General features: G+C 45.3%; 3 protein-coding genes and 1 non-coding gene across 5 annotated transcripts; 2 read left to right on the top strand and 2 right to left on the bottom strand.

Annotated features, from left to right (window-relative positions):
- The first annotated feature begins 14970 nt into the window (after nt 1–14970).
- LOC132836781 (neuroblast differentiation-associated protein AHNAK-like) lies at nt 14971–153927 on the top strand. 2 transcript variants are annotated; one of them, XM_060856243.1, is made up of 7 exons: nt 14971–15099; nt 105903–106034; nt 130140–130195; nt 132341–132463; nt 137733–137889; nt 141702–141895; nt 142884–153927. In XM_060856243.1, exons 4-7 carry the CDS (start codon nt 132431–132433, stop codon nt 149982–149984), a joined length of 7485 nt encoding a protein of 2494 aa, XP_060712226.1. In that variant the 5' UTR covers nt 14971–15099; nt 105903–106034; nt 130140–130195; nt 132341–132430; the 3' UTR covers nt 149985–153927. The 2 variants fall into 2 exon arrangements, with proteins under 2 accessions (XP_060712226.1, XP_060712227.1); XM_060856244.1 differs by lacking the exon at nt 105903–106034.
- A 12009-nt stretch (nt 153928–165936) lies between these two features.
- Nucleotides 165937–166008, bottom strand: trnaw-cca (transfer RNA tryptophan (anticodon CCA)). Its single transcript has one exon. It is a non-coding gene; the product is annotated as a tRNA-Trp (tRNA).
- Nucleotides 166009–168569: 2561 nt separating this feature from the next.
- On the top strand, nt 168570–201758 carry LOC132836642 (homeodomain-interacting protein kinase 4-like). The gene is made up of 2 exons (XM_060856033.1): nt 168570–169086; nt 200494–201758. Exons 1-2 carry the CDS (start codon nt 168570–168572, stop codon nt 201756–201758), a joined length of 1782 nt encoding a protein of 593 aa, XP_060712016.1.
- A 14611-nt stretch (nt 201759–216369) lies between these two features.
- pld3 (phospholipase D family member 3) lies at nt 216370–251670 on the bottom strand. The gene is made up of 12 exons (XM_060855926.1): nt 251564–251670; nt 239510–239577; nt 237034–237102; nt 235861–236033; nt 235363–235546; nt 233195–233312; nt 231663–231790; nt 229654–229854; nt 228184–228323; nt 223576–223741; nt 221339–221438; nt 216370–217623 (listed from the first exon to the last, which is right to left on the bottom strand). The coding sequence occupies exons 2-12, from the start codon at nt 239534–239536 to the stop codon at nt 217421–217423; spliced, it is 1509 nt and encodes a 502-aa protein (XP_060711909.1). The 5' UTR covers nt 239537–239577; nt 251564–251670; the 3' UTR covers nt 216370–217420.
- Between the last annotated feature and the right edge of the window lie 36688 nt (nt 251671–288358).

The following is a 288358-nucleotide window of genomic DNA, read 5'->3' on the forward strand; positions in this document are numbered from 1 at the left end:
AAGTCATGGTCCATCTCTGTAATAATGGGATAGTTAGAAAGAGAGACAAGGATTTTGGTAAGTAAGCAGGAATTAAAAAAAACCAGAGCTGCCAGAAAGTCACCTCTGATGTATTTCAGTGCCATGTATGGTGAATGAAGAAAGTAGAATACCAGCGAGTGCATAAAAGGTGAGATGATGCAGGAGGGAAGGGTTTAAATTGAGCATTATAGTGGCTCAGTGATCAGCATTGCTGTCTCAGTGTCAGGGACCTGGGTTTGATTCCAGTATTGGGTAATCTGTGTGACGTTTGCTTGTTCTCCTTCTGTGTGTTTCCACCAGGTGCTTCTGTTTCTGATGTCAGTTCAAAGATGTGAAGTTTATTTGGATTGGTCATGCTAAATTGTCTGTAGTGTCCAGGGACATACAGTCGAGGTGGATTAGCCATGGTAAATTAGGGTTATGGGAACAGAGTAGGGAGTTGGGTCTGGGTGGGATGCTTTTGGGAGGATTGATGCAGACCAGGTGGGCCAAATGGTGTCTTTCTGCACTAGGAGGGTTCTGTGTTCTACTCAGGTATTGGAACCAGCTTGGGGAGGTGGACCTGTGAGAGCTAGGTAGGCTGCATCCAACAAAATCAGACTGAAAAATGATCAGGAGATGCATATGGGGAAAACTAAAGACCAGGGATACACATTGGTCTGATTTTGGAAAGTACAGAGGATCAGAAGGACCTTTTGGTGTATGTCTATATCTGTCCTGCTGCCTTTAAGGGTCTAGATAAGGTGGTTAAGGCAATTTGGGCTGCTTGACTTCACCAGTTTTTTGTGTTCGATGCCTTGACAAGACATTTATGGTAGCGCTGTACGTGAAGTTAGACTACTTGTGGAGTACTCTGCAATTCTGGTCATCAGATATTAGGATGAATGTAATTTACTAGGGAGCGGATTCACTGGGGCATTGTCTCGGCTGGAGTGTTTCAGCTTTGAAGAGAAACTAGTTAGGTTCTGGTTGTTTTCTTTGGAACAGAAAAGGCCATGTGAGTGATCACATTGAGGTGCACAAATTTCTGAGGGGCATCGATAGGTTAAGAGATGGAAAAACTTGCCCCCATTATCAGGGTCAACAAACAGAGGACAGAGTTTTAATATAAGGAATAGGAGGTATGGAGGGATTTGAAGGAAAGATTTTTCAGCCAGAGGCTGGTGGATAGCTGGCACTCATTGCCTAAGGTAATGGTAGATATGGGAACTCTTGATGTTTTAAGACCAAATAAATGAAAACTTGATAAAACCATAGCATACAAAACTACAGGCCAAGTGCTGGAAAATAAGGCTATGTAGTAGGATATTTGATTGGCATGGACATGATTGGACAAAGGACCTCTTGTGCTGTAGAAACTCTTGACTCTGTGCCTGACTGATTTGATTGAACTGTTCAGGGCAGCAGAGCAGAAAGGCCATTCAGCCCGTTGAGTCTGCTCCACTAGGAGAAAGTGAGGACTGCAGATACTGGAGATCAGAGCCTGAAGAAGGGCTTATGCCCCTAACGACGATTCTCCTGCTTCTTGAATGCTGCCTGACCTGCTGCGCTTTTTCCAGCAACACATTTTTCAGCGCTAATCTGATAATCCTCCACTCCACTTCCCTGCCTTCTATTATTGATTTTAAAATCTGACTCTTTCATCTTGAAGTACACTTAATAATCCAGCCTTAAGAGAATCCTCTGTAGTAAAGAATCACACAGATTCACTACCCTCCAAGAAGAAATTCCCTCCTTATCTGCATCTTAACTGGGTGACCCTTACTCTGCAATTATGCCCACTGATCATAGAGTCTCTCTCAAAAAGAAGCTTTCCACACCCAAAACATTGACTTCACCACCACCTGACGCTGCCTGGCCTGCTGTGTTATTTCAGCCTCTTGCTAGTCTACCTTTCCACATCTTCCCTGCCAAGTCCCAGAGACTTTGTGTTTCAAAAATAATGTTCCATGAGGATCAGTAAGGATTGTTTTTGATGTAGTCTGTGGACTTTAGCAAGGCTTTTAAGAGGGTCCCAAATGATCGATTTCAGCAGCCTTGTTGGATCTAAAATTAACTTTGTGAAAGGAATTGAAGGATATTGATCACTTTAAAATATTTGACAGGATATCTGTTTCTGGTGAGGCTCCTTTAGGGTTGAATAAGGGGGTCCCTCGTGACAAAGGAGGATGGTTGAGGGTGCAGAGTTTGAGGGAGAAGCTTGGCAGAATGCTGGAAAAGCACAATGCCCTGAGACCTGGGACTGTCAGCATAGGCACCCTCCTTTTATAATAATTACTCCCATGTGCATATGCATGTATTTAAGTTGATTTGTTGCTTTCTCCAGGACATTCAGCCCAAGAGGAAACCAAGGGAGGCAGTGATTTGTTGCTGTTTTAAGAAATTCTTTGAGCTCCCAAGGAAAAGTTTGGACTTTGTTCCTTCACCTTCTTTGTTCCATTATCCCTGCCCTGCCCCTATTCCTGGAGATTCACCACACCCTTCGGCCCTTCATCATACTCCCTCCAATCCCATTCTCACCACCTAGTGACTTCTGTTTAAACTATACCTCTTCATTTTTCTCAAAACTATTAAAAGACGCAGTATTGTGATGATGTTTGAAAGCTTTTCACAATATTTTATCACTATTCTCATTAAAATATACATGGTAATAAAATCACTCATTAAAAAATTCAAACTTTTCATATGTAATGAGCCCTGTCGTGCTGATTTCCTGCCAGCCACAAAGGAGAAAGGACAGACCAAATGAGTCCATGCTCTAGTGCAACGATTGAGTCTGTTATTAAATCGTTGAAGAATAAGATGGTAATGGCTGTGCGCCATTAACAAGAAGGACTGCGATGGAATGAGCTTTAACATTTTTCCCAATCCAGCAGTCTATCCTATTTACTTTCAGTAAATGAAGAGATGGAGGAGATGAAGAGAAAAAATGGATTAATTCCCATCTATGTATCCATGACCACTAGCCTGAGATAATGTTCACAGAATTGGTGCATCACTGCTGTGAAAATTGGGCCATTTGAACAGTGAGAGCAGTACCTTAATCAGTATCCAAACCTGTTCTATGCTGGGAGTATTTCTGAGAACAGTGCAGGGGGAAGTTTTACTCTGTATCTAATTCAGTGCACTGTGCACTGTACCTGCCCTGGGAGTATTTGGGGATGGTGTAGAGGGAGCATTAATTTTGTATCTGACCCCATTCTCTCCCTCTCCTGGAAGTATTTGGGATAGAGTGGAGAGAGCTTTTACATTCAGGTTAAGAGTGGAGTTGCCTTTATGTTCGGGTAGATGTACTCTGCATCTAAATTTTAAGCTATACATGTTCCTGAGATGGGGCCAGGGTCAAGACGTCAGCTCAACACCACATTATCTAGGACAAGTGGAGATGTACAATAAATGCTGACCTAACCAATGTGGCCGACATCCCATGGACAAACTAAGATAAGAAGCTGTGTTTAGTGAGTAGCACTCACACCCCTGATTTGGACTGTCATATGTTGAAACCCCACTCGAGAACCTTGAGTGCATCACATTGGCTGACACTGCAGTGTTGGAGCTGCTACATTTTGAATGAGGTACAGACCCTTGTGTGAATGCAGAAGATCCGATAGCACTATTTCTAGTCATTCTACTCAATGTCCTGGACAATATTTATGATTTATTTTTTAATCCTTCTGTTCAGACCTTCTGTGATAGACCTCTGAGACAAGTAGAACTTGAACCCAGGCTTTCTGGCCTAGATGTAGAGCACCAACACAGTGTCACAACAGTCCCCAATATTTATCTGTGAAATGTGTGTCATTAAACCAGATCAGCTGGTCACTATCTTTATTGCTTTGGGATCTTGCTAAACATTCCTACACCATAACAGCAGCCATTCTTCCAGAGTAATTACTTGGCTGTAAAGCGCTTTGGGATAACCTAAGATGGTGAAAGGTGTGAGAGAAATGCAAGTCTTTTTCCTTTACACAGAGTTGCCCCTGCGCCCCCCCCCCCCCCCCCCCCCACCTTGGGGAATGTTTGTGGTAGTTGGTAGATCTGAAGTTTGAATGCTGTCCCATCAACTTTGACTGTAGCTTGTAAGTTGTGGTGTTCCCGTGTACCTTTTGCCCTTAACCTTCTGGATGGTAATGTCTGAAGATTTGCATCATGCTATCATTTGGAGGAGCCTCAATGAGTTACCATCTTAAGGCACTTGTTCCCCTGATGTTCTGCACTGTTATTCCTTGCGCTCAGGGTCTCTCTGTGATTCAGTTCAGTGAAACGGAGCATTTCTAGTATTTTAGGGATATACAGAAGCAAATCGATTGACTCTTGTCCAAACCCATTCCCATGAGGAGTGACGGCAGGTCCATGCAAAATGCAGACCTTCATCAAGCTCCATCTGCAAATATTGGAATCAATGGTAGTGCTGTGTCAGCTAGTTTTAAAGCCAATAAGCATTACACTGAGCACAAATTGAAGAAAGATTATGATTGATCAGCTTAGAGCAAGTTCAGATGAGGGGGCTGTGCTTGGAGCCCATGTGAGTCAATATTCCAGTATAGTTTTTTGACCTTTAATAAGTACTTTAGAAACAATCCAGATCTACATCGTGACTGAGACGCATCCTGGTTTAGAGGAGTTTCAGTTATCAGTTTGTGACTTAACATCCACCAAATATTCTTCTGACCAGAAAAGCCCAAAATAGAGAAAGTTGTAAACTCTTCTATGTCAGAAATTTTCTGGTTGTGAAATTCATCTAAATATTTATGGCACGCAGCTAGCAATTCTTCAACGATGACCAGGCCGAATGAAACAAAACCCGCTTTTGGCTGGCACTGTGGGCTTGTAACATCAGCGGGGCCTTCAGTCAGAAACACTGCTCTCAGTCTCTGTCCGAGAATGCTGAATATTCACACTCGACACATTTTCATTCAAAGGTCAATCCCTGTCTTACTGTAGAATGTAGCAAACCTCAGCACCCCTCTCAGTTAATTACACCACTATTTCACAAACGTAGGACCATTGTAAATAGGAATTAATCCAGGCACATTATAGCTAGGAATGGAAGGACGTAAGAAAATTATATAAGTTATTTACAATTGCTAACTTTCTATGTAAGGGCATACAAGTATTATACTGAGGAAAGTAAGAAACATTGTAAACAGGAACATTGATCCATATGTTAGAATATCCTAATTACTAACAATATTCCTATGTTCCTATGTACAGCATCATAAGCTCATACATGGGCATTATAATTTACAACAGAGGGACATTGCAACTTCAATGGTAGGACTATAGTAACATAGAATGTAAGGACAGAGAAAAAAAATCTGTATAGAAAGATAGTAACTAAATAACTAAGCATATAAATATTGTATTGAGGATTGTAGATAACATTATAAGTGAATCTTAAAGCAGGAATGTATGGCTGTTGTAAATTAGAATGTAGAAAGTGTAATTTGGAATGCTGGTATATTGTAAATTGAAATGAGGGATGTTGTAAATTGAAATCTGAGAATATTGTAAATTGGAACATAGGAACATTGTAAATAGAAGTATAGATTATTGTAAATTTTGAATATAGTTATCTTACATTTTAAAATGTAGGAATATAGTAGGCAGGAACATCATTAGAATCATACAGTACAGAAGAGGCCCTTTGCTCATCTAGTTTGTACCACCAAATAATACACCACAATACACATTAGTCCCATTTTCCTGCACTAGGCCCATAGCTTTTAATGTTATAACAACCCGATGGTTGTCCAAGTACTTTTTAAAGATTGAGATTACTTACCTCAACTGTCTCCCATGTACCACCGTCTGGATGAAACAATATTTCCTCAATCCAACCACCTCCCCCACCGCTCCCCACCCCCAAAAACCTATTTCCCCTTCATCGTCCTATACACTGCAATAAGCCCCTTAACCTTCTCTGCTCCAAAGAAACAACCTTAGCTTATCCAGCCTTTCTTCATAGCTGAAATGTTCCATTGAATATTAGACTGTATGACTGATAACTTAAAATGTGGGGATGTTGTAAAAATGTAGGAACACTACAAAAGTATATATAGAAAAATTGTAATTGTAAATAACTAAAATTATAAATATTGTGTTGAGGAATGTGAAAAACATGGTGAATTGAAACGCTAACAAACGTATTGCAACTAAGAACACAGCAGTATTGAAAATTGGGATGCAGGAATATCTTAATTTGAAATATATGAATATTGGAACTTGGCAATATCATAAATTTGATCATTGGAATCTTTTAAATAGTAGTGTAAAAGTATCAGTAAATTTAGAATGTAGGAACATAGTACATAGGCACATAAATCAGAATGTAGGACCGTTATAAATAGAAATATAGGAACATTGTAATAGGAATGCAAGAATATTGTAAATTTAGAATAAGAGAATGTTTGTTTGTTTGTTTGTTTGTTTGTTTGTAAATAGAAATGTAAGAATATTGTAAATTAAAATGTGGGAACTTGGTGGGGGGGTGGGCGTTGAATCCAAGATGGCAGCGATCTAACAGGTCGGCTTTGCTGAGCTCTGCACCATAACCCAGGCACAGTGATGCTTTTACCCTCCCCATCTAAGCTATTTTGGAGAAAATCAATAGTTTAATATTAGTAGAATTGCTGCATACCTTCTCTAGTGAGGGAAGATGACCAGAGGCAAAGGATCGAATACATCGCAACAGGCAGGACATTCCCCTGCAGCATCAGACATGCCAGCGGCCACAACTTTGGCCTCCACTGAAATCCCAATGGACTCCCCTACCAACAAGGCCTGGCTGCAGAGTTTGTGAAGCTCCGGGAGAAGGTTGAAGCATCGATTGAAGAAAATTGCAGCAGTCTGGAACCAATCTCACTCATGCTACAGAAGCATGAGCAGGAACTGCAGAGTCTCAGGAGGAGAGTGGAGGAGGTCAAGCAATGGACCGCGATGTCAGAGATCATGAGCAGGAACTGCAGAGTCTCAGGAGGAGAGTGGAGGAGGTCAAGCAATGGACCGCGATGTCAGAGATCATGAGCAGGAACTGCAGAGTCCTCAGCGGAATGTACCCAGGCCCGAGAGAAGCAGGTACAGGCCTTAGTTGAGCAGGTCGAGAACCTCAAAACAAAGTCGAAGAAAGAACATCGGTGGTCGGGCTGCCGGAGTGAGAGGAAGGAAGGCAGCCAGCCTTTTATATATTTATTTATTTTTGAAGAATGGCTGCCGTGAGCTGGGAGGCTGAAGCAGGCTGAGTATGGATCGATAGAGTTCACCAGGTGGTGGTGCGCAGACCTGGTTCAGACCAGCACCCCCACCCAGTCCTAGTACGATTCCAGTCCTATAGGGACAAACAAAAGGTAATGGAAGCCTTCAGATCACTGGGGAAGGGTCCACAGGCCCTGATTTACAAAGGATCCAAGGTTATGTTTTTTAAGGACTTTTCTGCGGCTGTGATCCACAAGAGGAGGTCCTTTTGAGGTGAAGATGAGACTGAGGCATTTAGATATTCCAATATTCCATAAGGTACCCGACGGTGCTCCATTTTAATCATGAAGGGTCTGTGTATGTCTTTGACTCATCAGAAAAGACACAGAACTTTCTGGACTCTTTGAAGTAGACCGGATGGTCCAAAGAACGTGGACAGTAATCGGTCACTTCTCTTTTCCCTTTTTACCTCTACCTGGTGTACTTCTCCTTTATCTTTATTTATTACAGAAAGTGTTATTGGATTGTTTCAGTGATAATTGAGGTCAATGTATGGGTAGGGATGGGTGAAATGACCACTTTCAATTTCTTTGTAATACCTAGTTTTTCTTTTATCCTTCACCTGAGTTTGGGGGGTGGCTCAAGCTAGAAGGAGTTATGGAGTTATGTACGGGTAGTGTAAGCGGCCCCTGTGGGCAGGGGTGAGAGGCTCTCATCAACTGTTTTTTGTATGTTGTAATTGGCTAAGTTTGTTGGTTTTTAGTCAATGTAGTTTTTGAAAGGTTTTTTTGTTAGTGTGTGTATTTCCTAGGCTCCATGAGTTCCCATTTATTTACACTCGGCATGTCCTGAGTAGGGTTCTTCCTCTTGGGGGGAGCTGTAGGGTTGTTATAGAGAAATTATGGCTAAGTATCTCCTTAAATGGTGCATCTGAAATATTAACAGGGGTCACTTTCTGGTCAAGAGAGAAAAAAAACTTTGGAGTCTCAAGAATGAGAGGGTTGATATTACCCTGTTGCAAGAAACTCACTTTGATGATAAGGAGCATCTAAAGTTACAACAGGGTGGGTTTGATCAGGGGTTCTTTTCGTCCTTTAACACTAAGAGCAGTGGAGTGGCCATACTTGTCCAGAAGATTCTCCCATTTAAGTTATTAGATCAAGATAAAGATGAATCTGTGTGGTTTGTAATCATTAAAGCTTTAATACATGGTGAAGGGTATGGTATTCTCCATGTTTACTGTCCCCTGATCCACCCCCTCAAATTTGTGACTGATGAACTTTCTAAATTGATTGCCCTTGGAACGTGACATACTCTCATAGTAGGAGATTTTAATCACCTCATGGATAGAATGCCCAAAGGTTCCCTCAAACACCCCTCTGCCATCTAAGCAACAGGTTAACTTATGCATGGAATTAGGGCTGGTGGACATTTGGAGATGTCTCCACCCTACAGGTAGGGACTTCACCTTTTTCTCATTTGCACAGGTGTCACACCAGGATTGATCTTTATTAGCTCTTCGGTTTTTCTGGAATTCTTACCTGTGACTCTTTTTTTTAAAAAAAAAATCACTGCAGCGCTTCGGAGACTTTACTCCGAACTATATATGTTGGAATACTGTGAGGATCGGTTGGCACCCCCTTGACAGTGCAAGAGATACAGGAGGCAGTTAAACAGCTCCAAAGAGGGAAGGGAAGGCACCCAGCCCTGATAGTCTCCCAAGTGAATTCTTCAAAGAACTTATAAACATCCTGTCCGGGTCAATGCTGGATATGTACAACTATTTGGGCAGTCGTGACTATCTCCCACCATCCCCCAGAGAGGCTAACATCTCTCCCATCCTTAAGAAAGGGAAGACCCTGGAGGACTGTGTTTCGTCTCGGCCCATTTCGCTGTTAAATGCGGACTTCAAAATCCTATTCAAGATACTTGTGTTGAGATTAACGAGGCTGTTGCCCTCTGTTGTTAAGGAGGACCAGACAGGTTTTCTAAAGGGCTGCAGATCCTCCAGTACATTAATAGAAGATTACTGAATATGGTCCAAGTGTGTTTGCAACGATCGGCTCAGGGTTTGGTGATGTCTTTAGATGCAGAGAAGGCATTTGACCAAGTGGAGTGGCCATTTTTTTTATACTCCTGGAACGGTTTGGTCTTGGTGAGGTCTTTGTTAGATGGGTGGAGGTCCTGTATAGTGACCCTCTGGCTGCGGTTCTCACCACTGGTGAAAGATCCAGTAATTTCAATATCGCAGGCGTAATCAGCAAGAGTCTCTCAAATAAAAAGATAGTGGTTCAGTGGGAAAATGCTGCTTAAGAGTCACATGTTGCACAAAGGAAGATAGTTGTGGTTGTTGGAGGTCAGTCATTTCAGTTCCAGGATATTTATGCAGGAGTTCCTTGTGCAATTGTAAAATTGATGATTTTAGTTAATAAGCACTTCCCAGCAGAGGTAGTGCAACAGCAACAACAACAAATAGAGGGGAGGGAAAGAGTGCTGTATTAAAACAGAGGATTTGGAGGTGGTAATAATGCACTCTTAGTTCTTCAGGCTAGTGTCCTTTGCCAAACCATCTTGAGCTGCTTCATCAATGAATTTCCCTCTAGCATAAGGTAAAAGGCGGGATGTTCATTCAGGACTGCACAATGTTCAGCACTATTTGCGACTTCTAATACCAAAGCACTCCATGTCCAAATGCAGCAAGACCTAGACAATCTCCAGTTGTGGGTTGACAAGTAGCAAGTAATAGTCACAAGGTAATGAACATTTCCAACAAAGAATTTAACCAATACTTCTTGACATTCAATGACTTTAGCATCACTGAATCCTCCACAATCAGTATTCTTTGACCATAAACTGAACTGGACTAGACAAGGGTAGGCCAGAGCCTGTCTACCATCTAGAGGCACAAGTGACGAAATACTCATGGCTTGTCTGAATGGGTGCAGCTTCTGTAGCACTCAAAACGTTTGACACCATCCAGGTCAAAGCAGCCACTTGTTTGGCATCACAAACATTCACGCCCTCTCCCATGGATGCTCACTAGCAGCAATATGTATTATCTTCAAGATGCACTTCAGAAATTCACCAATGCTCCAAAGATAGTATCTTTCAAACCAGTGACCACTTCCAACTAGAAAGTCCAGGGCAGCAAATACATAGGACCATCGCCACCTACAAGTTCCCTCCGAGTCACTGACCATTCTGACTTTGGAAATATATCACCATTCCTTCACTAGGTCAAAATCCTGGAATTTACTCCATAACAGCATTGTGGGTCTAACTACAAGCAACAGACTGCAGCTGTTTAAGAAGGCAGCTCACTACCACATTCTCAACAGCAACTATGAATGCAATAAATGCTGCCCTAGCCAGTGACACCCATATCCTGTGAAACTAAATTTTCTGTTCTGTTATGACTGACTTAATATGCTGGGCTGTTGCGGAGTTTTTAGGAATTTGTTTAGAAATGTCAATGCTGAGCAATCCCAATAGCTAGATGCCAGTGAGACTGATTTCACAGTGAGAGGGTAGGACTGGTTCAGAATAGATCTCTGTAGGTTTCAGAATAACAGGGTGTGATGGATTCGACATGGGTCACTGTTGATTCCAGATGAGAGGTTGGAAGGGGTTCAGCATAGATCCTTGGAGGTTCCAGGTGGTTGTAAGGGGCACACATGGGAATTGTGGGGTACTTGGCAATTGTACCCTTGCCCAAGTTAGATATTGACACCAGCATGTCCAGTATCTGTGCATGGACCGCACCATCCCAGAACACTGGTGACTTATTTATTCAATGCTGAACTCCAAAATGGACAGCCTATAATTTCAGTATAGCACTTGCTTTGCCTGCTGCTTTTATATCAACCCTAAACTGCTGACACTCCATACACGTCTCACTGTCAGAATTGATTTCATTGAGGGTTTTTTTTTACATTCCAACATCTACTGTGTAAAGTACTGATGCTTAACTGTTTGTATGCTATCCCAGGGTACGTTCACTTACATCTGCATTAGATTAGATTACTTAATGTGGAAACAGGCCCTTCGGCCCAACAAGTCCACACCGACCCGCCGAAATGCAACCCACCCATACCCCTACATTTACCCCTTACCTAACAGTACGGGCAATTTAGCATGGCCAATTCACCTGACCTGCACATCTTTGGACTGTGGGAGGAAACCGGAGCACCTGGAGGAAACCCACGCAGACACGGGGAGAATGTGCAAACTCCACACAGTCAGTCGCCTGAGTCGGGAATTGAACCCGGGTCTCTGGCGCTGTGAGGCAGCAGTGCTAACCACTGTGCCACCGTGCCACCCAATTAATTCTCCATGCAACCTTATGCACTAAGTTTAAAGAATGAAAGACTTGCGTTTTTATAAAGCTTTAAAGCATTACAGCCAATGAAGTGGAGTCACTGCAATGATGGAGGAACCATGGAGTCCGTATAGATATGGGAAAAAAAGAGAAACTGCTGGAGAAACTCAGGTCTGGCAGCATCAGTGGAGAGAAAGCAAAGTAAATGTTTCAAGTCTAGTGAACCTGCTTCAGAATTGATAGTCCCTAGGAAAGCATGGTATATATTGCTGAAGACTGAGGATGGGGAGGTCCCATCCTCAGGGAGCAAACAGATAAGCAGAGATGGAGCCCGGAGAACAACAGTGAAAGATACAAAGGGATGGATGATAGTATGCTAAGGAGAGAAAAAAACATTGAAAATGGAGACCATAAATAGGTGAAAGACCTGGGGTGTGAGGGTGGTAAAGGACATAGGAGAAGGTGCTTTGGCTCTCAAATGATAAAACTCGATATCAAGTCTTGAAGGCCGCAGGATCCCAAGTTGCTAATGTTTCTGCTTGAGCTGAACCCTGCTGGAGCACTGCAGAAGGTAGAAATGGTGGCCAGCGAATACAATTAGACTAAACTGAGTGAAGTGCAGGTAAATCGCTGCTTCATCTGGAAGGTGTGTTTTGGACCCTTGGATAGTTAGGACGGAGGAAGTAAATGGGCAGTTACGTACCTTCTGTGATTGCACGGGAAGGGGCCATTGCTGTGGCAGATGTTGGGAGCAGGAGTGCACTAGGGTATTCCAGAGGGAATGGTGCATGAGAAATACTGACAAGGAAGGCTGTCTAGTGGCAACATCTGGCTGGAAATGGTGCATTATGACGTCTTAGATGTAGATGCTGTTGGGGTGAAAACTGAGGACTAGGGTTGAGAGGAGTGAGAAAGAGTGAGGGCAGAACTGTGAGAAATCGGTGGGACACAGCTCAGGACTGTGTCAGCCACTGTGGCGGGGAATCTTCAGTTGAGGAAGAAAGTGCAAATTTTTGAGGCCCCTGCGGAAGGTGGTATTATTAGAACAGACCGAGATGGAGAATTCGGGGAATGGGATGGAGTCTTTTCATGAAGCAGGGTGTGAGGATGTATAGGCCAGATAACTGTGGGTGACATTGGCCATTGATTAACATCATAAATCCAGCCAATCCCCAGAAATGGAAACAGCAATGTCAAGAAAGGGAAGGGGACGAGCGGAGATGGACCAGATTAAGGTAAAAACAAGGTGGAAATTGGAAGCCGAATTGATACATTTTTCCAGTTCTGAATGAGAGAAGGAAGGGACGTCAATGATGGATCAACATACTGGAAAAAAGGTTGTGGGGAGAAACCAGGATTGTTCCACCTGCTTCCCCACAACCCACACCCCCTTGCCACGCATTTGCAGAAGGTGTAACATTTGCCCCTTTGCTTCTTCCATCCTCACAATCCAAGACTTCAGAGACAGCTTGAAGCAGCGATTTGCCTGCATTACACTCAATCTGGTCTGCTGTATGCGTTGCCCATAATGTTAACTCCTTTACATTGGGTAGATGAAAGGCAGACTGGGCAATCACTTTGCAGAACACCTATATTCTGCAAGGTGACCCTGAGTTACCCCTGTGTTCTCCAGCCAACAATTTTGTGTCAGGCTGCTGTATTGCTCTAGTGAAGTTCAGCGCAAACCAGAAGAACAGGATCTCATTTTCTGCTAGGAGACCCTTCAGGACTTAATGTTGAGTTCAATAATTTTGGAACCTGCACACCTTCATATCCTTTCCCCACCCCCACACACCAGTGCTTTCCCCATGGCCAACCCATTTTCACTTTCTTATGATCCCCATTATCAGCTTTTCTTTCTCCTGAGCATGTTTTCACCATCCCTTTGTATTCCTAACTGTCATTCTTTTTCTGAGCTCCATCTCTATCTATCCACTCACTCCCTTTACCCCCCCCCCACCTAGCCCCCTGTCCTCAGCATAAATGCCATCTTTTCCTAGATACTATCAGCTCTGAGGAAGGTTTAAAATTTTAACTCTGCTTTCTTTCCACAGGTGCTGCCAGACCTGCTGAATTTCTCCAGCAATTTCTGTGTTAGCTTCAGATTTCCAGCATCTTCATTCTTTTGCTTTATTTTAGTGTAATGAGAGTGTTTTAATGCAGACTACATCAGGAGTACGGTGCAGCTTTGGCCTCCTTACCTCAGGAGAAATATACTTGCGTCAGCAACTGTGCAGCGAAGATTCATGAGACTAAGTAAATTGGGCCTTTATGCTTTAGGACTTTAGAAGATGAGAGGTGATTACTTTGAAACATACAACTTTCCAGATGGAGTCGACTCCCCTACCCCCCCTCCCTCACCCTAGATTAAGCTGAAGAATCTAGAACATGGTACAGTCTCAGGAAAAGGAAATGTTGTTTAGGACTGAGATGAGAAATAACCTATTCATTCGATGGTTTGTAAATCCTTGCAACTCTTAACCCCTAGGTGGTTGTAGAATTGAGGGAGGCAGATGGGAAAGTGTACTTGAAGCTGAAGATCACTGTATTGAATGGTTGAGCAGGCATGATGAGCCAAATGGTCTTCTCCTGCTCGTATTCTGCTCCGAAATTGCCATATGACAATATGAGAATAATTAGTTTTAACAATGTTGGCTGTGGACAAACATTAGCTAGTAAGAAAAAAATGGAATGACTCCAGTATTCTTCACAAAAGGGGCATGGGATTTGAATGCAGTGCCTCGGTTTAACACATCACCGTCAATACTGTGTAGGAGTGCCAGCTGTGATCAGATCCTGTAGATTTGAGGGGTTGAGTGTGAATCCATACCTTCCCATGACTCAACCCGCTTAGTTTGGGCTTCTTAACTTCAATCCTGACAATTGCCCATGTAATTCACAGTCCTGCAATCCTCACACATTCACCCTCCCCACTACAGGTCACCAACCAGCTCTCCCTATGCTGTGCTGTTCTTTGCTGAATGCTCTCTGCATTTCCATTTCCCTCTCCGCCTTAACCAAAGCATTTTCAGGCCTTGTGGGCTAAATGTTGTCACTCTGCCTGATCTGTGGCCCATTGCCAGTTCTGTGCGGCATCTCAGGATGTCCTCTCCGTTAAAAAGGTTAGTGCAAAGTTATTGCAGGTTTGGTGTCAAAAGGGTTAGCTATCTATCTATCTTTAATAAAATTGACCCACAAAGGTGTGAGGTTTTAAATGAGTTAAGATTATTGCAGCGGGGTGAATTCTGTCTCTTTGAGTGAGAAGCTGGAACAGCCCAGGCAGTCTAACACTCCCTGCAACTGACTGAGCTCCCAGCAAAGATTGACATCCCGGACAGCCCCATCAGCTTGATGTCAGAATGGCCTGAACCAATCGTCCGAAGGGGCCCACCTCCTAGGACGATGCCAGCCTTGCCTCCCTTACTCTCACAGGGGCTTGTGCTGCCTGTCAGGCTCTCTCTGTTCATCAGAGTGCAGGGTGTTACAGAGGGCTTAAGCTTCATCGGGTTCCCCTGGCTAGTTCCATGTTGAGCCAGGGCTCCACAGGAAAGGATAAAGCACTGAAGGTAAATGCGATTCTTTCAGTTTTCCATGATGTAACTTTTTTTTTCTAATTGCAGTCCTTTGTGTCTCAAAAAAAAGATTAACCCTGAAAAAGTTCATATTTCCTGACGAGCTGAGGCTGCACTGTAGAGCCAGTTTGAAGTTTCTAAACATACGGAACCTCAGTTCTTTTGGCAGCTTTTATTTTATTTACAAAGGAGAAGGATTAAATTAAATTGTCTTATTTTGACTACCTGTTTAAACATTTTAAAATTGTGCCTCAAGTTCGCTATTCCTGCTAATGCCATTCTTTCTAATTGACACTTGTGTCAAATGAAATATCAAATTGAATCCATACCCCAATGAGATTTTGTGTGTGTGTGTGTGTGTGTCCCGAACCCCAGTGAGAGTCAGTGCATGTTGGGGACCTGTATCCCAGTGAGAGTCAGTGCATGTGAGATACTTACCTAAGTGAGCGTGGGTGTACATGGGACCCGTAAGCCAGTTAGAGCCTGTGAGTGTGGGAGTCATACCCAGTGAGTGTTGGTGTGTGTGGGACACTTATCCTAGTGAGAGTCAATACGAGTGGGGAAGTTATATCCCAGTGAGAGTCTGAGAGTGTGGGACATTTACTCCAGTAAGAGTCATTGTATTTGAGACCCATACCCGAGTGAGATTGAAAGGTCGTAGGAAAGGGGGTTCATCGTTGACCTCCATTGTTGAATTCACTGATGCAGCATTCACTGTGCTCCTGGGAGAGGCAGTCATTGGAAATGTGTGAGTGACTGGTCTCCTACTGTGCAGGTTGGATGGGGAGTGTAGACCAATTAATGATCACCTACTGTGTACTTTGTAATTGTATGGCGGAAATGTTTTTAAATGTGGAAAATGTAGATGGTGTGAATTATGAAATTGTGACACTGAATAGATTTCATCTCGCCCTCCCTTTATAAATGCAAAATAAAAGCAGGAAATACCGAAAATTCAGCAGATTAGTTCGCATCGTTGAGAGAGAAATAGCATGAATGTTTTCCATTGATTTTTTTAAAATTGGTACTGAAAACGTTTTGAGATTGAGGTTTTCAGTAGTACCTGGATGGGAGCAGGGGAAAAGTAGAACAAATGGTGTCTGTGAAACAGGAAGAGTTGAAATGACAGACAGAATGATGGTGGAAAGTGACAATGGGAAAAAATGAAGAAAAGGGTGTTTCCAGAAGAGATGTAAGTTGTAACTGGGAAATTGTTAACACTTTTCATGAAATGTCAGTGGTCTGAACCATGAACTCTGCTTCTCTGCACTGACTCCCTGCTCTGCTGAATACATGCAGCATTTTCAGTTCCTGTCATCAGTGTCTATTTCAAACAAATATGGGGCAATGTTTATGGTTTGAAATTGTTAAAACGAAGTGTGACTATACATTGCCAAATCGAGTTGAACTGTTCCTTGAGTGAATGCTCTTCATCTAAAGAGTAAGTGATGCAGAAGTCTGAGTTAGACAGAGTTTTCCTCATTGTGTCAGAGTCAGATTCTTTTGGGTAGGGACACTCAGTCCTGTTAGGCGCACGCATGCACACACACACAAACATAGTCAGTGCTGGGGCATTCAGTCCCATTACGCACGCACAGTCAGTGCTGGGCACTTAGTCCCATTACACAGACATAATCAGTGCTGGGGCAATGATTACACACACACACACACACACACACACACACACACAGTCAGTGCTCTGGGACACTCGGTCCTGTTTTATACACACGCACAGACCGACAGTGCTCTGGACACTCGGTCCTGTTTTACACACACACAGACCGACAGTGCTCTGGGACACTCGGTCCTGTTTTATACACATGCGCACACACACACACACACACACACACACACACACACACACACACACACACACACAGTCAGTGCTCTGGGACACTCGGTCCTGTTTCTCACACACAGACACACACACACACACACACACACACACACACACACACAGTCAGTGCTGGGACACTCAGACCCATTACACACACACAGTACTGGGACACTCAGTCCTGTTTTACACATACACGCACAGTCAGTGCTGGAACACTCAGTCCCATACACACGCACACTGTCCCGGGACACTCAGTCCTGTTTTACACAGACAATCGGTCAGTGCTGGGACACTCCGGTCCTGCTTTACACACACACACACACACACACACACACACACACACACACACAGAGTCAGTGCTGGGTCACTCATTCCCATTACACACACACAGTACTGGGACACTCAGTCCTGTTTTACACACACGCTCACACACAGTCCTGTTTTACACACACGCTCAGTCCTGTTTCTCTCTCACACACACACACACACATATACACACTCAGTCCTGTTTCTCTCTCTCTCTCACACGCGCGCACACACTCACTCACTCACTCAGTCCTGTTTCACACACACAAGACCAGTCAGTGCTGGGACACTCAGTCCTGCTTTACACACACACACACACACACACACACACACTCCCAGTCAGTGCTGGAACACTCAGTCCTGCTTCACACACATACCTACAGTCAGTGCTGGGGCACTCGGTCCCATACACACACATAGTGCTGGGACACTCAGTCCTGTTTTACACAGACACTCGGTCAGTGCTGGATCACTCAGTCCTGTTTTACTTACACACAGACACACAGAGTCAGTGCTGGGACACTCAGTCCTCTTTTACACACACACACAGTCTATGTTGGGACACTCAATCCTGTTTTTACACACACACAGTCCTGTTTTACACACACACACACACACACACACACCCACACTCAGTCCTGTTTCTCTCTCTCTCACACACACAGACACTCACTCAGTCCTGTTTCACACACACAAGACCAGTCAGTGCTGGGACACTCAGTCCTGCTTTACACACACACACACACACTCAGTCACTGCTGGAACACTCAGTCCTGTTAAACACACATACGCACAGTCAGTGCTAGGGCACTCAGTCCCATACACACACACAGTGCTGGGACACTCAGTCCTGTTTTACACAGATACTCAGTCAGTGCTGGATCACTCAGTCCTGTATTACTTACACACACACACACACACACACACACACACCCAGTTGGTGCTGTGACACTCAGTCCTGTTTTACACACACAATCGGTGCTGCAACACTCAGTCCTGCTTTACACACACACACATACAGTCAGTGCTGGGGCACTCACTCCCATTACACACGCACACAGTTCAGGGACGCTCAGTCCTGTTTTACACAGACACTCGGTCAGTGCTGGAACACTCAGTCCTGTTTTATACACACACATCTCACACACACACACACACACAGTTGGTGCTGGGACACTCAGTCCTGTTTTATACACACACACACACGCACACACACACACTCAGTCCTGTTTTACACATACACACATATACGCACACAATCGGTGCTGGGACACTCAGTCCTGCTTTACACACACACGCACAGTCAGTGCTGGGGCACTCAGTCCCATTACACACGCACACAGTGCCGGGACACTCAGTCCTGTTTTACCCACACTCGGTCAGTGCTGGGGCACTCAAACCCATTACACACACACAGTGCTGGGACACTCAGTCCTGCTTTACAGACACACACAGTCGTTGCTGGGACACACAGTCCTGTTTTACACACACACACACACACACTCAATCACTCCTGTTTTTCACACACACACTCAGTCCTCTTTTACACACTAAGTCGCTGCTGCGACACTCAGTCCTGCTTTACACACACGCACAGTCACTGCTGGGGCACTCAGTCCCATTACACACGCACACAGTGCTAGGACACTCAGTCCTGTTTTACACAGACACTCGGTCAGTGCTGGAACACTCAGTCCTGTTTTACTTACACACACACAGAGTCAGTGCTGGGACACTCAGTCCTGCTTTACACACACACACACATACACACACACACACACAGTCAGTGCTGGGACACCCAGTCCTGTTTTACACACACACCCAGTCAGCGCTGGGACACTCAGTCCTGGTTTACCTACACAAGCTCAATCAGTGCTGGGACACTCAGCCCTGTTTTACACACACACGCATAGTCAGTGTTGGGGCACTCAGTCCCATTACACAAACACAGTGCTGGGACACTCAGTCCTGTTTTACACACACGCACGCACACACTCAGCCCTGTTTTACACACACGCATGCACACACTCAGCCCTGTTTTATACACACACACACACACACACACACAGTCCTGTTTTACACACTCAGCCCTGTTTTTTCTCTCTCTCTCACACACACACATACACACAGTCGGGGCTGGGACACTCAGTCCTGCTTTACACACACACTCAGTATTGTGTTTTACACACACTAACAGAGTCAGTGCTGTACACACACACGCACAGTCAGTTCTGGGGCACTCAGTCCCATTATACACACACAGTACTGGGACACTCAGTCCTGTTTTACACAGACACACACATTCGGTGCTGGGACAATCAGTCCAGCATTACAGACACACGCACAGTTAGTGCCGGGACACTCAGTCCTGCTTTACACACACACAGTCAGTGCTGGGACACTCAGTCCTCTTTTACACACACACACACAGTCTATGCTGGGACACTCAATCCTGTTTTCACACACACACACACACACTCAGTCCTGTTTCTCTCTCTCTCTCTCTCTCTCTCTCACACACAGACACTCACTCAGTCCTGCTTTACACACACATGCACGAACACACACACGCACGCACCATTGTTGCTGTGACGCCCAGTCCCTTTACACACACACAGTGCTGGGACACTCAGTCCTGTTTTACACAGACACTCGGTCAGTGCTGGAACACTCAGTCCTGTTTCACTTACACACACACACACACACACACTCAGTCACTGCTGGAACACTCAGTCCTGTTAAACACACATACGCACAGTCAGTGCTGGGGCACTCAGTCACATACACACACACAGTGCTGGATCACTCAGTCCTGTTTTACATACACACACAGAAACGCACACACACCGAGTCGGTGCTGGGACACTCAGTCCTGGTTTAGACACACACACACAAAACTCAGTCCTGTTATTTACACACACACACACACACACACACACCCAGTCGGTGCTGTGACACTCAATCCTGTTTTACACACACAATCGGTGCTGCGACACTCAGTCCTGCTCTACACACACACACATACAGTCAGTGCTGGGGCACTCAGTCCCATTACACACGCACACAGTTCAGGGACGCTCAGTCCTGTTTTACACTCACTCGGTCAGTGCTGGAACACTCAGTCCTGTTTTATACCACACACACACGCACACACACACACACGCGCGCACACACACACACACACACACACACACACACACAGTCGGTGCTGGGACACTCAGTCCTGCTTTACACACACACTCAGTCAGTGCTGGGGCACTCAGTCCCATTACCCATATTCAGTCCAGTTTTACACACACACACACACACACACACACAGAGTCAGTGCTGGAACACTCCGTCCTCTCTCTCACACACACACGCACCATTGTTGCTGTGACGCCCAGTCCCTTTACACACACACAATGCTGGAACACTCAGTCCTGTTTCACTACACACACACACACACCCCCAGTCGGTGCTGTGACAGTCAATCCTGTTTTACACACACACTCGGTGCTGCGACACTCAGTCCTGCTCTACACACACACACATACAGTCAGTGGTGGGGCACTCAGTCCCATTACACACGCACACAGTTCAGGGACGCTCAGTCCTGTTTTACACTCACTCGGTCAGTTCTGGGATACTCAGTCCTGTTTTATACCACACACACACACGCACACGCACACACACACACACACACAGTCGGTGCTGGGACACTCAGTCCTGCTTTACACACACACTCAGTCAGTGCTGGGGCACTCAGTCCCATTACCCATATTCAGTCCAGTTTTACACACATAAACACACACACAGAGTCAGTGCTGGAACACTCCATCCTCTCTCACACACACACGCACCATTGTTGCTGTGACGCCCAGTCCCTTTACACACACACAGTGCTGGGACACTCAGTCCTGCTTTACACAGACGCTCGGTCAGTGCTGGAACACTCAGTCCTGTTTCACTACACACACACACACACACACACACACACACACCCAGTCGGTGCTGTGACACTCAATCCTGTTTTACACACACAATCGGTGCTGCGACACTCAGTCCTGCTCTACACACACACACATACAGTCAGTGGTGGGGCACTCAGTCCCATTACACACGCACACAGTTCAGGGACGCTCAGTCCTGTTTTACACAGACACTCGGTCAGTGCTGGAACACTCAGTCCTGTTTTATACACACACACCTCACACACACACACACACAGTCGGTGCTGGGACACTCAGTCCTGCTTAACACACACACACACACATACACATACCGAGTCGGTACTGGGACACTCAGTCCTGCTTTACACACACACAGTCGGTGCTGGGACACTCAGTCCTGTTTTACACATACACACACACACTCAGTCCTGTTTTACACAGACACTCAGTCCTGTTTTACACACACACACACACACACACTCAGTCCTGTTTTACACATACACACATATACGCACACAGTCGGTGCAGGGACCCTCAGTCCTGTTTTACACACAGATGCATAGTCAGTGTTGGGGCACTCAGTCCCATTACACAAACACAGTGCTGGGACCCTCAGTCCTGTTTTACTTACACACACACACACACACAGTCCTGTTTTACACACACACTCAGTTCTGTTTCTTTCTCACACACACACACACACACGCACACACTCAGCACTGTTTTACACACACACAGTCGGGGCTGGGACACTCAGTCCTGCTTTACACACACACACTCAGTATTGTGTTATACACACACACACACACACACACACACACACACAGTCAGTGCTGAGACACTCAGTGCTGTACACACACGCACAGTCAGTTCCGGGGCACTCAGTCCCATTATACACACACAGTACTGGGACACTCAGTCCTGTTTTACACAGACACACACATTCGGTGCTGGGACAATCAGTCCAGCATTACAGACACACGCACAGGTAGTGCCGGGGCAGTCAGTCCTGATTTACGCGCACACAGTCGGTGATGGGACACTCAGTCCTGTTTTACACACGCACGCACAGTCAGTGCTGGGTCACTCAGTCCCATTACACACGCACACAGTGCCGGGACACTCAGTCCTGTTTTACACAGACACTCGGTCAGTGCTGGAACACTCAGTCCTGTTTTACTTACACACACACACATAAACAAACACACACACACCCAGTCGGTGCTGGGACACTCAGTCCTGCTTTACACACACATTCGGTGCTGGGACACTCAGTCCAGCTTTACAGACACACACACACAGTCGGTGCTGGGACACTCAGTCCTGCTTTACACACACACAGTCGGTGATAGGACACTCAGTCCTGTTTGACACATGCACGCACAGTCAGTGCTGGGTCACTCAGTCCCATTACACACGCACACAGTGCCGGGACACTCAGTCCTGTTTTACACATGCTCCGTCAGTGCTGGGATACTCAGTGCTGTTTTACACAGACACTCGGTCAGTGCTGGAACACTCAGTCTGTTTTATACACACACACACCCACACACACAGTCGGTGCTAGGACACTCAGTCCTGCTTTACACACACACTCAGTCAGTGCTGGGACACTCAGTCCTGTTTTACTTACACACACACAAATACACACACACACCCAGTCGGTGCTGGCACACTCAGTCCTGCTTTACACACACACACACACACTCAGTCTTGTTTTACACACACACAGAGTCAGTGCTGGGACACTCAGTCCTGTTTTACTTACACACACACAAATACACACACACACCCAGTCGGTGCTGGCACACTCAGTCCTGCTTTACACACACACACACACAGTCTTGTTTTACACACACACACACACACACACACACACACACAGTCGGTGCAGGAACACTCAGTCCTGTTTTACACACACATGCACAGTCAGTGCTGGGGCACTCAGTCCCATTTCACACACACTGTGCTGGGACACTCAGTCCTGTTTTACACAGACACTCGGTCAGTGCTGGAACACAGAGTCCTGTTTTACTTACACACACACAAACACATACACACACCCAGTCGGTGCTGGGACACTCAGTCCTACTTTACACCCACACGCACACTCAGTGCCGGCGCAGTCAGTCCTGATTTACGCACACACACACACAAACAGTCAGCGCTGGTACACTCAGTCCTGCTTTACACACAAGCGCGCGCGCACAGACACACACACACACCATTGTTGCTGGGACGCTCAGTCCCTTTACACACACACTCGGTCAGTGCTGGAACACTCAGTCCTGTTTTACACAGGAACTCGGTCAGTGCTGGATCACACAGTCCTGTTTTACTTACATACACACAAATACACACACACCCAGTCGGTGCTGGGACACTCAGTCCTGCTTTACAAACACACACTCAGTCTTGTTTTACACAAAGACCTAGTCAGTGCTGGGACACTTAGTCCTGTTTTACACACACATGCACAGTCAGGGCTGGGGCACCAGTCCCATTACACACGCACACAGTGCCGGGACACTCAGTTCTGATTTACGCACACTTGGTCAGTGCTGGGACACAGTCCTGTTTTACAGAGACACTCGGTCAGTGCTGGAACACTCAGTCCTGTTTTGTACACACACACACAGTCGGTGCTGAGACACTCAGTCCTGCTTTACACACACGCGCACACACACGCTCAGTCCTGTTTTACACACACCACACACTCAGTCCTGTTTTACACACACACACACACTCAGTCCTGTTTTACTTGCTCACACACACACACAATCGGTGCTGGGACACTCAGTGCAGCTTTACAGACAGACAGACAGACACACACACACTCAGTCCTATTTCACACACACGCACACTCAGTACTGTTTTACACACACACACACTCAGTCCTGTTTTACACAGAAACTCGGTCAGGGCTGGAACACTCAGTCCTGTTTTACGCACACACTCGGTCAGTGCTGGAACACTCAGTCCTGTTTCACTTACACACACATAGTTGGTGCTGGGACACTCAGTCCTGCTTTACACACACACACACACACATACTCAGTCCTGTTTCTCACACACACACACACACACACTCAGTCCGGTTTAACTTGCGCACACACACACAATCGGTGCTGGGATACTCAGTCCAGCTTTACAGACAGACAGACACATACACACGCACAGTCAGTGTGGGGGCACTCAGTCCCATTACACACACACAGTGCTGGGACACTCAGTCCTGTTTTACACAGACACTCGGTCAGTGCTGGAACACAGAGTCCTGTTTTACTTATACACACACAAACACACACACACCCAGTCGGTGCTGGGACACTCCGTTCTGCTTAGCACGCACACGCACAGTCAGTGCTGGGGCACTCAGTCCCATTACACACACACAGTGCTGGGACACTCAGTCCTGTTTTACACAGACACTCGGTCAGTGCTGGAACACTCAGTCCTGTTTTACTTACACACACACATACACAAACACACGCACACCCAGTCGGTGCTGGGACACTCAGTCCTGCTTTACAGACACATTCGGTGCTGGGAAACTCAGTCCCGCTTTACAGACACACACACAGTCAGTGCTGGGACACTCTGTCCTGCTTTACAGACACTCACAGTGGGTGCTGGGACACTCAGTCCAACTTTACACACACACAGACACACACTCAGTCCTGTTTTACACTCATAATCGGTGCTGGGACACACAGTCCTGCTTTACACACACACTCAGTCAGTGCTGGGACACTCAGTCCTGTTTTACACACACACGCACAGTCAGTGCTGGGGCACTCAGTCCCACTACCCATATTCAGTCCAGTTTTACACACACAAACACACACACACACACACACACACACACAGAGTCAGTGCTGGAACACTCCGTCCTCTCTCACACACACACACACCATTGTTGCTGGGACGCTCAGTCCCTTTACACACACACAGTGCTGGGACACTCAGTCCTACTTTACACAGACGCTCGGTCAGTGCTGGAACACTCAGTCCTGTTTCACTACACACACACACAGTCGGTGCTGGGACACTCAGTCCTGTTTTACGCGCGCACACACACACACACAATCGGTTCTGGGACACTCAGTCCAGCTTTACAGACACACACACAGTAGGTGCTGGGACATTCAGTCCTGCTGTACACGCACACAAACACACACAGTCAGTGCTGGGACACTCAGTCCTGCTTTACACACACACAAACACACACACACAAACACACACACGCACTGAGTCCTGTTTTACGCGCACACACACGATCGGTGCTGGGACTTCAGTCCAACTTTACAGACACACACACACAGTCGGTGCTGGAACACTCAGTCCTGTTTTACACACACAGTCAGTGCTGGGACACTCAGTACTGTTTTACACACACTCGGTCAGTACTGGGACACTCAGCCCTTGTTTACTTACACACACACACACACACACACACACACAGTGCTGGAACACTCAGTCCTGTTTTACACACACACGCACACACATCACACACACTTAGTCGGTGCTGGGACACTCATGTCCTGTTTTACACACACACAAACACACGCACACACACACACACACTCAGTCCTGCTTGACACACACACACACAGTCAGTGCTGGGGCACTCAGTCCCATTACACACGCACAGTGCTGAGACACTCAGACCTGTTTTACACAGGGACTCGGTCAGTGCTGGATCACTCAGTCCAGTTTTACACACACACGCACCGTCAGTGCTGGGGCACTCAGTCCTGTTTTACACACACAAACACACACACACCTAGTCGGTGCTGGGACACTCATGTCCTGTTGTACACACAGACACACACACACACACACACTCACACTCAGTCCTGCTTGACACACACACACAGTCAGTGCTGGGGCACTCAGTCCCATTACACACACACAGTGCTGAGACACTCAGACCTGTTTTACACAGGGACTCGGTCAGTGCTGGATCACTCAGTCCAGTTTTACTTACACACACACACACACACACACACACACACACTCGTCGTTGGTGCTGGGACACTCGTCCTGTTTTACACACACACAGACACTCAGTCCTGTTTTACACACACACACACACACTCAGTCCTGCTTTACACACACTCACACAGTCAGTGCTGGGGCACTCAGTCCTGCTTTACACACACACAAACACACACACACAGAGTCCTGTTTTACGCACACACGCACACAATCGGTGCTGGGACACTCAGTCCAGCTTTACAGACACACACACAGTCGGTGCTGGGACATTCAGACCTGCTTTGCACACACACAGTCAGTGCTGGGACACTCAGTCCAGCTTTACAGACACACGCACAGTCGGTGCTGGGACATTCAGACCTGCTTTGCACACACACAGTCAGTGCTGGGACACTCAGTCCAGCTTTACAGACACACGCACAGTCGGTGCTGGGACACTCAGTCCTGCTTTACACACACACAGTCGGTGCTGGGACACTCAGTGCTGTTTTACACACACACACACACACACACACACACACACACACACACACACTCAGTCCTGCTTTACACACACACTCAGTCAGTGCTGGGACACTCAGTCCTGTGTTACACACACATGCACAGTCAGTGCTGGGGCACTCAGTCCCATTACACACGCACACAGTGCCGGGACACTCAGTCCTGATTTACACTCACTCGGTCAGTTCTGGGACACTCAGTCCTGTTTTTCTCAGACACTCGGTGTGTGCTGGAACACTCAGCCCTGTTTTATACCACACACACGCGCGCACGCACGCACACACACACACACAGTCGGTGCTGGGACACTCAGTCCTGTTTTACACACACACACACACAGTCAGTGCTGGGACACTCAGTCCTGTTTTACACACAATCGGTGCTGGGGCACTCAGACCTGCTTTACACACAGTCACACAGTCAGTGCAGGGACACTCAGTCCTGCTTTACACACATGCAAACACACACACACACGCGCGCACGCACACACACACACACACACACACACACAATCGGTGCTGGGACACTCAGTCCTGTTTTACACACACACACACACACACACACACAGAGTCAGTGCTGGGACACTCAGTCCTGTTTTACACACATTCGGTGCTGGGGCACTCAGACCTGCTTTACACACAGTCACACAGTCAGTGCAGGGACACTCAGTCCTGCTTTACACACACGCAAACACACACACGCACTGAGTCCTGTTTTACGCGCGCACACACACACACACAATCAGTTCTGGGACACTCAGTCCAGCTTTACAGACACACACACAGTAGGTGCTGGGACATTCAGTCCTGCTGTACACACACACAAACACACACAGTCAGTGCTGGGACACTCAGTCCTGCTTTACACACACACAAACACACACACGCACTGAGTCCTGTTTTACGCGCACACACAATTGGTGCTGGGACTTCAGTCCAACTTTACAGACACACACACACACAGTCGGTGCTGGAACACTCAGTCCTGTTTTACACACACGCACAGTCAGTGCTGGGGCACTCAGTCCAATTACACACACACAGTACTGGGACACTCAGTCCTGTTTTACACAGACACTGGGTCAGTGCTGGAACACTCAGTCCTGTATTACTTACAAACACACACACACCCTGTCGGTGCTGGGACACTCAGTCCTGCTTTACACGCACCCTGTCGGTATTGGGACACTCAGTGCTGTTTTAAGCGCACACACACAACCACACACACAGTCAGTTCTGGAACACTCAGTCCTGCTTTACACACGTACTCAGTCAGTGCTGGGGCACTCAGTCCTGTTTTACACACACTCACACAGTCAGTGCTGGGACACTCAGTCCTGCTTTACACACACACTCACACAGTCAGTGCTGGGACACTCAGTCCTGCTTTACACACACACAAACACACACATGCACTGAGTCCTGTTTTGCGCGCACACACACAATCGGTGCTGGGACACTCAGTCCAACTTTACAGACACACACACAGTCGGTGCTGGGACATTCTGTCCTGCTTTACACACACACAAACACACACACACACACACACACACACACACTCAGTGCTGGAACACTCAGTCCTGTTTTACACAGACACTGGGTCAGTGGTGGGACACTCAGTCCTGTATTAGTCACACACACACTCACACTCAGTCCTGTTTTACACACACACAGTCGGTGCTGGGACACTCGGTCCTGTTTTACACACACACACACACACTCTCTCAATTCTGTTTTACACACACACACACACACACACACTCAGTCCTGTTTTACACACACACACACACACATCACACACACACATAGTCGGTGCTGGGACACTCAGTCCTGCTTTACACACACACAAACACACACACACACACACACCATACACCCAGTCCTGTTTTACACACACAGTCAGTGCTGCGACACTCAATACTGTTTTACACACACTCGGTCAGTATTGGGACACTCAGCCCTGGTTTATACACACACACACACACACACACACACACACACAGTGCTGGAACACTCAGTCCTGTTTTACACACACACGCACCGTCGGTGCTGTGACACTCATGTCCTGTTTTACACACAGACACACACACACACACACACCCACACATACACACACACACACAGTCAGTGCTGGGGCAATCAGTCCCATTGCACACACACAGTGCTGGGACACTCAGACCTGTTTTACACAGGCACTCGGTCAGTGCTGGATCACTCAGTCCTGTTTTACTTACACACACACACAGACACAACCTGTGCTGGGACACTCAGTCCTGTTTTACACACACACTCAGTCCTGTTTCACTTACTCACACACACACTGAATTCTGTTTTACACATACACACACACAAACACACACACTCAGTCCTGTTTTATACACACATTTACACACACACACACAATCTGTGCTGGGACACTCAGTCCTGTTTTACACACACACACACACACTCAGTCCTGTTTCACTCACACACACACACACACACACTCAATTCTGTTTTACGCACACACACACCCACACACTCCCACACACACACCCACACACACACACACCCACACATACACAGTCAGTGCTGGGGCAATCAGTCCCATTGCGCACACACAGTGCTGGGACAGTCAGACCTGTTTTACACACACACACACACACACACACACACACACTCAGTCCTGGCTTACACACACACACATATACACATAACCTGTGCTGGGACACTCAGTCCTGTTTTACACACACACACACACACACTCAGTCCTGTTTCACTCACTCACCCACACACACTGAATTCTGTTTTACACATACACACACACACACATTCAGTCCTGTTTTACACACACATTTACACACACACACACTCACTCAGTCCTGTCTTACACACACACACACACAGTCAGCGCTGGAACACTCAGTCCTGTTTTACACACACGCACAGTCAGTGCTGGGGCACTCAGTCCCATTACACACACACAGCACTGGGACACTCAGTCCTGTTTTACACAGACACTGGGTCAGTGCTGGAACACTCAGTCCTGTATTACTTACACACACACACACACACACACACACACACAAACACATACACACCCAGTCGGTGCTGGGACACTCGGTCCTGCTTTACACATACCCAGTCGGTATTGGGACACTCAGTGCTGTTTTAAGCACACACACACACACACACACAGAGTCAGTTCTGGAACACTCAGTCCTGCTTTACACACACGCAAACACACACACACAAAAACACACACGCACTGAGTCCTGTTTTACGCGCGCACACACACACAATTGGTGCTGGGACACTCAGTCCAACTTTACAGACACACACACAGTCGGTGCTGGGACATTCAGTCCTGCTTTACACACACACAAACACACACACACACGCACTCAGCGCTGGAACACTCAGTCCTGTTTTACACACACGCACAGTCAGTGCTGGGGCACTCAGTCCCATTACACACACACAGTACTGGGACACTCAGTCCTGTTTTACACAGACACTGGGTCAGTGCTGGGACACTCAGTCCTGTATTACTCACACACACACACACTCAGTCCTGTTTCACTCACACACACACTCAATTCTGTTTTACACACACACACACACACAGTCCTGTTTTACACACACACACACTCACACACAGTCAGTGCTAGGACACTCAGTCCTGCTTTACGTACACTCACACAGTCGGTGCTGGGACACTCAGTCCTGTTTTACACAGACACTCGGTCAGGGCTGGAACACAGAGTCCTGTTTTACTTACTCACACACACATGCACACATACACACACCCAGTCGGTGCTGGGACACTCAGTCCTGCTTTACACACACCCAGTCGGTATTGGGACACTCAGTGCTGTTTTACACACACACACACCCCGAGTCGGTGCTGGGACACTCAGTCCTGCTTCACACACACACACACACACACACACACACACACACACACACACACACACACACACACACACAGAGTCAGCGCTGGAACACTCAGTCCTGTTTTACACACACGCACAGTCAGTGCTGGGGCACTCAGTCCCATTACACACACACAGTACTGGGACACTCAGTCCTGTTTTACACAGACACTGGGTCAGTGCTGGGACACTCAGTCCTGTATTACTTACACACACACAGACAAACACACACACACCCAGTCGGTGCTGGGACACTCAGTCCTGCTTTACACACACACAGTCGGTGCTGGGACACTCAGTGCTGTTTTACACACACAGACACACACTCAGTCCTGCTTTACACACACACTCAGTCAGGGCTGGGACACTCCGTCCTGTGTTACACACGCATGCACAGTCAGTGCTGGGGAACTCAGTACCATTACACACGCACACAGTGCCGGGACACTCAGTCCTGATTTACACTCACTCGGTCAGTTCTGGGACACTCAGTACTGTTTTACACAGACACTCGGTCAGTGCTGGAACACTCAGTCCTGTTTTATACCACACACACACACACACACACAGAAACACACACACAGAGTCTGTGCTGGGACACTCAGTCCTGTTTTACACACAATCGGTGCTGGGGCACTCAGACCTGCTTTACACACAGTCACACAGTCAGTGCAGGGACACTCAGTCCTGCTTTACACACACGCAAACACACAAACACACACACGCACTGAGTCCTGTTTTACACGCGCACACACACACACACACAGAATCGGTGCTGGGACACTCAGTCCAGCTTTACAGACACACACACACAGTAGGTGCTGGGACATTCAGTCCTGCTGTACACACACGCAAACACACACAGTCAGTGCTGGGACACTCAGTCCTGCTTTACACACACGCACAGTCAGTGCTGGGGCACTCAGTCCCATTACACACACAGTACTGGGACACTCAGTCCTGTTTTACACAGACACTGGGTCAGTGCTGGAACACTCAGTCCTGTATTACTTACACACACACATACAAACACACACACACCCAGTCGGTGCTGGGACACTCCGTCCTGCTTTACACACACACAGTCAGTGCTGGGACACTCAGTCCAGCTTTACAGACACACACACAGTTGGTGCTGGGACACTCAGTCCTGCTTTACACACACACAGTCGGTGCTGGGACACTCAGTGCTGTTTTACACACACAGACACACACACAGACACACACTCAGTCCTGCTTTACACACACACTCAGTCAGTGCTGGGACACTCCGTCCTGTGTTACACACACATGCACAGTCAGTGCAGGGGCACTCAGTCCCATTACTCACGCACACAGTGCCGGGACACTCAGTCCTGATTTACACTCACTCGGTCAGTTCTGGGATACTCAGTCCTGTTTTACTCAGACACTCGGTCAGTGCTGGAACACTCAGCCCTGGATTACACACACACACACACACACACTCAGTCCTGGTTGACACACACACACAGTCAGTGCTGGGGCACTCATGCCATTACACACACACAGTGCTGAGACACTCAGACCTGTTTTACACAGGGACTCGGACAGTGCTGGATCACTCAGTCCAGTTTTACTTATACACACACAAACACACACACACCTCGTTGGTGCTGGGACACTCATGTCCTGTTTCACACACACACAGACTCTCAGTCCTGTTTTACACACACACACACACACACACACATACACACACACACAGAGTCAGCGCTGGAACACTCAGTCCTGTTTTACACACACGCACAGTCAGTGCTGGGGCACTCAGTCCCATTACACACACAGTACTGGGACACTCAGTCCTGTTTTACACAGACACTGGGTCAGTGCTGGGACACTCAGTCCTGTTTTACACACACACACACACACACTCAGTCCTGTTTCACTCACTCACCCACACACACTGAATTCTGTTTTACACATACACACACACACACATTCAGTCCTGTTTTACACACACATTTACACACACACACACTCACTCAGTCCTGTCTTACACACACACACACACAGTCAGCGCTGGAACACTCAGTCCTGTTTTACACACACGCACAGTCAGTGCTGGGGCACTCAGTCCCATTACACACACACAGCACTGGGACACTCAGTCCTGTTTTACACAGACACTGGGTCAGTGCTGGAACACTCAGTCCTGTATTACTTACACACACACACACACACACACACACACACAAACACATACACACCCAGTCGGTGCTGGGACACTCGGTCCTGCTTTACACATACCCAGTCGGTATTGGGACACTCAGTGCTGTTTTAAGCACACACACACACACACACACAGAGTCAGTTCTGGAACACTCAGTCCTGCTTTACACACACGCAAACACACACACACAAAAACACACACGCACTGAGTCCTGTTTTACGCGCGCACACACACACAATTGGTGCTGGGACACTCAGTCCAACTTTACAGACACACACACAGTCGGTGCTGGGACATTCAGTCCTGCTTTACACACACACAAACACACACACACACGCACTCAGCGCTGGAACACTCAGTCCTGTTTTACACACACGCACAGTCAGTGCTGGGGCACTCAGTCCCATTACACACACACAGTACTGGGACACTCAGTCCTGTTTTACACAGACACTGGGTCAGTGCTGGGACACTCAGTCCTGTATTACTCACACACACACACACTCAGTCCTGTTTCACTCACACACACACTCAATTCTGTTTTACACACACACACACACACAGTCCTGTTTTACACACACACACACTCACACACAGTCAGTGCTAGGACACTCAGTCCTGCTTTACGTACACTCACACAGTCGGTGCTGGGACACTCAGTCCTGTTTTACACAGACACTCGGTCAGGGCTGGAACACAGAGTCCTGTTTTACTTACTCACACACACATGCACACATACACACACCCAGTCGGTGCTGGGACACTCAGTCCTGCTTTACACACACCCAGTCGGTATTGGGACACTCAGTGCTGTTTTACACACACACACACCCCGAGTCGGTGCTGGGACACTCAGTCCTGCTTCACACACACACACACACACACACACACACACACACACACACACACACACACACACAGAGTCAGCGCTGGAACACTCAGTCCTGTTTTACACACACGCACAGTCAGTGCTGGGGCACTCAGTCCCATTACACACACACAGTACTGGGACACTCAGTCCTGTTTTACACAGACACTGGGTCAGTGCTGGGACACTCAGTCCTGTATTACTTACACACACACAGACAAACACACACACACCCAGTCGGTGCTGGGACACTCAGTCCTGCTTTACACACACACAGTCGGTGCTGGGACACTCAGTGCTGTTTTACACACACAGACACACACTCAGTCCTGCTTTACACACACACTCAGTCAGGGCTGGGACACTCCGTCCTGTGTTACACACGCATGCACAGTCAGTGCTGGGGAACTCAGTACCATTACACACGCACACAGTGCCGGGACACTCAGTCCTGATTTACACTCACTCGGTCAGTTCTGGGACACTCAGTACTGTTTTACACAGACACTCGGTCAGTGCTGGAACACTCAGTCCTGTTTTATACCACACACACACACACACACACAGAAACACACACACAGAGTCTGTGCTGGGACACTCAGTCCTGTTTTACACACAATCGGTGCTGGGGCACTCAGACCTGCTTTACACACAGTCACACAGTCAGTGCAGGGACACTCAGTCCTGCTTTACACACACGCAAACACACAAACACACACACGCACTGAGTCCTGTTTTACACGCGCACACACACACACACACAGAATCGGTGCTGGGACACTCAGTCCAGCTTTACAGACACACACACACAGTAGGTGCTGGGACATTCAGTCCTGCTGTACACACACGCAAACACACACAGTCAGTGCTGGGACACTCAGTCCTGCTTTACACACACGCACAGTCAGTGCTGGGGCACTCAGTCCCATTACACACACAGTACTGGGACACTCAGTCCTGTTTTACACAGACACTGGGTCAGTGCTGGAACACTCAGTCCTGTATTACTTACACACACACATACAAACACACACACACCCAGTCGGTGCTGGGACACTCCGTCCTGCTTTACACACACACAGTCAGTGCTGGGACACTCAGTCCAGCTTTACAGACACACACACAGTTGGTGCTGGGACACTCAGTCCTGCTTTACACACACACAGTCGGTGCTGGGACACTCAGTGCTGTTTTACACACACAGACACACACACAGACACACACTCAGTCCTGCTTTACACACACACTCAGTCAGTGCTGGGACACTCCGTCCTGTGTTACACACACATGCACAGTCAGTGCAGGGGCACTCAGTCCCATTACTCACGCACACAGTGCCGGGACACTCAGTCCTGATTTACACTCACTCGGTCAGTTCTGGGATACTCAGTCCTGTTTTACTCAGACACTCGGTCAGTGCTGGAACACTCAGCCCTGGATTACACACACACACACACACACACTCAGTCCTGGTTGACACACACACACAGTCAGTGCTGGGGCACTCATGCCATTACACACACACAGTGCTGAGACACTCAGACCTGTTTTACACAGGGACTCGGACAGTGCTGGATCACTCAGTCCAGTTTTACTTATACACACACAAACACACACACACCTCGTTGGTGCTGGGACACTCATGTCCTGTTTCACACACACACAGACTCTCAGTCCTGTTTTACACACACACACACACACACACACATACACACACACACAGAGTCAGCGCTGGAACACTCAGTCCTGTTTTACACACACGCACAGTCAGTGTTGGGGCACTCAGTCCCATTACACACACAGAGTACTGGGACACTCAGTCCTGTTTTACACAGACACTGGGTCAGTGCTGGAACACTCAGTCCTGTATTACTTACACACACACATACAAACACACACACACCCAGTCGGTGCTGGGACACTCAGTCCTGCATGACACACACATTTGGTGCTGGGACTTCAGTCCAACTTTACAGACACACACACAGTCGGTGCTGGGACACTCAGTCCTGCTTTACACACACACACACACACACACACAGTCAGCGCTGCCACAATCAGTCCTGTTTTACACACACGCACAGTCAGTGCTGGGGCACTCAGTCCCATTACACACACACAGTACTGGGACACTCAGTCCTGTTTTACACAGACACTAGGTCAGTGCTGGGACACTCAGTCCTGTATTACTCACACACACACACACACTCAGTCCTGTTTTACACTCACACCCACACACACACAGTCGGTGCTAGGACACTCAGTCTGCTTTACATACACACAAACACACACACACACTCAGTCCTGTTTTACGCACACACACACCATACACTCAGTCCTGTTTTACACACACAGTCAGTGCTGGGACACTCAGTCCTGTTTTACACACATACACACACACACACACAGTCAGTGCTGGGGAACTCAGTCCCATTACACACACACAGTGCTGAGACACTCAGACCTGTTTTACACAGGCACTCGGTCAGTGCTGGATCACTCAGTCCAGCTTTACAGACACACACACAGTCGGTGCTGGGACACTCAGTGCTGTTTTACACACACACACACAGACACACACTCAGTCCTGCTTTACACACACACTCCGTCAGTGCTGGGACACTCAGTGCTGTGTTACACACACATGCACAGTCAGTGCTGGGGCACTCAGTCCCATTACACACGCACACAGTGCCGGGACACTCAGTCCTGATTTACACTCACTCGGTCAGTTCTGGGACACTCAGTCCTGTTTTACACACACACACTCAGTCCTGTTTCACTCACACACACACACTGAATTCTGTTTTACACACACACACTCAGTCCTGTTTTACACACACACACACACACACACACACACTCTCAGTCCTGTCTTACACACACACAATCTGTGCTGGGACACATAGTCCTCTTTTACACACACACACACACACACACCCAGTCCTGTTTCACTCACACACACACACACACACACTCAATTCTGTTTTACGCGCACACACACTCAGTCCTGTTTTACACACACAGTCGGTGCTGGGACACTCAGTCCTGCTTGACACACACTCACACAGTCAGTGCTGGGTCACTCAGTCCTGCTTTACACACACACAAACACACACACACACAGAGTCCTGTTTTACGCGCACACAATCGGTGCTGGGACACTCAGTCCAGCTTTACAGACACACACACAGTCGGTGCTGGGACATTCAGTCTTGCTTTACACACACACAGTCAGTGCTGGGACACTCAGTCCAGCTTTACAGACACACACACAGTCGGTGCTGGGACACTCAGTCCTGCTTTACACACCCACAGTCGGTGCTGGGACACTCAGTCCTGTTTTACACACACACACACACACACACACTCAATTCTGTTTTACACACACACACACACTCAGTCCGGTTTTACACACACACACTCAGTCCTGTTGCACTCACACACACTCAATTCTGTTTTACACACACACACACAGTCCTGTTTTACACACACACACACACACACACACTCAGTCCTGCTTTACACACATTCACACAGTCAGTGCTGGGGCACTCAGTCCTGCTTTACACACACACTGAGTCCTGTTTTACGCGCACACACACACACACACACAATCGGTGCTGGGACACTCAGTCCAGCTTTACAGACACACACACAGTCGGTGCTGAGACATTCAGTCCTGCTTTGCACACACACAGTCAATGCTGGGACACTCAGTCCAGCTTTACAGACACACACAGTCGGTGCTGGGACACTCAGTGCTGTTTTACACACACACACACATATACACACACAGACACACACTCAGTCATGCTTTAGACACACACTCAGTCAGTGCTGGGACACTCAGTGCTGTGTTACACACACATGCACAGTCAGTGCTGGGGCACTCAGTCCCATTACACACGCACACAGTGCCGGGACACACAGTCCTGATTTACACTCACTCGGTCAGTTCTGGGTCACTCAGTCCTGTTTTACACAGACACTCGGTCAGTGCTGGAACACTCAGCCCTGGATTACACACACACACACACACACACACAGTCAGTGCTAGGACACTCAGTCCTGCTTTACATACACTCACACAGTCGGTGCTGGGACACTGAGTCCTGCTTTACACTCACACAAACACACACACACACACACACACATAACCTGTGCTGGGACACTCAGTCCTGTTTTACACACACACTCAGTCCTGTTTCACTCACTCACCCACACACACTGAATTCTGTTTTACACATACACACACACACACACAAACACATACACACCCAGTCGGTATTGGGACACTCAGTGCTGTTTTAAGCACACACACACACACACACAGAGTCAGTTCTGGAACACTCAGTCCTGCTTTACACACACGCAAACACACACACACAAAAACACACACGCACTGAGTCCTGTTTTACGCGCACACACACACACACACACAATCGGTGCTGGGACACTCAGTCCAACTTTACAGACACACACACAGTCGGTGCTGGGACATTCAGTCCTGCTTTACACACACACAAACACACACACACACTCAGCGCTGGAACACTCAGTCCTGTTTTACACACACGCACAGTCAGTGCTGGGGCACTCAGTCCCATTACACACACACAGTACTGGGACACTCAGTCCTGTTTTACACAGACACTGGGTCAGTGCTGGGACACTCAGTCCTGTATTACTTACACACACACACACACACACACACACACACACACACTCAGTCCTGTTTTACACACACACAGTCAGTGCTAGGACACTCAGTCCTGCTTTACGTACACTCACACAGTCGGTGCTGGGACACTCAGTCCTGCTTTACACACACACAAACACACACACACACACACACACACTCAGTCCTGTTTTACGCACACACACACCATACGCTCAGTCCTGTTTTACACACACCGTCAGTGCTGGGACACTCAGTACTGTTTTACACACGCTCGGTCAGTACTGGGACTCTCAGTCCTGGTTTACACACACACACACACACACACACAGTGCTGGAACACTCAGTCCTGTTTTACACACACACACACACCTAGTCGGTGCTGGGACACTCATGTCCTGTTTTACACACACACACACACACACACATACACACACACACACACACATCACACACACACCTAGTTGGTGCTGGGACACTCATGTCCTGTTTTACACACACGCAAACACACACACACAAAAACACACACGCACTGAGTCCTGTTTTACGCGCGCACACACACACACACACACACAATCGGTGCTGGGACACTCAGTCCAACTTTACAGACACACACACAGTCGGTGCTGGGACATTCAGTCCTGCTTTACACACACACAAACACACACACACACTCAGCGCTGGAACACTCAGTCCTGTTTTACACACACGCACAGTCAGTGCTGGGGCACTCAGTCCCATTACACACGCACACAGTGCCGGGACACTCAGTCCTGATTTACACTCACTCGGTCAGTTCTGGGTCACTCAGTCCTGTTTTACACAGACACTCGGTCAGTGCTGGAACACTCAGCCCTGGATCACACACACACACACACACACACACACACACACACACAGTCAGTGCTAGGACACTCAGTCCTGCTTTACATACACTCACACAGTCGGTGCTGGGACACTGAGTCCTGCTTTACACTCACACAAACACACACACACACACTCAGTCCTGTCTTACACACACACACACACACATAACCTGTGCTGGGACACTCAGTCCTGTTTTACACACACACTCAGTCCTGTTTCACTCACTCACCCACACACACTGAATTCTGTTTTACACATACACACACACACACATTCAGTCCTGTTTTACACACACATTTACACACACACACACACTCAGTCCTGTCTTACACACACACACAGTCAGCGCTGGAACACTCAGTCCTGTTTTACACACACACTCAGTCCTGTTTCACTCACTCACCCACACACACTGAATTCTGTTTTACACATACACACACACACACACATTCAGTCCTGTTTTACGCACACACACACCATACGCTCAGTCCTGTTTTACACACACCGTCAGTGCTGGGACACTCAGTCCTGTATTACTTACACACACACACACACACACACACACTCAGTCCTGTTTTACACACACACAGTCAGTGCTAGGACACTCAGTCCTGCTTTACGTACACTCACACAGTCGGTGCTGGGACACTCAGTCCTGCTTTACACACACACAAACACACACACACACACACACACTCAGTCCTGTTTTACGCACACACACACCATACGCTCAGTCCTGTTTTACACACACCGTCAGTGCTGGGACACTCAGTACTGTTTTACACACGCTCGGTCAGTACTGGGACTCTCAGTCCTGGTTTACACACACACACACACACACACACACAGTGCTGGAACACTCAGTCCTGTTTTACACACACACACACACACACACACACCTAGTCGGTGCTGGGACACTCATGTCCTGTTTTACACACACACACACACACACATACACACACACACACACACATCACACACACACCTAGTTGGTGCTGGGACACTCATGTCCTGTTTTACACACACGCAAACACACACACACAAAAACACACACGCACTGAGTCCTGTTTTACGCGCGCACACACACACACACACACAATCGGTGCTGGGACACTCAGTCCAACTTTACAGACACACACACAGTCGGTGCTGGGACATTCAGTCCTGCTTTACACACACACAAACACACACACACACTCAGCGCTGGAACACTCAGTCCTGTTTTACACACACGCACAGTCAGTGCTGGGGCACTCAGTCCCATTACACACGCACACAGTGCCGGGACACTCAGTCCTGATTTACACTCACTCGGTCAGTTCTGGGTCACTCAGTCCTGTTTTACACAGACACTCGGTCAGTGCTGGAACACTCAGCCCTGGATTACACACACACACACACACACACACAGTCAGTGCTAGGACACTCAGTCCTGCTTTACATACACTCACACAGTCGGTGCTGGGACACTGAGTCCTGCTTTACACTCACACAAACACACACACACACACTCAGTCCTGTCTTACACACACACACACACACACATAACCTGTGCTGGGACACTCAGTCCTGTTTTACACACACACTCAGTCCTGTTTCACTCACTCACCCACACACACTGAATTCTGTTTTACACATACACACACACACACATTCAGTCCTGTTTTACACACACATTTACACACACACACACACTCAGTCCTGTCTTACACACACACACACAGTCAGCGCTGGAACACTCAGTCCTGTTTTACACACACACTCAGTCCTGTTTCACTCACTCACCCACACACACTGAATTCTGTTTTACACATACACACACACACACACATTCAGTCCTGTTTTACACACACATTTACACACATACACACACACACTCAGTCCTGTCTTACACACACACACACACACACACACACACACACACAGTCAGCGCTGGAACACTCAGTCCTGTTTTACACACACGCACAGTCAGTGCTGGGGCACTCAGTCCCATTACACACACACAGTTCTGGGACACTCAGTCCTGTTTTACACAGACACTGGGTCAGTGCTGGAACACTCAGTCCTGTATTACTTACACACACACACACACAAACACATACACACCCAGTCGGTATTGGGACACTCAGTGCTGTTTTAAGCACACACACACACACACACACAGAGTCAGTTCTGGAACACTCAGTCCTGCTTTACACACACGCAAACACACACACACAAAAACACACACGCACTGAGTCCTGTTTTACGCGCACACACACACACACACACACACAATCGGTGCTGGGACACTCAGTCCAACTTTACAGACACACACACAGTCGGTGCTGGGACATTCAGTCCTGCTTTACACACACACACACACACATACACACACACACAGAGTCAGCGCTGGAACACTCAGTCCTGTTTTACACACACGCACAGTCAGTGCTGGGGCACTCAGTCCCATTACACACACACAGTACTGGGACACTCAGTCCTGTTTTACACAGACACTGGGTCAGTGCTGGGACACTCAGTCCTGTATTACTTACACACACACACACACACACACACACACACTCAGTCCTGTTTTACACACACACAGTCAGTGCTAGGACACTCAGTCCTGCTTTACGTACACTCACACAGTCGGTGCTGGGACACTCAGTCCTGCTTTACACACACACAAACACACACACACACACACACTCAGTCCTGTTTTACGCACACACACACCATACGCTCAGTCCTGTTTTACACACACCGTCAGTGCTGGGACACTCAGTACTGTTTTACACACGCTCGGTCAGTACTGGGACTCTCAGTCCTGGTTTACACACACACACACACACACACACACACAGTGCTGGAACACTCAGTCCTGTTTTACACACACACACACACACACACACACCTAGTCGGTGCTGGGACACTCATGTCCTGTTTTACACACACACACGTACACACACATCACACACACACCTAGTCGGTGCTGGGACACTCATGTCCTGTTTTACACACACGCAAACACACACACACAAAAACACACACGCACTGAGTCCTGTTTTACGCGCACACACACACACACACACAATCGGTGCTGGGACACTCAGTCCAACTTTACAGACACACACACAGTCGGTGCTGGGACATTCAGTCCTGCTTTACACACACACAAACACACACACACACTCAGCGCTGGAACACTCAGTCCTGTTTTACACACACGCACAGTCAGTGCTGGGGCACTCAGTCCCATTACACACACACAGTACTGGGACACTCAGTCCTGTTTTACACAGACACTGGGTCAGTGCTGGGACACTCAGTCCTGTATTACTTACACACACACACACACACACTCAGTCCTGTTTTACACACACCGTCAGTGCTGGGACACTCAGTACTGCTTTACACACGCTCGGTCAGTACTGGGACTCTCAGCCCTGGTTTACACACACACACACACACACACACACACACACACACACAATCAGTGCTGGGACACTCAGTCCTGCTTTACGCACACACACAGTCAGTGCTGGGACACTCAGTCCAGCTTTACAGACACACACACAGTCGGTGCTGGGGCACTCAGTCCTGCTTTACACACACACAGTCGGTGCTGGGACACTCAGTGCTGTTTTACACACACACACACACACACAGACACACACTCAGTCCTGCTTTACGCACACACTCAGTCAGTGCCTGGACACTCAGTCCTGTGTTACACACACATGCACAGTCAGTGCTGGGGCACTCGGTCCCATTACACACGCACAGAGTGCCGGGACACTCAGTCCTGATTTACACTCACTCGGTCAGTTCTGGGACACTCAGTCCTGTTTTACACTCACTCGGTCAGTTCTGGGATACTCAGTCCTGTTTTATTCAGACACTCGGTCAGTGCTGGAACACTCAGCCCTGGATTATACACACACACACACACGCGCGCACACACACACACACACACACATAGTCGGTGCTAGGACACTCAGTCCTGCTTTACATACACTCACACAGTCGGTGCTGGGACACTCAGTCCTGCTTTACACACACACACACACACACACTCAGTCCTGCTTGACACACACACAAACACACACACACACTGAGTCCTGTTTTACGCGCGCACACACACACACACAATCGGTGCTGGGACACTCAGTCCAGCTTTACAGACACACACACAGTCGGTGCTGAGACATTCAGTCCTGCTTTACACACACACAGTCAATGCTGGGACACTCAGTCCAGCTTTACAGACACACACAGTCGGTGCTGGGACACTCAGTCCTGCTTTACACACACACAGTCGATGCTGGGACACTCAGTGCTGTTTTACACACACACACACAGACACACACTCAGTCAGTGCTGGGACACTCAGTGCTGTGTTACACACACATGCACAGTCAGCGCTGGGGCACTCAGTCCCATTACACACGCACACAGTGCCGGGACACTCAGTCCTGATTTACACTCACTCGGTCAGTGCTGGGACACTCAGTCCTGGTTTATATATACACACACACACACACACACACACACACACACACACACACACACACACACACACACACAGTGCTGGAACACTCAGTCCTGTTTTACACACACACACACACACACACACACATCACGCACACACCTAGTCGGTGCTGGGACACTCATGTCCTGCTTTACACACACACACACACGCACACACACACACACACTCAGTCCTGCTTAACACACACACACACACAGAGTCAGTGCTGGGGCACTGAGTCCCATTACACACACACAGTGCTGAGACACTCAGACCTGTTTTACACAGGGACTCGGTCAGTGCTGGATCACTCAGTCCAGTTTTACTTACACACACACAAACATACACACACCTCGTCGGTGCTGGGACACTCGTCCTGTTTTACACACACACACACACTCAGTCCTATTTTACACACACACACACACACACACACACACACACACAGTCAGTGCTGGGGTAATCAGTCCCATTGCACACACACAGTGCTGGGACACTCAGACCTGTTTTACACAGGCACTCGGTCAGTGCTGGATCATTCAGTCCTGTTTTACTTACACACACACAAACACACACTCACCTAGTCAGTGCTGGGACACTCAGTCCTGTCTTACACACACACTCAGTCCTGTTTCACTCACTCACTCACACACACACTGAATTCTGTTTTACACATACACACACACACTCAGTCTGTTTTACACACACATTTACACACACACACACGCACACACACACTCAGTCCTGTCTTACACACACACACACACACAATCTGTGCTGGGACACTCAGTCCTGCTTTACACACACACACACACACACTCAGTCCTATTTCACTCACACACACACTCAAATCTGTTTTACACACACACACACTCAGTCCTGCTTTACGCACACACACACTCAGTCTTGCTTTACACACACTCACACAGTCAGTGCTGGGGCACTCAGTCCTGCTTTACACACACACAAACAGAGTCCTGTTTTACGCGCGCGCACACACACACACACACACACAATCGGTGCTGGGACACTCAGTCCAGCTTTACAGACACACACACACACAATCGGTGCTGGGACACTCAGTCCAGCTTTACAGACACACACACAGTCGGTGCTGGGGCACTCAGTCCTGCTTTACACACACACAGTCGGTGCTGGGACACTCAGTCCAGCTTTACAGACACACACACAGTCGGTGCTGGGGCACTCAGTCCTGCTTTACACACACACAGTCGGTGCTGGGACACTCAGTGCTGTTTTACACACACACACTCAGTCCTGCTTTACGCACACACTCAGTCAGTGCCTGGACACTCAGTCCTGTGTTACACACACATGCACAGTCAGTGCTGGGGCACTCGGTCCCATTACACACGCACAGAGTGCCGGGACACTCAGTCCTGATTTACACTCACTCGGTCAGTTCTGGGACACTCAGTCCTGTTTTACACAGACACTCGGTCAGTGCTGGAACACTCAGTCCTGTTTTATACCACACACACACACGCACACACACACACACAGAAACTCACAGTCGGTGCTGGGACACTCAGTCCTGTTTTACACACACACACTCAGTCCTGTCTTACACACACACACACAGTCAGCGCTGGAACACTCAGTCCTGTTTTACACACACGCACAGTCAGTGCTGGGGCACTCAGTCCAGCTTTACAGACACACACACAGTCGGTGCTGGGGCACTCAGTCCTGCTTTACACACACACAGTCGGTGCTGGGACACTCAGTGCTGTTTTACACACACACACACACACACACACAGACACACACTCAGTCCTGCTTTACGCACACACACAGTCAGTGCTGGGACACTCAGTCCAGCTTTACAGACACACACACAGTCGGTGCTGGGGCACTCAGTCCTGCTTTACACACACACAGTCGGTGCTGGGACACTCAGTGCTGTTTTACACACACACAGTCGGTGCTGGGACACTCAGTGCTGTTTTACACACACACACACAGTCCTGCTTTACGCACACACTCAGTCAGTGCCTGGACACTCAGCCCTGTGTTACACACACATGCACAGTCAGTGCTGGGGCACTCGGTCCCATTACACACGCACAGAGTGCCGGGACACTCAGTCCTGATTTACACTCACTCGGTCAGTTCTGGGACACTCAGTCCTGTTTTACACAGACACTCGGTCAGTGCTGGAACACTCAGTCCTGTTTTATACCACACACACACACGCACACACACACACACACACAGAAACACACAGTCGGTGCTGGGACACTCAGTCCTGTTTTACACACACACACTCAGTCCTGTCTTACACACACACACACAGTCAGCGCTGGAACACTCAGTCCTGTTTTACACACACACTCAGTCCTGTTTCACTCACTCACCCACACACACTGAATTCTGTTTTACACATACACACACACACACACACACACACACACATTCAGTCCTGTTTTACACACACATTTACACACATACACACACACACTCAGTCCTGTCTTACACACACACACACAGTCAGCGCTGGAACACTCAGTCCTGTTTTACACACACGCACAGTCAGTGCTGGGGCACTCAGTCCCATTACACACACACAGTTCTGGGACACTCAGTCCTGTTTTACACAGACACTGGGTCAGTGCTGGAACACTCAGTCCTGTATTACTTACACACACACACACACACAAACACATACACACCCAGTCGGTGCTGGGACACTCAGTCCTGCTTTACACACACCCAGTCGGTATTGGGACACTCAGTGCTGTTTTAAGCACACACACACACACACACACACACACAGAGTCAGTTCTGGAACACTCAGTCCTGCTTTACACACACGCAACACACACACACAAAAACACACACGCACTGAGTCCTGTTTTACGTGCACACACACAAACACAATCGGTGCTGGGACACTCAGTCCAACTTTACAGACATACACACAGTCGGTGCTGGGACATTCAGTCCTGCTTTACACACACACAAACACACACACACACTCAGCGCTGGAACACTCAGTCCTGTTTTACACACACGCACAGTCAGTGCTGGGGCACTCAGTCCCATTACACACACACAGTACTGGGACACTCAGTCCTGTTTTACACAGACACTGGGTCAGTGCTGGGACACTCAGTCCTGTATTACTTACACACACACACACACACGCGCACACACACACACACACACTCAGTCCTGTTTTACACACACACAGTCAGTGCTAGGGCACTCAGTCCTGCTTTACGTACACTCACACAGTCGGTGCTGGGACACTCAGTCCTGCTTTACACACACACAAACACACACACACACACTCAGTCCTGTTTTACGCACACACACACCATACGCTCAGTCCTGTTTTACACACACCGTCAGTGCTGGGACACTCAGTACTGTTTTACACACGCTCGGTCAGTACTGGGACTCTCAGCCCTGGTTTACACACACACACACACACACACACAGTGCTGGAACACTCAGTCCTGTTTTACACACACACACACACACACACACACACACACACACACACACACACACACACACACCCAGTCGGTGCTGGGACACTCAGTCCTGCTTTACACACACCCAGTCAGTATTGGGACACTCAGTGCTGCTTTAAGCACACACACACACACACACACAGAGTCAGTTCTGGAACACTCAGTCCTGCTTTACACACACGCAAACACACACACACAAAAACACACACGCACTGAGTCCTGTTTTACGCGCACACACACACACACACACAATCGGTGCTGGGACACTCAGTCCAACTTTACAGACACACACACAGTCGGTGCTGGGACATTCAGTCCTGCTTTACACACACACAAACACACACACACACTCAGCGCTGGAACACTCAGTCCTGTTTTACACACACGCACAGTCAGTGCTGGGGCACTCAGTCCCATTACACACACACAGTACTGGGACACTCAGTCCTGTTTTACACAGACACTGGGTCAGTGCTGGGACACTCAGTCCTGTATTACTTACACACACACACACACACACACACACACACACCCCTAGTCGGTGCTGGGACACTCATGTCCTGTTTTACACACACACACACATACACACACACACCTAGTCGGTGCTGGGACACTCATGTCCTGTTTTACACACAGACACACACAGACACACACTCACTCAGTCCTGCTTGACACACACACACAGTCAGTGCTGGGGCACTCAGTCCCATTACACACACACAGTGCTGAGACACTCAGACCTGTTTTACACAGGGACTCGGTCAGTGCTGCATCACTCAGTCCAGTTTTACTTACACACACACAAAAACACACACACCTAGTCGGTGCTGGGACACCCATGTCCTGTTTTACACACACACAGACACACTCAGTCCTGTTTTACACACACACCACACACACACACACTCACACACATCACACACACACCTAGTCGGTGCTGGGACACTCATGTCCTGCTTTATACACACACACACACACACACACACACACACACTCAGTCCTGCTTGACACACACACATACAGAGTCAGTGCTGGGGCACTGAGTCCCATTACACACACAGTGCTGAGACACTCAGACCTGTTTTACACAGGGACTCGGTCAGTGCTGGATCACTCAGTCCAGTTTTACTTACACACACACAAACATATACACACATCGTCGGTGCTGGGACACTCGTCCTGTTTTACACACACACACACACACACACACACACACACACACAGTCCTATTTTACACACACACTCACACACACACCCCCACACATACACACACACACACACACACACACACACACACACACACACAGTCAGTGCTGGGGCAATCAGTCCCATTGCACACACACAGTGCTGGGACACTCAGACCTGTTTTACACAGGCACTCAGTCAGTGCTGGATCATTCAGTCCTGTTTTACTTACACACACACAAACACACACTCACCTAGTCAGTGCTGGGACACTCAGTCCTGTTTTACACACACACACACTCAGTCCTGTCTTACACACACACTCAGTCCTGTTTCACTCACTCACTCACACACACACTGAATTCTGTTTTACACATACACACACACACTCAGTCCTGTTTTACACACACATTTACACACACACACACTCAGTCCTGTCTTACACACACACACACACACACAATCTGTGCTGGGACACTCAGTCCTGCTTTACATACACCCACACACACACACACACTCAGTCCTGTTTCACTCACACACACACTCAAATCTGTTTTACACACACACACACTCAGTCCTGCTTTACGCACACACACACTCAGTCCTGCTTTACACACACTCACACAGTCAGTGCTGGGGCACTCAGTCCTGCTTTACACACACACAAACAGAGTCCTGTTTTACGCGCGCGCACACACACACACACACACACACACACAATCGGTGCTGGGACACTCAGTCCAGCTTTACAGACACACACACAGTCGGTGCTAGGGCACTCAGTCCTGCTTTACACACACACAGTCGGTGCTGGGACACTCAGTGCTGTTTTACACACACACACACACACACACAGACACACACTCAGTCCTGCTTTACACACACACACAGTCAGTGCTGGGACACTCAGTCCAGCTTTACAGACACACACACAGTCGGTGCTGGGGCACTCAGTCCTGCTTTACACACACACAGTCGGTGCTGGGGCACTCAGTGCTGTTTTACACACACACACACAGTCCTGCTTTACGCACACACTCAGTCAGTGCCTGGACACTCAGTCCTGTGTTACACACACATGCACAGTCAGTGCTGGGGCACTCGGTCCCATTACACACGCACAGAGTGCCGGGACACTCAGTCCTGATTTACACTCACTCGGTCAGTTCTGGGACACTCAGTCCTGTTTTACACAGACACTCGGTCAGTGCTGGAACACTCAGTCCTGTTTTATACCACACACACACACGCACACACACACACACAGAAACACACAGTCGGTGCTGGGACACTCAGTCCTGTTTTACACACACACACACAGTCAGCGCTGGAACACTCAGTCCTGTTTTACACACACACTCAGTCCTGTTTCTCTCACTCACCCACACTCACTGAATTCTGTTTTACACATACACACACACACACACACACACATTCAGTCCTGTTTTACACACACATTTACACACATACACACACACACTCAGTCCTGTCTTACACACACACACACAGTCAGCGCTGGAACACTCAGTCCTGTTTTACACACACGCACAGTCAGTGCTGGGGCACTCAGTCCCATTACACACACACAGTTCTGGGACACTCAGTCCTGTTTTACACAGACACTGGGTCAGTGCTGGAACACTCAGTCCTGTATTACTTACACACACACACACACACACACACAAACACATACACACCCAGTCGGTGCTGGGACACTCAGTCCTGCTTTACACACACCCAGTCGGTATTGGGACACTCAGTGCTGTTTTAAGCACACACACACACACACACACACAGTCAGTTCTGGAACACTCAGTCCTGCTTTACACACACGCAAACACACACACACAAAAACACACACGCACTGAGTCCTGTTTTACGCGCACACACACACACACACAATCGGTGCTGGGACACTCAGTCCAACTTTACAGACACACACACAGTCGGTGCTGGGACATTCAGTCCTGCTTTACACACACACAAACACACACACACAGTCAGCGCTGGAACACTCAGTCCTGTTTTACACACACGCACAGTCAGTGCTGGGGCACTCAGTCCCATTACACACACACAGTACTGGGACACTCAGTCCTGTTTTACACAGACACTGGGTCAGTGCTGGGACACTCAGTCCTGTATTACTTACACACACACACACACACACAGACACACACCCCTAGTCGGTGCTGGGACACTCATGTCCTGTTTTACACACAGACACACAGACACACACAGACACACACTCACTCAGTCCTGCTTGACACACACACACAGTCAGTGCTGGGGCACTCAGTCCCATTACACACACACAGTGCTGAGACACTCAGACCTGTTTTACACAGGGACTCGGTCAGTGCTGCATCACTCAGTCCAGTTTTACTTACACACACACAAAAACACACACACCTAGTCGGTGCTGGGACACCCATGTCCTGTTTTACACACACACAGACACACTCAGTCCTGTTTTACACACACCCCCCACACACACACACACACACACACACACACACACACACACACAGTCAGTGCTGGGGCAATCAGTCCCATTGCACACACAGTGCTGGGACACTCAGACCTGTTTTACACAGACACTCGGTCAGTGCTGGATCACTCAGTCCTGTTTTACTTACACACACACACACACACACACACTCTATTCTGTTTTACACACACACACTCAGTCCTGTTTTACACACACACACACACTCAGTCCTGTTTCACTCACACACACACACACTCAGTCCTGTTTTACGCACTCACACACCATACACTCAATCCTATTTTACACACACTCAGTCAGTGCTGGGACACTCAGTACTGTTTTACACACACACACACACACACACACTCTCAGTCCTGTTACACTCACACACACACACACTCAATTCTGTTTTACACACACACACTCAGTCCTGTTTTACACACACAGTCGGCGCTGGGACACTCAGTCCTGCTTTACACACACCCACACAGTCAGTGCTGGGGCACATAGTCCTGCTTTACACACACACAAACACACACACACAGAGTCCTGTTTTACGCGCGCACACACACACACACACTCACAGAAACATACAGTCGGTGCTGGGACACACAGTCCTGTTTTACACACACACACACACACACACACACAGAGTCAGTGCTGGGGCACTCAGACCTGCTTTACACACACGCAAACACACACACGCACTGACTCCTGTTTTACGCGCGCACACACAGACACACACAATCGGTGCTGGGACACTCAGTCCAGCTTTACAGACACACACACAGTAGGTGCTGGGACATTCAGTCCTGCTGTACACACGCGCAAACACACACACACAAACACACACAGTCAGTGCTGGGACACTCAGTCCTGCTTTACACACACACACACACACACACACACACACACAGAGTCAGCGCTGGAACACTCAGTCCTGTTTTACACACACGCACAGTCAGTGCTGGGGCACTCAGTCCCATTACACACACACAGTACTGGGACACTCAGTCCTGTTTTACACAGACACTGGGTCAGTGCTGGGACACTCAGTCCTGTATTACTTACACACACACACACACACACACACACACACACACACTCAGTCCTGTTTTACACACACACAGTCAGTGCTAGGGCACTCAGTCCTGCTTTACGTACACTCACACAGTCTCAGTCCTGCTTTACACACACACAGTCTGTGCTGGGACACTCAGTGCTGTTTTACACACACACACACACACACACACACAGACACACACTCAGTCCTGCTTTACGCACACACTCAGTCAGTGCTGGGACACTCAGTCCTGTGTTACACACACATGCACAGTCAGTGCTGGGGCATTCGGTCCCATTACACACGCACACAGTGCCGGGACACTCAGTCCCGATTTACACTCACTCGGTCAGTTCTGGGACACTCAGTCCTGTTTTACACAGACACTCGGTCAGTGCTGGAACACTCAGTCCTGTTTTATACCACACACACACACACACACACACACACACACACACACAGTCAGTGCTGGGACACTCAGTCCTGTTTTACACACAATCGGTGCTGGGGCGCTCAGACCTGCTTTACACACAGTCACACAGTCAGTGCAGGGACACTCAGTCCTGCTTTACACACACGCAAACACACACACACACAAACACACACACGCACTGATTCCTGTTTTACGCGCGCACACACACACACACACACAATCGGTGCTGGGACACTCAGTCCAGCTTTACAGACACACACACAGTAGGTGCTGGGACATTCAGTCCTGCTGTACACACGCGCAAACACACACACACAAACACACACAGTCAGTGCTGGGACACTCAGTCCTGTTTTACACACAATCGGTGCTGGGGCGCTCAGACCTGCTTTACACACAGTCACACAGTCAGTGCAGGGACACTCAGTCCTGCTTTACACACACGCAAACACACACACACACAAACACACACACGCACTGATTCCTGTTTTACGCGCGCACACACACACACACACAATCGGTGCTGGGACACTCAGTCCAGCTTTACAGACACACACACAGTCGGTGCTGGGGCACTCAGTCCTGCTTTACACACACACAGTCGGTGCTGGGACACTCAGTGCTGTTTTACACACACACAGTCGGTGCTGGGACACTCAGTGCTGTTTTACACACACACACACAGTCCTGCTTTACGCACACACTCAGTCAGTGCCTGGACACTCAGCCCTGTGTTACACACACATGCACAGTCAGTGCTGGGGCACTCGGTCCCATTACACACGCACAGAGTGCCGGGACACTCAGTCCTGATTTACACTCACTCGGTCAGTTCTGGGACACTCAGTCCTGTTTTACACAGACACTCGGTCAGTGCTGGAACACTCAGTCCTGTTTTATACCACACACACACACGCACACACACACACACACACAGAAACACACAGTCGGTGCTGGGACACTCAGTCCTGTTTTACACACACACACTCAGTCCTGTCTTACACACACACACACAGTCAGCGCTGGAACACTCAGTCCTGTTTTACACACACACTCAGTCCTGTTTCACTCACTCACCCACACACACTGAATTCTGTTTTACACATACACACACACACACACACACACACACACATTCAGTCCTGTTTTACACACACATTTACACACATACACACACACACTCAGTCCTGTCTTACACACACACACACAGTCAGCGCTGGAACACTCAGTCCTGTTTTACACACACGCACAGTCAGTGCTGGGGCACTCAGTCCCATTACACACACACAGTTCTGGGACACTCAGTCCTGTTTTACACAGACACTGGGTCAGTGCTGGAACACTCAGTCCTGTATTACTTACACACACACACACACACAAACACATACACACCCAGTCGGTGCTGGGACACTCAGTCCTGCTTTACACACACCCAGTCGGTATTGGGACACTCAGTGCTGTTTTAAGCACACACACACACACACACACACACACAGAGTCAGTTCTGGAACACTCAGTCCTGCTTTACACACACGCAACACACACACACAAAAACACACACGCACTGAGTCCTGTTTTACGTGCACACACACAAACACAATCGGTGCTGGGACACTCAGTCCAACTTTACAGACATACACACAGTCGGTGCTGGGACATTCAGTCCTGCTTTACACACACACAAACACACACACACACTCAGCGCTGGAACACTCAGTCCTGTTTTACACACACGCACAGTCAGTGCTGGGGCACTCAGTCCCATTACACACACACAGTACTGGGACACTCAGTCCTGTTTTACACAGACACTGGGTCAGTGCTGGGACACTCAGTCCTGTATTACTTACACACACACACACACACGCGCACACACACACACACACACTCAGTCCTGTTTTACACACACACAGTCAGTGCTAGGGCACTCAGTCCTGCTTTACGTACACTCACACAGTCGGTGCTGGGACACTCAGTCCTGCTTTACACACACACAAACACACACACACACACTCAGTCCTGTTTTACGCACACACACACCATACGCTCAGTCCTGTTTTACACACACCGTCAGTGCTGGGACACTCAGTACTGTTTTACACACGCTCGGTCAGTACTGGGACTCTCAGCCCTGGTTTACACACACACACACACACACACACAGTGCTGGAACACTCAGTCCTATTTTACACACAATCGGTGCTGGGGCACTCAGACCTGCTTTACACACAGTCACACAGTCAGTGCAGGGACACTCAGTCCTGCTTTACACACACGCAAACACACAAACACACACACGCACTGATTCCTGTTTTACGCGCGCACACACACACACACAATCGGTGCTGGGACACTCAGTCCAGCTTTACAGACACACACACAGTAGGTGCTGGGACATTCAGTCCTGCTGTACACACGCGCAAACACACACACACAAACACACAGTCAGTGCTGGGACACTCAGTCCTGCTTTACACACACGCAAACACACACACACAAACACACACACAGTCGGTGCTGGGACACTCAGTCCTGCTTTACACACACACACACACACAGTCAGCGCTGGAACACTCAGTCCTGTTTTACACACACGCACAGTCAGTGCTGGGGCACTCAGTCCCATTACACACACAGTAGTGGGACACTCAGTCCAGTTTTACACAGACACTGGGTCAGTGCTGGAACACTCAGTCCTGTATTACTTACACACACACACACACACCCAGTCGGTGCTGGGACACTCAGTCCTGCTTTACACACACCCAGTCGGTATTGGGACACTCAGTCCTGTTTTACACACACACACACACACACACACACACACACACACACTCAGTCCTGTTTCACTCACACACACACTCAATTCTGATTTACACACACACACACTCAGTCCTGTTTTACACTCACACACACACACACACATTCAATTCTGTTTTACACACACACACACACTCAGTCCTGCTTTACACACATTCACAGTCAGTGCTGGGGCACTCAGTCCTGCTTTACACACGCAGAAACACACACACACACTGAGTACTGTTTTACGCGCGCACACACACACACACACACACACACACACACACACACACACACACAATCGGTGCTGGGACACTCAGTCCAGCTTTACAGACACACACAGTTGGTGCTGAGACATTCAGTCCTGCATTGCACACACACAGTCAATGCTGGGACACTCAGTCCAGCTTTACAGACACACACAGTCGGTGCTGGGACACTCAGTCCTGCTTTACACGCACACAGTCGGTGCTGGGACACTCAGTGCTGTTTTACACACACACACATGCTCAGTCCTGCTTTACACACACACTCAGTCAGTGCTGGGACACTCAGTGCTGTGTTACACACACATGCACAGTCAGTGCTGGGGCACTCAGTCCCATTACCCACGCACACAGTGCCGGGACACTCAGTCCTGATTTACACTCACTCGGTCAGTTCTGGGACACTCAGTCCTGTTTTACACAGACACTCGGTCAGTGCTGGAACACTCAACCCTGGATTATACACACACACACACACTCAGTCGGTGCTGGGACACTCGGTCCTGTTTTACACACACACACACACACACACTCAGTCCTGTTTCACTCACACACACGCTCAATTCTGTTTTACACACACACACACACTCAGTCGGTGCTGGGACACTCAGTCCTGCTTTACACACACACACACACACACACTCAGTCCTGTTTTACGCGCACACACACCATACGCTCAGTCCTGTTTTACACACACAGTCAGTGCTGGGACACTCAGTACTGTTTTATACACGCTCGGTCAGTACTGGGACTCTCAGCCCTGGTTTACACACACACACACACACACAGTGCTGGAACACTCAGTCCTATTTTACACAGACACGCACCGTCAGTGCTGGGGCACTCAGTCCTGTTTTACACACACACACACACATCACACACACACCTAGTCGGTGCTGGGACACTCATGTCCTGTTTTACACACAGACACACACACACACAGACACACACTCACTCAGTCCTGCTTGACACACACACACAGTCAGTGCTGGGGCACTCAGTCCCATTACACACACACAGTGCTGAGACACTCAGACCTGTTTTACACAGGGACTCGGTCAGTGCTGGATCACTCAGTCCAGTTTTACTTACACACACACACACACACACACACACCTCGTCGTTGGTGCTGGGACACTCGTCCTGTTTTACACACACACAGACACTCAGTCCTGTTTTACACACACACACTCAGTCCTGCTTTACACACACTCACACAGTCAGTGCTGGGGCACTCAGTCCTGCTTTACACACACACAAACAGAGTCCTGTTTTACGCGCGCGCACACACACACACACACACACACTCAGTCCTGTTTCACTCACACACACGCTCAATTCTGTTTTACACACACACACACACTCAGTCGGTGCTGGGACACTCAGTCCTGCTTTACACACACACACACACACACACTCAGTCCTGTTTTACGCGCACACACACCATACGCTCAGTCCTGTTTTACACACACAGTCAGTGCTGGGACACTCAGTACTGTTTTATACACGCTCGGTCAGTACTGGGACTCTCAGCCCTGGTTTACACACACACACACACACACAGTGCTGGAACACTCAGTCCTATTTTACACAGACACGCACCGTCAGTGCTGGGGCACTCAGTCCTGTTTTACACACACACACACACACACACATCACACACACACCTAGTCGGTGCTGGGACACTCATGTCCTGTTTTACACACAGACACACACACACACAGACACACACTCACTCAGTCCTGCTCGACACACACACACAGTCAGTGCTGGGGCACTCAGTCCCATTACACACACACAGTGCTGAGACACTCAGACCTGTTTTACACAGGGACTCGGTCAGTGCTGGATCACTCAGTCCAGTTTTACTTACAGACACACAAAAACACACACACCTAGTCGGTGCTGGGACACCCATGTCCTGTTTTACACACACACAGACACACTCAGTCCTGTTTTACACACACTCCCCACACACACACACACACAGAGTCAGTGCTGGGGCAATCCGTCCCATTGCACACACACAGTGCTGGGACACTCAGACCTGTTTTACACAGACATTCGGTCAGTGCTGGATCACTCAGTCCTGTTTTACTTACACACACACACACTCTATTCTGTTTTATACACACACACTCAGTCCTGTTTTACACACACACACACACTCAGTCCTGTTTCACTCACACACACACACTCAGTCCTGTTTTACGCACTCACACACCATACACTCAATCCTATTTTACACACACACTCAGTCAGTGCTGGGACACTCAGTACTGTTTTACACACACATACACACACACACACACACACACACTCAGTCCTGTTACACTCACACACACACACACTCAATTCTGTTTTACACACACACACACACACTCAGTCCTGTTTTACACACACTCACACAGTCAGTGCTGGGGCACACAGTCCTGCTTTACACACATACAAACACACACAGAGTCCTGTTTTACGCGCGCACACACACAAACACACACACACAATCGGTGCTGAGACACTCAGTCCAGCTTTACACACACACAGTCAGTGCTGGGACACTCAGTCCTGCTTTACACACACACAGTCGGTGCTGGGACACTCAGTCATGTTTCACTCACAAACACTCAGTTTTGTTTTACACACACACTCAATCCTGTTTTACACACACATACACTGTCCTGTTTTACACACACGCACATATAGGCACACAGTCAGTGCTGGGACACTCAGTCCTGTTTTACACACACACACACACACACACACTCAGTCCTGCTTGACACACACACACAGTCAGTGCTGGGGCACTCAGTCCCATTACACACACAGTGCTGAGACACTCAGACCTGTTTTACACAGGCACTCGGACAGTGCTGGATCACTCAGTCCAGTTTTACTTCCATACACACAAACACACACACTCCTAGTCGGTGCTGGGACACTCATGTCCTGTTTTACATACACACTCACAGCCACACTCAGTCCTGCTTTACACACACACTCAGTCAGTGCTGGGGCACTCAGTGCTGTGTTACACACACATGCACAGTCAGTGCTGGGGCACTCAGTCCCATTACACACGCACACAGTGCCGGGACACTCAGTCCTGATTTACACTCACTCGGTCAGTTCTGGGATACTCAGTCCTGTTTTGCACAGACACTCGGTCAGTGCTGGAACACTCAGCCCTGGATTATACACACACACACACACACACACACATGGTCGGTGCTAGGACACTCAGTCCTGCTTTACATACACTCACACAGTCGGTGCTGGGACACTCAGTCCTGCTTTACACACACACAAACACACACACACACACTCAGTCCTGCTTGACACACATTCACACAGTCAGTGCTGGGGCACTCAGTCCTGCATTACACACACACACACTGAGTCCTGTTTTACGCGCGCACACACACACACACACACACAATCGGTGCTGGGACACTCAGTCCAGCTTTACAGACACACACACAGTCGGTGCTGAGACATTCAGTCCTGCTTTGCGCACACACAGTCAATGCTGGGACACTCAGTCCAGCTTTACAGACACACACACAGTCGGTGCTGGGACACTCAGTCCTGCTTTACACACACACAGTCGATGCTGGGACACTCAGTGCTGTTTTACACACACACACATACACACACACAGACACACACTCAGTCATGCTTTACACACACACTCAGTCAGTGCTGGGACACTCAGTGTTGTGTTACACACACATGCACAGTCAGTGCTGGGGCACTCAGTCCCATTACACACGCACACAGTGCCGGGACACACAGTCCTGATTTACACTCACTCGGTCAGTTCTGGGACACTCAGTCCTGTTTTACACAGACACTCGGTCAGTGCTGGAACACTCAGCCCTGGATTATACACACACACACGCTCAGTCCTGTTTTACGCGCACACACACCATACACTCAGTCCTGTTTTACACACACAGTCACTGCTGGGACACTCAGTACTGTTTTACACACACTCGGTCAGTACTGGGACACTCAGCCCTGGTTTATATATACACACACACACACACACACACGCACACACACACACACGCACACACACACAGAGTGCTGGAACACTCAGTCCTGTTTTACACACACACGCACCGTCAGTGCTGGGGCACTCAGCTCTGTTTTACACACACACACACACACACATCACACACACACCTAGTCGGTGCTGGGACACTCATGTCCTGCTTTACACACAGACACACACACACTCACACTCAGTCCTACTTGACACTCACACACAGTCAGTGCTGGGGCACTCAGTCCCATTACACACACACAGTGCTGAGACACTCAGACCTGTTTTAGACAGGGACTCGGTCAGTGCTGGATCACTCAGTCCAGTTTTACTTACACACACACACCTCGTCGGTGCTGGGACACTCGTCCTGTTTTACACACACACACACACACACAGTCCTATTTTACACACACACTCACACACACACACACCCCCACACATACACACACACACACACACAGTCAGTGCTGGGGAAATCTGTCCCATTGCACACACACACAGTGCTGGGACACTCAGACCTGTTTTACACAGGCACTCGGTCAGTGCTGGATCATTCAGTCCTGTTTTACTTACACACACACAAACACACACTCACCTAGTCAGTGCTGGGACGCTCAGTCCTGTTTTACACACACACACACTCAGTCCTGTCTTACACACACACTCAGTCCTGTTTCACTCACTCACTCACACACACACTGAATTCTGTTTTACACATACACACACACACTCAGTCCTGTTTTACACACACATTTACACACACACACACACTCAGTCCTGTCTTACACACACACACACACACACACACACACACACACACACACAATCTGTGCTGGGACACTCAGTCCTGCTTTACACACACCCACACACACACACACACACACACACTCAGTCCTGTTTCACTCACACACACACTCAAATCTGTTTTACACACACACACACACTCAGTCCTGCTTTACGCACACACACACTCAGTCCTGCTTTACACACACTCACACAGTCAGTGCTGGGGCACTCAGTCCTGCTTTACACACACACAAACACACACAAACAGAGTCCTGTTTTACGCGCGCGCGCACACACACACACACACACACAATCGGTGCTGGGACACTCAGTCCAGCTTTACAGACACACACACAGTCGGTGCTGGGACATTCAGTCCAGCTTTACAGACACACACACAGTCGGTGCTGGGGCACTCAGTCCTGCTTTACACACACACAGTCGGTGCTGGGACACTCAGTGCTGTTTTACACACACAGACACACACACAGACACACACTCAGTCCTGCTTTACGCACACACAGTCAGTGCTGGGACACTGAGTCCAGCTTTACAGACACACACAGTCGGTGCTGGGGCACTCAGTCCTGCTTTACACACACACAGTCGGTGCTGGGACACTCAGTGCTGTTTTACACACACACACACAGACACACACACAGACACACACTCAGTCCTGCTTTACGCACACAATCAGTCAGTGCCTGGACACTCAGTCCTGTGTTACACACACATGCACAGTCAGTGCTGGGGCACTCGGTCCCATTACACACGCACACAGTGCCGGGACACTCAGTCCTGATTTACACTCACTCCGTCAGTTCTGGGACACTCAGTCCTGTTTTATACCACACACACACACACGCACACACACGCACACACACACACAGAAACACACAGTCGGTGCTGGGACACTCAGTCCTGTTTTACACACAATCGGTGCTGGGGCATTCAGACCTGCTTTACACACAGTCACACAGTCAGTGCAGGGACACTCAGTCCTGCTTTACACACACGCAAACACACACACACACAAACACACACACGCACTGATTCCTGTTTTACGCGCGCACACACACACACAATCGGTGCTGGGACACTCAGTCCAGCTTTACAGACACACACACAGTAGGTGCTGGGACATTCAGTCCTGCTGTACACCCGCGCAAACAAACACACACAGTCAGTGCTGGGACACTCAGTCCTGCTTTACACACACGCAAACACACACACACAAACACACACACACAAACACACACACAGTCGGTGCTGGGACACTCAGTCCTGCTTTACACACACACACACACACACAGTCAGCGCTGGAACACTCAGTCCTGTTTTACACACACGCACAGTCAGTGCTGGGGCACTCAGTCCCATTACACACACAGTACTGGGACACTCAGTCCTGTTTTACACAGACACTGGGTCAGTGCTGGAACACTCAGTCCTGTATTACTTACACACACACACACACAAACACACACACACACACACACCCAGTCGGTGCTGGGACACTCAGTCCTGCTTTACACACACCCAGTCGGTATTGGGACACTCAGTCCTGTTTTACACACACACACACTCAGTCCTGTTTCACTCACACACACACTCAATTCTGTTTTACACACACACACACTCAGTCCTGTTTTACACTCACACACACACACATTCACTTCTGTTTTACACACACACACATACACACTCAGTCCTGCTTTACACACATGCACACAGTCAGTGCTGGGGCACTCAGTCCTGCTTTACACACACACAAACACACACACACACTCAGTCCTGTTTTACGCACTCACACACCATACACTCAATCCTATTTTACACACACACTCAGTCAGTGCTGGGACACTCAGTACTGTTTTACACACACATACACACACACACACACTCAGTCCTGTTACACACACACACACACACTCAGTCCTGTTTTACACACACTCACACAGTCAGTGCTGGGGCACACAGTCCTGCTTTACACACACACAAACACACACACACACAGAGTCCTGTTTTACGCACGCGCACACACACACACACACACACACAATCGGTGCTGAGACACTCAGTCCAGCTTTACACACACACAGTCGGTGCTGGGACACTCAGTCCTGCTTTACACACACACAGTCGGTGCTGGGACACTCAGTTATGTTTCACTCACAAACACTCAGTTTTGTTTTACACACATACTCAATCCTGTTTTACACACACATACACTGTCCTGTTTTACACACACTCACATATAGGCACACAGTCAGTGCTGGGACACTCAGTCCTGTTTTACACACACACACACACACACACACTCAGTCCTGCTTTACACACACACTCAGTCAGTGCTGGGGCACTCAGTGCTGTGTTACACACACATGCACAGTCAGTGCTGGGGCACTCAGTCCCATTACACACGCACACAGTGCCGGGACACTCAGTCCTGATTTACACTCACTCGGTCAGTTCTGGGATACTCAGTCCTGTTTTGCACAGACACTCGGTCAGTGCTGGAACACTCAGCCCTGGATTATACACACACACACACACACACACACACATGGTCGGTGCTAGGACACTCAGTCCTGATTTACATACACTCACACAGTCGGTGCTGGGACAGTCAGTCCTGCTTTACACACACACAAACACACACACACACACTCAGTCCTGCTTGACACACATTCACACAGTCAGTGCTGGGGCACTCAGTCCTGCATTACACACACACACACAGAGTCCTGTTTTACGCGCGCACACACACACACACACAATCGGTGCTGGGACACTCAGTCCAGCTTTACAGACACACACACAGTCGGTGCTGAGACATTCAGTCCTGCTTTGCACACACACAGTCAATGCTGGGACACTCAGTCCAGCTTTACAGACACACACACAGTCGGTGCTGGGACACTCAGTCCTGCTTTACACACACACAGTCGATGCTGGGACACTCAGTGCTGTTTTACACACACACACATACACACACACAGACACACACTCAGTCATGCTTTACACACACACTCAGTCAGTGCTGGGACACTCAGTGTTGTGTTACACACACATGCACAGTCAGTGCTGGGGCACTCAGTCCCATTACACACGCACACAGTGCCGGGACACACAGTCCTGATTTACACTCACTCGGTCAGTTCTGGGACACTCAGTCCTGTTTTACACAGACACTCGGTCAGTGCTGGAACACTCAGCCCTGGATTATACACACACACACGCTCAGTCCTGTTTTACGCGCACACACACCATACACTCAGTCCTGTTTTACACACACAGTCACTGCTGGGACACTCAGTACTGTTTTACACACACTCGGTCAGTACTGGGACACTCAGCCCTGGTTTATATATACACACACACACACACACACACACACACGCACACACACACACAGTGCTGGAACACTCAGTCCTGTTTTACACACACACGCACCGTCAGTGCTGGGGCACTCAGCTCTGTTTTACACACACACACACACACACACATCACACACACACCTAGTCGGTGCTGGGACACTCATGTCCTGCTTTACACACAGACACACACACACTCACACTCAGTCCTACTTGACACTCACACACAGTCAGTGCTGGGGCACTCAGTCCCATTACACACACACAGTGCTGAGACACTCAGACCTGTTTTAGACAGGGACTCGGTCAGTGCTGGATCACTCAGTCCAGTTTTACTTACACACACACAAACACACACACACCTCGTCGGTGCTGGGACACTCGTCCTGTTTTACACACACACACACACACAGTCCTATTTTACACACACACTCACACACACACACACCCCCACACATACACACACACACACACAGTCAGTGCTGGGGAAATCTGTCCCATTGCACACACACACAGTGCTGGGACACTCAGACCTGTTTTACACAGGCACTCGGTCAGTGCTGGATCATTCAGTCCTGTTTTACTTACACACACACAAACACACACTCACCTAGTCAGTGCTGGGACGCTCAGTCCTGTTTTACACACACACACACTCAGTCCTGTCTTACACACACACTCAGTCCTGTTTCACTCACTCACTCACACACACACTGAATTCTGTTTTACACATACACACACACACTCAGTCCTGTTTTACACACACATTTACACACACACACACACTCAGTCCTGTCTTACACACACACACACACAATCTGTGCTGGGACACTCAGTCCTGCTTTACACACACCCACACACACACACACTCAGTCCTGTTTCACTCACACACACACTCAAATCTGTTTTACACACACACACACACTCAGTCCTGCTTTACGCACACACACACTCAGTCCTGCTTTACACACACTCACACAGTCAGTGCTGGGGCACTCAGTCCTGCTTTACACACACACAAACACACACAAACAGAGTCCTGTTTTACGCGCGCGCGCACACACACACACACACACAATCGGTGCTGGGACACTCAGTCCAGCTTTACAGACACACACACAGTCGGTGCTGGGACATTCAGTCCAGCTTTACAGACACACACACAGTCGGTGCTGGGGCACTCAGTCCTGCTTTACACACACACAGTCGGTGCTGGGACACTCAGTGCTGTTTTACACACACAGACACACACACAGACACACACTCAGTCCTGCTTTACGCACACACAGTCAGTGCTGGGACACTGAGTCCAGCTTTACAGACACACACAGTCGGTGCTGGGGCACTCAGTCCTGCTTTACACACACACAGTCGGTGCTGGGACACTCAGTGCTGTTTTACACACACACACACAGACACACACACAGACACACACTCAGTCCTGCTTTACGCACACAATCAGTCAGTGCCTGGACACTCAGTCCTGTGTTACACACACATGCACAGTCAGTGCTGGGGCACTCGGTCCCATTACACACGCACACAGTGCCGGGACACTCAGTCCTGATTTACACTCACTCCGTCAGTTCTGGGACACTCAGTCCTGTTTTATACCACACACACACACGCACACACACGCACACACACACACAGAAACACACAGTCGGTGCTGGGACACTCAGTCCTGTTTTACACACAATCGGTGCTGGGGCATTCAGACCTGCTTTACACACAGTCACACAGTCAGTGCAGGGACACTCAGTCCTGCTTTACACACACGCAAACACACACACACACAAACACACACACGCACTGATTCCTGTTTTACGCGCGCACACACACACACAATCGGTGCTGGGACACTCAGTCCAGCTTTACAGACACACACACAGTAGGTGCTGGGACATTCAGTCCTGCTGTACACCCGCGCAAACACACACACACAAACACACACAGTCAGTGCTGGGACACTCAGTCCTGCTTTACACACACGCAAACACACACACAAACACACACACACAAACACACACACAGTCGGTGCTGGGACACTCAGTCCTGCTTTACACACACACACACACAGAGTCAGCGCTGGAACACTCAGTCCTGTTTTACACACACGCACAGTCAGTGCTGGGGCACTCAGTCCCATTACACACACAGTACTGGGACACTCAGTCCTGTTTTACACAGACACTGGGTCAGTGCTGGAACACTCAGTCCTGTATTACTTACACACACACACACACAAACACACACACACACACACACCCAGTCGGTGCTGGGACACTCAGTCCTGCTTTACACACACCCAGTCGGTATTGGGACACTCAGTCCTGTTTTACACACACACACACTCAGTCCTGTTTCACTCACACACACACTCAATTCTGTTTTACACACACACACACTCAGTCCTGTTTTACACTCACACACACACACATTCACTTCTGTTTTACACACACACACATACACACTCAGTCCTGCTTTACACACATGCACACAGTCAGTGCTGGGGCACTCAGTCCTGCTTTACACACACACAAACACACACACACACTCAGTCCTGTTTTACGCACTCACACACCATACACTCAATCCTATTTTACACACACACTCAGTCAGTGCTGGGACACTCAGTACTGTTTTACACACACATACACACACACACACACTCAGTCCTGTTACACACACACACACACACTCAGTCCTGTTTTACACACACTCACACAGTCAGTGCTGGGGCACACAGTCCTGCTTTACACACACACAAACACACACACACACAGAGTCCTGTTTTACGCACGCGCACACACACACACACACACACACACACAATCGGTGCTGAGACACTCAGTCCAGCTTTACACACACACAGTCGGTGCTGGGACACTCAGTCCTGCTTTACACACACACAGTCGGTGCTGGGACACTCAGTCATGTTTCACTCACAAACACTCAGTTTTGTTTTACACACATACTCAATCCTGTTTTACACACACATACACTGTCCTGTTTTACACACACTCACATATAGGCACACAGTCAGTGCTGGGACACTCAGTCCTGTTTTACACACACACACACACACACACACACTCAGTCCTGCTTTACACACACACTCAGTCAGTGCTGGGGCACTCAGTGCTGTGTTACACACACATGCACAGTCAGTGCTGGGGCACTCAGTCCCATTACACACGCACACAGTGCCGGGACACTCAGTCCTGATTTACACTCACTCGGTCAGTTCTGGGATACTCAGTCCTGTTTTGCACAGACACTCGGTCAGTGCTGGAACACTCAGCCCTGGATTATACACACACACACACACACACACACATGGTCGGTGCTAGGACACTCAGTCCTGATTTACATACACTCACACAGTCGGTGCTGGGACACTCAGTCCTGCTTTACACACACACAAACACACACACACACACTCAGTCCTGCTTGACACACATTCACACAGTCAGTGCTGGGGCACTCAGTCCTGCATTACACACACACACACAGAGTCCTGTTTTACGCGCGCACACACACACACACACAATCGGTGCTGGGACACTCAGTCCAGCTTTACAGACACACACACAGTCGGTGCTGAGACATTCAGTCCTGCTTTGCACACACACAGTCAATGCTGGGACACTCAGTCCAGCTTTACAGACACACACACAGTCGGTGCTGGGACACTCAGTCCTGCTTTACACACACACAGTCGATGCTGGGACACTCAGTGCTGTTTTACACACACACACATACACACACACAGACACACACTCAGTCATGCTTTACACACACACTCAGTCAGTGCTGGGACACTCAGTGTTGTGTTACACACACATGCACAGTCAGTGCTGGGGCACTCAGTCCCATTACACACGCACACAGTGCCGGGACACACAGTCCTGATTTACACTCACTCGGTCAGTTCTGGGACACTCAGTCCTGTTTTACACAGACACTCGGTCAGTGCTGGAACACTCAGCCCTGGATTATACACACACACACGCTCAGTCCTGTTTTACGCGCACACACACCATACACTCAGTCCTGTTTTACACACACAGTCACTGCTGGGACACTCAGTACTGTTTTACACACACTCGGTCAGTACTGGGACACTCAGCCCTGGTTTATATACACACACACACACACACACGCACACACACACACGCACACACACACACAGTGCTGGAACACTCAGTCCTGTTTTACACACACACGCACCGTCAGTGCTGGGGCACTCAGCTCTGTTTTACACACACACACACACACACACACACACATCACACACACACCTAGTCGGTGCTGGGACACTCATGTCCTGCTTTACACACAGACACACACACACTCACACTCAGTCCTACTTGACACTCACACACAGTCAGTGCTGGGGCACTCAGTCCCATTACACACACACAGTGCTGAGACACTCAGACCTGTTTTAGACAGGGACTCGGTCAGTGCTGGATCACTCAGTCCAGTTTTACTTACACACACACAAACACACACACACCTCGTCGGTGCTGGGACACTCGTCCTGTTTTACACACACACACACACACACAGTCCTATTTTACACACACACTCACACACACACACACCCCCACACATACACACACACACACACAGTCAGTGCTGGGGAAATCTGTCCCATTGCACACACACACAGTGCTGGGACACTCAGACCTGTTTTACACAGGCACTCGGTCAGTGCTGGATCATTCAGTCCTGTTTTACTTACACACACACAAACACACACTCACCTAGTCAGTGCTGGGACGCTCAGTCCTGTTTTACACACACACACACTCAGTCCTGTCTTACACACACACTCAGTCCTGTTTCACTCACTCACTCACACACACACTGAATTCTGTTTTACACATACACACACACACTCAGTCCTGTTTTACACACACATTTACACACACACACACACTCAGTCCTGTCTTACACACACACACACACAATCTGTGCTGGGACACTCAGTCCTGCTTTACACACACCCACACACACACACACTCAGTCCTGTTTCACTCACACACACACTCAAATCTGTTTTACACACACACACACACTCAGTCCTGCTTTACGCACACACACACTCAGTCCTGCTTTACACACACTCACACAGTCAGTGCTGGGGCACTCAGTCCTGCTTTACACACACACAAACACACACAAACAGAGTCCTGTTTTACGCGCGCGCGCACACACACACACACACACAATCGGTGCTGGGACACTCAGTCCAGCTTTACAGACACACACACAGTCGGTGCTGGGACATTCAGTCCAGCTTTACAGACACACACACAGTCGGTGCTGGGGCACTCAGTCCTGCTTTACACACACACAGTCGGTGCTGGGACACTCAGTGCTGTTTTACACACACAGACACACACACAGACACACACTCAGTCCTGCTTTACGCACACACAGTCAGTGCTGGGACACTGAGTCCAGCTTTACAGACACACACAGTCGGTGCTGGGGCACTCAGTCCTGCTTTACACACACACAGTCGGTGCTGGGACACTCAGTGCTGTTTTACACACACACACACAGACACACACACAGACACACACTCAGTCCTGCTTTACGCACACAATCAGTCAGTGCCTGGACACTCAGTCCTGTGTTACACACACATGCACAGTCAGTGCTGGGGCACTCGGTCCCATTACACACGCACACAGTGCCGGGACACTCAGTCCTGATTTACACTCACTCCGTCAGTTCTGGGACACTCAGTCCTGTTTTATACCACACACACACACGCACACACACGCACACACACACACAGAAACACACAGTCGGTGCTGGGACACTCAGTCCTGTTTTACACACAATCGGTGCTGGGGCATTCAGACCTGCTTTACACACAGTCACACAGTCAGTGCAGGGACACTCAGTCCTGCTTTACACACACGCAAACACACACACACACAAACACACACACGCACTGATTCCTGTTTTACGCGCGCACACACACACACAATCGGTGCTGGGACACTCAGTCCAGCTTTACAGACACACACACAGTAGGTGCTGGGACATTCAGTCCTGCTGTACACCCGCGCAAACACACACACACAAACACACACAGTCAGTGCTGGGACACTCAGTCCTGCTTTACACACACGCAAACACACACACAAACACACACACACAAACACACACACAGTCGGTGCTGGGACACTCAGTCCTGCTTTACACACACACACACACAGAGTCAGCGCTGGAACACTCAGTCCTGTTTTACACACACGCACAGTCAGTGCTGGGGCACTCAGTCCCATTACACACACAGTACTGGGACACTCAGTCCTGTTTTACACAGACACTGGGTCAGTGCTGGAACACTCAGTCCTGTATTACTTACACACACACACACACAAACACACACACACACACACACCCAGTCGGTGCTGGGACACTCAGTCCTGCTTTACACACACCCAGTCGGTATTGGGACACTCAGTCCTGTTTTACACACACACACACTCAGTCCTGTTTCACTCACACACACACTCAATTCTGTTTTACACACACACACACTCAGTCCTGTTTTACACTCACACACACACACATTCACTTCTGTTTTACACACACACACATACACACTCAGTCCTGCTTTACACACATGCACACAGTCAGTGCTGGGGCACTCAGTCCTGCTTTACACACACACAAACACACACACACACTCAGTCCTGTTTTACGCACTCACACACCATACACTCAATCCTATTTTACACACACACTCAGTCAGTGCTGGGACACTCAGTACTGTTTTACACACACATACACACACACACACACTCAGTCCTGTTACACACACACACACACACTCAGTCCTGTTTTACACACACTCACACAGTCAGTGCTGGGGCACACAGTCCTGCTTTACACACACACAAACACACACACACACAGAGTCCTGTTTTACGCGCGCGCACACACACACACACACACACACAATCGGTGCTGAGACACTCAGTCCAGCTTTACACACACACAGTCGGTGCTGGGACACTCAGTCCTGCTTTACACACACACAGTCGGTGCTGGGACACTCACTCATGTTTCACTCACAAACACTCAGTTTTGTTTTACACACACACTCAATCCTGTTTTACACACACATACACTGTCCTGTTTTACACACACGCACATATAGGCACACAGTCAGTGCTGGGACACTCAGTCCTGTTTTACACACACACACACACACACTCAGTCCTGCTTGACACACACACACAGTCAGTGCTGGGGCACTCAGTCCCATTACACACACAGTGCTGAGACACTCAGACCTGTTTTACACAGGCACTCGGACAGTGCTGGATCACTCAGTCCAGTTTTACTTCCATACACACAAACACACACACTCCTAGTCGGTGCTGGGACACTCATGTCCTGTTTTACATACACACTCACAGCCACACTCAGTCCTGCTTTACACACACACTCAGTCAGTGCTGGGGCACTCAGTGCTGTGTTACACACACATGCACAGTCAGTGCTGGGGCACTCAGTCCCATTACACACGCACACAGTGCCGGGACACTCAGTCCTGATTTACACTCACTCGGTCAGTTCTGGGATACTCAGTCCTGTTTTGCACAGACACTCGGTCAGTGCTGGAACACTCAGCCCTGGATTATACACACACACACACACACACACACACACACACACACACACACATGGTCGGTGCTAGGACACTCAGTCCTGATTTACATACACTCACACAGTCGGTGCTGGGACACTCAGTCCTGCTTTACACACACACAAACACACACACACACACTCAGTCCTGCTTGACACACATTCACACAGTCAGTGCTGGGGCACTCAGTCCTGCATTACACACACACACACTGAGTCCTGTTTTACGCGCGCACACACACACAATCGGTGCTGGGACACTCAGTCCAGCTTTACAGACACACACACAGTCGGTGCTTTACAGACACACACACTGAATTCTGTTTTACACATACACACACACACTCAGTCCTGTTTTACACACACATTTACACACACACACACGCACACACACACTCAGTCCTGTCTTACACACACACACACACACACAATCTATGCTGGGACACTCAGTCCTGCTTTACACACACACACACACACACACACACTCAGTCCTGTTTCACTCACACACACACTCAAATCTGTTTTACACACACACACACACTCAGTCCTGCTTTACGCACACACACACTCAGTCCTGCTTTACACACACTCACACAGTCAGTGCTGGGGCACTCAGTCCTGCTTTACACACACACAAACACACACAAACAGAGTCCTGTTTTACGCGCGCGCGCACACACACACACACACACACACACACACAATCGGTGCTGGGACATTCAGTCCAGCTTTACAGACACACACACAGTCGGTGCTGGGGCACTCAGTCCTGCTTTACACACACACAGTCGGTGCTGGGACACTCAGTGCTGTTTTACACACACACACACAGACACACACACAGACACACACTCAGTCCTGCTATACGCACACACAGTCAGTGCTGGGACACTCAGTCCAGCTTTACAGACACACACACAGTCGGTGCTGGGGCACTCAGTCCTGCTTTACACACACACAGTCGGTGCTGGGACACTCAGTGCTGTTTTACACACACACACACAGACACACACACAGACACACACTCAGTCCTGCTTTACGCACACACTCAGTCAGTGCCTGGACACTCAGTCCTGTGTTACACACACATGCACAGTCAGTGCTGGGGCACTCGGTCCCATTACACACGCACACAGTGCCGGGACACTCAGTCCTGATTTACACTCACTCCGTCAGTTCTGGGACACTCAGTCCTGTTTTATATCACACACACACACGCACACACACACACAGAAACACACAGTCGGTGCTGGGACACTCAGTCCTGTTTTACACACAATCGGTGCTGGGGCACTCAGACCTGCTTTACACACAGTCACACAGTCAGTGCAGGGACACTCAGTCCTGCTTTACACACACGCAAACACACACACACACAAACACACACACGCACTGACTCCTGTTTTACGCGCGCGCACACACACACACAATCGGTGCTGGGACACTCAGTCCAGCTTTACAGACACACACACAGTAGGTGCTGGGACATTCAGTCCTGCTGTACACACGCACAAACACACACGCAAACACAAACACACAAACACACACAGTCAGTGCTGGGACACTCAGTCCTGCTTTACACACACGCAAACACACACACACAAACACACACACAGTCGGTGCTGGGACACTCAGTCCTGCTTTACACACACACACACACACTCAGTCCTGTTTTACACACACATTTACACACACACACTCAGTCCTGTCTTACACACACACACACACAATCTGTGCTGGGACACTCAGTCCTGCTTTACACACGCCCACACACACACTCAGTCCTGTTTCACTCACACACACACTCAAATCTGTTTTACACACACACACACACACTCAGTCCTGCTATACGCACACACACACTCAGTCCTGCTTTACACACACTCACACAGTCAGTGCTGGGGCACTCAGTCCTGCTTTACACACACACAAACACACACAAACACACACACACACACAGAGTCCTGTTTTACGCGCGCACACACACACACACACAATCGGTACTGGGACACTCAGTCCTGCTTTACAGACACACACACAGTCGGTGCTGAGACATTCAGTCCTGCTTTGCACACACACAGTCAATGCTGGGACACTCAGTCCAGCTTTACAGACACACACAGTCGGTGCTGGGACACTCAGTCCTGCTTTACACACACACAGTCAGTGCTGGGACACTCAGTGCTGTTTTACACACACACAGACACATACACACACACAGACACATACTCAGTCCTGCTTTACACACACACCCACACACACACAGAGTCAGTGCTGGGACACTCAGTCCTGTTTTACACACACACACACTCAGTCCTGTTTCACTCACACACACACACACTCAATTCTGTTTTACACACACACACACACACACACACACACTCAGTCCTGTCTTACACACACACACACACACAATCTGTGCTGAGACACTCAGTCCTGTTTTATACACACACACACACACACACACACTCAGTCCTGTTTCACTCACACACACACACACACACTCAATTCTGTTTTACACACACACACACAAACACACACACACACACAGAGTCCTGTTTTACGCGCACGCACACACACAATCGGTGCTGGGACACTCAGTCCAGCTTTACACACACACAGTCGCTGCTGGGACACTCAGTCCTGTTTTACACACGCACACACACACACACTCAGTCCTGTTTCACTGACACACACTCAGTTCTGTTTTACGCACACACACACACACACACACACACACACACACACTCAGTCCTGTCTTACACACACACACAATCTGTGCTGGGACACTCAGTCCTGTTTTACACACACACACTCAGTCCTGTTTCACTCACACAAACACACACACTCAATTCTGTTTTACACACACACACAAACACACACACACACAGTCCTGTTTTACACGCACACACACACACACAATCGGTGCTGGGACACTCAGTCCAGCTTTACAGACACACACACAGTCGGTGCTTGGACATTCAGTCCTGCTTTACACACACACAGTCAGTGCTGGGACACTCAGTCCAGCTTTACAGACACACACACAGTCGCTGCTGGGACACTCAGTCCTGTTTTACACACGCACGCACCGTCAGTGCTAGGGCACTCAGTCCTGTTTTACACACACGCACACACACACACATCACACACACACCTAGTCGGTGCTGGGACACTCATGTCCTGTTTTACACACAGACACACACACACACACACACTCTCAGTCCTGCTTGACACACACACAGTCAGTGCTGGGACACTCAGTCCAGTTTTACACACGCACACACACACACACACACACACACACACTCAGTCCTGTTTCACTGACACACACTCAGTTCTGTTTTACGCACACACACACACACTCAGTCCTGTCTTACACACACACACAATCTGTGCTGGGACACTCAGTCCTGTTTTACACACACACACTCAGTCCTGTTTCACTCACACAAACACACACACTCAATTCTGTTTTACACACACACACAAACACACACACACACAGAGTCCTGTTTTACGCGCACACACACACACACAATCGGTGCTGGGACACTCAGTCCAGCTTTACAGACACACACACAGTCGGTGCTTGGACATTCAGTCCTGCTTTACACACACACAGTCAGTGCTGGGACACTCAGTCCAGCTTTACAGACACACACACAGTCGGTGCTTGGACATTCAGTCCTGCTTTACACACACACAGTCGCTGCTGGGACACTCAGTCCTGTTTTACACACGCACGCACCGTCAGTGCTGGGGCACTCAGTCCTGTTTTACACACACGCACACACACACACACCTAGTCGGTGCTGGGACACTCATGTCCTGTTTTACACACACACACACACACACTCTCAGTCCTGCTTGACACACACACACAGTCAGTGCTGGGGCACTCAGTCCCATTACACACACACAGTGCTGAGACACTCAGACCTGTTTTACACAGGGACTCGGTCAGTGCTGGATCACTCAGTCCAGTTTTACTTACACACACACAAACACACACACACACCTAGTCGGTGCTGGGACACTCATGTCCTGTTTTACACACACACTCTCAGTCCTGTTTTACACACACACCCACACACACACACACACACACAGAGTCAGTGCTGGGACACTCAGTCCTGTTTTACACACACACACACACTCAGTCCTGTTTCACTCACACACACACACACTCAATTCTGTTTTACACACACACACACACACACGCTCAGTCCTGTTTTACACACACACACACACTCAGTCCTGTTTCACTCACACATACACACACTCAGTCCTGTCTTACACACACACACACACACAATCTGTGCTGGGACACTCAGTCCTGTTTTACACACACACACTCAGTCCTGTTTCACTCACACAAACACACACACTCAATTCTGTTTTACACACACACACAAACACACACACACACAGAGTCCTGTTTTACGCGCGCACACACACACACAATCGGTGCTGGGACACTCAGTCCAGCTTTACAGACACACACACAGTCGGTGCTTGGACATTCAGTCCTGCTTTACACACACACAGTCAGTGCTGGGACACTCAGTCCAGCTTTACAGACACACACACAGTCGCTGCTGGGACACTCAGTCCTGTTTTACACACGCACGCACCGTCAGTGCTAGGGCACTCAGTCCTGTTTTACACACACGCGCACACACACACATCACACACACACCTAGTCGGTGCTGGGACACTCATGTCCTGTTTTACACACAGACACACACACACACACACACTCTCAGTCCTGCTTGACACACACACACAGTCAGTGCTGGGGCACTCAGTCCCATTACACACACACAGTGCTGAGACACTCAGACCTGTTTTAGACAGGGACTCGGTCAGTGCTGGATCACTCAGTCCAGTTTTACTTACACACACACAAACACACACACACACCTAGTCGGTGCTGGGACACTCATGTCCTGTTTTACACACACACACACACACACACACACACTCAGTCCTGTTTTACACACACACCCACACACACAGAGTCAGTGCTGGGACACTCAGTTCTGTTTTACACACACACACAGTCCTGTTTAACACACACACAGTCAGTCCTGTTTTACACACACACACTCACATACACACACACACAGTCGGTGCTGGGACACTCAGTCCTGCTTTACACACACTCACACAGTCACTGCTGGGGCATTCAGTCCTGCTTTACACACACACACACACTGAGTCCTGTTTTACACACACACATACACAGTCGGTGCTGGGACACTCAGTCCAGCTTTACAGACACACACACAGTCGGTGCTTGGACATTCAGTCCTGCTTTACACACACAGAGTCAGTGCTGGGACACTCAGTCCTGTTTTACACACGCACGCACCGTCAGTGCTGGGGCACTCAGTCCTGTTTTACACACACGCACACACACACACACCTAGTCGGTGCTGGGACACTCATGTCCTGTTTTACACACACACACACACTCTCAGTCCTGCTTGACACACACACACAGTCAGTGCTGGGGCACTCAGTCCCATTACACACACACAGTGCTGAGACACTCAGACCTGTTTTACACAGGGACTCGGTCAGTGCTGGATCACTCAGTCCAGTTTTACTTACACACACACAAACACACACACACACCTAGTCGGTGCTGGGACACTCATGTCCTGTTTTACACACACACACTCAGTCCTGTTTTACACACACACCCACACACACACACACACACAGAGTCAGTGCTGGGACACTCAGTCCTGTTTTACACACACACACACTCAGTCCTGTTTCACTCACACACACACACACTCAAATCTGTTTTACACACACACACACACACACACACACACACTCAGTCCTGTTTCACTCACACACACACACACTCAATTCTGTTTTACACACACACACACACACACACACACACACACTCAGTCCTGTCTTACACACACACACACACACAATCTGTGCTGAGACACTCAGTCCTGTTTTACACACACACACACTCAGTCCTGTTTCACTCACACACACACACACACACTCAATTCTGTTTTACACACACACACACAAACACACACACACACACACAGTCCTGTTTTACGCGCACGCACACACACAATCGGTGCTGGGACACTCAGTCCAGCTTTACACACACACAGTCGCTGCTGGGACACTCAGTCCTGTTTTACACACGCACACACACACACACTCAGTCCTGTTTCACTGACACACACTCAGTTCTGTTTTACGCACACACACACACACACACACACACACACACTCAGTCCTGTCTTACACACACACACAATCTGTGCTGGGACACTCAGTCCTGTTTTACACACACACACTCAGTCCTGTTTCACTCACACAAACACACACACTCAATTCTGTTTTACACACACACACAAACACACACACACACAGAGACACACAGTCAATGCTGGGGCAATCAGTCCCATTACACACACGCAGTACTGGGATACTCAGTTCTCTTTTACACAGACACTCGGTCAGTGCTGGAACACTCAGCCCTGGATTATACACACACACACACACACACACAGTCGGTGCTGGGACACTCAGTCCTGCTTTACACACACACACACACTCTCAGTTCTGTTTCACTCACACACACACTCAATTCTGTTTTACACACACACACACTCAGTCCTGTTTTACACACACACACACACACACAATCTGTGCTGGGACACTCAGTCCTGTTTTTACACACACATACACACACACACTCAGTCCTGTTTCACTCACACGCACACACACATTCAATTCTGTTTTACACACACACACACAGACTCAGTCCTGTTTTACACACACACACACTCAGTCCTGCTTTACACACATTCACACAGTCAGTGCTTGGGCACTCAGTTCTGCTTTACACACACACACACACACACACACACACACACTGAGTCCTGTTTTACGCGCGCACACACACACACACACACACAATCGGTGCTGGGACACTCAGTCCAGCTTTACAGACACACACAGTTGGTGCTGGGACACTCAGTCCTGCTTTACACACACACACAGTCAGTGCTGGGACACTCAGTCCTGTGTTACACACACATGCACAGTCAGTGCTGGGACACTCAGTCCTGTTTTACACACACACACAATCTGTGCTGGGACACTCAGTCCTGTTTTACACACACACACACACACACACACACACACACACTCAATTCTGTTTTACACACACACACACACACACACACTCAGTCCTGTTTTACACACACACACACGCACACTCAGTCCTGTCTTACACACACACACACACACACACACACACAATCTGTGCTGGGACACTCAGTCCTGTTTTACACACACACACACTCAGTCCTGTTTCACTCACACAAACACACACACTCAATTCTGTTTTACACACACACACAAACACACACACACACAAAGTCCTGTTTTACGTGCACGCACACACACACACACACAATCGGTGCTGGGACACTCAGTCCAGCTTTACAGACACACACACAGTCGGTGCTTGGACATTCAGTCCTGCTTTTCACACACACAGTCAATGCTGGGACACTCAGTCCTGTTTTACACACGCACGCACCGTCAGTGCTGGGGCACTCAGTCCTGTTTTACACACACGCACACACACACACACCTAGTCGGTGCTGGGACACTCATGTCCTGTTTTACACACAGACACACACACACACACACACACTCAGTCCTGCTTGACACACACACAGTCAGTGCTGGGGCACTCAGTCCCATTACACACACACAGTGCTGAGACACTCAGACCTGTTTTAGACAGGGACTCGGTCAGTGCTGGATCACTCAGTCCAGTTTTACTGACACACACACAAACACACACACACACCTAGTCGGTGCTGGGACACTCATGTCCTGTTTTACACACACACACACACACACACACACACAGCGTCAGTGCTGGGACACTCAGTCCTGTTTTACACACACACACACACTCAGTCCTGTTTCACTCACACACACACACACTCAATTCTGTTTTACACACACACACACACACACACACACACACACACACTCAGTCCTGTTTTACACACACACACACACACACTCAGTCCTGTTTCACTCACACACACACACACTCAATTCTGTTTTACACACACACACACACACACACACACACTCAGTCCTGTCTCACACACACACACACACACACACACACACACACACACACACACAATCTGTGCTGGGACACTCAGTCCTGTTTTATACACACACACACACACACTCAGTCCTGTTTCACTCACACACACACACACACACTCAATTCTGTTTTACACACACACACACAAACACACACACACACAGAGTCCTGTTTTACGCGCACACACACACACAATCGGTGCTGGGACACTCAGTCCTGTTTTACACACGCACACACACACACACACACTCAGTCCTGTTTCACTGACACACACTCAGTTCTGTTTTACGCACACACACACACACACACTCAGTCCTGTCTTACACACACACACACACAATCTGTGCTGGGACACTCAGTCCTGTTTTACACACACACACTCAGTCCTGTTTCACTCACACAAACACACACACTCAATTCTGTTTTACACACACACACAAACACACACACACACAGAGTCCTGTTTTACGCGCACACACACACACAATCGGTGCTGGGACACTCAGTCCAGCTTTACAGACACACACACAATCGGTGCTGGGACACTCAGTCCAGCTTTACAGACACACACACAGTCGGTGCTTGGACATTCAGTCCTGCTTTACACACACACAGTCAGTGCTGGGACACTCAGTCCAGCTTTACAGACACACACACAGTCACTGCTGGGACACTCAGTCCTGTTTTACACACGCACGCACCGTCAGTGCTGGGGCACTCAGTCCTGTTTTACACACACGCACACATCACACACACACCTAGTCGGTGCTGGGACACTCATGTCCTGTTTTACACACACACACACACACACACTCAGTCCTGCTTGACACACACACACAGTCAGTGCTGGGGCACTCAGTCCCATTACACACACACAGTGCTGAGACACTCAGACCTGTTTTAGACAGGGACTCGGTCAGTGCTGGATCACTCAGTCCAGTTTTACTTACACACACACACCTAGTCGGTGCTGGGACACTCATGTCCTGTTTTACACACACACACACACACACACACACACACACTCAGTCCTGTTTTACACACACACCCACACACACACACACACACACACACACACACACACACAGAGTCAGTGCTGGGACACTCAGTCCAGCTTTACAGACACACACACAGTCGGTGCTTGGACATTCAGTCCTGCTTTACACACACACAGTCGCTGCTGGGACACTCAGTCCTGTTTTACACACGCACGCACCGTCAGTGCTGGGGCACTCAGTCCTGTTTTACACACACGCACACACACACACACCTAGTCGGTGCTGGGACACTCATGTCCTGTTTTACACACAGACACACACACACACACACACACTCTCAGTCCTGCTTGACACACACACACAGTCAGTGCTGGGGCACTCAGTCCCATTACACACACACAGTGCTGAGACACTCAGATCTGTTTTACACAGGGACTCGGTCAGTGCTGGATCACTCAGTCCAGTTTTACTTACACACACACAAACACACACACACACCTAGTCGGTGCTGGGACACTCATGTCCTGTTTTACACACACACACACACACACACACACACACACTCAGTCCTGTTTTACACACACACCCACACACACCCACACACACACACACACACACAGAGTCAGTGCTGGGACACTCAGTTCTGTTTTACACACACACACAGTCCTGTTTTACACACACACACTCAGTCCTGTTTTACACACACACACTCACATACACACACACACAGTCGGTGCTGGGACACTCAGTCCTGCTTTACACACACTCACACAGTCACTGCTGGGGCATTCAGTCCTGCTTTACACACACACACACAGAGTCCTGTTTTACACACACACATACACAGTCGGTGCTGGGACACTCGGTCCTGTTTTACGCACACATACACACACACACACACTCAGTCCTGTTTCACTCACACACACACACATTCAATTCTGTTTTACACACACACACACACACACACACAGTCCTGCTTTATACACACTCACACAGTCAGTGCTGGGGCACTCAGTCCTGCTTTACATACACACAAACACACACACACACTGAGTCCTGTTTTACGCGCGCACACACACACACACACACAATCGGTGCTGGGACACTCAGTCCAGCTTTACAGACACACACACAGTAGGTGCTGGGACATTCAGTCCTGCTTTGCACACACACAGTCAGTGCTGGGACACTCAGTCCAGCTTTACAGACACACACACAGTCGGTGCTGGGACACTCAGTCCAGTTTTACTTACAAACACACAAACACACACACACACCTAGTCGGTGCTGGGACACTCATGTCCTGTTTTACACACACACACACACACACACACACATTCAGTCCTGTTTTACACACACACACACACACACACACACACACAGAGTCAGTGCTGGGACACTCAGTCCTGTTTTACACACACACACACACACACTCAGTCCTGTTTCACTCACACACACACACACACAATTCTGTTTTACACACACACACACACTCAGTCCTGTTTTATACACACACACACACACTCAGTCCTGTTTCACTCTCTCACACACACACACACTCAATTCTGTTTTACACACACACAGAGTCCTGTTTTACGCGCACACACACACACAATCGGTGCTGGGACACTCAGTCCAGCTTTACACACACACAGTCACTGCTGGGACACTCAGTCCTGTTTTACACACGCACACACGCACACACACACACACACTCAGTCCTGTTTCACTGACACATACTCAGTTCTGTTTAACGCACACACACACACACACACACACACTCAGTCCTGTCTTACACACACACACACACACTCAGTCCTGTTTCACTCACACACACACACACACTCAATTCTGTTTTACACACACACACAAACACACACACACACAGAGTCCTGTTTTACGCGCACACACAATCGGTGCTGGGACACTCAGTCCAGCTTTACAGACACACACACACAGTCGGTGCTTGACATTCAGTCCTGCTTTACACACACACAGTCAGTGCTGGGACACTCAGTCCAGCTTTACAGACACACACACAGTCGCTGCTGGGACACTCAGTCCTGCTTTACACACACACACACACTCTCAGTTCTGTTTCACTCACACACACACTCAATTCTGTTTTACACACACACACACTCAGTCCTGTTTTACACACACACACACACACACACACACAATCTGTGCTGGGACACTCAGTCCTGTTTTTACACACACATACACACACACACTCAGTCCTGTTTCACTCACACGCACACACACATTCAATTCTGTTTTACACACACACACACAGACTCAGTCCTGTTTTACACACACACACACTCAGTCCTGCTTTACACACATTCACACAGTCAGTGCTTGGGCACTCAGTTCTGCTTTACACACACACACACACACACTGAGTCCTGTTTTACGTGCGCACACACACACACACACACACACACACAATCGGTGCTGGGACACTCAGTCCAGCTTTACAGACACACACAGTTGGTGCTGGGACACTCAGTCCTGTGTTACACACACATGCACAGTCAGTGCTGGGACACTCAGTCCTGTTTTACACACACACACAATCTGTGCTGGGACACTCAGTCCTGTTTTACACACACACACACACACACACTCAATTCTGTTTTACACACACACACACACACACACACTCAGTCCTGTTTTACACACACACACACGCACACTCAGTCCTGTCTTACACACACACACACACAATCTGTGCTGGGACACTCAGTCCTGTTTTACACACACACACACTCAGTCCTGTTTCACTCACACAAACACACACACTCAATTCTGTTTTACACACACACACAAACACACACACACATAAAGTCCTGTTTTACGTGCACACACACACACACAATCGGTGCTGGGACACTCAGTCCAGCTTTACAGACACACACACAGTCGGTGCTTGGACATTCAGTCCTGCTTTTCACACACACAGTCGCTGCTGGGACACTCAGTCCTGTTTTACACACACACACACACACACACACCTAGTCGGTGCTGGGACACTCATGTCCTGTTTTACACACAGACACACACACACTCTCAGTCCTGCTTGACACACACACACAGTCAGTGCTGGGGCACTCAGTCCCATCACACACACACAGTGCTGAGACACTCAGACCTGTTTTAGACAGGGACTCGGTCAGTGCTGGATCACTCAGTCCAGTTTTACTTACACACACACAAACACACACACACACCTAGTCGGTGCTGGGACACTCATGTCCTGTTTTACACACACACACACACACACACACACACACACTCAGTCCTGTTTTACACACACACACACACACACACACACACACACAGAGTCAGTGCTGGGACACTCAGTCCTGTTTTACACACACACACACACACAATTCTGTTTTACACACACACACACACACACTCAGTCCTGTTTTACACACACACACACACGCACACCCAGTCCTGTCTTACACACACACACACAATCTGTGCTGGGACACTCAGTCCTGTTTTATACACACACACACACACACTCAGTCCTGGTTCACTCACACACACACACACACACACTCAATTCTGTTTTACACACACACAGAGTCCTGTTTTACGCGCGCACACACACACAATCGGTGCTGGGACACTCAGTCCAGCTTTACACACACACAGTCGCTGCTGGGACACTCAGTCCTGTTTTACACACGCACACACACACACACACTCAGTCCTGTTTCACTGACACATACTCAGTTCTGTTTTACGCACACACACACACACTCAGTCCTGTCTTACACACACACACACACACACTCAGTCCTGTTTCACTCACACACACACACTCAATTCTGTTTTACACACACACACAAACACACACACACACAGAGTCCTGTTTTACGCGCACACACAATCGGTGCTGGGACACTCAGTCCAGCTTTACAGACACACACACAGTCGGTGCTTGACATTCAGTCCTGCTTTACACACACACAGTCAGTGCTGGGACACTCAGTCCAGCTTTACAGACACACACACAGTCGCTGCTGGGACACTCAGTCCTGTTTTACACACGCACGCACCGACAGTGCTGGGGCACTCAGTCCTGTTTTACACACACGCACACACACACACATCACACACACACCTAGTCGGTGCTGGGACACTCAGTCCTGTGTTACACACACATGCACAGTCAGTGCTGGGACACTCAGTCCTGTTTTACACACACACACACACACACTCAATTCTGTTTTACACACACACACACACACACACTCAGTCCTGTTTTACACACACACACACGCACACTCAGTCCTGTCTTACACACACACACACACACACACACACACAATCTGTGCTGGGACACTCAGTCCTGTTTTACACACACACACACTCAGTCCTGTTTCACTCACACAAACACACACACTCAATTCTGTTTTACACACACACACAAACACACAAACACACACACACACAAAGTCCTGTTTTACGTGCACACACACACAATCGGTGCTGGGACACTCAGTCCAGCTTCACAGACACACACACAGTCGGTGCTTGGACATTCAGTCCTGCTTTTCACACACACAGTCGCTGCTGGGACACTCAGTCCTGTTTTACACACACACACACACACACACACCTAGTCGGTGCTGGGACACTCATGTCCTGTTTTACACACAGACACACAGACACACACACACTCTCAGTCCTGCTTGACACACACACACAGTCAGTGCTGGGGCACTCTGTCCCATCACACACACACAGTGCTGAGACACTCAGACCTGTTTTAGACAGGGACTCGGTCAGTGCTGGATCACTCAGTCCAGTTTTACTTACACACACACACACACACACACACACCTAGTCGGTGCTGGGACACTCATGTCCTGTTTTACACACACACACACACAGTCCTGTTTTACACACACACCCACACACACACACACAGAGTCAGTGCTGGGACACTCAGTCCTGTTTTACACACACACACACACTCAGTCCTGTTTCACTCACACACACACACACACAATTCTGTTTTACACACACACACACACTCAGTCCTGTTTTACACACACACACACACACACACACACACTCAGTCCTGTCTTACACACACACACACAATCTGTGCTGGGACACTCAGTCCTGTTTTATACACACACACACACACACTCAGTCCTGTTTCACTCACACACACTCAATTCTGTTTTACACACACACAGAGTCCTGTTTTACGCGCGCACACACACACAATCGGTGCTGGGACACTCAGTCCAGCTTTACACACACACAGTCGCTGCTGGGACACTCAGTCCTGTTTTACACACGCGCACACACACACACACTCAGTCCTGTTTCACTGACACACACTCAGTTCTGTTTTACGCACACACACACACACACACTCAGTCCTGTCTTACACACACACACACACAATCTGTGCTGGGACACTCAGTCCTGTTTTACACACACACACACACTCAGTCCTGTTTCACTCACACAAACACACACACTCAATTCTGTTTTACACACACACACAAACACACACACACACAGAGTCCTGTTTTACGCGCACACACACACACACAATCGGTGCTGGGACACTCAGTCCAGCTTTACAGACACACACACAGTCGGTGCTTGGACATTCAGTCCTGCTTTACACACACACAGTCGCTGCTGGGACACTCAGTCCTGTTTTACACACGCACGCACCGTCAGTGCTGGGGCACTCAGTCCTGTTTTACACACACGCACACACACACACACCTAGTCGGTGCTGGGACACTCATGTCCTGTTTTACACACAGACACACACACACTCAATTCTGTTTTACACACACACACACTCAGTCCTGTTTTACACACACACACAATCTGTGCTGGGACACTCAGTCCTGTTTTACACACACACACACACACTCAATTCTGTTTTACACACACACACACTCAGTCCTGTTTTACACACACACACACGCATACTCAGTCCTGTCTTACACACACACACAATCTGTGCTGGGACACTCAGTCCTGTTTTACACACACACACACTCAGTCCTGTTTCACTCACCAAACACACACACTCAATTCTGTTTTACACACACACACAAACACACACACACACAAAGTCCTGTTTTACGTGCACACACACACACACACACAATCGGTGCTGGGACACTCAGTCCAGCTTTACAGACACACACACAGTCGGTGCTTGGACATTCAGTCCTGCTTTTCACACACACAGTCGCTGCTGGGACACTCAGTCCTGTTTTACACACACACACACACACACACACACACACACACACCTAGTCGGTGCTGGGACACTCATGTCCTGTTTTACACACACACACACAGACACACACACACTCTCAGTCCTGCTTGACACACACACACAGTCAGTGCTGGGGCACTCAGTCCCATCACACACACACAGTGCTGAGACACTCAGACCTGTTTTACACAGGGACTCGGTCAGTGCTGGATCACTCAGTCCAGTTTTACTTACACACACACAAACACACACACACACCTAGTCGGTGCTGGGACACTCATGTCCTGTTTTACACACACACACACACACACACTCAGTCCTGTTTTACACACACACCCACACACACACACCCACACACACACACAGAGTCAGTGCTGGGACACTCAGTCCTGTTTTACACACACACACACACACTCAGTCCTGTTTTACACACACACACACACGCACACTCAGTCCTGTCTTACACACACACACACAATCTGTGCTGGGACACTCTGTCCTGTTTTATACACACACACACACACACACACACACACTCAGTCCTGTTTCACTCACACACACACACTCAATTCTGTTTTACACACACACAGAGTCCTGTTTTACGCGCACACACACACACAATCGGTGCTGGGACACTCAGTCCAGCTTTACACACACACAGTCGCTGCTGGGACACTCAGTCCTGTTTTACACACGCGCACACACACACACACTCAGTCCTGTTTCACTGACACATACTCAGTTCTGTTTTACGCACACACACACACACACTCAGTCCTGTCTTACACACACACACACACACTCAGTCCTGTTTCACTCACACACACACACACACTCAATTCTGTTTTACACACACACACAAACACACACACACACACACAGAGTCCTGTTTTACGCGCACACACAATCGGTGCTGGGACACTCAGTCCAGCTTTACAGACACACACACAGTCGGTGCTTGGACATTCAGTCCTGCTTTACACACACACAGTCAGTGCTGGGACACTCAGTCCAGCTTTACAGACACACACACAGTCGCTGCTGGGACACTCAGTCCTGTTTTACACACGCATGCACCGTCAGTGCTGGGGCACTCAGTCCTGTTTTACACACACGCACACTCACACACACACCTAGTCGGTGCTGGGACACTCAGTCCTGTGTTTTACACACACACACACACACACACACACTCTCAGTCCTGCTTGACACACACACACAGTCAGTGCTGGGGCACTCAGTCCCATTACACACATACAGTGCTGAGACACTCAGACCTGTTTCACACAGGGACTCGGTCAGTGCTGGATCACTCAGTCCAGTTTTACTTACACACACACAAACACACACACACACCTAGTCGGTGCTGGGACACTCATGTCCTGTTTTACACACACACACACACACACTCAGTCCTGTTTTACACACACACCCACACACACACACCCACACACACACACAGAGTCAGTGCTGGGACACTCAGTCCTGTTTTACACACACACACACACACACTCAGTCCTGTTTTACACACACACACACACGCACACTCAGTCCTGTCTTACACACACACACACAATCTGTGCTGGGACACTCTGTCCTGTTTTATACACACACACACACACACACACACACACTCAGTCCTGTTTCACTCACACACACACACACACACTCAATTCTGTTTTACACACACACAGAGTTCTGTTTTACGCGCACACACACACACAATCGGTGCTGGGACACTCAGTCCAGCTTTACACACACACAGTCGCTGCTGGGACACTCAGTCCTGTTTTACACACGCGCACACACACACACACTCAGTCCTGTTTCACTGACACATACTCAGTTCTGTTTTACGCACACACACACACACACACTCAGTCCTGTCTTACACACACACACACACACTCAGTCCTGTTTCACTCACACACACACACACACTCAATTCTGTTTTACACACACACACAAACACACACACACACACAGAGTCCTGTTTTACGCGCACACACAATCGGTGCTGGGACACTCAGTCCAGCTTTACAGACACACACACAGTCGGTGCTTGGACATTCAGTCCTGCTTTACACACACACAGTCAGTGCTGGGACACTCAGTCCAGCTTTACAGACACACACACAGTCGCTGCTGGGACACTCAGTCCTGTTTTACACACGCATGCACCGTCAGTGCTGGGGCACTCAGTCCTGTTTTACACACACGCACACACACACACATCACACACACACCTAGTCGGTGCTGGGACACTCAGTCCTGTGTTTTACACACACACACACACACACACACTCTCAGTCCTGCTTGACACACACACACAGTCAGTGCTGGGGCACTCAGTCCCATTACACACATACAGTGCTGAGACACTCAGACCTGTTTCACACAGGGACTCGGTCAGTGCTGGATCACTCAGTCCAGTTTTACTTACACACACACAAACACACACACACCTAGTCGGTGCTGGGACACTCATGTCCTGTTTTACACACACACACACTCAGTCCTGCTTTACACACACACACACACACACACACAGAGTCAGTGCTGGGGCAATCCGTCCCATTGCACACACACAGTGCTGGGACACTCAGACCTGTTTTACACAGGCACTCGGTCAGTGCTGGATCACTCAGTCCTGTTTTACTTACACACACACACACACACACACACACTCAGTCCTGTTTCACTGACACACACTCAGTTCTATTTTACACACACACACACACACACTCAGTCCTGTTTCACTCACACACACACACACACACACTCTCTATTCTGTTTTACACACACACACTCAGTCCTGTTTTACACACGCACACACACACACACAAACACACACACACACAGAGTCCTGTTTTACGCGCGCACACACACAATCGGTGCTGGGACACTCATGTCCTGTTTTACACACACACACACACAGTCCTGTTTTACACACACACCCACACACACACACACAGAGTCAGTGCTGGGACACTCAGTCCTGTTTTACACACACACACACACTCAGTCCTGTTTCACTCACACACACACACACACAATTCTGTTTTACACACACACACACACTCAGTCCTGTTTTACACACACACACACACACACGCACACTCAGTCCTGTCTTACACACACACACACAATCTGTGCTGGGACACTCTGTCCTGTTTTATACACACACACACACACACACACACACACTCAGTCCTGTTTCACTCACACACACACACACACACACTCAATTCTGTTTTACACACACACAGAGTTCTGTTTTACGCGCACACACACACACAATCGGTGCTGGGACACTCAGTCCAGCTTTACACACACACAGTCGCTGCTGGGACACTCAGTCCTGTTTTACACACGCGCACACACACACACACTCAGTCCTGTTTCACTGACACATACTCAGTTCTGTTTTACGCACACACACACACACACACTCAGTCCTGTCTTACACACACACACACACACTCAGTCCTGTTTCACTCACACACACACACACACTCAATTCTGTTTTACACACACACACAAACACACACACACACACAGAGTCCTGTTTTACGCGCACACACAATCGGTGCTGGGACACTCAGTCCAGCTTTACAGACACACACACAGTCGGTGCTTGGACATTCAGTCCTGCTTTACACACACACAGTCAGTGCTGGGACACTCAGTCCAGCTTTACAGACACACACACAGTCGCTGCTGGGACACTCAGTCCTGTTTTACACACGCATGCACCGTCAGTGCTGGGGCACTCAGTCCTGTTTTACACACACGCACACACACACACATCACACACACACCTAGTCGGTGCTGGGACACTCAGTCCTGTGTTTTACACACACACACACACACACACACACACAGTCAGTGCTGGGGCACTCAGTCCCATTACACACATACAGTGCTGAGACACTCAGACCTGTTTCACACAGGGACTCGGTCAGTGCTGGATCACTCAGTCCAGTTTTACTTACACACACACAAACACACACACACCTAGTCGGTGCTGGGACACTCATGTCCTGTTTTACACACACACACACTCAGTCCTGCTTTACACACACACACACACACACACACAGAGTCAGTGCTGGGGCAATCCGTCCCATTGCACACACACAGTGCTGGGACACTCAGACCTGTTTTACACAGGCACTCGGTCAGTGCTGGATCACTCAGTCCTGTTTTACTTACACACACACACACACACACACACACTCAGTCCTGTTTCACTGACACACACTCAGTTCTATTTTACACACACACACACACACACTCAGTCCTGTTTCACTCACACACACACACACACACACTCTCTATTCTGTTTTACACACACACACTCAGTCCTGTTTTACACACGCACACACACACACACAAACACACACACACACAGAGTCCTGTTTTACGCGCGCACACACACAATCGGTGCTGGGACACTCAGTCCTGCTTTACACACACACACACACACACAGTCCTGTTTTACACGCACACACACACACAATCCGTGCTGGGACACTCAGTCCATCTTTACAGACACACTCACAGTTGGTGCTGGGACACTCAGTCCTGTTTTACACACGCACACACACACACACACACTCAGTCCTGTTTTACACACACGCACACAGTCGGTGCTGGGACACTCAGTCCTGCTTTACACACACACTCAGTCAGTGCTGGTACACTCAGTCCTGTTTTACACACACACACACAGTCAGTGCTGGGGCACTCAGTCCCATTACACACACACACAATCTGTGCTGGGACACTCAGTCCTGTTTTACACACGCACACACACACACACACTCAGTCCTGTTTTACACACACGCACACAGTCGGTGCTGGGACACTCAGTCCTGCTTTACACACACACTCAGTCAGTGCTGGTACACTCAGTCCTGTTTTACACACACACACACAGTCAGTGCTGGGGCACTCAGTCCCATTACACACACAGTGCTGAGACACTCAGACCTGTTTTACACAGGCACTCGGACAGTGCTGGATCACTCAGTCCAGTTTTACACACACACAAACACACACACTCAGTCCTGTTTTACACACACACATATACGCACACAGTCGGTGCTGGGACACTCATGTCCTGTTTTACACACACACACACACTCAGTCCTGTTTTACACACACACACACACACACACACAGTCCCTGCTGGGGCAATCAGTCCCATTGCACACACACAGTGCTGGGACACTCAGACCTGTTTTACACAGACACTCAGTCCTGTTTTACTTACATACACACGCACACTCAATTCTGCTTTACACACACATGCACACACACACACACTCAGTCCTGTTTTACTTACACACACACACACACACTCTATTCTGTTTTACACACACACACTCAGTCCTGTTTTACACACACACACACTCAGTCCTGTTTCACTCACACACACACACTCTCAGTCCTGTTTTACGCACTCACACACCATACACTCAATCCTATTTTACACACACACACACACACACACTCAATTCTGTTTTACACACACACACTCAGTCCTGTTTTACACACAGTCGGTGCTGGGACACTCAGTCCTGCTTTACACACACTCACACAGTCAGTGCTGGGGCACACAGTCCTGCTTTACACACACACAAACACACACACACACAGAGTCCTGTTTTACGCGCACACACACACACACACACCTAGTCGGTGCTGGGACACTCAGTCCTGCTTTACACACAGACAAACACACACACACACAGAGTCCTGTTTTACACGCACACACACACACAATCCGTGCTGGGACACTCAGTCCATCTTTACAGACACACTCACAGTTGGTGCTGGGACACTCAGTCCTGTTTTACACACGCACACACACACACACACTCAGTCCTGTTTTACACACACGCACACAGTCGGTGCTGGGACACTCAGTCCTGCTTTACACACACACTCAGTCAGTGCTGGTACACTCAGTCCTGTTTTACACACACACACACAGTCAGTGCTGGGGCACTCAGTCCCATTACACACACACACAATCTGTGCTGGGACACTCAGTCCTGTTTTACACACGCACACACACACACACTCAGTCCTGTTTTACACACACGCACACAGTCGGTGCTGGGACACTCAGTCCTGCTTTACACACACACTCAGTCAGTGCTGGTACACTCAGTCCTGTTTTACACACACACACACAGTCAGTGCTGGGGCACTCAGTCCCATTACACACACAGTGCTGAGACACTCAGACCTGTTTTACACAGGCACTCGGACAGTGCTGGATCACTCAGTCCAGTTTTACACACACACAAACACACACACTCAGTCCTGTTTTACACACACACATATACGCACACAGTCGGTGCTGGGACACTCATGTCCTGTTTTACACACACACACACACTCAGTCCTGTTTTACACACACACACACACACACACACACACACACACACACAGTCCCTGCTGGGGCAATCAGTCCCATTGCACACACACAGTGCTGGGACACTCAGACCTGTTTTACACAGACACTCAGTCCTGTTTTACTTACATACACACGCACACTCAATTCTGCTTTACACACACACGCACACACACACACACTCAGTCCTGTTTTACTTACACACACACACACACACTCTATTCTGTTTTACACACACACACTCAGTCCTGTTTTACACACACACACACTCAGTCCTGTTTCACTCACACACACACACTCTCAGTCCTGTTTTACGCACTCACACACCATACACTCAATCCTATTTTACACACACACACACACTCAATTCTGTTTTACACACACACACTCAGTCCTGTTTTACACACAGTCGGTGCTGGGACACTCAGTCCTGCTTTACACACACTCACACAGTCAGTGCTGGGGCACACAGTCCTGCTTTACACACACACAAACACACACACACACAGAGTCCTGTTTTACGCGCACACACACACACACACCTAGTCGGTGCTGGGACACTCAGTCCTGCTTTACACACAGACAAACACACACACACACAGAGTCCTGTTTTACGCGCGCACACACACACACACACACACACACACAATCAGTGCTGGGACACTCAGTCCAGCTTTACAGACACACAGACAGTCGGTGCTGGGACACCTAGTCCTGCTTTACACACACACACAGTCAGTGTTGGGACACTCAGTCCAGCTTTAAGACACACACACAGTCGGTGCTGGGACACCTAGTCCTGCTTTACACACACACAGTCGGTGCTGGGACACTCAGTCCTGTTTTATACACACACACACACACACTCAGTCCTGTTTTACGCACACACACACCATACACTCAATCCTGTTTTACACACACACTCAGTCAGTGCTGGGACACTCAGTACTGTTTTACACACACACACACACACTCAGTCCTGTTTCACTCACACACACACACACTCAATTCTGCTTTACACACACACACACTCAGTCCTGTTTTACGGACACACAGTCGGTGCTGGTACACTCAGTCCTCTTTTACACACACACGCACTCAGTCCTGTTTCACTCACACACACTCAATTCTGTTTTACACACACACACACACACACTCAGTCCTGTTTCACTCACACACACACTCAATTCTGTTTTACACACACACACACACTCAGTCCTGTTTTACACACACACACACATACACACACACAGTCAGTGCTGGGGCACTCAGTCCTGCTTTACACACACACTGAGTCCTGTTTTACACACACATACACACACACTCAGTCCTGTTTCACTCACACACACACACACACTCAGTCCTGTTTCACTCACACACGGTCAGTTCTGTTTTATACCACACACACACACGCACTCACTCCTGTTGCAGTCACACACACACTCAATTCTGTTTTACACACACACACACACACACACACACTCAGTCCTGTTTTACAAACACACACACAAACACACAGTCAGTCCTGTTTAACACACCCACACACAATCCTGTTTTACACACACACTTAGTCAGTGCTGGGACACTCAGTACTGTTTTACACACACATACACACACAAACACACTCAGTCCTGTTTCACTCACACACACTCAATTCTGTTTTACACACACACTCAGTCCTGTTTTACACACACACAGACACTCAGTCCTGCTTTACACACACTCACACAGTCAGTGCTGAGGCACTCAGTCCTGCTTTACACACAGACACACACACACACAAACACACACACAGAATCCTGTTTTACGCACGCACACACACACAATCGGTGCTGGGACACTCAGTCCCATTGCACACACACAGTGCTGGGACACTCAGACTGTTTTACACAGGCACTCGGTCAGTGCTGGATCACTCAGTCCTGCTTTATACACACACACACACACACACACACAAACATACACTGAGTCCTGTTTTAAACGCTCACGCACATACACACACACACACACACACAATCGGTGCTGGGACATTCAGTCCTGCTTTACACACACACACAGTCAGTGCTGGGGCACTCAGTCCCATTAGACACCCACAGTACTGAGACACTCAGTCCTGTTTTACACAGACACTGGGTCAGTGCTGGGACACTCAGTCCTGTATTACTTACACACACACACACACTCAGTCCTGTTTTAGACACACACAGTCGGTGCTGGGACACTCAGTCCTGTTTTACACACACACACACAGTCCTGTTTTACACACACACAGTCAGTCCTGTTTTACACACACACACTCACATACACACACAGTCGGTGCTGGGACACTCAGTCCTGCTTTACACACACTCACACAGTCACTGCTGGGGCATTCAGTCCTGCTTTACACACACACACACACACTGAGTCCTGTTTTACACACACACATACACAGTCGGTGCTGGGACACTCAGTCTTGTTTTACGCACACATACACACATACACACTCAGTCCTGTTTCACTCACACACACACACATTCAATTCTGTTTTACACACACACACACACACACACACACACAGTCCTGCTTTATACACACTCACACAGTCAGTGCTGGGGCACTCAGTCCTGCTTTACACACACACAAACACACACACACACTGAGTCCTGTTTTACGCGCGCACGCACACACACACACAATCGGTGCTGGGACACTCAGTCCAGCTTTACAGACACACACACAGTCGGTGCTGGGACATTCAGACCTGCTTTACACACACACAGTCGGTGCTGGGACACTCAGTCCTGTTTTACACACACACACACACACACACATACACTCAGTCCTTTTTCACTCACACACACTCAGTTCTGTTTTACACACACACAGTCCTGTTTTGCACACACACACACACTCAGTCCTGTTTTACACACACACACACACATATACGCATACAGTCGGTGCTGTACACTCAGTACTGCTTTACACACACACTCAGTCAGTGCTGGTACACTCAGTCCTGTTTTACACAGACACACAGTCAATGCTGGGGCAATCAGTCCCATTACACACACGCAGTACTGGGACACTCAGTCCTGTTTTACACAGACACTCGGTCAGTGCTGGAACACTCAGCCCTGGATTATACACACACACACACACACACACACACACACACAGTCGGTGCTGGGACACTCAGTTTAATTTTGATAAATGTGAGGTGTTATAATTTGGTAAAACAACAAAGGGTAGGTCTTCTACAGTTAAAAGTAGGGCCTAGTGTTGTAGACCAGAGAGAGCTAGGGGTTCAGGTACATAAGTCTTTGAAATTCACATCACAGATAGACAGGGTGATAAAGAAAGCATTTATCATGCTTGCTTCATTGTTCAGATCTTTGAGTATTGGAGTTGGGATGTCATATTGAGATTGCACAGGATGTTGACGAGGCTCCTTTTGGAGAACTGTGTTCAGTTCTGGTTGCCCTGCTATAGAAAGTATATTATTAAATTGGTGAGGGTTCAGAAAAGATTTACCAGGATTTTGCTGGAAATGGTGGTATTGTTTTGTAAAAAATAGATTGGATTGGCTGGGTTTTTTTTCACTGGAGTGTAGAAGATTGAGGGTGACTGTCTCGAGGTTTATAAAATCATAAAGGGCATAGATAAGGTGAATGGCAAGGATTTTTTTCCCTATGGTGGTGGAGTTCAAAACTAGGGGTCATATTTTTAAAGTGAAAGGAGGAGGTTTTTAAAAAGATATGAGGGGCAACTTATTTTACATAGAGAATGGATCATGTGTGAAATGAACTGGCAGAGGAAATGGATGCAAGTACAATTGCAACATTTTAAAAAATTTGGATAAGTATGTGAATAGGAAAGGTTTAGAGGGATATGGACAAAATACAGGCACATGAGGCTAGTTTAGTTTGGGAACATGGTTGGTAAGGACTAGTTGGACTGAAGGATCTGTTTCCACATGGTATGACTCTATGGCTTCTGATAAAACATGGATAAGGAAACCACCTGCTTGTTACCACATATTGGTAAGAGTAGTCACCACCTAGTCATTGTGGATTCCAAGTTCCACAAGAAATCCCTTACATTTTGTTGTGTGGCACTATCACCGTGCTAAATGGGATAGACTTTGAACACAGCTTAAAAATGTGTTGCTGGAAAAGCGCAGCAGGTCAGGCAGCATCAAAGGAGAAGGAGAATCAATGTTTTGAGCATAAGCCCAAAATGTTGATTCTCCTTCTCCTTTGATGCTGCCTGACCTGCTGTGCTTTTCCAGCAACACATTTTTAAGCTCTGATCCCCAGCGTCTGCATTCCTCACTTTCTCCTAGTGGACTTTGAACACATCTAATAACTTAAGATTGAGCATCCATGTGGCACTGTGAGCCATCAACAGCAGTCGCAGCAGATTCGTTCCCCAACACAAACTGCCACTTTACCATTATAATCAAGCTGAGGATCAATTTCAGTTCAATGAAGCATGCAGGAGCAGATGCCAGGAGCAGCAGCAGACATCCCGAAAAGAATGTCAACCTGGTGAAGCCAGAAAACAGAATTACTTGTCTGCCAAACACATTAATAGGACATGATAGAGCTTAGCACTTCCACAACCAATGGATCAGGTCTGAGCACTGCAATCCTCTCAAGTTCAGTCATTAATGGTGATGGACAGTGAATCAACAAATTGGAGGAGGAGGCTCCACAAATATCCCATCCTCAATGATGCAAGAGCCCAACATCAGTGTAAAAGATAAGGCTGAAGCATTCGCAGCAATTTTCAGCCAGAAATGCTGAGTGGATGAACCATCTCCACCTTCGCCAAAGGTTCCCAGCATAATAGGTGCCAGTTTTCAGCCAATTCAATTCATTACAATGATGTCAAGAAATGGCTGGAGGCCCTGGTTACTGCAAGGGCTATAAACCCTGACAAAATTCCAACAATAGTTTAAAAGACATGCGCTGCAGAGCGGTCTGCACCCTAGCCAAGTTGTTTTAGTAAATCTACAATGCTGACATCTACATAATAATAGTCATAGAGATCTGCAGGCTTGACCAATTATGCATCATCACTCAGAGCTATCGACAATGTGTATTTACAAGATGCATTGCTAAAGTTCACTAATGTTCCTTCAATATTACCTTCCAGACCCAAACCACCACCATCTAGAAGGACAAAGGCAGCAGATATATGGGAATATCACTACCTGCATGTTCCCTCCAAGCCACACGCCACCTTCAAAATAAATTGACATTTATTTTGACCCAGTGACCCCCTGCCACAGGGTCAAAATCCTGCAACTCCCTCCCTAACGGCATTGTGGGTCTACCTATACCCTGAGGACTACAGTGATTCAAGAAGAGAGCTCACCATCACCTTCTCAAGGGCCACTAGGTGTAGGCATAATGACTGACCTAGACAACAATGCTCTCTTTTTATGAATGGAACTTTGAATCTGAAAATGAAATTTAGAAGGACAAGGCCATGGATCAGATTACAATTTTAACTGCAACTAAAAGACAGAAGGTAAATCCTGCTGTGAGTGCAGAGTAAGTTCCTGAGTCGGGTGAGACATATGATAGTTTTTTTGTAAAAGAGAAGATAACCCCTTTTTCTTCAAAGGAGGCATCTAAGCCCATAACTATTCTATGGGATACAGATGTGACTAAAACTCTACTGGCTGAGGATGGATTTAGTTTTCCCTCCACAGAGTTCAATGAAAATCAAAATGTTAGTAAATAGAACAGGTAGGGAGTATATCCTGGTTCCATTGATCCAAGACCAAGTGGAGCGTGCCATGTTTTCTGGACCAGTGATAGCTGGGGTAATAAAGACATTAGCTGTGGATGGAATTGAATTACCCCTGGAGGAATGGGTTGGCAGGAATGAAAGTTATAGCTCCATTTATGATTACAGGGAGTCTAGTTATAGTATCATAGAGTCATACAGCACAGAATCAGACCCTTCAGTCCAACTTGTCCATGCTGACCAGACATCGTAAACTGATTTAGTCCCATTTGCCAGCATTTGGCCCATATACCCCTAAGTTCTTCCTGTTCATATACTCAGCTAGATGCCTTTTAAATGCTGTGATTGTACCTGCCTCCAGCTTTCTCTGGCAGCTCTTTCCATACACGCAACCACCCTCTGCATGAACAAGTTACCCCTCAAGTCCTTTTTAAATCTTTCCCCTCTCACCTTAAACCAATGCCCCTTAGTTTTGGACTCCCGTATCCGGAAAAAAGACGCTATTCACCCTGTCCATGCCCCTCATGATTTTATAAACCTCCATATGGCACCTCTCAGCCTCCATTGCTCCAGGGAGAAAAGCTCCAGCCTATTCAACCTCGCCCTATAGCTCAATCCTGGCAACATTCTTCTCTGAATCCTTTCAAGCTTAACAACATCTTTTCAATAGCAGGGAGACCAGAATTGAATGTAGTATTCCACAAGTGGCCCCACCAATGTCCTATATAGCCAACATGATATCCCAACTCCTGTACTCAGTGCACTGACCAATGAAGGTAAGCATGCCAAACACTGCCTTCACCACCCTGTCTACCTGCGACTCCACTTTTAAGGAACAATGCACCTGCACCTCTAGGTTTCTTTGCTCAGCAACACTCCCCAGGGCCCTACCATTGTTACCTTTGCAAGGTAACCCTCTGAAAGTGAAATTGAGTGGTCCATCAGAGTGGTTCGTGAAAAGACTTAACTGATTTTAGGCAGAAAACTCCATGGTGTCCCATAAAAATGTTAAGAAGTTATTGTTGGGAAAATGGTTAGATAACTGCAGGGAAGAAGATATACTTGAGATTCAAGCTTCTTCCCCGCTGTTACCAGACTTATGAACACACCTCTCATACATTAGATTTGACCTTGCTCTGCACCTTCTCTGTACCTGTAACACTATATTCTGCACCCTGTTCTATTACCCTAATGTACTTACTCAATGATTTGGAGGTGCCGGTGTTGGACTGGGGTGTACAAAGTTAAAAATCACAACACCAGATTATAGACCAACAAGTTCATTTGGAAGCACTAGCTTTTGGAACATTGCTCTTTTGTCAGGAGAACCATCTGATGAAGGGGCGGCAGCCCAAAAACTAATGCTTTCAAATAAAGCTGTTAAACTATAACCTGATGTTGTGTACTTACATAATGTATGATTTGTCTGTTGGATGCAAAACAATACTTTTCACTGACTAGGTACAGTGGCAATAATAAATCAAATCAAATCAAAATGGTAAGAGTATTAGAAGATGACAAAGACAATAAGAGTGAAGGTAAACAGTTCTCACAGTGAACCCCCTGCAATCTGATTAGCTAACACAGAAATATTGGGTCAGAGCGACACTGTTCTCACCTTTAAAGAAAGAACATTGGGACCATCTTGTAAGACAAATGAGGGAGCATGGTACTTTCAAATAAACCTGTTGGACTATAACCTGGTGTTGTGTGATTTTTAACAAGGTTCATGAGGTACACCTTGATGCATTCCTATGCCCACATTATGCCCAAATAATGTAGAGTCAGGACCAATAAAGCAACCTCCTTATTGGTTGAGCCCATAGAAACAAGCTCAGGTGGGAACAAAGATTCTGTATGTGCTGGAAAACTGTTTGATTGAACCCAGTCAAAGCAGCTGGAGTTGACTGATAGTTAGCTCCTCATCCAGATAGATGAGTACACTGTCCAAAAGGTGCAGAAGGATACATGCAGTTACAAAAACAGCCAGTCCCATGGTTCCATGACTAATGGGGGGATAGCATAAATGAAATGATACAGTTTAATGGGGTTACAAAACAGAGACATGGGGCTGTGCAAGCCAATATGGTGTGACCAGCTATCTTGATTTTAAGGCATTGTCCCTTACTTTGACTATTTGTCCCATCTCTTGAATGGGCAACCTTTTGTCCTGTAATTACAGAACAACTTGCAGGGGAGATGGTGTGAATGATCTGAGTGGGACTTTTGTCTTTGAGCTGACCTGCTGTCGTGACTACAAAGTAGTAGTTGTGCCTTTTGCTTGCCTCCGAGCCACATGGTTACCAGAACCCCTCTCATCCCACTTTGTACCCCATTCACCCCCTCCTCCATTACCATCACCGCCACCGTCATCACCATCACACTCAACAACATCCATACCCTCTTCTCCATTCCTTCACCATCAATCCTCTCCAGGTCCCATGCTCAAAGCTTCCCTGTTCTGTTTCATAAGTATTCATCACCCTGATACATACAGAAATCGTTGAAGGTGATTGGCTAAGTTGGTAATGTTGTTAAAATGTACTAACTCCTCAGATTTGTTAACAGAGGCTTAGGATGCAAAAGCCAAGATGTTAGGTTACACTATTAAAAACATTGGTTAGGTCTCACTGGAGTACTGATCCAATTCTAACCACTGCACTTCATAATAAATGGTAAGGCATTGGAGAGGATGTGGAGATGATTTACCAGAGTGGATACTAGAGGTGAGGGATTTCAGTGGTGTGGAGAGACTGGAGAAGCTCAAAGTGTTGCCTTTATAGCAGAGAAAGTTAAAGGAAAATGAAAAGCAGCATAACTGTTTCCAGTGGCAGGAGTTCAAAGGCAAAACAGTGCAAATGTTGGGAATTGAAGGATCATTGACCTGAATTGTGAGTTCTGTTTCCGTCCACCAACACTGTCTAACCTGCTGAGTTTTTCCAGGCCTTTTTCTGTCCTGACTCGAGGTGCAGGTGAGTCAGTAAGTAAAGGACACAGGCAGAAGACAGTCGGCAAAAGGAACTGGGGGTAGATGAGGCTTTTTTAAAATTCAGTAAATTGTTGCAATCTGGAATGTGTTGTCTGAAAGGGCAGTGGAGGAAGAATCACACAATGATCAAAAGACAGTCAGATAAAATGCGAACGGAATAACTTTGCAACCTATGTTAGCTGTTTGCTCATCTACCTAATAGCAAATATTCTGACAATGAATGGGGACATGGAATTGCTGGTGGGGGCGAATTATAGTAGCTGCATTGAAAGAGAGAAAGAGATAGGTTGTTTTAAAAAAAAGAACTGGTTGTTAGTTAATGTCACTAAAGGACAGAATAAAAGTAAGAGCATTGGCATACTTTTTTGGTAATTTCAATTGTGCCTGGGCAAGAGGGGAGGAGAACCCATTAGTAAACATCTTCTGATGAATCTGCACTCAGGTGAAGGCAGTCTTTTAGAGTCGGACAACAAAGAGGAGAGATCTGAGAATGATGGAGAAACTCAAAGTCTGATGGCATCTGCGGCGAGAGAAAAGTCTGGTAACATTTTCAAGGTGGTCAGAGTGCCTGTGCCAAAAGAAAAAGAGCAATTATGTGTAATTCTTAGTCATAAAGAATGCTGTTGATTGTATGGAAGGCCAATGTGAAGCTATGGCGCTGAGACAGGTGGATTTGTTAGAAGGAGAAACCCATTCAGGGGCCTTATTGCATTTATAAGCTCATACAGGACTCAGGAATGGAAGTCAGGAAAGCTGTATGAATGGAGGTGAGGGTTGAATCAATGGGAGCCATGGACTAGATGAAGTTGGAAAGCGTATGGTGGAAATGGGGAGAGGTTTGAGGGTTCAAGGGAGAGGATTGGCTTTTCACTATGGGGAAATAGGAGTAGCTGCATAGATAGTTAAATAGAGCCAGAAGGCCATTCCAGCCTGTTCTAAGAATCTTATGTCACATAAATGTTTGAGCATAGCCATTCAGCCTACCAAGTTTGTGCTAGTTTCTTTCTCCATATGACTCATCTCATGTAATCCTACTCTTTAGTTGGTTCTTGCTTCATTAAACAACCAATCTTCTGCTACAGTTCTCTGTTTGAAGGTAAGTGTTCCTCTGTTCCTCCTTCCAATGGGAGGAAAGTTGCAACTTTCACTTCGGGTAGAGCAAGGAGGCAGGTACCAAACTCATCCCAGCCAGGACAGAGATCGACCCTGTGTTGGCACCAATCGAATCCACACCAGGATCCAGCCAATGGAGCTGTTCGTTGATTAGATGACAGATGGAGTCGAGTAAAACTATTCATGTTCTGCACCACAAGTAAATTCCCTGACCCTATCTATTTATAGAGTCATAGAGTCTCATAGAAATGTACAGCACGTAAACAGACTCTTCGATCCAACTCATCCACGCTGATCAGATATCCCAACCCAATCTAGTCCCAACTGCCAGCACCTAGCCCATATACCTCAAACCCTTCCTATTCATATACACGTCCAGATCAATGATTAAAAACAAACAATTACAATTTTTCAAGTTCATTCGTGGAAAGTGACTATGGAGTTCCAGCATTTTGACCCAGTGACGCTGAAGGAACTGCAATATATTTTCAAATCAGGATGCTGAGTGGTTTGGAGGGGAACTTGTAGGTGGTGGTGTTCCCAGGTATCTGCTGCCCTTATCCTTCTAAGAGTTAGAGGTTGCAGCTTAGAAAACGCTATTTAACGAGTCATGGTGAGTTGCTGCAGTGCATCTTGTAGATAGAGTCATAGAGATGTACAGCATGGAAACAGACCCTTCGGTCTAACCCGTCCATGTCAACCAGATATCCCAACCTAATCTAGTCCCACCTGCCAGTGCCCAGCCCATATCCCTCCAAACCTTTCCTATTCATATACCCATCCAAATGCCTCTTAAATATTGCAAATGTACCAGCCTCCACCACATCCTCTGGCAGCTCATTCCATACACGTACCACCCTCTGCGTGAAAAAGTTGCCTCTTGGATCTCTTTTATATCTTTCCCCTCTCACCCTCAACTTATGCCCTCTAGTGCTGGTCTCCCTGACCCCAGGGAAAAGACTTTGTCTATTTATCCTATCCATGTCCCTCATAATTTTGTAAACCTCTATAAGGTCACCCCTCAGCCTCCGATGCTCCAGGGAAAGCAGCCCTAGCCCGTTCAGCCTCTCCCTGTACCTCAGATCCTCCAACCCTGTCAACATCCTTGTAAATCTTTTCTGAACCCTTTCAAGTTTCACAACATCTTTCCGATAGGAAGGAGACCAGAATTGCACGCAATATTCTAACAGTGGCCTAACCAATGTCCTGTACACAGCCGCAACATGACCTCCCAACTCCTGTACTCAATACTCTGACCAATAAAGGAAAGCATACTAAACGCCTTCTTACACTTACGACTGTGCGTTGGTGGTGAAGGCAGTGAATGTTGAAGGTGATAGATGTATCAGTCAAGTCGGTTGCTTTAACCTAGAATGTATTAAGCTTCTTGAATTGGCGCTGCATTTATCCAGGCAAGTGGACAATATTCCATCACATACCTGTTGTGGACCTGCAGCATAGGCAGTCAGGAGCTGAATTACTCTGCCCAAATTTTGCAGCCTCTAACCTACTTTTGTAACCACAAGTGGCTGGTTCATATGTAAGCAGATTGTATATTTTAACATGTTGCTACCAGTAGTTTGCTATTTAAGGAGGTGTTTCTATAAGGAGCATCAGAAGAAAGAATATCGAGAAGACAGACAAGTGATGAAAATCGGAACAAAAACTCAATAATACCAACTTTTCATATAACACTTTTCATGCAATTTAATTTAAAGTGCAGGACAGCTGTGAATATCAAACCAAATTGAATTGTGGGCCATACAAGGAGACATTAGCAGGTCAGATAACCAAAACGTTTCATTAAAAAAGTAGCCTTTTGTAGTGAAAAAGCTGAATAAGTTAACAAGCCAAAGAGTTTTAGGAATGCAATCCCTTACTCCCAACTAGAACAGTTAGTTGAACTGAAAATGTTGGAATAATGAAAATTGTTCCAGTGATTTTGTAAAGTTGTGAAAACGGGACAAAAATAGGGAGAATCACTAGAGGCCATGGAGTGATGTGAAATTGAGTGAATAGAATTTTTGAATTGAGATTTTGCTTAAACAATACTTGATAGGTCAGCAAGCTTGGGGCATTGAGGTACAACCAGCAGACCATGTCCAGGGCAGGGAACCATCCAAATTCCAACTGAGCTCAAATGAGATTCAGGCCACTCAGGCAGTCTGAAGACTATGTAGACACAGGACACAGAATGTGTGAGTAGACATCTGGATTGAGTTATAGAGTCACACAGTCATACAACACAGAAACAGACCCTTCAGTCTAACCAGTCCAAGACAACTATAAGACCATAAGACATAGGAGTGGGAGAAAGGCCATTTTTAACATCCCAGCCTCCACTGCGCACCGTGGCAATGAATTCCAAAGTCCCACCGCTCTCTGACTAAAGAAATGTCTCCTCGTTTCCATTCTAAATTTACACCCTTTAATTCTAAGGCTGTGCTCACGCATCCTAGTATCCGTTCATAATGGAAACAAATTCCCAGCTTCCACCCTTTCTAAGCCATGCATTATCTTGTAAGTTTCTATTAGATCTCCTCTCAACCTTCTAAACTCTAATGAATACAATCCCAGGATCCTCAGCCGTTCATCGTATGTTAGGTCTACCATTCCAGGGATCATCCATGTGAATCTCTGCTGGACGTGCTCCAGTTCCGGTATGCTGTTCCTGTGGTGTGGGGCCCAGAAGTGGACATAGTATTCTAAATGGGGCTTAACTAGAGCTTTATAAAGTCTCAGTAGCACATCGCTGCTTTTACATTCCAACCCTCTTGAGATAAATTACAACATTAAATTTGCTTTCTTAACCACAGACTCAACCTGCAAGTCAACCTTTAGAGAATCTTTAGACGGTGCGCAGTGGAGGCTGGGATGTTAAATATCTTCAAGGCAGAGATTGATATTCTTGATCTCGCAAGGAATTAAGGGCTACGGAGAGAATATGGGTAAGTGGTGTTGAAATGCCCACCAGCTATGATTGAATGGCAGAGTGGACTTGATGGGCCGAATGGCCTTTCTCCCACTCCTATGTCTTATGGTCTTATAGTTGTCTTGGACTGGTTAGACTGAAGGGTCTGTTTCTGTGTTGTATGACTGTGTGACTCTATAACTCGCATATATATCCCTTTGTACTTTTGGCTTTATGAATTTTCTCACCATTTAGAAAATAGTCCATGCCTGTATTCTTTTTTCCAAAGTGCAAGACCTTGCATTTGCTCAAGTTGAATTTCACCAGCCATTTCTCGGACACCTAAACTGTCTAAATCTTTCTGCATCTTCTCCACCTCCTCAGAACTATCTGCCTGTCCGCCTAACTTCATATCATCTGCGAACTTTGCCAGATGCCCCCAGTCCCCTCATCCAGATCATTAATATATAAAGTGAACAGCTGTGGTCCCAACACTGAACTCTGCGGAACACCACTTGTCACTAGCTGCCATTCTGAAAAATAACCTTTTATCCCAACTGTCTGCCTTCTGTCAGACAGTCAATCCTCAATCCATGCCAGTAGCTCCTCGAACACCACAGGTCCTCACCTTACTCAGCAGCCTCCCATGAGGCACCTTATCAAAGGTATTTTATAAATCTAGGTAGATAACATCCACTGGGTTTCCCTGGACTAACCTACTTGTTAACTCTTCAAAGAATTCTATCAGGTTTGTCAGGCACGACCTACCCTTACTAAATCCATACTGACTTGTTCTAACCTGACTCTGCACTTCCAAGAATTTAGAAATCTCATCCTTAACGATGGTTTCTAGAATTTTACCTACAACTGAGGTTAGGCTAATCAGCCTATAATTTTCCATCTTTTATCTTGATCCCAAGACTATAATCCCAAACTAAATTAATCCCTCCGGCCTGTGCTTGGCCCATATCCCTCCAAACATTTCTTATTCATGTATTTATCTAAATGTCTTAAACATTTTAACTGTACCCACATTCACCACTTCCTCTGGAAGTTCATTCTACACATGAACCATTCTCTGTGTAAAACAAAGCCCTCATGTCTTTTTAAAATTTTTTTGCTCTTGCCTTAAAAATGTGGCCCCTAGTTTGAAATCACCCACCCTATAGAAAGACACCTATCATTCACCTTATCTATACCCTCCAGTTTTATAAACCTCTCTCAACCTCCTATGTTCCAATGAGAACGGTCCCAGCCAATCCAGCCTCTCCTTATAACTCAAATCTTTCATTCCCAGAAACATCCTGCTAAGTCTCTTCTGAACCCTCTCCAGCTTAATAATATCCTTTCTATAGCAGGGCAATCAGAACTGGACTCAGTATTCCAGAAGAGGCCTCACCAACATCTTGTACAATCTCAACATAACGTCCCACCTCCTGTACTCAAAGATCTGAACAATGAAGGCAAGCGTGCTAAATACCTTCTTACTCACCCTATCAGTACGTCATGCAAAGAATTATGTACATGATCCCCTAAGTCACTCTATTCTATAACACTACCTAGGGCCTTGCCATTAATTGTATAAATCCTGCCCTTGTTTGTTTTTCTGTTTGGAGAGGCCATGTGTGTAGTGTGCATGGAATCTTGAGATTGAGTTTGAATACACATGTTTATTACAGATTGCCCAGTCTGATATTCACTAAACCAGTTGCAGGTAAAAATCTTACAGCATGGAAAGAAGCCATTCAACCCATTGTCTCTGTGATGGTAGAATAAATGAGCTGTACATTCTAAATCTACTTTCCAGCATCTGGTCTGCAGTCTACAGGTTCCAGTGCTGCAGGTACAGATCTCAGTTCCTTTTCAATAACTTGAGGATTTCCACTTTAACCACCAAACTCGGCAGTGAATCCCAGGCACCCCTACCACCCTCTGGGAGAAATGTTTTCCTCATGTCCTCTCTAATCTTAATACTATTCACATTAAATCTTTCGCCCCTGATAATTTACCTGTGCACTTGGGGGAAACATGTCTTCCTCATCCACTGTATCTAAGCCCCTCACCACTTAGTCAGCCCTCAGCCTCCTCTGTTTTAAGGAAAACAGTCCGACTGACCCGTCTGTCCTCATAGCTGCAATTTTCAGGGATGTGTGTCAGAGAGTCTGCTGTCACAGAAATCCCCTCCTTATTTTTCTGCTGTCCCTTGCCACAACCCACCCATCTCCAATCACTCTTTTCTTCTCTGTACTCAATATTCCTTACTCCCAACTAGAATAGTTATTCAGTGAATATTGAGCTGTCACTGAGCAGAATGTCTGATGCTGAAGGCAAGGCACTACACAGCCCTCTGCTCAGGATGGAGGTGGATGAAGAGAGAGTGTGGAAAACTTTTACACCATTTGAGGAAGGTTTGGAGTCTGCGTCATTGGCAGGAAGTAGCCCTGGAAATGGCAAGGTGGTGACTAACATCCTCAATATCTTTATTTAAATTAATTTATCATTCACGTCAAGGACATAAATTAGAACCTAGTTCGCTACAGGATTAATTCAATCAAAACAAATTCACAGAGAAAAAGAAATAAAAGAAGTTTTACAGTGGCTACAAGAGTGTCGAGTGGTACAGTGCTATTGTTCCTACTGTTGGGCCAGAAGATCCGAGTTCAAGACCCACCTGTCCTGGACATGTGTCATAACATATCTGACAGTTTGATTAAAAATATCTACAGTGCCTCTCCCTTCTTTTGTTTCATCCTTCCTCTCCCTATCACATTCCCAGAATCTGTCTGTTAAATTAAGGCAATCCCAATTTATTCAAGGCCCTTCCAGAGTCTATACCTGGCTTATTCCATTCCGATCTTAATACAGAGAGACACCCGGGGATACATGACATGGATGGAGGATAACTTTTAAATAGGCTGAGATGGACTTTGAGAGATGTTTGATTGGTGATAGAGAAGATAAGAATGCTCATGTATACATTGGAATTCAAATGAATGATGAAGATGTTGGTACAGAGATTCTGTTTAATTTGTCTGTAGGAGAGAGTGGAGAAGAACCGGAGAGAGTGAGATAGAGAGAGGTGGATGTAGAGATGGATAGAAAGAATTGGCTGATTGGGAGATGTTTGGAGAGATGGTTAGAGAGATAAAGAAGATGGAGAGATGGACTGGAGAAATGAATAGATGGATTGAGAAATGGTTAGAAGGGTGGACAGTGAGTTTGAAACAGACATAACATAAAAAGTGCTGAAGAAACTCAACAGGTCTGGCAGTATCTGTGGAGAGACCAACAGAATTAACATTTTAAGTCCAAACTGATTCTGACAAATGAATAGAGGGATGTGAAGAAAGCAAAAGAATTATGTTTCTTGCACCTTCTTTGAATTTATGGGAGCTTGGGTAACCTTAGAGTTCCACAATTGTTTTCTCCATAGAGACACTTTGGCCAATCAGAATCGCCCTGTTGTTCTGATAACTTGAAATGTGGTATTCTTGCATCTGTCCTGATAAGTACAAGACAAGCTGCATCAGCAACATGTCCCACTCCTCAGCAATATCAACGTTATTGAAAATTGCGGTTGGCAAGTGCAGGCTTGTGATGACGATACAAAAGGAACAAGTCATCAAAAATCAAAACATAGTTTTAGACATTCAATAAAACAACAATAAAATATAAAATAACCCAAAGACTGCACAAAACTAAAAAGGTCTGCATTTGTGTTTTGTAGTAAAGTTCATAGAGCATGTGTTATCCGATTGAGTTTGTTAAATTCTCCATGATTTACATACTATTTAGAAGTTTTATGAAATGAAGAACTGACCTGTCTTTTAATCTACTCTTTCTTGATCTTATTTGGCAGAATTTCTGATTAATTCCATCAAACATTTACTTCTGTGTGGCTGTGGCAAGAGATAGGGGCAATGGGAGGTGGGTTATATGAGTTTGATGGCCTGCCAGACAGAACATCAAACATGGAAACAAAGTTTATGAAGATCCAGACAATTGTTGGCCCTTCCCTTCTGCTCCCTGTCACAACAATGTTAAATGAAGGAAGTGATGTCTATAAAAGCAACAATGGCTGCTCAATGGAGCCAAGAATTTATTTAAACTTTTATTTTGTTGAACAGAGAAAGGAAATTAGGCTTCTTTTGTTCTGTTTGAGCTTAACTGAGGGGCAAGATGTGTAGATTTGTAACTTCAGGAGCCATTACCACTAAAATGGAACACATGTGGCTATGGAGGTTAGGGTTATATAACAAGGAAACATTGGAGTTTCCTGTATTCATTGGAGTTTAGAAAGGGGGAGGTGATTTTAGGGTGACAATATAACATCCTGAAAGGATTTGACAGGGTGGATGCTGAAAGAATTATTCCCCCTGTGGGAAGGACTTGAAATAGGGGAAAGATTTAAAAATGATGGGTCTATACCTTAAGATGGAGTGGATGAGAATATTTTCTCTTTTAGGGTTGAGAGTTTGTGGAATTCTCTTCCCAGATAAAGTGGAGGAAGAATCAATGAATGTTCTTAAGGCAGCTGTGGATAAATTCTGGACGAGCAAGTGAATCAATGTTAGATGGAACTGTGGAGTTGAGGCCACATTCAGATCAGCCATGATCTCATTGAATGATTGAAAATGTTTGAGGGACCAAATGGCCTACTGCTACTCCTAATTCATATGTTTGTATCCCCAGAAAAAAAACTACAGTCTTACCAGGGCCATCTTCAAACTGTAATAGAGTTAGATCTGTATCTATACTTCAGGTTACCACAGAGGCATTGGAAAATACCATGCAACAATCAGGAATGGGCCCTCAGTCTGTCCCACCATACGTTTAGATAAATAATCACCTGTAGCTGAATTTCTTTTGCCCACCTTTGATCCATACACCTTAATACCCTTGCCTAACAAATCTCAGTTTTGAAATTTTCAACTACCTTGGTTCCAGCAGATTTTAGGGGGAAAGATTTTCTGATACTTAGTTCTGGTATCATTCCCCCATTTATGATTGTCCAATTTACAAATGCTCGTACTTAACGAATGTGATCCCATACAGTGTGTAATTTTAAATATCTGACATATGAACATTTATTGTGCTTACAAACTACTATTTTATATTGTCCTACATTGTGTTCCATCTTGCATACAAATTGATTTGCGAACAGACTGAAGGATGTAACCTGTTTGCAATCTGGGGACTGCCTCAAAAGTATATTTTGCACCTTCTATTTGCTTATAATTATGCGAAGACTTGAATGTTTGCAGTTCTCCAACTATGATCTAAGCAATGTCCAGTCACAAAAGTTTTCCCTGTACCAGGAGAGAGAGCTATACGTGTAGTCCAGGTGGGGCTATACCAGGAAAGAGAGCTATACCAGGAAAGAGAGCTATACCTGTGCTCCAGGTGTACCTGTATCAGGAGACAAAGCTATACCTGTACTCCAGGTGTGGCTGTCACAGAGATTAAATATCCCCTCCTGGTATTCTCACTTTTGGAATTCTGTAAGTGTATTTCTGAGCCAGCTGCCGTGACACATTGCATGGATTGGCAGGAATGTCAGTAGCAGTATCCAATCTCATTGTCTGAGAAAAATCAAGTCCCAAAAAACAATGGTTGACCTTTACCGAGGAGGGGATGTGGGCTTCGAATGCTGGCGTGTGGGAAAGGAGTGAATAATTCACTCAGTGGACAAGCCTGGGAGTGAATAAAGCTCCTTCTTTCAGCTGATTTGCACACCCAATGGAATTCGGTTCCTCGTGTTTATGAGTGGGAGAGTGCTGCTTGGAGCACTCTGTAAATTCTTCAACTGTTTTAATTATAAGTATGAAAGTGTATGGGGAATGAAGAGGGAATGATACTAAACCAGATATTTGAGCTGAAGTAAAACACCAGGCTATTTAATCCTAATTAACACCGAATACCAATCACCCTTTACCCCTCTAATCAGTGACGCAGGTTGGCTCTTCATTAAGAAACATGATTATAAAATGATTATCCTTATTCACCTCCAACCCACAACCCTCCAAGATCTATGCACTTCTCCAATTCTGGCCTCTTGCACATCTTTGATTTAATTGCTTCACAGTTAGCGGCTGTGCCTCCAGCTGACTGGACTTCAAACTCTGGAATTCCCTCCCTAAGCCTCTCCACCTCTCTCTTCAGACGCTCCTTAAAACCAATCTCTTTGACCAAGCGTTTTGGTCAACTACCTTAAAACTATTACCATATTTGGCTCACTGGTGGTTTGGACTGGAACATTCCTTGATTCCAGATGTGGAGCGGTATGATGGCTCAGTGGGTGGCACTGCTGCCTCACAGTGCCAGGGACCCAGGTTCGATCCCACCTTTGAGCAACTGTCTCTTTGAAGATTTCACACTCTCCCTCTGTCTGCGTGAGTTTCCTCCAGTTTGCTCCCACCATCCAGAGATGTGCAGGTTAGATGGATTAGACATGGGGATTGTTCAAAGGTATTGTCTTTAACTGGTACAGAAACCATCATAGAGTAATAAAGAATGGAAATAGGCCCTTCGGACCAAACTGGTCCATGCTGACCATGGTGCCCACTCGCCTAGTATTACTTGCATTTGATCTATTTCCCTCTCAACCCTTCCCATCCATGTGCCTATCCAAATGTCTTTTAAATGTTACTGTTGTACTGCCTCAACCATTTTCTCTGGCAACCCATTCCGTATATACACCACTCTCTGCATGAGGAAGTTGCCCCTCAGGTCCTTCTTGAATCTTCCCCATCCCACCTTAAACCTGTGCCCTCTCATTTTCAATTCCCCAGCCCTGGGAAAAAGACTATATGCATTCATCCTATCTATGTCCCTCATGATTTTATATACCTGAAAAAGGTCACCCCTTATTCTCCTACATTCCAAAGAATAAAGTCCTATCCTGGCCAACCTCTCCCTATAACTCAGGCTTACTAGTCCTTGCAATTTCTCTTATTTAAACTGGAAAGAGTGCAATGAAGATTTATGTCTTTCCTATGACAGGGTGGCCAAAAAGACTGTACACAATAGTCCAAGTGCGGCCTCACCGGCAACTTATAAACTGTAACATGACCTCCCAACTCATATACTCAGTGCCTCGACTGATGAAAGCCAGCAAGCTAACTGCCTTCTTCCCCATCCTGTCTAGCTGTGATGCTGCTTCAAAGTACTATGTACTTGTACTCGTAGGTCCCTCTGTTCCATCTCATAGCCCACTGAATTCTCAATGTTTTGTGGATGTGTCATTGTTGCAGTGGTATAACTGCAGTATATGACAATGAGACTAAGATAACTTCTCTGCTTTGAATTCCAGCCATCTAGAAGTTAAGATCCGTGCTTTGTAGGCTCTATTTTAAAGGTCTCGTTAACCTAATGATTTATGTCTCTATTCTATCGGAGCCATCTATCTCATTTAAACACACGGACAGAAATTTCCCAGCTGAATGGAAGAAGGTGGCGTGTGAGAATTCTAGAATAATTTTGCAAATCGAAGTGTCTCCTGCCATCACACTGCCAGCTGGCACCATTGACATCATTGAAGTGCGGATGGAGTGGGAACCCAGTGCCAACCTTCTTCTTGTCCACAATGCCACTGATGTCTAAGGAGCTCCCAACAGCTTCACTCCACACACTTCAAGTGCTGTCTTCAGTGGCCCACTTCCTCGCTACACTTGACTCTTTTCTCAGTGCCTATCCTCCCTCCTCCCTCCCTCTGTTCTGTTCTGTGCCCTGCCAGATAATCTCAATGATCGCGCCACTCTCTGAATCGCCTGCCCCAATATGACTTGCTGCCTTGCTCCCTCTCACTCCCACAGACAGTGACCACCGAGGCAGCATGACAGAGAAGAGTGAGAAAGAGGCACTGCGAGACTGGGAGCAGTGTGGACATGTGTTGGAAGCGGTGCTGTGAACAAGTTGCAATCGCAGGATTTTAATTTGCGTAATCATAGCATCCCTACAGCATGGAAATGAATATTCAGTCCATCACATCCACACTGACCTGCCGAAGAGCTTCTCACTCAGACCCAGCCCATCCCTGTAACCCTGCATTTCCCATGCTATTCCGTCTAACCAACATATCCCTGGGCAATCTAACCAATCCACCTAACCTGCACATCTTTGGACTGTGGGAGGAAACTGGAGAAACTGGAGGAAACCCACATAGACAGTCACCTGAGAGTGGAATCAAACTTGGGTCCCTGGGGCTGTGAGGCAGCAGTGCTAACCACTGTGCCACATAGTTTACAATGAATTGCACATAATGTAAGACCATAAGGAATAGGAGCAGGAATGGACTATTTGGCCCATTGAGCCTGCCCCAACATTCATTACGGTCATGGCTGACCTCAGCTCCATTTTCCCGCCGAGTCCGCCTATTTCTGGATTCCCAGAAAGAGCAGAAATCTATCTGTCTCGTCCTGAGGTATATTCAACGATGGGGCATCAAAAACTTTCAACCTATCAAGCCCCTTCGTAATCTTATACGTTTCTATTCTTATAACCTGGAGGACCAAATTTTCTAAACATCTCACCATAGGGCAATCCTTTTATCCCAGGGATCAATTTATTAAGCCTTCATTTTAGTACCTCCAATGCAAGCTTATGTAAGAACATATGTACTAGGAGCAGGAGGAGGCAATTGAGCCCCTCTAGCCTGCTGCAGCATTTAATAGGATCACGGTTGCTCTCTGTGCCTGTGATTTTTCTTCTACTTAACTCCTGCTTGGTTCCTTTTACTTAAGGAGATGCCTGTGTGTTTATTGAGGGTGGAGAAGTCCATGCAATTGAGAATCCAACTGTACTGGTGTCCTCTAGGCACCCTCATCCATGACAGTCAGGATAGCTAAACCTGGAACTACAGCCTGACCTCCACTATATTTCTCTGGAGATTTGGGCTCTCTTCATCTTCAGTGAAAAAAGGCTGAGATTTCGAATGCTAATTTCAATGAAGCTAATTGTTAGGGTTGAAGGGTAAACATTTGATCAGGTTGACTGCAAGATGATGGTGTAAGAGAGCTGTGGTTGAGGGTGTGTGATGGAAATTTGAGGAGGAGGAGGCTGGAGAGAAAGGAGTAGCTTTGAGAATGTGTTTAAATCAGAGGAGAGTTATGAAGGTGAATGCCCAGCTGGCTGCCAGCTGACCATTGTTGGACACTGACCTTGTGAGACTTTAGGAGGTCAATGAACTTTTTCCTGCACTTGGCCTGCACTTTATCATACCAGGGCACACTCACCATACCTAGGCACACACTTTATCACACCTGGGCATCAAACCTCATCACACCTAGGCACACTCATCACACTTAGGCACAATACTTGATTACGCTTTAGCATATTCGTCACATCTGGGTACCATACTTCTTCATATCTGGCAGTTTCACACCTGGGCACCATGTATAGCTGTATCTGCATGGTGAGGCTGCTTGGCTTCCTCTTGCTGTCTGAGTAAAGAGGACCTGTGTGTTCCCTCAAGGCAGTAATTGCCCAGAGAGGGGCCTGTGAACCAGTGGGAGGGCCGCATGGATATAGGGATTGTAGATCTTCCATGTCTTCCATCCATACTGTTGTTCCCTCGTTCCAACTGGGTTTTAATCTCTGCTGCTAATATGAGTGCTGTGAGGGTACCTTTAAATCACCTTCTCTCACTGATTGTTTAGGTTCATTGTCCTGCCCATTCACCTGTCCTGATTAGTGGGACAGTAATTAAACAGTTATGTTCCCAACTGGAAAATGATCCCTGTTCCCTCAGGGACAAAATGTGAAGATTCTGCTCTTGTTTCCAAAGAGTGTGTGACTCACTCATTCAAAATACATAAAACACAATTTTTTTTTAATTCACTTATGAAATGTGGCCCAACTGCTGGCTGGGCCAGTGTTTATTCCCTGTCTCAGGTTGCCCTTGAGAAGGTGGTGGTGAGCTACTCTCTGAACTGCTGTGCTCTTGTCAATTTTACCCCAATGCTATAGTTGAATTAACATCTTCCTATATGCTGCCACAATCGTCCTTTGATTTAACCATTTCTTTCGATTTGGTATCATCCACAAATTTTGAAATTATGCTTTCAATTCTGAGGTCTAATTTATTTATGTTAATGATGAACATAGGGAGGTACTGACAGTAATGTCACTTGTCGAGATGAAGGGCTTTGGCACGAAACGTCAATTCTCCTGCTCCTCGGATACTGCCTTTGACTCGGATTTCCAGCATCTGCAGATCTCACTTTCTCCTAGTAATATCACTGGCCTTAGGCTAATGTTCTAATATATGTTCAAATCCCAGATGGCAGATGGTAATAAAAGCTTGTCTGATTGTCACTAAACAAGTGTTGATTTCCATGTGTTTTTTTTAAAAAAGCATCTAATTTCTCAATGTCCTTTTGGGAAGGAAATCTGCCATCCTTACCAGGTCTAGCCTGCACATCTGCAGAGCCACACCATGTGATTTATTCCCAACTATCCTCTAGGTAATAAATGCTGGCCTGGTCTTCGATACCCACAGCCCATACTCAAATTTTAAAAATCCAATAACGGTCTCATCACTGATCCTTATGAACCATGACTTGCTATCATTTACCTAATCTGAATAACTCTACTTAACAGCTTTCTCTGCATGTTGTTTTGTAGCTGCCAGTTGCTATCTGTTCTGCCACTTAGCGTTTGACTCTGTTGTATAAGACAGTTAGTACCTAAAAGGGCTAACACCATGTGATTAGCTCCACTTAGTGCATTAAAAAGGACCTTCCCTGTTAGCTGTCTCTAAACTAAACCAAAGAACTGCGGATCTGAAGTAGCAACAGATGTTGCTGGAGAAACTCAGCAGGCCTGGCAGAGAAAGCCAAGTTAACATTTCAAGTCCAGTGACTTTTCTTCAGGACAAAAAACTCTCAAGTATCTCAGGTATAATGTAACTAGCTATTAAGTATTACATTAGAAACCTGATCCATTTATTATACCAGAAATTACTGGCAAAACTCAACAGGTCTGGCAGCATCTACATGGAGAAAGCAAAGTGATTGCTTGAATCCGATGGCTTTGATCAAGACTGACTCAGAGTAATCCAGTCTGACCCTCATAAACTGAATCTGATGAAGAGTCACCAGACTCAAAATGTTAACTCTGCTTTCTTCTGAGAGTTGCTGCCAGACCTGCGGAGTTTCTCCAGCAATTTCAGTTTTTGTTTCAGATCTCCAGCATCTTCAGTTCTTTGTTTCATTTTACCATTTATCAAGCCTCAGCTGTTGTCAGCCAAAGACATCAAGTGGATGCCAATCCCCACCTGGTTTCAGTAACTTAGACTAACAGCAAGAAGAAGGATTGGTGGCAATGAATCTACCCCTCTGTTAGGCCTGAAGGGCAGACAGCAGATCAAGATCCAAGGGAACGGGGAAGAGGGGTTGTGGAACTATGTGACCTCCATTGCTGCTTCTGAACTTGCAACCCCAAAAATTTTAGCTTGTAACCTCTCTTGAGGTCCAGCCGTCTAATTTGAGAAACATAGGATGAAGTCATTTGATACAGTAGGTGAAAGTGAGGACTGCAGATGCTAGAGATCACAGTCAAGGTTAGAGTGGTGCTGGAAAAGCACAGTAGATCAGGCAACATAAAAGGAGCAGGAGAATCGCATTTCAGGCATAAGTCCTTCACTAGGGGCTTATTCCTGAGAAAGGGTTTATGCCCGAAATGTCGACTCCCCTGCTCCTCGGATGCTGCTTGACCTGCTGTGCTACCCTTTTCGAATTTGACTCTCCAGCATCTTTGGTCCTCACTTTCTCTGATTTAGTAGAAGAGTTCAAATTCGTATCAGTAAACAGGAAGAAATTGTTCCTAATGTTTGGAAGGTCAATAAAGAACAGCCAAGATTTGATATCAGAGTTGAGCTGTGGCTAATTTTGTTTATGAGCTAGTTGTTCGAGAACAAGTTACCTGAAAGGAGCATATTCAATAGTAACTGTCCAAGAGGGAGTTAGAAATAACTCTGTTTTCACACAAATATACTAATCTGTTTTGAAATTTTCAATGGACCCCGAACCTGAAAAGCTTTTCTGAGGGAGAGTTTTCCAGATTTCCACACCCCTTTGTGTGTAGAAGTGCCTCTTGATAGTACCCAGACATGGTCTGCTTCTTAGTTATAGGCTATGTCCCTTGTTCTGACTCACCCTTGAGAGGAAATACTTATCGTCTGTATACCCTAGAAAATCCTTTAATAATTTTAAACTCCTCAATGAGATTTCCATAATGTTTATTTACAGTTGAATATATGCCAAGTCTATGCAACCTCCCCTCATATTTTAACCCTTTAAATTTCAGTATAATTTTTCTTTTCTCTAGTTTCCCCTTAAACACACTGGCTACAGGAGTAGGTCAGAGGCTGGGAATACTGTGGTGATTAACACATCTCTTGACTCCCCAAAACATGTCCACCACGTATAAGACACAATCAGGAGTGTGATGGAATACTCCCCACTTGTCTGGATGGATGCAGCTCCAACCGCACTCAAGAAGCTCAACACCATCCAGGACAAAGCAGCCCGCTTGATTGGCACTACATCCACAAGCACCCAATCCCTCCACCAGTAACACTCAGTAGCAGTAGTGTGTACCCTCTACAAGACGCACTGCAGAAATTCACCAAAGATCCTTAGACAGCACCTTCCAAATCCACGACGACTTCCATCTAGAAGGCCAGGGCATTCATGGGAACACCATCTGCAAGTTCTCCTCCAACCCTCTCACCATCCTGACTTGGAAATATATTGCCGTTCCTTCACTGTCACTGGGTCAAAATCCTGGAATTCCCTCCATAACGGCATTGTGAGTCAACTGCAGTTCTGCAGTGGATCAAGAAGGCATCTCACCACCACCTTCTCAAAGGCAATTAGGAGTGAGCAATAAATGCTGGCCAGCCAACCATGCTATGTCCCACAAATGAATTTTTAAAATTGCATTTATACAATCCACCTCCACTACTCCTTGAAGTAGCAGGTTTTGCATGCTACTTGCTTTGAATAAAGTAATAAGGAAGATTTGCATCTGTATAGCATCTTTCACTACGTCAGATCTTTGCTGCAAGGAAGTACTTCTGAATTGTTGGATACTTATGGAATAGATGTTGGCAATGAATGGGCAAAGCACAAAGGAAAGAATCTTTCAAAGAGCTGACAAAGGTTTGATGGTCACCCCCAACTGGTTCATGGGATGAAGGGTTTGTCTTATGAGATTAGGCAGGGTCAGATTGGAGTTCAGAAGATTGAGAGGTGCCTTTATTGAAACCTAGAAGATCTTGAGAGACAGGGTGGATGCTGAGAGAATGGTCTCCCTCATGGAGGAGTCTTTAAAGATTAGGGGTTTCCCATTTAAGATTTAAGAATTTATTTTTCTCTCTCAAAGGGTCACTAATCTGAATCTCTCTTCCCCAGAGAGCACTATAGGTGGGGTCAGTGTATATTCAAGGATGAGTTGGATAGAATTTTGATGGATGAGGGAGTGAGTGGTTATATGAGGGAAATGGCAGGCAGGAAAGTGGATTTGAGACCATGATTAGAGCAGCCATGACGGTATTGAATGGTGGGCAGACATGAGGGTCTGAGTGGCCTTCTCCTGCTCCATTATCTTGTGTTTCTCTTCCGTGAGGAACTAAATGATCTTCTTCTGCAATGTGAGAGACCTTGATTCCATTTATTGCTCAATCAACACTAAAAAATTGATTATCTGTTCATTTATGTAATTACCATATGTAGAATTGTGCTATGTTTAAAATCACTGAAAACTGACAAGCAAATGCAGCAAGCAATGAAGAAAACATTTGGTATGTTGGTCATTTTTGCAAGAGGACTTGAGTACAGGAGTAAAGATGTTGTGCTCCAACTGAATAGAAGATTGTGAGACCGAACCTGGAGTATTGTGGGCACGTTCTAGTCCCCTTGCTTAAGAAAAGGTATAGAGGATATTCACTATACCAATCCCTGTGATGGTTGGGACTGTTCCGTGAGGACATATTGATGAGATTGGGCTTGTATTCCCAAGAGGTTTGAAGAATGAGAGATGATTGCATTTGAGGAGAAATAATTCTTACATGGCTTGACAGAGTAGATCCAGAAAGATATTTTCCCTGCTGGGCATGGGCGAGGTCTAGAATCAGGGGCACAGTCTTAGAATGAAGGACAGGTCATTTATGACTGAGATGATCAAGAATTTATTCATTGAGAGGGTGGTAAGTTTGGGGAATAGAAGCTTAGTCACTGAGTATGTTCAAGACAGAGCTCGACAGATTCCTAGATACTGATGATGTCAAGGGATTTGGGATAGAGTGGGAAAATGGAGCTGAGATAAATGATCAGCTGTGACCTAAAATAGTGGAGCAAACTCGAGGGGATGAATGGCCTCCTTCTGCTCTTATTGTTCATTGATCAGGAGATCAACAGTCCTTAGGATGTGTGATTCGATACCTACAGCAATGCTGAGTTTTAAATATCCTTAATCAACTTGTTTACTCATTTTCCAACATGTGTCTGGCCCAGGTGGGACTTGAACCCATATCTTCTGGCCTAGAGCTAGGGATGCTACCACTGTGCCACAGGAGGCCTGCTGTTGAATCTTTCCTGCCCTCAAAAGAATGAGCAAGCCACTCAAGCATGGTTGCTTCAGGAAAGTTGACAAGGTACAATTAGGGAAGGAACTTAAATGCTGGGCTCGCCAGCAACGCTTAAATCCCAAGAACAAATGTGCATATGGCCGGTATCCCATCACCAAGTCACCCTTTATTTACATGTGCACAGTACATGGACTCTGACCAGCTAGCTCAGAGCCAGTCCCTAGAGGAAGGAGACTCTCTGAATCTCCTGTCAGCCAGGGTTCCCTAATTGGCCCACGTTAGCAGCCCTAATCAGGGATCTCATAGTCAATGAGATCCACCTATCCCTCGCTCCAGTCACTACAATGTGTCTCGTAACAGGGAGCATAGATATAGATTTGGAATATTGGGTTTAAAAGTGGATAAGCACCACTGTCAGAAACTGTTGCAATTTCACCTCAGCCTTTCGTTCAGTTTTTTGCTACACCTGGAAATTGAAAACATTTCTGGCCCTGAGATTCATCCACACAGGTACTGCAAAGTTGCTCCAATAACACCTTCCAAACCCATGACTACTTCCTTCTAGAAGAACAAGGGCAGTAGATACATGAGAACCCACCACCTTCACGTTCCCCTTCAAATAACACACCATCCTGGCTTGGAAATATATTGTGTTCCTTCAGTGCCACTGGGTCAGAAACCTGGAATTCTTTCCTGAACAGCACCACAAGGGCTGCAGCAGTTCAAGAAGACAGTGCACTACTACTTTCTCCAGGGCAGTTGGAAATGGGTCAATAAATGGTGGCCCAGCCGGTGATGCCAACATCCCACGAACAAATTAAAGGTTGCTGATGGTGTGAGTGGTCTTGGCCTGTTCTCTCAGCAGGTCACAGCCTGATCTCTCAGTGGTCTCTCGGCCCAATCTCTTGGTGGCTCGTGGTGTTTCCTCAGCATGGTGTGTGAGTGGGTCCTGCCCAGACATATTTCTGAGGCGCTGGGGCAGGTCAGAGAAGCGGCATCTTCAGCAGCGATGGCATCATGACCCAACCTGAGAAGAATGAGCAATGGGATTTGGTATCTGTGGTGACATCAAGAACAGGCAGCTAAGGTATCCCAGAAAGCAAGATAAATGAAGGATTCATCAAAGACTGTTGAACTTTTAACTTATTCCTTTATTCTCCTAGTTTAAATTAAGAAAACCTTTGATATTACTTATGACATTTTTTTTCTACTTATTCTATGAAATAATGTTTAACTTTATAACTCTGCTTCACTTACTAATTTATACCTTAGTTTCTGTGCCTAGTTTCCTCGGTACCTATGATGGCACTTGTGTGGTGACATTATACACTTTTCACGGTACTCCTGTATTTGTGTACTTGATATAGCAATAAAATCTAAAATCTAATTCTCTCCTGCCATCTTCAAGGCTTTCTGGACATACAGCCCTCTTCCACACTCCCTCCCCTTGCATCTGTGGTGGAGGTATGCATGTTCTTGTGATAGAAGTGTAAATGTCTGTGTGTTGGAAGTGTACACATCCTTTTGGTTGAGTTATACACATCCTTGTGATGGAGCTATACATGTACTTGTGACAGATTTGTACATGTCTTTGTGGTGGAGGTGGGCATGTTGTTGTGATAGAAGTGTGCACATCTTTGTGATAGGGGTGTACATATCCTTGTGATGGATATGTACACATCTTTGTGGTGGAGGTGTCCATGTCCTTGTGATAGAGGTATATGTAGACTTGTGCTGGAGGTGAACATGTCTTTGTGATGGACATGCACATGTCTTTATAATGGATGTGTACTGGTCTTTATCATGGACATGTACATGTCTTTGTGATGGAAGAGTACGTATCCTTGTGATGGAGGTGTGTATGTCTTTGTGTTGTGTACATGTCCTTGCAACATTGTAGAGGTGTACATATCCTCCTTGTGATGGTAGCGTAGACACTCCTTTGTTGAAATCAGACAGGGCCCACTTCTGGAGTCACACCTGGAGTGTATCAGTCCATTTGGTAGTGGTGTAAAGTACTTGCAGTGAACGTGATGAGGGTCATGTGATGAAGGGGCATGGAGCTGTATTGTAGAGATGCACCAGGTCCTGTGTTGGAGGGATGCAGCTAGAAGTCTGCGACACAGCAATCGAAGAATCAAGACCCCATAGTGAAGAAAATGAAGAACTCCTGGGCTCTGTGCTGGTCTGCAGCTCAGCCCTGGACTGTGGGCTGCTCTCAGTGCACAATCCAACACACTCAAAAAATACCAAATATTTCTGAGTGGGCAGCAGAGTTTGCTCCAGTGAATTGCTGCTTTGTGTTCGAACCTTTCTGTTGAAGCGAAAGTTTTAAATAGCAAGGGATTTATAAGGAAGTAAATCTGTTCTTGTTACTCATTCAGGCACAGAATTCTCTCAGGGCAACTCAGCCACTCTGGGAATTGGTGGGATGGATTGGAAGCTGCTGACGTTGGCATGGTGGAATGTGAGGAGTGTTTGATTCACCCTCGCTGTGCTATTGTTTATGTAGAGACTAGAGAGAATGCAACATTAGAAAATAATAAATGCAATTCAGAGGGAAAGAACTGGTTTGAGGATCCCAGAGGACAGACACGAGAGGACACTGGTTGTTATATTTTCATTTCTTGATGGAAACATCAAAATTTATTGCTCAACCCCAATTGCTCTCAATCTGAGTGGGGCTTTGCTAGGACCATTTCAGACGGCAATTTAAGAATCAAACATTTTGCCAGATCAGATAAAGAATGTGTTTCCTTCTTGCCTTTAAAACAGAGATGCAAAAACAACTTTTTCTCTCAAAGTCATAGAGTCACACAACACGGAAACAAACCCTTCTGTCCACCCAGTCCATGCCAACCATGTTCCCAAATTAAACCAGTCTGTCTGCATTTGACTCATATCCCTCCATACCTTTCCTATTCATCAACTTATCCAAATATCTTTATAACTGTACCTGTATCCACCACTTTCTCTGGCAGTTCATTCCACACACAAACCAATCTCAGTGTGAAATAAATTGCCCTTCATGTCCTTTTTAAATCTTGCTCCTCTCACCTTGAAATTATGCCCCTGAGTTTTGAACTCCCCATCCGAGGGAGAAGACCCTTGTCATTCACCTTATCTGTGCCCTTCATGATTTAATAAATCTCAATAAGGTCACCCCTTAACCTCCTAAGCTTCAGTGAAAAAAGTCCCAGCCTTTCCAGTCTATTGTTATAACTCATTCCGAGCAAAATCCTGATAAATATTTTCTGGACCCTCTCCAGTTTAATAATATCCTTCCGATGATAGGCTGACCAGAACTGCACACAGTATTCCATAAGGGGCCTCACCAATGTCCTGTAAAACACTAACATTATGTCCCAACTTCTATAACCAATGAACTGAGGAACTGGAAAAGATGAAAAACCTGCTAGCACATCACCCCCCTCATGTCCATCCAGGTGAATAGAGGTTCTCCTGCCTCTCCTCCAGCCTACCTTACTGCATCAGGTGCTCCTGATGTGGTCTTCTCTATATCGAGGAGGCCAAACATAAACTCAGGACACATTTCGCTGAGCATCTCAGGCGAGCCTGGAGGGGCTAACCTGACTTCCCAGTCATTGCCCATTTTAATTCCCCTTCCCACTCCCTTTCCAACATGACCATCTTTGGCCTCCTCCATTGCCGCAATGAATCAGACTGCAAATTGAAAGACCAATGCCTCATCTTCCGCCTGGGCAGCCTGCAGCCTAGAGGACTCAACATTGAGTTCTCCAATTTCAAATAGCCTCCCTTCCCATCACCTAAATCCCTTCCCAGCCCCTCCACCCCCTTCTATTCCTCTCATTGACTCTTCCTTCTAGCCACCAACTGGATCCATTCCTCCCATCAACCAACCAGGTCATACCATCTACATGCCTTCACCAATCCCCACTTCAGCACCCTTCCTTCCCACGTCCTTTATCTGCAGCTCTCTTTCCACACATCCCCAGTCTTGAAGAAGGGTTACACCCAAAACGTTTACTTCTACACCTCCTGTTGCTGCCTGGCTTGCTGTGTTCTTCCAGCTTCCAGCTCACCTACCTTGGATTCCAGCATCTGCAGTTTCTATTGTCTCTAACCTTCTTAAACACCTATCTACCTGTGACGTAAATTTCAAAGCATTATGTACCTGAACCCCTTAGTGTCTCTATTCTACAACACTACCCAGACCCCAACCATCAATTAGGTAGGCCCTGTCCTTGTTCATTTTACTAAAATGCAATACCTCAAATTTATCCAAATTAAACACTATCTGCCACTCCTCAGCCCCTTGACCCAATTAATAAAGATCTCTTTGTAATCTTAAGTAACCCTCTTCACTTCTCCACCAGTTTTGGTGTCATTTGCAAACTTACTACCATGCCTTTTATATTCTCATTCAAATCGTTTATACAAGTGCCAAACAAAAGTGGATCCACCGGCAATTCCTGTGAAACTCCACTGGTCACAGGGCTCTGGTCTGAAAAACACTTCCACTGCTGTCCTCTCTCTACTTCCATAAAACCCAACTTTGTATTCAATTGGCAAGGATTGAGAGTCTTTGGAATTCACTTTCTCAAAAGGCAGTGGGTGCAGACAGAAGTTGGTAGATTCTTAATTACCAAGGGGATGAAAGATTATCAAGGCTATACAGGAATGTGAAATTGAGGTTAAAATCATATGAGCCATAACCTTAGTGAATGGGATGCAAGAATCAAAGGGCCAAATGGCCTGCTTCTGTTCTTTGTTCTTACATTCATACTCTTTATTTGATGGTTTTGAATGCGCTGACAGAATGTTGAGTTCCCATAGTGACTTGGCCAACCCTACAATGGAGAACAGGATCCTGTCCAGCACATTGCATTTGGAAACAATGATTGGAACCTGTTTGTTTACAAGTAAATGGTGAAGCCTGAGTGAAATGTTTCTCTTTCTAATCACAAGGTGTTTTCTTATGGTAACTGGTGAGGAACTATTCCCCCTGGCTGAAGGGGCAGTAATTGGGTTTCACAGGTTGGCAAAGGAACCAGAGGGACGGCAAGGGGAAAGTTAATCCCTCTAAGAATTGTTGTGATGTGGAATGTGCTGCCTGGAAGGACAATAAATGCAGATTCAGTCATAACTTCCAAGTGAGGAAATGCTTAAAGGAGAGGGAGATATAGGAATCCTGAAGGAAAGGCTGGGGGAATGAAGGGAAATGGATGGTTCTTTCAAAGAGCTGATATAGGCACAATGGGCTCTTCCTATACTGCACTTTATGATGAAATTCTAATTATTAAATCCTTCACTTTCTCCACACCTCAGTCTTCTTCTTTTCGAGTTCACTACCTGATGGAAGGTCTGGCCCACACAGTGTAATGACCTCCATCATGGGTAGGGCAAGGAGGCTGATCCCAAATTCACCCCCATCGGATGGCAGAATCAAACCCTGTGTTAATGCGAACCAACTATCCAGACAACTGCCCCCTTATCTCCAATGATATCCATGACCTAGGTTGGATGTGGACCAGTGGATTATTTGCCCAGTGATTTTAACACACACCATCTCCGCTGAAGTTGTCCCAACCTACCTGTTGCAGGTACATCTCCAGAAGAAGGTCGGTGTGAGTAACCATCACACAGTCTTTGTGGAGACAAAGTCCCATGTTTGCACTAAAGATGCCCTCCACATAGTCCCACCACTATGCTAATGGGAGACATTCAGAGCAGCTCAAAACTTGACATGTTTGAGAAATTGTGGGCTATCAGGCACAACAGAATATGTATTCAACCACAACCTGCAATCTCAAGAACACAGTCATGAGTGTCAATGGACAATTAAGCTCCATAAATATCCCCATACCCCTGGCCAAGTTGTTCCAGGACAGCTGCCATGGCTACAAGAGATGGTAAGTTCCTGGGAATTCTGCAGTGAGAATGTGATCTCCTAATTCCCCAAAGTCTGTCCCTATCCTATAAGACATGCATCAGACATATGATGGAATACTCCCATTTATCTTGATGAATGTGGTTCAAACAACATTCAAGAAGTTCAGCACCATGACAAAGCTGCGATTTCATCACCAACTAATCCACCAGTTCCAACATTCAATCTCTTCACCAGTGATGCACGGTAGTAGCAGTGTGTACTATCTACAAGATGAACTCCTGTAACTCAATAATATTCCTTGGACATCATGTACTAAACCTGCAGCCTCTACCATCTAGAAGGACAAGGGCAGCAGATACATAGGAACACACCACCTGCAAGTTCCCCTCTGAGCCACTCACCATCCTGACTTGGAAGTGTATTGCCATTCTTTCAATGTTGCTGGGAAAATTCTGGAGCACCCTCCCTAACAACACTGTAAATTCCAAGATAAAAACAATGACTGCAGATGCTGGCAGATTCTGGATTAGTGGTGCTGGAAGAGCACAGCAGTTCAGGCAGCATCCGAGGAGCAGTAAAATCGACGTTTCGGGCAAAAGCCCTTCATCAGGAATACCTGTAAATTCCAAGTACTGTTTAAAATTACTCAAGGTTCTGGCTAAATAAAGAATGGCAACCTCATCTTGTGACCACATTAATATAGAGAAGTAAAACAGTTTGCCATCAGGGCTTTGATTGCAATGGAACACATGGACCTGGTGAATGAAGATGGACTGTCACAGCCTGGTCGGTACTTCATCCCAAGAACTGTGTTGGCCAAATATCAAAAATAATTTTTGTTTTGATTACAAGTATGTTAAGGATGAACCAGCAATAGAAGTAATGAGAAAGACTCCCAGTGGAGTGTTGGGTGGAGTAGGGAATTGGGTTTTGACAATGTGGAAATCCTTCCTTTCTCAACAGACAGGAACTGGTCCTGTACAGGTATGATAATTACTCTTCCCAAGACAGCAAGAAACAACAGAGAGTTGTGAACACAGCCCAATCCATCACACAAATTAAGTTTCCATCCATTGACTCCATCTATACTTCCTGCTACCTCAGGAAAACAACCTACATAATCAAAGACCCCTCCCATCCCAGTTATCCTCTCTTCCACCCTCTTCCATCAGGCTGAAGATATCAAAGTTTGAAAACATGTACAAACAGACTCAAGAACAGCTTCTTCCCTGCTGTTATCAGACTTTTGAATGGATGTCTCAAATGTTAATGGTGATCTCTTTCTCTGCATTTTCTCTGTGGCTGTAACACTATATTCTGCATTCTGTCCTGCTACTTGATGCACTTTGTATAGTATGATCTGACTGTAGAGCACACACACTTTTACTGTATCTCAGTACATGTGACAACAATAAATCAAATCAAATCCAAGTCTGTGATATCATGGAAGTGGTGAGCCTGATTCAGCAGTATTTGTAAATAAAGTCGTACCCATTCTGCAATCAGATTGTGACAAGGCCAATGATAAGAACCCAACGATCTCTGAATATTTGGTACCAGGTTCGTGTGTCCTTGTTTCCACTGCAAGTTATACCAGTGGCAGGCTGTAATGTCAGCATGCTAGGCTGGAAATTGCACCATTTGCTAGGCTGGATATTGTGCCATTTTATATCTGACTGTCCGATTTCAATGGGATCTTAGACTTCATAAATATATGTAGCAAATACAAAAACAGAGGAGTTGAAACTTCACCAAGTTCTGACTGAGTTACAACTGGAGTATTGCATCCAGCTCTGGTTGCCTCATCTTTGAGAAGGTGCAGAGAGCTTCTTGAAATAACTCCAGGAATTAGGGAACTTAGGTTTGATGATGGTGTACAGGATTATGACAGGATTAAATAAGGTAGACAAACGAAAGATGTTGCTGGTCCAAGGATTTGGGGGCACAAATATTAGATTTCGAAAAAGAGTTATGAGGTGTGTGAGATGTTTTGCACAGTAGATGGTAATGACCTGAAACTTCCAGCCTACCAAGGTGCTGTGAGTGGAGACTGTTATCAATTTCAAAAGGAAATTGGACAGGCAGTATAAGGAAAGGCAGGGCTATGGGATGAAGGCAGCAAATGGCGCTGTCTGGATTGTTCTACTGAGGGCCATCAGATACTAGACAAAGCAAATAGCCTCATTCGGAGCTGTCATGATTCTGCAGTGTATGACTGTAGTAATGTGGGAATGACCTAAGAATCTGATTGTGTCCTTAACTCTCCTGTTTGCTCCCTATCTCTTAACTCCCTTATCAACTAAAATTTTCTCTATTCAGCTTTGAATAAATTCAATAATCAAACCTCCACTGCTTTCAGGGCAAGAATTCCACAGGTGAACAACCCTCTAAAGAGAAATAAAATTCTCCTCATCTCTGGTTCAAAAGAGAGGCCTTACATTCTTAACTTGTGACCCTGAGTTCCAGTCTCCCCAGCAACAGGAAACATCCTCCCAGTGTCTAACACCCTTCAGGATCTGTGATGTTTAATTAAGACCACCTCATTTTTCGTAACCCCGCTGATTAGCAGGTCACAGACCCAGCATATTCATTGGCTACCCACAAACAGCCAAGCTACTTCTACCACCACAAATACTTCTTACATCCCCTGGCTGCGGAGTTTTTCTCTCTCAACACCATTTGACCTTCCACCAGCCTCCCCACCCTTTGCTGATTCCAATCAACAAGTGCCCTGTTACACTATGGGCCAGTGGAACAATACTGTAACTAAACGGACCCTATATATTAATACTCTGACCATATGGACCCTTTGTAATGATGCTCTGATTATATATGTAATGATGCACTGACCATATGGATCCTGTATGCTGAAGTTCTGACCATAATGATCCTACTCTGAATATTGATACTCTGAATATATGGATCATGTGGAGTGTCTTAACTTCATTCATAGAAAAAAACATAGTGCAGGAGTAGGCCATTTAGCTCTTTGAGCATGTATCACCATTCAATACGATCATGGCTGATCATGCAATCTCAGTTCCCACCGTCTCCCTATATCCCTTGATCCTTTAGCCACAGGGCCACATGCAGCTCCCTCTTGAATCTATCTAATGAACTGGCCCCAACAGCTTCCTGTGGGAGAGAATTCCACAGGTTCACAACTCTCTGAGTGAAGAAATTCTTCCTCATCTCAGTCCTGGGTGGCTTACCCCTTATTCTTAGACACTGACCCCTTGTTGAGGACTTCCCCATCACTGGGAACATTCTTCCCGCATCTAGCCAGTTCAGTCCCATCAGGAATTTCTAAGTTTCTATGAGATCCCCCCTCATTCTTCTAAATTCCATTGAATTCAGTCATAGAGTCATAGAGTCAGTCAACTCAGACTCAGTCAGTCCTGCCATCCCGGGATTCAGTCTGGTGAACTTTGCTGGACTCCTCAATAGCAAGAATGCCCTTCCTCAGACTAGGAGACTAAAATTGCACACAGTACTCAAGATGTGGCCTCACCAAGGCTCTGTCATGGGATGTGGGCATCACTGGCTGGCTCAGCTTGTATTGCCCATCCCTAATTGCCCTATAAATTGGTACTGTGACCTTATGAGGCCTGAGAATTGGTTTAAATCATTTCAACTGGTTTTATTAATTTTAAATGTGATGGTTGTTTTACTTACAGATCTCCTGTGACTATCAGAGGATGGTCAATCTTCCACCATTTCTAGAACATTCTGTGTGAGTATGGGTTAAATCAATATCAGTGCATCTTTTCACAGTAAATATTCCTCACCATTTCTTTGCTGTTTCTAGTTCTATTTTGACATTTGGATAAGTACGTGAGTAGGAAAGTTTTGGAGGGATGTGGGCCAAAGGTAGGTAAGTGCAACTACTTTATTTTGGGAACATTCTCCCACTTCTCATGAGGGTGCACACAGACATATATAGACACACGCTTGTGGTGAGAATTGAAGTCATGTCCCTGGATTATTAGCACTATCCTTTAACAACCCTGTGCTTATTGGGAACTGGAGAGAAAGTTTGCATCTTCAATCTTCAGGCTCTGCTTTCGGCTGAATGCTGACTCAGAATATGTGTCTCTGGTATTAGCGTGAGTACAGGCACTCCAAATTGAGATGGGCAGCCTTTCACAGACTGGAATTTCATGAGATTTATGGCCTAAGTTTTACAACAAAAGAAGGGGTCATTTGGTCCATCACGCCTGTCATCCTTTTGATTTCATTCCTATGTCCTTTCCGCACAAACCCTTTGAAAATAGCACAATTAGAAACTAATGAAATCTGTTGACACTACCCTACTGTAGAATATTGACATAATTAAGTATGACTTAGAAGCAGAGTTTGCCATTCAGTCCCTTGACCTTCAGAGTTCTGCAGTCTATGACCATTTTTTTATTCTTGCTACCAAAATGGACAATTTTACAATCTATTTGCCAAACTACAATCTATTTGCTCAATCCTTGTCAACTCACTTCACCTGTCTGTATTCCATCATTAAAGGTCTGGAAGGCCACTTGTGAAATAAACTGCAATTTTAATTGTCAGTGAGGTTTGTTAGTTATGTGAGTTGAATTCCAAGCAAAGAAATATTCAGAGAGTGCATCAGGAAATCCCACTCAAATTTTTTGGTGATTTGCAAAAATAGGACAGGAACTTATAATTAAGACTTGCATCTTATGTGCTTCAGCAGAGCCTTTTTGGGCCATTTACTCCATTACCCCAACTCTCATCATTCGCCTCAATCCCACCTGCCCACATACTTGCAATATCACTCAAATACACTAAACTACCTCTTTCTCGCATGCCTCAACCCCATTTGCCCAACTGTTCCTAAAAATTAAAAGCCCGAATTTCTCTTCACACCAACAAAGTAAGAACTGACCCTAACATTTCTGCCCTTGGCTTGCTGCAGAGATCCAGCAAAGCTCAACACAAGCTGGGGGAATAGCACCTTACCTTCCATTTAGGCACTTCACAACCTTTAGGACTTTATGTTGCATTCAACAACTTCAGAACATCTAAATTATCTTCCATTTTGATCACATTTCAGCCCTCCACACTCCCCATCATTTGCTTGAGTAGGTTTGCTCTTAACAAAGATAATTGTTCACAGCTATTTTTCATCACGATCACTCCTTTATTACCGTTAGTACTCCATTTGCCTTTTGCTCTGGGCACCGTCAGCATCTATTCCACCCATTGCTCCTCCCCCTTTGTCAACTGGCCATTTTCCAACCCCTTTCATTTTTAGATAGAGTCATACCAGACTCAAAATGTTAGCTTGGTTTCTCTCTCCACAGACATTACCTAGTGCTGCTTATTTTCATTTTCTCTTTTTATTTGGTATCCTTTTCTCCCATATTCCTCAACATCATCAAGCCAGCTCCCAGTGTGTATCTGAAGTCCTCAATCCCATCATCATTCCATATTCCATAGCTATGCATACCCATCTACCTACCATCTACCTTTTCATCATAATGCATAACATAAAAACTAAGCCTTACTTGGATAATCTCAGGAAGCATTACTTCAGGCAACACAATCTAGAACTTTCTACTTGTAAAAGATTTTGAGGTTGGAGAGAGATTGGGGTGGAGGTTGGGTCAGGATCAATTGAAAATGGCAAAGCTTTAAGAGATGTTTTTCAGGTGAGAATAGAGAGAAATATGGAACCAAGGCAAGTGATTTAAAGTACAAATCAGCTAATTGAATGATAGAGCCAGCTTGAGTTCTGAATGGTCACCTCCTGTTGCTGTTTCCTCGTCTCCACCCACTCACCAATAATTTTTAGTCATGGTTGAGAAAGTGTTTGTTAGTTTGTCTGTGACTGGAGAATGAGTTCTGGAGATTTTCTGCTTTTCAGATTCAAAAGGAGGCACTTCATGAGGATTACGCCATTTCTATGAATTAAAGAGGGATAATCATAGCAACCTCGCCTCAGCTTAAAGCATACATGGAGCCTGTGGTCCAGGGCAGAGTAACCAAGGTAACGTAGACTGCACAATCTGTCCAATCCCATCTTTCTTCTGTCAGACTCCTGGTGCTAGTTGAATGTCGCAGCTATCCTGGGTGCCAGCTATCAGACTGTTTCTGTTACCCTGATGACTGGACACACCCACTCAGACTTGGGGTGAGAAGATTCTACGCTTTTGCCTTTTTTTAGCAGTGTCAGTGCCTTAAGAAAATAAGTTTAATTGGAAGAGAAATCTGTTATTGGGCTTCAGCAACCTCACCTAACCACTGCAAAACTCACACCCAGCATCTCCTCACTCTAAATATCTCCCTATCCCAGTAACTGCATTTCCAATGGCTAATCCACTTAGCTTGTACATCCCTGAACACTATGGGCAATTTCCCATGGTCAGTCCACTTAACCTGCACATTTTTGTACAGTAGAAGGAAACTGGAGCACCTGGAGGAAAGCCTCGCAGACATAGGGAAACTGTGCAAACTTCACACAGATAGCTGCCCGAGAATGGAATCAAACCTGGGTCCCTGGGCCTGTAAGGTAGCAGTGCTAACCATTGAGTCACCATGCCACGTTAATCTGATTAATTCTTTTTGTAATCTTTTTCTTGAGATTTGAACATTCCTGATAACGAATTGCACAGTGGGAGTTGCTCTCAGATGGAGAAGCACAGTGAGATGAATGTCCTCCCATAGTGCTGTTAGGTTTTGATGCAGTACCTTCACGTGTGGTTGGTGTATTTGACCTGAAGCTTGATGGTGTCTCCTTGGCAACTATCCACCCACCCTAATTATAATGGCATCGAGTGTATGCCACAACTTAGTTTCCTTTTGTTTTTAAATGTTTCCAGACTCATTCACTTAGCGTTAACCATAGCCCCCATCCCTCTATGGGGGAGATGTAGGATAGTGGTAATATCACTGGATTGCCAATCCAGGGCCTAGGCTAATGCTTCATGGACACAGGGGCAAATCCCACCGGGGCACCTGGTATAACTTAAATTCAGCAAGTAAACCTGGAATTGGAAGCCAGTGACTGTGCAACTATCATTGATTGACATGTCTCTGCCAACTACATCTGCGGGAAGTGCACCCAACTCCAGCTCCTCGAAAACTGAGTTAAGGAACTGGAGCTGGAGCTGGATGAACTACAGATCATCTGGGAGGCTGAGGGGGAAATTGAGAGGACGTACAGGGAAGTGGTCACTCCCCAGACACAGGATAAAGACAGCTGAATTACAGTCAGGGGGAGGAAAGGGAACCAACAGTCAGAGCAGGGATCCCCTGTGGTCATTCCCCTCAGCAATAAGTATACCATTTTTGATACTGCTGGTGGGGACAGCCTACCAGGGGAAAGCCATAGTTGTCAGGTCTCTGGCACTGTGGCTCAGAAAGAAAGGGAGGAGAATAGAAAAGCGCTAATGGTATGGGGACTCAATAGTTAGACAGACTGACAGGAGATTTTGTGGTCAGGAACAGGACTCACGGAAGGTATGTTGCCTCCCCGATGCCAGGGCCCGGGATGTTGCCGATCGGGTTTACAGGATTCTGAAGGGGGAGGGTGAGCAACCAGAAATCGTGGTACATGTTGGCACCAGTGATATAGCCAGGAAAGGGATTGAGGATCTGAAAAGTGACGACAGAGAGTTAGGTTGGAAGCTGAAGTGCAGGATGAGTAGAGTAGTGATCTCAGGTTTGCTACCAGTGCCATGAGATAATGAGGTGAGGAACAGTCAGCGAATGCAGCTTAACACGTGGCTGCAAGGCTGGTGCAGGAGGGAGAGCTTCAGATACCTAGACCATTGGGATACCTTCTGGGGAAGGTGGGACCTGTACATGAAGGATGGTTTGCACCTGAACTGGAAGGGCACAAATGTCCTAGGTGGGAGATTTGCTTGTGTGATTCGGGAGGGTTTAAACTAGTTTGGCAGGGGGGGTGGGAATCAGAGCCACATATCTGAGAAGGGGACAGTTGCAGATGGGGCAGTGACAGGATGTAGTGAATCTATCGGGAAGGTTTCTCACGCAATGAAACAAAGGTATTGGTTAAAGTGTGCCTGCTTTAACGCAAGGAATGTCAGAAATAAGAGTGACGAACTTAGAGCATGGATCAGTACTTAGGGCTACGATGTTGTGGCCATATCGGAGGCGTGGTTTCACAGGGGCAGGAATGATTGCTAGATGTCCCTGGGTTTAGAACGTTTAAAAAGAACAGGGAGGTGGAAAAAGAGGAGCGGGTATAGCATTGCTAATCAGAGAGTGCATCACAGCTACAGAAACGAAGGTTGTTGAGTAAGATTTGTCTACTAAGTCAGTAAGGGTGGAAGTTAGGATCAGCAAGGGAACAGCCACTGCATTGGTTGTTTTCTACAGACCACCTAATAGCAGTAGAGAGATTGAAGAACTCATAGGCGGGCAGATTCTGGAAAAATGCAAATGTATCAGGGTTGTTGTTAGGGTGATTTCAACTTTCCCCAATATTGACTGGAACCTCCTAAGTGCAGATGGTTTGGATGGAGCTGTTTTTGTAAGGTGTGTTCAGGAGGGTTTCCTTACTCAGTATGTAGACAGACCGACGAGGGGAGAGGCCATTTTGAATTTGGTGCTCGGCAATGAACCAGGACAGATGTCAGATCTCATGGTGGGAGAACACTTTGGTGACAGTGATCACAACTGCCTCACATTTACCATAGCTTTGGAGAGGGAAAGGAGCAGTTACCGAGGGAGTATATTTAATTGGGGAAAAGGAAATTGTGACACTATCAAACAGGAGTTGGGAAGTACAGACTGGGCTGAAAATGTGTTGCTGGTTAAAGCAACACATTTTCAGCTCTGATCTCCAGCATCTGCAGACCTCACTTTTTACTCGAAGTACAGACTGGGAGCAATTGTTCCACAGAAAGGGTACAGCAGACTATTTAAGGAGCAGTTGTTGTGAGTGATGCACCAATTTGTTCCTCTGAGACAGGTAAGAAGGGGTAGGATTAAGGAACCTTAGATGACGAGAACAGAGAAGCTTCTTGTCAAAAGGTAGAAGGCAACTTACGTAAGGTAGAGGAAGCAAGGATCTAGCACAGCTTTAGAGGATTACAGGCTTGCTAGAAAGGAGCTCAGAAATGGACTGAGGAGAGCCAGGAGGGGGCATGAAAAGGTTTGGCAAGAAAGATTAGGGAGAACCCAAAGGTATTTTACTCATACGTGAGGAATAAAAGAATGGTCAGGGAGGAGGTAGGGCCGATCAGGGATAGCAGAGGGAAGTTGTGCATGGAGTCTGAGCAGATAGGGGAAACCCTAAATGAGTTATTTGCTTCTGTTTTCATTAAAGAAAGGGGCCTTGTTGTGAATGAAAACTTTGAGGAGCTGGGATACAAGCTTGACCAGATCAAGATTGATGAAGTTGATGTGCTGGAAATTTTGGAAAACATTAAGATTTTGGAAAACATTAAGTCCCCAGGGCCAGACCAGATTTATCCTAGGCTGCTCCGGGAAGCAAGAAAGGAGGTTGCTAAGCCCCTGGTGAAGATATTTGTCTCCTCACTCTCCAAGGAGTCGTACCGGAGGACTGGAAGAAGGCAAATGTTGTTCTTCTTTTCAAGAAGGGCAACAGGGAAATCCCTGGCAAGTACAGACCAGTGAGTCTTACATCTGTGGTCAGCAAAGTTTTGGAAAGAGTTCTGAGGGATAGGATTATGACTATTTGGCAAAGCATAATGTGATTAAAGGCAGTCAGCATGGCTTTGTGAGGGGCAGGTCATGCCTCACAAATCTTATTGAGTTCTTTGAGAAGGTGACAAGACAGGTTGACGAAGGTTGAGCAGTGGATGTGGTGTATATGGATTTCAGCAAGGCATTTGATAAGGTTCCCCATTTATAAAGTCAGGATTATGGAATACAGGGAGATTTGGCTATCTGGATTCAAAATTGGTTGGCTGACAGAAGGCAGAGGTCCCGCAGGGCTCTGTTCTTGGGCCTCTGCTCTTTGTAGTTTTTATAAATGACTTGGATTAGGAGGTTGAGGGGTGGGGTTTGTAAATTTGCAGATGACACAAAGGTTGGAGGTGCCATCGATAGTATACAGGGCTATTGCAGGCTGCAGGGCGACATAGACAGAATGTAGAGCTGGGCTGAGAAATGACAGATGGAGTTAAACCTGGTTAAATGCAAAGTGATGCAGTTTGGAAGGTCGAACTCAAATACTGAATATAAGATTAAAGACAGGATTCTTGTCAGTTTGGAGGAACATTCAAGTACATAGATCCCTCAAAGCTGCCACCCAAGTGGATAGGGTTGTTAAGAAAGCATATGGTGTTTTGGCTTTCATTAACGGGGGATCGAGTTTAAGAGCCGCGAGGTTTTGCTACAGCTCTACAAGTCCCTGGTGTGACCACACTTGGAATATTGTGTCCAGTTCCAGTTGCCCTACTATAGGAAAAATACAGAGGCTTTGGAGAAGGTGCAGAGAAGGTTTACCAGGATGCTGCCTGGACTAGAGGACTTGCCTTATGAAGAAAGGTTGAATAAGCTCGGACTTTTCTCTCTGGAGAGGAGGAGGAAGACAGGAGACCTGATCGAGGTGTACAAAATAATGAGTGGAATAGATAGAGTCAAAAGCCAGAGACTTTTCCCCAGGGCAGGATTGACTGGTAGAGGAGTCATAGTTTGGAGATATTAGAAGGAAGGAGACGTCAGAGGTAGGTTCTCTACGCAGAGAGTTGTGAATGCATGGAATGCATTGCCAGCAGTGGTGATGGAAGCAGAGTCATTAGAGACATTTAAGCGACAGCTGGACCAACACATGGATAGCAGTGAATTGAGGGGTGCATAGGTTAAGTTATTGTATTTTACATTAGAATTAAACCTTGGCACAACATCGTGGGCCAAAGGGCCTGTTCTGTGCTGTACTTTTCTATGTTCTATGTTCTAAAACCCCATCAAGTTCACTACTATCCTTTAGCAAAGGAAATCTGCTGTCCTTACGTGGTCTGGACTCCATGTGACTCCACACCCATAGTGATGCGATTGACTCTTAACTGCCCCCTGAAATGGCCCACAAGACACTCAATTCAAGGGCAGTTAAGGATAGGTAACAAATCCTGACATTCCCATATCCTGTGAAATAGGTTTGAGCCTCTTTAGTTGTTGAAGCATTTTCAGGGATTTAGTTTGTTTTCTGAGAGTAAGACAGAGTTTGGCAGTCCAGTGGTTCATCTAATTGTGTACACCCAGCAATGTGGTGTGGGCTTTAGTGTTTGCCTATGGCTAACCCATGCCCACCTTGATCTTACCAGGAACTGAAGATGTCCGAGATGGTGGAATTAATTGTGGAGACTGCGGCTGAAGCTGGAGCAACAGGATTCAGTGTGTCTGGTGGAGGCAAAGAAGGAATCTTTGTCAAGGAGGTGCTGAAGGACTCAAGGGCTGCAAGAGCACTCAATCTGAAGGAGGGTAAGCTGCATTTCATACCAGGGCATTGAAGGCTCAGTGGTTGAACCTGTACAGAAGATAATGGAGTTTCCGGTTACAAATGCATAAATTAGGAACAGGAAGAAGCCATTCAGCCCCAAAAGTCTGTTCCACCATTCAATAAGATTGTTGGGGGGGGGGGGTTGCTTCCATTTGGCCACTAACTTCGATGACCTTTGACCTCACCCCCACTCCATCCCCGTTTGTGAAGAATCAATCTACTTCTGCCTTAAAAGTATTCAATGATCTACACCTCCGCTGTCTGGGGAGTGCTGCACAGACTCGACCCTCTGAGAGAAAATATCTCTGTCTTAAATGAGAGACCCCATATTTTTAAACTATGTTCGCCAACTCCGCGCCCCCCCCCCCCACCACCACCAAGTCTGTCTCCAAAGACGACATATCCTGTCAGCTCCCATTTGCCACCCTCGCTGTCTGGATCACAGCTGCTTGATGCTTCCTTCCAGCCTTCACTCAGGCAGAGATCTGGCCTCCTAACAACAGCCAGACCTTTCAGCCTGAGAATCGACCTCATGGTGGGAAATGGCCTGCAATGATCTGGGTAGAATTGCAGACAAGTTTGGGACATGTGACAGTACATTGGGAGCGTGCCCACATTACAGTGACCTAATCACGGAATATTCCATGCTTTTTGTTTGAACACAACTTTCAGGGACTGGATGTCTGAGCAATGACAGATCAATGCCCAAGACGGAAAACACTGTCAATGATTACCAATGAAGGCAAACACCTTCAACAATGAGATATTGATTGGAACTGCCAGCTTCACCCTCCAGGCACCACAGTGAAAACCTGCTCCAGGAGTCTCATGTCCCTCATGAATGTTGGTTTTGACTTTATGAAAGATGGTCATTTGGCTATAATTTTTCTCGGCTTGTTGGAGTGCCCAGTTTGACGGCCTTTACAGGTGAATTCTCCCGCACCGCTGTATGTTTCCAGGAGGTGACGGGGACCCACCACTGTCACAGGTGGCATATGGACAGCAGCTTGATTTTCACACACAGTCCATGAGTGGTACACTGAAAACAAAAAGGGCACACTTTCTTTCACAGGCAAAGGTGGCAGAGTATTAATGTCACTGGGTGACTAGTGAGAAGCCCAGGCCCCACTTCGACCTTCTGCTCTCTGCACCTCTCTGTCACCTTCTGAGGCTTTTGGCTTTCTGAATCTTTAACTTTCTGCATTTGTTACAAATTGTACCCATTACTGACTGTCCCCTTTACACACTGCTCCCTTACCCACTGTCCCCTTTACACACTGCTTCCTTTAATCACTGTGCGCTTTACATACTGTTCCCTTTACCCACTGCTACCTTTAATCACTATGTGCTTTACCCACTGTCCCCTTTACCCACTGTCCCACTTAGCCAGTTTCCATTTATTCATTAAACCCTCTACCCAGTGTCCCATAAGTCATTGAAGCAGAAGTTGTGCTTTTTACTTAGCCCCTAGCTGCGTCCATTCCCTCAGCAGAACTTCTTTTCTCTTTCTACCAATATTGTTGGTAACAATGTGAGGCATGTCAATTGGATATTCCCCCTCCCAATCCAAGTTTCTTTGTAGCCCAGATGAGAAATCCTGACCCCAGGCACAACACATCCTTCAGGACTCTTGATCCTGGCCTCAGAGAACTGTGTCTATTCCCATGACTATACTTTCTCCTGTTAAAACTGCATTTCTCCTACTAGTGTTTTCTTCTCATTTTTTTAACTCCGCCCGTTCTGAACCTTCCAATTCAAAATCATTTCCTGTTATCGTACTTGTTCCTTCCTGTATTAACAATGCCCCCCCCCCACCACCACCACCCTTCCTGCCTGTCCTTTCAAAAGTCACATACCCCTGAAAATTAAGTTCCCAGCTTTGATCTCCTTGTAACTATGTCTCTGTATTAACTATAAAATCATGTAATGTCTTTTGGTCCAATTAATTCATTTATTTTCTTCCAATGCCTCACACGTTCAAGTAAAGAGACATTATTTTTATCTTTTTACCATTATTTCCCCTTTTGATTCTACTTACTGCTGTTTTTCTATGTTTATACATTCTGCCCCTTCTTGTTCCACTCTGGGTATCGTTATCCAAATAGTTGCTGTATAAAGCTGCCATCTCATCTTGCTTTGCAAGTCTACTTTTCCCCTCTGTCAAACCCATCTCCCCTCAAAGTAGTTATTCAATTCACCAGGACACTGGTCCCAGTATGGTTCAAGTGATACCCATCCCACAGAATAGCTCACTTCTACTGCCAGTGCCCTATCAACTGAAAGCCATTCCAACACACCAATCTTTGAGCCACATATTTAACTCCTTGACTTTATTTAACCTGTGCCAGCATATTGTTAGGCTAAAAGTACCTAACAGGTTCTTCAAGGTCTAATCAAAATGATACAATAAGACACGTGCACTTCAATATGTAGCAAATGTATCAGCTTAATCTACCTTATACATAAAATTAATGAGTGAATCTATTAACTTAAACTACTTTATACACACAATGAGTCTCACTGCCTTTGGGAACTTAGAGCTGTGAATGCCAACCATCCAATCTCAGATCCCATGGCACTGGTCTCAGTAAACTCAATCTGATGGGGAAACTCCCTGATATTAATACTGTTCTCAGTCTAAGGTTATGTGCTGAATCCCCATTTCGTAACCTTCAGTACTTTACCATTCCTCACGAATAGGACAGGAAAACAAGTCTAGGTGGCCCATGTAGACTGCACAAGTGAATGGTTCCTACTGGCCCTCAAGGGCAGGCAGTTGCCGCCGCACTCCCCCCTCCCCGGTCAAACCAAGCTAGTTTTGCATCAGGCCCATCTTCACTTTTCCACTTTCGTTCAATTGTTCATTGTCATGTCCAATTAACCTGTAATAGTTTGGTTTGAATATATCATTATTAAGCTCAACACAGCAGCCAGTTTACCTATGACTCAGTTAATAATCCAGAGATTGGTACCTTGGAAGTTTTGCTTTCTAATTTAACTTCTATTTGTTCAAAGTCTTTCAGCAAAATATCCTCCTAGTCCTATCAAATGTTGTTGGTATCAACATGGACAATGATTGCTGGATGCCTGTCCTCCAGAGCTCTTCAGTACACCCACTGCTCTGCGAGATATTCTTAACCTGGGCAAAGCCATCTGGGACTCCTGCTGCTGGCTGCAGAGAACAGTATCTATACCTGTTTTTATAACCTCCCCTACCACAGCTACCTTTTTAAAAAAACGTTCATTCGTTGGATGTGGATGTCGTTGGCTAGGCCAGCATTTATTGCCCATCCCTAATTACCCAGAGGGCAGTCAAGAGTCAACCACATTGTTTTTGGTCTGGAGTCACATGGAGGTCAAACCATGTAAGGATAGGAGTTTCCTTGCCTCAGGTACATGAGTGAACCAGATGGGTTTTTCCCGACAATGGCTTCATGGTCGTCATTAGGACTCTTCATTCTGGATTTTTATTGAATTCAAATTCCACTATTGCCATGACTGTATTCAAACCCAGATCCCCAGAACATGTCCTGGGTCTTTGGATTAATAATCCAACGGTAATACCACTAGACTGTCGCCTTCCCCACTAGGATGGCTCCCATTTCTGAGGTGCCCTTTATTCACTGTTCCCTCGACCCATTAATCATTACCTACTGCATGCGTTATTCTCTATCCCCTGCTTTCCCTCTTGGATAAGTTCCATTCCTTCTTCCTTTGCCAGTGGCAGAAAGCTGACACTTTTTCCCCCATCCTCTTCTCTGACGCCTGCTTTGCGGGGTTTGTGTCTTTTCAGGAGATCAACTTCTCAGTGCCAAAGTCTTCTTTGACAATGCCAAGTACGAAGACGTACTGAAGATTCTGCAGAGTGCCGAACCATATAAAGTTGCCTTCTGCCTGAAACGAACAGTGCCTAGTGCTGATGTGGCCATTTCATCAGAGACTGGGAGCCTTGAACTGAAAGGGCCAGAAGCCAAAAAGACCAAACTGGTAAGGTTTTCAAAAAAACTCCAGCTTGTTCAGTAAAACTGAAAGCAGTCTTTAAACTGGAGGGCAGTTTTACTTCTGCTGTCAGGTAGTGGACAGACAAGAAGCAAGTCCACTTCCTGATTTGTACACTGTCTGATTTCTGTTCCCATAAAATGAAGCTCCTATTGATGTTTCTGAATACACATACTGTTTCTGTGAATTGACTGTCCTTCCATTTGGGAACTTATACTGTTCAATTTGTTCATGGGATGTTGGTATCATTGGCTGGGGCCAGCATTTATTGCCCACCCCAAATTACCCTTGAGCCTTCTTGAACTGCTGCAGTTTGTGTGCTATTGGTTCCCCATGATACAGTTAGGGAAGGAACTCCAGGATTTTGGAATATATCGCCGTTCCTTCAGTGTCACTGGGTCAAAATCCTAGAATTCCCTCCTTGATTGTGGGTCTACCTACAGCAAATAACTGCAGTGGCTCAATGAAGTAGCTCGCCACCACCATCTCAAGTGTATAGTTCTGGTCACCCTACTACAGGAAGGATATTATTAAATTGGGGAGGTTCAGAGAAGATTGTCAAGGGTGTTGCCAGGACCAGAGGGTTTGAGCTGTAAGGAGGTGCTGGATAAAATGGGACTTTTTTCGCTGGAGAGTTGGAGATTGAGGGGGGTGACCTGACAGAGGTTTATAAAATCATGAGGAGCATAGATAAGGTGAATAGCCAAGGTCTTTTCCTGAGGGTTGGGGAATCCAAAACTTGAGGCCATAGGACCCACCATTACAGTGGTGCAGACATGAGGGGCTGAATGGCTGCCTCCTCTCGTATTTCACGTGTCCCTCAGCTAAGCAAATAGTCTGCCTCACCCTCAAAACCATCTTTGCAAGGGGCAAATAAGGGAGGGCAAAAGAAATGTTGGCTTAGCCAGCAACACAGACATCCCTTGAATTAATAAAACCAATCCCTGAAGACTTAATGTCCATGTCTTTTGTGTAGAGTATCAAGAGCATGTCGCCTGTCAAAAAAACCAAGAGATTAATGAAGGGGAAGGTCCTCAGCAAGGAAGAGGCAGATGTTGAACTAGACGTGCCGGTGGACGTGGAGTTTGCTTTCCCTAAATTCTCCACATTTAAGAGACTGACTATCACTTCCCCCAAGGAAGCAGCAGCTTTGAAAGGTGATGCCAAGTTCATCCATCCTGAGGTGGAAGCTGAACTCACTTTGGGAGAGGGTCAGGTCAAAGACAAGAAGAGAAAACTCAAGTTCCCAGGCTTCTGGCCCAGTGAGTCAGGGAAGGCCAAACTTGACACCTTAGAGCCACCAAAGGAAAAAGGTGCTATCTCAGTAAAGATGCCACAGGTCACGATGAAAGAACTTGAAGGCGCTGGGGTGGAGGTGAAGGCTGGAGCTAAAGTCCCCGCTCTCAATCTGTTATCTGCAACGAGAAAAGAGAAAGTAGATGTCCCCACTTCCAAAAGTAAAACTGAACTCAAGACTTCTGGTGGAGCGGAGGTAACTGCTGGAGGAGAAATGCCTGAAGGTAAATTGATCCTTGGACTCCCAGCGAAAGCCCCTCAGGTTGAGATAGATATTGGCTTACCGAAAGCTGAAATCGATGTCAAAGGCCCATCAGTTGAAGAAGAGGGCAAAGGGCCCAGCTTTAAGCTGAAGATGCCGTCATTCGGGCTAAAGGACAGTGAGGTTGTAGATACGATGGGTCTCACCGGCAAAGTAGAAAGACGAGAAACTGAAGCTGACCCAGAAGACAAACTGAAGATGCCTCAGATATCGATGCCTAGCATTGACATCTCTGTACCAAAAATGAAACAAACCGAAGAGGTGGTTGTGCCTAAACGAGGCGTAGAAGTTGTTGTTGGTACTTATAAAGCGGAAGGCTTGGAGGGAAGAGTTAAAGAATTTGCTCACAAAGTCACAACATTTGATGTTTCAGCCCCCAAAGTCAAGGTGCCCGATATTGACATCAGCCTGCCAAAGGCTAAAGCTGATGTTTCAGCCACAGAAGATGTTAAGATCCCTGATGCTAGAACTGCAAAGTTTGAGGGCGAAATCCAGAAGTCAAAGATTGGTATCGAAGGACCAGAGATCAAGTTGAAGATGCCAAAAGTATCGCTCCCAGACTTTGGCATCTCTGTCAAGGACAAGGAAGGTGGGGAAATGGAAGTTGAAGGCCCTGATGCCAAAGGTCCAGTGTTAAAGGTCCCAAAATTTGAAGTCTCACTTCCCAAAATGAAACTGGGAGAAGCTGAGGTTGATGGGACCCCACCAACAACTGAGGCACGCGTGAAAGTTCCTGTGTCCAAGGGACAGGTTTCCAAGGCCAAAATGGACATCAAGGGCCCTCAAGTGGAAGGAGGTGAGGCAAAAATGAAACTGCCCTCAGTGAAAATGCCAACCATTGACATTGCAGCGCCAAAGGTAACAATTCCAGATGTTCACCTCCCAACTGGTAAAGTAGAGGTCTCTCCTCCATGTATTACAGCTGATTTGAAAATGCCTAAAGTCAGCGCGGGAGGGCCAAGGATTGATGGGCAAGGGCCTGAAGTGAGTTCTGAGGGTTTCGACCTGAAGATGAAAATGCCAAAGGTGTCCCTCCCGAAGTTTGATATCTCAATTGGTGGCAAAGAGGCTGAGGCAAAAGTGGATGGAAAACTAGAGGCTGCTGCTGAAGACACTAAACTCAAAGGAATGAAAATCCCTAAATTTGAGGTGTCCCTCCCCAAAATGAAACAGGCAGAAGCTGAAACTGAGCTTCTAACTGAAGCAGATGTAAGTGGCTTTGATTTGATTGGAAAACTGCCATCCATCAAAATGCCAACAATTGACATTTCAGCCCCTGAGATTAAGATGCCTGACATGAAGGCAGAGGTCTCAGCTCCGGCTGTCGAAGGTGGCTTCAAGCCTCCGAAAATTGGCATTGGAGTCCCAAAGATCGACAAGCAACCTTCGGAATTGACACCAGAGGCCCTCGACCTGCAGTTGAAGATGCCAAAAGTGTCGCTGCCAACCTTTGGCCTCTCAGCCAAAGATGTGGCAGGGGAAGTTAGTGGCCCTGAGGTGGACATTAAGGGGAAAATGCAGTCAGTCAAAATGCCAACTATTGATATCTCAGCGCCTGAGGTCAAAGTACCTGAGCTAAACATTGACATCTGCCTTCCGAAAGAAAAAGGAGAAACTGCTGAGCTTGCTGTCACAGGGGATGCTAAGGTCTCTGATGTTGGCTTTAAAGCACTAAAGGTTACCAGGGAGAGCCGAATGCCTGGAATCACCCCAGCAGGCACTGATGCTATGTTTCAAATGCCAAAGGTGTCACTTCCAAAGTTTGAAATTTCACTAAAGAGCAAAGATGCCGGAGAAGACATTGACATGAAAGCAAAGGAAGGATTGGACGTTGAAGGTCTAGATGGGAGTGGAAAGAGTCCACAGCTTAAAATACCCAAAGTGGCAATGGCTCTTCCTAAGATTAAGCCAGATGAGGTTGACATATCTGAGGTTGAAGCCGACACCAAATCTGGCAAACGAGACGCTAAAGTCTCAAAGGGTGAAGTCGAGGTGGAGGGAGTTGAAAGTTCAAAGGTTAAACTGAAACTGCCATCGATGAAAATGCCATCCATTGATATTCCCACCTTTCAGACGGAGGGCCTGAACGTTGACATCAGTCTTCCTTCAGTGAAATCAAAGCCAACTGCTGAAGGCGATTTCAAGACTGACAGAGGTGGCATTGAAGGACCTGATGCCAAAGTGAAAATGCCCAAAGTGTCTCTGCCAAAATTTGGTTTGAAGAGCAAAGTGGACAAGGAGGCAGATGGCAGCCCACTGAAAGTTGACGGGAAAGCATCTTCGCCAGGAGCAAAGGGAAAAGTTCAAGTCAAAAGTAAATCCCTCGACATTGGGATCAAAGGGCCTTCTGTCGATGTAGACACTGATGATGTAAAGCATAAAGGGAAGGAAGGCAAGCTTAAAGTTCCCAAGTTCAAAATGCCAACATTTGGAACACCCAAAAAATATGAAGCGGGTGTTGACATCACCACCCCTGATGTTGAAACACGCACTTCAAAAGGCAAGCTTCAAGTTAAAGGAGCAGAGCTTGAAACAGGAAGCCCAGAGGGAAAAGGCAGGACTTCCAAATTTGGGATTTCAGCATTCAAAAGCAAATCCCTGGATACTGAAGTGAGTCTTTCCTCAGATACTAAGTTGTCAAAGGGAAAAGCTGAGGTGAAAGATCCTAGTGCCAGGATGAAAGCGCCTAAGATGGACATCAGCATTAAGGCTCCTGATCTGAGCACTGGAGCCCCTGAGATCAAACTGAAGATGCCTTCCTTCTCAATGCCCAGCATTGGTATATTGGGATCAAAAGTAGAAGCAGACCAGGAAGGGGGGACCAAGGCCACAACTAGTACTTCTGATGCCGAAGTAGAAAGCAAGTTGAAAATGCCAAATATACAGATGCCAGCTATTGAAATTTCAGTGCCTCAGGTAAAGCAGGCAGGCATTGAAGGACTGTTGCAAATGGCAGAGGTCGATGTCTCGGAAGTCGATCTGAAAACTTATGGGGGAGATTTAAAGATTCCAAAGGTGAAAGGTGAGGTGCAGGACATGGAAGGGAAACAGAAGGCTTCATTGGTGAAAATGCCATCCGTCGACATTTCATTGCCCAAAGTGAAAGCTCCAGATGTCGACCTGAGTTTGTCCATGCCCAAGGTTGATGCCTCAGGGCGAAAAGTTGAAGGTGAGGCTACTTTACTAAGCGCTGAACCTGAAGATGGAGAATTCAAACTAAAAATGCCCAAGATCGGAATGCCCAAGTTTGGCATATCTGGGTCAAAGGAGAAAGAGACTGGTGTTGATATTTCGGCTTCTACAGATGATCATACAGAGGATCCTGAAGGCAAAGGGATTATGTTCAAAACAAGAATGCCTAAAGTTGACCTTTCTCTCCCCAAAGTTAAACCATCAGAAGCTGATATTGAGATGGATGCCGCTCTGCTTGAGGCTGAGGGACTTGATGCAGAAGGAAAATTCAAAATGCCTGGATTTACTCTTCCAAAGTTCTCACCACCGAAAATGGTGGCCCCAGAGCTGGACCTCAATATCCCGTTTTCCAAAGATAAAAAGATGGCTAGTGAGACAACAGAGGCCAAAACCGATACTCAGACTGCAGGGGGTGAATTTCAAATAAAGATCCCTCAGGTGTCTTTGCCTGGTTTTGGCATTTCATCAGCAGAGGAGACCAGCACAAGTGTGGACGTCAGTCTTCCAACCGACAAAATGAAAGCAAAAGCAAAAGTAGAAATTAAAACCCCTCGGGTGGAGGGAGGGACTGAAGTAGAAAGCCCTGAGGGGAAGACCAAAGGGGGCAAAATCAAGATGCCCAAGTTGCAAATCAGCACCCCAAAGGCCAAGACCGAAGTGGATGTGGCTGCAGCAAAAGAGGTTGCTAAATCTGGCACTGAAACAGACGGAGGAATATTGAAATTGAGCCTGCCGAAATTTGGGATTTCACCAAAATTAACTGAAACAGAAGTCGATTTAGAGCTACGGGGCTTGGATGGGAAGCTCAAAGAATCCAAAGCGAAAGGGTCCATGTTTGGCATCTCACTTGGGAAAGGTCACAAGGACGATGGTGAAACTCTGGGAGTTTCCAGGGTGGCCGAGGGAGCCTTCGAAGGAAATGGTGGCAGGAAATCGGACAAGTTCAAGATTAAGATGCCGTCGGTCACCATCCCTAGCCCAAAAGTGGACGTCGATTTTGGCAGAGCTTCACCAAAAGGCAAAGTTACCGACCAAGAGGCCAAAGCTGCAGTGAAAGAAGCAGGGGGAGTCAGGATAAAAGGTGAGGTCCAGGAAGTGAGCTCAGAGGGTCCCGAATCCCGATTTAAAATGCCCACATTGAGGATGCCAGATTTTAGCACTTCTGGCAACAAAGCCAATCAGGTGACGGTGGGAACCAAGGTAATGCAGTCAGAAAGGGAAACCCGCAGATCGAAAGTTGAGGTGGATCTTGAGGGACCAGAGGAGGACGCAGATGGGAAGCTCCAGATGCTGAAGGTGAAGATGCCCAAAGTTGAGATTGGTTTGCCAGGAGAGGACTTGGACAGAGCTGGAAAAATGGAGGTCAGAGCTGGAGCAGAGACATGGCAGATTGGCCAAGTGACTTCAGAAGAAATATCTGCCAAGACTTTCTTCAAGATGCCTACTGTTGAGATTTCAACACCCAAGATCAGAGATTCATTGTCTGGGGTGGAAGGAAGCACCACTGAAATTGGCCTCCATCAACTGGGTGAAAGAGGAGACTCAGCGGAGGGGGACACTGATATCCTTCAGCTGAGGATGCCCAAGATTGAGCTGCCCTTGTTTGGCTTATTGGAACCCAAAGAGGGCAGTCAGGCACGATCAGGAGATCAAAGCAGCACAGGGGCTACTGTGGGTTCCTCAGTGTCAAAGACTAAAATAGATTTTCAAGGGCCAAAAGTGAGCATCAAAGGGTTGCAAGTTCTGAAAGGTTTCAAAGATTCTGAAATGGAGGTGACTGGAGCAGAGCCAGATGCTTCAGAAAGCAGACTGAGCAAGCTGAAAGGGAAAATGTCAAAGTTCGGTGTGGAGTTGCCAAAAGTCACACAGCAAGAAGAGGCGAGGATGGGCCCTGGTGTAGTTAAGGCTGAGGGCACAGCAAAGGGAAGTTATACATCACTTAAGGCTGACATTGACTTGCCTGATGCAGAGCTCAGGGGATCTGAAGCAAAAACAAAAACTGACAAAGCCAGAAAGCAGGTGCTCGGCTTTGCAAAGGCCAGAATGAGAGGCAAAGACCTGACCGGCCATTTACTGGAAGAAGGTATCAAAACGTCTTCACCCAAGGCCAAAGGACGTAGCAAATCGCCATCTGCGAAGGGGAACATTGACATTGGAACTCCACCAGAGGGTGATAATGCAGCGGTCAAAGTAAAAATGCCCAGTGTGAAGATGCCGAGTTTTGGAATCTCCTTGTCTAAAAGTAAAACTGCAGAGTTCAACGGGGGTTTGGAGGCTGACAGGCACCCAAGAAAAGGAGAGGCTTGGAAAAAGGCTGCAGGAGCTGAGGAAAGTGATGACACGGATAGTTCGGATGGGAAATCCAAAATGAAACTGAAGTTGCCCAAGATCAGTTTCACGCCTGTTAAAATACCCACGGTTGATGTTGCTTTGGGTGCACCTGCTTCACCTGTTGCAGGGAAATCAGGCAATGCCTCGGATCTTCATGTTAATGGAGAGGGTGAGATGGCTGGCAGCCAAGGCATGATGGGAAAAATCAAGCTGCCAAAAGTGGAATTTTCCTCGCCATACCTGAAAGCCAAAGACAGTGACTATGAGCAAAGCCTCCAACTGGTCAAAACAGAAATGTCAGTGTCGAAAGATGATGCTGGGTCCAAGTCCAGTACTGGCCCGTCTCCCAGGTCCTCATCCCCACAAATGAATGGAGAGGACGCAAAAGGCAAAGGGCTGAAAATAACCTTCTCAGGCCTCCAAAAGAAAAGCCATGAAAGGGATGGAGAGCCAGATGGGTCAAATCTGGTGACATCAACAGCCAGGACTGAGATGGTTCTGCTGGAGTCCAGTGGGGATGCCAGACATACCAAGACTAACAAGTCAAAATCCATAGTGGGCTTTACTTCAGGTAAATCCAAAGGAACGTACTCTGTTCATGGCACTGCATCAGGCCTCTCTGACTCGGGGAAAGTGTCCAAACTAAAGACCACCACAGACGGTCAAGGGGGTGAGAAAGAAGAGTCGGAAATGAAGGATAAGTCCGCTAAATTCAAACTCCCCAAGTTCTCCCTCGGCCCCAAGTCTAAAGGGGTGTTGGACGTCACCACTACAGAATACGAAAACAATGTTATGTCAGAACTACAGCTCGACGATGATGAGTCCACAGAAAGACACTTTAAATTCCAAATGCCCAAAGTAGGCTTCACAACCGTCTACCATGAGGAGCACATTTCTGAGGAGAAGATCTTTGAAGGGGAAGGTCCTGTCATGGGATCGAAGGGCAAAAAACAAATGAAAATTGAAACTCTGACTGATAAGTCAACAAGCTTTTAACTGAAGGTCAGAAACAGCAAGAAGTGAGTTCCCGAGTAGACAGAGACTTGAGTGTTGTACAGATTTCCCTCACTTCCATCAAATTAACAGCGTTCCTGTGTTTCAGAGCAAACAGATAAAGGTGACTGGACTACAACTCGACACAATACAGGCTGCAATCTTCATGGACTAGCAATGGTAGTTCAAACTGGACTGTATGTTATGATCACGCTGCTTGTGATCTTCTAATGGAGGCTGTGCACAGAACGTTCATTATGACTAACACTCACCAACATTCTTTCTCACATCCACTCACCCTTTAATCTTCTTTTGGTTCCTTCAAAACATTCTGTTTCAATTGATGATTTTCCTCAAGTATTGTGGTCTTATTATATTAATTATAGATTAAAAGTCAATGACTTAGTTACTGATTAAAAGGTTTTTATGGACAATTGTTTTCATTTGGTCATGATTTAGGGTCTCTAGGAAGAAACCATTTCAGTCTTCAGGCAGAGTGAAGGGGTCACATGGTGGGTTAGCACTGCTGCTTCACAGCGCAAAGGACCTGGGTTCGATTCCACCCTCGGGCAACTGTCTGTGTGGAGTTTGCACATTCTCCTTTTGTCTGCGTGGGTTTCCTCTGTGTGGCCCTGGAGATGTGCAGGTTAGGTGGATTGATAATGCTAAATTGTCCATAGTGTCCAGGAATCTGCAGCATAAATTGACTAACCATGGTGAATTCAGGGTTATGAGTATAGGACAGGGGGATTGGGTCTGGTTGAGATGCTCTTTGGAGGAACGATGTGGAATCCATGGGCCAAACCCGACTGTAGGAATTCTGTGAACAAACAGGAGGAAAGAAGAAGGTAAATGAATTTGAGTGAAAGTAAAATCTAGAGATTGAGTTAATTAGACAGGGTTCAAGAAGTGTATGAGGCTCAAAGGGTGAATAGGATGGCCACCAGTGAATTCCAATGGGGCAAACCAGCCCTGTACTGTTTGCTTTGCCTTTGGCTTGAAGAGTTATTTCAAAGGGATCTTGGCCAGTTGCAGACCATTTTATTCAACTGCAAAGCAGCTGTGTAAAGATGAGATGTCGTGTGGGAGGGAAGGTTCCAGCGGCGATCAAACTTGAACTTGTGTTTGTTTTATGTGGAGCAACGTGTGGACAGGCTACAGAAGCATCTCAAAACTCCTGAACAATTATGAAGAGCTCTTAAGGAGCCTAATTGAGCAAAGTTGAAGCATTTGTATGCCATTAATGGTCCTCATTAGCATATATGACCTGCTTTTGTAGTACAATTAGCCCCTCTCACGTGAAGAGTTAATGAGTGTAGCCAGTGACTAACCTAGATCAAAGTGGTGAGTGGGTGTCATTTTGCTTTTGATGTATCCATTCAAACTCATTGGCTTTAAATTATTAGAACACAGAAAATAAGCTGCCTAAGGTATAATATAACTGGAGGGTGTAGCAGAACCGAGATCTTGTTAGGTAGACCCACCATAGTCTATTGTGAAACCTTTGTGACAAACTCTCTGACAGAATGAGACTGGATGACTTTGTTCAACTGATGCAGAGGTTCAGAATGTTTACAGGACACGACCTGGTGAATAGGGACTGGATTGCTGGATGCAATCCTGAGTTCGGCAGTTCAGGAATCTTGGAAAGGATCTTGGAGAGAGTACAGAGGATGTTTACTAAGATGACACCAGGCACCAAGCACTCAATGGGAAAGCTGAGGATTGATGTCCTGGAGAAAGTTCAGGGAGAGGCGTACAGAACCATGAGAGGCTACCGACGAAACAAGTGGCAAGAACCCTTCCCTTTGGTCAAGTCAATCAGTTCCCAGAGTTCAGAGAAGTGCAGTAATTGACAGGAGGAGAAAATAAAGAGAAACGGCAAGGTCTAATGATCCAGAATTTGCAGCCGACATCAAGCAGATTCCATGAAACTCGTCCAAATGGCATCAATCATGTAGTTAAAAGGAACAATTGGCAGGATTAAAGGATAAAATATGAATGTGGAACAAAATTGGATCAGCACTCTCAAAGAGCTAGCACAGGCATCATCTGCAGAATAGTCTCTCTCTGTGCTATCAGATCCACAATTCTATCACCTGACTCAAACAGACCTTCAATGGCAGATATATGTTTCAATGAAAGAAGTTACCAGTAACCACATGTACTTAATAGACATAGCTGAGAAGGTGAAGAGTTAAATGATAATTAATTAATTAAAAGATTTGAATTCAGATGAATGAAATTTTCACAAACTCAAAGGAGGTTGTACCCTCTTTGGTAGAAACTAAAGGCACTTTCTATTAATTTTATTTTGTGATCTAATCTGGTAACGTCGGGTGGTGAGGGTTGAATTGGTCAAAGCTACTGGTAATGTCAGGTTAAATCAGTCAAGACTTGTAATGTCAGTCAGTTTAAGTCGGTCATGGCTGGTGAAAGTCAGGTAAAATTGGTCAGGGTTTGTTGGTAAGTAATAGTTCCTGTTCCCCATTAATCTTATTGTTACCTACTTTTTATGAATTTCATCCACACATATTGGCTGCCAGCTTCTTTTGAAACATTGTTTGTTGGCCACACTCGCCTCTATCTGATGTTTCATACTAATGTTTCAAAAACTGAAATAAAGTACTAACATCACACTTACATAGTACATCTGGAGAAAGTGAAGATATTATTGTGGTGAATGCAGCGATTTGCAGAGATCCCACTTGATGCATTAAATTCCCGCTTTTAATATTGTGTGTGCAAAAAATATTAAATCTTGTTTGAAATGAAGATGTGTTGAAACCCTTTAAGTATTTTCTTAAAGGCAATGTTCTTGCCAATTGCTCAAGAGATATTTTCTTCTCCAAACTAAAAGCATTCCCGAATCTGATGCGACCTCAGCTATCAGACCATATTTTTACATGTTAATTAATAGAGGGAACAACACGAGAGACAATATCTTAAGACATTTACCCATTTATAAGCAGTTGAAGCTCCTCCACCTCCCAATCAACTGTTACACTCTCAGATTCCAGCATCTCCATCATGCAGGCATACGCATCCCACACTCAGATACCAGCTCTTTATCACACACTCACTAATTCATGCTCAGATTCCAGTTTTTCCAGCGCACACAAACACACTGCCCTACTCTCAAGTACCAGCTCCTCCATCACACGCAAATTGTTTCACTCTCCAATACCAATTCCTGCATCACACATAGCCAAACACACACACTACCCCAGTCTCCGATACCAGCTCCTCCATTTCACATACACACATACACACACAGTTCCAGTCTGAGATACCAGCTCTTCCATCTCACACACACAGAGTATCCCACTCTCTGATAGCAGCTCCTCCATCACAGACACACATGCAGACTATCCCACTCATGTTGAGGAATAGTTTCTGACCACACCTGTTGAGCTGAAGTTAGGCATATGAACCATTTGTGGTCCCACAATCTGGTTGACTTGTCTCCAGTTGGCCTTGGTCTGTCACAGAGGAACCATGTTATTAGAGGTTACCCAGAGATACGTCCCAGTGGCTTAATACACAGCTGTATCTGGTACTGGACTATTTGTGAACCCGAATCAATGTACTCAACCTACTGAGTACATTGATGATATTACACAATATTTACAGTAGGTTAACTTATAACCCTATGAATTCAGGTTTTAAGTTTGATCACAAATATAATCAGGTTTGTCTCATGATGCTAGTGATGGATTTGGAAATGAGTTGGTGAAAAGTGTACTTAAACCATTCAGAATTACAGGACATTAAATGTGGAAAGAATCAGAGCAAAATGCACTGCTGCAGGGAACCAAATATCTCTTGACATGGTCTACTGCTACTATTTTTGATCTTTTTATGATTGTAACATGAAAAGTATGGAATATATTTTTAATGAATAATTTTAACCATGTATAATAAAGATGAGGAATTCTCACACCAATGCTGCGGCAAGTCTGGTTGTATGTTATTGAATATTTCACATAAGGGGAGATTCTATAACTGAGAAGGGTGAAGGTAGCCAGTGTAGCCCAGGTAAATGATACAGATAGTGACCCACGGGAAAGGTCAAGTTCCCTCCACAGGCATATAAACCTCCGCAAAACCACATACTCTGGAAGATTCCTCTTGAACCACCATTAGGTGACCAAAAAGAAACCCAGTTAATCACATGGGCTGTGAGTGAGTTATCTGTTACGCCACTTACTTTCTGTAACTAGAGGCTGCTGGGAGAAGTGACTAATTTGCTATGAACTAATCACACTCGGTGACAGTTGAGTTGTAAACTCTCCAGTCAGTTTCATTACCTCTGTCCCAGAGAGGGGAAATCCTACTTCGTCTTTTTGCGATCGCAATAGAAATGGGCGAGGTATAGATTTGGAGGTAACAGTTATAATGGGTGTCATGGTGCAGACCCTGTAGTCAAATATCATGGCAACATTCCACGTTTAAATGCACACATAAAGAATGTACATTTGAGCCAGGTTCAAGACAGCAAGTGTCATCCCAATGAGTGTCAGTGTGTGTATGGGACACGTACCTCAGTGAGAGTCAGTGTGTGGGATCCATACCATAGTGACAGTGTGTGTGTAGGGTCCATTCCCTAGTGAGAGTCAGTGTGTGCGGGACCATACCCCAGTAAGGGTCAGTGTGAGAGACCCGTATCCCATTGAGAGTCAATGTGTGTGTGTGACTCATACCCCTGTAAGGGTCAGTGAGAGGGACCCATACCCCAGTAAGGGTTAGTTCGAGGGACCCATACTCCAGTGAGGGTCAGTGTATGTGTGTGACACCATACCCCAGTAAGAATCAGGCTGTGGGATCCATACCTCAGTAAAGATCAGTGTGAGGGATCCATATATCAGTGAAGGTCAGTTTGTGGGACCCCATACCCCAGTGAGAATCAGTGAATAGTTGCTTTTCTGTAGGTACAATTATTTCCAATCTGCTTTCATCACTCCCAATTTTAATAAGCTATCCTAACCCTCTTCCCTTGTAAATGAGTATCCCCTCACACTTCCCTTTCCAAAATCATTGACTGCTTTACCGTTTCCCATACGTACCATTCACAGAGTCTGTCCAAACAGCTCCTGTCTGTACTGTGACACTGGACAGCTCTAAATGGCATTCCCTGAAGGAGTAAATAAATCACTTCATCCTTCTCAACTGTTCTATAATCCTTTACGCTGTCAATCAACACCATCTTCCATTGTAACCAGAGCATCTCCAACATTGGCCTGATCTCCTGCCCAACACCAAAGTCCCTGCATCAACTGAAAACAGCGAACCAATTTGCACATTGCCTCATGTGATGAAGGAGCAGCGCTCCGAAAGCTAGTGTGCTTCCAATTAAACCTGTTGGACTATAACCCAGTGTTGTGTGATTTTTAACTTTGTGCACCGCAAAGTGGAGAGTTTCCCACTTGTATTTCTATCAATTCCAAATGCTTATATTTTACTTATGTCTGCCTGCCTAACTTTCATAGGAAATTCCACCTTGAACCTCTTCACCAATTCTATTAACTTAGCCTTACTTAAGTCTTATAAAATATTCAGGGATACCTCCTCCATCTGCAGATGGTTTTAGTCATTTCTAATACAATCCTACTTTATAGTATAAGACACTGAATACTGTCCTTTTATCCTTTACCAGTTACTTTTTCTCTATGTTGCCCATGTCCAAAAATACCCCACAGAGCACCCAAACTTCTGTCTTGTCCCTAATTAGAGGAGAGCAATGGGTCACAAGACTCACTATTCCATCAGGTGTCACAAATATATACATAATTGAATCACCAAATGCCTTAATCTGCCTGATTTTGATTGCTAGACAGAAGAATGCTACATACACCATGTTTCATCAGTAAACAAAAAACATTGTAGACAAACCTATCCTTTAACAAATATGCAAACTTAAACTACATCTCCTTTAACCTGAAGTGCACACATTCATTCACAAAATGGACAGATAAGACAGGCAACCCTATGGAAATAAGATGGGTAGAAAACACTGGCAAAAAGAAACAAATTCTGTGGATTAATGGTCCAAACACAAAGATAGAATGAGGTAACTATGTCACAGTTCCTTTGCTTGTTGGTGATTCTATTGTTATTGACCACAATACTGTTGATTCAGCAGCTGGTCACTTTGACCTAGGTATTTGCCTGAGAAGGAAATTCCTTTTCAGAGTCTTTGAGACTTTTATTTTCTCAACAAGGCATGCCTTCACTTCCAGGCTTTCTGGAGGTCTGTGATGCATTTCAGCTTAAAAATTCAAAGGTTGTTGCTATGCACCTGATCCCAAAGGCACCTGATCCCAACTAGTCTCACAAAGATATTAAATCAAATCCAGTCTCTCCAAAGTTAATAAACAAAATAGTTCTGATGAAGAGTCAAAACATTGACTATGCTTTCTCTCTGCAAATGCTGCCAGACCGGCTGAGTTTTTCTAGCATTCTTGTGTTTGTGTCTCCAAATGTTATATGAACTTGTGCGACTAGTAAATTCACATCACCCAGTAATATTTTTCATCTTTGAGTTTTGAAATAAAAACAAACTGATACATTTTCTGTAACACAATGATCTAACTTCCATTTTTCCAAATTTATATTCCAAAATATATACGTGGTGTTTATATTGCTCCTTGGACAGTTGCAGATTGGAGTGGCCTGGTCTTAAATTCCTGTCCCATAGATGCATGTCTTCTGTTGTAGCTTCAGTAATTGATCTGCAAATGGCCTCTGTTAAGACATGCACAACACTCAGTAATAACTGTTGGGCAGGCTTGACAGAGATGTGGAGTTTTCCCATCATGGCATGAAATTTGGTAGTCAATGCTCCCCCATTCCCATTTTCTGCTGTCTTCCTGGCATATTGGCAGCCCTCTGATGAACTGGGTTAAGTCATTAGTTATAGTCTGGCTGCAGGAAGCTTTTCTGTCCCCTTGGACAAACAGCCAATTTTCCTTGAACCGTTCAATTTTTCTGATGTTTGGCACTATTTTAGCCAATGCAAGGTCTTCATTGCACTGTAAAATGTCCGATAAAGCTTCATACATACAGCAACGCCACTACGATGCAGTCCTTTATGAGCTTACCATAGAAATAATAGAATCTCTACAGTGTGGAAACAGGCCATTTGGCCCAACAAATCCACACCAACCTTCTGACCCATTCTCCCATGCTATTACCCTGTGTGACTCCTGACTAATGCACCTAACCGATATAGCCCTGATCACTATGGGCAATTTAGCATAGCCAATTTGCCTAAAATGCACATCTTTGGGAGGAAATCAGAGCACCCAGAGGAAGCCCACATAGACACAGGGAGAACATGCAAACTCCACACAGACAGGCACCTGAGACTGGAATCGAACCCAGATCCCTGGTGTTGTAAAGTAGTAGTGCTAACCACTGAGCTGCCATGCTACCCCTAATCACTGAGCCAATGTTAGGAGATAGAACATTACAGAGCAGTACACGCCCTTCAGCCCTCAATGTTGTGCTGACCTGTGGAATCAATCTGAAGCCATCTAACCTACACTATTCCATTCTCTTCCATATGCCTATCCAATGACCATTTAAATGTCCTTAAAGTTGGCAAGTCTACTACTGTTGCAGGCAGTGCATTCCACACCCCTACCACTCTCTGAGTAAAGAAACTACCTCTGACATTCTATCATCCCTCAATTTAAGACTATGTCCCCTCGTGCTAGCCATTGCTATCCGAGGAAAAAGGCTCTCACTGTCAAATCTATCTAATCCTCTGATTATCCTATATATCTCAATTAAGTTGCCTCACAACCTTCTTCTCTCGAACAAAGACAGCGTCAAGTCCCTCAGCCTTTCCCCGTAAGATCTTCCCTTCATACTAGGCAACATCCTAGTAAATCTACTCTGAATCCTTTCCAAAGCTTCCACATTCTTCTTATAATGCAGTGACCAGAACTGTATGCAATACTCCAAATGTGGTCGCACCAGAGTTTTGTACAGCTGCAGCGTGACCTCATGGTTCTGAAACTCAATCCCTCTACCAATAAAAGCGAACACCCAGTATGCCTTCTTAACAAACCTATCAACTTGCGTGGCAACTTTCAAGGATCTATGTACCTGGACGCTGAGATCTCTCTGCTCATCTACACTACCAAGAATCTTACCATTAACCCAGTATTCTGCATTCCTGTTACTCCTTCCAAAGTGAATCACCTCATACTTTTCCACATTAAACTCCATTTGCCGCCTCTCAGTCCAGTTCTGCAGCTTATCTATGTCTCTCTGTAACCTACAACATTCTTCATCACTATTCATAACTCTACCAACCTTAGTTTCATCTGCAAATTTACTAACCCATCCTTCTGTGCCCTAATCTAGGTCATTTATATAAATGACAAACAACAGTGAACCCAAAACAGATCCTTGAGGTACCCCACTAGTAAATGAATTCCAGGATGAAATTTTCCCATTTTTGATTTTTGATCCAAACCACTAAATTACCCTCAATCCCATGCCTCCGTATTTTGTGCAATAGCCTATTGTGGGGAACCTTATCGAATGCCTTACTGAAATCCATTTCTACCACGTCAACCACTTTATCTTCATCCACCTGTTTGGTCACCTTTTCAAAGAACTCAATAAAGCTTGTGAGGCACAACCTACCCTTCACAAGACCATGTTGACTGTCCCTAATCAACTTATTCCTTTCTAGATGATTATAAATTTTGTCTCTTATAACCCTTTCCAACACTTTACCCACAACTGAAGTGAGGCTCACAGCTCTATAATTTCCAGGGTTATCTCTATTCCCCTTCTTGAACAAGTGAACAACATTTGCTATCCTCCAGTCTACTGGCACTATTCTTGTAGACAATGATGACATAAAAATCAAAGCCAAAGGTTCAGCAATCTCCTCCCTGGCTTTCCAGAGGATCCTAGGATAAATCCCATCTGGCCCAGGGGACTTATCTATTTTAATACTTTCCAGAATTGCTAACACCAATGTTCTCCCAATGTTCTACATAAGTGATTATCATTAAGATCCATTATAGAGGAATTAATGGCCTCCCTGTCATTTGTTTGCTCTGATTGAACTTTGTAAAAGGCAAATTCTTCTTTCACACCCATCTAATTAGAATAGCATCAGTACTGCTGCCAACACCAACACGGGAACAAAGTCCTTGTCGAGTTTCTCTGGGAGTCCAGAGCTGGTCAGGGACTTATAGAAGAGGGTGACACTTGTTGATCCAAAATGTGATTTGGCTGAAGCCCTCTGTGTGCTGTAGGAATATTTTCTATCATTTTATGTACTTCCAGTCAGCTCCCAAGAATATCTAGCATCAGTGAATAATTTCAATGATTGCTCATGGGTGTTTTCTCAAATACAATGTGTCAGGTCAAAAGAGCTTCATGCCTTTTCTAACCTTGACTGGAGACTCTATCCAAAATGGCTCACAGACTGCATGCCACTATTGCCACCATGTAGCATTGTCATGGACCAATTCTAGAAGAATTAGCCAAATGAGGACTAGACACCATACTAGCACAAACTAGTTAACAGTCATAAAACTCTTCACATAGATACAGAGGCACTGTCCAGCAGAACCTATTAGAACCTTCCCCATTGTGGTCATACTGATAATCATATTAATTAGTCCCATGTTCTACAACTTTCCTGCTCCTCGGATGCTGCCTGATCTACTGTGCTTTTCCAGTGCCACACTTTTCGACCACGATCTCCAGCATCTGTAGTCCTCACTTTCTCCATATTCTATAAAGCTTAACCTTCCCTCTGTCCACCCATTATAGCACTTCTCTATGCCCTCCCTTGATCAATGTGTTCCTGATCAGGAACAAAACTGTCAGAGTAAATAAGGAGCCAGTACCAGCTTTCACATTGTTTATTCGATCCTCATCTGTTTTAGCATTTGCAAACTTTGAATTATTTTTCCCTTAGACCCAATTTCCAGTTATTAATTTTGTTGTGATCCTGTTAGATTCCATAAATGTTTAAAAGGATCCGAACTCTCAGCAATTAACTAATAGAATATGCCACACATTTTCAAACAAAAGCAAACTGTAAACTATATTTGATAACTGATTAAGTACCATTTATTAAGTTATAGTATTATGTATAATACAGAAACCTGTTATAGAAGGATATCATAGAATCAGTACATTAGGGAATCAGGCCATTTGACCCATCAAGTCCACACCAACCCTCTGAAGAACATCCCACCCAGACCCATACCTCTGTAACCCTGCATTTCCTGCAGCTAATCCACTTAGCCTACACATCCCTGAACACTATGGGTAATTTAGTCTGGCTAATTTGCCTAACCTGCACATCTTTGGACTGTGGGAGGAAACTGGAGCACCAGGAGTAAAACCCATGCAGACATGGAGAGAATGTGCAAACTCCACACAGACAGTTGCCCGAGGTGGGAATTGAACGCTGATCCCTGAAGGCTGTGAGGCAACAGTGCTAACCACTGAGACACCACGTCTTTAAAATAGATACAAAGACCCATCACTATCTTTGTGGATTCACCTAATGTCTCAAGGAGAAATTACAAGAGATCTTTACAAATTCAATGTGCATCTCCACAGATAAACAGATAGCAGCCAGATTTATGTTTGTATCTCTAACAATCTGGCTGTGAGCAGCCTTACTTCATCTGAGTGGCTGACCCCAGACCCATGCTGCTGGGACTCCCACTGAATGTTTAACCAACTGACAACACAGGTCACATTCAGCAAGCAGGAAGACAAAGAGGCAGCAAAAAGTTCATACATGACAGGTGTCAAAAGAACCAGGCATATCGCAAATCATAAACCAGCACTGCTGAAAATGGGATCAGAACCAATTTTAGTTTCACATGATTATTGCCATAAACTGCTATTTTCTGTTACCTTTCAGTCACGAAATTGCAATATCTTTTGGATCCCAGTCTCATACCTTAGATTGCTGTGGCTAACCAGGAGGGTATTTCAGGAGGATGGCACTGCCTATACTTCTGATTAGTATTTGTCTAAGCTACGAACACCAAGTTGGGTGGAATGCCATATAATGGCTTTGCCTAGAAGATAAACATAATCTGGAAGAACATGAAAGCTTTATTAGGTCATACTTAATAGCTAGTCATATTACATTTGAGATTCACGAGAGTCTCGTGTGAGACAGCAGGGTCAACGTAAGAGTAAATGCACATTATTGCAACTGAAACAATTTGGTACACACAGCAGTCTACTTCCCAGGACCAGTCCAATATAGATATTTTGTTATCAACCCAATCAAAGATGTCATTATACATCTCTGGAGCAATGGGTGGGACTTGAACCTGGGTCTCAGGTAGAGGCACTACCATGGTGTCACAAGAGCCCCACCAGAACTTTAAATTCTGATGGGCAAAACTTATCTTGTGATGTCAGTTAGTTTTTTCAGATATCAAAAATTATATGACACCAGGTTATAGTCCAGCAACTTATTTGAAACCGCAAGCTTTCGGAGACCCATTCCTTCCTCAGGCAGCTAGCAAACAGAATATATCAGATACAGAATTTATAGTAAAAGATCAAAGGGTCATACAACTTATGGGAATGCATTGAAAAAATCTTGATGGCTATTAAGTCTTTAATCAGTTAGAACAGCGGTACAGGTTCGATTGATTAATATGTAGATCCCTGCCCCAAGATAACTTCAGGTTTTATCAGAATAAAGGTTACACCTAAGGTCAGACAATGCATTTTAGGTGTGAGGCCATGTTTCAAGTCTGATTGTAGCCTGGAGCCAAACTGATTTTATTTCCAAAGTAGAAATTTATAAACTGCTAGATTGACTGAATGTCTACAGATTGTATGCTTTTCGAACAAAACAGATAATATCTGCAAATTCAAAATGCAGATTCACCCCATAGATGTGTGTGTGTGTGTGTGTGTGTGTGTGTGTGTGTGAGAGAGAGAGTGTGCATATGTGTGAGAGGGTGTGTGGCTATGTGCATGTGTGAGGTAGAGTGTGCGAGAGCATGCAAGGTGAGTGTGTGCGCGTGCAGATGCTTGAGATGGAGTGCGCATGAGTGCGAGGGGGTATATGCCCGTGAAAGATTGTGAGTGCGAGTGTATGTGTATGAGAGAAGATATGTGTGTGTGTGTCCATGTGTATGTGGGTGAGAGTGTATAGTGTAGTGGGGTCACCTGTGTGTGATATGAACCCAAGATCCCGTCCTCATGTGTACCAAGCTTAGCTATCAGCCTCTGTTCGGCAACTCTGCATTGTCTACCCCAGTTCAACACCAGCAGCTTCACATCATGGCTTTCAGATGTCAGGTAACCTTTTCAGGTAATAACTACCATATACAACAAATGCCTCCATTGACCTTCAAAGAAATGTTCAGACCTGAACTGTTATCCCCTGAAGGCTATTCTTTGCTGACATTCCCGTTCCTGTACCTGATTTTAATTCTCAAGGTAGAATCTAGATCCTTTTCCAACTCCCAAGGGTTGACTGTCCTCTAGGTTAGTACTTTTTAAAAATTCATTTGTGAGATGTGGGTGTCAATGGCTGGGCCAGCATTTATTGCCCGTCCCTAGTTGTCCTTGAGAAGGTGGTAGTGAGCTGACTTCTTGGACCACTGCAGCCCCTGTGCTGTAGGGTCACCCACAACACCACCACGATTGTGACCCAGTGACCGTGAAGAAATGGTGGTTATAGTTCCAAGTCAGGATGGTGAATGGTTCAGAGGGAACTTGGAGCAGGTGGTGTTCCAAAGCATATCTGCAGCCTTTATCCTTCCAGTTAAGAATGATTATTATTTTGGAAGGTGCTATCTAAGGAGCCATGGTAAGTTGCTGCAGTGCATCTCATTTGTAACTGAGCATCAATAATGGAAGGAATGGATGTTTCAGTTGCCAAACAAGAAAAGTTGCTTTGCCCTGAATGGTGTTGAGTTTTTTGAGTGATGTTGGAATTGAACTCATCCATACATGTGGGGATTGTCCCAGCAAAGATGATCCGGTCATCAGCACGATATTGGTTTTGGGACCTTACATGTGCATACACTGACTGCCCCATTAACTACATAGTAGTAGTTACTTTTCAAAAGTACATAATTGGCTTTAAGGAGCTTTGAAACATCTCAATAAAGGTGCTATATAAATACAAGTCAATCATTATCACACTCTTGATTTGTGCACAGTATTTTATGGGTAAAAACAATGATTGCAGATGCTGGAAACCAGATTCTGGATTAGTGGTGCTGGGAAAGCACAGCAGTTCAGGCAGTATCTGAGGAGCAGTAAAATCGATGTTTTGGGCAAAAAGCCCTTCATCAGGCCTGTATTCCTGATGAAGGGCTTTTGCCCGAAACGTCGATTTTACTGCTCCTCAGATGCTGCCTGAACTGCTGTGCTTTTCCAGTGCCACTAATCCAGAACCCAGTATTTTATGGAAAGCCTTTATGGAATCAGAAGATGAGTTACTCACTGTGACATAGTTCCTACAACACTAAACCAAAGTCGAAATCTGTGTCTATAACCTTATTTGTTCCACTCCGTATATTTATGTAAGTGCAGTCGAAACCTGCCTGAGAATTTTTCCTCTCAACACTTTGTTATTTGTCTCTCACTGTCCGCTGCTCAGTCTGTATCCACTCTCTGCTGTTTCATTCTGATTCCAACCCAACTCACCCATGGCAGGGGCAGCATCTTAGAGAAATCAGAAACGGGGACTTTCTCTTTATAGATTTAAATATATAAAAACCTCAGGAAATGTGAATGTTGACTTAATTCTAACCTTGTGGCTCAGGAAATACCCTCACTGTTTCTTTGATGCTGGACAATATGCAGTTGACAGCTGCACACAGGCTGTGGCCAAGGCGTCTGGCCAGTGAACAGCAAATTCTTGTTCCTCATCTCTTTGTGTCTCTGCAGAGAAAAGGGTGAGATTTGTATGTGCTAGTATGTTAAAACAGCTTTTAACTTGTTAAAGCAGGGATGAATGGATTGGAAGTGAAAGGGGAGATCTGGGACTGACATCAATCAAACAGGAGTGGAATTGTTGAAATGAATGGTATCTTCCTGTTGGAAATTTCCTGTGTTTATCACTTCATTGTCCTTGTTGGAAAATTGGATGCATTTGAATTGAAAAGACTGTTGAAACAAACAGTTCAATCAGCAACTCCAAGCCAAGGAATTGGGCTGAGGAACATTGAAGATGATTGGGGGCAGATGTTTTTCACACAGAGGGTGGTACATGTATGGAATGAGCTGCCAGAGGATGTGGTGGAGGCTAGTATAATTGCAACATTTAAAAGACATTTGGATGGGTATATGAATAGGAAGGGTTTGGAGGGATATGGGCCGGGTGCTGGCAGGTGAGACTAGATTGGTTTGGGATATCTGGTCGGCATGGACGGCAAGGGTCTATTTCCATGCTGTACATCTCTATGACTCTATGACTCTATGAAAGAGGATCCATTCAGCCCCTTCAATGCATTCCATTACTGGTTCAAGTCACATCTAATTTGTGCCCTAACTCCATTTACTCACCTTCAATTTGATCATTCCTTAAGTATCTACACACAGTGCAATACAATCTGCAACTGGTCCTCATAAAGTAACTCTTTTAGCTCTGGGATTGTTCTGGTCACTCTGTGCTCTACTCTTCCAAGGCCAATCTGTTGGGGAATTGGATGACAAACTGAAAAGGAAAAGCGGGGAGAAGCTGGGGAGAGATGCGTGAGGTGAATTGTTACATCAGCACAGGCAGGATAAGTCAAATGGCCTCCTTCTGGACTGGAACATCTTTCCTGAGTGTAAGGCCCAGAACTGAGCCCAAATCGGTTCTGACCAGCACACCTTTATACTCCAACCTCCTTGAAGTAAAGGTTGACACTCCATTAAACTGCTTGAATATTGCTGAAAGGAGGGACACAGTGCCAAAAATCTAACACTCATAAGGACAAATGCAAGAAAGCCGAGTTTCAAACGATTGCAACAATGTTTGCTATAGGAGGTAAGGGGTGCTGAACGTATGGAAAGCCAATTCCAATGTGATGCTATGGGAGAGACAAACTGTAGGCTTCCTCAGCTTCCAAGTGGTTCAAGAAAGGAGCAAGGCTTAAAACTTTTCTTTTTGTTTGCAGAAAATGAGTTTGTATCATTTCCATCAAATATAAACAAGCCACATTCCATGTTTGACTGGCTACCTGATATCGGTTGTACACTGAATTGTTCAATGAGTGATGTCCAAGTGCAGGGTTCCATCTAACAGTAGCGGTCAGGAATGCTGTAGTATGAAGCAGAATACCATAAACCAGGACATGCTCTGTCAAGTACTGCAGGTTCCTTCCAGTTCAACTAGAGAGTGGAGTGATGTTTTCTGTGGCAGGCTGGCCCTATGTTGTGTGCCTTGTAGATGGTACTGCTGCTGCTCCTGAACTCCGGTGAAGGAGGGAGTGAATTATTATTGTGGTTGATGAGGTGTTGATCGAGCGGGCTGGTTTGTCTTGGTTGGTGTCACACTTCTGGAGTGTTGTTGAAGCTTTTCTCATCCAGGCAAGTGGGGAGTATCCCATCAGTCCTCATTTCAGGCTTGTAGGTGGTGAACTGGCTTTGGAGAGTCTGGGTTGAGTTATTCGCTGCAGAATTAGATTAGGTTAGATTCCCTACAGTGTGGAAACAGGCCCTTTGTACCAACCAGTCCACACCGACCCTCCGAAGAGCAACCCACCCAGACCCGTTTCCCCTCTGACTAATGTACCTACCACTATAGGCAATTTACCATGGCCAGTTCACTGGCCCTGTGCATCTTTGGATTTTGGGAGGAAACCAGGGAGAATGTGCAAACTCCACACAGTCACCCAAGGCTGGAATCGAACCTGGTGCTGTGAGGCAGCAGTGCTAACCACTGAGCCACCGTGCTGCCTGCAAACGCAAGAAATTTTGCTTCAATTAAGCACAGTGAGCCTGACGTGATTTGAACACACAACCTTCTGATTTGGAGTCAGACATGCTGCCGTTGCACCACAAGCCCACAAATTCCCAGATTAGATTAGATTACTTACAGTGTGGAAACAGGCCCTTTGGCCCAAGTCCACACCGACCCGCCAAAGCACAACCCACCCAGACCCATTCCCCTACACCTAACACTACGGGCAATTTAGCATAGCCAATTCACCTAACCCGCACATTTTTGGACTGTGGGAGGAAACCCATACAGATATGGGGAGAATGTGCAAACTCCTCACAGTCAGTCGCCTGAGGCTGGGAATTGAACCTGGGTCTCTGGCACTGTGAGGCAGCAGTGCTAACCACTGTGACACCATGCCACCCACGCTCTTGTACTAACCGGATTTATATGGCTGGTCTAATTCAGTTTCTGATCAATGGTGATCCCTAGGATATTCATTGTGGGTGATTCAGTGATGGTAATGCTATTGGCTGTCAAGGGATAGTGGTTAGATTGTCACTTGTGGTCATAGCCTGGAGTTGGTGTAGTCTGTACGTTGCTTTCCACTTTTCAGCCCAGGCTCAATATTTTCCAGATCTCGTTGCATTTGGTCAAAGACTTCTTCAGTGTCTGAGTCATCGCAAATGGTGCTGAACATTGCACAATCATCGGTGAACATCCCCACTTCTGACCTTATGGTGGAGGGAAGGTCATTGCTGATATTTGGCCCTCGGACACTACCATGAGGAACTCCTGCAGAGATGTCCTAGAGCTGAGATGACCGACCTCCAATAACCATGACCATCTGTGCCAGGCATGATTCCAACCACTGGAGAATTTGACTCTTGATACCGAGTGAAATCAGTTTTGCTCAGGCTCATTGATGCCACATTCAGTCAAATTCAGCCTCGATGTCAAGGGGTGTCCCTCTCACATATCCTCTGGAATTCAGCTCTTTTGTCCATGTTTGAACCAAAGCTGTACTGAGGTCAGGAGCTAAGCGGCCCTGGCGGAACCCTATTTTGTCGTAAAGTGTGAGTTTATTTTTGCCAAGTTGTCTGAACTGCATCAACACAAGGAAAACAAAGTTCAGAAGTTGGTCTCTCACAGACACATAATGAATTATTCTGAATTTGGGATCTCACACAGCCAAATTTAAAATGAAGTCATTGTTGAGGAGCTTCCATCCTGCCTATTCTCAGGAGTCATTACCACTTCTGAGAACAAGAAGGAAAGGCTCCGTCAATGCCAGTGTGGGCTAAAATTAGTTTCAATCGGTGATGTTTAATCACAGTAGGATTTCGCTGAGAAAGCATTTTACTGGGAGACACTGTGCACTGACCAGGAAGCAGTCCCCTGCAGAGTGGACACCTTCCCTTAAACATTTAATTACTATCTGTACTCCTCATTATCCCTTAACCCTCACCTGGAATGCTGGCTGTTGTTTGGATATAGGTTCTGTGGAACATACAGCTCACACAATTGGCCAAACTTCCCCTGTGAGTCTACAGAAAGAACTCCTATGATGATTCCACCACCACAGTGGCATCATGCTCAATTCTGCTCTCACCCAGTGTCAACATGACTGATCCTTTTAGACCAGGGTCAGAGAGTCATACAGCACCAAAGAAATCCTTCAGCCCATCAGGTCTGCAACAACCTATCTATGCTAGTCCCACTAGCCCATAGCCTTGACTGTTACGATATTTCAAGTGCTTGTGCACATATTTTCGAAAGGTTTTGGGGTTTCCCACCTCAACTACCCTCTCAGGCTGTATGTTTCAGACTTGCACCACCTTTTGGGTGAAATCTTTTTTCTGAATCACATTGGTGATTCTGTGAAGGAAGGCAGGTTGGGAGGAAACTCCAGTGGAACACAAGCTGTGTATAAAGTCTGACTGGTCTGTTTCTGACCAGTATTTGCAAAACTCAATTATCTGCTTTCTGGGCAAGAGAGATTGATTAAACATCGTAAACAATGTTCACACTGATAAAAAGAATAGTTATGGATTAATTCCTAGATTAAATGCGCTGTAGGAACTTTCATGGACAAATAATTTGTCAATGGAGCAGCTTGATGATGAACATCAAGATGCCACTTTAATGAAACTGATGTTGGGAATGGTAGAAACATTTTGACAATGAGTGGAAATTGACAATTCTCAGCCTCTCTTCCTCACCACGTTTAACTCATATGGAGATATACCATTCGGAAGTTGTTAGTCTTCCCATAAAACATGCCCCAAGTAAGCAGGTCAACCTTCTTACCTCAGTACAAGGAATATGTGCTTTCGGTCCAGGAATGATGTGTTGGACACGGCAGTACTGCAATAGTTTGCTCAGGCTTACTGATATCAAGTGTAAGAGAAATTCACTCGCAGTTATTTCGCAAGAGCTGTTCTCTACTGATAGATACATTGTGAGATGGGAAGGTAGCTCTGACTAGAGTTGTTGTCAGAGGTGATGCCATTCTTGATCCATATTTGTGTCGATGTTCCTCAGGCTCTGGGAGCCTTGGGCAACAGCACCTAGAACCTGGCTTGGTAACAATGGCCCCATTATTACACCCTAAAGCTTCTATTGTTGGATACCAGTTGGCTGATCTTCAACTGAGGCAGAGGGCGAAGGCCAGAAGACTACTGAAAATGTCTGTCATCCATTCTGAAACAGACACCTATGACATTATTCAGATTCTGGGCAAAGGGACATTTGGCGAGGTGGCAAAGTGCTGGAAGAGGAGCACCGGCCATTTTGTTGCCATCAAGATCCTCAAAAGTGACTCATACCGAGCTCGTATCATCAAAAACGAATTAAAAATGTTAAGAGTACTGGGGTCAGTGGACCCTGACCAATACCACTTCATCCGATTCTACGAGTGTTTTCATGATGACGTAAAGTCATACTTGGTGTTTGAGCTCATGGAACAGAACATATTTGAGTTCCAGAAGGAGAACAACTTTGCCCTTCTCCCAGCCAGGCACATACGGACAATTACCACCCAGGTCCTGAGAGCACTCCAGAAACTTAAGGACCTGTCAATCATCCACGCTGACCTCAAACCAGAGAATATCATGATCATTGACCAGAAGCGATTTCCTTTCCGTGTGAAAGTGATCGACTTTGGATCCGCAAGCATATTTCATGAGGTGCGGTATGTTAAAGGTAGGAGTACGTGCTAGCTCCCTATTTGTTGACCTTTGGCTGTGCCTGAGTGAGCTCCCAACCTGGTGGTTATCAGGCTTACAGTGCCAGCCCATGGCACTGTGTTCAGATCTAAAGAAGAATTTCCAAATGTCTTCCAACAACAATAATGATAGCATTTGTACAGTACCTTTAATGCAGTGCAGTGTTCCAAGTCAGCTTCATGGGAACATTATCAGACACTGAGATACATCCTTATTAGGATAGGTGCCCAAATAGTCAGTCAAAGGGGGAGGAACATCTGAGAGGAAGATAGACCAAGAGGTTTAGGGAGAGAATTCCAGACTTTAAGGCCCCAGGCGGCTGATGGTGTGTCCTTTCGTGGTGGAGCAATTAAAATGTACCAGAGGCTGGAATCAGAAGAAATCAAGGAGGGTTTAGGGATCTGGAGGTTATAGAGTTAGGGAGGGGGCAAGGTGTGAAGAGATTTGAAAACAAGGATGAAAATATAGAATTTCAAAACTGAGCAGCTTCAAGTATCCTCCTTTTTAAAGTCAAAACGCATTGCATCTCTCATTCTCTTTATTCCGATAATCCCTTTCTTCCTGTAACCCACTGATCTTTAAAACTGAATCTTGGCAACATCCCATTGTTTCAGTTTGACGTGCCTTACCTTTTCACTTCAGATGAGACATAATCTAGTAGTTTGCACCTTGACTAATAAAAGGTTTAACAGAGGGGTTTTCCTTCACAGACTCAGAGAATCATCACAGTACAGAAGGAAGCCATTTGGCCCATCTTGCCTGCACTGACTCATTAAATGGGCATCATTACAGAATGCCAACCTTATACCTTTTCCCCCAAATACTTCCACATTACTTTCATCCATTGAATCATCTAATGGCCTCTTGAATGCCTCAATTGAACCTGCCTCCTCCACATTTCCAGGCAGTGCATTCCATACCCTAACAGCTCGCTGTGTGAAACAGTTTGTCCTCGTGTAACCCTTGCTTTGTTTGGAGATCATTTTATATCTATGCCCTCTTGTTCCTTTTCCTTTTACAAGCAGGAACCGTTCCTTCCTACCTGCTCTATCCAATCTTCTCATGATTTTGAAAACCTCTATCAGATCTCATCAACCTTCTGTCCAAGAGCAGTCCCACTTTTTAAATCTATCCTCATCACTGAAGTTCCTCATTGCTCGAACCATTCTTGTAAATCATTTCTGCACTCTCTCCAATGCATTCACATCTTTCCTATAATGTGATGCCCACAACTCTATGCAATACTCCAGCTGAGGTCTAACAAATGTTTTATATCAATTCAATATCATCTCCCTGCTCTTATTAATGAAGCCAATGAAAGGGTTTGATTGAATAAACAGTGAGATTATACTCATCTGTTAGGGAGTTACTGAAAAGAAGTCACAAGTTAAATTTGTTATTGAGAAACAGTAAAGCACAAGACCAGAGGACAAAGGGGCAGAAGTAGGCCATTCAGACTGTATTGACATTCAATGAATAGATTAAATCTCCTTCCATAACCAGGCAACGGAACATGAAATACATGCAGCAAGTGGTTAGGAAAGACCAGTGCATATGTTAAATCAGAAAAATAGAAAGGGAAGAGGATGGGGCATGTAATTAGTTTTGGATTGAGACAGAACTTTTTGCGGACAGGGAAGCCAACTTGTGTTTGAGATGATGCCAAGGTAGGGAGCGTGGACAGTGAGAGAACAGGGTAGTGCAATTGATTTGGGAATAATACTCAGCTCAGGCAGAGAGAAGGACAGTGCCATTTGTTTTGGATTGTGTTTGCAAAGAGGCAGTCAGACACAATGGGCTGAGGGATCTCCTTCAACATTGTGACCAGCATATGCTGATTGGATGGATGGGTTTGCACTTGGTAGACTCTCGATTTGACAGAGACACTGGAGGCTGGAGTCTGTAATGTCAATGTTGGCTTTGAACCATCATCATGCGCTGTGCTATTTCCAAGCTTCTAGAGAGATTCTCTTTTTTTTCTCCTGGGTATGGAGGGACTACACACTACACTGTTAGAGGTTGCCCTGTCTCGCGGGCTTTGGCTGTTCAGTCTCCCATGTTGCTAGCTGATCCTTAGCAGAGTAAGACTCTTTTGTTCTTGAGAAACATTGTATGGAATACACAAAGAAAGCAAAGAATTGCAGATGCTGGCAATCTGAGAAACAAAGACAGGAACGATGCCTAATTAAAGGGTGTGTAACTTGCATTTTTTAAAGGGACAGACATCGAATGTGTGCGATTTAAGGGACAAGAACCTAACTTACAGTATTTAAAGTGACAGATACCAAACTCACACTATTTAAAGAATAGGGATCTAACTTGTGCTATTTAAAGGGACAGACCTCGAACATGCACTGTTTAATGGGAAGGGTACCCAACTTGGGTTATTTAAAGGGACAGCTATGTGACTTGCAGAATTTAAAGTGGCAGGCATCTAACTGGTTTTATTTAAAGGGACAGGAATTGAACTGAAACTAGCTTATGGGAAGAACATCCTACATGCAGTATTTAAAGGGACAGGTATCTAACTTGCTCTTTTTAATGGGACAGGCATCTAACTCACACTATTTAAAGGTATGGGAATCAACCCTGTGCTATTTACAGTGATGGCTATACAACACTTTAAAAGAACCAGCATCTAAATGGCAATGGGTATTTAACTTGCACTATCTAAAGGGATGGGTATCAAACTGGTGCTATTAAAGGGACAGGCATCTAACATGTGCTAATTTAAAGTGACAGGCATTTTAATTACTCCACCACTACAGGCATCTAACTTGTACTATACAAAGGGAGCAGGAAAGTCCCTGACGCTATTTAAAGGGACAGGCATCTATCATTTTTAAAGGTACAGGATTCCAACTTGCACTTTTTAAAGTGATGGGCATACAACTCACACTATTTAAAAGGGACAGGCATCTAATCAACACTATTTGAAGGGACAGGCATGTAACTTGAGCAATTTAATGTGAAAGTTATCTAACTTTTGCTATTTAAAGGGATGGCATCTAACCTTTGTTGTTTACAAGAACAATCTTGCAATACGTGTTATTTAAAGAGGCAGGCATCTTACTCCCACTATTTAAATTATGGGAATCTAATTAACGCTGTTTAAGTGGGTAAATATATAAAACCATCCTATTTAAAGTGAAGTACATTCAACTTGCATTATTTAAAGAGACAGGCATATAATTTGTGTGATTGAAAGGAAGGTATCTAACATCCATTGATTAAAAGAATGGCACTGAACTTGAGCCAATTAAATGGAGGGGCATCTAACTTGCACAATTTAAATGAACAAGCATCTAACTTGCACTATTTAAAGGAACAAACATGTACATTGTGCTATTTAAAAGGACAGGTACCTAACTTCCATTTAAATGGTCAGGCATGGGGTCCAAAACTGCTCACAATGTTCCAAATGTGGTCTGATCAGAGCCTGATACAGCCTCAGCTGTACATCTCTGCTCTTGTACTCCAACTCCCTTGAAATGAATGCCAATATTATATTTGCCTTCCTAACTGCCAACCGAACCTGCATGTTAATCTTAAGAGAATCCTGAACTAGTGCTCCTAAGTCCCACTGTGTTTTAGATTTCCAAAGTCTTTCCCCAGTTAGAAAGTAGCCTATCCTTCTAAATTTTCATTAACCTATTTTTCCTAATCAACCTGTTCAAAGATGTTATTAAACACCTCTGGAGCAGGTGGGTCTTAAATCTGGGCCTTCTAGGTCTGGCGGTAGGGGGAGGCACTACCACTGTGACACAAGATTCACAGATTTGTAGAATTCATAGAGTGCAGAAAAGCTCTTCGGCCCATCAAGTCTGCACTGACAACTACCAGTAAAAGTGCGCTAATCCCAATTTCCTGCAATTATCCAATATCCTTGAATATGATATTTGAAGTACTCACTGATTTTTTTTAAAAATTGTAAGAATTCCAGTTTCCACTACCTTCCCAGGTACAACATTTCAGATTCCCACCACCTGCTGAGTGAAAAAGATTTTTCCCAAATCTCAACTGAATCTCCTGCCTCTTACCCTAAAACTATGCTCCCTAGTGATTGACCCCTCAACCAAGGGGAACATCTGCTCTCAATTCACTCTGTCCACACCCCTCTCAATCTTGTACACCTCAAGCATGATCCTCTCTGAGTCTTCTCCGCTCTAAAGAAAACAGTCCAAGCCTTATAGCTCAATTCCTCCATCCCAGTCAACATCTTGGTGAACCTACTCTGTACCCCATCTAGTTCTATCATATCCTTCCAGTAGGGACGTGACCAAAACTACACACAGTACTCCAGCTGTGGCCTGACCAATGCACTGTACAACTCCGACATTATCTTCTTGCTCTTATTCTCTGTGCCACATCTGATGAAAACAAATGTCACATGTGGCTTCGTAACTATCCTATTCATCTGCTCTGCCAATTTCAGTATATCAGGGTAAGAGAACAGAATGCAGAATGTAGTGTTACGCCTACAGAAAAGATGCAGAGGAAGATCAATTCTAATATTTGTGAGGTCCGTTCATAAGTCTGATAACAGCAGGAAAGAAGCTTTTCTTAAATATGTTTACGTGATGTTTACAAACTTTTCTATCATCGGCCCAATGGAAGAAGGTGGAAGAGAGTATAACTGGGATGGGAGGGGTTTTTGATTATGTTGGCTGCTTTCCCGGGTCAGTGGGATGTATAGATGGAGTCAATGGAAGGAATGCTGGATTTTGTGACAGACTGGGCTGTAGTCACAACTCTCTGTAATTTCTTGTGGTCTTGGGCAAAGCAATTACCATACCAAGCTGTGATGCATTCGGATAGAATGCTGTCTATGGTGCAGCTATAAAAATCAGTAAGATCCATTGTAGAAATGCCAAATTTCCTTCGCCTTCTGAAGAAGTAGAGTCATTGGTGTGTACTGTAGCATTGACATGGATGGAACCTCAGTACGTAGTGACACTTGGTGTTTGAGTACTGGGAATCCATACACAGCTTGAGGCAGCCACACACAGATGTGGCCATCAGGATGAGGGTAGCGTTGGGTGTGTTTTCTTCCCCCTTTGTCCATGGTGTCCCTTCAGAAGTGAAGTGGAAGATGGCCAAGGTGACTACGGCAGCACAGGTTCGGGGAATATGCCAGACCTGCACTATGAACGACAACACTGAGAGTACCACACCTGATGATGAGGTTTTTACCCACCATGGAGAATGACCTCGCTCTTGCCTTTAAAACAGCAGAGTTCAGATCTGAACAGGACAAACAGTACAGACTACAGATTCAAAAACACCAGCAATGGTTCTCCTTTGAGATCCTCTGCTCCATGCTTGCAGCAATAGAGAAGCACCTACCCTCTCTACAGTCAGCCCTGCCTCAGCTGAGGGCCACACTCTCTCAGAATTGCAAAGGACCTCTTCTGTACTATATTCTCAGGAGAATTCACACTCTCAACAAACAGTATTTCAACACCATCTCAAACATCAAAAACTGTAAGTACAACAAACTTTTATCAAACATTCCAGAAGATTCCCCCAGCCTCTGGAACTGCTCAGACACCATTAGTCATGCAGCTGGTGCAGCTACCATCCCGACAGTGATCGATGATATCACTTCCGCCCCCATCATTGCCACTTCCACAGGCACTTGTGCCCCTCACAATTCCTTATACACCACACATGACATCACTTCCGCCCCTCACATCATTGCTGACATCACATGCTCAGTGACTTCTGCTCCCACCCACTGCCGTGTTCACCACCACTTCCACCCCCACTGCCACTCACCTGCATTCTGCTGACACGCCAGCACCCCCGCAGATTCCACTGTCACCGTCCCCGCCCCCCAGAACCCTGAGGGGAATGCCACCCCTGCTCATGACTGCACCCCCATTCCCTCCACCACCACACCCACTCCAGTTACAGGCTTCGCCCCCACTCCCAGCTCCACACCCAAACTGGGTCCCGGGTCCCAGCTCCCAGCCCTGCTGAGTTTTCACCATTTCCCCAGACCTCCACCTCACTGAGGATGAATGATCAGTCCTCAGCAAAGGAGTCACCTTCATCCCCCTCCGCCCACACATCAATGAATTTAATACACGCCATGACGTCAGGCCTCTATTCCTGATGAAGGGCTTTTGCCCAAAACTTCGATTTTCCTGCTCCTCGGATGCTGCCTGAACTGCTGTGCTTTTCCAGCACCACTCTAATCTAGAATCTTGCCTCAATTTACCTTAGCCCCCGAGGCCAGTTCAAACTGGTCGCAGATGCACATTCGTCTGTGCACTGATAGCAAATCTGCGCAGAAAATGGCAACATCATCCATGTCCAGGAAGGCCTTAACCTGTAGGACCCCGCTGCCAGGATTAGTCACCCCTGTCAGGCTCACATCCTTCCTGATGGACTCGGCAAATGGCTCTATACAGCACACAAACAAGGGAGGGGGAGAGTGGGCAGCCATGCCTGACTCCAGATCTGATTGAAAAGCTTTCTGATTCCACCAGTTGACTGAAACTACACTAACAGTCAGATCCAATTGCAGATTTTGGCCCCAACGCCCCTTTAAAGAGCATACCCCACATATAGGTGCGCAATATCCTGTTGAAGGTTTTCTCCTGGTCCAGGCTGATGAGGCAAGTATCTACCCTTCTGTCCTGCATGTTGGTGATTATATCCCTGAGGAGACTGAGACTCAGCAATCTTCCTGCCTGGTACAGCACAAGTTTGGTTGTGGTGAATCACCAATCCCAGAGCAGACCTGGCCTGGTTGGCAATGACCTTTGACAAGATTTTGTAATCCACATTTCTAATTTCCTCCCTCTCTCCCTTCTGCTTGTAGGTGAGGATAATGATCCATTTCCTCATGGATTCACACATGCTACCTGCCAGAAACATACTTTAATACACCTCTAGCAGGTCCTGGCCAATCAATTTCCAGATAGCAGAATAGAACTGTTTTATTCTTTTCTAAGGACTTAAGTGCTTCGGTCAGCTCATCAAGAGCTAGCGGCTGGTCCAGCCTCTCCTGCATACTGTCATCTAAGACCTTTGTGATAGAAAACAGGAACAACTGAGAAGCCACTCTGTCTGTGGGTTTTGTATCAGGCAGGTTGGCATAAAATGATTTGTTATCGTCATGATGCCAGACTGAGATGACATTACCGAGCTGTCATTTTCCTTCAGGTTGCTGAGCTCTCTGTGCACCTTCAGGAAGAGAAATGTAAGCATGTCCCATCTTGCCCCACAAAGCAGACCCAGACCAGAAGATTATCTTGGAGGTTTCCAAGGCAAAGAGCGAGGTTTGCTGGCTGTTGACCTTCTGAAGATTCTCTCTGACATCGACCCCCCTCACCTGCAGCGGGAGTAGGTTCTGCATGCCTTTCTGGAGTTTGGAGGGTTTTCCCCGCCTCTCTCTTGTCTTTTGCACATCTTTGGGGATAAAGAACCTCTTGATGTTCCCTTTGACCATTTCCCGTCAGTCCATTGAGGGGCTCAAAGAGGGGCTTCATGACTTTCCAACCTGTGTAATCTCTTTTGAGCTCCTCAATGTTTTCTGCAGTCAACAATTTCACCTTCAGCTTCCGCATTCCCTTGCCAGCCTGCTGGTCATCCTGTAGGTGACAGTCAGCTAGCAGGAGGCAGTGGCCAGAGAAGAACATCAGCTTGATGTTGGTGGATCTGACCGAGAACGCTCGGGACATAAATAGGTAATCTATCCTTAAGTGGATAGACCAACCTAGCCATGTCCAGGTATAACTACTCTGTGGGGTGCTGAAGACTTCATGCAGCTTGGCATCTTTGACTGTTTCCATCAAGACTCTGGATGTGGCATCCAGTTTACTGCCCCCACCAACCCCCCAACCAGATCGTCTGTCTGCAATGATGATACAGTTGAAGTCTCCGGCCAGAATGAACAGCCTGGACGTAGCCAGCAACAGTCAAAGCTGTTGCAAGATGGCCAACCACTCATTCATTCCCACTGGGGTGTACACATTAATTAGTTTCAGAGGAGCATTTCTGTACGTAACGTCTGCTACAAAGAGTCGCCCACCCACCATCTCCTTAACTGCGGAGATAGTAAAGATACCTCCTCGCAGCAGGACACCCAGGCCGGGGAAGTAATTATCATATCCCCCTGACCGGATTGAAGCTCCATGGGCCCACAAGCTTGACCATCTCCTACTGCTGCTGAGGCGGCGGTATTCCACACTCCTGCAGCACAGTACATCTGCTTTAACGTTGGCTTGGAAAACCAACGTGGAGACACATCATGTGGAAGATTGATCGTTATGTATGTTAATGCTGGCCCTTTTAATACCCATTTTAAAGTTTATAAGGCTGTCTACATCCCTGTGGTGTGGGCAAACTGTTAGACCCTCACAGGGGTGAAGTAGCTGCTCAGATCCTCCCTGGGGGCATTCCTTAGTGTCATCATGGTGAGAACAAGGTCAGCAGAGTCCAATTCTGAATCTGACAGAGGGACTGTGAGAGAATCACGGCTCCCAGTTGCCTGGAACTGTGGTGCAGTGGTTACATCCTAATTTTCACCAGATGGGGACTGGGCTTTACCAGTCCCTCACAGTGGGGGGTAGGGGAGCAGTGTCTATTGTTTCCAAGTTGAGGGCACACTATTCTCCAGTTCCCCTGTGGTGCTCCGCCTCTTTTTCTGATGATGGCCATCCTTCCACCCCTCTTCGCCATCAGTGGAGCTGTTAGTGTCATTCTCATGTAGCTGTCTCTTTCCACTTTGCTGTGGGGCTCTAGGGGCCTGCCAGGTTTTAATTTTCTTGTTGTATTTCACTGGTATCCACTCCCCACCCCTCATTCATTTCATCCTCCTCCATTGATTCTGTCTGCTCAGCGGGAGCTTGGGTCGGTTGCTGTATCTCTGTGCCGGCTACCATCTGTTCCACTCCAGCCTGTCTTTCTTTCTGGGTGCCTCTTGTCTCAGTTCCCTTACTGGATGGTGGTGCCTTGCTGATCTTTGGGGGTCCATGGCTCACACTGTCACCACTGGCCATCTGAACACAAGTGCCCCTCACTCCACCATCTTGGGCAGGCATTGTACATGTGGCCCACTTCCCCTGCACAGGTTACAGCTTTTAGACTCCTTGCAGTCATTGGTCAGGTGACCTTCCTGTTTGCAGTTCCTACACGGTCACTTTACAGCCTGCTGCCATGTACCCTGCCTTCCATTCTGCATACCCGAGGCTTCATACTTCAGGTAGCCTCTTCCCTCCAATCACGAAGCTGGAGTGTGGGTGGAGGATGTTCCCTCTGGCTTCCACCGTCAGGGTCACCTTGACCTCCTGGTCCAGATTCCAAAAGGGTCTGCGACATCCATGCTGTATCCTCCAAGCTGCATGTACCTTCCAAGGAAGGTCAGGACACCTACTGCTGAGATGTGGGGGTTGTACATATGAATTGTAACAACCCACCTCCTCTGTGCAGGGAGGACATGCAATGGCACCACAGACAGGATGGAAAAGAGAGTCTCATGTTCTTTCTCTTCAAATACTTTCAGGAGACACTCACATCACTTCACACGCCTGAAGGACACATCAAAATGTCCACCACCAGGGAAATCCTGGTGTCTGCTGCTTGGAACCCACCACAATCCAGTAAGATCCTCTGCGCAAAGAAGGTTTGATCTATGGGTCTGCCTTCTTCCATCTTCTTCACAATCATCCTGACTGTGTTCCGGACTCCCTGGCCTGGGTCAGGGGTACTTGCTGAGGCCATAGCTCCAGGTTGGCTTTTCCCTTAACTGGCGTCAGGCCAAAGCCAGCATGAAGATCCACCAAGAGCAGGTCAGCTCAATCAAGGATTCTCCAACATCCATCTACGATCGAGCGACGATCTCAATTGCTCAAATGACCCGCAATTCAACACCAAACTGATAAGAATTTCCTGATGAAGGGCTTTTGCCCAAAATGTTGATTTTCCTGCACCTCAGATGCTGCTTGACCTGCTGTGCTTTCCCAGCACCACACTCTTGACACCAATTAATAGGAACAGATACTACACTTGATCTTAGCCAAAAGGCTAGGAATCTTAAATGGGCAATTCAAAAAGATGGGCATCTAACCTGCACTATTTAAAAGCAGACACAAGTACCAGGCTCATTTTAAAGTGACAGGCATCTGACTCGTATTTAGAGGTACGGGTATCCAAGCTATTTTGAGGGACAGGCAACTAACCTGTGCTTTCTAAAGGGAAAGGCATCTAACTTTCCCTATTTAATGGCACAGACATATAACTTGCACCAAATAAAGACATGAAAAATTAAATTGCACTCTTTAAGTGCCGAGCATGTAAAACACACTATTTAAAGGGACAGGCTTATAACTTGCACTATTGAAAGAGACAGGTACCTAACATGTACTACTTAAAGGGCAGACCTCTAACTCATGCTGTTTAAGGACCCAGGCTTTTTCCCTGTGCTGATTGAGTGAACAGGCATCTAGCCCCCAATACTTATGGACAGGCATCAATTACCCACTATTTAAAGAGACAGACGTCTAAACTGTGCTATTTAAAGAGACAAGCATCTCAGTCCTAGTATTTAACAATGCAGGCATTGAACTTGTGCTATTTAAAGGGACAGGCACCTAACTCCCACTATTTAAAAGAATTGACATCAGTCCTGTGGTATTTAAAGGGACAAGTATCTAAAATGCACTCTTTAATGATACAGACATGTAATTTGTGCCAATTATGCTGTTTACAAGGATAGGCATCTAACTTGTGCTGGTTAAAAGAACAGGCTTCTAACTCGTGCTATTTAAAAAGACAGGCATCTCAGTCTCAATATTTAACAGCACAGGTATTGAACTTGTCTATTTAAAGGGACAGGTATCTAACTCTCACTATTTAAAGGGACAGGCGTCCAGCTAGTCATATTTAAAGGGATGCGCATCTAACATGTTTTTAAGAGTGACAGGCATCTACCTTGTGCTAGTTCAAGGGATGGGACTCACTATTTCTAGATATAGGCATCTAATTTGCCCTATTTAAAGGGACAGCAACTAACCTGCACTTTTTAAAGGGATGGGCATCTCACTTGCATTATTTAGTGATTCAGATGAGTTACTCATGCCAATTAAAGGTATGCAAAACCAAATTGCACTCTTTAAGTGAGACGCATCTAAATTTCATTGTTTAAAGGAACAGGCATTGAACTTGTACCATTTAAAGAGCCAGATACCTAATTCGCTTTATTTAAAGGGCAGGCCTCTAACTCACGCTATTTAAGGGGCCAGACATCAACCACATGTTATTTAAGTGAACAGTCATCTAGCCCCTGATCCTTAAAGGGACAGATATCTAATACCTGCTTTTTAAGAAAAAGACATCTAAATTATGCTCCTTAAAGAGACAGGTATCTAACTCACACTACTTAGAGGGACAGGTATGTAACTCCCTCTATTTAATAGGACAGGTGTCAAACCCACTTTATTTAAAGGGACAGTGATCTAACTCATGGTATTAAAAAGGATGGCCATCTAAACTGTGCTATTTCAAGGAAAGGACATCCAACTTGCACTTTTACAAGCACGGGCATCTAATGAGCTCCATTTAAAGGGGCAGGCATCAAATTCACACTATTTAGAAGGATATGCACATAACTCCCACTTATTAGAAGACGGAGAATCTCTCATTCTATTTAAAGGTCAGTCTTCTAATGTGTGCTATTAAAGGAAACAAGCATCCAAATTGTATTATTTAAATAGATATCTAACTCATGCTTTTTAGAGGGATAAGTGGCTAACTTCCTCTATTTAACAGAACAGACGTTGAACTGATACTATTTAAATGGACATGGGTCTAACTCACACTATTAAAAGGCATGGGCATCTAACCTGTGTGATGTTATTTAAAGGGACAGTGATCTAATTCATGCTCTTCAAAGCAAGGGCATCTAACCTGAGGTTTTTAAGGGAAAGGCAACCAACTTGCACTATTTAAAGGCATGAGCTTCTAACAAGCATTATTTAAAGGGACAGCCATCAAATTTACAATATTTAAAGAGAGGGGATATAACTCCCGCTAGTTAAAGGACTGTGAATCTCTCTTGCAATACTCAAATGGACAGGCTTCTAATATGTGCTATTGAAAAGGAAAGGTGTATAAGTTGCACTATTTAAATGGTCAGGAATCTAAACAAGAAACATATGTTATGGCAGGACAACTTGTATTTAAATGGCCGGGTGGCTGATTCCTGCCATTTAAAGGGATAGGCTTTGAAGAGCATGATTTAGATCTTGTGCGATTTAAAGTGACAGGCATTCATCTTGCACTATTAAAAAGACAGGAATATAACTCAGTCAAAAGGTGTGAGGCTGGAAATGCACAGCTTGATGAAGAGCTTGTGCTCAAAATGTCGATTCCCTTGCTCCTCAGAAGCTGCCTGACTGGCTGTGCTTTTCCAGTGCCACACTTTTTGACTCTGATCTCTAGCATCTGCAGTCTTTACTTTCACCCAGGAATCTAACTCATGCTACTTAGAAGGATAGATATCTAAATCCTCCATTCAATGGAAAGGCATCAATTTCACTGTATTCAAAGGGATACGCATCTATCTTGAGCTAGTTAAAAGGTCAGGGGTCTAACAATCTGTTAAAAGGGACAGAGATCTAAACTGTGCTATCTCAAAGGAAGGGCAGTCAATGTGCTCTATTTAAAGGGACAGGTACGTAACTTGTGCTACTTAAAAGGACAGCCATCTAACACCTGCTATTTAAAGGAAACACATACTATTTACAGGGGCAGGTACCTAACTTGCGTTATTTTAGGGGGAGACAAAAAACCTGCAGATGCTGGAATCCAAGGTAGGAGTTCTGAAGAAGGGTTACACCTGAAACGTTGACTTCTCCACCTCCTGATGCTGTCTATTTTTGCTGTTCTTCCAGCCTCCTGCATATCATACAGTCATAAGGTTGTACAGCACAGAAATAGATCCTTCGGTATAACTCGTCCATGCCAACCAGATATCCCAACCTAATCAAGTCCCACTTGCCAGAACCCAACCCATATTCCTCCAAGCCCTGCCTATTCATATATCCGTCCAGATGCTTTTTAAATGCTGATACCACTTCCTCTGGCAGCTCATTCCATGCACGCACCACCCTCTGTGTGAAAAAGTTGCCCCTTAGGTCCCTTTTATATCTTTCCCCTCTTACCCTAAACCTGTGCCCTCTAGTTCTGGACACCCCCACCCCAGGGAAAAGACTTTGTCTATTTATCCTATCCATGCCCCTCATGATTTTATAAACCTCAATAAGGTCACCCCTCAGCTTCCGACACTCCAGGGAAAACAGCTCCAGCCTATTCAACCACTCCCTATTATTCAAATATTCCAACTCTGGCGACGTCCATGTAAATCTTTTCTGAATCCTTTCAAGTTTCACAACATCCTTCCGATAGGAAGGAGGCCAAAATAGTGTGCAATATTCCAAAAGTGGCCTAACCAACGTCCTGTACAGTTGCACCATGACCTTCCAACTCCTACACTCAATATTCCGACCAATAAAGGAAAGAATACCAAATGCCTTCTTCACTATCCTATCTATCTGCGACTCCACTTTGAAGGAACTATGAACCTGCGCTCCAAGGTTGCTTTGTTCACCACATTCCCTAGGACCTTACCATTAAGTACATAAGAGTTGCTTTCCTAAATGCAAACCTCACATTTACCTAAATTAAACTTCATCTGCCACTCCTCAGCCCATTGGCCCATCTGATTGAGATCCCATTGTAGTCTGAGGTAACCTTCTTCGCTGTCCACTACACCTCCAATTTTGGCGTTACCTGCAAACTTACTAACTATACCTCCTATTTCACATCCAAATCGTTTATATAAATGACGAAAAGTAGTGGACTCAACACCGATCCTGGACAGGGCAAAAGGATTTCAACTATATCACAAAGCCAAAACTTCAAAAAATTCACTGTTCAACTATAAACAACCCACTATCCTCTCTTCACAAACAACCAATAGAGACATATCTGCACAGCTTCTAACTTATATCTTTTTTTCAGATTCATGTCTCATTTTTAATATGTGTTGCATTATTATTTCTTTTTGCATTTAGTAATATTGAACTCACTCTTTCAATTTAAGAAAGCTTAGTTATGCTGGCTCCTTTTAAAACACAATTTAGTCTGGGCCAAAAGAATTCACAAATGAGAGATACTTTGCAGTTTAATTTTGTTGCGAAAATCGAGAGGGGGCAGGTGAATTAAGAAGGGGAGTCAGTTCATCCCTCCCCATGTGGGTGCCTGTCAATTTGAGATCACCCATCTGGTGCAGGAATAACATGAGGAACCTCACCCACAGTCTGGTAGCAACTACGAGAATGAAATCTATCAGGAGCCAAGGACTGGCCAGCCCACACCTCCAACAGGTTTTTTTTATTCATTCACAGGAGAACATCACTAGCTGGACCAGCATTCACTGCCCATCAATCAGTTAAGAGTAAATCGCATTGCTGTGGGTCTGGAGTCACATGTAGGCCAGACCAGGTAAGGATGGCAGTTTCCTTCTTTAGAGGACATTAGTGAACCAGACGGAGTTTCCTGACAATAGATTAATTGTTCTAAAATCCAGATTTTCATTGAATTCTAGTTCCACCATTTGCTGTGGCAGGCTTTGAACCCAGGTCCCCAGGACATTATCTGGCTCTTTGGATTAACAGTCCAGGAATAACACCACATGACCATCACCACCCTCCCCCCCCTCCCGTCAATACCCCTTCTCTGGTAATTGTAATTTTCCTGAGGTCCCCCCTCCCTTTTATTCTGTAATCTATAATTGCATCTGGAATGTTACTTGCATCCTCACCAGGGAGAACTGATGCAAAATAACAGTTTGATTCATCTTCCATCTCTTTATTTTCCATTCCGAACACACCTGTCAACAAACAAGACAGAATCTTTCATTTTACAATCGCTGTAGATTCTTAGATTCTTAGTGCAATCGCTGTAGATTCTTAGTGCAGGCTGAGTCTCTGGAACTGATTATTTGTTTTGTATTTTTTAAAGAAAATATCTTCATGACTTACAGTAAACAATGGACTGTTTCAGGACAGTCCGCTGTGGTGGTCCTTACCATTAATAAAAACGTGCAATCGTGTGGCCTCACTCGAAATCATCCCAATGATGAACCAAATGCTCTTCTCCCCTCAACCATCTGTCTGTCTCATTCCAGAATGTTTTGAAAATGAATGTTTCAATATTTAGTTGACACAGGCTCAAGATTACATGATCTTCATAAGCCTAAGTAATAAACATCTGAAGGAAATGATAGTTGCTTTTCATAAATGTCCAAAGACTAAAGCAGGGCTACAGTTTGTTGAATTCCCGCTGGAAATATTGAGATGTGTATACAGAGTAGGGATAACTAGGTGCAGGGGGAAGGAGGAAGGAGAGGAGGAGACAGGAAGTAAAGACAAAAGTACTATATTTATACAAAGAAGACTTTAACATGTTTTGAAGGGCTTTAGAGCCAATAAGATGCAGTCACTGTTCTGGTATGTGGAAACATGGCATGCTACATTTGCACAAGAAATTCCCACAGGCAACAATAATGCAACAATGAGTTGATCTGCTTTTGTGATGTAGACTGGTACAAATATTGACCAGGTCACTGGGGAAAATCCCCACTACTCTTCAGTTAGTAACCATGGGGTCTTTTACTTCACCTGAGGGGCCAGGCAGAGCCTCAGCTCAGTATTTCATCTGAGAGTTTACTCATCTAATAGTGTAGCACTCCTGTTCACTTCTATTCCACATCATTGTTCCCATGAGAAATTGCATACAAAAACCACTTTATAATAATTAGTGAGAGGCAGCCATGTTGGCTAGTTTCATTCAAAGTCTTTAGATGACCATTAAATGCCTGAGAATCTCAAGACAAGGAACAATTGGAAAGGAATCCATGTGATCAACAATGTATTTTTCTTGATTCGTTAAAGGGATGTGGATGTCACTGACTGGGCCAGCAATCATTGCCTTTCCCTAATTGCCCCAGAAAAGGAAGGGTTGTGCTGCTTTCTTGAACTGCTATCATCCTTAGGGTGTGGGGAAACCCACAGCACTGTTAAGGAGGGAATTCTAGGGTTTTGACCCAGTGACAGTGAAGGAATGGCGATACATTTCAAGTCAGGATGGTGAGTGGCCTGGAGGGAAACTTGCAATTGGTGCTGTGCCCCATATATCTGCTGCCCTTGACCTTTGAGATGGTAATGGCCATGGGTTTGGAAGATGCAACATTTGTCCATCTGATGGATTATCCTCTCTGAAAGTTGCACCCAAGAGCTTCCCATCAGTAAACACGGACTCAGCTTGCAGCTTGGTCCCCTGAAGAAGGCACCGTTCAACTGTTGAGTGAGACTTAGGGGTTGTCACCCCTGAAGCTAGATTCCATTTTACATCAATCTCTCTTTCACTGGTTTGGGTAATCAGGAGTGGCTCAGGTTTGCTAAAGATTCTAGTGCGACTGTCTGATTTTTACTTATTTTCGGTTAACTCTATCTGTACCCGAAGGTTGGAGCAAACTGAATCATGCTGGTGTGTGAATTAGTGGTGCACAGTGGCTGATTTGAGTTGAATTTAACTTGATCCAATTTAATGATTTATCAAAAGAGGCAGGAGGCTGGTTCAGAACCTGCTCTGGGGTCAATCCTGAAGCAAGAGACTGATTCTTAGCAACCTCACAGGAGAGATATCAATTACAGCATTAATGTTTCTGTTAATGCCCCTATCCTTTCTTCTGGCTGAAACATATTTTAAAATACTTTAAAACAATATACTGTCACTTACAATTCAGGGACTAACATCCAACACACTGAAAGTGGATCCAAACCATTGGAATGAGACTCGGTGACCGTCAGTTTACTGTCTGGTGAGTTATTGCTGCTCCTCTGTGCAAATGAAGAAAGATTAAACCCTAATCACTAGGGGCTGTGGTGGTGCAATGACAGTGTCCTTACCTCAGAGCTGTGCAATACAGCTTCAAGCCCCACCTGCTCCAAAGGTGTGCACTAGCATCTCTGTAATAAGTCAACCGGAACAATATCTAAAATCCATTTCAATTACTCACATATTCTGGGAGAAGCTACTCCAGAGCAGAAACTTCACCCTGAGCAATTTCTTGGGGGTTTAAGCTTTTGCTAGCCGAGCATGAAGTGAGGAGTGGAAAGCCTTTCATCCCATCTGATACAACTTTGTTGTCATCCAGTAGGGTCTGAGAGGGATGCCTGAAATCAAATGGAACAAGGGAACCAGTGAAGAATACAAGTTAGTTCAAGGTTGATTGAGTGAGAACTGGGTGCATTAACAAGTACTCAATGTGGTTGGAGTTTGCAATTTGTAAATAGAGTATCAACAAGAAAAGCAGACACTGCACTCTGTCAAGCAGCATTTTAATCTTTGATATTTAACACCTGGTGGCCATCTATTTTCATTATGGCTAACTACCATTTCTTCATCCATAAACAGTTTATAAATCACTCTGATCACAATGGAAATGCTCTTGGTTTGTGTTGGCATCATGATATCCCATTCCCTACTCTGAAACAGTGAACAAACTTAAAGGGACTTTGTTGGCTGGGAAATTCTTCATAGTTTTGCAAAAGACACGCTGTAAATGCAGGTTTTTCTTTCACTTTCATCAGATAGTTCTGATTACAAGAGGCAGTGGTTCTGAATTACAGATGTATCCAAATTGAATGTATTTACACTGATTTGATGTACATCTTCCCATGACGTGACATTATTTGTGATGGCCCAGCTCTCATCTTCAGCCTCTCTCTGCCACTACACGTTGATTAATCACTTGCCAATGACCTTCTTTGTTTGGGAAAATGTAAGCTCCTTAAAACAAAGTTAAATCAAAATGTCTACTTTGTTCTAAGCAGAGGCTATGGCCTAATAGTATTATCGCTGTGCTGTTAATCCAGAGACCGAAGTAATGTCTGGGGACCTGAGTTCAAATCGTGCCACGGGATGTTGGAATTTGAATTCAATACAAATCTGGAATTGTGAGACTAATGATAACCCTGAATCCATTGCTGATTGTCAGGAAAAACCCATCTGGTTCACTGAAGTCCTTTAGGGAACGAAACTGCCATCTTTACCTGGGCTGGCCTACACGTTACTCCAAAGCCACAGCAATGCGGTTGACTCTAAATGCCCTTTGGGTAATTAGGGATGAGTGATAAATACATGCCTAGCTAACGATGCCCTCATTCCATGAACGCATTAAAAAACATGCACCATGCATCAAAGTGGTGCTATTTAAAGGAACAACTGTCTAACTCGGGTCATTGAAAGGGACAGGCATCTAACTTGTGCTAATTAAAGGAATAGATTTCCAACTTGCGCTATTTACAGGGACAGCATCCTAATTGCATTATTTAAAAGGATGGACAATTAACCTGCTCTATTTAAAGGGGCAGGCTATTTCAAGTCACAGGCCTCTACTTTGGGCCAGTTAAAAGAAACAGCATAAAATTGCACTAGTTAAAGGTACAGGCATCCATCTCACATTATTTATAGGTACAGGCATCTAACTCTTGCTGTTTGATGAGATAGGAATCCAACTTGCACTGATAAAAAGAACAAGCACTTTGAAGGGACAGGCATCTAACAAGCCTTAATTAATGGGATGAACACCTAAATTGGGCTATATAAAGGGATATCCATCTCACATGTGCTATTTAACTGGACAGATATCTATCTAGAACTAGTTAAAAGGTCAGGTGTCTAATCCCTGCAATTTAAAGGAACAGGTTTAAATGGTCAGGCATGTCACTCCTGCTTTTCAAAGTGATGGGGCCTATGTTGCACTGTTTAGAAGGACAGGCATCGAGATTGCACCAGTTAAAAAGATGACAATTAAATCTGCACCATTTAAAATGATGGGCATCTAACACATGCTATTTAAAGGGGCAGGCATCAAACTTGAGCATGTTAGATGGATGGACTCCCTACCTGCCCTACTTAAAGGGACCGATATCTGACCTGTGCTATTTATTAGGACATCAAAATCACCTTTATTTAAATGGTCAGGCATCTGACTTGCACTAATTAAAAGGACTAGCATCAAATTTCTGCAAGTTCAAGGAACAGGCAGCTAACATGAGCTATTTAAAGGGACAGACATCTAACTTGCCCTTTTTAAAGGGGTCAAGCAATTAACTTGCATTATTTCAAGCATCAAACTTGTAACTCCCACTATTTAAAGGAATAGATACATAACCTGCACTATTGAAAGGGGCAGGCAATCTAACTGACACTATTTAAACAGACAAACATCTAACTTGCGATATTTAATGGAACAGGGATCTACCTTGCCAGTGAACTGCCTCTGACTCTGCCCTGCGATCTGAAAGCTTGCAGAGACACTGTTACTAAAGGTGCTTCGCAGTAACTGATTGGATTTCATAGAGAGTAGAGTTGCATCCTCATTGACAGGGGGCAGGGGAATTGCTAACTTCTAACAGTTTTGACAGACAAATGGAGCACAGAAAGGGGAGGGGCAATGTCTGCACAGAGGGAGGATCTTGCTTGCCACAGTTTTTTGGGGAATACTTTCCCCCAACTCTTAGCTGAGCCAAGAGCAACCCCTGCAGGTTCACCAAGGAGATGGTCCCCAAACTAGATCAGGAACTGTAGCTAAGTGAGAATCAGTGGGCATCAGGGTCACTGATACCCATTCACGAGCCTCCAGCACCACACTCTCAACTGTAACTTGGTGTTGTGTGATTTTTAACTCTCTAGGTTAAGGTGCTGCTGATAGTGTGAAGGCCATCCTATTCAAGGGAAACAGATTTGCATGTCTACAATGGTATGGAATGTTCAGTATCTATGTCCAAGTAAATTGATTAAAAGTTGAATGGTTTCATAATTTTGTAGGCTCCAGAATGTCTTGATTGTTTGTTCTGCATGAGCTTTATTTTATTGTATATGAGCGGAGGCATTTGTGGGGGTCTTCCTCAAGCTTAACCCGTTCCAGACAGCTGCCCCTGGGCTTATATATTGCTTACTCTGTCTCAGTCAGAGTGCTCAATGACTCTTAGTTCAAATATGAATTCCACAAATTCATGTCCCAAGTTCAGAGGATTTTAGTCCAGGGTATCTGATGTGAATTTTTGCCCCATCTTCCAGCCCAGATTCAGACCGCTCCCCCATAGTGGGTGAGAAGTAATAGCGAGGGCACTGGCAAAGTGGCAGCGATGGGGACACGGTCATGGTGACAGGGAGAGCAGATATTTCCACAGTTCGGCATCTCAGCAATGGTGATCATTTCCCGGGCGACAGGAGCTGTGGGAAGAACTTGGACTGCTCCACTGAGGACTGAGATTCCCAGCTGCGAGGGAGCAGTCTGCATTGTCATGCCCTGAGGTGAGAGCCCTCAGCTACTGCATCGAGACTTCAGGAGGCCTTGGCCTGGGCTATTGTGGAAGCTGGGACAGAGGTGCTAGATGCGGCAGCTATGTCATGGGGTTGACCACCACTTCACGCTGGGCTCTACCTGATGCCCCTTAGGAGCTGGGCTGTCCTTTGTCGTTGTGTGCTCCAAGATTTTGGTGCTTGTGCTCATCAGCAGGTCATCCCATCAGAATCCTTGTCAGTGTGCCTGTTGTGAGGTGACTGCATAACTAGGGTTTCCGCTTCCACGTGGGCACTCAGGCCTGGTGTCCCAGCAGGTGCCAATCTTGCCCTTCTGCCCTTTAACAGTTCACACAGTGCCAGTTTCTGATCTGGTGGTTTGAGTGTCATGTCAGATGTTGGGGTTTGCTGATGCTGTCATCATGTCTTTATCTGCACCACCTTGCAGTGGCTGCTGCAGGAAAGGGAGGATAAGGAAGAGCAGGGGAACAAGGAAGCCACTGTGGAAAAGGCAGAACTAGGGTACAGTGGCTCAGTGGTTATCAACACTGCCTCACAGGACCAGGCACAGGGTTCAATGGAGTTTGCACATCCTCCCTGTGTCTGTGTGGGTTTCCTCAAGGTGCTCCAGTTTCCTCCCACAATCCAAAGATGTGCAGGTTAAGTGAATTGGCTATGCTAAATTGTCCATAGTAATCAGGGAAGTGTAGATTAGGTGCATTAGTTAGGAGTAAAATATAGAATAATGGAATGGGTCTGGGTGGGTTGCTCCTCGGAGGGTGGGTGTGGAGATTCTGTGCACACTGTAGGGATTCAATGACACACATTCACTCTATTCCACCAGACAGCAGTGGGAGGGAGTGAGAGTTAGGAGCTGGAAAAGGGCTGTACAGGCAGGAACTGACCACCGTTCCCAGTGGATTTGGCCACTCATGATGCTGAGTACATCTCTTTAACATGGGGTAGAGAGTTTAGGCCGGAGTACTCCTTCCCACAGCCCCATTCCCTTTGTGACTGTGGGTGGATGGAAGGAGGGAAGTCTGAGAGTGTTGCACTGTTTTTAAGATGATGTACCTTGCATAGTTACACAGATGTGGAGATGGAGGGTGTGACTCTGGTGTCAGTGAAAGGATTGAGGGATGAGATGTACTATCATAGAAACATAAGAAAATAGGAGCATGATTAGACCATTCAGCCCTTTGACCTGCTCCCCCATTCAATATGATCATGGTCAATCATCCAACTCAGTCCCTAGTTCCTAATTTCACACCATATCCTTTAGCTCTAAGAATTATATCCAATTCCATCCTGAAAACAGTTAATGATTTGGCCTCAACTGCTTTCTGTGTTAGAGAATTCTATAGGTTTGCCACTCTCTGGGAGAAGACATTGCTTCACATTTCAGTCCTACATAGCTTATCCCATATCCTTAGATTATGGAATCCCCAGTCATCGGGAACATCTATCCTGTATTTACCCTGTCTTGTCCCGTTAACATTTTATAGGTTTCCAGGAGATACCTCCTCATTCTTCTGAACTCCAGAGAATAGAATCCCACCCGATCCAGTATCTCCTTATATGTCAATCCTGCCATCCCAAGAATCGGCCTGGTGTTGCATGCCCTCCATAGCGAGAATATCCTTCCTCAGATACGGAGACCAAAACTGCAAACAGTAGTCTCAGAAATGCCCTGGACAATTGCAGGAAGACATCCTTGCTCCTGTACTCAAATCCTGTTGCGATGAAGGCCAATATATCTTTTGCCTTCTTTACCACCTGTTGCACCTGCAGACTTACCTTCAACAACTGGTGTTGAACAACATTCAAGCCTCGATGCACACCCCGCTTTTCTGAGCAATCACCATTCTGATCATAATCTGTCTTCCTGTATTTTTTAATGTTCCAGCTAAGGCCTGAGGTACATTTTTGGGTAAATGATGGTGCATTGCACAGGGTGAGAGCTATCCTGTAGACGTCCTGTCCTTGACTACTTGCTTTAGAGCATTAGGGTCTTCCAGCACTCCTGCTAGGTCCCTGAATCTAGACGCTGGGAGTGAACCTCTCCAAATATCTGCTCCAATTCCCTGTGGAGGCCATCCCTTAGTTTCTAGGTTGCCGATGGAATCGGAATGGATTGGACAATGTTACAATGCCTGAGACAACATTCACATTCTGAGAGGCAAGCCAGTCCTAGGATGGTTCCACAGAAACAATTGTCAGAATTTTATTCCCAATCAACCAATGCCTGCCCTCTGATTGGTTGATCGCTTTGGTTCCAAGGTCGGGCAGGACATCTTGCCCCAGGGGTTGGGTGTGGGGGACAAAAGTTCACTTGTATCAAATCATGAAAAGGTCGCTTATGCAAATTCATCCTCCAATACAGTGGGTTGAACTTGATTCCAGCTTTCCAGCTGGTGGTTAGGACCAATGCTTCCACTTTAGGTCCCAGTCCCATCCCCTTCTATCTTGTCAATTTCTAACACAAAGGCCTCCTGTGCCAGAGCAGCAGAATCCACTCTCTTTCCCATTTCTCACTAGATCACCTTCTACCTAAATCCTTACACAATGCTGGCATTGGACAGCAGCTTCTTCCAAAGAAGAGCAGCTCTGCTTGAAGAAGGACAGACTGCCTTCAAGAAGGTAAGGCTGTCTGATATGCACATTAATCTTGAACGCTGCTGGGCACCCCCTGCTGAGCCAGCAACCAGAGCACCTGACTCAACGACACTGTTAGGAAAATGAGGAGGTGGCACAGAGTTTAGGGTCTGCCTTCCTCAAGGTGTCTCCCAGACCCAAAACAGGAGCTATTGAAATTTTTGGCTGATGTGGCAATGAATCCATCTGTTCAAAGGAAACATTTAATTTGATTTGATTTGATTGTTATATGTACCTGTGTAGAGTGAAAAGTTTTGTTTTGCATGCAGTACAGGTGGATCGTAGCATACAACAATCATTGGGTCAAAACATGTGGTGCTGGAAAAGCACAGCTAGTCAGGTAGTATCTGAGGATCAAGAAAGTTAACATTTCAAGCATATACTCTTCATCAGGAATTCCTTGAAACGTCGACTCTCCTGCTCCTTGGATGCTGCCTGACCTGCTGTGCTTTTCCAGCACCACACTCTCGACTCTGATCTCCAGCATCTGCAGTGTTGACTTTTTCCTCAACATCATATGGTGATTGAACAGAGCAAGGGATACAAAATTATGGCTGCAAAGAAGGTGAACAAAAAGCAAGACCAACATTAGATTTGAAATTTGAGAGATCCATTCAGAAAATCTAATAACAGCAGGGAAGGCGCTGCTCTTAAACCTGTTGATACATGTGTTTACGCTTTTGTATCTCCTGCTTGACCTGCAGCAATCTCAAATCACGATTACTTTGTAGGCCAAAGTGTAAAATCTGTTCACATTTTTCTCATTTGTCTGCCACAGCACAGTTTTGAATTTCAGAGCTTTTGCCATTTCAGGCACTTCTCTGGGTCTTCCTGTACAGGAGCTAATTCTTAATGATGTGTTCAGATTGGAGTCCAAAGCACGTAATGGATCATGCATGTGTATCCTTCCCCCGCCACCATCCCCCCTAAAAAACTGTTATTCAGCTGCTGAGCTGTGCAGGTTAGAATGTCTGGGTAGTCATTTGTTGCCCCTGATTAGTTTGAGGCCAAAACCTTGTGGATTAGAACACCCACTACCAATTTTACCTCCTCACTTTGAGGGTAATTGCCCTCTTTGTGCCCTGTCAACCCGAATTAACCCTGAGTAATTTTGCTCCCCCAACCCAATGGTTCTCCATTGAATATTTCTCCTGTTGTTCCCACTGAATCATGAGAAATGAAGCTTGTTGTAATATTCCAATATTTGTGCTAGCCATCATGAAGTCATCACAAATGTGATGGAGCTAGGAATGCAGGAATTTCCAGAGTACTAAATGGATGGAATTCAAAGCATACTTATCTTCATCTCCCATCCTGGCTGCTGATTCAGAGGAAACCAATCATACTTGAACCTGGTGTCCTCCTTGACCCCAGGATCAAATTATTTGTCATTTGTATCTTACCCTGACCTCTTCTGATTTATCTGACCATCTCCACAAAGGGGTCCAAATTTCCACCCAATGTAATGTCCAACTCATTCATACCTCTGTGCATCCCATGTAATAATATCCCACCATTCCACTTTCATTCACTGATTTCTGGGTGGAGGAAGGGAGTGGGAAAGAGGATCCACTTCCACTGATTTCAAACTTCTCAACTTTGTTTCCATGTTCTTTAAAGGGTTTGCTCCACCTAACCTTGAGTACTCACCTGCATCTCTCTCCTTGTTGAAATTCTGCAGCCCATCAGAAATTCCCAGCTCTCCATGTGGATGTTCTTTTTTCTGAATCCAGTTCACTCCCAGCATTCTCTCAATGCCCTACAATTGAGGCAAAAAAATTTACATTGTCTATTAGAAATTCAGCTTTTGACATTCCATCTCCTTTAAGATAAAGTGATGAAATTGTATAACAGCCATTCAATGATCTGTTTGGACCTCATCTGTAGCTCAGCTCTCACTTCTGGGCTCCACATCTTGGAGTTATCACCAGATTTATGCTCAGGCTATAAAGATCATTCCTGATGAAGGGCTTAGGCCCGAAACGTCGAATTTCCTATTCCTTGGATGCTGCCTAACCTGCTGTGCTTTAACCAGCAACACATTTTCAGCTAAACTTGTTTCTCCTCAAATATATAAGTATTAGAAGTAATCAAAGTATTTAAACTTGAACTTATTATTTACTGAAAAAAAAACAGTTAAGTTGCCAAAACTTTTTGTCTTGCATTCATCAGGCTAATTTGCAAGAATGCCAAATGCACATGGACTGCAGCGGTTCAAAAAGGCAGCTCACTGAACTAACTCTTCAGAGGCCGGTATCCCCTTACCAAGTCACTCTTTATTTACACGTAGTACTTGATACTTCCTCAGAACCAGCTCTCAGAGTGAACAGAATGGCTGACACATCTGCCCAAATCTATCAGCCAGGGCTCCCTGATTGGACCTGGTTAACAGTAACAATCTGAACTCATATTCTATGATGTCCTCCTGGCTGACCTTGCTACAGTCACTACACTCTACACCACCTTCTCAAGGACAACTACAGATGGGAAATAAATACTGGCCAGCTAACAATACCTGCATCCCACTAGTGAGTATCTGGGCGGCACGGTGACTCAGTGGTTAGCACTGCTGCCTCACAGCGCCAGGGACCCAGGTTTGATTCCAGCATTGGGCGACTGTCTGTGTGGAGTCTGCACATTCTCCCCGTGTCTGCATGGGTTTACTCCGGGTCCTCTGGTTTACTCCCACAATCCAAAGATGTGCAGGTTAAGGTGGATTGGCCATGCTAAATTGCCCGTAGTTTTAGGTGCATTAGTCAGAGGGAACTGGGTCTGGGTAGGTTACTCTTTGGAGGGTCGGTGTGAACTTGTTGGGCCAAAAGGCATGTTTCCACAGTGTAGGGGAATCTAATCTAGACAGAAAAACAATTTATAGTTCAACAGGAAAAGATGTTGATTGGCTGACAAATAGACTTTGGGTGAGGTACAGCCATGGAGAAAATAAAGGGGAACTATAGGCTTCCTTGTAACTCAAACAAAATGCGAGGCTCTGACATATTCCTTCTGTTTGCAAAGGCAGCTTCCTCTGTATAAATGTATGTCACTTCTGTTACAGATAGTGTATATGAGAGACCTGTTGTAGTTTCTGTCCCTTTCCCAACTATCTGCAATCAATGAGTATTTAAGAGAGAAAGAATTGTACATTTTCTAAAACCCCTCAATGTTTGTGGGCAGCATGGTGGCACAGTGGTTAGCCTGAGACCCGGGTTCACTTCCCGACTCAGGCGACTGACTGTGTGGAGTTTGCACGTTCTCCCTGTGTCTGTGTGGGTTTCCTCCGGGTGCTCCGGTTTCCTCCCACAGTCCAAAGATGTGTGGGTCAGGTGAATTGGCTATGCTAAATTGCCCGTAGTGTTAGGTAAGGGGTAAATGTAGGGGTATGGGTGGGTTGCGCTTCGGCAGGTCGGTGTGGACTTGTTGGGCCGAAGGGCCTGTTTCCACACTGTAAGTAATCTAATCTAATAGCCAGCTGTAAGCTTTCTGTGAGTTTAAACTATGGAAGGTGATTAGTCGTTTAAGCACTCACCCTTAAACTGAATATTATGGCACTCATCCAAACAATCACATATACAATTACGTGCAAGGAAACTACAGTTGGATAGAATAGTTCACTCTTAAAACTTGTCTAAAAAAGGAACAGTTTATGATGTACATGGACTGTCTGTTTTGGATATGGGCATGTTGTGGGCCTGAAGGAAAAATCTTCCACTCCTGAAGTCCTGATTAGACAAGTTTAACAACCAAAGTCATGTGCCAAAGGAGATCACATGACTTTCTTGAAGTGTTGGACTTTCTGTAATTCACAAAAGTCAATTTCTTATAATCTCAATAACAGGAAGTAAATTTGCCATTTTGCTGAACATAAAATGGAAATGACTTGGAGATCTTATGATGTCACAGCCTTTAGATTGTTCTCCAACACTGATATTACAGCGTTTTCTGTGTGCCTCTGATTGAGACCCATTCAATTCAGGAATGCATTTGTGATGATCTTCAAAAATATGTGGAACTAATATCTTTCGGTTTGTAATGCATGTTTGTCTGTCTACATGGCGCAACCAGACTCAGAATCAGTTTCTTGAAGACACATATTTGACCTTCTGGTGACCATTGTTGACCATTTTAAGTCAAGTCAAAGTTCCCTCATTTATGAAAGTCTCTACTTAAAAGTTACAAATATGACATGCCTTTAATGGCATGGCACTTCTAGAAATTGTGGCAGACCACTTTATAAACTCAACTCAAAATAACTGCTTGGTTGTCAATTGTTACCTCATTTAAGATTCTTCAGTAAGTGCTTCCTATCAGAAAATCACTTCTGACAGTAGATGCTTGTGTTTTGGATTTTGCAAGTACTCACTGTTGAGTGCAGACTATATTTTATGAGCAAACAAAAGATTTCATGACTGTGCAGCACTTACTGGGGAGCTTTCAGTAACACTGTTGCTTTCTCCATATCTCCACAACCACCTGATGAAGGAGCAGTGCTCCGAAAGCTACTGCTTCCAATTAAACCTGTTGGACAATAACCTGGTGTTGTGTGATTTTTAACTTTCTCCACGTGTGACTCCAGATCCATAGGAATGTGGTTGACACTTAACTGCACTCTGGATACTTAGGATCTCAAAGTATTTACTGTGGAAAGGAAATGGAAGATATAGACTGTAGGGAAATAGCTGGTGACATCTTGCAAAATGTCCATATTACAGAGGAGGAAGTGCTGGATGTCTTGAAATACATAAAGGTGGATAAATCCCCAGGACCTGATCAGGTGTACCCTAGAACTCAGTGGGAAGCTAGAGCAGTGATTGCTGATTGGACATCAGCTCTGCAGAAACTATTCAGATCTATTCAGAATTTTACTTGGATATTATTCAGCTGCTTGTTAAGCTGCCATCACCAAATAGCCCTTGCCACCTGTACAATTCCTCCTGTTCAATTCCATGTATATAAGATTAACCAAACAATCCCACCTAAATAGTTTCATCTGTATAAGTCGACCTGCACAATTCTTGCTGAGATATTTATATCATCATTAGTCACAGGTGAGGTGCCAGAAGACTGGAGGTTGGCTAACGTGGTGCCACTATTTAAGAAGGGTGGTAAGGACAAGGAGAAAGTGAGGTCTGCAGATGCTGGAGATCAGAGCTGAAAATGTGTTGCTGGAAAAGCGCAGCAGGTCAGGCAGCATCCAAGGAACAGGAGATTCGATGTTTCGGGCATAAGCCCTTCTTCAGGAAAGGACAAGCCAGGGAACGATAGACCAGTGAGCCTGACGTCGGTGCTGGGCAAGTTGTTGGAGAGAATCCTGAGGGACAGGATGTACATGTATTTGGAAAGGTAAGGACTGATTAGGGATCGTCAACATGGCTTTGTGTGTGGGAAATCATGTCTCACAACCTTGATTGAGTTTTTTGAGGAAGTAACAAAGAGGATTGATGAGGGCAGAGCAGTAGATGTGATCTATATGAACGTCAGTAAGGCGTTCGACAAGGTTCCCCATGGGACACTGATTAGCAAGGTTAGATCTCACAGAATACAGGGAGAACTAGCCATTTGTATACAGAACTGGCTCAAAGATAAAAGGCTTGTTTTTCAGACTGAAGGCCTGTGACCAGTGGAGTGCCACAAGGATCGGTGCTGGGTCCTCTACTTTTTGTTATTTACATAAATGATTTGGATGCGAGCATAAGAGGTACTGTTAGTAAGTTTGCAGATGACACCAAACTTGGAAGTGTAGTGGACAGCGAAGAGGGTTACCTCAGATTACAATAGGATCTGGACCAGATGGGCCAATGGGCTGAGAAGTGGCAGATGGAGTTTAATTCAGATAAATGCGAGGTGCTGCATTTTGGGAAAACAAATCTTACCAGGATTTATACACTTAGTGGCAAAGTCCTAGGGAGTGTTGCTGAACAAAGAGTCCTTGGAGAGTAGGTTCATAGCTCCTTGAAAGTGGAGTCGCAGGTAGATAGGATAGTGAAGAAAGCGTTTGGTATGCTTTCCTTTATTGGTCAGAGTATTGAGTACAGGAGTTGGGGGGGTCATATTGTGGCTGTACAGGACATTAGTTAGGCCACTGTTGGAATATTGCGTGCAATTTGTTCTCCTTTCTAGCAGAAAGATGTTGTGAAACTTGAAAGGTTCAGAAAAGATTTACAAGGATGTTGCCAGGTTTGGAGAATTTGAGCTATAGGGAAGAGGCTGAACAGGCTGGGGCTGTTTTCCCTGGAGGGTTGGAGGCTGAGAGGTGACCTTATAGAGGTTTACAAAAGTATGAGGGGCATGGATAGGGTAAATAGGCAAAGTCTTTTCCCTAGGGTCGGGGAGTACAGAACTAGAGGGCATAGGTTTAGGGTGAGAGGGGAAAGATATAAAAGAGACCTACGGGGCAACTTTTTCCACACAGAGGGTTGTATGTGTATGGAATGAGCTGCCAGAGGAAATTGTGGAGGCTGGTACAATTGTAATATTTAGTTGGCATTTGGATGGGTATATGAATAGGAAGGATTTGGAGGGATATGGGCTGGGTGCTGGCAGGTGGGACTAGATTGGGTTGGGATATCTGGTCGGCATGGACGGGTTGGACCGAAGGGTCTGTTTCCATGCTATACATCTCTCTGACTCTATGAGGATGGGTAATAAATGCTGAATTAACCAGTGATACTAAATCCCATGAAGGAATAAAGAAAAATATATCCCTGTCAAGGTCAACCCTATTGATGCATTTGGGGTCATTTAGTTGGGTAAAGGTGCAATATAAATGCAATTGTGTTGTCCTTGTAAAACCCTTTTATTAGGCTGGAAAAATAATCAAGATTGTCAACAGCCCCATCTGCTGATGGACATCAGCTCTGCAGCAACTATTCAGATCTTTTCAGACTTTTGCTTGAGTATTATTCAGCTGCTTGTTAAGCTGCCACCACCAAATAGCCCTTGCCACCTGTACAATTCCACGTATATAAGATTAACCAAACAATCCCACCTAAATAGTTTCATCTGTATAAGTCGACCTGCACAGTTCTACTTGTTTAATCAGAACTGCAGAATTCAATCTACATTTTCACCTGCACAATCCCACCTGCCTAATTTCATCTGTACAATTCCATTTGTAAAATTTCACCTGCACAATTCCATAAGGAGAGTTTCGCTGCACAGTTCTATTTGTATAGTTTCAACTGCACAATTCCTTCTGTGTAATTTCACCTGTACAATTCTATTGGTACAATCTTACTACACAATCACACCTGTGTAATTTCACCTGTAGAAAACTATTTTTATAGTTTCACCTGCACAATTCTACTAGCATAATTTCACCAAACAACTCCATTTGTCTAATTTCACCTGCACATTCCATCTGTGTAATCTCAGCTGCACAATTCTATTTGTACACTTTCACTTGCACAATTCTACCTGTACAATTTACATTCAGCCATTCACACACAGATCAACCACTCCCTGTCAGGGAATTGACTGCTGGTCTCCAGCTTGACAGGCAGGGATACTAACCACAATACTAACCCAGAACTTCCTAAATGAAATAGTGAACTGTAGATATTTCTAATCAACCTGTTCAGAGATGTTACTACACACCCCTAAAGCAAATGGGGTGTGAACCGGGGTCTTCTGGCTCAGAGTTATGGACATACCACTGGATCACATAAACCCCTCACTACAGTGAATTGTACTATAAATTCCAGAGAGTATCAGGAAGGTATATCTGGAAGCTCAGTGTGTGATCTAAATCCAGGTGTCTAAATGAGTCACTAGGTTACATCAAGAGCTACTATATTTTCAGGCAGAAGAGTCTGGAATAAAGACATATAAACCCTTCAATTAGAGTTTCGAGAATGATGTCTGGAAACACATCTTCATAAAAAGCTGAATAGAAATCTGAAACTTTCTCTGCCAAATAAGCAATTGAGACTAGAGGTTAATAGGTGCTGTCAACTCAACAAAGAGTATTAAAAAGCTCTGGATCCAAGGCTGGTACACAGAGTTGAGATACAGTTCAGATGTGAACTAATTGAGTAACAGAGCAGGCTTGAAGGACCAAATGGCCTCCTCCTATTCCGACATCAGGACCCGCAGAACCTTAGTAAACATTGGTATTTATTCTGTTACACTCAATCCCTCCTCTTCTTCCTGTTTTAATCTTCTTCTTCTTATTGTCAAAATTGTGTGGCAACACGAAGAACTTTGGATCATTTTAGGTTTATCTAAAATAAATTGTTGCTGTATCAGATTTGAAGAGAAACCATTGGAAAGCCTCCCAATTCTGACCCAGACGGCTTTTTGTTTTGACATTATGCACTAATATTCTCCTTTTCTCCTTTCACCACAGAACCATACATCCAGTCTCGCTTTTACCGTTCACCCGAGATTCTCCTTGGTCTTCCCTTCTGTGAAAAGGTGGATATGTGGTCCCTTGGCTGTGTGATGGCGGAACTGCACCTGGGTTGGCCCCTTTACCCCGGCAACAGTGAGTACGACCAGATCAGGTACATTGTTGAGACACAAGGGCTGCCCAAGGACCATCTCCTGAATGCAGCCACCAAGGCCAACCACTTCTTCAGAAGGAACCCTCGGCAGAACTCTGCTCACCAGTGGCAGCTCAAGTGTGCCACTGACTACCAGGCCGAAACCATGGTCCAACCACTGGAGAGACGGAAATATGTGCTAAAGTCCTTGGACCAACTGGAGACTATTAACATCACCAAGGCCGTCTTCCCAGATGATGAGGTCATTGCTGAGTTTCACGATCGTAAAAATATGGTGGAGCTCATCAAAAGAATGCTTACCTTGGACTCCCACGAGCGTATCACACCCAGTGCGGCGCTGAAGCATCCCTTTGTCACTGTACAGCAGCTCAAAATGACCCACGAGCACACCAAATATTACAACCTATCAATCCAAGGCCTCAACGCAGCTCTGAACTGTGACAGGAGGCTGTTGACTGACCGCCACTACTTCAATATGGCCGATGAGGTCTACTACCCGAACTCCGATTACTACGAGTGCCGGCAGTCCCACCACATCCCCAGCATAAGCTTGATGCAGAGGGCCATTGACAAGATGGACAGCTTGACCATTGAGGAGCCGGGAGCCCTGAGCATGTGGCCTGAGGGAGCAGGAAATGCGGGCTACCAGCCTTCTACCTCAAAGGTGGGCAGTTCCACCTGCCTGCCCCATTCATATCACCAGGGTGCTTGCTGTAGGGCACATCGGCACAGAAAAGACCCTCCCATGGGCTATTACACCAACCGATGTGCAATAAAGCAGCGGAAGGCTCCTCACCATTCTCAATCAGATCCCAGCTTTGGGAATGTGATCCTGCTGGGGCAGGAACCTCCCACAGAGGCCATCAACTGGGAGGAGGAAGAAACAGAGGCAATCTTCTCCACAGCCCCGTCATCAGCCCAGGAGGCAAACCGACCTGAGGAGCTGCTGAAAACCAGAGAGCCTTCAGGTCCCGAGGTAAACCCGGTGAAAGCATGTGGCAACTGTGGGGTGCCGCCAAGGTTTTCAGGTGGCAACCAGCTCTACAAACGGTTAATCAAGTACTTTATTGGCAAAGTTGCAGCGGGTAAATACTGCAAAATTGAGTAGATGTTTGGGTTTGGGAAAAAATGAAACTGGAGCTAAAATTTTCAGGGGTCTTTTTTTGTTTCTTCCCTGGGCAGCAGGAGTGGACAGTGAACACACTGACATTAATATAGCAACAATGCTACAGTGGTCCAGAATATGCTAGCATTAGCACAGGGTATGGACCAGAGGTGGTGATGAGCAGTCTGGCATTAATGCACAATTGGCACCAGACTGCGTAATGGACACACTGACATTAATACAGCACTGCCTCCAGGCTGGGTAATGGACACACTAGTTCTAATGCTGGACGGGTACCAACTGGGTAATGGACACTCATATTAGTGCACAAGTGGCACCAGACTGGCAAATAAACACTGGTATTAATATAGGATTGAAATTGGACTGCAGAGCAAACACAATGAAACTAATATAGGACTAGTACTATAATACTGGTGTGAAGACAGGACTAATATTGACATGGGTCAGAATGGTGCTGGAAAAGCACAACAGGTCAGGCAGCAATTGAGGAGCAGGAAAAGCGACGTTTCGAGCAACACCCCTAATCAGGAATTGACAAGGGTACCAGATACAGTCATATTAATACAGAATGAGTACTGGAGTGGTATCTGAGCACACTGGCACTAATACTGAGCTGGTACTAGAGTGGGTAATAGAGTCATAGAGTCATACAGCACAGAAACAGACCCTTTGGTGGGCACAGATATATCAGTGCATCCTTCATCTCATTGAATTAGTCTGATCATTCAAATAGTTTGTGTTTAATGTATGCCTCAGTCCGATTTCCCCATGTTTGACTCATATCCTTCACACCTCCACCCAACATGCAGTTTCCAGCTGCCCAAAAAACAGCTACTGCCCTTTGGGAGAGAGATGTTCATCAGTCTTTGATTTTTTTTTAGACACCTCCAGTAAGATTCTTTCTTGTTCTGGATCACAAGCTTAATAGCTTCCCTGTAAATCTTTTCATTATTTTAAGCACCTCAAGCAGATCATCCTTCAAGCTTTTAAACTCAGGTTCCTGTAATGTTGCTTTATACCTTAACACTTTAAACTCTGCTATCAACTTGGTCAATCTGCAGTGTTCCCCGTCCACAGCTAATGTGGGCCCAAAGTTGAACATGAGAACAGTAGGAAAGAGGAACAGGAGTAGGCCATTCGGTCCTTCAAAACTGATCCAACATTCAATCCTCATTGCTGACCTTCCACATCAGTATAAATCTTGCTGAGTAACCAAAACTCCCTACAGTTGAACATCTCTTTTATATTCTGCTACTTTGTGATAAAGATCAATATTTCATGATCTTCTCTGAATATGTGTTGACCTTCTATGCATGAGGAATTAGTGTGTTGTGTATATAGATATCCAAACCATTTTGTTCCTTCATAGCTTTTGCAATTAAGAAATCATTTCCTGAAATGTTCAATGGCATAAGATGTTTGGAATTGGATACCTCGTTTATCCACGTTTGAGAGAAACTTAGGTTGCTTATTGCTCAAACTGGACAATAGGGGGAACACAGCAATCATAGGAACAGGAGTGGAGCACTCAGACCCTTGAGCTTTTTTTTCAAAAAAATCATCTAGGACATGTGAATTTTGCTGAGACAATTTATTGCGCAAGCCTTAGAGATTGTGATCAGCTGCCTTCAAGAATCATTGCAGTCCAGGGGTTGTGGATACATCCACAGTGTTGTTAAGGAGGGAGATCCAGGTGAAATGATGATATACTTCCAAGTCAGAATGATACGTGGCTTGGAGAGTTACTTGTAGTTGGTGGTGCTTCCAGGTTTCTGCTGCCCTTGACCAAGTCATGGGTTTGGAAGATGTTATTATCGAAGGAGTCTTGGTGAATTGTTGCAATGTAGCATTTGACAATACACCCTGTTGCCACTATATGTCAGTGGTGGAGAGAGTGAATGTCCCCAAAATCCATTCGAGTGCAATGTGTCCAAACTTGTTACTCCACAAATTCTTATACATTACAATCTGACACAATATCAGTCTCCATGTCTCAGTGTAGACTATTTATAACTACTTTTTATTTCTCATAACATTAGCTTTACAAAGCACAAAAACACTTTAATATTTTAAATAATTTGTCTCAAGCTTGCAACTAAAAGGATTGGAAGTGTAACATGAGTTTGTACACATGGATGGTCCAAAGATCGTGAAGCAAGGATTCATTATGATGATCTGATGCCAGTGGAATTAATTTAATAAAAGAACCCACCTACTTAAATAGCAATCACTTGCCTTCCCAAGTTCCGACCTCACTTCCACCCAGCTCCTGCTGCTCTCTGCTGTAAAAAAGACTGCTAGCTTCAATGTAACTACTTAAATAGCAATCACTTGCCTTCCCAACAGCCTCCTTGCTCTGACCTCACTTCTGCCCAGCTTCCGCTGCTCTCTGCTGTTAAAAATAACCAAAGAGATTTCAGAGAGAAAGTCAGTCAGGAATTATCTGCTGAAGTTTTCAACCTTTCCTGTACAGTAGCATCTTGTGACTGCCACAACTAAACCAAACCAGAAAAAAAACTGAACTGGGAGAACTGGCCATTCCAGTACTATTGTTAAACGAGGCTCTTTCTAGACCTCTAGACCCCTTGGCACCTCTGCCTTGATGACCTCTCTTAAAAAAAAACTCAAGGACAAAATAACCTTGTTAAAGGGACAGCATTGTCACACTGGAGTCAACGGAGTGAACATTCTCTGATCTGCTTTCAATATATATATGCCCTTCCTGAAGTAGTGAACAAAACTATACTTTGTGGTCTCAGAGTAATCTCACCAAACCTCTGTGGAGTTGCAGCAAGATTTCTCTGCTTTCATATTCCATTCACCTTGGAATAAAGGCTAACATTTCATTTGTCTCATTACTTGTTGTATCTGCGCATTAACTTGGTTTTGTGATTCTTGTACAAAGACAGCCAAATCTCCCAGACCTCAGATTCTGTAACAGAGTCATAGAGATGTACAGCATGGAAACAGACCCTTCTGGCTTTCCATTCTTTTCATCAAAGTGGATATGGGTACTTTTTTTTCCACATTATTTTGCCCATTCATTTAAGCTACATGTACCTCTTTGTATTCTCTTCAAACTTGATTTCTTACCAGTCTTTGTTTCATTAGCAAATTTGGCCACAGTACAGCCAGTCCAATCATCCAAGCCATGAATATTGATCATAAATAATTGAGGTCCCAAAACTGATCACTGTGAAAGGTACCTCTAGTTACAGCTGCTAAGAGAAAGTGAGGACTGCAGATGCTGGAGAGTCAGAGTCGAAAAGTATGGTGCTGGAAAAACACACAAAGTCAGGCAGCATCCAAGAGCAGGAGAGTCAATGTTCTAGACATAAGGCCTTCATCAGGAATGTAGGGAGGGAAGGGGGCTGAGAGATAAATAGCAGCGTGCAATAGGGCTTTGGGGGTGGGGGGAGGGGGGGGGAAAAGGTAGCTTGGAAGGCAATTGGTGGACACTGGCGGGGTGGGGTGATTGCAACAGGTCCGGGGGGAGGGTGGAGTGGAGAGATGGGAAAGAAGATGGACAGGTGGGACAGGTTAAGAGGATGGTGCTGAGTTGGAGAGTTGAATCTGGGATGAGGAGGGGTGATTTGGAAACTAGTGAAGTTGACATTGCTGCCATGTGGTTGAAGGGCCCCAAGGCAGAAGATAAGGTGTTCTTCCTCCAGTCAGCAGGTGGCTTGGATTTGGCAGTGGAGGAGCCCCAAGTCTTCCATGCCCTTGGTGGAATGGAAGGGAGGGTCAAAGCGATTGGCCACTACCCTCCCGGGTGAACGAATTCCATACGTGTTGTGACATTGAACTTTCCTTCTGCCACCCCTGCCTTAGTGCTTACTTTTTCAATTGTGACTCCCACCCACCGCCCCCCCGAAGACCCCAGAGGTAGTTTGGCGCACTGACCTCTACAGCCGCCAACTCACAGAAATCTCCTCGTACTGCCTCCTTGACCATGATCTCACTTCCCATCACCAAACCATCATCTCCCAGACCATCTACAACCTCATTACCTCAGGGGATCTCTCATCATCAGCCTCAAACCTCATAGCTCCACAAATTCGCTCCACTCCATTCTACCTCTTACCCAAAATCCACAAACTTGACTGCTATAGTCGACCTATTGTCGCCGTTTGCTCCTGAACTTACCTCCTCACATCTCAGCACCCATCCTGTCTCCCTTGGTCCGGGGAACTCCCCACATACATTCAAAACATCACCCAAGCCCTCCACCTCCTCCCTGACTTTTGTTTCCCCAGCCTCCAATGCCTCGTCTTTACCATGGACATCTAGTCCCTATACACATCTATCTGCCATGGTGAAGGCCTCCAAGCCCTCAATTTCCTCGCTTCTGCTGACCCAACCAGTACCCCTCTATCGACACATTCATACGATTGGCAGAACTGGTCTTCATCCTCAGCAATTTTTCTTCAAATCCACCCACTTCCTTCAGACCAAAGGGATAGCCATTTGCACCTGCATGGGCCCCAGCTATGCCTGCCTCTTCATAAGATACGTGCTCCAGTCCATCTTCCGCAGTTATGCTGGCACCATCACCACTGCTTCCTCTGCTACACTGATAACTGCACGACGCCACCTTGTGCTTCCTTAGTTCATCAATTTCACTAACACCTTCCATCGTGACCTTAAGTTCACCTGGACCAGCTTGGACACCTTCCTGGACCTCTCCATCTCCATCTCTGGCAATAGACTCAACACGGGCATCGATTTCAAATCCACTGACTCCCACAGCTACCTGCACTACACCTCCTCCCACGTCCATCTCCTGTAAAAACACAGTTCCTTACTCCCAATTCCTCTGCCATATCTGGTCTTGGGACGTGTAATTCCACTCCAGGACATCCCAGTTGATCTCCTATTTTCAGAACTACAATTTACCTTCCCATGTGATCAACAATAACCTCCAGCACATCTTCACCACTTCCCCCACCTCTGCTCTTGAACCCCACCGGTCCAACCACAACAAGGATAGAACATCCTGGTCCTCACCTTTCACTTCACTAATATCTGGATACAGCACATTATCCTCCTCAATTTCTGCCATCAACAATCAGACCCCACCCTTATCTGCATTCCGCATAGACTATTCCCTTTGTGACTGCATTAGGTCCACAACACCCACCAATCCATCATCCACACCGGCATTTTCCCTTGCCCCAAGAGACATAAAACCTGCGCCCACCTGCCCCCTCGCCTCTGTCCAAGGTTCCAAAAGAATCTTTTCACATCTGGCAGAGATTTTCCTACACATCCATCCACCTCATCTATTGCGTCCATTGCTCTCGATGTGGTTTTCTTTACATCGAGGGGACAGAATGCCAACTCGTGAAGTGTTTCAGGAAACATCTCTAGGACACAGACACCCAACAACCCCATCATCCTGTGGCCGACCACTTTAATTCCCCCTCCCACTCCACCAAGGACGTAAGCATTCTGAACCTCCTCCACCACCGAATCGAAGCCACCTGATGACGAGAGGAAGAATACCTCATCTTCTGCCTTAGGGTCCTTCAACCACATGGCATCAACATCAATTTCACTACTAATTTCCAAATCTCCCTTCCCCCACCACCTCAACCCAGATCCAACCCTCCAACTCGACACCACCCTCTTGACTATTCATCTTCCTTCCTACCTATTGGCTCCACCTTCCCCACCAACCTATCACCACATTACCCCCCCCCCCCCCAACATGCATCCACCTATCACCTTCCCAGTTACCTTGCCCCAGCCATACCCCCACCCTCCTATTTATCTCTGAGCCTCCTTTCCTCCCACATTCCTATTGAAGGACTTATGCCAAAAACATTGATTCTCCTGCTCCTTGGATGCTGCCTGACAACCTGAAAATGACCCAATAATCCTTTTTCTTATCTTACTGTTTCACATTTGCTGCACATCCTAATTGTCCTTGACCCAAGTGTCTTGCTTGGCCATTTCAGAGTCAACCATATTGCTGAGAGTCTGGAGTCACATGTAGGCCAGACCAGGTAAGGATGTCAGATTTCCTGCATTAAAGGATTTTAATGAACCAGATAAATTTTTACAACTGATGGTGCATTAGCTCCAGATATATTGGCTGAATTTATATTCCAGCAGCTATCACAGTGCGGTTTGAATTCCTACTCCCAAACTACTTAAACTTCTCAATGGCTAGCCCAGATTACTAGCTCAGCAACATTACCACTTCATCACCACCTTCCCTCACCTTGTGGAAATCCTAATGCATAAATCTACCAGCTCTCCTTTATTGATCCTACTTGTTACATCCTCAAAAATCTAATCAATTTGTACAGCATAATTTCATTTTCATTGAAGCAAGCTTGTAGGCCAGCATAGTGACTCAGTGGTTGGCACTGCTGCCCTGCAGCGCCAGACAAGCGGATTTGATTTCAGCCTTGGGTAATTGTCTGTGTGGAGTGTGCAAGCTCCCCCTTTGTCTGCACGGGTTCCTGTCAGTGCTCCAGTTTCTTCTCACGGTCCAAGGATGTGCACTTTAGGCAGATTGGATATGCTAACTCTCCCACAGCACTCAGGGAAGTACAGGCTATGTAGGCTAGCTATGGTAAATGCAGGATTACCAGAATAAGACGGGATGCTCTTCTGACAGTCAATAGGCCAAATGGCCCCTTTCTGCACTTCAGTGGTTCTATGACACAATTGATTTTGTGATTTTCTAACTGTCATGGAATTCCCTGTTACGTCACCCAAGTGCATGAAGACAGATGGAGAATGTTGGCAGAAATTGAACTGTTATGACTGATGTCCAGTTATACTATACCAATAATTGGAACAGAACATTTCATGCCAATTATAAAACAATTGTGTCAGCTATTAATTTTTTGAAAGGTGCTGGAAACTTCTTGAAGGTAAACATGTTGAATTATACAGGTCAGAGGAAATCCCATAATATACCCCTATAATTAATGATTTGCAGCCATTTCATGAATTGGACAGTCAATCAGGTTGAGTGTGACACCAAAGTGTACTTCTGCCAAAACGGTCCAAGGGTCCAGTTGAGGTGATGGACAGCAAACCAGGACTGTGCCTGGTGAATTGGGGCATGTGCCTGACTCACATTAGGCTAGAATGCTGTCTGCATGAATTGATTTGTATATATTTACTATTTCTTCTAGAAAACTCAAACAAGTCAACAGGATTCCGAAAACTCGGATAGTTACGAAAATGAATGGTTAAACAATGACAGTGAGACATGGAGTCCTGACAGCACAGATTCTGTCTCAATTGAATATGAAGAATTACAGCCACGAAGTAATAGTTACCAGAATTATGTACACATGGAAAATCAACATTAGTTTCTTTGCCCAGATAGCCTAGTAAAGCACACCCTCTGCCAATCAAAGTAAAACTTCTAATGATTTTTCAATATGACAAATGCCTTGCATCTTTGCCACCAAATAAATAGTCATTAAACCTCAACTGTAAGCATCAGTTTATTTATAATACAGCATGGTGAAAATGTATATCTCTAACCAATCGAATGAATCGTTGTGCTAAAACATGCCAGGCCTGAAAGCAAAGTGGTGGGTAGCCGGGTGATGTTGGAATGCAGCAGAGAGGAGATTTGGGGGTACAACAGTCAAAACACAAAAAGTGGCCAGTTTAAAGAGTTTGAGTCTAAGTGCTTGTTAAACCCATTTCTGAAATCGATGTCCTCAACACCCAAAACTTTGGGAAGTTTAAGAATAAGCTTTGATTTGTTTTTCAGTGTTAAAACCTGAAATGCACACTGTGTATTCTGTATTATTAATAAAACTGTTTGAAAATGAATCAGGCTTGTCAGGCTGAATAATCTTCCCCGAGTCCACATTCTTGAGTAAGGGGAAATGCTCCCAAAGAGGGGCCTTAACCACATGATGTGTCTTGTCAGGTTTGGTGACAAAGTTGCTCTCGAGGAAATCATTAAGACATTGTCAGCAATTCCCTAGTTCCTCACCCTCCAAGTCATCTCTCTAAAGAAAGAGCAACCCTATGGTTCAGTAGGACTACAGCAACTTAACCTTTTACCCAGGTAGAGGATGTTGGCAAGGATTGTACTGTGACAATTAGTGTACCTATGCCATGCCAATAAAGAGAACAAAATGCCATGGCAGTTATGTCACCAATTATATTCCAAGAGACAGTGACGGCACTAGTCTTGTAATCCAAAGGCCAAATGTTCGTGGGACATGAGTTCAAATCCCACTGTGACAGATGGTGCATGCAATCAATAAATCTGGAATTGAAACTAGTCTCAGTGATTGGGAAGATGAAACCATTGCTAATTGTTGCAAAAACTCATCTGGTTCACTAATAACTGGGAAGGATGAAAAATTGCCACTTTTAATTATCTACCTTCCATGTGTGAATCCAGACCCACAGTGATTCCCTCTGAAATCGCCGAGCAAGCTACTCAGTTCAAAAGCAAAATGAGAGAAAGGGCAACAAATGCTAACCATGCCAGCAATGTCAGTATTCTGTGAAAAAATAAAAACACAATAATCATTCCATGCCAAGTATTATACTGAAGATACCAGGTTAATCACTGAACCAATTTTACCAGAGTGAATATTAAATTATATAATGGTCATTACACCAATTACTGATTGCACCAATTAGACCACCACTGTACTGAATATTGCACATTTTATACCATTATTTCATCAAGAATACCTTGCCGATTGCTGCACTATTATACTGTAGCAATTCACATAATTTTATTGTTCTCTTCCTAAAACACCCTTTATTCTCCCAACTCCAAGTGCTACCTCTTCTAGATACCCTCATCTCCTATGCCCCAAATATATTTACCTTTAGATTAGATTAGATTATTTACAGTATGGAAACAGGCCCTTCGGCCCAAGTCCACACTGACCCACCTAAGCGTATACCACCCAGACCCATACTCCTACACTTACCCCTTCACCTAACACTACGGGCAATTTAGCATGGCCAATTCACCTAACCTGCACATTTTTTTTTTGGATTGTGGGAGGAAACTGGAGCACACAGGGGAGAATGTGCAAACTCCACAGAGTCGCTTGAGGCGGGAACTGAATCCGGATCCTTGGCGCTGTGAGGCAGCAGTGCTAACCACTGTGACACCGTGCCGTACCTGTCTCTCAACCTTCATTCTTTCGACTATCAATTATTGCCCATCCCTTCCATTTCCTCTCTTTCATCCAGCAAATGAAGGACTTGCATTTATAAAGCAGTAATCACCACCTCAGGACACTTACAAGTGCTTTACAGCCAAAGAAATATTTCTGAAATGTAGTCTCCTTTGCATGAAAGGAAATGTAGAAGCAATCTTTTACATAACAAGATCATGATTTTGGAGATTTGTAGCTCAGGTTATGGATCAGGTTGTAAGTTTGCTTGCTGAGCTGGTAGATTTGTTCTTAGTCGTTTCATCACCATGCTAGGTAATATCATCAGTGAGCCTCCAATGAAGCCTATGAAAATATTACTCCTTCTTCTACTTTTTTTCCCATGAGACGTGAGCATCACTTGCAAGGCTAGCACTGGTTGACCATTCCTAATTGTGCTTGAACCAAGTGACATTTCAGAGGTTAGTTAACAGTCAGCCATGTTTGTGGGTCTGGAATCACATAGGTCATACCAATCAAGAATGGTAGATTTACTTCCCGAAAGGAACCAGATGGGTTTTCATGGCAATTGATGACACTATGATATCACCATTACTAAAACCAAGTAAATTTAATTTCGATTCCATTAGCTGCTACTGTGCAACTGGCAGAGCTGGCCCAAGCATTTCTGATGCCCTCACTGAAATTTGACCTTGTGCTCCCCAATCCACATTCAAACAAACAGAAAGATGAGAAGTCCAGAACAAAATTCTAATCCTTAATCAGGTCTGAAGAAGAAATGTACCAGACTCGAAACATTAACTCTGCTCTCGCTCTCCATGGAGGCTGCCAGACTTGCTGGGTTTCTCCAGCATCTTGTGTTTGTGTTTCAGGTTTCCATCATCCATATTTTCCTTTCAGATATTTTCTGATCAACCTGTTCAGAGAGGTTCTATCACACCTCTAGAATATGTGGGACTTGAATTGAGCAAGGCCTCCTTGCTCAGAGGAAGCGAATGCTACCACAGTATCACAAAAGCCTCGCCCAGTGTTAGGGCCAGTCTTCAGATGCTTTTAACCAACCAGGTCAGACACATTATGACACCCCTCTAGAGCAGATAGGAATTGAACCGAAACGTTCGAACTCAGAGGGAGGGACACTATCACTGTGCCACAATAGCCGACAAGCTTACTTTTATTTTAGTATTTAATTGGCAAATTTGGCATCATTTAAAGCCCGATACCCTGGACAGCCACCTACTTCACTGATATGAATGGACTAGCTTTGGCCATTGGCTGCTCTGGCAACCAATCATAACTACTGTCCACATTAAAATACTGACAACATTCAGTCTCTCCTATCAAGCACAACATTTGAAGTTTACTTTTAATCCCCATAACTAAGTGACACAGATGAAGAAGATCTCTGCACCCAGTTCTGGTCAGCCCACTTCAGGGAGCATCACTGACCATATGCAGTAGTTGTTAACTGGAATGGTTTTAGGTTGGCATAGGGGTGAAGAGGTATTGGATTTTAGTAACAAGATTTGGTTGGAGACACGGGTGAATCTTCTTGGAGTTAAGGAGGTGAAGGGAGATTTGATCAAGGTGGTGTCAGGATTATGTAAGGTGGAGAAAAAAAAACTATTCCCATTGGCTGTTGGCATGAGGACCAGGTACACAGATTTAAGATTTCAAGCAAAAAGAGGGGGTAAGTGAGGAGCAATGTTGTTATACAACAAACAGTAAGAACCCATCGTTCACAAGGGTGATGGAAAAGAGGAAATTATCTCAAAAGGTAATGAGGCAGGTACTTGAATGAAATAAACTTACAAGGTAAATGGAAGAATGAATAGGATTGACTCATTTCCCCATTAAGGAGCCAATGTAGATTCAATGGGCTGAATGGCCTCCTTCTGTATTGTAATGACAGGAGGTCTTTTCCAAAATGCTACTGTGGTGACATTTAATCTGGGAAGCACTGCAGTAATGAAAATTTGAGATTTCTTTAAAATTATCTGTGGAATGTATAAAGGTTATGGTGAATGCTCATGAAGGACTTTGCATCATTTGTATGAAATCAATCAAGTCATTGCCTTGGATAATATGACATGGTTCCAGATTCATCCAAACAGGCAAACAAATCATCTTTCCTCAGTCAAAACCCCTCAGAATCTATGACTAATTGCTCACATCCTGCAATCATGTTTACTCAGCAATCTAGAAGGTACCACCTTGGTTGCTTCTCTTCACATTCTCTCCAGGATTTCTCAACCCACAAAGGGGATACTCACTAGTCATCTGGCTGGAAACAGCTGTAAAATAGGCATGATCTTCCAGGAATGAAGTTTGCTCAATTGATGTCCCTGCTACTGGATTCTGTATTTAGCTGCACCAAACTGGGAACACTGTAGGTGCAGAGGGTACAAACCCTGGAATACACCACATAAACCCATAGAGAACAATTCTCCAACATGCCCCAATTCTGTAGCCAGCAAGAACAATAATATTGGAATGATACACTTAGCATAAAATTTGTTGAAAAATGCCAGAGTCTTTTCATCTTGCGCCTTCAAAACAGTTGCAAGAATACCAAATTTCAAAAGGAACAACAACCTATACTTCTTCAGAAACAAGGATCGATTAGTTGGTAAGCGAACTCCAGTTTGTTGAGGCGCTGCCATGGGGAATGCAGCACGCCTATCCCTTAAGTTTTATTTAAATTTAATCATTCAAAATTTAACATTGTGCCACTCCCTAGTGCCGGACAGCCAGTCTCAATGGGCCGCAGCACTTGGAGGCAGACATCCACTCTGCAGATGCCAAGAACCCCATCTGCCACCAGGGAAGTGGTTGAGTTGCACTAAGTCAAGATGACTGGGGTGAGCTGGGATTTTGAACTCAATAAACCTTCTCTGTACTAAGCAGAACAAACTGACTTCTTCAATCTCTCCATATCACTGGAGGTCTCATCTCCTGTGCCCAATCCCTTAAAGTCTGGAGAAATTTGAACAAAGAATGGTTAAAATGTCAATCATCAACTCTCAATCTCTTTTGGCTTGAAGTCACCAGAAGTCAACATTAGCAAGATCCCACAATTATAAAATGTTGAAATGATCTGTTTTTGGTGTTGGTTAAAAGATAAATATTGACAGAGATGGAGGAAAAAAACTCCCTTCACTTCAGATAGAGCCATGGGAGACATTAGAACTAAAGGGCAACCTTGATTATCCGAACAATACAGGCAGGGAGTATTTTGTTCGGATAATCAAATGCTCGGATAATCGAGTTTACCCAAGCATCGGGACTTTGAGATCATGTTCGGATAATCCAAAATTCAGATAATCAGTGTTCAAATAACCAAGGTTGCACTGTATTTGACAGGCAAATTGGTTGTTAGTATTCGATAACTCATACAATCTGGCATCACAACACCCTTTCAAATACTGCATACGGTGCCCATCTAGATTTGCTGCACTCAAGTCCTGGAAACAGCCTCAGACGCTGATGACAGCTGGTAGAAAGAAGGACAATATTCACCTACTTGAGCACTGAAAAACTTAGTGTGTCCTCTTATGGAGGTGTATGATCACTGACACTCTTGACACACTTCCTGTGCAAAAAGGGGTATTAATGGGGTTACTTTTATTTTTAGTTTCACAAGCTGTTGCTGGCAAGGTCAGTGATCATTACTTACTTTTGAAGGGAGTGTCTCATACAGCTATTTCAGACAGTAGTTAAGAGAAATGCAAGAGTCTTGGCTGGATCAGAGTGGGGCCGATTTCAGTCACATATAGACCAAAGATTGGAACAGATTCCACAACACTGAAATCTGCCAATAAGGCCCCAGTTTACTGACAGGTTAAAAAAATGCTAATTCTAAAAAAGTGGTTAGAACACTGCCAGTCCTTATCTATTATTGAAGCAGCAATCAACAGGCTACCCAGAGATTGTCAATGTCTCTTGATGCCCTTTCACACTTTTGGAAATAGCAAACATAAATCAAACGTCTACCTAGCAACAAAGCTCCAGGAGTTGGTGCTATCCCAGCACATCTGCCTTGCTGGAGGTCAATGCCAGGTCAGTAAGTTCAATAAATTTTGTCAGTCTATGTGAAGATAAGGCATCATTCAGCAAGTATGCAAATTCACCTCCATTATGCAGCAATACAAGCAGAAAAGAACTCACTGATCTTGCAATGGTCTTTGAGGAACATCACTCACTTTTCATCAGTTACCAGAAAAACCTTCGCCAGAATCCTTATGAACTGCTTGTGGAATCAGAGGAAATGAGGAGTAATCTACCAAGTTGAAAAAAGAGTGATGAAAAGTACAATAACCTTCTGGAAATGTGTGTGAGTGGCAGGTTCCTGATTAAAAGCTTCAAATATTGCACCAAAACATATCAATGAACCTCCTGGAACTTAGTATTTTGGGGGAGAATGGAATAGGCACCAAGCAGAGTTGTAGAAAGTCAGTTCTCAAGGTAATAAGCCTGGGTTGCCACCCTCATCCTATTCTTCACCAGCTTTAAAATATTGTGGTCAACAATTTGACAGGGTGAATGCCAACAGGATGTTTCCCCTTGTGGGAGAAACTAGAACATGGGATCATTGTTTCAACCAGAGGTCACTTGCTTAAGATGCAGATGAGGGGATACTTTCTTTCAGGAGTTTGAGACACTGTGGAACATACTCTTGCCCAGAGAATGATGGAAGTGAGCCCAGTAAACACTTTTAAGGCAGAGATTGATAGATTTTTGACTAAAGGGAGTCAAAAGACAAAGGGTTGCCAGGAAAGTGGTATTGGGCCACAAAATTATTGAATGGTTGAACAGGTTTAAGGGCTGAGTGGCCTACTCCTGAACTTGTATATTCATATGTTTATCACACTAATGTGTAATGTAATAACGCAGGTACTTACATTCAGGCTTTTAAAACACACATTATCAAACATTTTGCTTCCAATCCGAAACATCTCTCTCACTATTTATAAATGATTTGGAGATGCCAGTGTTGGACTGGGGTGTACAAAGTTAAACATCACACAACACCAGGTTATAGTGGTTGTCACCTGATGAAGGAACAGCGCTCCGAAAGCTAGTGCTTCCAATTAAACCTGTTAGACTGTAACCTGGAGTTGTGTGATTTTTAACCACTTATAAACCTTGTGATATGGAAGGTGCTGCTGTTGGACCAGGGTAGACAAAATCAGAACTCACACAACACCAGGACATTGTCCAAAAGGTCTATTTGAAATCAGAAGCTGTCAGAGCATAGCCTCTGTCAGGTGAAGTCTTGTGGATCAGCTGCGCTCTAGACCTCGGGGCAGTTTCCTCGCTCACTCTGTTTTAAGAGTTAATTTCACCAGTGTTCCCATTAAGTAATTAATAATCATTTAAAATCATTTCAGCTTTTCATAAAACTCTTGAAAAAGTGACTTGAACAACTTAGAGGATCCAGAGCCAGTCTGAGAAAGTCCTCAAGGTTGTGGAACTGAAAATAGATTTTATTTCAAAACTGACAAAAGTAGGTGTACAGTACAAGGTCGCATAATGTGCATTGAAAATGCAGTACATCAGGCTCCAGCATCTCTGGCATTCTCCCCACATTTAATGTGGCTACTTAATGGGGAAACTGGATCAAATAAAAAAATGTGTTTGCACAGATACAGTATAAGTACCTCCAAAGGAAATAATCGTAAGTTGTTCCTGTTAGAATTGGAACAAACATCATGCGCTCCCAGAACAGGTACGCACAGGTCAGATAAAAAGCTCCCTTCACATTGTCCCCAACACTCCCAGAACAGGTACAGCAAGGTGTCAGATACAGAATAAAGGTTCTTCATAGAGCAGACTGACAAGAGCAGTGTGGCGTCCATAGCACTGTGGTGACTGCTTTGCAACTGTTGGCCTATATGCTCCGTGTGAGATTACTGAATCAAAGCTACTTTGCGAATATGGATCAAATCCAGCAGGTTGACAAACACATTACCTGTGAAGATTCTTACAGCAACTGACCAGGGAGACATTGATCTTGGCTCATATCTCAATGAGTGGTAGGGCCAGCATTTAGAGACCCCACCCAGCCTGACAATCTGACTCTGAGACGGTGAACACACAGGAATGCAAAGGCAGTATGCAGTAATCTCAGGGTAATTACAAGGGTGTTGGTAACACTCGTTGCCAGACAGCTTCTGCACAAGTACCAATTTCTGTCAGGTTGAATTTCTATGAAAGATAGTCCACTCATTTCTCAAGGAAATCCTGGAGCAATGGCAAAGTTGTGATTTCCAGGATCTTCTGCCAAGATTGTTGACTGATCAGAAGTACTCAATGAAAATTCAACTCCATGATCACATCCTTTGCCATCACTCGCTGTCGAATGTGACACCTTGAAGGGAATTGATGAATGTGAGTCAGGATCAATTAGGATTCCGGATCCATTTTTGGGTTGTGCAGGATTTTGGTTCGTGCAGGATTTTGGTTCTCATGTTGGTTCAACATTGGCACTGAGTGAATAATTTCTCCACAGACCTGTTAGATATATTTACAGATCTGACTCAAATCCACACCTTCAGTCAGGGGTTTGCTAAACGGTGAGTGCCAGTCTCGACTAAACACATCCTGCAGTTGTTTTCGCACGGAAGAGCCTGAGGAGTGCCTCATTGTGCTGCTCTGGTTAACCACCAGGCCCACACCTGCTGTGTTATTAAAATAGTCACCAGACCAGTTGGAAGTCCCTGGAAAATACACACACATGAAAACATTCTGTTTAAGCATGTCCAGGGGTTTGTGAATAGTTTAGAGACAGGGAGAGAGATGCACACAAAAACAGATTTCAACTTGGGAATTTCTCTTTATCTCCTATACTATTCAAGGTGTAGCCAATCTGAATTGACTATATACCACGTTTCTAAAAGAGCAGCTTTGAGCAGGAAGACTAAAAGCAACATCACTAGGAGGCTGGGGAAACAAGTGCACTGAAATTTTTGGCTCATATATCCCACCTACACTACCAACCTTTGTGTCAGCAAACTGAAATAATTAGTTCTGTAATTGTTTCTTCAAGCATAATAAAGTAATTATTTCAGGCCTTAGCAGAAACTTGGGAACATTTGATCACTTCCTTCAAATCCCTGTTAACCCTAATTACAGTGTCTCCTGCTGACTAGCTAGTCAGTGAACCAGGTAAATAACTTAATTTTATCTAGTAATCTCTTATGCAGAACTTTATCAAATACCATCAGGAAATCTTTATAATCTTCCGGTCTATTACTTTAATTATCACTTCCAAAAAAGTTAAATATCACTCACTGGACAGGACCTACATTTTACAAATCTAGATTGTCTCTCTTGAACCAGTTCAGAATTCTGTGTTTGAGACTCAACTTGCCCGAAATAGATGTTAGCTGGGCAGGTCTATAAACTTAACTGGCTTCTCTCACTTTCTCACCCTTCTGAAATAATGGAATTTCATTTGCAGCTTTTTTACTTGGGGTGAGGGGGTCCTCACAGTGTTTGATTAAGTTTGTCTTGATTATAGATCCTTGTAGAGTGCTTGACCGCCTTCTCCTATGGGTGGAGCTAATGAGTCAATGACCGACTCCTGACTGATGCAGAGGTGCTGGTGTTGGACTGGGGTAGACAAAGTCAAAAATCACGCAACATCATGTTATAGTCCAACAGATTTCACTTGAAACTGCAAGCTTTCAGAGCTCCCACTTCTTTCCCAGACAGCTCATGAGAGAATACTTCAGACACAGAATTGAAAGTAAAAGATCAAAGGGTCATACAACTTATGGAAATGTATTGAAAAAATCTAGATGGTTAATAAGTCTTCAATGGTTAGAATGGAGGTGCAGGTTGCGATGGATTAATATGTAAATCCCTCCCTCAAGATAACTTGAAGTTTTATCAGAATAAAGGTGACACCTCTGGTCAGACAATGCATTTTAGGTATGAATGCATGCTTCAAATCTGTTTGTATGTCATCCTGGAGCCAGACTGGATACAGTCACCGAACAGAGGAGAATAAGCATGTTTGGTACCCATGAGGATGCCTCAACTGGGATCTTGAGTTCATGTCACACTACGGGGACCCCACCCACATGAATATATTTCCCCCCCACCCTTGCCCTCTCACGTGCATATACTGCCCCCTGCCCTCTCACGTGCATATACCCTCACCCTCTCACATGCACAAACTCTCCCTGCCCCCTCACGCGCACAATACCCCCCGCACTCTCACGTGCATAATACCCCCCTCCCCCCCCCCACCATGGATGATACTCCCCCACCTCTGATGCGCACGGTACTCCCCTGCCCACACTCTCCCTCTAACTTGCATATTACTCCCCAGCCCCCTCTCGCCTCTGACACGCATAAAATACCCCCTCTCACATGCATACACTCCCTCGGCCACACATACTTCCCGCTCCCCCCCACTTGCCCTCTCACGCGGATATACATCCCCACCCACAGTACTTCCCACTCTCTTACCCCACCCCCTCATCGTCCCACTCACCTCTGACAGGTGTATACTCTTACCCTATACCCACTTACATGCATGGCATATGCACTCTTCCCCCCACCCCCAACACACACGCCCTCTCACGAGCATATACTCCACCACACACACACACACTGGCATATACTCCCCCTCCCCTCCACCACCACCCCCCCAGTCACATATGCCCTCTCACGCACATATGCTTCCTCCACCCATACTCCCTCTCTGACACACATATGGTTTCCCCCAAGCACACTCGTCCGCTGACACGCATATACTCCCCAGCTCCCCCACCCTCACTCGTCCTCCCATGTGCATATACTCCCATTCCCCCCACCACACATGCCCTCTCACGCGCATATACTCCCCTACCCCCCCAACACACACACACCCTCTTGCACGCATATACTCCCTTCCCCCCCACCCCACATGCCCTCACGCGCGCGCATATACTCCCTTCCCCCCCCAACCCCACACACCCTCTCGAGCGCATATACTCCCTCCCCACCCCCCCACATACTCATTCTCTCACAGTCATATACTGTCCCACCCACAATACTTCCCCCTCCCTCCCCACCCACTCGTCCTCTCAAGGGCATAGACCCCGCGCCCCACCGACAGTCCCCCCTTGCGCGCATCCGTGCTCCACTGACACAGGCCCCCCTCGCGTGCATGCAATCACCCGCCCACAATCATTCTCCTGCTCTCCCCCTACATACACGCCCTCTCATAGGCGTATACTCCCTTCCCCTGCACACACACACACACCTCTCATGGGTATATACTCCCTTCCCCTGATACACATGCCCTGTCACGCGCATATATTCCCCTCCCCCCACACAAACATGCCCTTTCGCATGCATATACTCCCTCTCCACACACTCCCTCTCAGGCGAATATACCCCCCGCCCACCACATTCACCCTCACACTCGCACACCCTTCTAACATGCACACATACTCCCTCTCAAGCACACATAAATCTATGGGGTAAATTTGCAGGTACATTCTATTTTGTTCAAAGAGCACACAATCTGTACACATGATGTGGCAGTGGCAGTGCCGGTGTTGGGTTGGGGTGGACAAAGTTGAAAATCACACCACACTTGGTTATAGTCAAACAGGCTTGTTTGGAAGTACAAGCTTTCGGAGAGCTTCCTGATGAAGGAGCAGCATTCTGAAAGCTTGTACTCCCAAAAACATCTGTAGGACTATAATCTGGTGTATAATTTGTAAACTTATAGACAGACAGTCAATGTGGCATTTTATAACTTCTTACTTTGGAAATAAAACCAGTCTGGCTCCAGGATGAGATACCTACAGACTTGAAAAACGGCTTCACACCTAGAATGCATCTTTTGACTTAGTTAAACTTTGTACACCCCAGTCCAACATTGGCATCTCCAAATCATGACTACCATTGTCCGACCTAAAGTGTTATCTTTATTCTGATAAAACCTGAAGCTATCTTGGGGCAGGGATTTACAAATTAACCAATCCATTCTGATTAAAGACTTAGTAGCCAGCTAGGTTTGTTCAACACATTTGCATAAATTGCAAAACCCTTTGATCTTTTACTATAAATTGTGTCCAATGTATTCTCTCTCACTAGCTCCCTGAAAGCTAGTGGTTTCATATAAACTTGTTGGACTATAACCTGATGTGAGACTCCTGGCTCCTGACTGAAAATTCTAGCGAGCAATGAAACATATCTCTCATACACGTTATTACATGTATTAAAAATTCTGCAAAAGGACTTTTAAATCATGTAGATAAACAATTTGAACTTAGAACTATTGCGATATTATTGAGAAAAATAAGAACTCAATCCAGACAACAGTCCAAAATATAGTCTCATTCCTAAACACTAGCCTTCTGAACATAAATTTGCCATTGCTAAGTTGTAAACCAATTGTGTGCAGGATCAGACAACTGTTTGATTGCTTACCAACATAAGCCACTCTGTCCGTCACCATGTACTTGTTGTGATTGACTCGTGCATAGGGAATGCTACTTTGTTCCGGTGTTGCTGGCACCACGAAAATTCTCTGCAAGAATGAAGCAGGAAGAATTATTGTGCTTCCATTGCAAAGCACCTCCAACTGTGCAAGTACTAGTGGTAGTAATGACAGGTCCTGAATGTTAATGTGAGTGGGTTCAACAGCCCACCAGTGCATTGCTGAGTAACAGTGGGCATGGCAATAAAGCACTGTGCTGAAGGAGATGTTCTAACCCATGGCAGAGGCCATGGAGTTGGGAGGAACGGTGCAAGAAATTAGCTATTGCATCAATAAATAGCAGTAAAGCTGCAAAGGACCATAGAGACTTGGGGGATCCAAGGACACAAATCACTGTAAATTGCTGGACAGTGCAAACAATCATTTGAAAGTCTAACTGAATGCTCAACCTTATCTAAGGGGCTTACATACAAAATGGGTGAAAGTTATGTAGGCTCTAGATGGCATCCCTATCTAGAATATTGTAATCCATTCTAGGTGCGCATCATAGGAGAAATATTTTGGTGTTGGAGGGCATTCTGGCAGGTTCAATTGACTCAGAACCGGATTTAAAAGGTTTACAGGTTTTCGCATCAGGTGGTCAGATGAAGGAGCAGTGATCTGAAAGCTAGTGCTTCCAAATAAATCTGTTGGACTACAACCTGGTGTTGTGTGACTTTTAACTTTGTATACCCAATCCAACACCGGCATCTCCAAAATCATCTTTAAGTGGGGAGGTAGGATGCAGGGATGTGGTGGTGGTGGCGGCAGTAGTGGTGGTGATGGTGCTGGTAATATTTCCAATATAGATCACTAGAAAGGAAATGATGTAATCCACGATGTGATTCCGATTTAGTCTCAGGTTTATTTGAGGAAGCAACTGATTCAGACACGTATAGTTCACCAGTTACTCAAATAAATGAGCTTGTGTCCTTTTGTGTTAACCAGTCTCTTATTTTAAAAGACAAAGAAGTCCAGGACAACAGAAAAGTAGAATTTAGATTAGATTAGATTAGATTCCCTACAGTGTGGAAACAGGCCCTTCAGCCCAACAAGTCCACCCAGACCCATTCCCCTACATTTACCCCTTCACCTAACACGACAGCAATTTAGCATGGCCAATTCACCTAACCTGCACATTTTTGGACTGTGGGAGGAAACCAGAGCAGAGCAATGTGCAAACTCCACACAGTCAGTCGCCTGAGGCAGGAATTAAACTTGAGGCCAACATCAGATCAGCCTTGATCTTATTGAATAGCATGTGGAAAGAGATTGCATGATGAGGCAGCACGGTTGCTCAGACGTTAGCATAGCACCAGCAGCCCAGGTTCAAGCCCAGTCTTGGAACACTCTGAATAGAGTTTGCATATTATCCCACGTCTGCGTGGGTTTCCTCTGTGTGCACCAGTTTCCTCCCACAATTCAAAAATGTGCAGGTTAGATGGAGTGACCATGCTAAATTGCCCCATAGTGTCCAAGGATGTGCAGGCTAGCTGGATTAGCTAAGGTAAATGCGGAGTTACAGAGATAGGTGGAGAGTCGGTCTGAGTGGAATGCTCTTTGCAGGTCCATGCAGACTTGATGGGCCGAATGGCTTCCTTCTGCACTGGAGGGATTCTATGATTCTAAGTGATTAAATGACTTGATGATCAGATCAGGCTACCTTCCACCACCTCCCAACTGCTTTATAAGAAGGGGGAAAAGCAAAGGCAAAATAAAAGAATAGAATGGCTGATCTTAATGTTAAGATTAAGGAGCAACTTAATTCTAATTCTGGAGTCTAGAAGAAGGGGATATAATATTAAAGTTCAAGCCAGGCTATTCATGGATGATGTTAGGAAGCATTTTGTCACAGAGGTAAGTCGAACTTTTCACCCCCCATCCTAACCCCCCCCCCAACATGTTAAGGCTGTGATCAATAGATTTTGTTAAACAAGGGTATTGGGGGTTACAAAACCAAGGTAGGCAACAGGGATTAAAATATAGAGCAGTCACAAAGCTAATTGAAAGGCAATACAGGACAGAGTTTGAATGACTTCCATCTGTTTGGATTTCCAAATGACATTTTCAAACTATGCGAAGTCAAAAGACAAATCCAAAGGCACATTATAAATTGGATACATTCTCCATAATGGGATCCATCAAAGCTGCTTTCCGAATTCATGCTTTTCAATGTTTATTCACTCACCACTTCCACATTTAGATGGCTCTCATGACTCTTCAGAGCTGCCAGTGACTGGAGGAAAGGGAACATGGATGGGTTGGAATGTGACCAGCAGCTAATTAGGAGCCGTACTTTCACTTTCCGTTCAAATGCAGCCTTCCGCAGATGCGTGTCGATATCTGGCCAGTATCTACCAATGAAGGTGAAATTGTTATTAGGCAGTGCCAAGCTTGCCAACTGATCACCAAGGACCCCCAGAGTTGTACCCATCCTAAGGTTCATTGAGTCACATTGATTTGCATGTTGCAAATAAAGTAGATTTTGTCATTTATGTAATAGTGTTCATATCCTCAAGACATAGCAAAGAAAGGCTATTCAACCCATCTACTCCGCTTTGCCATTCAACGAGATCACAGATAATCTGATAACCCTTGACTCCACTTTCCTGCCTTTTCCCCATAATCCGCGACTCCCTTACTGATAAATAAAAGGCTACTCTTAGCCTTTAATATATTTAATGACTCAACCTCGACAGTTCTCTGTAGAAAAAAATTCCATGAGATTCACCACTCTGGAGAAGAAATTCCCCCTTAGCTCTTATTCTGAGATCATCTGGTCCTAGACTCTCTGACGAGGAGAGACAACCTCTCCACACCTATCCTCTCAAGTCCGCCTCTTATGTCCTAAATTCCAGTCAGTATGGGCCCAAACTATTCAACCTCTCCTCATAGGACAGTCCCTCCTACCTGGGATCAACCTAGTGAATCTTCTCTGGACTGTCTCCAATGCCAGTATATACAGTCAGAATTGGACAGCATGGAAACAGACCAGGGCCAACTCATCCATGCCAACCAGATATCCTAAATTAATCTCGCCCCATTTGCCAGAATTTAGCCCACATCCTCTAAAACATCCTTATTCGCATTCCTAACCAGGTGCCTTTTAAATGCTGTAATTGTACCAGCCTCTACCACTTCCTCTGGCAGCTCATTCCATACATGTACCACTCTCTGCACGAAAAAGGTCCCTTTAAATCTTTCCCCTCTCACCTTAAACCAATGCCCTCTAGTTTTGGACTCCCGACCCTGGGAAAGAGACCTTGGCTAATCACCCTATCCAGGCTCCTCAATTTTATCAACCTCTATAAAGGTCACCCATCAGCCTCAGACACTCCTTCCACCCTGGCAACAGCCTCATACAATCTTTTCTGCATCCTTTCAAGTTTAACAATATATTTTCAATAGCAGGAAGACCAGAATCAAATGCAATATTTCAAAAATGGCCTAAGCGATGTCCTGTACAGCCGCATCATGTCATCCCAACTCAATGATCTGACCAATAAAAGCAAGTGTACCAAATGCCTTCTTCACTATCCTATCTGCCACCTTCAGTGAAATAAGAACCTGCAACCCAAGGTCACTGTTCAGCAACACTCGCCAGAACTCTACCTTGACAGCATGTTGACTGTGATCAGCACTGCTGCCTCACAGTGCCAGGGACCCCAGTTCGAGTCCAGCCTCGGGTGACTGTCTGTGTGGAGTTTGCACATTCTTACCGTGTCTACGTGGGCTTCCTCAGAGTACTCTGGTTTCCTCCCGCAATCCAAATATGTGCAGATTAGGTGACTTGGCTATGCTAAATTGCCCATAGTGATCAGGGATGTCTATGTTGGATGCATTAGTCCAGGGTAAATGTAGAGTAGTAGGGGAATGGGACTGGGCTGGTTACTCTTCGGAAAGTCAGTGTGGACTTGTTGGCCCGTTTCCGCACTGTAGTGATTCTATAATACCACTAAGTGTGTAAGTCCTGCCCTGATTGGCCTTACCAAAATCTAACTCCTGACATTTATCCAAAATGAACTCCATCTGCCATTCCTCAACCAATCGGCCCAAAGTTATCTGATCTTTGTTCTTGGAACAATTGACTGTAAGAAAGTCACCATAAAATAAATCATATTTTAAAACTTTTGTATTATAAATGCTTTTTCATATTTGAAATAAAGTGACATTAGTACAATTTCCTAATTTATCAACTTTTTTCATCCTTTTACTTATAGGTATTGTGGTTTGAGAGACAAATTAATGTATTTTGACACATCCTCTCAGTGTGATGATGGGCTCAGTGGTTATTTTCCCAATCAATAATACAATTCAGAAAGCTCGGCAAATATTTAATTTGTTTTACTTTCAAAGCATACTGGCAAGTTAATTTCAATAGCCTCTAGGATTTTCAGTTAAATTTAATTCTCTTCAGTAATAGGGCATGTTTAAATTTTTCCAGTTGCACCATAAGTGGCAAATTTTGTTATAGTAGAAACTGATTTTTAGTTTATTTTGTTCCCTCTACTGGTCACTGAAAATATGCAATTTGTGCAGAAGCCAAATTTTCTCTTCTCGTGTAACAATTTATAAGCATTCATGTAAGCATGCTGATCCTAATGAAAGGATTGTTTAAAATGGAGAGTTTTTGTAAATATAATGAAATCTTTCCTGTGATATAAGAGGTTGATTAAATGTTTAATGAATCTTATGACTTGAAGGAGCTGGTGTTGGACTGGGGTGGACAAAGTTAAAAATCACAACACCGGGTTATAGTCCAACAGATTTATTTGGAATCTGAAGAAGCAGTACTTCGAAAGCTAGTGCTTCCAAATAAACCTGTTGGACTATAACCTGGTGTTATGTGATTTTAACTTAAATATCTTAGATAAGGAGCCCAAGACTGCTCACAGTATGAACATTCTAATTGTTTAACAGCCAAAAAAGCAGAGTTTTGAAGTGAGATAACACCCTTGGCATTCCACTTAGGGGAAACACTGCTTTGAATTGTTTATGTTCCCCTTAACAGATAATCAGTGGTTTTGGTTTACCTTCTCATCAGAAGGATGGGTCAAGAGATAGGTTGATTGAGCCTCCGAACATGGTGTAGAGCTGGTCACAAGTGCATACTTCTCAGGCAGAGAGTTCCCAACGAAGGGGAAGTTCAAAAACAATAGATCGAATTTGATAAAAAGTGGAGGTGGTCAGAGCAGTGATTGATGGAACTTAATATAGAAAGAACAGAAGCAAAAGTCCTCTCTGTGCATGGAGTTAAATTACTGAGGATGAAGCCAAAGGGGATGTAGAGGTCTTGTTACTCAAACACAGAACAATTTAAACTCACAAGTCAAGCAAGAAAGTAAGTCAGAACAAACTATTCTTTAGTGAATGCTCAGGCAATGGTTCCTAAACTGCAAGTCATGACTTCAACTCACATCAGACAAACATTGAGTAGGATTGCAAACTCTCCCTCCTCCAGAACTGCATCATTCACTGGCACTAAGGCCCAGGTGGCACTTAAACTGCCTCTTGTCCTGCTCATCACCCAGACACTTTCCCTCTGGACCATGGACTCCTGCCAATGGCTGCTCCATCAAATCTTGAAATCCAGCGGCAACTACAAGTATAGTGCTGGTGATTCCATGACTGAGCCAAGGCCCATCTCAGTCCAACCGTTAAACGGGGTCTGCAGAATGACCTGAGCTCAAAAATCAGTCATCTCAAGACCCTTAACTCATGCATCCACTATTTCTTGGACCAGGTCTGGAGCAGTTCAGGTGAAGCAAATGGACTGCTGGGAACTAAAATAACATTTTCACAAAATAGTTTAATTATTATATGCCAAATGGAGCAGCTTATGAAATAATAATTGGTGAGTATGCAAAATAACATTTAACAAAATATTTTGAAAATACATTCAAATTTATGTTTTATGTTGACTTATAATGTCCAAACTTATTATTTAATTAATAATAAATAATTTAACATGCTATTGCTAGCGTTTTATTGCTCTTCTGTTTTTACTAGTGTTTATGTTGATTCTCAAAAATTAAAATGAGAATGCATTGGAAAATTTTTGTATAGTTTCATAGTTTTGTCAGCACCAGTGACTAAAATTGCACAATAGTTTTACGCAGAGACAAAGTTTAATGATGAAAGGAGTAAGCCTTTGACTTAGCTCAGTGCTGTCCAATAAAGATTGCTCACTCAGCATAATTATATTAAGTGCATTTCAAGACTTTCCATATCATTGTGTGTGTCATTAGTTCCACAATGCATACTGGGTGAGTGGAAGTCAATCATGCTACGGGCTACAGAGGTAGCATTGGGTGTTCATGGGTCGTTTGACAAAGTGGACTAGTATGAGGGTTGAAAAGAGGGGTGAGAGCTCCAGAAGCTAGATTAGATATAGCTTTAGATACAATTTAAGACCAAGTCCCAGACAATTGCAATAGGCTTTCTAACCAACCAGTCTTCTCAAATCTGAACTGCCTCCAATGGTAGTTGACTAACTACATCTGTCTTCCCAGAATGAAAACATGGTGGTTGGGTTCCTTGTTATAAAGGCTGGTGTCGAAAGTAAATATGCAAATCAAGCTTCCTGCCTCGATAGGTGAAAATCTGCCGCAGAGCAACTGAAAAGGAAGCTATGTATTGACATGCACATGCTGATACACATAAAAACAAACATTTGTATATGCAAACACACACACACACACACACACACACACACACACACACACACACACACACACACACACACACACACAAACAAAACAATCTACACTGTCTACATTTAAGGACTATCATTTACCTTCTGGGATAAGAGAACACAGTTACTGGAATATAATTCATGACTGCCACATGCACAAACTTTTGTGCATCATCGATGATACTGAGAATGGAGGCAAGGTCCTCAGTCCGTCCATCTGGGCATAACGCACGGGGAGAGCTCTGAAAATGGAAAAGGAACCAGGACATCAAAACAACTCAATCCAATCTACAGGTCAGCCAGACCAACACTATTAGGAGGGACAGAAGCATAATACATCAGTCCCTCAGAACTATTCCACCATTCAATGAGATCCTGATTGACGTTTTACCTCAGCTTGATCTTCCTGCCATAGACTCCTTGAATCCTTGAGTATCAAAACACACTGATCTGTCTTGAAAACAATGTCTGAAAATCCACAACTCTCCAAATATCCCACAGTATCTACCTTGCCTAACTTTTACCGGTGCTATCCGCTTCAGAAAGATGTCCTTCCATTTTCTAAACCCCAAAGAATAAAAGCCTCACCTGGTCATTCCCTCCACAGAGGACAAGCCCTTCATCCCAGGAGTCAACTGCCTGAACATTTGTGGCATGCTGTCTAGGACAAGCAGATCGTTCCTTAAGGAAGGAGACCAAAATAGAATAGTATTCCAAGTATGGTGTCACTAAGAACCATAATACGATGGCAGAAAGACTTGGTTACTTTTATTCTCCAATCCCTTTGTAAAAGCAGCTATATAACATTAGGGAGGCAGTTATCCAGGATTCTAGGCAACTGTTCTGAGGGTATGCGTTCAAATCCCATGAGATGGTGAAATTTGAATGCAATGAAAATCTGGAATAAAAAGCAAATCGAATAATAGCTGCATAACTACTGTTAATTGTCGTAAAAACCCACCTTGTTCACTCATGCCCTTTAAGGAACGAAATCTGTGGTCCTTACCTGGCCTACATGTAACTCCAGACCTACAGCAATGTGGCTGACTCTTAAATGCCCTCGAGGTAGTTACAGATGGGCAATAAATGATGGCCTAGCCAGCAACACCCACATCCCATGTAAAAACAAAAATATTGCTTTTTATTCTTGCATTTCAACTTTGAGATTTATGTGCGTTAACACCAGTTGCTGATGGCATAGCAGTAAAGTGAATAAACTAGTAATCCAGAGAAACAGACTAACTGCCTAGAACCCATCTAGTCCACCTTTAGCCCTGATCTGTCTATTACCATGCACAATTATGCTGATCACAAAATAATGTGCTTGATGTTTGAAACTTCTATAAACAGTAAAAACAATTCAGGTACTCCTCCATACCAAACCACTTCAGAAATGTTGCTAGGTGTTCATACAACTGCTCACCATGAATTTCTCATCCACATCTCATAAACAAATAACAAAATAGCCTGACTAGCAAGGGAACTAACTCTCAACTGCTCAACACCTGTCCTGCATCTATGCGGATTGCATGAAAACCACTGGAAGAAACAGGCAACATTTAGGAAGCTTACTGAGAAATAGACACTGGCTAGACTGTCGTTGAGCTCCAGCACCATAGGGTTTTTCTCATTGTAGACTGTTGAGTAATTACTAGGCCATGGAGATGGGATGCTGCTGTTGTGCCCACCGAGATTCCAGTACTCCTCGAAAATTTTGCCCAGATCCTCAGCCAGTTGGCTGCAGTTGAAGATGATGGCTCCCAGCTCCTTAACCTGTCAAAGGTGAGAATGGCAAAGTAAGGAAATCTGGCAAACGTTAGCAATTGGGTGTTGAGCACCTTGGAAACAAAGCTCCTTTTTAAAAAAAAAGGAATTTGCATGAAACCCTTCACATCCACAAAATGCCCCAAAGTGACCCAAGAATGTAACCCCAAGGCACTTTACAGAAGCATTATGTAACAAAGTGTTATGTCGAGCCACGTAAGATGACCAGAATTTTAACCAAAGAAACTTGCTTTAAATGGAGGCCACAAAGAAGGAGCGCGAGGTAGAGATAAATAGAAATTTAGGGAGGGAATTCCAGTGCTTCTGGTTCAGACAGCTGAAGGTCTAACTACTAACAGTGAACAATTAGAAATAGGGATACATGAAAGGCTAGGATGAGAGGAGCAGAGAGATTTCAGAGATTTGAGAAGTTGGATGAAATTACTGAGATAGGGAGAGGGTGGGACATGGATAGATATGCAAACAAGGATACAACTAAAAACTATTAACCTCAACCCAGAGCACTGAAGGGCAGGAGCAATTCTCCTGACTCCAAAATAATGCCCCTCTCCAATATCCTGACAAATTACTTTTGCCTCCATATGTTTGAGCCATAGGTACAGGCTGAATAGGCTTGGGATATTTTCCTTGGAGCTTTGGAGGCTTAGGGGGATCCTTATAGAGGATTATAAAATGAGAAGCACAGATAGGACAAATAATCAAGGTACTTTTCTGGGGGGTGGGGAGGACAAGGACGAGGACGAGGACAAGGAGTAACTAGAGGGCATTGGTTTAAAGTGAGGGAGAAAAGATTTTAGAAAAGGTACCTAAGGGGCAACTTTTTCATGCAAAGGATGGTATGTGTATGGAATGAGCTGCCAAAGGACATGGTGGACGCTGGTACGATTACAATATTTAAAAGGCATCTGGATGGGTATATGAATAGAAGGGTATAAAGGGATATGGACCAAGCCCTGGCAAATGGGACAAGATTAATTTAGGATATCTGGTCAGCATGGACAAGGTGGACCGAAGGGTCTGTATCCATGCTGTATATCTCTATGACTGTCTATTTGCACCCTCAAGTTGATTCCACCACCTGCCCTCCACAAGTGATCATTCTTCCCTCTTCTGTTAACTGCTGGCAGATTGACGCCAAGAGGCAATGTACCTGGGGTCTACTCTTCCCAGTCCTGAAACCCAGTTCATGCCATTTTGACTTTTCCTGTGAAATCTCTTGGCAAATCGTCACCAAGCAGTGAGCAAACATGCATGGCAAAAGAAAAAAGTACACCATGTTGAAGCTTTTTGCCTTATGCTCATCAAGACAGAATTGCAAGAATGCCAAACTTGAAAGGAAACAACAATTTATACTGCATAAGTAAAAGGCACTGCCTGGATGGCAAATGGACTCTAATTGATTGAGGGAAGAAGGGCTCATGCCCGAAACATTGAATCTCCTGCTCTTTGGATGCTGCCTGACCTGCTGCGCTTTTCCAGCAACATATTTTCAGCTCTAATTGATTGATTACTCCAAAGATTGTACCAGGGAACAGTTAATTGCGAAGCATTTGTTTTCAAAGCAGGCACGTCAACACCATTTGGTCAAGGTTTTCATGAAGATGCCCCAGGGAATGGTCATGCCCCATATTTATTTGAAAAGGTACAATGGAAAGAACAGCAATTTGAGTGTGCATATATCTCACAGCTTCTTAGCATGTATTGAGAGCTTGATATTTTCAGGCTTTGCCATTAGAGATAAGAGTGCTGACACTTCACATCTTAAGCTGTGCCCATCCACAGCTTTTCCTCAGTACCTGGGTCAACGATCTCCAATCCATATTGGCACTTCCAATGTATACGTGTTTCCTGTCAACAATCCAGAATTTTGTATGTAGAACTCCAGCCGTCAGTCTGGCCATGTCCACAACTGTAAACTTTGCTCCTGTTGACAGAAAAAACACACGGTCCCAATAATCACATGTGCTATGTTCACTTGACAGTCAACGAAGAACTTTCTTTTTTAATATATAAGTCAAGGGTGTCAGTGGCGAGGCTAGATTTCTTGCCCATCCCTAAATAACCCTGAGAAGATGGTAATGGGCCATCTCCTCGAACCACTGCAGTACATGCAGTATGGGTAAACCCATAATGCTTTTAAGGAGAGTGTTACAGGAATTTGATACAGTGACAGTGAACAAACGGTGATATAATTCCAAGTCAGAACTGCTTGTATACAGGTGGAGTGGAAATTGCAGGTGGTGGTTTTTCAATGGATCTACTGCCATCATCTTTATTGGTGGAAGAGATTATGCATTTGGCAATCTTGTCACAGGTGCCTTGGTGAGTTACTCCAATGCACCTTGTAAATAATACACGGTTGCTATAGTTGGAGGAACTGAATGTTGCAGGTGGCAGCTGAAGTGCTGATTAAGTAGGTTACTTGGTCCTGAATGGTAGTGAGTTTTGTTAGGACCATCAGGTCTTCCTAAAGTTCTTCATAGCTAATGAAATATTTTTGAAGCGCAGTCAATGCTGTAGTATTAAAAACACAGCAGTCCACTAAGCACAGCAAACTCCCCCAAAACAGGGAATATGATAATGAGCAGGTAACTGCTCTATTGAAGATAGTGGGATAGAGTGAGCGCCCATTTGAATATTGTCATAGGTACATTTATCTGAGAGGCTTCTTTTACCTGATTTACAGTCTCATCTAAAATATAATAACTTCCAACATTGCAGTGCTTCCTCAGTACTGCACTGGAGCATCAGGCTACACTTGGTGCTCAAGTCTCCAGGGCTCAACTTCACAATCTTGAACATGAGTTGCGGGACACTCCATTAGTCCACAGCTGACTGACAGAAAGCTAAGTGGCAGGGAATTAAATGCTAGTCCAAAGAAGCCATTGTGCCTTTGACACCACTACTTTGACAGAAAAATCCAACTGGTCCTATACAGTGGCTCTGTAATCAGACCCCTGAAGATGCTCCCTTCATGCATTTATTGGCAAATAGATTAGGGAAATGGTAGCTTAACGATAATGAAGGCTAGTCTAACAGTGACCATTTAACCATTGCTGATTGCCATAAAAACCCGTCTGATTCACTAATGTCCTTTAGGGAAGGAAATCTGCCATCCTTTTCTGGTCTGATCTACACGTAATTCCAGATCTTTAGAAATGTGGATAACTTAATTACCCTCTGATTAATTAAGGATGGGAAATAAATGCAGTGATACCCACATCAGATGTTTAAAATTAAAAAAAGATTCTTGAAAAAAAAACAATGACTCAAATCAGCACTCAAACATTTTGGAAAACTATCATGAGTCAAACCTAAGTAAACGTACCATTCTTCTCCAGAAGACGCAGGTCATTCAGAGTTCCTGTCCTCAATGGTTTACTGACAGCGATACGGACATTCAGAGCCTTAGAAACATCCTTCAATTTCTGCAGAACTTCTTCACCCTGAAGGGACAAGTTATTTATCACAACTGCAAGTGTAGCAAAGAGTGACAACATGACAAGAGTTCAGGATAGACAAACGCAGCAAAAATGAAATTCAACACAAAGTGCAGATGATACATTTGGTCAGAATATTAAAATGGACGATCCAAATGTAATTCTTTTTTGAAAATTGCTCTTGGACATGCTGCTGAGTAGACCAGTGTTTATTGGCCATGCCTAATTGCCCTAAAATTGGTGGTAGCCTTTGTAAGCTGCTGCAGTCCACGTGCTGGAGGGACACACAGTGCTATTAACGGAGGGAGCTCCAGGACTTTAACCCAGTGACACTGAAGGAATGGCAATATTTCCAAGTCAGGATTGTATACAATTTGGAAGTGAATTTTCTAGTAGTGTTCCTGCTGCCTTTGACCTATTGGAGTTCACAGGTTCACCGGAGACCTGGATGAGTGGTACAACCGCGAAGGAGATGCTAGAACAGAGAGAGTTGTTGCTATTGGGTATACAAATCTTTGAAGATTATGAAATCTAGGTTAACAAAGCCATTAATAAAAACTGAGGGGATCCTGAGCTTTATGTAGCAAGATGATGAGTACAAAAGACAGAAAATTATGCGAAACTTTATTGAAACACTCATTGAACGCCATCTAGGATGTTGTGTCCAATTCTGGACATGACACTTTAGGAGGACGTCAAAGCTGATACAAATGAATAGTTCCAAAACTGGGGCTTGGACTGAAGAAGCCAGGAGTAAACCATTCTTCCCCTCGAGCCTGCTCTACCATTCCAAACAATGCTGATCATTGACCTCCACTCCTCTTCCTGCTATCCCCATACCCTTTGATATCATTAGTAACTTGAAATCGCTCTTCGGCCAGAAAGGCAATTTGATGATGGTTTTTAAAATCATGCAGACCCAAGTTCAATTTCACCCTGCGTGGACTTTGCACATTCGTCCCATGTCTGCGGGGATTTCCACCAAGTGTTCCAGTTTCTTCCCACAGTCCAAAGATATGCAGGTTAGGTGGATTGGTCATGTAAATTGCCCATACTGTCCAGCGATTAGCTAGATTAACCATCAGTAATACAGGGTTACAGTGATTGGGTGGATGCTCTTCAGTGGGTTAGTGTGGACTCAATGGACCAAATGGTCAGCTTCCACACGGTATGAATTCTATGGTTCTATGATTTGTCATCGCACATTTCCTATTCTGTTCCCTGTAAATATTTCTATCTGGCCTTCATCCCCCTTGATTAAAAATCTATCCAACTCAATCTTGAATATATTCAATGATACTACCCCTTCTCTGGAAAAGCATTTCAAGAGACCAAAAGAACCTCAAGAACTTCACATCTCCATTTTAAATGGGAAACCCCTTGTTTTTGAATAGTTCTGGATTCCCTCATGGGGAAACACTCTGTTAAGGCACCCTCAGCATAGTATAGGCTTTTTAAAAAAAAAAATCACTTCTCATTCTTTTAAACTCTATCAAGTAAAGGATTGACTATGTAAACAGGAAGCTATGTTAAATTGATGTAGTACATGTAGTAAAATGATGGTGAAGATCTGAAGAGAGAAGCAATAGTCTGAGTCTCACACTAAGTCTATGTGTACCTAGTTAAAAAACACAACCCCAGGTTACAGTCCAAAGCACTAGCCGCTGCTTCTTCATCAGGTGGTGGACACAACCACATGATGAAGAAGCACCGCTCCGAAAGCTGGTGCTTCCAAATAAATCTGTTGGACTATAACTTGGTCGTGTGCGATTTTTAACTTTGCCCCACCCCAGTCCAACGCTGGCACCTGCAAATTATGTGTATCTATTTAGTAAAAGTGAACAAGCAACTTAATTTGAAGAGACATTGGACTCCAGTGAGTTCACCTGTGAGTAATGTATTTGACTTCATGCGATACTACCACCACACAATAAGAAAGACTTCAAAGAGTATTTCTTCCTCACAAAACATGCATCTAAGGAATCAGGTGAGTGAAACTCTTCTGAACTATTTTAGTACAAATCTGACGAATATTGAATATTTCCCCAGACTGTACCTGGTTGGCAGAAGGTTCCAATGTGTGCGTGTCTTTGTTTTGCATGGTCCAGTAGAAGGAGCTGATCTCAATGCTTTTCTCTGCCTCCCTCAACAACTTCATCCACCCTTCAAAAATAGATGGGTTCACAGTGGAGTTAGGTCCAAAATGCATCCCCTCTGGAATACTCTCAACGAGAACAAGACTGCAAGCATAAGACAGAACATAAGAATGTATCAGCCCATGGAACCTTATGCATCAGAAGACAAGCAGCTCTGTCTTAACAGGAGGTTTCAATGCCATAACAATCATCACCAGTTTTGTAAAGGCAATGCTGCAATCAATTGCAGAAGTCCCTTCAGAGGACGTCGCAATTCATTGTTTACTCAGGGGTTCGTAAAAGAGGCTTTGTAGCTGTTTGACTTATCAAGAATCCATCTGGGAGCATTACAAAACCCACTATTCCCCCCCCTCCCCCCAACTCTAAGAGGTTGGGGTCCCAGCCAATTTCCTGGGTACCTGCATGAGTCTGACCAGCCCAAGTCTACATCAGCTGCAGCTTTTTTGATCTCAAAGGGAATGCTGATCTTCTTGTCCATTTGGTGATTGTAGGGGAACAGCAGTAACTGTACCATCATCAGGAGGATAAGAATGACAACCACGGCCAACACCAGTACTGCATCTCTGCAAATCTGGAGGAGAAGATACATACTTTAGAATCTCTGCTACCTGCAGCATTGCTGCTACCTCCCCACACAGTCCAGTGAGATTCATTATCCAAAGTAAAGCATCACTTCCCCACCTTTACCAGAGAGTAACAACTGCTAGACACAAGCATCGAGGTCAGAAAGGCTATGATTAATGGCTAAATAAAAAACCAATCAGAACCTTGAGCCTGTTCTGCCATTCAATTAGAAGGTGAGTGACCTACCCCTTAACTCTGGAGGGAATATCCATCTTCCTCGAATGGAGTTCTTCAACTTTAAATATTAACTGTCTCTCTCCACAAATACTGACAGACTTGCTGAGTAGTTTGAACATTTTCTGGCTTTCAGATTTCCTACATTCACAGTATTTCACTTTTCCACTCCACTATCCACATTGCTTCCACCACTCTTAATCCCCCTACCTACTAAATATATGTCCATCACACTTTTACAAAACCTCAAATTGATGCCCCTCAACAGTATATTTGTTGAGGAGGGACAAGGAAAGAGTGGGCTCAAGAGAGGCCACGCAATAGAATTTTAACATTATACTGTCTGGGTCTGCAGTCTTCCACAAATTAACCCCATCAAATCCTTTGATCATCTCAAATATTTTCTTTAATTAATCAATTGGAGAGAATGGATGCTTTGTCTTCATAATATTCCTGCTTGCGTTGCCAAAGTGAGGAAAACTATCATAAATTCATGGCTTCATCTTACCACAAGCTGCAAGACAGCAGAATCATGTGACATTATGTAACACCTGATGAAATATGCTGTGTTTCAGTGGGCTATCATTGTCTGTCAATGTCATGTACTATTCTCCCCTCAAGTCTTTGATTTAAACCATGATATTTCAGACTATGCAACCTGACCTCTGGGTTCATCCTTTTTGGCCCTGCTGCTGCTTGTTGGCATGAAAACATGTCAGCAACGAAGACCTCATTCCCCCTTCCACCCAGAATATGGTGTCAAGGTTTCATACCTTCTGCAATCTGGAATTCCACAGGGTACAGTTCCCCTTCCCATCAGGGAAGGCAGTTGACGTCTTCAGCTGAAGCAGAAAAGAGAGGAACATATGTTAAACGACATATTGTTGAGGCTCTGCTCCCACGTAGGTGTACGTGCAGATGTGGAGCATGAATGTGCTGTTAGACCGTGGAAACCATGATGGTTAAAGCCGCTTTTGCTCGTGCACATGCACACACACATAAGAACTTAAGCCTCCAACTCAGCACCGTCCTCTTGGCCTGTCCATCGTCTTTACCATTTATCCATTCCAGCCTCTGACCTATCACCTTTTCCCCACCTTCATCTACCTATCATTCCCTACTTACCCCCCACTCCCATTTCATCTCAACCCTGATGAAGGGCTTATGCCCGAAACGTTGATTCGCCTGCTTCTCCTGACTGGCTGTGCTTTTCTAGCACCACACTCTCGACTCAGATCTCCAGCATCTGCTGTCCTCACTTACTCCATTCTGTATTACCCCTCAAGTCTAAACATCTATTGATTGTTGCCTTGATTCAACTGAACATATACAGTTTATGGCACATACAGTTCCAAATACAGTTCATGTTAAAATTGTACAAGACATTGGTTCGGCCGCATTTAGAATACTCTGTACAGTTCTGGTTGCCACATTACCAAAAGGATGCGGATGCTTTGGAGAGGGTGCAGAGAAGGTTTATGAGGATGTTGCCTGGTATACAAGGTGCTAGCTATGAAGAGAGGTTGAGTAGGTTAGGTTTATTTTCATTAGAAAAAAGGAGATTGAGGGGGGACCTGATTGAGGTATACAAAATCATGAAGGGTATAGACAGGGTGGATAGAGGCAAGATTTTTCCCAGGGTGAAGGATTCCATAACTTATAGGTCATGCTTTCAAGGTGAGGAGTGGAAAGTTGAAGGGGGATACACCCGGCAAGTACTTCACACAGAGGGTGGTGGGCACCTGGAACACGTTGCCAGCAGAGGTACTAGAGGCAGGCACGGTAGATTCATTTAAGATACATTTGGACAGATGCACAAGTAGGTAGGAAGCAGAGAGATACAGATGCTTAGTAATAGACTGACAGGTTTAGACAGTACATTTAGATTGGCTCAGGCTTGGAGGGCCAAAGGACCTGTACCTGCGCTGTCAATTTTCTTTGTTCTTCGTATATTTATAATCTTCTGGATTAAGCAATTTGTCCATATCTCACTCTTACATGGACAACCTTTATTCTGAGACAGTGTCATTCGGGGTACTAATCATTTTCGAATATCTCTACACTTCCATGTTGCAGTAGAGGCTATAGAAATTTAACTTTGTTCTTACACTTTGAAGCGTGCATGGGTAAATATTGGCCCGGGGTAAATATAGGATAACAGGGTAGGAGAATGTGTCTGGGTGGGTTATTCTTCGAAGGGTAGGTGTGGATTTGTTGGGCTGAAGGAGCTGTTTCCACACTGTAGGGATTCTATGATTCTGTAAGTTAAACAGACTGGGAAAGCACAGCACTTTCCACCACCTCAACATATCTCAAAGAATTGCACAAACTGAAATGCTGAATCAAGTGTGGGGACCATCTTAAAGCAGTAAATTGGGAAATGAAATTAGGCACAGCATGATCACACAAACTTGCAATGTGAAAACCAACCAGACAGCCTGATTTTAAGCAGTCCTTGGCAAGTAACCACTATCTGGGACACTGCAGCAAAACTGGAGGGAACTCTCCTGCTGTTCTTAAAATAGCCATGGGATTTCTCATGTTCACTTGACAGGTTCACAGTCCCATAAAAAAAAATGACAGCTCTGACAACACAACATGTATTAAGTCATTGCTAAGGGGAATCTCAAAGTCTGTCAGGCTGGGGAGGGGGAGAACTACAAGCAGAGAGAACAATTGGAGTCTGTTTAAGGTCTCGCTGCAAAGATCAGTGTGAACTGGTCACAAGAGACCTGCAAATAACTCAGGAAATTGAATTAAGCTTCATTAACAGGAAATGATATTGACCTTTCCTGCCTGAGCTTGAAGTAGGTGACTGAGCTCGGAATTGTATAGGAAACCAGTCAACACTCCATCCAAAACTGTCCTGCACAAGACAAAATGGTTGTTGGAAGGGTCTCAGGGTCACTGGGGTTGAGTAGTAACTGAGGGAGATGTCCTCCTCATCATCACAAGCCAGTGGCTCAACAGAAAAGTGAACACATCTACACACAAAGGTTCAGGATCAGTGTGGACTGTGATGGGCCCAAAGGTCCAATGTCCTCTTCTTCCCTGCTTCTGTGGTGAGGCAGAAGTGAACTTGAGCTGCAAAGCATCTCCTACTCAGTCACATGAACAAACATACTTAGTCAGTCATACACTCACATGCAATCATATACACCACAGGGACACTTCTACATGTGGTCCTGATACTCTCACAGGGACTCACACCCATACCTGTTAACCTAGATATGTTCCCTGTCTCGTTACCTTCTGGTGTATCAGTTGCAGCTTCATTTCTTTCTTCCCTAGGCCTGGCTGGGATCTCAGAAGTACAACTGCAGAAAGAAGAAACATGAAGTTATGGCAATATTGAATAATTGCTTCTTCATATTAATCTGGACATCCTGCCCCATGACTCAATACTCCAGGCTTCCAAAAACTGTGGTTATCCTAACAAACCACATGCAGCTGACCAATTCTCCCATGCAAAACATCCCAGCAAGTTTACTTCCCTTGAGTGCACCTTAAACTTCCATTATGGGATCATCTCTGTTTGCAGACTTTCAGAGCAGGCTGACAGAGGATCCGATCAAGGTGATCAAGTGGATGGATTTAAATAAGATTCCCATTAGAGAATGGTACCTGGATTAGAAGTTTAGGTTGAAGGTTTTGAGCTGGAGTTACAGGTTAGGAAGAGAGGATTCTCCCTGCTCTGTTTCGAAGTGATGCTGACAACATCTTTCACATCTATTTGAACAGTCCTCACCCAAAAGATAGTGCAACACTCCCTACCAGCAAAACAATAATATCTTTATAGATTTGACTGGAGCAATGGATCAGATAAACATAATTAATTTGAACAAATGTATTGAAGATAATGCTTGATTCAGTTTGGTATCACAAAGTCAGCAGCTGGCATCAAGAGAGGAGACTCCGTGCTTTTTCCATTAACAGCATAGTGGCTCAATGGTTAGCACTGCTGCCTCACGGCACCAGAAACCCAGGTTCAATTCCAGCCTCAAGCAATAGCCTGTATGGAGTTTGCACATTCTCCCCATGTTTTTTTTTTAAGATTAGATTACTTACAGTGTGGAAACAGGCCCTTCGGCCCAACAAGTCCACACCGACCCGCAACCCACCCATACCCCAACATATACCCCTTACCTAACACTACGGGCAATTTAACATGGCCAATTCACCTGACCCGCACATCTTTGGACTGTGGGAGGAAACCGGAGCACCCGGAGGAAACCCACGCAGACACGGGGAGAACGTGCAAACTCCACACAGTCAGTCGCCTGAGGCGGGAATTGAACCCAGGTCCCTGGCGCTGTGAGGCAGCAGTGCTAACCACTGTGCCACCGTGCCGCCCTTACGTAGGTTTCCTCCCATAGTCCATGTGAGTTTCCTCCCATAGTACAGAGATGTCATTAGGTAAACTGGTCATGTTAAATTGCCCGTAGTGTTCAGGAGTGTGTAGATTAGGTTCATTAGACAGGGGACATGCAGAGTGATAGGGCTAGGCAAATGGGTCTGGATGGGATACTCTTTGAAGGGTCGGTATGGACTTGTTGGGACAAATGGCCATACTATAGGGATTCTACGAACATAGAGAGCATGTTCAATTCTTACATGAGATGGGAGCACAGGATAGCAAGGCCACCACTTGTCCTGGAATTCAATTACTTGCTCAGCCATTTTTTGAGGACAGTTGAGGGTCAACCATAATGTGATGAGTCTGGAGTGACATGTAGACCAGACCAGACGAGGACAGCAGATTTCCCTCCCCAAATGGCATTAGTATTTGTGGGTTTTTACAATAGTGGTCAAACTAGGCTCTTAATTCCAGCTTTTTAAATAAGAAAATAAAAATTGAATCAATGTCATGGATTGTTTTGCTGTCTCCAAAACATTAGGCTGGGGCTCTGAATTACTAGTGTGCTGATAGTACCATCATTCGTCAACTCCCAACTATACGTACCCATTCATCAACCTCTTTTACACGTACAGTCATTTCACTCAGTGCTGAGGTGATCTCTATCTGTACAGTTCCTGTGCACTCACCCAAATTTTCACTGCACGCATTCCCTTCATATCTTGCAGCAAAGAAACTTCAGTAAAGATCCCTCTAATCAGGGAGCCCTCATCACGTACCAATGGGGAGCTGGAGTAGAGAATGCTGTACAGAGCAGGGCGATCTAATGTTCTTACAGGACTGCATATAACTTTAACAGGTGTCTCTAAAGCATACACAGCATGAACAGTTGTAATCCATTTTCCATTCTTTGAAGTTCTTGGCACAGAAACAGTTATAAGAGGAGATAGTGTATTTAACATTATAACACTATAAGCTGTTCTGTATGAGTCCTTCAGATTAGATTAGCTAGGATGACTTTCCCCAGAAGCAGTGGCTGATGTGTGAGTTAATGAAGACCTGGGTAGAATGGACTAGTTTTCCCAGCAGAGAGATAATTTACCAGGGTCACTGATTAAACCTACTACCAGCCGCGTTCAAGGGAAGACGTGAAAATATATTTCAGAGGGTAGAAGTTATCCGGAATTTACTGCCCAGTTTGGTGGTTGCAGCAGAAACCTCAACCAGTTTATAAGGAAAATGGATGTGCACCTGATGTGCTGGAACATGCAGACCTCTTGGCCAAATGGTGGAGGCCAGGGTTAAAATAGGCAGCTAGTATTTCCTGGAATGGTACAGGCATTGGGTTTCCTTCAGGTGCTACAGTTTCCTCTCTCAGTCCAAAGATGTGCAGGTTAGGTGAATTGGACAAGCTAAATTGCCAGTAGTGTTCAGGTATGTGTAGGTTAGGTGCATTAGTCAGGGGAAATGTAGAGTAATAGGGTAGGGGAATGGTCTGGGTGGGATACGCTTGGGAGGGTCACGCTTGGGAGGGTCAGGGTGGACTTGTTAGGCCAAATGGCTGGTTTCCATACTGTAATGAAAATGGGCTGACTAGCCTCTTTCTCTGCTGTGCCTTTTCTTTAGTTCTGTGGGAGGATAAGGTAGCAGCATAATAGGGAACCACATCATGGTATGCTCCTTTGGCTTGTTGGTCACGTTGGCATCCACAGGTCTAGGTTGCATGCAGCCTGTGAAAGGAACATGGGGTAGTCAGTCCCACTATGTCAATCACTTGCATGACCTCACGAATAGTGGAAAAGAAAAGTGATTTGATTTAACAGAGATGGAGGAGTAGTGATAATGTCACTGATTTAATATTTCAAAGATCCAAGCTAATGCTCTGGGTATGTAGGTTGATGTCTAATGGTTACAGCTTGATCTCATCTGAAATAGTGACTATGAAAACGATCACTGATTGTTCTTTTAAAAAAAAGCCTTTACCGCTTAAAGACCTTCCTTATAAAATCTGGTCTTGTGCAAGATGCTTGCTCTGAAGGTGTTGCTTAACAGTTTAAACTGACTCATAAGTACGATTCTGTAATCTAATCAATATCATCCCATCCTCAAACCAACAGCTTCAACACAAGATAAGTTTTTTTTAAGTTTGCTTTGAAAAAATGTGGATGGTGGAAATCTGAATCAAAAACAAAAATTGCTGGGAAAACTCAGCAGGGCTGGCAGCAACCATGGAGAGAAATTGAGGTCAACGTTTTGGATCCAGAGACACTTCTTCAAATTGGTTCTGTATATTGCTCTGGAATGTTAAAGGGGAATGATTCGAGGCATACAAGGTTTATGTTCCCCTCTTACGAAGGTCTGTCAAAGGAGGTTCTAGTTAACTAGGTCAAAAGATTGAAATGACCTGAGCAGCTCCACTATTGCTATGGTGCACAGGATCTCAGGCTACATTACAAGCCTCGGAGACATTTAATTGTCAGTGGGCCAGAAAACAACTTTGGTTTGTGAGAGAGGCTGTTTAAGACATCCAACCAAATTTTAAAAGGGTGGGAGCATTGCATCTGATCTCCACAGTATGATCATTGTTGATTAAGTCTAAATTCAAAAAGAGGAACTTGAGTCGCCTGTGCTAAAGTTTGCAAAACATATCAGCAATGTAACAGAAATTTCACCACCCCCCTCCTCCAAACCACTAAATGCTTTGAGTTTCCGTCTCACAGCTCACAAAACCGCTGAAGTATCTGTAAAGAGGGAACCGCTCCCCAGAGAAAGATGACTGCGGCTAAATACAACATAGCCTTTCTTAAATAGACTTAAACATGGCAAGTATCTCCCTGGTATATGGTCCTAATGAAAATCTGAGGAGAAAATTGTCAGACCACAAGGAAAAAAAGCAGGGGGATGGAATTAGTACTGGATGAGTTGATCTTACAGACAGCTGGCACAGAGACTGCATCCTGAATGGCCCCCTTCTGTGCTGAAACTGTTCTAACATTCTATGAAAAGTCTGAAGAATGAAGGCTACAATACAATAGTCCACTGCATAACACTCCCAACCTGAGTCTAGCTTTCACAACAAGTCATAGAGTCAGAGAGTTATACTGCACAGAAACAGGCCCTTCAATCCAATCGGCCTTGCCAACCAGATATCCTAAATTAATCTAGTCCCATTTGCCAGCATTTGGCCCATATCCTTCTAAACCCTTCCTATTCATGTACCCATCTAGATGCCTTTTAAATATTGTAATTAAACCAGCCTCCAACACTTCCTTTGGCAGCTTTTTCCAAAACACACACCATCCTCTACATGAAAAAGTTGCCCCTTAGGTCCCTTTTAAATCTTTCCTCTCTCAATTTAAACCTATGCCCTCTAGTTTTAGACTCCCTTACCCTGGGGAATAGACTTGGCTATTCATCCTGTCACTGCTCCTTTCTGATTTTATAATCCTCTGGGATGAGAGTGCACTAGCGAGTATACATAACAAATTCAACAGATGTTGTCCAAGTTGGTGCATTTCAGCTATAAAGAGAGACCACATAGGGTAGAGTTATTTTTCTTGGAGCAGAGAAAGTGGATGCAAAACCGGATTGAAGTATACAAATTATGAAGGGCACAGATGGGGTCAATAGGAATATACTTTCCCTCTTTGTATAGGAATCATCAATTTAAGGTAAGGGGCAGGAGCTTTAGAGGGGATCTAAGCAACAAATTTTGTCACTCAGAGGGTAATGAGTATCTGGAACTCTCTGTCTGAAAGGGCAGTGAAGGTAGCAACTATCACCACATTTAAGTTGCATCAAGATGAACACTTGAAATGTCACAGCATACAAGATCAGGTCCTGAGAAATAGCGCTAAAGTAGAGAGATAGGCAAAAGTGAGGACTGCAATGCTGGAAACCAGAGTTTAGATTAGAGTGGTGCTGGGAAAGCACAGCAGATCAGGCAGCACCGAGGAGCAGGAAAATCTACGTTTCGGGCAAAAGCCCAATTCCTGGTGAAGGGCTTTTGCCCGAAATGTCGATTTTCCTGCTCCTTGGATGCTACCTGACCTGCTGTGCTTTTCCAGCACCACTCTAATCTAATCTAATCTAAAACTAAAGTAGAGAGGTGTCTGATGACCAACATGAATATATATGATGGACCAAAAGGGTCTCTTGCTATGCTGTAAGACTCTATGAATCCATTTCCGCATATAAATGATGATTGAAGCATTTAAACATTCCCAGTCCTTTTAACATCTAAACTAGAATGAAATTCACAGACTCACTTAAGTGTTGCAGCACAGACAGAGACCATTTGATCCATTGTGCCTGTACCAGCTCTAAACCTAACACAGACTGATCCCCCATGGAGGTTCTGAGGCAGTGCTGCATTATCAGAGCACTGCATTTTCCCTTGGCAACAAAAACTGTCCATCACCAAGAGGAGACAATTAGTTCCTCATTGTCATTCCATGTTGGGGCAACAGCACAGTAAATAGTGCAAGACTTTACAGACAAGGAAAAGGACTCTTCATTCAAAGACACCTTTCACATCCACAAGACATCCCAAGTGCATTGCAGCCAATGAAGTCGTTAATCACCAGTAGCCAAACTGAGTACAGCAAGATCCCATAAACATGACAAATGGTCAAAACACCCATTTTTAGGCATGCTGGCTGAGACATGAATATTATCCATTATCCCAGGGAGATGTTTTCTGCTGCTCTTCAGATACATGATAAGATATTTCATATATAGAGAGGGGCAATTTAATTTCTCATCTGAAAGACAGGACCTGAATGGGACACTTGAGAAGCCATGAGGAGCAGGCTGTCCAGTATAATCTCTGCTTAGGCTGCAGATCGGCTACAACAACCCATTGCGCTCCAATAAAACTTCCAAATGCCCAAATGTATCCATCTCACACCCCTGTGAGTTGGAACTCCACACAAAGGTCCTACCTTTTATTAATATAGAAATATTTTTTAAAAAGAGCATGAGTAAGCCATTCTGCCCTTATGCCTGCTTCACCATTCAAAATGAACATGCTTGATCATCTAATTCAGAACTCTGTTTCTGCTTTCTCCCCAAACTCTTTGATCCAGTTAGCCCTAAGAACTATATCACCTCCTTCCTTCCTAAAAACAACTGCCTTCTGTGGCAGTAATTTCCACAGGTTCACCACTGTCTTCATGAAGAAGAAGTTTCTCTTCATCTCAGTCTTAAATGGCCTATCCCATATCCTTAAGTTGTGAAGGCAGATTGGTTCTGGTCTTCCCAGTCAGTGGGTACATCCTTCCTGCAATTACTTTGTCTAATTCGGTTAGAGTTTTATAGGCTTCTAATGATATCCCCTCCCCCATTTTTCTAAATGTCAGTGAATATAGTTCTAATCAATCCAATATCTCTCTATTTTTCACTCCTGCAATACCAAAAATCAGTCTGGTAAATCTTTGTTGCTTTGCCTCCATATTCAGAATATCCTCCCTCAAATAAAGAGGTCAAAACTGTATAAAATACTCCAGCGTTGTCTCACTAAGGCTCTGTATACTTGTACCAAGACACTCTTGCTCCTGTACTGAATCCTCTTACTTTGAATGCGAACATATAATTTGCCTTCTTCACCATCTGCACTGTATGCTTACTTTCAGCAACTGAGGTTCAAGGTCACCCCTCCCCTTTTCCAATCCATCACCATTCAGATAAATCTGCCTTCCTAGATTTACTACCAAAGTGGATAACCTCACATTTACCCACATCATACTGCATCTGTCACGCAACTTGCTGGATCACACCCAATCATCATCTCTGCACATCCTCATGGTTACTCCCCACACTCAGCTTGATGTCATCAACAAACTTGGAGATATTACATTTAGTTACCTCATCTAAATCATTAATACATACTGTGAATAGCTGGGGCCCAAACACTGATCCCTGCAGTACCCCATTAGTCACTGCCTGCCACTTGGTAAAAGACCCTTATATTCCTACTCTTCATAAAAATTGAAAGAACTATGGACGTTGTAAATCAGAAAAAAAAAACAAAGATTGCTGGAAAATCTCAGTAGATCTGGAAGCATCTTGGAGAGAAATCAGAGATAATGTTTCAGGTTTGGTGAACCTTCCCCAGAACCTCCATCTAAACTGTGCCCGATCCTCACCCTCTCGAATGCAACCACTGCTGGTGCTTTAGTTATCAACGTTGAAAACTGTGGCACCGGAAAAAGGACAGCAGGTCAAGCAGCATCCAAGGAGCAGGAAAGTCAAACATTTTGGGTGTAAGATCTTCAGCAGGAATGTGTAGGGGTAAGGTGGCAGAGAGATAAATGGGGGATGTGGGGATAGGAGTCACATGTAGGCCAGACCAGGTAAGGACAGCAGATTTCCTTCCCTAAAGGACTTTGGTGAACCAGATGGGTTTTTCTGAAAATCAACAATGGTTTCATGGTCATTAGTAAAGACTTAATTACGGCTTTGTTTCACTGAATTGCCATCTGCCAAGGTGGAATTCCGATCTGTCCTGGAACAGTAGTGAGTTTCTGGATTAATAATCTAGTGAGCCTATCACTTGCCCTAATTTCTGGTCAATGCCAACCCCCAGGATATTGACAGTGGGATATTCAGTGATTCTAATGCCATTTAATGTCAAGGGGTGAAGGTTAGATTGTCACTTACTGGAAATGGTCACTGTTTGGCAATTGTGTGGTTCAAGTGTTACTTACCACTTGTCAGCCCAAGCCTGGATAATGTCCAGGTCATTGTCGCATTTGAACAAGGACTGCTTCAGTATCTGATGCTGAATACTGTACAATCATCAGGGCCAACGTTATGATGGAGGGAAGGTTATTGATAAAGCAGCTGTGGAAGGTTGGGCTGAGGTCACTACCCCTGATGAACTCTTTGCAGGAGCTGAGAAGACTCACCTCCAACAACCACAACCATCTTCCTATGTTTGGTTCCCTTATTTAAAGGAAAGATATCACTTCATTTCAGGGAAGGTTCACTCAAATGATCCTGGTATTGGATAGGTTGCTCACTAGACAAAGGCTGTATGGTTTGAGATTTTACTTGCTGGAGATTAGAAGAATAAGAGGTAATTTCATTGAAACATATAGGATTCATAAGGGTCTTGACAGGCAAATGCTAAGATGATGTTTCCCGTCATGGGAGCATCTTGGACCAGAGGGCATAGTTTCAGGATAAAGGTGTGCCAATTTAACACTTAGATGTGGAAGAATTTCTTCTCTCAGAAGGTTGAGTGTCTGTGGAACTCCTTGCCACAGAGCTGTAAGGGCTGCACATTTAAAGGCTGAGATTCTTGATCAGTATGGAAATCAAGGGTTACAGGGAAAGGGCAGGAAAGCAGACGTGAGGAACATTGGATCATTCATGATTCTACTGAATTGAGGAGCAGACTCAAGAGGCCAAATGGCCTACACCTATTCCTATTCCATGTGGTCTTATGAACAGATTTCCTTTCTTAAATGGTACCAGTGAAGCAGTTTCGTGGTTGATTTGGTTTTTTAATTTTCTGTATAGTCATTTTGTGGAATATGAGCATTACTGGTTGGCCAGCATTTATTGCCCGTCCCTATTTGTCCTTGAGAAGGTGCTGGTGAGTTGCCTTTTTGAACCATTGTAGTCCAGCAGCTGTGAGTTGACCCACAATGCCATTAGGGAAGGAATTCCAGGTTTTTGACCCAGGAAAGGAACACCGACGTAACTCCAAGTCAGGATGGTGAGTGGCTTGGAGGGAAACTTGAAGGTGGTAGTGCTCCCATACATGGTTGCCTTTGTCCTTCTAGATGGAAATGGTCGTGGTTTTGGAAGATGCTGTCTGAGGATCTTTGGTGAATTTCTGCAGTGCATCTTGTAGATAGTACACACTACAGTTACTACTGAGTGTCAGTGGTGGAGGGAGTGGATACTTGTGGATACAGTACCAATCAAGTGGGCTGCTTTGTCCTTGATGGTGTTGGAGTCACACTCATCCAGGCATGTGGAGGGCATTCCATCACAGTCCTGTGCCTTGTAGATGATGGACAAGCTTTCGGGAGTCAGGTGGTGAGTTACTCGCTGCAGTATTCCTAGGCGCTGACCTGCTTTCATCTGCAGGTCCATTTATCTGAGAGTCCAGGTGAGTTTCTGATCAATGATAACTCTAAGGATCTTTGAGTGTCAAAGGGCAGTGGTTATTTTGTTTCTTGTTAGTCATGTTCATAGCCTGGCATTTGTGTGGCATGAATATTACTTGCCATTTGTCAGCCCAAGCCTGAATGTTGTCCAAATTCTATTACATTTGGACACGGATGGCTTCTGCATCTGAGTCGTCATGAATGATGCTGAACATCCCTACTTCTGACCTTATAATGGAGGGAAGGTCATAGATGAAGCAGCTGAAGATGATTGGGCCGAGGACACTATCCCGAGGAACTACAGCAGAGATGTCCAGGAGCCAAGATGACTGATCTCCAACAAACATGACCACCTTCCTATGTGTCAGGTAAGATTCCAACTACCTGAGAGTTTGCCCCCTCACACCTATTGATTCCAGTTTTGCTAGGGCTCGTTGATGTCTCACACGGTCAAAATGCAGCCATGAAGTCAAGGGCTGTCACTCTCACCTCACCTCTGGAATTCAGCTCTTTTGTTTATGTTTGAACCAAGGCTGTAATGAGATCAGGAGGTGAAAAGCCCTGGCAGAACCCAAACTGGGCATCACTGAGCAGGTGCTGCTGGATGGCACTGTTCTTCCATCAGTTTACTGATGATAGACAGTAGACCGATTGGGTGGTAACTGGCCAGGTTAGATTCGTTCTGCTTTTTATGTGCAGGTATTTCTGACATAATGAAAGTTTTGTTAAAACACTATTTGGATAGTGCGAACTTTCTACTGTATGGGTATAGCTATTTTCTACAGTGTGAGGTTGCACAGAAATGCAACCATCACGTTATGCCAGAAATACCTGTACAGGACATATTTGGGCAATTTTTCACATCAGGTAGATGCCAGTGTTGTAACTGTACTAGAACAACTTGACGTAGGAAGTGGAGCACAAGTCTTCAGGACTATTGCCAGAAGGTTGTTATGGCCTGTAGCCTTTGCAAGGTTCCATTGCCTGCAACTATTTATTGATATCACATGGACCAAATCATACTGGCTCAAGATTACTGCAAGAGCTTCAGCCTTATCTTTTGAACTAATGTCCTGACCTCTTCCATCATTCAGAATGGAAGATATCTGTGGAGCCTCCTCTTCCAGTGAGTTTACTGGAAGAATTACTCTTCCAGTAATTATCCACCACTATTCATGACTGGATACAGGGCTTAGATCTGTTCAATTGGTTGAGAGATTGCTTTGCTGTCTCTCACTTGCTGTGTATGCCGTTTGGCATGCAAGTAGTCCTGTTTGGTGGCTTCACCAGATTGATACTACTTCATCGGGTATGCCTGGTGCTGCTCCTGACATGTCCTCTTGCACTCTCCATTGAACCCAGATTGATCCCCTGACTTGATGGAAATGGTTGAATGGGGAAGATGCCAGGCCATGAGGTTACAGACTGTGGAGTACAATTCTGCTGCTGTTGACAGCCCACAGCTAGTCATAAATGACCAGTCTTGAGTTGCTGTATCCGTTCAAAGTCTGTCCCATTTAGCACAGTGATAGTGCCACACAACACGATGGAGGTTATTCTCAACTGAATGTGGGACTTTGTCTCCACAAGGACTATTTGGTGGTCACTTATCAATACTGTAATGGACAGATGCATCTGAAGCTGGCAGTGAGGTCAAGTACATTTTTCACTGTTTTTGGTTCCCCCACAGCATTAGATCAGATATCTGGTTCACTAGGTCAGTGACATTCCCACTATGCCACCATCTCTCCTATCCGCTGTGGAGCTGGCCAAGAAGGATAACCAATTGAAAAATTGTGTTGCCAAACAGAGCCCATAGGTAGGTCAGTGAAAGGAGAATGGAACTTGGTGGGATCTAGAGGATGGGCACCAGTGTCTTGGATAAAAGACAGAAGGCCAGCCAGGAGAGCATCAGAGTAGTCAAAGTCTGAAAGTTAATGAAAGGCTGTTCAAAATCCAATATTAGATAAGCAGAAATTTACTCCAATCAAAGACAGGGAATACAAGATCCCCATTTGATACTTTATTCCTGTTTGGTCTACTAATTGTGCCTGTAAAGCCTGGTAGGATGGTTTTGTTATGTTCGTGGCACTACATAATTGCAGGTTATTGTCATTATTGTTGAATCCACAGGATTGCCCTTCATGGAAATTCAACGGTCACGTATGGCTTTACTGTTCACATGACCTGGCTTCTCATTGAACAAAAACTGACGGTTTTAACTCTGCTGACCAAATGAGAGCTATGATTAATTAGTCCTGCTCACTGCCTGTCACCACATTTTGTTCTACAACCACATAGAATTATTTTATTTTCTAAGCATTTATCCAATTTCCTTTTAAACCCAGAACTAGGGGTCACCGTTTAAAAATAATCAGTTGCCTATTTTAAAAATCGCCGATCCTTCCGAAACGCTTTTCAGAAGGAAGAAGCTGCTTTTGAATATTTTAAAGCTGGACGTAGATAGATTCCGAATAAGGAAGGAGGTGACAGGTTAGGAAGGAATGTGGAGTAATTAGATCAGCTAGGATCGAATTAAATAACGCAGCTAGCTTGAGGGACCAAGTGACATACTCCCACTTCGGGGGTCCACACGAAAATCACTTCTAAATTTGCCATCACCTCCCCTTCAAACAGCGCACTCCAGGCCACAATAATTTACGAATAAGCAGAAGCCCGGAATAACCGGTCAGTCAGGGTGGATATGGGGACTAACACGAACTGGGTGAGGCCAACAATTCCGGGAATTGACAGAATCCTTGGAAACGGCTTCTGTAAAATAAAACAAAAACCCGGAACCAGAAACAGAGTAAACAAAGCCCTTACCTCAGAGATGTTGGCGGACAAGCGGCAGCCTTACAGCTGACAGTGTTGCTGTGAACTGTACGCGCTATACCTCACACACACACACACGAGGGGAGGGAGAGAGAGGACGGCCGAACGCCCCACCTCGCGCAACTCCGTCAGCTCACGCGCCTCGCTCTCAGTCGCACGAGCACGCAACTGCCAACGGACGACACATCGCGACACCGAGGGTGGCGGCTGCTTATGTGTTCTCTTAAATCTGTGTTCTACCCGCTCCCTATCTCTTCTCACCCTGTCATAGAATCTCTACAGTATGTAAAGCAGGCCATTTTCGGCTCACCGAGTCCACACTGACCCTCCGAACGCATCGCACCCAGAACCATCTCTGAATTTCCCGCTGCTAACTCACATAGCCCGCACATCCCGGGACATAATGGGTATTTTCCCATGGCTAACCCATCCAGCCTGCATATCCCAGAACACTTTTGGTAATTTCCCACTCCCTCATCTCACCATCACAAATTTTCACCCCTTACCTCCTCATCCCTTACTCTTCCCCTCCTCACCTGCCCAAAGCTCACCCTACTCCATTCTCACCCCTTCACCTGCCCAACCACCACCCTACCACTTTCTTATCCTCTCACCTGCCCATCCCAAACTTTCACCTCCCAATCTCTCTGCTCACCCCCACCCTATCCCCTCTGTCCACCCCCACTCTACCTCCTCTGTCATTCTCACCTACCCTGCCCATCACCCTACCTCATCAGCCATCTACCACCTCCTCACCCCCTCATATGCCCTTTTAAACATTTTGACACCAAGGACAGTTATGTTAGAATCCTACTCATTGACTATAGTTCAGCCTTCAACACTATTATCCCCTCAAGACTGATTACTAAACTTAGTGATCTCTGACTAAGCCCCACTCTCTGCAACTGGATCCTCAGTTTCCTGACCCACAGGCCACAATCAGTGAAGATTGGGGACAATATTTAATCCTCATTAACACTCAACACTGGAGCCCCCTAGGAGTGCATACTCAGCCCCCTACTGTACTTGCTGTATACCCATGACTGCGTCACCAAATACCAGACTAATGCCATTTACAAGTTCGCTGATGACACCAGCATAGTCGGTCAAATCTCAGATGGCGACGAAACAGAGTACAGACATGACATGGAAAACCTGGAAAAATTTTGCACTCAGGACAACCTAGCTCTTAATGCTGGCAAAGCCAAGGAACTCATTGTTGACTTTCAGTGGGATGTTACTCATGCCCCCCCTACACATTAACAGCACAGAGGTGGAATGAGTGGAGAGTGTCAGCTCCTGGGAGTGGTCATCAACAAGCTTTCTTGGACTCTTCATGTGGATACACTGGTTACAAAGGCCCAACAACATCTCTTCTTCCTCAGGCAGCTGAGAAAACTTGGCTTGACGGCAAATATCCTTGCCAACTTTTACAGATGCGCCATTGAGAGCATTCTATCTGGATGTATCTCTATCTAGTATGGCAGCTGTAACATTCAAGATCAGAGATGGTTACAGAGAATGGTGAACTCAGCCCGGACAATCACAAAGGCCAACCTTCCATCTCTAAAATCCATCTACCAGGCCTGCTGTTAAGGAAAGGTCACCAGCATTCTCAAAGATCCATCCCACCCTGGCAATGCTTTTCTAGAACCTCTACCATCAGAAAAAAGGTACAGAAGCCAGAACACACGCGCCGGCCGGTTTTGAAACAGTTTCTACCCTACTGTTGTTAGAATACTGAATGGACTGACAACCCCTTGGCGTTCGCCTGTATCTGTGTTTTTTTTTGTTTTTGCCGCTGTTTTCCTATTATTTACTTATCTATGCTATTTAACTATGTGATCTGCCTGTATTGCTTGCAAGACAAAGCTTTTCACTATGCCTCGGTACACGTGACAATAAGTTCAATTCAATTTCCCTATTCTAGCCATTCTTTACCCTTTCAACTGTCCATTCCCCACTCTACCCTTTCTTGCCCCCCTATCTGTTCATCCCCCATTCTATCCATACTCACACCCGCATCTGCCCATCCCCACCCCATCTCCTACTCACCTCTCATCTGCTCCTCATTCTAGCCCCCCCCACACCCCACCCAAACCCATCATCTCTCCATCCTAAACCTTCACTCCTCCCAAACACTTACCCCATTCTCTTACCCTCACCCACTGTTCCCCCCCCCCGACTTTCAGCTGCCCCACCTATTTGTCCTTACTCATTTACTGTCAGCTGTGACTGTGATATATTGGATAAATTCACTTCTACCAATCCTTCTTGTTAGTGTTAGTCTCAGCTACTGAAATCATGTAAGGAAAGATGCCCATGGGATGTCTCAGGTAGAAGAGGAGTCAAATTTGATGAGCGGTAAATATGTTTAATAAATATTTCTTAATAACTAGCACTTTTCATCTATGGTGCATGATTATTTAATGCAAAGGCACAGCAGAAGAGTAAGCTCATTACTATTTTAGCTATGTGCTGTTAACATTAAGAAGAAGACTGAGATAGACAGATCTTTAATCATTAAGGGAATCAAGGGTTATGGGGAAAACATAGGAGCGTGAAGTTGAGGATTATTAGGTCAGCCATGATCTAATTGAATGGCAGAGCAGATTCGATGGGCTGAATGTCCTACTTCTAGTCTTACAGTCACTGAAGCCCTATAAATATTCTGGTGAATGCCTGGAGAATTCATTAGCTCCTCCCAGGAACAGTTCTTTATATCCTAGTAGACAGAGCTTACCTTGTGATGTCTGTTAACCCTTTAAAGAGCCATTTGAGACATCTCCCTCCAGATATTTTTCTCTTTATCAAATTCTTTGTGCATTAAACACATTGCCATTTATTATATCATATCAATGCATTCTTCACCTGTATGCCACTTTCACCCCCCCCCCCCCGCCCAAAGTGTCTGACTTTATAAATTCAGTAAATCCAGAGGCTTATCTATCCTAATGAAGTATGTGTTGGACTAGGATGATTCTATCATTTAAGGATAGCTGATTTAGTTGCTGATCTTATGTAGCAGTTGATCTTAGCTGAACTTGGTTGTTATTTATTAGTTTTGTCCATTGCTATAATAATGGGTTGCAATTCTTTCACAGTGATTGCAGTGTACCTTTCTTCTGATGTCATAGTCATAGAGTCGTCCAGCACAAAAACAGACACTTCAGTCCACCCTGTTCAAGCCAGACATCCCAACCCAATCTAGTCCCACCTGCCAGCACCCAGCCCAAATCCGTCCAAACCCTTCCAATTCATATACCTATCCAAATGCCTTTTAAATATTGCAATTGCACTAGCCTTCACCACTTACTCTGGCAGCTCATTCCATGCACATAACACGCTCTGTGTGAAAAAGTTGCCACTTAGGTCTCTTTTATACCTTTCCCCCTTCATGAAATATGAACATTGCTGATTTGGTACGTTTGGTAAGGTTGCAACATTCCTTGATCCACGCTGCTTGAACTTGCCTCAACTTGGGTAGGTTTTGGCCTGTTGTAGTTAGTCACTTGTTGGTGACATCTCTATTCTTTCCGAAAGTGTTTTTGATTCTTGGGCTCCTTAGTGGGGTTAATCACTCTGGAAGAATAGGGGGCAAGGTTTCCGTTTTCCCGCATTAACAGTACCAATGGTGAAAAACCATATTGGAGTTGCGTGGAGTAGAGTTCAATAAAACTGAAAAAATCCTGTGTTCTTTCTTAAGAGGCTTTTGACTAATTGGACTCCACATTCAGCTTCACATTAGACTGAGGTTATCTTGGTGAACGAATGACATGTTGGAACACTGAAGAGGTCACAAAGTCCTTAAACATGGTTCATTATCAGATATAATACTTCAGGCAATTATTCCACGTAGGAGTTTGATGACTGCATCCAGGGTCCAGTGTGTTGTTTTTTACTTCAGCGTATCAAGAGACATAGTTAACCACTATCAGGAAATACTGGAGTCAAACACAAACAGGTCAGCCCCTACACATTTGAAAGTCTGGTTAGAAAGGTAATTGGAATCAATGGTTCTCTTCTTTCATGTCTGACAATTGCTTTTGAGATCTTCAAGCTGTTTAGTGATTTTGATCACCGCACTCAATCTCAATCTCTTACTCTACATTTGGTGATGCCTAAGTGCCCTTCATAAATAGTACCTTGTTAAAGATATTAGTTTATGGTGAAGGACGGATAATGAACCCATTTCCAATTAATCATCAACAATAATGAAACATTCTGTTTGAATTATGTTTTCATTTTTAATACACTATTTAGTACACATTTCAGGCCATTTCATCTACTGCATCTGTTGTACCCAGTGGGGTCTCCTCTACATTGCGGAGGCAGGACACCTTCTTGCAGATTATTTCAGAGAACATCTCTGGGAAACTCGCACCCACCAACCTCACCGCCCTGTGGCTGAACACTTCAATCCGCCCTCCACTCCGTCAAGGACATGCAGGTCCTGGGCCTCCTCCACTGTCACACTTACCGCCCAACGCCTGGAGGAAGAACACCTCATAATCTGCCGTGGGACACTGCAATCTCACGGGATAAATGTGGATTTCAACAGCTTCTTCATTTCCCTTCCCCCCACATTATCCCAGTCCCAAGCCTCCAACTCGGCACCGCCCTCCAGACCCGTCTCTCACTCCCCCCTTTGACCTATTGCCTTCTCCTTCACCTTCATCTACCTATCGCTTTCTCAGCTACCTTCCTCCAAACCCCACTCTCCTCCCATTTATCTCTCAGCCCCAATCCACAAGCCTCATTCCTGATGAAGAGTTTATGCCTGAAACATCGATTCTCCTACTCCTCGGATGCTGACTGACTTTCTGTGCTTTTCCAGCAACACATTCTCGACCAACTCTTCAGGCCCATCTTCCATACAGTACCAACATGCAACATTTGGGATTTTTTTTGTTCCTCTTTGATGAGGTTAAGCTTTGATGGGGTTAAACAACATTGCAGTTTCTAGCTGTATCAATTGAGTTCACCGGCAAGTTATTTATCTGCTGATGTTAGGTTAATTGAAGAAGTTTTCTGCTGATCTCTGTAAATTTCCTTGCACACGTGCAAATCTCACAAAATTGTATTTGTGGAGCAATTTTGTCAATTGTTTTTTATTTTTCATTTTTCACAACTTGGAGGTGGTTCAAAGGAGATTTGCTAGATTGATACCTGGAATGGCAGTCAGTCTTATAGGTTGGACAGTGTAGACTTATTTAGAATCATAAAATCGCTACAGTGCAGATAGAGGCCCTTCGGCCCATTGAGTCAACACCGACCCTCCAAAGCACATGCCATCCAAACCAACCACATTTCCATGACTAATCCACCCAGCCTGCACACTCTTGCATAGTAAAGATCGATGTAGCATGGCCAATTCACCTAGCCTGCATATCTTTGGATTATGGAGGGAGCCAGACACCAGGCGGAAACCCACGTAGACACAGGCGAACATAATAACAGTCACCCAAGGCTGGAATCAAACTCGGATCCCTGACATTGTGGGGCAGCAGAGCTAACCATTGTGCTATGAAGAGTGAGGGGTGATTTGATTAAAGTGTATAAGATCCTTTACAGTCTTGACAAGGTGGAGACAGAAAAGATGTTTCTTTTTGTGCGTGTATCCAGAAGTAGGGGACACTATTTAAATTAGAGGTCGCCCTTGATTTGGGGGAATATTTTTTTCCCTCAGAGGATTGTAAAATTTTGGAGCTCTATGCCTTAGATGGTAGCTCGTTGAATACGTTTCAAGTGGAGGAAGATAGATTCTCGTTAAGCAGGGGAATCAAAGGTTATTGTGGGCAGATTAGAATGCAGAATTCAGACCACAACAGATCAGCCAAGATCTTATTGAATAATGGAGGAGCTGAATGGCATACTACTGCTCCTAATTCGTATATTTGCATGTTTGTACCTAACAATGAGATCAGCATGCAGCAGTCCCCTGCAACCGCAGATTGCGGTGGTTCACGGACTCCCAGCCCAACTGCTTGTTCTGTGGTGCTGTGGAGTCCATGGACCATGTGTATATTGGGTGTGGGCGTTTGCACTCCCGCTTTGATTTTCTCAAAAACCTTCTCCTCTGCTTTTGGTTGCATTTGAGTCCCACGCTCTTGATCTTCGGGCACCTGGTACGGAGGAGGGAGGGCAGGTCTGAAGACCTCCTCGTGGGTCTGCTCCTGGGCCTGGCCAACTGGCCATAAAAAGGCCAGGCAGCGGGCCGTGGAAGGGATCGTTAGGGCCGACTGCCTGCCCCTCTTCCGCAGTTACGTTAGAGCCTGGGTATCCTTGGAGAAGGAGCACGCGGTGTCCACCAACACCCTGGAGTTGTTCAGGGAGAGGTGGGCGCCGCAGGGAGTGGAGTGCATCATTTCCCCTTCCAACTCTATTTTGATTTAGTTCCTGCCCTCCCCTTCACTGTTTTGATCACACAGCATTGCCCTTTGATGTGAAGGGCATTGCTTGTCACTGGCCACGCGGGTGTTTCCTTTCTTCCTGGTGGTGGAAATTAAATAAAGATTTGTGCACCTTGTGTCTCTCACTGTGTCTCACAACTGCACACACACCATGGGAAAAAAAACCCAGGAGACAGAGAAAAAAAATAAAATAAAACCAGGAGACCCCTTCCAACTCTATTTTGATTTAGTCACTGCCCTCCCCTTCACAAAAAAAAGAAGAAAAAGAAAAAAAAAGAAGAGAAAAAAATTGTAAAAAACAATGAGATCAGTAGTTTGTGATTGGTCTGTTTCAGAGCCATGAGATTCAATGTGCCAACTGAAAATCTTTTAGAGGTCCATGGAACCAAGATTGCTTCTCTTTCCATAGCAGCATATCACATTTCGGTATGAGGCAATACTCAGGAAGTGTAATTTACAGATTTTCTGTATCCTTACAACTGTTCTTGTAAGAGGACTGCTCCAATGCCTGTGGGGCAGACATTCGTAACAAAAATTGTTGGGAAAGGTGGACTGTAAAGGGCTAAGACACCTCTTGAAGTCAGGATGCTTTTGATCTTCTGAAGGGTCTCTTTGATGTGTGTCCCAATAACCTCCTTGAAACTTCTTGAGTAAATGCCTCAAAGAATCATTGAATCCCTATAGTGTGGAAGCAGGCCTTTCAGCCCATTGAGTCCTTACTGATCCTCCAAAGAGCATCCCACCCAGACCCACCCCACTACCTTTCCCTGTAACGCTGTATTTTCCATTGCTCATGCACCTAGTCTGCACATCCCAGTATACTATGGGCAATTTAGCATGGCCAATCCATCTAAGATGCACATGTTTGGACTGTGGGAGGAAACCCGGAGAAATTCCACGCAGAAATGGGGAGAACATGCAAACTCCACACAGACAGGCACCTGAGACTGGAATCAAACCTGGGGTCCCTGGTGCTGTGAGGCAACAGTGTAACTGCTGAGCCATTGTGCTGCTCTTAAAATTCCATGATGGTTGCAAAAGAGGGTAAGAATTTTGCTAACTGATTTACCACTCCCAAAAATCATGTCATGAACTAACTGTTGAAACAGGAAACTTTTATTGCTGCTGTTTTCTGCAAATCTGACTTTATGACATCCTTGTCTAAGATATATCTCAAAAATAAGACAATGTCTTTGGAGAACTGGTACTTCTCACTGAAGGTGAGCCCTGCTGCCGACAGTCATTTTCAGCCTGCACATATTCTGTTTTTGAACTTCTGTCATGACCAGAATATCATTCCAATGACATGTAATACAGTCTAACCTTTGTAGAATATTGGACAAAGATCTGAGGTGATTCCAAAATACAATCAATTGAAACACTACCTTCCAACTGGAGTGATGAATGTCTAATGGAACCTGCCATAAGCTACTTTTGGCATCAAGTTCAGTGAAGATTGTGCTATTAAAGAATTTGGAAATGCTTTCATCCACCATAGCCAATTGGTGGATTTGTGCAGCCGCTGAAAATGTGTTGCTGTTTAAAGCGCAGCAGGTCAGGCAGCATCCAAGGAACAGGAAATTCGATGTTTCGGGCACAAGCCCTTCATCAGGGTTTATTTTGTACAGCCATTAACTTATTGAATTGTGTAAAATCAACAATATTCTCATCGCACCGTCAGGCTTTGGGGTAGTGACCGTGCCTGAACAACATTCTATTGGCATTATCACCTGCAAAAAAATACACATGTTGCTCATCTGAAGTAATAGTTTGTAAATTTGTTCCAATAGTGGTTGAGGAATATTCCTAGCTGTGTAGAGTTTAGCATCTCTTATTAATGTGATGATTTTAAAAAAAAATATGTTGGTGGCCAGGCTATCATTTATTGCTCATCCCTAATTGCTTGGAGTGCAGTTAAGAGCCAACCACATTGGTATCGGTCTGGAGCCATGTGTAGGCCAGATCTGTAAAGGACAGCAGATTTCCCTTCCTAAAAGTTATGAGTGAACCAGATGGGCCTTCACTAAATTCAATGATGTTTACATAGTCACCATTAGACTAGTTTTTTTTATTCGAGGTTTTTATTGAAGTCAAATCTGCCATGGTTGGTTTCAAACCTATGTTCTCAGAACAGAGGGCTGTTGCGGCTAAGTTGTTGAATAATATCAAGGTTGAGATAGACAGATTTTTAATAAGTAGAGAGTCAAGAGTTACGCGGGACAGGCAGGAAAATGGAGTTGAGGATTATCAGATCAACCATGCTTTAATTGGTGGAGCAGACACAATGGTTTGACTTGATTGAGTTTTTGAAGAAGTAACAAAAATTGATGAAAGCAGAGCGGTAGATGTGATCTATATGGACTCCAGTAAGGCGTTTGACAAGGTTCGACATGGGAGACTGGTGAGCAAGGTTAGATCTCATGGAATAAAGGGAGAACTCGCCATTTGGATACAGAACTGGCTCAAAGGTAGAAGACAGAGGGTGGTGGTGGAAGCCTGTGACCAGTGGAGTTCCAAAAGATTGGTGCTGGGTCCACTACTTTTCATCATTTATATAAATGATTTGGATGTGAGCATAAGAGGTATAGTTAATAAGTTTGCAGATGACACCAAAATTGGAGGTGTAGTGGACAGCGAAGATTACCTTAGATTACAACGGGATCTTGATCAGATGGGCCAATGGGCTGAGAAGTGGCAGATGGAATTTAATTTAGATAAATGTGAGGTGCTGCACTTTGGGAAAGCAAATCTTAGCAGGATTTACAGACTTAATGGTAAGGTCCTAGGGAATATTGCTAAACAAAGAGATCTTGGAGTGCAGGTTCATAGCTCCTTGAAAGTGGAGTTGCAGGTAGATAGGATAGTGAAGAAGGCATTTGGTATGCTTTCCTTTATTGGTCAAGAGTATTGAGTACAGGAGTTGGGAGGACATGTTGCGGCTGTACAGGACATTGGTTAGGCAACTGTTGGAATATTACACGCAATTCTGGTCTCCTTCCTATCGGAAAGATATGAAACGTGAAAGGGTTCAGAAAAGATTTACAAGGATGTTGCCAGGGTTGAAGGATTTAAGCTATAGGAAGAGGTTGACTAGGCTGGGGCTATTTTCCCTGGAGCATCAGAGGCTGAGGGGTGACCTTATGGAGGTTTATAAAATCATAAGTGGCATGGATAGCATAAATAGTCAAAGTCTTTTCTCTGGGGTGGGGGAGTCCAGAACTAGAGGGCATAGGTTTAGGGTGAGAGGGGAAAGATATAAAAGAGACCTAAGGGCGACTTTTTCACTCAGAGGGTGGTATGTGTATGGAATGGGCTGCCAGAGGAAGTGGCGGAGGCTAGTACAATTGCAACATGTAAAAAGGCATCTGGATGGATATAGGAATAAGAAGGGTTTGGAGGGATATGGGCTAGGTGCTGGCAAGTGGGACTAGATTGGGTTGGGATATCTGGCCGGCATGGACGGGTTGGACCGAAGGGTCTGTTTCTGTTCTGTACAACTCTATGAATCTATGACTGACCTACTTCTGCTCTGATGTCTTATAAACTTATGATCTTTAATTGTGGAGTTTGTTCCATCCCTCCATGTAACATCAAATGAAAAAAATTGCAATTTCCTTTCCTCCATCACAAGGGCTTTTTTTTAGTTCCTACAATTAGGCTTGGCCCAGTGAAGTGTTTGAAATTAGTTTGATGATTGTTAACCTGTATGATGTGTATCATCTCTGTTCGGATGAGTCACCTGTTATTCCTAAAGAAGGTTGGCATCAAGAACAGTAGCTTCCAACATCAAAGGACTTGTGTTTGCTTCTCAAGTATTGTTTTAGTGTTTTTGTACCTTAAAAAGTTGACAAATTCTTATGAGTTCTTGAGCTTGGTTAGCTTTCTGATCCCATTAATCTCTTGTATTGTTTATGAATATTGGGCTATCTATTTTCCAATGTAAGATCCTCTTTGGATTGCAATGTATCTGAAAAAGGAGTTTCAGAAATTTTAACAACAGTTCTGGATCCAATTAATTCTGATTGTAAATCAGTATAAGATTCTGATTGTGTGTAAAGATCACTAATAAAATTATCAACAGGTCTCCAGGAAGCTGTATTCTTTTGACAGGTTCTATGTACTTTAAGCTGCAAAATATTTTAAGATGCACTCACAAGTTCATCACAGGGATTTTCCCCTGTTTCTTTTGCTCAAATGGCTGTGTTTTTGTAGAATTCAGTTTTTTTTTAGTCCAACTTGTCTGGTTGAAACTGCACTGCATTTACCATCTTTTAATGGGGAATAGTGGTGCCCATGGCTGCCATTCCGCCTGATTGGCCAATTCTCACAGTCCAACATCGGCACCTCCAAGTCATGGCGACCATCGACACCATGAACTGCCAGCTCAAAGTGGAGAGGATCTCCAAGAAGATCACGCACCCCAGTCCAACACCGGCACCACCAAATCAGGTTTGCGTTGGATTGATTCACTGACTCCATCCTTCTTATTGGTATTAGTTCAATAAGCAACTGATACTATGTGAGGAAGGATTTTAGACTGAAATTAGGCTCAATTGTGATGAAGCATAAACTGGTTTATTACATATTACTTAATAGCTAGTTACAAATAAGATTAATGCATACCTCTTGTGAAGTATTAGGCTGAACTGAAGAATACGGGCGGCACGGTGGCACAGTGGTTAGCACTGCTGCCTCACAGCGCCAGCAGACCTGGGTTCAATTCCCGACTCAGGCTACTGACTGTGTGGAGTTTGCACCTTCTCCCCGTGTCAGCGTGGGTTTCCTCCGGGTGCTCTGGTTTCCTCCCACTGTCCAAAGATGTGCAGGTCAGGTGATTTGGCCATGCTAAATTGCCCGTAGTGTTAGGTAAGGGGTAATTGTAGGGGTATGGGTGGGTTTCGCTTCAGCGGGTCGGTGTGGACTTGTTGGGCCGAAGGGCCTGTTTCCACACTGTAAGTCTAAAGCTAAATACGTTCACACTATTACTTTAGCTATATGCTGTTCTTCACTAAGAACAATCATGAAGCACCATATACATTCCAGTGAACACATGGACAACTGGGTCCTTTGGGAGAAGCAATGATGGAGTGGTAATGGTACTGGACTAGTAAATCAGCACCCTCAACGTGATGGATGATGAAATTTGAATGACTAAAATGTGAGTGGAGAAAAAGATTAGTCATGATCACGCAATGATTACCATAAAATAAACCCATCTGGTCCAAAATCTTATGGCGATTTACAATTCAAACTATTTCGATCCAGTAATATTAAAATTTCTGATACTTTTTTTCAGATATGTTGTCCCCCGATCTACATGTGATTCTAGAATCACAGCAATGTGCCTGACTCTTAAATGCCTGTTTGAAATGGCTGAAGTTCAAGGGAAATTAGAGATAGGTAATAAGCACTGGTCTTGCAGTGATGCCCATCAATCCTCCTGAATGAATAAACAACCTCAATGGTCAGCCCTTTGTCCTGAGATTGTGCCCCCACATTTTAGATTCCCCAACCAGTGGATGTAGTGTCTCAGCGCCTGCCTGAACAAGTTCCCTCTGCATTATACTGACACATTGCAGCCAAATCTTTATCTCTCATTGCTAAGGGTTCTTGTTTTCCATATTTCTCAACCACAATCTAACATATTCCGATCACATCTAATCTCTTGTACAACTGCCAGTTCCTTCCTCAATGCACATTGCATATGCTTCCCTTTCATTCCCCTTCACCTCCCACACCACATTCTACCTTCATCATGTCCACCAGAGTTACAAGATCCTCACATCTGCATTCACTGGCTAGGACAAAGAAGAGGCCATTTGACCCCTTCCAATAGATTCCACCACTCCAATAGACCATGGCTGATCTTTTTTGAACTCCAACTTCCTATTTGATTTTGTAGCCTTAATGTCCTGCCCAAAAGCCAATTTCACTGTTGGAACTTGCAAATTGATCCCCTGCTCCAACAGCTTTCAAGGATTGAGAGAATTCCTGATTTCCATTCCCTTTTGTATATCATCACCCCAAAGGTTCCAGCCCTAACCTTTAGATTATATCACCTTGTGTCATCTTTGCAAACTAGAGGAAATAGTTTTATTCCCTGTGTCATAGAACATAGAACAATACAGCACAGAACAGGCCCTTCGGCCCACGATGTTATGCCGAACAATTGTTCTAGCTTAAGCACCTATCCATGTACATATCCAATTGCCACTTAAAGGTCATCAATGATTCTGACTCTGCCACTCCCAAAGGCAGCGCATTCCATGCCCCCACCACTCTCTGGGTAAAGAACCTACCTTTGACATCCCCCCTATACCTTGCATCCTTCGCCTTAAATTTATGTCCCCTTGTAACACTCTGTTGTACCCGGGGAAAAAGTCTCTGACTGTCTACCCTATCTATTCCCCTGATCATTTTATAAACCTCTATCAAGTCACCCCTCATCCTTCGCCGTTCCAATGAGAAAAGGCCTAGCACTCTCAACCTATCATCATACGACCTACTCCCCATTCTATCAACTCTATCAAATCCTTTTCATGTTTAAATTGTTTCAAAGAACTCAAATACATTGACTGATAATATTCCAAAACTCCTTAGGTTCAGGAAAGGCCCCTATGGATTGGAATATTACTAATTAAGACCTCTAAATGAGAAAGGAGAGAGACTAAGAGCACAAACTATAGGCTTGACATCTGTTTTAAAGCAATTGCAAGAACCTATGGTTAAATAGATAAGAGTCAAATAGTTTAAATGCTTGGAAAATCATAATTCAATCAGGCAGAGTCCATGTTACTTTACAAAAGGAAATCATATTTTGAAAAATTTAGTTGAATTCCTTGAGGAACTAACAAGCAACTATGGTAAAGGGGAATCTGTGGATATGATTGAATTTGATTTACGAAAGACATTTAACAATGAGGCACGGTGGCTCAGTGTTTAGCACTGTTGCCTCAGATCCAGGGACCCGGGTTTGATTCCACCTTCGGGTGTCTGTGTGGAGTTTGCACATTTTCCCCATGTCTGCATGGGTTTCCTCCAGGTGTTCTGGTTTCCTCCTACAATCCAAAGATGTGCCGGTTAGGCAAACTGGCTATCCTAAATTGTCTCTCGTACCCAGAGATATACAAGCTAGGTGGATTATCCATGTGGAATGTAGGGGTATGTTTGGGTGGGATGCCCTTCGGAGGGTCATTGTGGATTTGATGGGCCAAATTACTTGCTTCCATGCTGTATATAGATTCTATGAACAAGGTGCCAGAAATTGTTACACAAAATAAGAGCTTGTGGTTTAGCCAATAACATAATGGATAAAGGATTGGTTTCTTCCAGGAAATAGAGTACTGGGGTAAATGGGTTTGATTAGATTAGATTACCTACAGTGTAGAAACAGGCCCTTCGGCCCAACAAGTCCACACCGACCCACCGAAGCGCGACCCACCCATACCCCTACATTTGCCCCTTACCTAACACTATGGGCAATTTAGCATGGCCAATTCACCTGACCCGCACATCTTTGGACTGTGGGAGGAAACCGGAGCACCCGGAGGAAACCCACGCAGACACGGGGAGAATGTGCAAACTCCACACAGTCGGTCGCCTGAGTCGGGAATTGAACCCAGGTCTCAGGCGCTGTGAGGCAGCAGTGCTAACCACTGTGCCACCGTGCCGCCCACTAATTTATTGGATTGTCAAACAGGAATGCTGCAGGGTAGGAGAAAAGTTGCAATGCAGGTTCAATGACTGATTAGGAAGTCAAATCGAATGTTGATGTTTATTTCAAAGGGAGTGGAACATGGAAACAGGGAAGTTTCCTTGCAGCAAGACCATATATGGAGCTCTGTGTGCAGTTTTGGTCTCAGATTGCATGAGAAGCAGATCAAAGAAGCATTCAAGTTACATACTACGTTTATATTCTTGCAAAATGGACAAGTTTATATTTTTCCACTTTATACTCCATCTGCCCAAATCTTTGCCCATGTATAACCTATCTATATTTCTTTGCAAACTCCTTATATCTTCTTGACAATTTACTTTCTTACATATTTTTGCTTCATTAGAAAATTTAGCAATTATATGTCAATCTTATCATTGATATGGATTGTAAATAGTTGAGGCTCAAGTATTGATCTTTGTGGCACTGCACTTGTATTAGTTTGGCATTGTATTAAATGACCCATTTACTCCAACACTCTATTTCCTGTAAGGAAACTAATTCTTTATCCATTACAACTTGTCATTGGCTAAATCATGAACTCTTATTTTGTGCAACAACTTCTGGTGCCTTGTTCATAGAATCCCTACAGTGTGGAAGCAGGCCATTTGGCCCATCAAGTCCATACTGACCATCTGAAGGGCATCCCACCCAATCATATCCCATTCCTGTAACCCTGAACTTCCTATGGCTAATCCACCTAACTTGTAACATCTCTGGATACTAGGGGTAATTTAGCATGCCCAATCCACCTAGCCTGCACATCTTTATACTGTGGAAGGGAACTGGAGCATCTGGAGGAAACCCACGCATATCAGAGCAGATTAACTAAGCTGATTCCTGGGATGAAGGGGTTTTGTTATGAGGAATGGTTGAGCAGGGTGAGTCTGTAGTCATGGGAATTTAGAAGAATGAGAGGTAATCTCATTGAAACATACAATATCCTATTGGGACTTGACTAGGTGGATGCTGAGAAGATATTTCCCCTGGTGAGGCAGGATAAAACTAAGGGACACAGTTAAACTTAGAAAGGGCAAGGGCTCTTTATGCAGCTCACCATGCTGCTTGGTGAGAAGACAGATTGAATCTGCTACATGTAGCACAACTCTCCAGTGCAGCTATAAAAAGCCTCCCCAGTGGGGTGTCAGAAAGGAGGACACCACTTCAAACTGCAGACATAACAAACCACCATGTGGCCTGTCCATGTAATATTCAGCCGCCCCTTCACCTCCTATCCCCAACTCGTACTCCACCACCCCAACTCCTACCCCATCCCACACCCGGCTTCCAAAACCCCTGGCCAAGTTAGAAATATCAACAGTGGTAGGATGAGACCCTTAAAAAGCCAATTAAGGGCCTCAATTGGGCATGAGGTGGGAAGTATAACCTTGACCTTCCTTGTCGCTGCCTTAATTAGGGACCAATGGAAGCCAACCCAACTCTAACCCCCTACCTTTCCCATCTGCCTCTCGCTTCTGACCCATTCTGAGTGAAGGGGAAGGGGCATTAAATTTTAACCAATCAATGCAGTCTCCAGACATGGTTGACAGGAAAATTACTGAATCGCATGAATTCTGCTCAGGAAACAGTGGTATCACCATATATAGCCAATCCATACAGCTATTGTCTTGATGCAAATCCAGTTTGGGTTTAACACTCTCTGCAGCCCCCTCAACAGACAAAGGAAACATGCTACAAACCGGACCTCAGCCCTTCAAGCTTTCTTTGGGAATAGACTCCAAGCAAGAGGAAATCCAGAAGCTGATCTGCTATCAGAATACATTATAATCTGAATTTTTGTTAAAACTGGAAATGAAGACAATTTATTTTCTTATCCAGCAAGTATTTAGAAGTCACTGTGTAAGCAGTCAATTTAAACTTTCATAGGAGCAGGTATAAAGGGTTGGATAAAAGGGCCAGAGTTGCATGATATTAAGAAATAGTAAGGTGTGGGACTAATTCAGAGAGTTAGCACAGATATGCCAGGGAATGGACGCTTTAAGTTATAGGGATAGGCTGGGACTTTTTTCACTGAAGCATAGGAAGTTGAGGGGTAGTTTCATCGTAATAGAAGCAGGAGTATGCTTTTGGTCTATCGAGCCTGCTCTGCCATTCACTTAGCTCATGGTTGATCTAGCAATCATCTCAGCTCCTCCTACCTGCATTATTCCCTTAACCCTTAATTCCTCTACCATGCAAAAGCCCATCCAACTTGAATATTGGCAATGAAGCTGCCTTTACTGCTTCCTTGGGCAGGGAATTCCATAGATTCACTACTCTCAGGGAAAAGCAGTTCCTCCTCATCTCTGTCTGAAATCTAGTTCCCCCAGTGTTAAGGCCACGTACCCTAATCCTAGTCTCACCCACAGGAGAAACAACTTGCCTGCCTCTATCCTACCTATCCCTTTCATCATTTTATATGTTTTTATAAGATCCCCTCTCATTCTTCTAAATTCTAGCAAGTACAATCCCAGGCAGCTCAACCTCTCCTCATAGGGTAACCCCCTCATCTCTGGAATGAATAGGGTGAACCTCTTCTGCATTGCCTCCAAAGCCAGTATATCTTTTCTCAACTAAGGAGACCAGAACTGTGTACAATACTCCAGGTATGGCCTAACCTACACCTTGTACAATTGCAGTAGAACCCCCCCTATTCTTAAATTCAATCCCCCTAGCAATGAAAGCCAATATTCAGTTTGCCTTCCTGATTGTCTGTTGCACCTGCAAATCAACTTTTAGCGATTCATGTATGAGCACTCCTAAGTCTGTCTGCACAACAGCATGCTGCAATCTTTCACCATTTAAATGATACTCTGACCTATTATTTTTACTTCCAAAGTGGATAACCTCACATTTACCAACATTGTACTCCATCTGCCAGACCCTTTCCCATTCACTTAATCTATTTAAATTTCTCTGCAGACCCTCCATATTCTCTGCACAGTTTGCTTTTCCACTCAATTTAGTGTCATCAGTAAACTTGGTTATGTTAGACTTGGTCTTCTCTTACAAATCATTTATATGTATCATGAATAGTTGCAGGCCCAACACTGACCCCTGCGGCACCCTGCTCACCACTGATCTCCAACCATAGAAATACCCATTTATCCCAACTCTCTGCTTTCTATTGGTTAACCAATCCTCTATCCATGCTAGTACATTCCCCGCAACTCCATGCATTCTTATTTTATGTGGAACCTTGTAGAGGTCTTTAAAATCAAATGAATGGCAGGTGTCTTTTCCCTGGGGCAGCAGATTTCAAGATGTGGGGGCATTCTCTTTTTAGATGAGAGGAGAAAGATTTAAAAAGGATATGAGGGTCAACCTTTTCACTCAAAGAGTGGTTTGTGTGTAGAATGAAATTCCAGAGGATTCCCTTTTCATAACCCCTTTCATGAAACCATGCTAAATTTGTCTAATCCTATTAATGCTTTCCAAGTGTTCTATTACGTGTCTTTTACAATAGAGTGTATAATTAACCCCATTGCTAATATTGGCTAACTGGTCAGTAATTCCCTCGTTGGATCTAACACAATTCCTAATTTCTTTTCTATGCCACAGTTAAGCCACCTTTCCTCTTTTGTTTTGGGTCATGTAGGAATAAATAATACATCCATAAATTCCGTAAATATTAGTTACTGCCTATCCAGTGTCAACCCTTTTAGTAATGCTCCACAATCCATTATTCCCAACTTATGCTTCATGCCTTTGTAGTTTCATTTATTTAGATTCAGAACCCTCACCATGGGATATTTTATGGACCTAAGATGGTGCCAGGAATGGTGACTTTGTACACATTTCACTGTAATCCTGCATCCCTCTACTTGAGTACATGTGACAATAAAACCTGATTCAAGTTGAAGGTCTTGCTGAGTTTCTATAAGCTTTTAAATTCGCTAATACTAGACTAACATCCAGAAGGTGGCTCACCACCACCTTTTAAGTGCAGCTAGAGAATGCTGATCCAACCAGTGATGGCCACATTCCCACGAATGAATAGAAATCAGGACAATTTGGCACCTTGAAAGGAATTGGCTCTAGGATTTCACTCCCTATCTATCCATGGTTTGCTGCAGTCCAGTCGTTGCACTGCAACAGGCAGAGAACTTAATCCCCTGAAAGTTTTGTTAATAGACTGACTGACTTAACTTTAACCACAATTTGTCTCTAACTCATATGGGCTGAACAAAAAGTTTAACTCAGATCAGCACAAGTTACAGAATTTATGAAAGAGGAAAAAATACGGAACTGACATAAGTATTGGCTAATGCAGATGCTAGGAATCTGGAAGTACAGGGCTAGGGTGGTGGGGGGTGGGGGGCGAATGGGGAGCGGTTAGATGACGGGAATTATCAATGTCAGTTGTAATTGCTCAAACTCGAGGCCACTCCGGGGGAAGTGCAGCTGGAGCTGATATGGTATGGGATTTGTGCAACAGGATATTTCAAGATATGAACTACTGCAGCAGTTACAGAAAAGGAAAAGCAGAGGCAAAACTTAACAGTGCAGGATAGGGGGTGGGGGAACCGCAGAAAATACAGCTCCTACGGATAGAGGGTTGGGTGGAGGTGAAGTTTTCAGGAACTAGTCATAGTAAAAGCAGCGAGGTTGCACAGAAGTCAGAGAGAGCAATATCAGCACATGCAAATGGGGCGAAACAAAGCCGCTGTCAACATTGATGACAGGGCATTTGATGATTTGGAGACACCAGTGTTGGACTGGGGTGTACAAAGTTAAAAATCACACAACACTAGGTTACAGTCCAACAGATTTATTTGGAAGCACTAGCTTTCGGAGCATCAGGTGGTTGTGGAGAATAAGATTGTAAGACACAGAATTTATAGCAAAAGTTTTCAGTATGATGTAACTGAAATTATGTATTGAAAAAGACCTGATTGTTTGTTAAGTCTATCATCTTTAGAATGACCATGTTGGTTTCAGTTTTTTCATCGCAAAACCTTTTTAAAAAGTTACATTCTCAAGTGAACTTTTAACAATTGATGTCATCTGGGTCCAGATAATGTATTGAAGGTGTGAGTTGCTCAGTGAGACTGTCTGTGCCACAATGGTCAGACTGGTTCTTATCTAAAAATGGATTTACAGAATCTTACATGGACTCATGCAGTTTTAGACCAAAGTAAAATGTAATTCTGCAATTACAAATTCACCTCACAAACGTATGTGAATGTGTGCATACGTGTGTTTGTGTGTGGTGGGGGGGGGGGGGGGGGGGAAGCGTATGAGTATCTGTGAGAGAGTGCTGCATTTGATGTTCATGCAGCACTATGCCCAAGTTCTTAAATTATTTTTAGCCTTGTCAAAAAGCTGCACATGTTGCAAATCTAATCTAACACAAAATATGAAGTCAATAATCCTCGAATCCTTGAGAGAGGGCTGCTGTAATTACAATCCTCTCATATAGGTGGGGTTGTGGATAACTATACCATCCTATCCGCTGACGGGGGTGGAGGGCATGCGAGCAATCTTATCATTCAGTAGTTTCGTGTAAAGTGGTCTGTGGGTACTTCTCCAAAGCTGTGGGTTTGGCAGGGTGGTGGGGGTGGGGTTTATGAATGCTCCTCCAAACCTGTAGGTGGGGCTGTAGGTTACTCTCCAATCCTATGGACAAAGTTAAAAATCACACAACATCAGGTTGTAGTCCAACAGGTTTATTTGGAAATATTAGCTTTGGAACATTTCACGTTAGTGACCTTGCATTAGAAGACTCAGATAAGTTCAGAACAAAGTAGTCTGATCAAGGCGCAGTGCTCTGAAAGCTAGTGCTTCCAAATAAACATAATTTGAAGATGCCGGTGTTGGATTGGGGTGTACAAAGTTAAAAATCACACAACACCAGGTTATGGTACAACAGATTTATTTGGAAACACTGGCTTTCGGAGTGCTGTTTCTTCATCAGGTGGTTGTGGATGCTGCAACAGCGCTCTGAAAGCTAGCGCTTCCAAATAAACCTGTTGAGCTGTCTTTGATTCTTCACATTATATTAGATTAGATTACTTACAGTGTGGAAACAGGCCCTTCGGCCCAACAAGTCCACACCGACCCGCCAAAGCGCAACCCACCCATACCCCTACATTTACCCCTTACCTAACACTACGGGCAATTTAGCATGGCCAATTCACCTGACCCGCACATCTTTGGACTGTGGGAGGAAACCCACGCAGACACGGGGAGAACGTGCAAACTCCACACAGTCAGTCGCCTGAGTCGGGAATTGAACCTGGGTCTCAGGCGCTGTGAGGCAACAGTGCTAACCACTGTGCCACCGTGCCGCCCACAAACTATAACCTGGTGTTGTGTGATTTTTAACCAAATAAACCTGTTGGACTATAACTTGGTATTGTGTGATTTTTAACTTTGTCCACCCCACTCCAACACAGGCACCTCCTCATCATGGCATCCAATCCTCTGGGTGAGCTTCTAGGTACTCCTCCAATCCTGTAGGTAAGGCTGTCCTCCAGTCCTATAAGTGAGGCTGTGGCTCCTCCACCAATCCTCTGGGGGCACCTGCCAGTATAACACGTTTGAGAACGCAGCTGTGAAGTGCCTTAAAGGTACATTTTACCTTTTTAAAGGCATGAATTAAATTTAAATTGATCTGCAGGTTAATGCAAGGAGGTAACCCACCTGTAGTATAGGAAGGAAATACTAGCCAGTCTGGCAACAAAGAGAGAGAAACAGTTAACGTTTCAGGTTAGTGACCTTGCATTTGAACACTCAGGTAAGTTCAGAACAAAGTAGCCTGCTCAATTGGCACCACACTCATCACCTTCAATATTCACCCTCTTCACCACTGATACTCAGTAGCAGCAGCATATACCATCTACAAGGTGTTATGGGAAATTCACCAAGATTCCTTAATCAGCATCTTCCAAACCCACAACCTTTCTATCTAGAAGATCAAGGACAGTAGATTATTGGGTACCTTCCAACACTTGGAAATATGTCAATTTTCTTCAGTGTCACAGGGTTAAACTCCTGGAATTCCATCCCTAACAGCATTGTTGGTGTCCCTACACCAAATGGACGGCAGCGCTTCAAGAAGTCAGCTCACCACCACCTTTTCAAAGGCAACAACAAATGCTGGATTGGTAAATCATATATCAGGAATTAATTGAAAATTCAACAGTCTTTAACTGAGGCAAGAAATATTAACCATGATCAAATGGTGTGCAGTGTGAATAGCCTAATTCTGCTCCAATATCTTATAGTCTTATGCAACAGGGGGATGAGGAAAGAACAAAGGGAAGTTCTGTAATAGGAGTAGAAGGGATGATTGATTAAATGAAAAAAATGATTGATAATGCAAGACGAAAGGCGATGAGAAAGTAAAAGAACAAAGATGGATCTAGCGGTGGTGAAATTGGGAAACAGCAGAATCATCACGAACAGCTTTAAGTTAAACATGAGAAAATAGGCAATGCTGAAGTGCTATTCCTAGATTTTTGGAGCGAGCTTCAGTAGAACAGTGCAGAAGGCTCAGACCAGAGAGGAGGAACACATTGAAGAATTTAAGTGGGCAGGCAATTGGAACTTCAGGGTCATTCTTGCACACTTAGCAGAAGCGAATCCTGACTCCCCCCCCTGCCATCGCAGAGTAGAAGAGCCCACATTGTGAGTAGCGAGTACACTAAACTAGGCTGAAAGGAGTACAAATAAATTACTTCACAAAGCAGGCGTGTTTGGGGCCTTGGACGGTGAAATGGGTGGAGTAAAAGGCTGGCACAGTGGCTCAGTGGTAGCGCTGCTGCCTCACAGAGCCAGGGACCTGGGTTTGATTCCAGCTTCAGGTGACTGTGTGGAGTTTACACATTCTCCCCATGTCTGCGCGGGTTTCCTCCGGGCGCTCTGGTTTCCTCCCACAATCCAAAGATGTGCAGGTTAGGTGAATTGGCCATGCTAAATTGCCCATAGTGTTCAGGGATGTGTAAGTTAGGTGTATTGGTCTGGGTAAATGTAAGTGAATGGGTCTGGATGGTTTGGTGTGGACTTGTTGGGCCGAAGGGCCTGTTTTCACACTGTAGGCATTCTATGAGATGTCAAATCTCCTGCACTGACATGAGAAGTTGCCAGGAGAAGATCTTGGGGCTGACTGGGGAGTAGCTGAAAATGTGTTGCTGGTTAAAGCGCAACAGGTTAGGCAGCATCCAAGGAACAGGAAATTCAACGTTTCGGGCATAAGCCCTTCATCAGGAATGAGGAAAGTGTGTCCAGCAGGCTAAGATAAAAGGTAGGGAGGAAGGACTTGGGGGAGGGGTGATGGAGATGTGAAAGGTGGAAGGAGGTCAAGGTGAGGGTGATAGGCCGGAGTGGGGTGGGGGTGGAGAGGTCAGGAAGAAGATTGCAGGTTAGGAGGGTGGTGCTGAGTTCGAGGGAATCGTCTGAGACAGGGTGGGGGGAGAGGAAATGAGGAAACTGGAGAAATCTGAGATCATCCCTTGTGGTTGGAGGGTTCCCAGGCGGAAGATGAGGCGCTCTTCCTCCAACCGTCGTGTTGTTATGTTCTGGCGATGGAGGAGTCCAAGGACCTGCATGTCCTTGGTGGAGTGGGAGGGGGAGTTAAAGTGTTGAGCCACGGGGTGGTTGGGTTGGTTGGTCCGGGCATACCAGAGGTGTTCCCTGAAGCGTTCCGCAAGTAGGCAGCCCGTCTCCCCAATATAGAGGAGGCCACATCGGGTGCAGCGGATGCAATAGATGATGTGTGTGGAGGTGCAGGTGAATTTGTGGCTGATATGGAAGGATCCCTTGGGGCCTTGGAGAGAGGTAAGGGAGGAGGTGTGGGCGCAAGTTTTGCATTTTTTGCCATTGCAGGGGAAGGTGCCGGGAGTGGAGGTTGGGTTGGTGGGGGGTGTGGACCTGACAAGGGAGTCACAGAGGGAGTGGTCTTTTCGAAACGCTGATCGGGGAGGGGAGGGAAATATATCCCTGGTGATGGGGTCCATTTGGAGGTGGCGGAAATGACGGCGGATGATACGCTGTATATGGAGGTTGGTGGGGTGGTAGGTGAGAACCAGTGGGGTTCTGTCCTGCTGGCTGTTGGAGGGGCGGGGCTCAAGGGCGGAGGAGCGGGAAGTGGAGGAGATGCGATGGAGGGCATCGTCGATCACGTCTGGGGGAATCTGTGGTCTTTGAAGAAGGAGGCCATCTGGGCTGTACGGTATTGGAACTGGTCCTCCTGGGAGCCGATGTGGCAGAAATGAAGGAATTGGGAATATGGAATGGAGTTTTTACAGGGGGCAGGGTGGGAGGAGGTGTAGTCTAGGTAGCTGTGGGAGTCAGTCGGTTTATAGTAGATGTCTGTGTTGATTTGGTCACCCGAGATAGAAATGGAAAGGTCTAGGAAGGGGAGGGGGGAGTCTGAGACGGTTCAGGTGAATTTGAGGTCGGGGTGGAAGGTGTTGGTAAAGTGGATGAACTGTTCAACCTCCTCGTGGGAGCACGAGGCAGTACCGATACAGTCATCGATATAGCAGAGGAAAAGGTGGGGGGTGGTGCCAGTGTAGTTGAGGAAGATGGACTGTTCCACATATCCTACGAAGAGACAGGCATAGCTGGGGCCCATGTGGGTGCCCATGGCAACTCCTTTGGTTTGGAGGAAGTGTCAGGATTGGAAAGAGAAGTTGTTCAGGGTGAGGACCAGTTCAGTCAGTCGAAGGAGGGTGTCGGTGAAAGGTTGCTGGTTGGTATGGCGGGAAAGGAAGAAGCGGAGGGCTTTGAGTCCTTCGTGATGGGGGATGGAGGTGTACAGGGACTGGATGTCCATCGTGAAGGTAAGGCGTTGGGGACCGGGGAACTGAAAATTATGTAGGAGGTGGAGGGTGTGGGTGGTGACCCGAACGTAGGTGGGGAGTTCTTGGACTAAGGGGTACAGAACCGTGTCGAGGTATGCGGAGATGAGTTCAGTGTGGCAGGAGCAGGCTGAGACAATGGGTTGGCCGGGCAGTCGGGTTTGTGGATTTTGGGCAGGAGGTAGAAACGGGCGGTGCGGGGTTGTGGGACTATGAGGTTGGAGGCGGTGGATGGGCGATCCCCTGAGGTGATGAGGTTATGGATGGTCATGGAGATGATGGTTTGGTGGTGGGAGGTGGGGTCATGGTCAAGGGGGCAGTAGGAGGAGGCGTCCATGAGCTGGCATTTGGCCTCAGCAGTATAAAGGTCGGTGCGCCAAACTACTACCGCGCCTCCCTTGTCTGCCGGTTTGATGGTGAGGTTGGAGTTGGAGCGGTGGAATGGAGGGCTGCACGTTCTGAGGGTGAGAGGTTGGAGTGGGTAAGAGGGGTGGACAGGTTGAGTCGGTTAATGTCGCGGCGGCAGTTGGCTATAAAGAGATTGAGGGCGGGTAAGAGGCCAGCACGGGGTGTCCAGGTGGATGGGATGTGTTGGAGGCGGGAGAAGGGGACGTCAGAGGTTGGGCGAGAGTCTTGGTTGAAAAAGTAGACACGGAGGCGAAGGCAGCGGAAGAATTGTTCAATGTCTCGCCGCGTGTTGAACTCATTGATCCGAGGGCGTAGGGGCACCTAGACTACACCTCCTCCCACCCTGCCCCTTCTAAAAACGCCATCCCATATCCCCATTTCCTTTGTCTTCGCCGCATCTGCTTCCAGGAGGACCAGTTCCAATACCGTACAGCCCAGATGGCCTCCTTCTTCAAAGACCGCAGATTCCCCCCAGACGTGATCGACGATGCCCTCCACCGCATCTCCTCCACTTCCCGCTCCTCTGCCCTTGAGCCCCGCCCCTCCAACCGCCAGCAGGACAGAACCCCACTGGTTCTCACCTACCACCCCACTAACCTCCGTATACAGCGTATCATCCGCCGTCATTTCCGCCACCTCCAAATGGACCCCACCACCAGGGATATATTTCCTTCCCCTCCCTGATCAGCGTTCCGAAAAGACCACTCCCTCTGTGACTCCCTTGTCAGGTCCACACCCCCCACCAACCCAACCTCCACTCCCGGCACCTTCCCCTGCAACGGCAAAAAATGCAAAACTTGTGCCCACACCTCCTCCCTTACTTCTCTCCAAGGCCCCAAGGGATCCTTCCATATCAGCCACAAATTCACCTGCACCTCCACACACATCATCTATTGCATCCGCTGCACCCGATGTGGCCTCCTCTATATTGGGGAGACGGGCTGCCTACTTGCGGAACGCTTCAGGGAACACCTCTGGTACGCCCGGACCAACCAACCCAACCACCCCATGGCTCAACACTTTAACTCCCCCTCCCACTCCACCAAGGACATGCAGGTCCTTGGACTCCTCCATCGCCAGAACATAACAACACGACAGTCGGAGGAAGAGCGCCTCATCTTCCGCCTGGGAACCCTCCAACCACAAGGGATGAACTCAGATTTCTCCAGTTTCCTCATTTCCCCTCCCCCCACCCTGTCTCAGTTGATTCCCTCGAACTCAGCACCACCCTCCTATCCTGCAATCTTCTTCCTGACCTCTCCCCCCCCCACCCCACTCCGGCCTATCACCCTCACCTTGACCTCCTTCCATCTATCACATCTCCATCGCCCCTCCCCCAAGTCCCTCCTCCCTACTTTTTATTTTAGCCTGCTGGACACACTTTCCTCATTCCTGATGAAGGGCTTATGCCTGAAAAGTCGAATTTCCTGTTCCTTGGATGCTGCCTGACCTGCTGCGCTTTAACCAGCAACACATTTTCAGCTCTGATCTCCAGCATCTGCAGACCTCACTTTTTCCTCCTGACTGAGGAGTAGACCAGGAATCTGATGAGGGGCTCCTGCCTGAAATGTCGATTTTCCTGCTCCTTGGATGCTGCCTGACCAGTTGTGCATTTCCAGCACCACTCTAATCTTGACTCTAATCTCCAGCATCTGCAGTCCTCACTTTCGCCTGAGGAGTAGACCAAGCTATTATGGAAGGAAAGATCCCTTTGGAACTCTGAAAGGGGAGGGGAAGATACGTTTAGTTAGGCCTTGTTGGAACTGTGATGTAGAGATGCCAGTGTTGCACTGGGATGGACAAAGTAAAAGATCACATGATACCAGCTGAAAGTCCAACAGATTTATTTGAAATCATAAGCTTTCAGAGTGCTGCTCCTTTCACCTGAAAAAGGAGCAGTGCTCTGAAAACTTGTGCTTTCAAATAAATCTGTTGGATTATAACCTGGTGTTATGACTTTTGATATCATTGAAACTGGTGGAAGGTAGTAAATTGAAGATGGAGTCTCAAGCGGTGGGAGGTGAGGATGGTTCAATGAGGAAGAGGAAGGACTGAGAGAGGAAGTGTGGCAAATGAGATGGTGAAAGTCAAGGTCCCTGTCACAGAGTCATAGAGTCATACAGCACAGAAACAAATCCTTCGGTTCAACCAATCCACGCCAAGCATAATCCCAAACTAAACTAGTCTCACCTGCCTGCTCCTAGCCCCTAACCCTCCAACCCTTTTCTATTCGTGTACTTATCCACAGGAAGTTCATTCCACATGTGAACCACCGCCTGTGTAAACATTTTGCCCTTCATGTCTTTTTAAAATCTCTCTCCTCTCACCCTAAAAATGTGTCCCCTGGTCTTGAAATCCCCCATCCTAAGGAAAATAAACCTACCAGTAACCTTATCTATACCTCTCGTGATTCTATAAACCTCTATCAGGTCACCTCTCAACCTCCTACACTCCAGTGAACAATGTCCCAGCCTATCCAGCCTTTCTCCATAACTCAAACCTTCCATACCTCGCAACATCCTGGTAGATTTCTTCTGAACCCTCTCCAGCTTAATAACATCCTTCCAATAATTGGGAATCCAGAACTGAACACTGCACTCCAGAAGTGGCCTCACCGGTGTCCTGTACAATCTCAACATGATTTTCTACACTCAAAGGACTGAGCAATGAAGGCAAGTGTGCAAATGCCTTTTTAACTACTCTGTCTATGAGTGATGCAAACTTCGAAGAATTATTTACCTGAACCCCTAGGGTCCCTCTGTTCTACAACACCACCCACCAGCATTCAGGAATCTCCATCAAGGAAAAATGAAAACATGTTGGAAACATTGCTATGGAAGGTGACATCATCAGAACAACTGCAACAGAGAAATGGAATGGAGTCTTTCCAGGAAGGTATAGTTAGGATAGCTGTGGGTGTCAGTGGACTTACAGTCGGCATCGATTCATGGTCTCTCACCAGAGAGATATGGATGTGGAGGAAGGGAAGGGAAATGTTGGACATGAACTATATAAAGTTAAGGGAAATATGGAAATCGGGACTAAAATGAATGAGATTTTTCTGTTTGGGACAAGAGCAGGAAGTGGCACCAATATAGTCTTCAGTGTTCCCAGAAAAAAAAGGAAAGAATGGGTCAGACTAAAGAAAGGCTGTTCAAGATACTCCACAAAAAGGCAACTAGAATTGGGGCTCACTGGACACCCATAGCAATAGAATTTATTTGGAGGAAGTGAGTAGAGTTAAAGGAGACATTGACCAATGTAAGAACTTGTTCAGCTGGAACTGTGAGGGTTGGGGGCCATTTTAGCCCCGGTTCAGGGAAGTATTGGATGGAGATTAGAGAGATTGAATGTCCGTGGTGAAGAGGGCACAGGTGGCACCAGGAAAGTGGAAGTTCATGGAGTGAAGTGGAGCATTAAAGGAGACATGGATATGATTGAGAAGAGATTCAGAAAATGGAGGAACAGTGTTGGAAAAAAATCTGCTCAGTCGGGCAGGAACAGTCTGAGTCTTCCCACCCTCTAGGGGGTACTGTGGTCAAACCACATATCCTACAGAGTTGATAAAAAGTGGCACTGAAAAGGCACAGCAGGTCAAGCAGCATCGGAGGAGCAGGAAAGTCGATGTTTTGGGTCAAGACCCTTCATCAGGACATATCCTGTAGGATGGCCTGTGGATAACCCTCTTGCATTGTAGGGGCTGCAATAAGTAACCCTCCCATCTTGACATAGATGCTATAAGTTACCCACCCATGATGTAGGGGGTGCTGAGACTGGCCATCCCATCTTGTAGAAGGCAATAATCTTGCTGAAAATCTGAAGGAAAAGGAAATATAAAGTGATCTACATCAGGTGCTGTGCTAAATTTCCCATGCCTCACTTTCCTCCTCAGTTTCAATTTGGATTAATTCTAAAATATCACACTTACAAATTCATCAGCAGCAGGTTTCAAGGCAGCCAGTGAAGGTTCAGCCCACTCTTATTGTTCCTGGACAGAACCGCAGTCAGATCCACAAAGGAGATCCATTTACACCCATTGACCAGGAGATGTCAGCAAATGCAATCTCTCCAAGTTGTGAAGTTATTGGTTTTACAGAATTATCAGATACTGTATGGCTGCGATACCATTCAGTCAGCTTGAACTAGTTTCATCATTCTTTGGATCATAGAATTATTACAGCCCAGGAAAAGGCCATTCAGCCCATTGTATCTGTACCAAATCTCTGGAAGAGTAACTCCCCCAGTCCCATATCTATGCCCTTTCTCTATAGACTACAAATTATGAACATTTTCAGAGTATTAACCAATTCCCTGAATCCTCCAGTTTAATCAGCCATCACCATATCCCAAGCCAGGCAGTAAATGTGGGAGAGATTCCTATTCAGCCATGGGATGCAGAGGCCTCTCCCATCACTATCCATAGCACAAGGTTGCAATATGAATGGAAAAGGGTAGGTTGCTACAGCAACTTGGATTCCCTGAATGAATAATTACACATCACCAATGCATTGCAATAGCGAACACAACTGAAAAGCATTTCATTGGGTGCTTTGGGATTTCCTGAGGTTGTTGGATAAATGCAAGTACCTCCAAGAATATAGGCAATTCACAATGTTGCTCTCTTCTTATTTGATTACAACCCACTGTATCTCTTTGTGGTGGGACTTTCCTGACATTTGGTCACATGCTGCTACCACCTGGTTGGTTCTGGTGGTTGGTGCTCCTCATACCTACATATATGGAGTCACTAACTGTCCTCACTCTGTCTGGGAATCACTAAGGGAAACGTACTGATGGATAAGGAGAAAGGTTAAAGTTGTGAAGCATGTCTGGGCCAGGTGTTGGGCTACAGTAGTGACAGCACAGATTACTGGAAAATAGTAATGGAGAAGTAACATCATTACACAAGTGATCCAGACGACCAGATCAGTGCTTTTAGGATGACCCCTCAAACTCTAATAACTGGTGGAATTTAAGATCAATAAATAAATCAGGAATTGAAAGCTAGTTTCAGTAAAGGTGACTATGAAACAATGATCAATTGTTGTAAAAATCCATCTGATTGTTTCACTGATTCAGAGAATCCCTACAGTGTGGAAGCAGACCATTTGGCCCATTGAGTCCACACTTGGACTGTGGAAATGGGAGCAAATTCACACAGACATAGGGAGAACGTGCAAATTCCACACACACGGTCACCTGAGATTAAATTCCCTACAGTATGGAAACAGGCCCTTCAGAACAACAAGTCAACACCAACCCTCCAAAGAACAACCCACCCAGACCCATTCCCCCACCCCATATTTACCCCTGCCTAATGCACCTAACACTATGGGCAATTTAGCATGGCCAATTCATCTAACCTGCACATCTTTGGATTGTGGGAGGAAACCGGAGCACCCAGAGGGGACCCACGCAGACGCAAGGAGAATGTGCAAACCACACAGACAGTCGCCTGAGGTGGGACTTGAACCCAGGTCCCTGGCACTCTGAGGCAGCAGTGCTAACCACTGAGTCACCGTGCCGCCCCAACCAAGGCTGGAATTGAACCCAAGTCTCTGGCACTGTGAGGTAGCAGTGCTAATCACTAAGCCACCCCTGATGTCTTTTGACTGGAAATTGTCCCTACACATCATTCCAGACCCACAGCAATGCAGTTGTGGCTTGATTTGATCTGAAGTGGCCTCATAATCTGCTCAATTCAAAGGCAGTTAGAGTTGTACTTGCCAGTGGTGCTCACATTTCATGACAGAGTGCATTTTAAAATTAGTTGGAAATATTTACTATTAGTAGTCTAGATGAATTAAATGAAATGAGTTGAAGTATCTTATTGTTATAAAGCAGAGGTTGATCCTCACTCTGAGAACTAAAACCGAAACACCCAAAGAGGAGTGCTTCGCCCTATAATCTGCAAAAGGACTGTGAAAGTGGTGTAACCTGCTTTTCAGCAACTTCTCGTGGTTAATTAAAATAAATCCATGACACTTTAAAATCAACAAGTAACAATTTATTTGTCTAACTCTAACATTGAACAAATTAACTAAATTATTAACAAACCAAATAAATTCATTCCAACTACAAACTACTCCTGAATAAAGCAAGATTCTAATTGGTTTGCTGTTCCAATAAATGGAAGTCGCACTCGGATAAGAAAATAGAATTTAGTCTCTCAAAATTTCAGCCAGGTTATGAGTACTCCAGAATGTTCTGTGCCTTCTCCATGAGGTCTTCTGTCAGGAATGCCTTCTCTGTTTTTGATACCGTTGTTATTTAGACGGTGTTTTCTCTAAGACATAGAGAAGGCTGTGAGAGCCAGCATTCTTTCGGGAGCTGAGAGCTGTTAGTTCTGGCAGATGGCAGGTTGCTCTAGAAGCTTGGTCCATCTACCCCCTTCTTTTATACCCTTGAAGACATATCAATATTTCTCACAATAGGATTGTTCCTATGTTGTCAAAACCAACAGATTAAAATTTAATAGATTTGTGGTATCTAAGCACCTGTTTCAAATTGATAGGCTTAATTTAAAAGTCTGTTATCTTGGTAAAAACTGCTGCTTAGCCTGCTAACTGTATGGCCTTTTGATACAAATGGTTCATTCAGGCGCTCTGTGTACTTGCAGACTTTTACACTGCTGCTCACAGACAACCATTTGAAATTTGTAAGCACAGAAAAACTACATGATCCTTTCAAGAGACCATGCAATGCTTTCCCCCACCTCCCAGCACTTTACAAACTCCAATTTCTAACTTTCTGCCTCCCAGTCTACAAGTACTCTACCCAACTTCACAACAGCTAATCTTGTTTGTGGGTATGTTCACCGAGCTGGGAAGTTGATTCGCAGATATTTCATCCCCTGTCTCAGTGACATCTTCAGTGCTTGGAGCCTCCTGTGAAGCACTGCTCGACTGTGTCTTCTGGAATTTATGTGGCTCTGTTCCTGCTGCTTTTGGTTGCTGGTTCAGATTGTCTGTTGCAGTAGCAGTATATTGGGTCCACGTCTCTGTGTTTGTTGATTGAGTCAGTGGATGATTGCCATGTGTCTAGAAATTCTCTGGCTATCCTATGTTTAGCTTGTCCTATGATCACTGTGTTGTCCCAGTCGAATTTGTGGTCCTTGTCATCTGTGTGTGTGTGCTACTAGGACAGCTGGCCGTGGCGTTTAGTGGCTAGTTGGTGTTCACGGGTGCAGATTGCTCGTTGTCTGCCTGTTTGTCCTATATAGTGTTTCGTGCAGTCTCTGTATGGAATCTTGTAATTGTGTTTGTCTTGCACATGATAGGTACAGGGTCCTTTGTCCTGATGAGCTGTTGTCTGAGCTTGGGCTGTCGGTTTATGGGCTGTCATGAATCTGATGGTTGGAGAAGGCTGGCTCTCAGTCCCAAGATGATTTTTATGTAAGGTAGTGTGGCTAGTGTGTTGGGTCATGGTATATCCTCGTCATGTTGTTTGTCTGTTAGGTATCTGCGGATGAAGTTGCAGGGATATCAGTTCTTGGCAAATACTCTGTAGAGGTCTTCTTCTTCTTCCCTTCATAGGTCAGGAGTGCTGCAGTGTGTTGTACCCCTTTTGAACAGGGTTGTAATGCAGCTTCTCTTCTGTGTGTTTGGGTGGTTGCTGTTGTAGTTCAGGATCCGGTCCATGTGTGTAGCTTTCCTGTACACTTTTGTGATGCATTCACCATTCTGTATTCTTTGTACCATCACATCCAGGAATGGATGTTGAGTGTTGGTTTCCTCCTCTCTCGTAAATCTGAACCCTGTGAGTATGGCGTTGATATCCGTTGTGTATTCTTGATTTCTGTTCCATTAATGATAACAAATGATCAGAGTTTGGGTTGGATTTGTGGTGGAGGGCTGTTTGTTCCAGTTTTTTGTGTCACTGTTTCTGCTATGAGCCCAGAGGTGGGTGAGCCCACAGGTGTTCCATCGACCGGTTCATATATTTGGTTGTTGAATGTAAAGTGTGTTACCAAGCTTAGGCCTAGTAGTTCATCCACAGCTTCATCAGCAGATGCCTAACAGACAACCAACACAATAAGGACATGCCATGACCTAACACGCTAACCACTCTACTTTATACAAAAGACATCTCGGAACTGACAGCCAGCCTTTTCCAACCACTTGAATTCATGACAGCCCATACACTGACAGCCACACTCAGACAACAACTCACCAGAACAAAAAACCTGATACCCATCATGAGCAAGATAAACATAATTTACAAGATTCCAGGCAAAGACTGCATGAAACACTACATAGGACAAACAGGCAGAAAACTAGCAATCTGCATCCACGAACACCAACTAAACACCATGAACAGCTGTCTCTAGTAGCCACACACACAGACGACAAGGACCACAGATTTGACTAGGACAACACAACGATCCTAGGACAAGCTAAACATAGGTCAGCCAGAGAATTTCTAGAAGCTTGGCACTCAATTACGGACTCAATCAGCAAACACATAGACCTGGACCCAATATACCGGCCACTACAACGAATAAATGGAACCAGCAACTAGAAGCAGCAGGAATGGTACCAGCACAGCAGCACTTCACAGGAGACTCCAAAGTGCTGAAGATGTCACTTAGGCAAGGGACGAAATGTCTGCAAATCAACTTCCCACCTCAGCAAACAGATCCACAACATGCAAACCTTGAACTTATCTAATCAAATCTGCCATGTAAAATTATGCATGGGGAAGGCTTAGATTTTGCTAATGAAACACTTTGCTGGGGCTGTTTTCCCTGGTGCGTCGGAGGCTGAGGGGTGACCTTATAGAGGTTTATAAAATCATGAGGGGCATGGATAGGATAAATAGACAAAGTCTTTTTCCTGGGGTGGGAGAGTCCAGAACTAGAGAGCATAGGTTTAGGGTGAGAGGGGAAAGATATAAAAGAGACCAAAGGGGCAACCATTTCATGCAGAAGGTGATATGTCGATGGAATGAGCTGCCACAGGAAGTGGTGAAGGCCAGTACAATTGCAACATTTAAAAGACATCTGGATGAGTATATGAATAGGAAGGGTTTGGAGGGATATGGGCCAGGTGCTGGCAGGTGGAACTAGATTGGGTTGGGATATCTAGTCAGCATGGACGAGTTGGATCGAAGGGTCCGTTTCTGCGCTGTACACTTCTATGACTCTAAGACTTAAACAACTCTGGCTCAGCATGAAATGGTTAACCTCTGTCTGATCTTTGCAATGAATAGCAATCAGGACACCAGAGAACACAGAACTGGAAGGCAAAGCAATTCTCTTGGCATTTTCTACTTAGGTTTGTCTCTTAACATTTGATCATTTCCTGCTTTTCTGACCAATTTTCATATTTCAAACATGAACAAATAATTCTTTCTGCTGCCTTAGCAATTCTCTGTTTTTTTTTTGCAAAATCACTAGGGAGTATCCCAGCAAAGCCTAGGGCGAGTTAGCCTTCCAAAGATTGAAAAGCTGTTTGATTCACATTATGCTTGAGCAGATTATGAGGCCATTTCAGAGGGCAGTTAAGACTCAGTTGCATTGCTGTGGGTCTGGATTCATGTGTAGGGCAAATTCCCAGTCAAAAGACATCAGTGAATCAATCAGATGGATTTTTACAACAATTGATCATCTTTAATGACAGTAACTTTCAATTCCAGATTTATTGATTGAAGTCGAAATCCACCAGCTATTAAGATTTGAGGGCATGTTCTAACTGACTTGGTCATCTGTCTAGTGATATTACATCTCCCCTATGTCTCCCGATAATCTGTGTTGTTTCTACTATAGTCAAGTACCTAACCCAGACTTCCTTCACAACTTTAATCTTTCTCTTTATCATCAGTCACAAAACAATACAATATCAATATAAGTCTTTCTTCACTGCTTCAAGGTTCAGTTGATGTTAACACTCTGGGCTCTGAATCATAAGGTTTCGGCTTCAAGTGGGACTCCAGGGCTTTTGAGTACCGAGATCCAGGCTGACATTCCAGTGTGGTACTGAGGGAGCGCTATAATGTCAGAGCTGGAATATTATATCGAAGTTCCAAATGGTTGTAAAAGATGCTGTGCCACTATTTTGAAGAAAAGTAGTGTAGCCCTGACCAATTTTTATTCCTCCAGTTTATATAAAAGGGACTTAAGGGGCAATGTTTTCACGCATTGGGTAGTGCATGTATGGAATGAGCTACCAGAGGAAGTAGTGGATGCAAATTTACAGCGTTTAAAAAGCACCTGGATGGGTATATGAATAGGAAGGGTTTAGAGGAATATGGGCCAAGTGCTGGAAAAAGGGACTAAATTAGGTTAGAATATCTGGTCTGCATGGACAAGTTGGACTGAAGGGTCTGTTTCCATGCTGTATATTTCTATGACTCTATGACATTGCTGATTGTGGGAACTTTCTGTGCACAATCTGCTGAGGTACGAACATTGTGACACTGATGACACTTACAAAAAGGTATGTCATTGGCTGTAAAGTACTTTGTGAAATCTAGTAGACATGAAAGGTGTTGTACAAATGCATACCCTTTCTTTCTCCCCCTGCACAGGCAAGCAAGGATACAGGTAGAAATTAATTTTCACTTATTGTACCACACAGTGACAGACAGTAAATCTAGCAAGTTACAAAAGTTAAGCTGAACTCTCATCCGTTGTTTTGAATCAGGCCGATTGGATATTGTTTGTGATTATCTCAAATCTTGAAGCATATTTTAAATAAAGCTTTGGAATCCTATCAGTTTTGAGATGAAAGCTACATTAATCATGAGGAGTTAAATATTACTAAGTAATTAAAATACATTGTAGCACTGACCAAGTTTTTATTTTGCTTCCTGTTTTCAAGGCAAACAAAGGGAGCCAGAGTCTAATTTTATTTGAAAAGGAAACATGAATTCCTCAGGAAATCCTTTGAGGTATCCAGAAAATTTCCAAAAATCATTAGATGCGAGGGCATATCAGAACTGAAAGGACAGGAGGAGGCCATTCAAGTGCCTTCAACTGTTAATTAGATCATTTCCAATCTGTATCTTTGACCCTATTTCTCTGCCTTGTTTCCATATCCCCTAAAACTATATCCAGTGACGTCTGCACCTTGTGAAAGAACTTCTAAAAAAAATTACATCCTTGCCTGGTTGACAGCTGCAGTAGTGAACAGTAAATGTTAATAGATGTCGTGTACACGCAAAGGAATTAAGGATCAGAAAACCTGTAAAGACTAAACTGCAAAAATGCATGCAGATTGTTGAAGCATTCTGTTGTTCAAGACAAATAGGAACATTGCCTCACAATCTTAATTATAATACAATCCAGCACAGGAACAGGCCCTTTGGCCCATCAAGTCTGCACTGACTCTTAATCCTTACTTAGACCCGCTACTTATTATTCTTATGCAGTTTCCATCCCTCTGTTCTTGTTGAACTTGATACTGAGTCTGGAAGGACTGATTAAAAGAAAAACATTCCTTCAGCTTTGCTGAAGATTTATTGAACAGTGCCAAGGATAGGGAGATCAGGCTGGTCCTCTGCCCTGTAGCCACCTCTCTATCCCCACCCACCCTGCCTGACAACTATTTTCTGAACTCCTTCGAGTTTCACAACATCCTTCCTGTAGCAGGGAGACCAGAATTGCATGCCAGAGTCCAAAACTGGCCTAACCAATGTCCTGTACAGCCACAATATGACCTCTCAACTCCTACAATCAATGCGCCGCCTTCTTGACCTGTCCTACCTGTCCATCTTCCTTCCCTCATATCCGCTCTGACTTATCACCATTACATCCCACCTTCATATACCAATCGCATTCGTAGCTACCTTCCCCCCCAGCCCCAACCCCGTCCCATTTATCTCTCAACCCCCTTGGCACATACACTCCATTGCCCACTCCCATTCCTGATGAAGGGCTTATGCTCTCCTGCTCCTCGGATGCTGCCTGACTGGCTGTGCTTTTCCAGCACGACATTTTTTTTGGTATTGACCAATAAAGGAAAGCATACCAAACACTATCCTGTCTACCTGTGACTCCACTTTCAAGTAACTATGAACCTGCACTCTTTGTTTAGCAACACACCCCAGGACGTTGTTACTAAGTGTATAAGTCCCGCCCTGATTTGCCTTGTTCACTTGTAAAAACTCTTCTAGTGAAAACAAAACTCTATACACACCAGAAATGTTCTCTGTTATACAGCTTTTAAAACAAATCCCATGATGAATACAAAAATGTTTGTAAGCATTTAATCTCCTTCAGACACATAGCCCAAAACCCACATGCCACTAGCTCAAACCTCCAGAATGAACAATGTTGAAATGTAGATAAATCATAAACTTTACATTACACTTCCTTAAAAAAGAAGACAAAACTTAGTACAGAATATCAAGGTGTGGTATTATTAAAGTGTAGTGCCATCTAAGCCCCACTCAAACATAACAGAAGTCTTCATTCCTGAACTCCAGACCCCTGGAGTAAAATCCC

Source organism: Hemiscyllium ocellatum, chromosome 47 (genome assembly GCF_020745735.1).
Source record: "Hemiscyllium ocellatum isolate sHemOce1 chromosome 47, sHemOce1.pat.X.cur, whole genome shotgun sequence".
In the NCBI taxonomy this organism is placed as follows: domain Eukaryota; kingdom Metazoa; phylum Chordata; class Chondrichthyes; order Orectolobiformes; family Hemiscylliidae; genus Hemiscyllium; species Hemiscyllium ocellatum.

Bases quoted from the DNA above. Each gene is read 5' to 3' on its own strand.
- LOC132836781 (XM_060856243.1), top strand. From the start codon at position 132,431: ATGGAGCCTGTGGTCCAGGGCAGAGTAACCAAG. The intron at 137,890-141,701 runs GTAAGCTGCATT...GTGTCTTTTCAG, and splicing joins AGCACTCAATCTGAAGGAGG to GAGATCAACTTCTCAGTGCC. The intron at 141,896-142,883 runs GTAAGGTTTTCA...TCTTTTGTGTAG, and splicing joins AAGCCAAAAAGACCAAACTG to AGTATCAAGAGCATGTCGCC.
- LOC132836642 (XM_060856033.1), top strand. From the start codon at position 168,570: ATGTCTGTCATCCATTCTGAAACAGACACCTATGACATTATTCAGATT. The intron at 169,087-200,493 runs GTAGGAGTACGT...CTTTCACCACAG, and splicing joins TGAGGTGCGGTATGTTAAAG to AACCATACATCCAGTCTCGC.
- pld3 (XM_060855926.1), bottom strand. From the start codon at position 239,536: ATGAAGCTGCAACTGATACACCAGAAG. The intron at 223,742-228,183 runs GTAAATGATAGT...CTTCATTGGTAG, and splicing joins GTGTTCTCTTATCCCAGAAG to ATACTGGCCAGATATCGACA. The intron at 217,624-221,338 runs GTAAGCAATCAA...TGTATTTTCCAG, and splicing joins GGACAGAGTGGCTTATGTTG to GGACTTCCAACTGGTCTGGT.